At 44.0% G+C, this 206,904-nt stretch overlaps 4 protein-coding genes across 8 annotated transcripts; 3 read left to right on the top strand and 1 right to left on the bottom strand.

Annotated features, from left to right (window-relative positions):
- Positions 1-28,559: 28,559 nt before the first annotated feature.
- Positions 28,560-29,436, top strand: LOC120906832 (vasodilator-stimulated phosphoprotein-like). Its single transcript, XM_040318950.1, has one exon. It carries the CDS (start codon positions 28,560-28,562, stop codon positions 29,430-29,432), a length of 873 nt encoding a protein of 290 aa, XP_040174884.1. The 3' UTR covers positions 29,433-29,436.
- A 12,154-nt stretch (positions 29,437-41,590) lies between these two features.
- Positions 41,591-56,587, top strand: LOC120906783 (beta-alanine transporter-like). The gene is made up of 8 exons (XM_040318815.1): positions 41,591-41,715; positions 44,733-45,040; positions 45,130-45,245; positions 52,014-52,176; positions 52,266-52,442; positions 52,582-52,731; positions 55,406-55,633; positions 55,729-56,587. The coding sequence occupies exons 2-8, from the start codon at positions 44,808-44,810 to the stop codon at positions 56,585-56,587; spliced, it is 1,926 nt and encodes a 641-aa protein (XP_040174749.1). The 5' UTR covers positions 41,591-41,715; positions 44,733-44,807.
- A 1,903-nt stretch (positions 56,588-58,490) lies between these two features.
- On the top strand, positions 58,491-59,607 carry LOC120898615 (solute carrier family 22 member 5-like). The gene is made up of 2 exons (XM_040304693.1): positions 58,491-58,759; positions 58,855-59,607. The coding sequence occupies exons 1-2, from the start codon at positions 58,506-58,508 to the stop codon at positions 59,552-59,554; spliced, it is 954 nt and encodes a 317-aa protein (XP_040160627.1). The 5' UTR covers positions 58,491-58,505; the 3' UTR covers positions 59,555-59,607.
- A 1,937-nt stretch (positions 59,608-61,544) lies between these two features.
- On the bottom strand, positions 61,545-186,270 carry LOC120898614 (PH domain-containing protein DDB_G0275795). 5 transcript variants are annotated; one of them, XM_040304688.1, is made up of 18 exons: positions 186,136-186,270; positions 168,598-169,390; positions 91,027-91,263; positions 89,304-89,542; positions 86,756-86,802; positions 85,769-85,890; positions 79,722-79,799; positions 78,774-78,830; positions 70,396-70,447; positions 69,116-69,318; positions 68,850-69,016; positions 68,048-68,129; positions 64,881-65,546; positions 64,531-64,687; positions 64,321-64,463; positions 63,986-64,236; positions 63,789-63,910; positions 61,545-63,617 (listed from the first exon to the last, which is right to left on the bottom strand). In XM_040304688.1, the coding sequence occupies exons 2-18, from the start codon at positions 168,967-168,969 to the stop codon at positions 62,899-62,901; spliced, it is 3,714 nt and encodes a 1,237-aa protein (XP_040160622.1). In that variant the 5' UTR covers positions 168,970-169,390; positions 186,136-186,270; the 3' UTR covers positions 61,545-62,898. The 5 variants fall into 5 exon arrangements, with proteins under 5 accessions (XP_040160622.1, XP_040160624.1, XP_040160623.1 ...); XM_040304690.1 differs by lacking the exon at positions 186,136-186,270 and adding an exon at positions 186,090-186,113; XM_040304689.1 differs by lacking the exon at positions 186,136-186,270 and adding an exon at positions 185,328-185,654.
- Positions 186,271-206,904: the final 20,634 nt, after the last annotated feature.

Below are 206,904 nucleotides of genomic sequence, written 5' to 3'. Positions count from 1 at the left end.
ACTGATGGGCTTATTCAAAGTCTTTGAAAGAGAACAGGTCGAAGCGTTTAGAGTAAATTGACAGAAAGCCATGGGAAAATTTTGACAGTTAAATTGAACATTGTTTATGTTTAGCGATGGACGTTGCTATGGAGTGAATAAGAGTTTTGTTCAACATTTTGCACTCATTTCCTATTAGAATATTACAAGAAGTAGAATCCAGTTAGAATATTACATGGGTGATACAATCCAAGGATCTCTTTTATCATTCGTCGCCGGGTTATAAGCAGAAGACGGTATGCATATTGTACTTGTGTGTGCCGATTCGATGTTTCATTTTACTCTCAGTGTTTAATTGAAGGTAAATAGGACTTCTGTTACCCAGTTGGAACATGTAAAGTGCTATTTTATGCCTGTTAAACTTTTCGTTCTTCCAGCAGGACTGTTGCAAACAGTAGTGATTCGTGGCCACGGAATGGCAAGCAATGAGGTTATCTGTATACAGAGTAGACTGCAACTATTTCTACTTTATTCTCCAGAAGTGATTGACCGCAAGAAATTTAACCAATATAATCTTTCTAATAGTAAATTCGTCCACTTTTCCACGTTAACTATTAGCCGTGTTTTTGTAAACACTTTTTCATGAAACTGTCAAAAGCGAGCTGAAAATGGCAACGTAGCAACGGGCTTTGCATCGATCTGTTCTCCTTAATAGATCTTGGGCTTATTCGAAAGCATTTTGAAAAAGCCCTGTATCATGTGTATTAAAAAATAGCAATAGCGTGAAATAGAGGGTTTTCCAAGTCACTTTCAAGTTAGCACATCATTGTTCGCCGTCTGCAAGATGTTTTTCAACAGCTGTCACATATTGCATTAGCATTACAGGGGTTTCCATGTCACTTTGTAATGTGCACATAATTATTCACGTTTTTTTTTGAGATTTTTTTCACCAGCTGTCAAATGGTATATTTGCTTCATAATTAAAATTCAGTTTTCACACATGATTTTCAACACATCACAAAGAGCTGTCAAACTCAATCTAGCTTGAGACCGGTTGAAAATCATGCTGAAGAAATAAAAAATTGTGATAATAGAAAATAAATATTCGAATGATGTGGATTAACATCTTGCACGCGGTGAATAACAACGTTTACATTCGAAAATGACTGGAAAACCCTGAATTTTCTACACATCACAAAGAACTGTCAAACTCTATCCGGCTTGGGACGTGTTGAAAATTATGTGGAAGAACTGAAATATGTTTGTTATGCAAGTACAACATTGCTGCTGCTGGTGACTGCTGTTGAAAAACATCGTCCAAGCAATGAAAAATGTTGTGACTTTGGAAATTTAATTGAAACACCATGTAAAGAGAAGTAAAACAAAAGATGTGAAAAAACTTACTAGTTTGATAACAGTTTCACTGATCTTATTTATTTATTTGTTTATAGACATTTTTTTGTGAATCATTGGTTGCACAAAATCATAATTTAAAAAAAAAACAGCGCTTTCAATAAATTCTAAATTTCTCATTCTACCCATTTTAAAATGATTGAAATGAACCAGTCACTCTTTCTTCAATTCGGTCAAACAGCTGCCCTGGTTTAAGATTCATCCAGCGATCAGCCCCCGTGCAAAACGTGCTTTATTAATTAATCAGCAAGGATAATTAAAATGAAAAATGTAACACTATTCCATTTGCAGGCAAAGCACGAAATTAATCTCCAACCCAAGGGCGAAGAAATTCTGCCACACTGGAACTGTTGCCTCTCGAATGTTTCCGTCTCACTGAGCAAGGTTGTATTGCGGGCAGGGTAAGTGAGGCAGCCATGGGCCACCGGGGCACTGGGTGAGCGTAGATAACGCACCATCGCTCACTGAGTACGCCAGACTCGTGGGTGGAAAGATGAATCGGAAGGATATTAGATAATGAAAGCTGCCTGTTGACTGACTGGCTGGCTGGTCTCAGTCGGTCGCTCGGTACATACGGTACAGTCAATCCTTTACCCCGTGCGCTACTCGAAGAATATATATTCCTACCGTTGCTTGTAGTCAATTCGCACCCTCCCCGTGGGCGCCGTATCATCTTTTAGATGATAGACAGATAAAACCAGACAGTTTAGTGTTGTGAGAGAATGGCTGCTGTTGCTACGGATGCTGTTGCTGCTGTTTGGATTCAGGCAGTTTATTTGGATTCCTTAACTTACAGATCATGTTCCGGCATGGATGATGAAACGAAGAGGGATAATAAATCTACCTGCGAATAAATTTAATTTCTTTTAATTCGCAATATCAACACGTTGGGTAGAAGCAACGCAAGAGCAAGGCAGATGAACTGGAGGAGATAGAGCAGAGCATTAATTTGATAGAAAGTTTGCTCGTTCGGGCAGCAAGGGGAAGAGCGTAGGAAATTTATGCGAGTGTCAAAATTTGCTACACCTTACCGTTGGCCCTGCTGCCAGGGGAGTCTTTGAGGTCGGGGCGTGATGGTGTAGCAAATGGAATTATTTACAATCTACGGTACCCTTGTGCGCGATACCTGATGCTGATGAGTTGCTGGTCGGGCATTTATTTCAGTGTAAAGTTATTCGGTTTCGTTGAAAGGGGTTTGAAGAGATAGTGAAGTTGCTCACAAGTTTGATGGCAAATAGCAATGGAACCTTATTTCAGAGTGATTCTTACTTTAGGTTATTTCAAACAATATTGCCTTCAGTTATTTCCTTGTGTTCATTCAGGCGACAGAGCGATCAACAGTTGGCAGAATAAAATCGCTAAATTGCTGCCCGGGTGTGAAACAAAGCGACAATCAACGGGAAAGTTAAACGAGCAGGTCAGAAAACATGCACAGTGCTCCTTAATTTTAATGATTGCTCAAACATTTAGCATTTGTTTTGCACCGGAGTTGAGCTTTTTTCCATCGTCCATTCTTTAAACGAAGTTCATCCAGGTCGTGGTGAGTTTGATGCAAAACTACCAGTTTATTTTCAACCATCATGAAGGTTTGGTTGTTTTTCTTTTCCTGCTTTTCACTATGACCACTTTATGACCTCGGTCGCAGCAAGGAATGCTCTTGCCCGGTGCTGTTAGCTAGGATTAAGAGCCATTGATGATAAAACACTTGGAATGGAGGAAAAACAAAACAAGCAAGCTAACGTAGCCCTCACTCAGACACCGGTGTAATAAAATGCAAAATCACCACGACGGCCCGGTGCCAGACGATCCGGTCCGGGAAACGGAAAGAACGCAAACGAAAAGTGCCATAATTTTTAATGGAATCATAAGCACATAGTTAACGGTTGGCCAACTGGGGAAGATGAACTTTTGTTTTCTTTAACTAGTCGTGCTGAAGGATTTTACATTTAATTTAATTTTCTTTCCCTGCCTAAGCCTGTCTCATGGTTAGGTGAGTTTTTTTATGCGTTCTTATGCCCACTGTCCACTTAATACCGGCAGAGCAGTCACAAAATGGTTCCACCGTTCTCGTCAGCATCGCTCATCGGTTTCGGGCTTAATTGGATGGCTAAGTTGCACGCCGTCGTGCAAAAGTGAGACTGAGGCTATACAATCGGCATGGTACAGGTCACGCCCGGGTGCGATGGTCAAGTGACCGCAAAATTAAGGCGCCGTTCTTCACGTATGGCGGTGGTTTTGCGTATTGCAACGACCTAAATTGGACGGCTAGCAAGCAAATGCGCCTAATGCTTGAAATAGGCAGTCCCGAATTACGTCTCGAAACGACTGTCCTGCGTAATGGGCTAGAATGGTCGAACGAATGGGAGAGCATCGAATGAGCCCGTTGTTAAACGGTGGTGCTTCTAACACCTGGTCCAGGGTTGAGTGCCGCTAGAACATTGCCACCAGCTGGAGCCATTTGCTAAAGATGAAGAATCGACCATCATTTGTGTGTGTGTTTCTTCTCGTTCACACGCCATAACCGCCGGAGATCGTATCCATGCCGACTGTCTCGGGCGCTCTCGGTGTCACTCTTGCAATCCAGACCCAAATGACTTGGAGTGTGTTTTATGGGACAACAACTTTTGCTCTTGTTCGATCTGGACCCACCCTGCCACTTTGTCCCATTCCGAAAGAAGGTGTAAATATCGTATGAATGAAGTGTCCATAAATAAGTACCATTCCAGGGAACAAAAGAACGATGCGAAGGAGAGGCGTACAAGACGGCTGGACTAGTTGAGGCTCCTCCCGTAGAGCAACACAAACAAAAACGGACCCATTTGTCGAGTCCATTCGAGTAAACGGCCTGGGCCGTGCCGTCCGTATCGTCGTTGGGCTTGGTCGAACGGTTGAAAGATTTTATTGATTGTTGAGGTTATTTTGTGGTCCCGGGAACGCACAGCCGTAATCAGCAAGGCGTAGGGACAGTGGAGTAATTCTCCTCACAGGCCACCTATCGGCCAATAGCCCCGGTACGTAGTGTCGTTGTTTGTCATCTGATGGAAATGATAGGCGATAAATTTCCGATTGCTTTTGTGAGTGGAATCTTGAGTCTCGAGCGGTTGCACTTGAACCTCGCCGTCATTGGCAGTCATCTTTCCTCGTGGGGAAGGTTAGCTGACAAAGGAATCGGTTAACCGAGAACTGGGCCAGCCAGGCCAGCCAGCGACCAGCGGTCAGCGGGAGTGATGAGCATTGATTAAGGAAAAGGCGGTTGCCGCTCACTCGGTGCATGAGCATCGCAGCTATCGTTCTTTGTCCATCGGAATCAACATGCACATCGTTACCAGTGAAATGGCTCTTTGAAGGAGCATGTTTGTCGGTTGTTTATGAACGGCATGCTGAAGCTGGAAAACGAACAGACACTGGATGTTGTTTACAAAACCAACATGTCTGTTGAATCTGTCAGTGTGCGAGATTGAAATTTATTTATTCAGTTTTTCATATTGTAATCTCATGGAATCGATCATCAAACAGCCATGTTTGTGTGCATAGTTGAACAAATATGGTTAATTGCTGATCAAAATAATGCACGATAGCACAGTGGTTTGTACGCAGGTTGTAATGATGAAATTGACAAGATGAATAAAAAATGATTGAAAAGTTACCTTTTATGAACGGTAGTTGATTTTCAATGGAGACGCCTGGTGTTGGTGGTGGAGGCGCATGGTTTATGGTGATTAATGTTGGCTGATTTTATAGTTGTTTTCCAAGAAAACAAACCCTTCTCGAATTTGTTTGTATTCTTCTCACGAAATATTGAGAAATCCTAAATATTTTTTTGTAATTAATTCATTTCTAAAACACTGGTACAATACCAATAAACTAAAACAACGATTGAAAAATACAGTTGGACCCCGCCTACCGAGTTTAATCCGTTCCAATGACTCACTCGTTATGCAAGCGACTCTTTTCCATACATTTTTTTATGAAAAGAGAAATAATTGGTTCCAAGTCCAAAAATGTTGCTTGTGTAAATGAATATAAACAATTGAAAGACTGAAAAAAATCTTCATAATACTAGGGATTGATAGATCGTAGGACGTTGGTCACATCTTAACATTTGAACGCCAGAAAAAAATATTGCGTATATACCACACACTTATTTATTATTATAAGAAACTTTTCCTTCTCTCAATAATTTAAATTAATCGCTTCTTTGTATTGAAACTCATTTGAATGGGTGATAATTAAAGTTAAATAAATGCTCAACCGTGCTCTACATTTAAGATTCTTCTTATTCTTTATCGTTTGGCTCAACAACCGTTGTAGGTAAAGGCCTGCCAGTACCACTGGCAAATTGAAACGAATCTAATAAATTCTGTGAAGTGATCATAAAACCAATAGAAACATTGTAAGTGGAAAACAAATTTAATGTTTTCAGAAGGTTTACAAAAAATCCAACAACTGCTTTATTCAAGCAATTATCAAAATTCAATTTCAGTACCCGTGTAGAGCTGGGTTACCTGGTTTCATTCTATGTACATGATTTTGCAGATCACTGTTACACAATACATCGTATTTATAACGACTCATGTTAAGCAGTGAAAATATTGAAAAGACTTCTTTCGAACCAAATATTGGATTGTACATTTACAGCTAGGATTGCTACATTGTATATAAAGTAAAGCGTTCTTCAAAATATTCAAAATATAAAATAATTAAATAAACATAAAATAGTGAAGCTTATAGAATCATAGTAAATTGTTGATTTGATCACGAGTTAAATAATATTACTTTTTTGTTGTTTCTATTTTGATGATTTTGATTGAAGTTTAATCGCTCTATATCAAATGTATTTATCGACAGACTAGAGTTTAAACGCCTTATAAAAAAAATTAAACACCAACTGTGTTTAATTACTACATTGATTATCTCAATCAGTACAGTTGCCGTTAAGCAGACTTATTGGCATTTTAGGACAAATGGCACGGTGAGATCGATTGAAATCTGTCTTAAACAACATACCCTTTTGCAGGTACATCATTTTATCGGCAGAATGTTTCGCATTACCAGAATTTGCCCATTTGAGTACGACGCGTAAGACAAAAAAGGGCACACCTTAAGGTTCGTAAAAACGGAAAAGGAAACTATCATCCCGGGCGAACGCTGAAAACGTGATCTAATTCCAAAAGTTTCCATCCCGGTTCCGTTCCGTTCCGCACCGGAAAGGCTCATCCATTTCACGTGGCGTCACGTGGTCACGAATTGTGAAGGGATGCGTTTGCTTTTCTTTCATCGACGAAGAAGCCAAACTCGTGGTGCCCTTTTGTCTCTATCTGCTGCTGCTGCTGTGTGTGTGCGTGCTAAATGATACGAATGTTTGATGGAAGACGTCCGTGCGTCACATTCGCTCATTGCTCAGCATCTTAAATCTTACGGTCCCGGGCCCGGGCAGGTGGTACCACTTTCCATTAGGATGATGAGTGTGAAGCGTGGTGCGAATGGCGCATAAATAAAGATATCACGTATTACAAGTTGCCCAACATCCACCGTCCAGTGTCGGATGATAAATTCGTCCAGTTCTACTCAGTCATCGGCCGACCGGTTTGCACCGGTCTTCAGAAAGACAGTTCATCGGTCGGAATGGGCAGCTTTATTTGAGCACCCGCGAACAACCACTGCCCGTGCCAACTGGCATTGATTAATAGAATGACATTTCGCGTCTTGCAAGGAACGTTTCAATTCCTCCTACGCCTTTCGGAACAAAGCCACCCGCACAAAGTGTGCGCCCAGTCATGGGGGGGGGGGGCTACGATGGCATTTATTTGGCCATTGTAAAAGGGCAAAGCGACTCGTTCGATGTGAAGAAAGTCAACCGCTAATGATATGGTTGCGTGCTAAATGGACTCGCTGCAAATTTTACATAGTCCCACGTGTGCCATAAGCCCGAATTGGCACGTTCGAGTCTTTCAATTTTCTCCTTTCCTGCTGTTGCAGCAGCAGCAGCGGCGGCAAACATTAGCGCATAATTTTCCATTCGCACACGAAACTCCAATCGTTTCAATCGTTCGAATTTTCAGTTTCTTGCAGACTGTCTTGCTGGTTTTTTTTATTCTCCTTAAACCTGTTACATGTCTCTGATCTCGATTGCCGAAATCGGGTCGGTAACAGCTGGCAAATGGCTGGCGAAAATTCCCCTCGATACGTAACGGTAACGTAAGGTGTATCGTAGCAAGGGGTTAGTGCCTTCGATTTCGGTTCCATCGAACGTAAAGTGACAATCGGAAACCCATCCCACCCCACACCATCACCATGCTGGATCATTATCGTGCATCCTTCCAGACGCTTTTTCCCTTAACGAGCGAAGCAAAACACATCTTTACACGCATCCTCGAGACGTGCGATGAAAGGAAGGACCAAGCTAAGCAGCTATTTAGCATCGAGTTTTCTACTCCTCCTCTCTTCCATAGCGGCATGCGGAGAAAGTTCGTTTCATCCTGCCACAACGCTGGCCAGACACAAGGAAAATTGGCCAGTCAAAGAAACGGGGAAAACGAGCAACGAGGAATGGTTGATGAAATACGCATTAAGCTTATTATAAAAACATAGAATTACGATATGCATCAGCAATTTTCCCTGTTTCAACACTTGCCGCGCGTGCTGTAGTAGCAATCCTGGACAAGTGTGTGCGGTGAGGTGTGTTGGAGAAGAGAATGTATATGAGTGTGTTGGTGTATGTGGTTAGGATTAGAGAGAGAGGGAGAGAGAGAAATTTCGGCATGAGCTTGCACACACACACACGCTCGCACGCACACATGCCACCTCTAAACGGGTTAACTTTGAATGTTTGAATTTTTCGACAGCACACCGAGCAGTTGATGGAGGGGGTGGTGGATGTTCAAGGGTATTCCTCCCCGCATGCTCTTAGGATTATCATAACTGGAGGACGCTTTGTGCTGATGGTAAGATATATCTTATCACTTCTGTTGCTGGCGTTTCATGCACACTTTGGGCGCTCGTAATCCGCAACGGACCGTTCATCCCACCGTTCGCCGTTCGCCCTTGGTCAGCAGCCGAAAGTTCCGCAGCATGAAACGGATCCAGCAACCGGCCAAACAGACGATTGAAGCTAGCCCCTTGATACGCGCGGATGGGAGATTGAAGTGGCCAAAAGCGGTTGAACGATTCCGTGCCCTGCCTTCTGTTGGTCTTGTATCCGCAGGAACAGGAGATGCACAGGATGGAAGAGCAAAGCGTACAAGTTGATCCGAGAGTGTTAGTAGAATGTGTCATGCTGGTTCTTCGTCATGTGGGGCCGGTTTATCTGTGGGTGTGTATGTGTTTTTTTCTTCTTTCCTTTATCTTCCAAAACCCTGTCGTCAACTGTGGTGAAGGTGCTGCTGTTGCACACAGTGGCTACGGAAACAGGCAGCGCCGGTTAGACAAAACGATGTGTAGATAAGTTATAGTTTTGCATTTTTCTCAACGAATCGTTTTGATTGCTGAATGGAGCAAGAATGGGATGAAGCATCCACCTCCTGAAACCGTTTGCCAGTTACTTACGACCGAAGCATGTTCCCGCAGCAGATAGCTTGCCCTGGAACAGACACAACTGCAACTGGTCTGAAGAAAACATGGAAAAAAACACATCCACCAGATGGTGACTTACCACCATCGCTCTTCCACTTTCTCTCTCCTGTTGCTTCTTGCACTATGCTGCCAATATGCAATCTGCTTTCACACAACGACACTTGCTGACGATTATTGCAATATTCGTTGCCGTGTGCGAAGCTCCTTCGCAAAGGATCCCCGTTCCCAGACCAAATCACTGCCACTCGTAATTGTGTCTGTTTCCACCGTAAAACCAAGGAATCCTATCGATCATGAACGATTTTTCATACGATCTGCAACGATCCAGGCACGCAGCGCGGTGCGAATGTGCGGTGAAATATTTCACTCAATTTGCAGCACGGTGCAAAGTGTAAAGTGCCTTTGCCGCTACCAACGGGCGCTCGCGGAAGTGATGCCCCAGCTAACGTCACGTTCGAAATTGGATATGAATCTGTGTTACGCTTCCCCGCACGCTGGCTGGTAGCAACCCCGTGGGTGGTAGCAGCCCAGCCATGTTATTTCTTCACCTTAAGGTTAACGAAGATGCAATTTCAATGTATGTCAGGGTGGAGTGTGGTGTTGCCGAAGCACAGTTAAATAGCTTATGTGTCGATTCTTACATGCTTCGGAAAAGTGGCATATGGCTTGCTGATTGCTTTGAGTGTTTTCGTCCGGGGAATATTTGAAGCAAAACTTTCACATAGATGTTGTTACGTTAGCCTTCAGAAGAAAAATAATAATAATAAATAAATAATGTTTATGTGTTCGTAATAATATAATAATTTCACTTCAATACAGCATACTTTTGCTTTACTAGCAATGCTACCCACATAAGAATATGACCATAAATAGTTTTTTAGCTCATTAATGAGTCGGTCTCGTATTACAGTCGTCAACTCGTACGACATGCCCGTCATGGGTTCAATCCCCAAATAGACCGTGCCGGCATACGTAGGATTGACTATCCTGCTATAGGGGGGAATCAATTAGTCACTGAAATCCAAAGTCCTTTAGTGGTACAGGCAGTCCTTGACCGACAACGGTTGTTGAGCCAAAGAAGAAGAAGAAGAAGAAGAATGAGTAGGTTATTTGTATGGAATACATTGAACACATTTTAGTAAATGGTCTGTTTCATTCAATTGTAAGCATTTTTTATGCTTTAGAACATACCTTTTAATAGCTACTTGTTAAAAAGGAGATTTAGAGAACTACTTAACTCAAACAAATCTAGAAACCAACTTGAATGGAAAAGCGAATTATTTTGTTATTTCCTCCTTCTACCCATGCATGACTGCTGTTAAAGCCCTATTTATGACTGTGCATATAATAATTTTTTATTTTTCTGTTTATTATGACATATTTTAGTACTTCTATCTATTGATTTACAGATAAATATTGCTCAAAAAAAATCTTCAGTTAAGAGAGACATGCGTGTAGCGGAAACTAAACAATTATGATATACGAAATCATCCTTGTAATCAGGCTTTAAAATGTATCACAAAAAATAGGACTGCTGTTGGAAACTGTTATAAGGTTATAACTGTTATAAGGTCAGCCGATGCGATGACGTTTTATGCGTGGGCAAACAGATAAAAAGGCAGGAAATCTGCGGAAACCGACTAAACGGAAACCGAAGAAAATATTGAAGAGTGAATAAGCGATTAAAGAGAACAAAAGTAAACTAATTTTTTGGTGCACCTAGAGTGCCAACCTAATAAATTAATTTTGCTAATTTTTTCCGAGTTAGAGCGGCAGTTTCTAACATTGCATTTTTGTTTGATAACTTTAAAATGCAATTTTTTAAAAAGCAGAAATCACGCTATTGTCGGCCGCAACAGTAACTTAAAACGACCGCATTTTACTACATTTACATTCTAAATTTAACCTCATTTACAGCAACATAAGTGTTGCCCTTCTATGTCCTATAGAGAAATAAAAAACAGACATTACATTCGATTACGTACAAAGATAGTCTGGTGCAGGGGTATTCACAAAGTTAATACTAGAAAAATGCAAGTAGTGTTACCAAAGAAATGCATAATGAATTAGAAGTAAGTTTGGAAATTGAAGAAAGAATTGATCTCACTGGTTCTTTGAACGAATGTTTCAAATTCATAAGAAGAAACTACTTAAGCATGAAGTCAAAAACACAAAGATACACTGATGGCCTTCCATTCATTTGTAATAGAAGCAAGAAATTGATCTGAAATTTTAAGAAATTAATTAGTAACAATGACAAAGTTGTTTTTGAATTTTATAAAGTTAAAAGTATTTTTACATTTTGTTCTCTGCAATATTTAATACTTACTTTGGAGTCGTTATACACGCTTAAATACGGTGTATTTTGCTCAACTGAACAAAACAGCCTGTTTTTCATGCGAACTATGCTGAAATGTCAATATATAGGGCGTCTTACTTGTCTAGTTGTATATGATCCACTCTTCCACTGGGATAAAATTTCATCCACTAGCACCACTCAAACTTGCCCAAACATCTCGCCTTTCCCAGACGACACACAACAATGTGCGTAAAGTTTTCCCCTGGTAGGATTAAAGGAAGAAGTTGTCCTTTAAGAAGCGGGTTGGTTTCCTCCCACAACCGCTTGCGAACGGTACCAGATTTAACTTTATCCCAACTAAGCATAGTTGAGATTGCTATATTTACCGTGGGCTGTCGCACCCATTACAAGCGCCGTGGGTTTGGCCGGTGTGGTAAACATCTGGCTCGCTGTTCACTTGACTGTTGTCACCCGTTTTGCTTCAAGTGCTAGGACGATAACGCGGGTCGCAAACAAACACAAAGCAACGATGGTACGAAACAGCAAGAGTGACACGAGTTCGCTACCACAGCCCAGACACAGAAAGTGGTTGCTTAATCGAAAAGTTCATAAATGTCCTCATAAATAAGGGCAGCGCGTGTAGAGTTACTCGCACGCTGTTCTACCCACTGCGACGAACCGGCTTCGGGACAAACGGTTTAGCACAGCGATGGGTTAAATTCTTTCCCAAGCCCGGCCAGGCCCAAGGATTTCTGGTGGATTACTTCCGAAAATTAAGAGTGCCACTGGATTTAATGAGCGAACTTTTGGCCTCTTGCCTTTGCGCTAGGTCCCCAGCGGGAGATAAATAGATGCAAGGTTATTTCCCCCAGGAGTGAAACTTCCCTGGACAAGTTTGGTTGGGCAGTGGCGCTGACCTAACTGGCCCCGGCAAGATATTTCATAACGCTTTCGGTCGCATTATCTTTCGAGTGGTCGAGTATTGAAGAAAATCTTATCTCACCGAATGAATAGGCACACCAGCGCTCATACAACGCGCTTACGATGTCACCTTTGGGCTTGTGCCGTAGGCGGTATCCCACCGGAAGATACTCTTGAATCGGAATTAGTTTTTTGCCGTAACCGAAAGTGTCTTATAGATTTTTCTCACACGACATTCAGGGCCCAGACACCAACAATCTTATCGGAAATAGATCGGTCGCAGATGGGTGCCAAAGCGCTGAGACACCTTAAAAAGTTCTGGCCCAAGGTTTGCTTATGCTAATTGCTTCATCTTCCAAGAAGTCGTTTGGCTCGGGCGTTCCGCGAATTTCTTTGCTTGACCTAATGTAGCAGCTGTTGATGGTGGTTGATTATTTTCCACACTCAAACACGGGCGGTCCACGACCCTGCCACCAAAGCTCAGACGGTGTGTCAATGAAAAGCGTCACCCTGATTGACGGATAAACACGGGCATGTCCAGGCCGTCTTACGGTGACCCAATTTTTTGTTTTTGTTTGGTTTGGGCTATTTTTCCCCATTCACACCCATTCGCAACAAGCGGACAAGTTGAGCAAGTTTCGTCAAGATTGGGCCGAGACTTAACCTATCTTAACCTTCTATTCGCGAATGGCGCAGAACGTGTTGTAGGCAAGTGTACCGGGCACGGTATGTTCGTCAGAAAACTTATCAGATAATTGATCAACTCTTGTCCCGGTTGTGGTGAAAGCGTCAAGCAACGGCGCATTGAATTTGCTCCAGTTTTTCACCGGCCTTTACCTCGGACGCTGTCACCAGGGAACCACATGGCGTTGGGTGCCATGCTACTCGGCTTCATGCTATTCTACTGTGATGGGAAAATGCGCTTTTCCCCCTTTTTATTTTGACGCCTTGCTAGGTACAAGGGATGAAGAAAAGCTTGTTGTTGGCTGGAGAGTTGAAAGGCAAACACAGCCCGTTCGGGCGCCGTCTATACACCATCCGAGTCGGTCAGGTCGAAGGAATATCGTGGCAATATTTTCCGCCAGAAAACTCCAACCATTCCCACAGATCAACAGCCCAGTGATGGTGACGTGAAGGCGATGATGATCAGATTAGATTTCCACCCGTTTGCTTCCGCTGGCAGTAGTCAACACTTTCTCCATTCCCGACCATCCGGATTCCAGCCGGCGAGATGTCAATATCGCATCAGGTTCGAGATTAAGCATCAACGTGCGAAATTTACCCAGCTACACCACGCTACCTTACCAATCGTCTGCCACACTGCCAAGCTCTCCGCCACTATGCCGCCGTTTGCTTCAATTGCTAGCTTTTGATCCTTTGGACCGTCCGGGGCTTCCGCTTTGCATTGTTGTGACTGTTGTGGTAACGGTGGTGCTCACTCGTCCGAGGCGATGGATTCATTTCCACGAAAGTGTATTGGATGAAATATTTACCAAATGTCCCGGCGTTCCGTGGTGTAAGGGGATGTTTTTGTAGCCAAAATAAATTGGAAGTCCGGAACGCACTGGCAATGTGTCAGCGATAGACGGCATTGTATGCGGGGATTGGATTTTTTTTGCACTGTTGGTCCGATTACTTGCTGAATTATGGATAGAACAAGTTTGTACATTATCTTGAATCCTAGTTAGTAGTTTGGCACGAGGAGGACAAACGCTCTTGAGGAAGTTATTTGAGCTGAATTAGGTTTATATTACATTATTTATATAGAACATAACATCCTAACTCTAGGATCTTCTATCTTTTAAATAGAATTCCTGGCATTATTTTACGGCAAGCTATTTTCATAGCAAAAATACACTAAAAAACCAACAATTTATCGCAAATTTTAAGTTTCTAGTTTTATTAAGTAAATGCACTCATAAAAGAAAGAATCCATTAGTCGTATAAAATTCTTTTGCATTAGTTCTTGCTAAACGTAGAGATCATTAGTAATTTAATAATTATTTTGTCACAAATTGTTTGTCACAATCATTCTCGAAACACCTTATTTGCAATACATTCTGCGATACTAAGCTAAACGAGACATTGCATCTTTAAAGCGCCTCAGACATTATAAGAAATTGGGAATTTCTAATTTTAAAATCTAAACAGATTTCGAGAAAAACATTTGCTAGTTGGTGGCAAACATATATTTAAAAGAACAGTGAATGACATAGAGGAAGAGTGAACACTAGTAAATTATAGACTTTTATTAAATAAAAACCGAATTAGGACCGCGTCCCATGGTCGTCAACATGAATGACTTAGCCACATGCCCCTCAAGGGTTCGTATGTACCGTTCCCCTTTTACGTAGGATTTATTATCCTGCTATAGATAATAAATTAGTTACTGATAGCCCAGCTCAGTAGTGGCATATGGCAGTAAATGAAATATTCAGTTACAACAATGTTCGGTGACTTATTATCAGATGCTAGTTGCTGTTGCTGTGTTGTCAACAGTAGCTTTGAAACTTAGTCCAACGATCCCAGAAGATTCTGATTTGACGCCAATGAGGTTTGATTCCCATCGGGAGCGTCACTTAAGAAAAGACAACAACTTAAAAATTAAGATCAGAAATATAGGCAAAGCACTACAACATCGTTTACGATTTGTATCATTGTAGTCATTCTTTTTGGAATCAAATGTACGGTTGAAATAAAAAAAAAGTTCATTCATAGAATATAAACGAAATAGTTAAACAATTCAGTATACGTATTCACTCAACGGTGACAAAGCATGCAACAACCAAAAAAAATATTGTTTGGTATGCAAGCTGCTCAACTGTAAAAAGTAATTTGTTGTTAATTTATTACAATAAATACGAAACCGATCACTACACGACTTAGTTTTATGCCTTGAAAACTTCTTGCTCTGCAGTTAATCAAGTCTTGCACTAGCTCTTGCATCATTTTCTTAACTTCTCCTTGCTCTCATTATTCATCCTCAGTGAAAGAAGCATGATAAAACCACACTCAGCACGAATCCTCTCCATCCGATCAAAGGCACGAATGAGGGCAGGCAACAAGCGCACATTACGATGCATGATGTACGAGCGGCCAACGGCGTCCCAAGGCTCGCTGGAACGGTCATTGCACTCGACCACTCTAGTAGCAGCACCGGCACACAAAAAAAGACTCCAACCTCAAGGATTGTCCTGTCCTCTCCCGCGTGCATTGTTAAGTGGAAGAAAGTGCTCGAAGCGTTAGGACCGGCGTCAGTACCACCGCCAGTACCCTCCTTCGAACCGGCACAGACAACCATCCAGGTGCAGATTAAAGAACCCCCCCAACCGCCTTTCCTTCTCCCCTCAGAACTCACTTACTGTTTGCTGCTTTTAATGTTGATTTCACTGCAAGCCAAGCAGCATTGTGACCGTCGTTGGTGCCATTAGCACCGCTTTGAATGTGGATTTTTAATCATGAACGCTGTTCCCTCTGACCCACCGACAGGTGGGAACGGGAGGGCAGGCCGGCCCAAAATAAAAGTAAGCGAAAATTACCACGATACTTGGTCCAAAAAATAGAACAGCAAAGCATCGCGTAACAGCTATAATTTAAGCTCGTTTTTTTGCGTTTCAATGTCTCTCCCCTTCAAACACACAAAAGCCGCCACGCGAAAGCTAATGGGAGTGTGAGTGGGGGATAAATAACAACTACGCAAAAAAAACCCAAACTTCACGACACCAGTCATCAACAACGCTAAGATGATGCCTTTACCCCGTACTGCCCTTGTGTCTCCCAGGATTTCCTCGCCTCGTGAGTTTCCGACAGAATCATTATTGTTCGGTTCGCCATTCTTGGGACGGTTTCCTTGTTTGCCTGTGCCTTGCCAGCGCTCTGGAATGGCTTTATACTTCAGAGAGCAGCCGAGTGCCGAAAATATCCCCCACAGCACTTCATCCATCGGAGGCGTTTTAACCGTGTCGTACGTGCAAAATTCGTATGCACTTTGCCGGTGTGCGCATTAAAATTTGCTCGCAGATTTATTTTTTTCGTCCATGTTTTGGCTGCTTTTCTTCTGTTTTTGAGTGCTGCTGAGCAAGGCAGGACTAAAGGACGCGGAGCGCGGCCCTTGTGCATGGTAAGTGAGACACAAGGTGGAAGATACGAGATTTCTTTGTATGTTTGCTATGCACAAATCTGCGAGAAACGCTCTTGAGAATAGAGCCCGGCGTGGAAAAGATGCCCGATGCATGGGTTCGAGCGTGCACGACCGAAAAGGTCCTTTTCCTTTGGGGAGACGATGATGGCGGAATGGTGCTGATTGACGATACGGCAAACGACATCGAACAGCGGCCGAGGAATCGTGATCAGCGAGCTGGATTCAATTCGGCACCATTAGAATAATTACTTCGCATGTGCAATTTGCACTGGAGGGAAATGGGAGACCGAAAGGGAGCTGTCGAATGATTTTAACAAATAAAACCAAAAAGACAAATATGGTTACGGGCAGCATGGCAAATGCAACAATCAGCTGAATGCGATGGGGGGAAGCAGCATGATATTGAACTTTTTCTTCGCTAGAAAAATGTATTGTTTGGAGAAGAGCATATAAAATGCATAGCAAGCGCATTGGTAGGAATGATTCCGGTACATAGAAAAAAATGTGATAGAAAATATTAATAAAGGTTAATTGAAAAAAAAAAAACATTTTCTTTTCCTCAGGAGCATTTGTATTGTGCATAGAAATAAATCCATGTTTCCATGTCAAAAGTATCCCGCAGGATGACATTCATGCAAAGTTATGCATTATTCTTAATAAAGCTGTAGAGTGTCTTAAAATCGTGTAAAATTCTGTTGATGATGGAAAAAGTGATGTTATTTGAAATGATCAGTATGTGCATTTAATGATTAAAGTATTAAAAAAATTAAAGTATTAAAGTGTACTTAAATATTTAAGTATTCGATGGGCCTTCACACGTTTCGGCCTAGCGTACCGTACTGTTCCTTTTTGTGTGAAGAGTTTGACGGAACGGTACGGAAAAACGGAACAAGTCTATAGCGGGCTATCTCGAGATGTGTGGATGCCCAATATCACACTTCACGGGCCTGTTTTGTTTCTATAAATGTTTCTATAAGGCCTGCAGCACATTTCAATTAACAAATCCTACATTCAAAGGATTTATTTAATTGCATATCTTTTATAAATTTCCATGAAATATCCACATGGTGTTCCTAAATACTTTGAAGTAACTTTCTAAGTCATCTGAAATTGTTTCATGGTGTTTCTAAATACTTTGGAGTAACATTCTTAGTCATCTGAAGTTGCTTTATGGTGTTTGTAAAAGATTCAGTAGCTTGACGTTCACTCTGTCATCGTCCATTACTATCACACGTAGTAGTTTAAACATTTGTTAATTTTGAGCCCTTCAAAACACTAATTCACAAGTAATTTGTAATATAATTAGTGATGAGTTTTCACATTTAAAAAGATCTCACTGGGCCCGTAGTGTATCGGTAATTTATTAAGCGAGCAAAATTGATGCCATCACGATCGATTGTGAATAGTTAATAAAACATGGAGTTGGTGCGTCGGTTTCTACTACAGCTCTTTGAAATATCTCTTGTGAGGTAGAAAGGTTGAAATAAACTGTCTGCACCCACACTTTAAAATGAACCGATTTCATCTTAACGTTTGCACAAGCTCATCGAACGCTTCTCAAGGGCCTTTTGTGCTTATGCTAAATAAACTGTTAAGTGGTAATCTCCTCTTATTTCCCCACCGGCCAGTAAATCCAGCAAGAGATGTTTTTGATTTTGCGATTGAAAGAAAAACACACATACAGTGCCCCCCGCACACACACACACACTTATTTCATCTCTTCCAGCAAGTGGTATCAAATTTCAAAATCAATATTAGGATACGCCTTTTCAATTTGTTCACACCCCAGGAGAAATCCAGCCGGGCGCGCATTGCCATTTTTACTATCAGCTGCCATCTGCAATCATGCTCGCTGTTCAAGCGTACAGATGAGCCCAGCCTTCCAGGAGTCAGCTCAATCTAGAGTCAACAGAATTATCCCTAACTTACCACTACTTTCACGAAGATGTTTACACAAGTGTTGCGTATTGGCACGTGGAGCGCTTTTTTGTGTCTACTCCCTACCCACGCGTATACATTGAAAGGTCTTGCAACTTGTCTGTATGCAGCGCGAGGCGTGTGATGTTTTATCCACTCATCGTGAAACAGTGGCTAGAATTGGTTTTTCCTCGGCCACACAAAACCAGACGCACTAACAATAGCTTCACGCATTTGCTAGGGCGCGAAGCAAAAACGAACCACCCGTGACCCTATTTTGCGAAAGCGCTTTTCCCACCCGAAAGACTATCGGTTATGGGCGGGAAAGTGTTATAAACTTTTAAAATATTTTCCATACAATTTCCTATCCACCTCCACCACCAGAATCAGCGGAAGTGTGCCACATTCAGACTCGTTCGGCGTTCAACTAATCCCTGCCCAGTTGGTAGTGGAAACATGCCCAAAGGGAGCCAAAGGCAAAGCATCGCTTGGTATGCGTCGAATAAGAATATGCCTCCAACGCGGCATGTGACACATTTATCGTCCATCGTTTTGTTCCCCTGTGTTGGTGTGTTCCGAATTTGCAGAGTTCCTTTGGTGCGTGTGGCAGGGAACGGTTCTCCCCAAACTGGGTTGCGCACGGTCGCAATTTATACCTTTTCTTTCAGCGCTTTGTTTCGCGTGTGTTTGCTCAGGCTACCGCCAAAGGCCCAGGGGTTTGGCTTTTCGGTTCAGTGTTTTCCCCATCGTCTACCCCTTCCATCCAACTCCAACTTCAATATTCGGTCACGGCAGCTATTTACACAGCCCACAGCATTCGGAAGCGAATTTTTCGTCGATGCACATAAAATTGTAGAATAAACGCTGTTTGGTGTTTTCCCAACTCTTTCGCGAGCATTCTTTCCATTCTGTCAGTCCAACGAACGAAGCGTTTATTTCAGACGTGTGTGTGTGTGTGTGTATTTCCCCCCCAATTGTTTCGTTGCCCCAATGCCATAAAAAAGCTGAATTCTTCTAGTGCGCCTTGCTACCTGACAACGATCGTGAGCACAATATTTCGCACGCGATCGAACTGCGCGATCGTCTGCTATCGTTTGCGATGTGGAAGACTGTTTCGTTCCGGAAAATTGAATAATATTATTGCTGCGACAGTATGATGGACAGATTGTTGACACATTCGAGACACAAATGGCCCACGCGTTTGCTGCGGAATAGCGTACAGACGTCGGTCGCAATAAACCCGAACGCGGGGGCGTTTTTTTCGACTTTGCCACCCCTTTATATGGCATTCTGTGAGTCGTTTTTTCTTTTCCACAGCAGCCAGCTGTTTAGTTTTTGACAAAACGGAAACCCCATCACGGCAGCGAAAGTTTGCTCTGTGCACTCGGTTTATCTAAATAGTCGTGCAGAAAAGATGAACAGCTGACAAAAGCCGTCCCAATTCGCTGGCCAAAGGATTTATTCCCTAGCGGGAGTGGTGGGGAAGAAGGCGGCAGAAACAAAAAGCAAATAGGCCAACCGATGTGCTGCCTTTAGAGTGATCATGTGGGGAGGGACATCGAATCGAACGGTGGTCGTGAAAGTGGGACTCATGGAAGTTTGACGATGTTTAAAAATTGATGACACACGAGAAACCCCGTACAGTCTGTTCCACGCTTCCGTTCGTGTGTCTATGGGCGGGAGTTTTCCTTTCAAATTTGCAATCCACGAGAGGAAATGTGCGGTGCGTGGATGTTTGGGAGTTGAGTTTTATGGTGCATCCCTGTCGCGCCAGGCACAGAAACACATACAAAAAAGATACATGCAAAGAAACTGCTCGTTACATTTCTTCCGGGAAAGCGTATCAAATTTCAAAATTACCATCGAATGCGTTCATGTGCTACCAATCGGCTATGTGAAGGAGGATGTGTGCGTGTGTGGTTTGTGGTTTTACAGTTTCCGGCTGGGCATGAAAATAAAAGCCTCACTCGAACAGGGAAGTGCAAATTTTCCGAGCAAATACCGCGAATTGGTACCAATTTCTCTTTTGTCTAAGGTTCCGTTTCACTTTGGCTTCTTTCATTTTAACCGACGCACCAAAATGTAACCATTCAATAAAACGGCCATAAAAGATCGCACGAAGGGTTGCTTGTTTGTATGGGTTTAAGTTTTTTTTTGTTCTTTCAGTTTCTTTTCAGCAAATGTTGTATCGTGCCCATAAAACGTTAACGGTTTCACACAAAAATTTGCATCCATCCAGAAACAGCACAGTGGCAGCAAGATTGAAGCGCCATGAATATTGTAATGAGGAGTAGGGTGAAGGGACGTTGCTGCTGGGAAGCCAATCCCAAGAAAATGGTGGCAAACTTCTTTTTCATCCGCTTTCTTGTGTGTGTGTGTGTCTATGTTTTTGTGGGTTGTGAATATGGAACAATGATCATACAATTAAACCAAATGCAAATGGAAGCCGATGAAAAGGAACCACTGCACATTCTACCCGGTGCCTTTTTTGTTTGTTCTTACCAGTACGTAAGTGACGCATGCTTGACAGATGCCCTATTGGGGGATGGGTCCAAAATTCAAAGCAGCACTTAAAAGCTAACCAACATCAGCGCTGAAAAACGGGGAAGCTTTTAGTGGAGAGCAGCAAAATGCATTCACGCCATAGTGCAACCGAACTCGAAGCGTTCCTGCTCAGAGTGTGCAATGCATTCTGGTGGAGCGGGGAAAAAACCCCTCGCAAAACCGTGGTCACATTTAAAAGAAAATTATGCATTCATGAGCTGCAAGGGCATGCAAGTAGGGTGGGGTTAAACTTTTCTGCACCTCGCTAGAAAATAGAAACAAAGCAGGCTAGACGTTGACGACGGGCTTTCCAGCGTGACACTGAAAGTTCGCGTTCGCCCAACAACACTTTTCGCAAAAAAACACAAGAAAAAGAAGCAGCGTGATTAGTTGTGACGTGTGAAGTGAGCTGAAGTGAAAACTAATTATTTAATGGAATCGTGCCCTAATGTACGGCGTGTGTGAGCGTGATGTGTGTGCACCAGAAGCATTAAAATTATGCTCCGCGCAAGTGTGTTTCGTGCGACGTTTCGTGTTGCAGGATGAAGCGTTTTTCGCGTAGAACCTTTGCAGCAGTACGCGAATAGCTCTTTTACTTGTTTGTGGCTAGTGAGTAGCTACCCACCCGTGATGATGGAAATGAGTTTTCTGTGGGCTGGAGCGTGATCATGAAGTGGTTTCATCTTCTCGCCTTCCCTCCATAGCGGGGGATCGGGGACATTGGCTGGGATGGTGTTTCTTTTGGCCCGGAAGTTTCCTATCTTATGGATGTGCGTGTGAATGTGTGTGTGTGTGTGAGTGTGTGTATGGGACCTGAGTGAAGGTAATAAAATGCAGACTGAGGATGCGACCAGAGCGGCAGCATCAACTCCAACACCATCAGCACAGCGGTAAAGGACGAAAGTCAAAGATTTATCCCCGGCCAAGCAAGAGGGAAGAGGGTTGACGCATAAAGTGTGGCGATGATTTGCTAATACATTGCTACAACGTGCAAACTTGTTCTCTCTCTTTCTCTTTATATCTTTCTCTCTTCCTCTCCCTCTACCGGAACTGGGAGTGAAAAGTTTCCACAGAAGCGGAAGCGAGAAAAATGGCACAAAAAATCAACAGCACGGCAACGGGCAAACGTGTACTAATGAAAATTCCTACGCTATATTTTATTCATTTCACCGTAGGCACACCATTGTTCCAGGTGGAGTGGGCCGATGTTTTACGACAGTGTTGCTGATGGGCGGCGGTATGCTTTAGAGCCGTGCACGCAGCATTATGTTTCGTTAGATGGTGGGCGAGCGCACTGACGCCCGGTGACCGACAGCCTCGCCCCGTGGAGACACGGTTTGATTACGATAGTTATGATAATGATGAGCACCGAGAACCATAATGCTGCTGCTGCACACCTTGATAAGAGATGAAACGGAGCGTCCAGTAATGCGTACGTGTCGGTGTGCAAGCATACGGGTTCGTGTGGGTGCGTTACGCGACAAATAATAGCCTGTAAAGGGACAGGTACTATTACCGCTTGCAACACCGTGCTGCATTGCGAAAAGGTAGCATCTAGCTTATGTTTCATCCACACAACGATGATTAAGCGTAGTGATCATAATTTTCACGCTCAAAGAAGGGAAGAGGGAGATTTGGAATTTTTAATGCGAGCTTTCAGGAAGAGTGTGCGTAAAATGGATCAAATGGTTTCTTTTTAGCAAATAAATAGCTCATTGACGAAAAAATGTGTTATGGAAACATACAACAGCACAAACGTGCTAGGTACATTTTTAATTTCCATGCCCATTCCATGCCCATAGAGAAGTCTGTGTATGAAACAAAATGTAAAAAAATGGAATATTTTCGTATTGTAGAGCGTTGTTTTAGCAACACTCTAATCCTGGAATCAATTATTTTACTTCTCATACAAATTATATGAAAAACCCTTTGCACAAGACAAACAATATTTATTTACACAGAGTTAAGCAAATTCAATATAAAAACTAATTACAAAAGACGCATTTATAATTTTATCACAACACGTTTTTATTAAAAAAAGGAAACAAAGAGTTTGTGTGATGAATATTTCTTTCTTTGTTTTCTTCTATTTGGCGTAACATAACATAGCCAGTCCTTGCTACGGGGGGACGATATATTCTAGGCTTGAACTCTTGACGGAAGCCAACTTCCTTACATTTGTCGAATATTGGATGTGAAAAATGTTGTTGCAGTTTAATCCAAACAATAGATTTAGTTTTGGTTAGATTACACACCTCGGATGATTGGAACGAGTGATCAAGGAGCAATTTTTTCAAAAAAATAGTCATTTATAATGGTAAAGTTAGTGATACGACAAAATAAACCATTCTTTCAGGAGGTAAATAAAAATGCTACAGTTTTTGTCATGAGTAAAGAAAGCCATTTAATGAAGATGTTAAGGCACAGTGAACCAAAACTAGATTTTTTCTACGCAACTCTATTTTTTGTAATTTGTCAAAATTAGTAAGAAGCTACCGGTAATGTCTGAATATTAATAAGACGATTCTGAATATTCTGCGTAGAAAAATGAAATACAGTATACGCTCGGTAATCAAGACCTTTTTAATCCACACGCTCGATAATCCGCACTTTTAACAAACAACATCATGCGAAGAACAGTTTAAGATCGATAGTAGTGATATTTGATTGAAAGGATAAATACCTTTCTATTTTTTAATTATAAGCTTTCTTTGCACAACATATCAATGTATGTAATGTAACAATAAGTCACTGAAAGCCAAGCTCACTTCACTAAGTGGATACAGGCAGGCCTCGACCGACAGCGGTTGTTGCGCCAAAGAAGAAGAATGTAACAATTAACTCATTTACCGAGTCAAAACTAAGAAATTTCAAAAATCATATCGAAACGTCATTTGATCAAGTGCGGATTACCGTGTGTGAACTGTACATAATGAGTTTCTTCTTATTCTTCTACTTATGGCTCAACAACCATTGTCGGTCAAGGCCTGCCTGCAGCACTTGTGGGGTTGGCTTTACCCCCCTTAGCAGGATAATCATTCCTACGTATGGCGACACGGTCCAATTGGGGCTTGAACCAATGACAAGTATGTTGTTAAGTCGTACCAGTTGACTACTGTATCACGAGACTGGCTTAATGAGATTCGGCAACACTTTTAATTCAGCAAGCATAGAAAATTAGGTAGGCATATAATACACAAAATATGTAGCATACTTGTAATATTAAAAAAAATCGTGTGACTAAATTACTTTTTAACTGAGAAATCTATGTAATCAAATTTGAAGAACTGCTCGAACAGTTTTTTATTATTTTCTTCTAATTTATATTTTTTTCTAAATTTTCCTAAACAAACTCATTAAAATTGCAATTTGAATTCCCCTTTGCTGAGAATAAAACATCACAATAATCACATTTTTAGAAGATTAAAATCAGACTTGGGTGCTACAATTATTTAGTCAATATTTAGTAATTTAGTGTAAAGATAACGCATATTTAAACTCTTCTTCACAGATTATCGTTTGGACGGATACGTCTGAAGTGATGAATGAGCTTCACTTAGCTAAAAGCACTTCGTAAACAAAAACGTCAAAACAAATGCAAATTGCTTCACTCATGCATCCACTCCCCTCGCAGCAGCTAAGTTGAACCAAACCGTGACGCACTCGCTTAGAGAGTGGTGTCGTATGTATTTTCTACAAAAACCAAAATGAAACCGTTTACACACTTCTTTGCTGCTCAAAAAGGCACAAAACGTGCGGGCGTCTTCATTGCAACGCCAACAACGCTTTTGGCGCATTCTAAAATACAACAACCACGCAACCATTGGCACAAACACATTGGCTCGCTTACGGTAGTCCAGTGCTGCCCGCAGGACATGAACAGCACAGAAGAACGGAATATCGCCAGATAAAGCCATTTTATCCATCGCGATAAGCTGGGAGGGAAAAATCCAGTTAAAAAGTTAATAAATAATTCACCAAACGAAAGAAAAGGATACCGTGTGAGGGTTTGGAATTTCCATATTGCGAGTGTCCTCCTCACTTCCCATCCCCTGTCTTCCTCGCTATGTCCCCAACTTCCATACTCGCCGGCCCCATTTGCCCCACCTCCTCCCTGGCGGAAGGTGGTTTGAGAGGCGACAAAATGGGACGAAATTAACTTCTGCTTTTGAAGTCGGAACTCCCGCTGGACGAGCTGCACTCGTCCACATCCACCGGGTCGCGAATTAATGCAAGAAAACGCCCCGAATGGGTGCCCTGGTGGGGTGTGTAAAGCGGACGAGACTGTAAAAATGCACCATTCCCTCGGGCAGGGCTTCATAGCTGGGCGTTTGATCTTCTCATCCTGTCACATGCGGCTAATTCCGCTGTCCTCATCCTAAAATGCCCCAAACAATGGATGGGATCAGGACGTGACGCGTAGGAGGAAGTGTTTTAGGAGTGTGGCTGGCTGAATGGTTAAAAGTCCTCCCCGAGAGATGGCTTCCACACTGGAACAGCTTTTTTATTCTTTAGTCCTTTTTATAATCCATGTGTCATTCTTCCTCGTCCCTGCGCTTTGGTACTTTTGGTTTTCCGAGTTTCGCCGGCGTTTGCGTCTGCGGGTGGGTTGTGAAGAGATTAAACGATCCAAACGACCAACGGCGGTTTTCACAGCGGGTCAAATGGTTCACTGCCCCGGGCCCACCGGTGAACACATCCCATGCGTCAATTTCCAGGCCACAAATGTGGCTATCGGTGTAATGCGACATAGCTTCTGTTTAATTTTTAGCTCACAATTTCTCCCACTTTTGCGTGGAATGTTTCCATCGAGTGAGTGCCACCTTGCATCTTTGCTTGTTGTACACGCATTGTTCGTATGCGCAAATTGAAAATAAAAATATCATAACAATCTAAACAGTGATCTAAATGTGGCACAAAAACACTCTTCAAAAGTGTGCAGACCAGAAATGTTTCACTTAACATAAACCTTGTCAAACCATGATGACGAACATAGCGCTGGAATTTTGATAGCATGCATTGTTTTGTTGTTTCCTTCAAAGCATATTCCAGCGCTAAGGAAAATAAAGCATGCGTATGGATATCATGAAAATTACTGGGAAAAATACCATTTACACAATAAAACCTACTCAATGCTGAGATATTCCACGAAGGACTTGAAAAACAACGATTTTGATTTCATTTTTAATCATGAACAAGCTGAAACATGAAAGCGAAAAAGTACTTAAAACATTTAATCCAATAATACCATATCATAAAAGAATGCTTGAAACAATTTTAATCAAAAACCAAAGCGCCAATTATTACAAAACTCGAAAAGAATGTAACCACAGAAAAAGGGTTCTGCTCTTTATTTAAACGATCAAAAATGAGCATCAAATTTACTAAAAAACACATATTTTTGTGACTGCTTCGTTGTACCTATAATGGTGGTATGGTTCCTATAGTCGTCGTATTCTGTTCCTATAGTGGTGGTAAACAAAGATACCTCAAAAACAGTGTATAATATCAATGAAACTTAGTTTCGAAACTGTTTTCGTATGAATAGCAAGGATTACTGCCATAATATTGAATCGATAATATTGAATAATATTGAACAATCGATGAAACTATTGACAAAATTACTGCATCACACCTGTCGTCAACACACACCCGTAAGAGTGTGCTTGATTTGAAGTCAATTTTTCATTCAGCCATATAAGCGAATGTTGGCCTTTTTTGGTAAATTACCTATATAAAACTCATTTCCGTTGCTTATTTTAGTAAAACAGTACGACATGTCAAAAATATCCTCGAAAATCTAAAACGAATCATCTATAACTATAACTACTATAGGAACATGCCTGTTTTGTGTACTTATAATGGCACTATGGTAAAAAACCCTTCAAAATGCATAAATATGGTCAAAAGGCAAATAATGTTAGTAAAACAATAAAATTTCATAACAATTATGTTCAAAAACTAGTAATTGCGTGATTATATGGTCATTTAGAACGTTAACAAAAATATGAGTCTCGTTATGAAATCCTAAGCATTTTGTAAAAATGTTGACACATTTCACAAAATAATCAATTTTTCGGTCACTAAGTAACGGAATGACCCCATTTATCTTTTAAACCTTTTGTAAAAGGCTAAAGAACATTTCACACTAACGTAAATGACATAATAATTTTTAATTTGTCGTATGGACCGCATTCTTGAGCAATATCACCACTATTGGTACTACCATCACTATAGGTACGTGTACCCTATTACATGTGGTTTTGTGGTCTTTAGATAAAAAAAATGCAACATTTCGATTACAGAAAATCAAAGACTCACCACACAAGAATCAATCTTTTAATATGCTAGCATAAGAAACAAGTTAAACATTTCTTAATTACCGTTCTGATTCAAATTACGAACAACCTCAAATTCCGAATATTCGGCATGTTTTTGCTGTAAAAAATGTGTCTGACGCCTAGAAGGTTCTGATGCCACAGTAAATAAATGAACAAATATTTTCTGTCGGTCAGTTCACCACCAGACGCATTCTTAGCGGTTTGCTTCAAACCCACGCCAGTGTTATTTCTTCGACAATTCCTATTAATCGCGACCACGTGCATTGAAATACATCGCAATCCATTGTGGAAGAAGTTATAAACGTGAAAACAATAGTGTTTTATCATATTGTGCTCCGAATGTCATTATAATGCCTTTTTAATTCTATCCGGAATTTGAAGCAAACTTTTTTATTTTGTCTTCAATTCCGGACAGCCGAATTAAATTATGATTTATTGCAAAAAAATATGTTTTACACAATGATAATGGCAAGAAATCAGCGATATTTGAAGATTTATGTGACAAATGGCTTGATGGCCGTACGGGAAAGACCGTCAATGCGCGTAGCAGTTCTTTTATTCTATTCATCTACGAGTACAAGAGAAAAAAAACTTCCAAATCCCGTTGTATTTATGACTGACGTTCCGTTCTTTTAGGAGTACACCTACATCCAGAGTCAAGTGTTCAGACCATGAAACAAGGTAAAAAACTAAAAAAGGGTAGTGTGTGTGTAAATTTCAAGATTATAATAGGAATTTTGAGGTTGTCCGGAATATGAATCAAATCGTCCGTAATTTGAACAATGACCTCGAAACTGTCCGGAATGTGAAATAAAATATCGTTGCAATTTAATTAATTTTGGCTATGCTTTTTGTAAAATTCTTGGATTTTTTTCTCAAATGTTGAAGGTTTTCTATAGTAAAACGAGTAATTTGATCGATTAAAATTGAATTACTATGGAAATATTGAAGTGTCCGTAATACGAAGCAATACGATATTCTCTGCCCTACTCGTGCATGCTCTTTTATTTTTCATTTTTCTGTAACTGCATCGATACCGACTCTGAGCAGCGTGTTCTTTGATTACACCTCATGATAAAACAAGATTAGCAGTAACAAGCTACCACTTTTCTCTCCCCCCTTCAACCCACACGGCCGCATTGGAGCGACGAATTGTCACTTTCTGGTACGGTAGTGGTTTTCCTCCCCCGACGATGCGGCTCGGTGCAGATTAAGCATATGTTTTAAATGGGCGTTTTCTTTTAATTTGCCTCTCCGCTCCTTCGCACCATTACCCGCTCGCATTCCGGCGCGCACTTTCTCGCACACGCTCACGTTGTGGCGCATCGCAACGGTCCTGCCTTTCGGTGTCAGGTTGCATGCTCGCAAACAAAACAAAAGGCTTGCTGCGATGCGTTGGGGCAACCGGTGCTGCAGTTGCATTGCAGCGACGATGGTGGTGAACACGATCGGTGCCGTCATTCCGCGAGCCGTCGATCGCAGTCAGCTCGTACAGAATCGCTTCAACCCGTCGTACGCATCCGGCGGGCTAGAACTGACCATGCCGCTCGCACCGGGCTACGGCTCACCGTACGACCTTTCGCCCGGTGGCTCTCCGTTCTATTCGGGCCACTCGTTCGGTCATCATCCGGTGCATTCGCTCGTTGCTGCCGGCGATGGTTCGCAAGGGTACGGGATGAAGTTTAGCTCGTCGGGCGACGGGTACGGGGCCAGCGCACACGGTAGCTCCGGCGGATACGATTACCACCCACCACCGCCCCCTCATCCTCCACCACCGCCACCGCCGCACCATCAATCACCGCCACCGTCCATCATTCACTCGCTGCCGCCACTGTGGCCGGGCCCACCATCACACGGCGGCAAGTCGGGCAAGGGCAAAGGGGCTGCACTGTCCGCGCTCACGCTGCTGGCGTTCCTGTACTTTCTCAACCTGCTGCAAAGCTGCCTCAAGGACCACATGGAAACAATGAACCCCACCGTAATGGTCATGACGGCCGGTGCAACACGGCGCAAGGACATTGCGGCGAGTCTGGAGCAGGGATCGGCCTCGGTCGAGGATGCACCCCGGGCAGGATCAAACACCGGCCCGGACGCGGATGCTATCGAGCGTTACGAAGGGCTGTCACACCGCTACCAGCTGCTTACCACCTCCAACGGCACGCGCAATCCCTTCGCCACGCACCCGGACCGTTCGGAGCGTCCACAGACGACACGCGGTAGAAAAAAGCCTTCTGCAGCTACAAGCTCTTCGAAACGGAAGCCATCGATGCACTACCCCGGAAGTGATTGGTACGATCGAAACTAGAAAGTGAGCGGGAGAGGGGGGGGGTTCGCTTCGAAGCCGATAAGTGAAAAAGTTGTTAAAACAATAAATAAACATTTGGCTGTGTGCGAGAGCGCGTCCGGGGAAAATGGATTTTTGCTAAGAGCTCCATCCTTTCGCTCCGGATTTCCCCCCTACAGTAGTGTGAAACAACAGTGCAACAACGCTTCCCGTAAGACACCAGACAGGATAATTTATGACCGACAGGGCCGAGAGTGGGGGGGTTTGAGTTGAAAGATAAAAGTTCAGCTTGCACTGAAAGTTTTTCGATTAAGACTGCTTGCACCGCACCCTTCCCGTGAAAAGGTGCATAATGAATGCAAGATGAAAATGCAACAGCGCGAGGAAAACAAGTACGGAAAAAGTGGAAAATTGTTTTATGAATAGTTTTTGTCTGAGTAGAACGCTTGAATTCCTACAATTAGTGTGTGAGAGAGAGAGCGAAGGAAGCTGTTACAATGGCGAAAAATCAAACATTATACTCGCGTACGAACTCAACATCACCATGTCGACTAAAGCGACCGTAAAATAATCATCCACCCATACCGTAAAGTCATAGCCCCGGAACCGTATGTGTTTGCAGCTCCGGCACCCGAATGCGCTCCGGTAACCGAACCCGGATATCCATCGCTTATTGGCAACGCATCCGCAACGATTGATGCGTTTGAAGCCTGGTCGCTCCGCTTCGGTATTGACTTTTCAATGCAGTTCGACCTTAATTATGCGTCCCCGGTGGGAGGTGAAAGCGCCAAACACCAAACCGAGTGACACCACAATGGCGAGCAAGGCACTAGTTTGGTACAGGGCAGGGCTTTTCGCTACGTGTGACCGCTAATAATAATTTAGATCATTATCGCACAGTAGGACGATTGGCGATCGACCGACCGGCCAATGGGTACAGCGTGTGCGGGAGCGGGCTAACCTTTCCGCCTCGCCTCACTGGGGCCTCATTAATTTATGAGGTGATATTTACATTTATAGTGCAGTCGTTGATTAATATTTATTGTAGTCTCATTAGCATTTCATATTCATTACCCTCTGGAGTCGGTGGGCCGTTTTAGAAGCAGGGAAGCGAAATGGGACGGGTGTTGCAGTTTAGCAACACGCCTGTCGAATGTGTTGATCTCTCTGCCGGTTGCGTTCGAATTGTTCTGTCGCATTCTGTCGGCACACGCTCGCGTTGGTGTGTGGTTTGTGGGACCGCAGGAACGGGGCGCTGGTGTTTTCTACATGAAATTAGTTTGAATTAGTTTGAATGCATCGATGAATAGTGTGGTGAAGGTCGAGAGGGCGACCGAAATGGCCGGTCGGTTGTCTTGTGACCTAGTTGTGTTGCATTAATTGCTCGCTATGTTAGCATGCTTTACATGACTATGCACGGTCACCAGTAATGTTCAGCAAGCAGAAGTTATTTGAATTTATTCTAATCATATTTATCTAACACCAATTCCGCCCGTTGGAACCGGTGGTGTTGAGTTGAAAAGAGATTGCACGTGAAGTATTATTAATTTATTGGAATGAATGTTATCATCATAAGGTCAATGTTCTAGGGATGGAGACTTATTTTCAAATCGTTTCATTGATATTTATTGAAACGTAATCATCGCTTAGCTTTCGAATAAAACCAATTACGAGCAAAAACTACAATCCGAATTCTTGTTATTCAAACACTCACATGCAATGATTCATTCAATCAGCAAGCAAAAAAAACACAAGCATCGGAGTTAATGATTTGTGGCTGCAGTTCATGACATTGCCCGAGGACGCCGCCGGTTGTAGTAAATTAGCCGAATTACTAATAGAGTCATCGATCACCATCCATTTTACGGTCGACAAGGTACGGCAGTCCCGCCATTCCCCCGCCCAACCACCATGTTCACCTTGTCCACCATCATCAAACGGCAGTGGCACGCTTTCCTGTCCAGACTGGTAATAGCCCTCGAGAAGCAGAAGTTAAATTGAGTGAAATTGATTCGGTGAGGCATGTAAATACACATAAATACCGGGCGGGAAGGAAAGAACAGAAAAACAAAAGATAAAAAAACGGGTACACACAGAACAGCCACGCAGGAACGGAAGGCCTGGTCCGATGTGCCGTGATCAACCATTGCAAAACGTTGTCGCCTGTGTCTGTGTTTGGCAAACAGTTGGCGCCTCGATAAAGCCAAACTCCCCTTTAACAACAAGAGCTGGAAAGAGAGAGATGGAGAACGCAGAGAGGTAGCGGGTGAGTGAGGGGAAGAAAGAGAGCGTAAAGGGGATGAGTTTTCTTATCTCGTCCTTACAGGACTTCAACAAACCGACCGGCCAGTGCAAACAATTCTAAAAGAGGGGAAGTGCTCGCCCCCACCGACAGGAGATTGTTGCTTGCACAATCATCGTTGACCGGGCCGGGCGAAAAAGGGGTTGCTAAGCGGGGTGGGAGGGGGGTGGAAGGGGATGTACAGGGAACAGAAACGACTCCCGCAGCAAGTGTGCCAATTCCCTGCCCGGTCGTAAGCAGTCGTGGCACAAGGGCAAGGGTAATCGGCAGCAACCGGACCGGGACGAAAAACATTAATTGTTTTCATTTACCTACTCGTACGCCACGCCACGCCAAGGCCCGCGTCCCTTTCCCTGAGAAACGGTCAGGAAACTTTCTTGCGGTCATGTTGCGTACTTGCTTTACACCCGTTCTTGCTGGCTTCACACCAGGCAAAAAGTTGGTCTTGCTCGGTGAGTCCGTGTGTCTGTTGTGTGGTAGTGTGAGTGGAAAAGAAAATGATCCCGATGGACAGTAAACACTAAATAAACGGGCAAAGGCCCGTTCGACCAGCACTTCCAGCGCTTCGATGACCAGGTTGACACAGTCTGGAACGTTGGAAGACGGTCGAAGTAAGACATTATACACACAAAGACCCACACACACACATGCCAACCAGTAGGTTGTTTTTTAATGCACTTTGCACCCATCCCCACACCCCTAGGGAGTTGGTTGGGAGCGATGGGATGAAGTTCCAGTGAAGTCTATAAAGCTATTAAATCTTTCAACTTGCCTGCTGTGTCTAGTAGCATAGGGAAGTAGTGAGGGAAGTTACCTTTAGTGGTTGGGAAGCAGTCAACTAGCTGCTCATTAAATTTATTGCTGTGTTTTTCCGTTTAAGGAATTTATGTTCCATACCATGGAAGAGCGATTGTATTGAATTGCATGAAGCATCAAGAAATTGAAACCATTAATGAATCAGTTTTTTTTTATTTCTTCAAGAAAAAGATTTCTCAGGAAACATTCCATTTATTGGTGTTGTGTAGTAATCAAATTTATGCTAATAAACGATAAGCCCATAATTCCTAAATTTTTCAATCCCCAACCCAAAAACAAAACCACCCTAGACTAACGGACACAAAATTGTTGTTATAAAAATTTTAAGTAATTTCTTTTTTATCGTAAAGCAAAATTAGCATTTTTGACACTCAAGTCACATATTGGTCCTAGAATTTCGGCTTGTTTAGAATGGGTTTGTTTAACACTTTTCTGTTTGACTCACATAATCGGCACTAAAGTCCGTTGAATTATTTATTGCCGGAAGTGAAGTTCAGTAAATAATATTAAGAACAAACATTAAAATGAAAAATTGTATTATGACCGTGGTAAAATAACTTGAAACGTTTGCTTATGTTGATGTATTAAAAAAACAATTCAGCAAATTGGGCAAAAAAGCCGAAAATGTATTTGATTATTATTTATACTTTATTTCTTGCAAAATATAGTTTTTCTTGCTGTATCATAGAAAGTAATTGGAAGAATATGTCTATTTATTTACTGCACCAGATTGTTGTAATGATAACGTTTCAACAATGTTTCAATAACGAATTTAAAATTCCCACACAGTTAAATCCCAGCTAGCGAAAGCCAGACAGCATAAATCATGCATCGCAGAGAACTCAGTGCCGGAAAATCACCGTCCAAAAAGAAAGCAAGCCAATCCCTGCGAGACCTTGCGAGTAAGTTGACGGAGAAAGTCGACAGGCCTTCCCTTTTTACTGCTCTCCAGCACGCCACTTGCATGGAGTGGTGTGAAAGCTTAGAAAACTCGCACAACTACAGCGGCGGTGGAAAGCGATGAAGAATCGTGCCCATCAAAGTGTGCAACGACGATGCAAAGCGATGCACAAGATCAAGACAAGAACCTGACCACGAAACAGCTCAAGAGCGCCGGCCGGGACGGCTTTCCGGTAGTGGGCCATGGAGGAGAGGGGTCTGCCCGACTGCGGTAGCATAATGAACCGCCGGAACATATTTTCCGCTACACTAATCGAGTGCAGATGCACACCACTTTCCGGTGAGGGAGCTAGATAGTGACGGGGCAAGCATAAACTGCTGACTGGATGGTTTCCTCGAATGAAAATAAAAAGAAGAAGCCGTTCACAATCAAACAGAAAGAAAGAAGGGATGGCCAGCGGTTGAGAAAGTGGCGTGGCTGGTTTTATTTCTTTTCTGGTCTGTTTCTGGATTCAGCCAAATTCTTAGAGCTCTTCAGCAAAATGGTTGCTTTCGTTGTTACTTTTTTTCTTCTTCTTGCCGCCTACGCCGGAGCGAGGGAAAATAGGGAAATTCCCTTTTGGGAAGTGTATCATATTTGAATATCTGTACGTCGCTCAAACCGATAGATTCCGTTGATGTCTTGACGGCAACGTTTTCTAGCGGCAGCAAGCGTTGGAAAAATGGGAAACGGATTAAAAGCTTCTGGACGGGCGAATCTGACATCTCCGAAACCACGGCATCATCGGCTGGCAGCTCGTATAACGCCGCACACCAGCCAGGGCGGACAGCACTTCTCGAAGTGCTTCTCTGCTGTATTTATATTTCTTTTTTGGCGTAAGCAAACGCTGACACTACTGTGACATTTTGGACGTTTTGGTGTCATTATTTCAATTTTCTCTACGGTAGGAAAGGACTTTTTTTGGCCGGTCGTTTTTTGTTTTTGCTTAGCTAGGATAAGATTTTCCCTGTAGCTTTTGCCACACCATTTAAACAGGTGCAACGTGAAGCAGTGCAAATTAAACGTTTCGTTGAAACCAATTAAAACTTTCAACGAAGCTGTTTGCCTTGAATTTGAGGATGAATTAAGACAAATCACAGAAGAGGAAAAAAAATCCTTTCTGCAACAGAAAAACCACCTTAAAAAGGTTATACCCCTCTTTGGGCACTGTTGACTATTCATATCTTGATGAATTGGCCCGGAAGGCGCGCGCACAGTAGTGTGCGTTAAATATAATTCGCTGTACAAATAGTGCTTATCTCTTTCTTCTACCGTTCACAAAAATGACATCCGGAAATATTGCCAGCAAGCTTAGCGTAATTAAGCCTTCACAGCTGGACAAGATAACGGCACAGATAAGACGCACAGCATAAACCAAAGTGCTCGAGTCCGTCGGAAGCGGTAAGCATAATTCCAACCACGGTAATTTTGTCTCCACGAACGTCTTGCTTGCTTCTGCCCTAACCTTGAGCGAGCGTTTGTGCGGGGTGTTGTTGAAGGAGGCAAAGATTAGAATTCCATTTACTGGTGCTGTTCGAATGCTGCAGCGCTTTCATACTGCCTGTCGCCGACCGGGAGGGATGATATCCATAATCTACTTTTCTGCTCGACAAACACTGGCCCACTTCGGCCGAGGGTCGGTCGCTTGACAATCCTATGCTTGAAGGGGGGGGGGGGGGGGGGAGGGAAGGAACACACATTTCCCATTCAGCAAAACGGTTCGGCACGGTGTTGGTTTTTGCTAACCTCAATTGTTTGCGAAAAAGAATCGAAACAAATGTAGAGAAAAATCCATCGCAAAAGGAAACATAGTACAACCGTACGAATACGAATTGACGGTGGAAACACAAAAAAGCATGCCCGTTGCCATCCGGCCGGTATTGAGTGATCGAGAGGGCAAAACGAGAAAAACGAGCAAAAGTTCCCGTCCAAATGATGGAAATATTTATTAGATTTTCAGTTTTTGTCCTCTGTCTAAACAGTGAGTTTGACGTTCAATGGGACGAATGAGGCTGAAGCAGGGAAGGAAGGAAGGATGTGAAGAAAATAAATATACTGATAGAATCATTTCAATAAAATGAAGGGAGAAAAAATATAGCAATGCAAAAAAAGTTTGCATAAAAGCAGCACACAATACATTCCGACCGTCAGGGGTGAGGAGGAAAACTTTTTCATCGATGCGACCAAAACGACTGTATGGTGATGTGCCGCCAGACGGTAAGTGTAACGAGTCATTCGCGGTCATTTTCAGGAAAATTGGAAAATTCATTATGTGTGAAAGCTTCGGTGAGCATGATAGAAAGAGTGAGGATGATGTGTAAATGCCACTAAACAACGTAACGGAACATTTTGTACACACAAAACCGTTTCATAAAATAATGTAACAAAATAAAACGATATGATAAAACGATATTTACTTATTTAGTTATTGCTACTTAACATAATAACATAATGTGACGTTTGCGAAGAAAAAACATTCCACAAAGGCATCTCCGTACGACTTAAACCCCCTGTCAAGATGAAAAGAGAAATACCACCCAATCGGTACCGACTTAATGCCAACCAGGGTACATTGCAATGACTGCAGCTCCGAAGAGTGTGGTCCGCGGTACACGCAGACCGCTCACCAGAAACTCGATCTTTTGGACGAGTCGAAGATTTATTGACAATTTAATGCCCGCAAAAGCGAGTTTAGGAATAAATTTTCCGGCGGCGCTGTATTCATTCTAATGTTCCCCACACTGGTCGACAACAACCGAATGCCCGCCGACGTGCGCGAACACAAACGCGGTCACTGGGACTGGGTTCTTGTGCCGTTTGGGCATCGAGTGCGATATGCGAGAATGCCGAAAAGCTTGTGGCACATAAATCTTGTGCCGTTTTTCCAAAACACCATACCACCGGGTACAATGCAGGTTTCGGTCTGTTGACAACCGTTTCGGTTTCGGTTGATGTGGCTGTACGTGGGGGGAGGGTTATTTTTTAGCCGGGGGGTGGTATAGTGAAGGGTTTGGACTCGATGGAGACACACAACTGTGCACTTACGCGGTTTGGATGTGGGCCATCTCGAAATAGTGATGGTTTTTTTGTGTCTTGAAATTGCGCCCAAAAAATAACAGTGAAATGTTTTATGCAGCGCCAGTAAGCTGACATTCCAAGAGCCGAAGCAGCTTTTTCCTTTGGCAAAACGACTGTTGAGGTATTTTAGTTTCAGAGGAAACATTCTTCCTTTTAAGCATCGCAGGAATTCGAAATGTTTTGTATCCCAAACTAGAATACATCGATCAATTAGAGCTTCAAACTGAACTTGAAAACCCGCTTTCCCGAACTATCCACGATGCTGCTGCACTGGCTATTTAATTGGCAATTAGTCTGCTTACACGACACATCATATGCAACAGAGACCAAAGACGTCAGACTATGCACCTCAACTCATCTGACATTTGATTTTTGGACAATGAACCATTCCTTTGCCAAGTGCTCAAAGCACACAAGAAGCTTTCAGTCAAGAGTCAGTCTTGCGTTACAATATTACCCAACCTAACCCAGCTGAAACAACAACCCGTCTCAAGATCTCGCTTGCGTACCAGCACTCAAGAACGACATGTGGCTAAAGCGATAGCAACCACGACCGAAACCGTCTTGCGACAAACGAAAAGTGGACGTCAGAATACGGTACGTATCCTTCACCAACAACTCCCTTCCGGCTTTCAAGCACGTATGGGGTGCTATGAAATTTGCTGCTTCCTCCGTTTACCACCAGCAATTTTCACCTTCATTGCATGCAAACATTCTGCTGCCAAAACTTCACCACCTGTGCACCTGTGCGATCGTATCGGAAGCCAATTCTCTAAGCTTGCCCGAATTTCGGTGAACTCACTCAGCAGCGGGAGGATTTGTTGCTTCAGAATGGAGCTTACTCCATGCTCCCGTTGTACCTTCGGGACGCTCGCATCTTAAGCCATGCTGTGCACCCCCAAATTTGATCTAAATTTCATTCGTACTCCTTTCCTACTTTGAAGCTAATTCTGCTCTCCTACAGGGGCAGCTGTAAGGGGCTGTAATGCGAACAAATCGCCCGATGCCGGTAGTATGCACATCTCCGCCGGGCTGTATGCATGCCCTACTGCCGCAAGTAGCAAAGGATGCAGCTCAGTATGAAAGCAACATGAAAGTGATGTTGATTCTTCGCAGAAAACAAATTAAAAGCCTCCAACCCTTTGCCGGGATACGAAGCATGCAACCATGCCGCCCGGACCTGCCAGTCTTTGGGTGCATTCGAAGTAGCCTCTCCGACAGGTTCCGATCCGGTCGGTTGAACCATGAAAGGCAGATCAAAAGTTTAAGCTTACCATTGTCTCCCGGGTCGGTTGTGATTGGTTCTCTGTGTGCGCCCGGTACTGCTTGAGGCTATGCTTCTTGAAAGGATTTTCCGTCCACCATCGCCTGCCATGATCGTTTGTCTTCCCCATCGGCGGCAAGGGCATTTGCTGAAAGCTTCTGCAAGCTTTTCGGCACGTTACTAATATCTTGCTGCTCATGCCGGCCTCACCCTTTCATGTTTGTTCGACAAAACCGGCACATTCGTTCTTGTCAAAGCGTACGGAGCCTTTTATCAAACCAAGCTTCATAAGCGCCGGCTAACCCACAGGGCAATTAAAGCAAAGGACAGCTTTTATTCATCGGCCTGCCGTTCTGCCCTATCCGCTGCCAATGAGCACGGTGAAAGTATGGCCATTAATGGGAGCAGCTGAAAACGATGACCGTTGGAATGAAATAAAATTCGATTAACTGGCCGTAAATTGTGGGTAAATTTATCGCTCCCTAGCCTATCCCTGCGAAGCCGAACGCTGCCGGCGACGATAAATGATATCATCATTTGCTGGTCGTCATTTTAAAAATAAAACAGAGCTGACCCACAACCTCTCACGGCGTTCAGATTCGGTGTCATTTTTGGCTCGGGAAAATGTGCCATAAAATGTGAAACGAAACTGTTACGATTCGATGAACGACTGATTGCACCAGCGAGATAGCAGATAGATCGATATAGGCAGTGGGATTTATGCATCACGTTCTGTTGGTTTCATACTTTGCCACTGTCATTGCAAAAAATGCCCTGCATAGAATCCTTTATAGTAATCGCTTGCTAGACAGTTACTCTCTTCATTGTTAGTTGATCATTGTTGTGTTCAGCACGTTTGGGGAAGAATCTGCCGACTGTTGACTTTTGTATCCATTTTGGCGTGTTCGGTTTGGTCGAAAATCGATACGTGCACTGCACTACACGCACTGCTCGAAAAGACAAACACAAACCATCGCACGTCTTCGCACCGCATCATGCCTTTTCGGAAAATTGGCCCACACCACAGTCAACGCGAGCTTAAATAATCGTGAAAATAACAATAATCATTAGGTGAATTTTTCTGCTCGTTTTGTTTCTTCCCTTCGTTCCAGTTTGCGTGCCTAAGTAAACTTGGGACAGAAAAGCATTCCCCCACGTCGGTGTTTCCCTCAATGGCGAGCAATAAACAATCGGCTTATTGATTTCTGTTTACTTTGCTTTGCTTTGCTTCACCCTCTCAGAGCCATCGATTGGGTTTTTGTGAGTGCCGATTTGTCCCCCAACCAGTGGACAAGAGCCCCTTGGATGAGCAAGAAGTGGGAAGAAGGTCGAAGTGGTGATGATAGTCGGAAGGTTAATTTCCGGTTCCGTAGAAAGCGACAGGAAGCAAAAACAAAGAACGTTTGCCGGTTCAACAATAGAGGCGTTTTTTTTTTTTTGTATTTTGGAGCTGAGATTTTCCCGAGATCAAGGTGATTTCCATCGTCTTCGTGCTGAATGCTTAACCTTTGTGAGGAAGTATCGAGTTCAAGGGGATTTTCGCTCGAAATGAGGCTGGATTGTACATGAAGATAGTAGACGGAATTGGAAGGAAAAAATACTTAACTGCATAATCCGCTTCTTAAGATGAATCAAAGACGGTCGATGATGTGAGAAAGAGTGCTAGACGATGCGTCCTTTGTTGTTTGTGAAAATGATTTTTTTTTTATTGTGAATGAATGGTTTTGTTGTTTGTGAACAAATTTGGTACCTGGAAAAACTATTAATAGGATATTACGTACTATATTTTTACGGATATTTTTAAACCACTCGGCAAACAACCATATAGAACCAAGAAAGAACAATCAGAAAACTATTCACTACGAATAGACGATGAAAACTACCTTCGCAATACTTTTTCAAAAGATCAAAAGGGATCATGATGTAAACGCCTGAAAGTATGCAATGTAGATCTAATAATCTTATTGACTCTTAGTACACCATCTACCATAACTATATGGACGACCGTTTTTTACGACTTGCGGCAAATCTGGAAGAGATAGATAAAAAAAAGTAATTATATGAATTGTGCAAATTGTTATTACACATCTTGGTATAATTTTTCACAATTTTAGGATCTTTATTACATGACTTATTACAAAAAATGTTTAGGAAGGAGTGCAGACGAATAGCAAATTCAATTGTAATGGGCCTTTGGGTATTGGTATATATTCAACGGACTTACAGGGTGGCGAATCATATAAGGGCATAGTTCAATAACTTAGGAGAATGTTGCAAATCGATAGGGAAATACTGCAAGTATGCTGTGAAGGTTTGCAATCATATACGAGAGTGTTGCAATCGACAAGAGGAATTTTGCAAGCATACTGTGGAGCTGTCATCAGACTGTGGGTGCCGGTGTACAAAGCTTCGAATATATGATGTTTTCTATCACTGTTTTATATCTTAGTTCCAGTTTTCTATTATATCATTATATTTTATCATTATAAATGATGAATTATATCATGAAAAATGCCTTACCCTAAAGACTATTGTTGAGCATGTTCTGAGAACTAACCCTTTCACAGAAAAGACTTAAAATATTGGAATTTTAAACAAAAATTGCTATCAATACATTATTAAGTTTAAATTACCTAACCTTAATTTATATGATTTGTTAGATAAGGTCAATGACTGTAATGGCGTATTTATAAATAGCTTGACATTATTTAGACCGGTGGGTTGAAAATTATAACGCGACTTCCGTCTTTCATTGTCCACTCGAAAATAAAAGACGTATTGCCGCCAATTCCGGCCCGAAGCTATTCCATTGCTAGCCTAATCTCATACTACCTGCTGGTCCATAATTTTCGGCAGCCGTTGCACTAACTCGTCGCGCTTGGGAACGTTAATGGCACTTGATTGAATAATGCCACGCACGTTCTTCTTACCACGTTTACTGTGCGATACCGATGACTGTGTGGTACAATTGGAGCAATTTATGCTTCAAGTTGAATGCTGGCCACTGGCGAAGATGTACTGTAGTTCAAGTTCATCGCAAACTCAACGGCAGAACAATGACGCACTGGACAGTCAGAATAGCGAAACCTTGAATCTGTTCACAGCCATTGGTAGATGTCAGTGCATAAAGACACTAAACGTCATGTTTGAGTTTCCGTCTGCAGCAATAATCTTCCGGCTTGTGGTCTTGATTGCTCTCTTAAGCCCTTGGAACAAACGTACAGCAACAAAAAAAGCGACGTATAAAACAATTCACCTGCACGGGCTTGTTCACCGGGTTTGGTTTGATAAGGAAGAGTGTCTGATTACAATAAAGTACACATTGTTACACCACCCCAGTGAATGCGTGCCTGTTCCTTATTAGAGTGTGCAATTGCACAAGATCAAAAAGGGATCATTCATCGACATGGAATCTGGCCAGCAGAAATGCGCAATAGGCACCGATCACTCTTTGCGCGACACACTGGTAGACCAAACCAGCCTAGTTGCGTTATCAAGTGCCGGTGCAAACTCACCATGACTGAACAAACTACCAAGAGATGAACCCTACGGTGTACTTACACCACACGAAGCGGACTCGCGCTTAAAATCTTAAATCCAATAAAAGATAATGCTGGATGGACGCATGGATTACGGCGCCGGCGGGTGGACATTGTGTACGGCCACGGCCACTTATCAGTTCGGGCGGCATCTCGCGAGCCGACGGTCGGATTCTGCTCGTCAAGCTCGTCCATCCAGCGACAGCATCCAGACTTCCAGACAGTTTGTGCGAGGTAACGTGAAGTGATTATGGTAGAGCCGAGAGTTTTCCGATCTGTGTTGGCGGAGCCCTGGAGCTCCATTTAGACAGACTGATTGAACAAATTGAAAACCAATTATACGTCAATTAAAGTGCTTTTACCATGTGAGTGGGGTTGGTTTGCGAGTGTGTGTGTGTGGTTTAATGTGTGATCGAAAGGATATCAAAGGTGTGCTCTGGTGGCGGTCAAGTGATTTGGTGCTTTATCTTTTGGGTGGTTAAGCTGAGCGGTCGTTTCAGCTTGATTAGTGGTCTACCGGAGAGATGCATACTTGTCACACCGGAAATGGTCATAAATGAAGTAGAAGTCCGACAACTTTAGGGCCATTTTTTTTTTTGCTTCACAAAAGCGAGGAGGGTTCTAAAAAGGAATAGAAAAGTGGACAGCTGTGCAGGGATGATGGACAAGTTGAGTGTGATAATCGTACATCTGAAGAGCAGCAGTCAAATGAGCGTGACGAGAAAAGCTTCCCTGAAGTGGAATAATTGAGTATGATTAATATCACTGCCTAGAAGAGTAGACTTCATTTTCCTGATAAGTGTTTTGGCAATGGAGAACATCGAACAAGCTCACAGTTTTGCGCAGCTGGTAGTGGAAATAGCTGGAAATCTCGTTTAATTTAATTTACAACTAGATTGTTTCATGAAATGCTGCATTATTCCTGTAATAAATTCATCAAAACGCTCTCCAAATCCAACAAGGAACGAAACGTTTTCAAAATGTGCTAAAATTCAAATCCATACTGCATGGAATTGAATAGTACTCAACGTGCTATAGATTCGTATTATATTCATATACAAAATAGGCAGAAGCATTGAAAATAACCCATGAAACAACCAAGCCAATCGGTGCGTCATGTTCAACTACGTGCTTTAGGAAATGGTACAAAGCACACGCTATCACATTTTGAATTGCTGAAACCCTATTGCTCAAATCTATCTCACTATTGTTGCCGAATAGAAACGTGAATGTGGTTTTCAATTTACAATCAATCCAATTCAAGAGCTTTCATACTTTTCCGCGCAAAACATCGTCAATGCAGCACTTTAAAAGTATGTGCGTTTCACCGACCATTTGGGATTTCAAAACGCCATCATCCTCCCCCAACTCTAACGTTGCTTGTTCTATTGATAATTTCACATAGAATCAACCATTGCTGTCATTGCGCTTATTGCTTACTGTTGCTGAAGCATCTACCCATCGGCAGTAGCAGTCATTTACTCGGGAATATGTTATATTTGTTACTGTACGCTATAAAGCTTTCCATCATGAGAACGATTTTTCTACATCAAAATTAAAATTTTAATCGACAGTGCTACAGTGTTGGGCGGTTAGCGCAAACCAGTCCGCTGTGCTGACGGATGCACGATTACCGGGCACAATCTATTGCCACATCGTGGTTACCGTTCCGTGTATGCCGTTCCAGCCACCGAACCTTTTCGGCATAGGGAAATTAAAATATGAAAATGAAGTCACCCTCACCTGCTTCAGCTGCCGCTCATGCGGGAGAAAAATGTGTCTTCGTTCCGTCGTTCGTTTACTTTTGATACTGGGTGCGGTTTTTTTTTCTGTTTGCCCATATGCTTACACTGACTCGCGACCATCCAACCCAGTAAAGCGTTATTTTTAATTCACTTCCTTTTTTGTGTGTTGCTGGTTCGAGGGAACGGTCCTCGTGCTTATTTGAAAAATGAAAACGACATGCTAGTGACAGCGTGATTGCGAGCAGTACCGCCAGCAGCAGCAACAGCAGTAATAAGGATTACACAGTTTTGCCGTTCGCCGTGGTACAGTGGCTGTTTTGCTTCCGAGTCCGTGTGCAATGGGAATGGCGAAAAAGGTTGTTCGGTTAATTGTTTCGGTCGCAAATACGCATTGCGTACACACGCAATAAAACGGGACTAATTTTGGTCGGAAAAACTGGACTGAGACTGAGGGGCAAAAACGTGTACAGATAATGTAGATAGGTGGGATGTATTAAACCTGCGAGTTAAAAGGCGCACACGCTTTTGAATATGTGTGGTTAAAAAAATGGTAACTGGCTAGTATAGGGAAGATACATTCTCATTTATTACATATTTGATATTTTGTACAGCGTTTGGAAGATTTATTGAAAGGGTTATTAAAATAGTTTCAAATGAAAGGAATGTTACTTTATTGCCTTTCAAATATTAATCTCTAATGATGATTGTAAGGAGTAATGAAACTTCTTTGTAACAGCTGCTTTGGATTAGTATTGTAAGATAACTTTATACGTGTACATTTTGTATGATAATTTATTGTACTGTATTGTATTGTATGGTATTATATATTGTATAATTTATTTCTCCTTTTAAATATGCTTAAATTGTTTTGATTAATTAATTAACACTTAAAAAACGATAACATAGTTTTATTTTACTTTCATGTTTTTGTTAGCAGTTTTATAAAACTCTTATTACAGTGCTTCTTTACTCATCAATACCAAACTATAATCACAAACGTGATCAATCAATAAAATACTTTCAATTTGATTATAAATATTTAATAAAAGAGTTGATTAACATTTAAACCTCTAAATTAAACAAAAAAATATAAGAATATTTATTTTGAATGAGCATTTGAATCTCTGGTAGATCTATTACCTACAAATGGCTCCCAAAAATAGTACAACTTCATGAACTACTTATTTGTATGCCTTATTTTCACTCTTCAAACTGCTACAGCTGCTCTTCAGTACAACAGCATATTCGAACTATCGTTATAGGCTCAATAGTTAAGCCATATATAATTATGAATTTCCCGATCGAATTTTCTAATACGAGGAAACCATTGGACTTTTGATCAAGCCACGTCCTAGAGGGCGGAGCTTCTATTATAAGATAGAGCAATAAATCAATCAATAACATATAATAGAAAGCTTCCAACAAACAAATAAAAAAGAGACTTTAGTTATTGTAATTTCAATATAATTGTTTGCCATGTTATGAGATAATTCCTGAAAGAGATTCTCCAATGTCATGCTGTTGTAGAAAAGTAGAGTGTGTGTCTTAGTTTACAAGCAATGATATGATCTTCTCCCCTGGCCTACTATTTCAAACATTTGATTTTAATTGTTTATACCAATAATCTTATTTCACAGCATTTGCCGCGTATACACAGTACGAACTCCAGTGTAAAACACTTCGCCTTGGGAGATTAAAGAAAGACCACCAGAATGGATACGCCCGACGACAGCTACGACGAAATCATGGCGCAGGCCGGTAACGATGGCAAGTTTCAGAGGCGCTACAATCTGCTCTTCAACTTCGGTGCCATCTGCTTTGCCTCCATGTCGTACATGAGCATAATCCTGGCGCTCAACAAGCCGCCCCACAACTGCTTCGTGCCGGGCATGGAGCAGTACAACATCACCGATGCAAATCTCTGGAAAAACCTCACGTTACCCAGGTAAGGGAGCGGCTGGATTTTCGCCGTTTCATGACCACACTGAATGTGAGCAGATTTTTGACGATTTGTTTACGCCTTTCATCACACAGAGAGACGGATAACCGGGGCCAACTAGGGTACAGCAAGTGTCAGATGTACAACATCACCGAGCAGCATCTGCAGCGTCACTACTCGGAATGGAGCTTTGCAAGCAGCGACATCATCGGTGAGTGTGTAAACTACAGAACAGATTACAGAACCGAGGGCTTAGGATTGGAAGCTACTTTCGTTTTATTTTTCCCTTTTTTTATCACAATCCTCATTTACATAAATAGCTCAAACCTTCAAGTGGTCGTTTTAAGTCTGAAAGATTGGTTACGATTTTTCGCAACCCTGCCCGGGGAGGGCTTTGTCGAACGAAGGCCAGTGGAAGTAGCAATCGTTATTTTGATTTCGAAATCATATCAAAATGTGATCGCATACCATCTCGTTTACCTTCTCGTCCTCCCCTCTCACGATCGATCATTAGAATAGTAATCTTGGTAACGAAATCCAACAAAAGGCCATCCCACATACCATTTCAACGGCCGTAGCCCTGTAAGGGCCTGTGTGGCAACCCTTCGTGGTTACTTTGCTTTCTTTTTGCTATTGGTTAACCTCTGTGAGGCAAAATTCTTCAAGGGATTCGTTTGCTCAATTTAAAGAGGATTACTTGTGGGTGAACCGAACTATACAACTATACAGCGCTCGAAACGCCCAAGGAAGTCGGGTGGTTTAGTAAGCAAAATGGAAGCATTTGCGGAACGTTAAGAGGAAAAAATCGTATACCAATTGGCCGAAGGAAGAGCATGGAAAGGCAGGAAAAAATACGATACCGTTACAATAGTCCTTCAAGCCACGTGAGTACCCTCTCCCAAGAGCGGAACCCTGAGAAGGTGCTTGTGGGAAAGATTATTCGAATCGGACGCGTGTTAAACGGTTAAAAAGGCTACAGTACCATAGCCTCCAGCCAAACCTTCCTGCCGCGTACATCCAACTACGGGAGAATTGCGTAGGCAAAATGGCAAATCGTGAAGAAGGTTTAATCTTGTGGAAAACTATTTTGCTTATCCCTATCCCCGGTTCAAGCGCGCGTGGCACTATTCTGCATGGGGCGGATTTTGCGGAGACGTTCCAGCAAAGCGACATTGAGCCAATGCTGCGGTCATAGAATGCGGAAGAAAGAAGGAAATATGTAACCGAAGGAAGAAAAAACACAGTTCCGCAACGAAACGATGATCATCGTAGTCGTTGTCGGTTTTCCTTTCTTTCTCTTGGGAATTTTATGTGAATAGAAAACATATCCTTTTACAGTGCATTTCCGACATCATTGTAATGGTCATTTATGGACGGCTTAGGTTAATGGAATGTGCTGTTTTCCTCTTTCGTTTGTGTCGTTCCATTTCGGGCTCATTCCATAAGGAACTCGTCCATCGTCCAGATGGTGGCTCAAATGGTATTCAAAGAAATAGTGACCCTTTTTGAATGAATTTTCCACCGCAGCAAGAAAAAAACCCACCACAACCACCGATTGAGTCCCATTCGATGATGAAGAGAATTGCTTTGATGTGAACCGGTGGATCAAAGCTGACCGCAGGCAAAGCCAACCCAGCACGAAGCTTTTGAGCGAAAATGGCTTAAAATTATTTTATTTTATTTTATTTCAATGTGTTTTTGTGCAACATTCTCCAGGGCCCAAATCTCAGAAGATTACTTCGGTGTGCGGTTGTGATTTAAACGCTGCAACTTGGGTAGATACATAACCCATCCCGCGGAAGTCTGTAGAAGCAACATTACTCCGCCCGGAAGATTATGGGGTAAAGTTACATTCGTTTTTTTTAATCTCGACTGAACACTTTGTGTGCTTTTCAAAATCAGATTGAAGCAAAAGCTGTATAAGACGATTACACTAACGTGGTAAAAACGATTAATACTTTCCCTGCTTCTTAGAAAGGGGCTGGGAGAAAAACTATCACATAACAGTAGCACGAGCACTGCGACAAACTCCGTTACCGTTGAGCGTGTCAAGAAGTTTTGCAAACAGTTTTTACTTCTTCTCCAAAACCAAACATTCTACCCATTGGGGACGGCTCTGGGATGAGGAAATTATTGAATGTGAAATGTGTCGAAGGGTATGCTTTTCCTGCGCGTGCAATAAAAAATATGCATGAGGCAACACACAAGTTACACCAAACATTCAAAAACACACACACACACAAATCACGAGATCGAGAGTGAGAGAAACTTTTACTTTTCTTATCCAGTACAATCAGAAGGCTTTTGGAGATATTTGTAGTATGGTGAAATGAATAATGTAGACTCGTTTTTAGGATGATATCATTACAGCTTTAGGGCAAACAAAGAAAAGTGGCATTGCTTGCGGATAAAAGATACAGATTCAAGAAAAGATGAAACACAAATCAAAGTTTTCAACCATCTCATAATATCAGATGCATTTTGTGTAACAAATTAAATAGTGCAGTGTTACAATTATCCTATTTTCAACATTCGAAAGCATTGTCTTTTCTCTAAAATTTTAATTCAAGTTTAAACAAATGGCTCGAACAATGTTTTATTATTTCTCGAAGACTCGACAAATATGTGCATCGTTCTGCATAGTTTGTTAAGGTCGATGCTTCACAGAAGACGGAGCACAGGAAAAAGCTTAAAAATAAACGATCAAACTTTGCTGAGGTTGTTGTACCCTTTCTCCCCCTGTAAAAGATTGCAACCAACAATAGCATGCGCATGTAATGCCCAACCTCTCCACTTATTGTAGTTTGCATAAGACGAACACATTAAAAAAAAACTCCAAGCGAAAAAGTAACAACAAGGTAACAAACAATGCAAAAGCGCGACCTTAAGCGGTTTAAGCAATAATGCCCACGGTACACCCCACGAAACTCAAAGAACGTCATAGAACGAAGTGCAAAAAAAGGGTTTCTCCATGCTTGTTTTACCCTCCCAGTGCAAGTTCTTAAATTGTTCTGAAATAATCAGAGTGTTGCCCATGGCAGGACATCAATTGTGAAATGATAACGAGGGAAGACAACGTATTCTGCATCGTTTGGTGTTGGCTGCACTACTTGTTTCCCAAAATGGTTTCCCTTTTTAGCAGAAGACACGGCTTGAAGACAGACATTCTTTGCATAATCCATAACGGAGCTCAAACGATCGTACATACAGCAATCGATGCATGGGAAAACCCCGCACGAAAGCTCACGGTCGGTACGAGTGGAGGGAAAGAAAGAAACATCTCGAGTGACTCGAGTACTGTTGAAAGTAAGTTTGCGTAAGCAAGAAGGATTTTCGCTTGTTCGCGGGTCTGTGTCGAAGGACGGTTTCACGTTCCATTAGTACAAGCCGGTTGGTGTGCGGAGAGAAATAGAGGAGTAACATGTAATGAAAATATTTGTTTAATATCATTTGTCTATTTATAACGCAGCACATGCCGTTTTCGTTACCAGTTGTTGTCCGTTTCGGTTCTTATCTATGCATATGATTGGTTGATGTAAGTTTCAAAAAATATGCTTGACTTGTACGAAATTATTATCTAATTATTTAATGCATCAATAGTTCAATTTTCGGTATAAAGAATTCATGGATATATTGAAGTTACTACCCAAACTGTATAAGTTTTTTCCCAAATAATTCCCAAATAAGTACTTGTACTAATGTAACATACTACAGCAATGGAAACTTTTACATAACTGTTGGAATGAAATGAAACACAAAAGATCGGAATGTAAAATATCATAAAAAGTTAAACACCCCCAATCCACCTTGCAGATGCTTCAAGAGGGAAAAAAATGCCTTCACTTCTCAGATCAAGGCAACAGAGAACGAAATATAAATGAACGTAAACTTGATGTTGAATCGCAGATTCCTTGCTCAACTCTAGACAGCCTCTTTGTTGTCTGAGAACCGTTACACAAGGACCAACGAATCTGGTGGTATCCATTCTTTTTTTTTTAAGTATTGTAAACTTTTCACTCTGCTTGCCTTTAAAAAGGAAAAAAACGCCAACGTGCTTGCACTCGAACCGAGACGCATGGCATGTGTTTTTTGTGTGTGTTTTTTTGGCCTTCACCGAGGCAAAGATGTTGCTAAATTTAGTGTTTCGCTCCGACTTGTATACAGCTTGCACGAAAGAAAAACCTCTAGCAGCTTCGAAATTTCCGTTTGTGTTTTTCTGTGTGCCTGTGTGTGAGCAAAATCAGAAAACCAACGAACCGGACTGCAGCGGATCCAGAAGCACACCAATCGAGAGGTACTATTCTGCTAGTAGTTCACAGCGCACCTAATGCAGTCGCGGAAAGGAAATTACGATGGGATTTATTTTACAACAGTACTATATCCCCATGCAGGCAGATTAAAGTGTGTAAATTCATTCACTTAACATGCACGGGCTGAATCGCACAAAACGGTGAATGTTTCCATGGTAGATAGGTAGTTGTAAAGTAACTTCGTGGGTAGTGTAATTCAATATATGTGTGTTGACACATTCATACATTCGAATGAAAAGGAAATTAGAATTATTTTTATACATGTTCAATGGAATTTTTGTGATACAACAATTAATGTTTAAACAATTAATGGATTTTTTGCAATAATTTACTGTAAAAAGTGTGGGATTAGCAAATTGCACAGAAATTTTAGAAACATTACACAAGCACTGCCTTCTATAACATTGTCAATTTTTTTTAAAGAATTACGATACACAACACGTGGGAATGATTATACAATTGTGCTGACTTCCTTCACGTTGCAGTTTGTTTTGAAAAACAAAGCGATGTTAAATCAATTTGGAAGCAATGTCTCAAGTCAACCAAACAAGTCTCTAACATGCTTTTATAATACCGATTTCTTTTCCGTTCGTGTAGAGTGATTTTGTTTGACGATTTCCCATTTGAATCAGATGATCAATTTAATTTACCGCTCTTGATTTCGTATGCAATCAATTTAATAATAAGCAATTTCCTCTTCTGATGGTTTGATCAGTGGCGGATTTAGGAGGTGGGGGCGGTGCTATAAGCAGTAAAAGAAATGAAGGTCTTTTTGAAGGTTTGACCCCTTCATCCATGGGGCCCCTATCGAGCAAAGAGACCCTCGATGAAACTACTCATTGCACTGTTATATATGCTGTTGTATATTGGATGGATGTTGTCAATAGCGAAAATGTGTCATAGCCTATGTTAGCCCTTTGGGTCCTTAAAAATAACCAGCCATACCCATACCCAAGAGTATGGAGCTTTGAAGTGAAGTTTATGTAGTTCATTTATTGCGATTTGATTATTTATATTTATTAGATTTATTTATTGCGATTAGATTATTTCTAACATAAACAGACTAAACAAATAAGGTTTTTTAAAGAAATGACTTAGAAAGAAACAATAAAAAAATACTTTGTTAATAGCTAGCAAATCCCTGTATCCGTCATTTCACTTACGGATAATTTGCTGATATTTTTGATAGCTTTGGTTTTCTTTACATTTTAAAAGAAATATTAAATTTTAGTTAGAATTATACTGGTCCTGATAAATTCGGCCAGGAGACATATGAAGTACAGCGACAAAGAAGAAAGGAATTAAAGAAAAGGGAGGAGAGAAACAGAGACATGGAAGGAACGAACAATGTTAAAGCAATCCTCAACCAATCGATTAATAAATAATCATAAAAATTCATTCGAAAGACACGAGATAAAATCCCTTCAGAAGGCTCATGAACTGTTTAATACTGTTATAAGTGATTTTTTATAACATCGTATTTACATCATTATTGTTGGTGTCGTTACAAGCAAAACCTACTGGAAGTTATTCGAATCAATCGAAATTAGGCTTTTCACTACTCCGGTTTTTGACATGCTATACCTCCAAGTGATTGGCTGTCCTCTCATTTGCCAGCCATTTTCCGCTTCTAGTCCCATTCTTCTTGTATCACACTTCTTTACATTTGGAAGTAAAAACACAACACTTTTCGACATTCCGTTCGAAGAATTTCACATTTCAACGCGTGCCAAACGTGTCGAGAGCAAATAGAATCCCCAACACATGCGTTTGGCCAAACAGTAGCTTTCTTTGAAAGATGATATTATTCTATCACTTACGGTAAAATCGTTTCCCAAAAGCTACCCCCACTCATCGGCGAGGCTTCAGTCCGCCACAGCCACGGCAAACGCTAAACGGCATCGTTTTGGCAAGTGAAATTCCCGGATTTAATAGCCAGAAAATTTCCATTTTCTCAAAAGACACTCTCAATGTTCAATAAACTCGCGCTGGGCGGTGGCAACGTTTTTCTAGCTGTTTTTTCTACTTTCCATTCTTTTCTGGGCTTTTTATGATATGAAAGCGCTGCAATGCTGGTTGCGTGAATTTAGTCGATCATCAGCGGAACTGGCAGTGAACGGTGAAATTAGCGTTTTGTGTGGGCAGGAAACAGCCGCGGTGTAATCGATTGGAAAATGCCGGTCTATGTGTACGCACAGCCTGTGCAGGGTAAAGCAGGGGATACAAGTTGTTAAAGAAGTGTTTTTTTTTTGCTCATGCCTGTACAGGTTTTGTTGGATGAATATGTTTAAAAATACTTTTATACCTTCGAGTGTAAGTACATTGAGTGGAATAGCTTCTTGATTGTAACGTACAATCACTGCTAAATCCTCTATAAAAATCCATGAAAACAGCACGATAAAACGAAAATTGCTTTATAATTTTGTTGAAGTATCTTTATGAACTAAAAGAGTTCATAATTCGTACTCATAATTTATACATCGAATGAAGTATGATAATATTTTGTATAAACTGAAAGTGAAGTACTAAATTGTTCATTGTTTCCATTAAAACATTCAACTGTCAGAAAACGTTCGCCAACCCTTTGGCGATGCACGCGACACCAAATTCACCAACCCTTTTAATTTCTCTGTCGCTTTTTCATCGATGCACCTATCACACAATTACAGACTGCGCCTATGGCTACGAGTACGATCGAACGTACTACGACCGGACGCCCATCACCGAGTACGATTGGATCTGCGACAAGGGCTTCCGGGAGACGAACATTTTCATCTACAACCGATTGGGCGAACTTTTCGGCACAGTCATCTTTGGCCATCTCGGCGACACGTAAGCACACCACCCGCTGCCGCCGTCCCCTGCGCAGTTTGTCAGTTGATACAGCTAACGATTTCCCCCATTCTCCCCTGTTCACCCAGATTAGGCCGCCGGCCGGTGTTCTACCTGAGCATACTGATCATTACGGTTGGCCGGCTGGTTTCGATGTTTACCGCCGCCTACTACGTCGTGTTTTGCATCGCGGCCGTCGTCGGCAGCCTGACGGCACACTCCATCTTCCAGGCACCTTTGATCATCGCCATGGAGATATCGAAGAGGTAACGGCCGCACCCCACGGCAATTGACAAACAGTGGCGCCCCGATCGGGCGCCCGCAGTGGACACCGACAAATTGAACACCCGACACCGTTGAAATGAGGATTTACCGCTTTTTTGTGTTGTTTTGCATGGTTTGCAGTGAACGACGCGGCCACATTTCGATGATGCAGTGCATCGGCTGGACGACCGGGCTGTGCATTCTGCCGATGGTGTTCTGGGCCACCAAGGACTGGTTCTGGGCGCTGCTGATTGTAACGATGCCGATCGTGCTGTTCATGTTCATACCGAGGTAAGTCGCAGGTTCGCTCACAGTCGGCCGGTGTGCCATAGAGCTACCCCAACTACCGCTGGAGCGGTGCAATCATCTCTTCCCGTGCCCAAACCTACTATCTGCACTTTGTCCGAAAGTGTGTCAAACGCATGTCATCGGCTAAGTTCATTTAAGCGTAATTCTGCGAAGAAATTTACTCTTTTTTGCATGAACCAGTTGGACATTTTTTGCTTCTGCTGCGGGCAATCAGTGCACTGCAGTTTGCCGAACTTCGGAAGACGGTTGTTTAGTGGTGGGGTTTGCAACGGTCCTGCGTCATACTATTTGTAAAAGCACCGTTTTATGCAACTCGCTTGTGAATACCAGTTCCTGCAGCGCTTTATCCTCTCCGGAATATATGACAAAAAATATCAGGGAAATGCATTCTTTGCTCCACCGGAAGCAGCCGTGCATAGTTCCGTTTCGGTTCCGGGAGGGAACTAGGCAACTAAGGTTGGATGCTTCAAGCAAGGGGAAAGCATTCCATCAACGTAACTTTTTCCCGAAAGCGCTTGTTTCGTTCGCAAATGTGTATATGCCAGCCGGCGCCAGAAGGCATCTTGATCGAAAATGCAACAATGTTGTCGCGCACGGTGCAGGGAAATAAAACTTTTTAATTTGTGCTCGTGCATGCACGATGCAAAGCACCAGGCGCCCAGACTTGCCGCCCGTTAACTTGTTGGCACACACAGCACCGTGAGTGAAAACAGCTGGCCCGAGTGAACCGTTTATGAGCAGTGGCTGCGATGAAATGGCGCTTTAAAGTTGTGGTGTTTGACAGGATGGGTGGTGATGCAGATAACTTTTAATGTTGTTTTTTTTTCAAACGTTTGTATTTCCTTGTTTCGCAGAAAAACGAGCATTACAAGCTGGGGGGGGGAATCATGTTTGAACACAATAACACAAATAGCGAGTTAAGTTGTACATTAAATCGTTTATCACTCAACTGTTGACTCTGTCAAAATGGTGATCATGAAAACGAATTGCTTTTCCATATAAATTCTGTTGTGCTATACAAACAAAACAAAACTACCTATTTGGTGAAAATGAGTTGAATTATGTTTCCCAGAAACACGAATATTGAATGCTTCCTATTTGTCTGTGTAATAAGTCGGCTTTTGACTTCGTGATTTTGGAAACGACATACTTATAAAATACATGCATATTATGCCCTGTGGACATTTCCGTTTTATTCTGCAGATACATTTCAGGCAGCAATGCAGCGTTTTTATAGTATTTATCCTTGAATTTGTTTATACATGTTTCATATTTTAATGACGGATTGTCAAAATTATGCTTTATAGACTAGCATTGGAGAGACAGTAACTTTTTTTTCTTCTCAATATTGTGGAATATATACCTGTTGCGACGTTAACAACAGGCTCTTTCTTTCACCCGATAGTTTATTGAACGTTGTTAAAGCGGTCTTGATTTTACTTATTTCATTTCGACAACGAAAAATCACTCGTTCGTCTCCGCGTTCAGTGAAAGAGTGTCCCATAAGGTTACCTTTACCTTATCCACGTTCGGGAGATTGCGGGTATTCGGGAGTAAATGACCCGATCAATCCGTGACGCTTCTCACACTACACCATATCTGTAGAGTCGTTTGCAGCTTTACGATAAAGGCCGCACTACACGTACTAATCGAACGTTAATTTTACTTAACAATCCACTTAGGACCTATCCATTTTTTGGCTGGCAATACTCATTCGGACGACGTAAACCCTCAATTGAGCACTATCATTTCTATTCGAAACTTGTGACGTATGAATCGGACATAGTGAAGAATGAAAGCAGCCTAAAACATGTTTAGTAGAAAAAATCTTAATCGAAAAAATCTTATTCGCAAAATTTTGGTCACAAAATTGAACAATTTTAATTAATTTAACTTAAATTAACTTAACTTCAAAATATTAATCAGTTAGATCGGTATAGATCAGTCAAACTACACGCAAAAAGCATTATTTTACATCTAGCAAACTAGAAAATTCAGATTTCATACTTCACAAGGCCCGAATAGAAATAATAGTCTCCAATTGAGGGTTTACTTCGCCCGAATGAGTATTTAGGGCGACTGATAACGCTTTATGATGCCGAATTGGCTAGGTAAATCCTGTAAATAAAAAAAAGATTTTACAGTGCCCTATGGAGTTCCGCCCATAATCAACGGAATCCAACAGTTTATTCATAAATTGTTGATATAAACACAATCTTTTAAACGATGATCAACCAGAATTTGAAGCTTTCGTGCAATTGTTATTGGATGAAATGTTGTTTCTGTTTGGCTTTAAAAACAAAATATCCCTTTGTAAAAAAACTTATATAGATCTCTAATCAAACGATATGCATGTGGTAGTGAAATTCTGAGGTTCGAAAACGATGTATGAAGATGATTCAACTACAATTTAATAATAGTCAGTTTACATTTACATTGCGTATCCCGAAGACCTATAACTAGTGACTATATTGGAATAAATTATTCCAAAAATAATTTCTATTGTCATAGGATTAAAATTACGACTCATCGTAGAAGACGCCCTGATAGGATACAATCTTATTTCAAATATTTTATCAAATTCCGTAAAACCTAAAATAACCAACCCCATCTTACAATACTTACCAGACATGTCCATCCTTGCTCATCTCAACAGCTACACAATAGAGTCACCCCGATGGCTTGCAACACGCGGAAACTACCGCGAGGCAATGGTGCAGTTCCGCAAAATTGCAACCATCAACGGCATCCGGGAGCTGGCGTTCGATGAGCGTGTGCTGGAAAAGCGTCTAGCCAACCATCGAACCGACAAGGTGTACGGACTCGCCTCCCTGTTCAACGGCTGGCGGATGGCGAAAAACACGATGCTAGTTATCCTGTGCTGGTAATACGCCTCTACCGACCAAACGTGTCGCTCCATACGCGTTCGATGTTCTTCTAAATGCCACTCTCTACATCTCTCTCTCTCTCTTCCTTCAGGACGGTGTGCAGTGTGACGTACTTTACGCTGGTGCTGCTGAGCTCACGCATGGATGGCAACCCGTTCCTTAACTTCATGTACCAGGGGCTGATCGAGGTGCCGGCAGCCTTTGCGGGACAGCGTGCGGCCGACCGCTTTGGACGGCGAGCAACGAACGCGATGGCTCTGTGCTGTGCCACCGCGGTCTGTCTCGTACTGGTGCTGATTGTGCGCGATCCGGCCAACGAAATGGCAGCCACGGTACTCACCACGTTCGTCAAGTTTTGCATCAGCATCACATTCTTCGGCGTTAACCTGCAGTCGATCGAGATCTATCCGACCTGTCTGCGGCAAACGGGCATGGCGGTCGGTACGATCGCGGCCACCATCTTTGGCATCGTTGGCCCGTACGTGGTTCACCTCGGCACCGAGTACGACGTGCGCTACCCGTTCCTGGTGATGGGACTTTCGTCCGCCGTCGGCATACTGGCGGCCCTCTTCCTGCCGGAAACGCTGCACCAATCGCTACCGAACACGATCGAGGAGGCGCAAAAGTTTGGCAAAAATCAACGCTTCTGGTCGCTACCGAAAGCACCGCAGGTTACTCGGGAGGCGGATAGTAACACCGACAAGCGGCACGACGGTTCCGATGCAAAGCCGGAGGAATCGATTCGGCTGACAGTACCCGTCGAAGGGGGGGGAGGCTGTTGGAAGAAAATAAAAACACGCGCACCCGGAGTTTGTTCCACTTTCAGCGAGCTAAATCAATCAGAATGTGCGTTTTCTTTCCTTCGTTACTTCATCACAACACCACCGAATGTAATTGATTTTATATTTTGTATTTCCTTCACTTTTCAACCATTTCTTCGCAACGCATGATCGTTGTTGGCGCCGTGCTTCTAGCTAGAGCTTTTCATTCCATTGCCCTGCTGGCACTATCCACAATATTTGTCTCCCCATCATAGAGCAGTTAATTTATTTTGCTAATATAATTTGATTCCTCGGTTCTATCCATAAATATCTGTATAAGATGCTCTTGTCCTAGCTTTCGCTTCCTCATGTACTGATTGAATTCTCAAACTCTCATCTCACCTCGTTCGTCGTCCTGCTTCAGTCAGCCAACAACACACGCAGACAGTGAATAGGAGAGAACAAGCTTATTGCGTGTTTGGGTCAATTGAAATGAAAAGAATTGCTTACTATTTCATTTATTCCAAGCTCACACCGCACAACCTCAATGGCAGCCACACATCGTAACCGTTTTTGCTTTCTTTCTCATAAGTCGGCTTTTGACTTCGTGATTTTGGAAACGACATACTTATAAAATACATGCATATTATGCCCTGTGGACATTTCCGTTTTATTCTGCAGATACATTTCAGGCAGCAATGCAGCGTTTTTATAGTATTTATCCTTGAATTTGTTTATACATGTTTCATATTTTAATGACGGATTGTCAAAATTATGCTTTATAGACTAGCATTGGAGAGACAGTAACTTTTTTTTCTTCTCAATATTGTGGAATATATACCTGTTGCGACGTTAACAACAGGCTCTTTCTTTCACCCGATAGTTTATTGAACGTTGTTAAAGCGGTCTTGATTTTACTTATTTCATTTCGACAACGAAAAATCACTCGTTCGTCTCCGCGTTCAGTGAAAGAGTGTCCCATAAGGTTACCTTTACCTTATCCACGTTCGGGAGATTGCGGGTATTCGGGAGTAAATGACCCGATCAATCCGTGACGCTTCTCACACTACACCATATCTGTAGAGTCGTTTGCAGCTTTACGATAAAGGCCGCACTACACGTACTAATCGAACGTTAATTTTACTTAACAATCCACTTAGGACCTATCCATTTTTTGGCTGGCAATACTCATTCGGACGACGTAAACCCTCAATTGAGCACTATCATTTCTATTCGAAACTTGTGACGTATGAATCGGACATAGTGAAGAATGAAAGCAGCCTAAAACATGTTTAGTAGAAAAAATCTTAATCGAAAAAATCTTATTCGCAAAATTTTGGTCACAAAATTGAACAATTTTAATTAATTTAACTTAAATTAACTTAACTTCAAAATATTAATCAGTTAGATCGGTATAGATCAGTCAAACTACACGCAAAAAGCATTATTTTACATCTAGCAAACTAGAAAATTCAGATTTCATACTTCACAAGGCCCGAATAGAAATAATAGTCTCCAATTGAGGGTTTACTTCGCCCGAATGAGTATTTAGGGCGACTGATAACGCTTTATGATGCCGAATTGGCTAGGTAAATCCTGTAAATAAAAAAAAGATTTTACAGTGCCCTATGGAGTTCCGCCCATAATCAACGGAATCCAACAGTTTATTCATAAATTGTTGATATAAACACAATCTTTTAAACGATGATCAACCAGAATTTGAAGCTTTCGTGCAATTGTTATTGGATGAAATGTTGTTTCTGTTTGGCTTTAAAAACAAAATATCCCTTTGTAAAAAACTGATATAGATCTCTAATCAAACGATATGCATGTGGTAGTGAAATTCTGAGGTTCGAAAACGATGTATGAAGATGATTCAACTACAATTTAATAATAGTCAGTTTACATTTACATTGCGTATCCCGAAGACCTATAACTAGTGACTATATTGGAATAAATTATTCCAAAAATAATTTCTATTGTCATAGGATTAAAATTACGACTCATCGTAGAAGACGCCCTGATAGGATACAATCTTATTTCAAATATTTTATCAAATTCCGTAAAACCTAAAATAACCAACCCCATCTTACAATACTTACCAGACATGTCCATCCTTGCTCATCTCAACAGCTACACAATAGAGTCACCCCGATGGCTTGCAACACGCGGAAACTACCGCGAGGCAATGGTGCAGTTCCGCAAAATTGCAACCATCAACGGCATCCGGGAGCTGGCGTTCGATGAGCGTGTGCTGGAAAAGCGTCTAGCCAACCATCGAACCGACAAGGTGTACGGACTCGCCTCCCTGTTCAACGGCTGGCGGATGGCGAAAAACACGATGCTAGTTATCCTGTGCTGGTAATACGCCTCTACCGACCAAACGTGTCGCTCCATACGCGTTCGATGTTCTTCTAAATGCCACTCTCTACATCTCTCTCTCTCTCTTCCTTCAGGACGGTGTGCAGTGTGACGTACTTTACGCTGGTGCTGCTGAGCTCACGCATGGATGGCAACCCGTTCCTTAACTTCATGTACCAGGGGCTGATCGAGGTGCCGGCAGCCTTTGCGGGACAGCGTGCGGCCGACCGCTTTGGACGGCGAGCAACGAACGCGATGGCTCTGTGCTGTGCCACCGCGGTCTGTCTCGTACTGGTGCTGATTGTGCGCGATCCGGCCAACGAAATGGCAGCCACGGTACTCACCACGTTCGTCAAGTTTTGCATCAGCATCACATTCTTCGGCGTTAACCTGCAGTCGATCGAGATCTATCCGACCTGTCTGCGGCAAACGGGCATGGCGGTCGGTACGATCGCGGCCACCATCTTTGGCATCGTTGGCCCGTACGTGGTTCACCTCGGCACCGAGTACGACGTGCGCTACCCGTTCCTGGTGATGGGACTTTCGTCCGCCGTCGGCATACTGGCGGCCCTCTTCCTGCCGGAAACGCTGCACCAATCGCTACCGAACACGATCGAGGAGGCGCAAAAGTTTGGCAAAAATCAACGCTTCTGGTCGCTACCGAAAGCACCGCAGGTTACTCGGGAGGCGGATAGTAACACCGACAAGCGGCACGACGGTTCCGATGCAAAGCCGGAGGAATCGATTCGGCTGACAGTACCCGTCGAAGGGGGGGAGGCTGTTGGAAGAAAATAAAAACACGCGCACCCGGAGTTTGTTCCACTTTCAGCGAGCTAAATCAATCAGAATGTGCGTTTTCTTTCCTTCGTTACTTCATCACAACACCACCGAATGTAATTGATTTTATATTTTGTATTTCCTTCACTTTTCAACCATTTCTTCGCAACGCATGATCGTTGTTCGCGCCGTGCTTCTAGCTAGAGCTTTTCATTCCATTGCCCTGCTGGCACTATCCACAATATTTGTCTCCCCATCATAGAGCAGTTAATTTATTTTGCTAATATAATTTGATTCCTCGGTTCTATCCATAAATATCTGTATAAGATGCTCTTGTCCTAGCTTTCGCTTCCTCATGTACTGATTGAATTCTCAAACTCTCATCTCACCTCGTTCGTCGTCCTGCTTCAGTCAGCCAACAACACACGCAGACAGTGAATAGGAGAGAACAAGCTTATTGCGTGTTTGGGTCAATTGAAATGAAAAGAATTGCTTACTATTTCATTTATTCCAAGCTCACACCGCACAACCTCAATGGCAGCCACACATCGTAACCGTTTTTGCTTTCTTTCTCCCCATTTAGCTCGGTGTCTCTGTTTGTTCGTTCGTTTTCGTTGTACGCGCCAATCGGAAGTATCATAGTTTGGACTTTTTAAATTTTTAAATATTAAATTACATGCTTAATGAAACCCTGACCAGTGTCTTTAAGAGCGGTCACGTATTCAAATTGTCTAATGTGTGTGTGTTTTTCTTTATGTTTAAATTTTGCATACTCGTGTTAGCGATTGTTTTCGTTCATTTCGATTTAATCTTATAATTTTGCATTACTTCTTCCATTTTCTAAAACATTTCCATTTAGTCTATGCAATAAGTGATTTGGTTTGGTTTTGGCTAGATTTTTCATTTCCGATATGATGTTCGTATTTGTTTCTCAACGTGTTCCTCTTCTTTTCCCACTAAGAATTGTTTACTATCCCATCGATATTCATTCTTACTGCATTCTTTCGATTATCACTTGCTTGTGCACAATCGCAAATTTTGCTACGGTACACAATCGCGTACGTACTCGTGCTTAGTCGGACTGTGTACGCGCCGTTTGTGTAATCCTTTATGCGACATTTGAAGAGCAAACAGTTCATTATATGGATATCCGATAACGATGATTAAAATGTGTTGCTTTTGAAGGGGCGTTTTTTGTTTTGTCTTTACATAAGCTACCTCTCCCGCCACTGTGCGGGTTGAGCAATCTGGTCTTTTCGGGAAGGTGGATCGGACGAAATAGAAAAAGCGACGATATTGCGGATTGCCTTGGATCGAGCTAGCTGTCTTAAAAATAGTGACTTGTGTGGAATGATTATTCGCAACCCTAGACCACAGGCTTCGACGATTAGTCCTAACACGATGAACTCTTTGCTTTACAATTAACCCTTTTCCCCTCCCGGCAAACCGATCTTATCGTTCGCCACGTGGGCAGAGGTGCTAAATTATGCTATACTATATAACCATGAAAACAGTTGCAATCCCCCCATCCGGTAGGAAAGCTTACACGTTTCTATGTACACTCTGGTCGAGAAAGATGGAAAGGCGGTGATAAGGTTGTGTAATCGTTGGCTAAAGTTTTGATTGTTTAACCACTTCCACTGGCTGGTCGAACCGTTCGGGACCGGTCGGGTAGAGTCGGTGGCCGAATCGGTATGCGGTAAGGTGAAGCGTATTACCTCATCGCAAGACGAACTAATTGCTTCGTCCTACTTCATTGTTCTAACCACACGCACAATCACTCACACACATCCCTCTGTTGCTACACTATTGCTTTGATTTCCGTATGTCAAAGAGTTTTAAAATGTACAATTTTCATCCACTCTGTTGTTTAATCGTATCGATACATACTACACGCGTTTTCGAAGCGCATCGTTTTAATTACACAATTTGATTCGTTCTCTGTTTTGCGCCTCGATCTGTCCCCGACCGGACAAGATTGTTGCAAATGACTTTGGTTTTGTTGTTGTTGTTGTTGTTGTTGCATGTTTCAATAAACCGTCCCACGATCCGAAATACATAAAGAATGCCCTCGCAAACCGTTGCGTGCAAGCACTATTACGCTTTAAATCAACGTATGAATAACAGCAATCAGTGATCAGCTAACACATAAACTAATATCAACAAAACCCTAACTAGAAAACGTGCGTAATCGTGCTAGTAGTAATGAATAGTTTCTCTTGGTTTCTTTTTTACCCTAGTCGCGTCCGCACTCAACAACCCCTCCAGTACCCCCACCTACCAATATTTTCTATTTCAGCTTCTATCTGCATTTGTTGGCCTGTTCGCTTGTTGTCTGTTTTGCAATTATTCTGCTCCGTCCGCGCTCCCTTAATGTAATAATGCTATTGCATTGGTGCTGACTGTTCTTTTCATGCTGGTTCTGCTACCGCGTTAGTTCGTTTGTCTGGTTCCGTTTGTCAAAAATATCACAAAATTTCCATTCCCATCCCGCCATCCCCCATTCGCTTACTCGTCACATACCTACTAGCCGCCACACGACCGTTTTATTCCGGTTCCGGGTTGATTTTATTTCGTATTTCATACACATTCGCGCACGTCAACAACCATCAATAACAATCACAAATCACAATATATCGAGCCTGGCACACGCATACATATATACACACACACACACACAATCCGGTGCCTACACTCGGTCCAGTGCCGCCCAACCTGTCCGCACTCACGCACTCTCATAGCGCATTGCCTTTGCACGCAGCGAACGCACTATCGCGTGTCCCTTTTCCACTCTAACACGTTCATCACACATCACACTGGGGGTTCTCCACGTGGTGGGTGTTCCACAGTCCTTTTCGTCCTATTCACTAGCTCGTTTGCTGATTGAAGCTGTCGCTCATCATCACGTTACGACCATCGCCCTCGCTTCACTCCCCCTTTTCCTGTACACTTCTTTGGGCAGTGTGGAGCATGTGGATGGGAAGCCTCAACGGTAGGAAGAGAATGTGTGAATTTATGTTCCCATTAAATCACTGCACGGATTCTTCGCTCGGCGATGCATTTTCTTGGTTGAAACTTATGGTAGTATACACACTGCTAGAACTAAGATTGTGCGCGTTACGCTGCGTGTTGCTTTGCATATACACACAGCAACGGAAAAGGATACAGCCTACTTTGGCCGGTGGAACGATACCGATGCCTGTCAACTCGAACACACCTCATCCCACTTACCGCTCGATGTCGGACGCCAGACCTCGTTCCGCTCCTTCGAACAGGTCCGGCGGTAGCAACGAAGGACAGCACGAAAGCATCCGCACAGTCGCATCTTCGTACGTGGTCATCATAGCGGCACGGACTGGCCGCTAGAGGCCGCCGCTACCCTTGGCCGGTCCGGACGAAAGGCTGCTGCTGCTAACACCCGAGTCGCTTGACTTTTCACTCAGTGCCCCCCCGCTGCTGCCGCCGGTAACACCGCCACCGCCCACCATTACCATGCCACCGCTACCATCGCTGCCACCACCGCCCAGCAAGCCGCCCTTCTTTGCCATCGTCCTGCTGTTCATCGTTTTGGACGAGCCGCGCTCGGTCGTACCGTTGTAGCGCCGGGCCGACTCGACACGCTTCAGTATCTCGTTCGAGCACTGGGCCACCACCGAATCGAGATTGTTCGTCTCATTGTCGGACAGGTGATGGTGGTGAAGGTGATGATGATGCGTGCCCATTAGCGTGGCCATGTTGCCGTGCGGTTGCTGCTGCTGCTGCTGCTGCAACGGCTGCAACGGTTGGCCGTTGTTGTGCGATTGTAGCTGCTGCTGGTGCTGCTGTTGAAGATGATGCAGCTGCTGCTGGTAGGAATGGGAATTGTGCGAACCTTGCGACGACGGTACCGGCGAGCCTTCGTAGCAGCCGGAGTCGCGGGTAAAATGCCGTCGGCCGAATGGAGACGTTTGGTGGTCTCCACCACCGCCGTTGCTACCATTGCCGCTGCCAACGCCACTGCCACCGAGACCGCCGACGTGATTCAACCGCAAGCCTTCATCATTTTCCGAGCTCGACCCGGCCACATCGCCATCGGACGTTGCTGTTTAATGAAGCGAAAATGCATATCGGGCCAGATTAATTATTTTGCTATTTTACTATCAGGCCACTCGGCCACCACGGTGCTTGAAGCGTCAGCAAACAGGGTATGCCACATAAGATTCGACCATCAAGCTCTGTACAATAAAGGGACTATCCCAACAAGTCAACTTACAGTCCAGGTCGTGCAGCAGCTGAACGGCGGCGAGTATCTTCGCCCGATGCTCCGTGTTGCCAATGCCAAGATAGTCTAAATCGGACGGTTCCAGCTCCTTGAACAGCTCCAGATCCTCATACCTGTCACAAAGCGGGACAGCAATCAAAAGCACATTAACGGTCCGGTCATTGCCCTCGTACGCTAACCGCACTTACCCATTGAGCACGAATACGGATGTGTACTCCTTGAGGCCGATTCGGAGCAGCAGCTCCTCGACGCTTGTCGGGCAGCTCGTAGGCAACCGATGCCGGCTCACCAGCTTGCCACCGTATCCCTTCAGCCCGGTCGTGGGCAGATCGGGCAGCACCTCAACGCTAATGAACTTGAAGTGACCCAATCGACCGTTCGCGTAGCCTCGCCAAACGCCGGACGCGTTCATCGACAGTACGTCGATTATGTCCCCTTTCTGTGGAGAGTAGGGAGTTGAGGAGAGTTGGCTTTGCTTCGAACACACAAACCACCAGCTCGTCACCAACGATCAATCACTCACCTTAAACCGTAACGCTTCCTTGTCGTACGGGCTCGGGCAACTGTCGACGAGTGCGATCGCCCTACAGATCGGCAGCATCGTGGTGCGATCCTCCGCCGAGAGGGAACTGTGCGGGCTGCCAGGCCGAACCAGCGCTTGTGTGCCTGCGTAGTACAGCATCAGGATAAGCATACAAAGCCATCGAAACGCGTTTCCTCCCATCTTACTTACTTGACCCGGATGCACTTGGCAAACTCTCGACCGAGCTGGCCGAATGCTGGAAGGTTTGGTCACTGATGCTATCCAAGCAGTTGCTGTAGTCACGATTGCTACGGTCCTTTCCCCCGTACAGCAGATGATCTTTTGGCGATGTTCGAGCGTCATTGGACTGGAAGTGAGAAAACATGCCATACATTGTTACTATTGGACGCAAACCAACTTGTTATTGGCCTTCCGGCACGAAGGACACTGTGTGACGATATATAACATGCCGATGTGAGCATTACTTCCTAATGCTCGAGGCAAAATCATCCTCATGACTAATTACAACCCGCATCCACCCGGTGCCCCGTTACACTTACGTGATGTACTAAAGCTATCTGTTGACTTATGCTTAAATTTTTATTGTTGTGCGAGACCGCCGCCGCCGACGACGCGGCCGAAGCCGCCGCCAGTGAGGACGTTAGATTGTTCCGGTTTTTGGCCGCCTTCAGGCTTTTCAGATTGTTGACGGTGTTCTTTGTACTGGTGCTGTTGTTGCTGCTGGCACTGCTGCTACTGTTGCCGCTGCTGCCGCCGGTGGTGGCGGTACTGTTGCTCGTGCTTGCACTGCTGATATCCGTTCCGGCACCCCCGGTACCGCCGAGCACCGACGGCAGATTGGCACCGGATGCACCACCGGAAGCGAGCGCTATGCTACCACCGACTGTGCCGGACGTGTTGCCCACCGAGCTGTTACCAACGGGCGCTGCTGCTGCCACCGCAGCGGACGATCCAGCCGGTCCAACCAAGCACGATGCCGCACTGCCGATGAGACCGGATGTTGACCCCGGTTGCCCCGGGCCGACCATACCACCGTCCAACCGCTTCAGCTGTTGATGGTGGTGCAGATGCTTCTGAAGCTGCAGGGCGTTCGCTTGCAGGATGTCATCGTACTCGGACGATGGGGTGGGCGATGGCGATGGAGATTCGTCGCCCAGACCCGCACTGAGCGTTCGGTAGCGGGCGGTGCAGTTATTCATTCCGATCTAGGTGAACGGGGAGAGGGAGCGTAAAATGGAGACAGTGAGCCGATTTAGTTGAAGAGCAAATCATAATTCCAACTAATGATAACGATATATACATGTGTATGTATAGTGGTCGTCGTCGTCGTCGTCATCGGATGAGCCCGGTTGCAAAGCTCATTGTTCCGACCGTACCGACGGATGGCGGCGAGAAGAAGCATTGTCGCGAAATGATGATAAATGGGTACGATGGCGAGCCACACACTTTACCCCATAATCCGTGCCTACCGACGAGCTAATCAGTCGTGGATTAGGATCGGATTTGGAGAACGCTCCGTGCCTAACTAGCAACCCCGAGCGTCACTAGTGACGGGTGAAAGTGACACCCTGTTCGAGAGCAAATGCTGAAGGATGCGCCGTCATTTTCGGTTTCATCTCACGTAGTCTGCTCATTATTTTCCCCCAAATCCTATAATTTGCACCGAAATGATGTACTCTTCTTTTGTGGCTTTTGCGAAGAAACTTTTCAAGGAGATTAACTTGATATCACTCTTCTCTAGCTAGAGCGTTCTTATTCCAAGAGTTACGAACAAACATCGCCCTGAGAGAGGGGCATGGTGAGTGTACTTGGAATTTAGTTAGATATTCTGAAGTCTTCATTTAGGTACACCTTTAGCACAAACATTCCATTCAATACAATTCAATTGAACTGCTTCTCAACATTCATGCAATTGCCATATTCAACATATTCATAACAGTTAAAAGATGCATGAAAATAATAAAGATTAATTATCAATCACTCAACTCAAGTAAGGATGGTCCCACGAGTTTAATAACCATCCCGCCGGAACACTTTCAAGTGTACCTTTATTCTTCCCCCCCATTAAGGATTCCATTGCTGAGAAAAGGACCTGCTTGCCATTCGAATGGATATAATTAAATATTAATATTCACTCTATCACTTGCTTATAAATATACCGCTCCCATCCTGAAGCAGGGATTTTCACGTGCCGGATACTATTGCGCCCGTTCCATTCTCAAAATGCGCACCGGCAACTTTTTCCACCCGCTACCCATTATACGGGCACGGATCAAAATAACCTGCCAACTTTGGCACTCGAAAGTCTTGGCTTCACAAAATATCGTTACCAAGATGGACGTTTTCTTTTCTGCGCGTCTGTTTTTGTTTTCACCATTACCACATCACCTTTGGCCATGTTTGAGTTTGCCCCGGGACCAAAATGCCTCGAAGAAATTCGCTCCGCTCAGACGGGTGCGGCAAAAAATTGCCTTTTTCTTGCTGCTGCGGTCGGCAGGCAGTACGCTGACGACGGTACAGCCCGCAAAACCTTTTCACTTCCAAGGATAATGATAACGTTTATTAAGTTGATAAGCACAATAATGGCATCCGATGAAGATGATGAGATAGCGCCACCGCGCGCGCAAGCCGCCCCGTCGTGGACTGGAAATTACTCCTAAATCCGCTACTTAGCTTTCGGGTATGCGCGCTTACGGTTGGCGGCGGTGCTTTTGTATCTCTTTTCCTCCCCGTTGTTTAAGCCGGGAGCCATCTTGACAGACGATGGGTTTTATTATTATGTTTTATTTTTACTTCCAATTCCACGGGTTCTCCTTTCCAACGGACACCTCCGAGGCGTTAGAAGAATTATAATGTGATGCCGTTGGAAGGGGGAGACGGGATGGTGGAAGATGGGTTTGACCGAGCAATACCTTAAACTACCAGGAAATGGAATCCCATCGACGCTGTTCATTTGCTGCCTGTCGGTAAGCCCCTTGGTATTTTGAAGTCCAATGAAATTCTAACGAAACGTAGCAAAAATATAAAACACTTCGGACTGGGCTCCCGATCTCGCAAGGAAACACCTTGTTTTATAAGATGCAAAAAGGAGAACCTCGAGCCATCATTAGTCACTGTTTATGATGCTAATTAAACATTGAAATATACATTAATAAAGTAGCTCCTTTCGTAATCATAGGTTTCGAACAGTCGCACACGAGCTCACGGGACCAACACAGGAGCAGAAAGCAAGCATAGAGAGAGAGAGGGGGGGGAGGGAGCAAGCAACACAAGAAATGAGAAAATTTGCATACAAATTTAAGCACAACGATGGTCTCCGAATGATGACCATTGTGATACACGTGGACACGAAATTTATTATTTTCCTGCGCAGTCATTAAGCTGATACGGGGCAACAGAGCAGCGACTCAGAATTCCCCTCACAAACCAACGCCAAATGCAAATTGTTATCCTTACCGATAACCTGGAAAGCGCAACTGTGCCTCTCCCGGTTTGTTTGCCTCACAGGTGAAAAGTTAATTACATTTGCTTTTTCAATCTTGCCACCGTGCCGCTTATCGCGCGACTTTCCGCACCGTACCACACCATTAGCGGAACGAATTTCCGGCACTTACTAATTTAATTCAACTTAGTCGCGAAACCCTTGCGAAATGAAAATGCTGCGGAGGGGCAGGGTAAAAGCGGTAAAAAATTAATCACTACTTACCGAAACCTGACTCAGCCGGGAGGTAACACTGTGTAGATCCGATATTGAACCGGCATAATCTCCACTTTCCCGATCGTGCGATCTACACAATGCGGGACGGATCAGTGTCCGGGGAGTATCAATCGCACCCGTCAGAAAAGCATTACAGGTATGAAAAAGAGTAAGAGAGAGAGAAAGAGAGAGATAGAGAGAGAGAGAGAGAGAGAGAGAGAGAGAGAGAGATTATAAAAATATATAATAAGAAACCATTTGTCTATTTGCCCTTTTACGGCATGTGAGAAAGGGCGGTGAGTTTATATCGATCACCTGTTGATGACGATGATAATGATGATGATGATGAAGCATCCTGCTAAATTTAAATTAAATCAAAGATTCCACAAACCACTCCAGCCATCGTTCAATGCGTTGTTTTTACCGATCTTTGGCAAAAGCGAACCGCACGCTGACGACTACTAGACACCATCCGGCATCCATCCAAACCACCCATCGCTGGGCCAAACAACCCCTAGCAAAGTTTTAATTGGACGAGCGTCGAGTTTGGATTGATTAAATTTAGAGTAAAATTATAATTACCGGCCAACACCGTCCCTGGCAAAACACCCGGCTGTCCCAATTCCCGACCCTACCCGAACGTTATTGGCTTTCCGAGCTCGAGAATGTAAACAACGTTCTTTAAATCAGTTAATGAGCTAAATCGATTTACGACCGCCCACCATCACCCACCCACCAGACACCACATTTCCATCATCATCATCAACAGCAGGGCAGCCGTTCTCCAGTCTGGAGCAAGGTTTGTACTTACCGGGCATGTTTGAGGGGTATGATGGTTGGAGGGTTCGGTGGCTGCTGGGGTACGATCAGGCCCCGCCGGGGACCCCGCTGCGGTATGGAAATATCACCCGCGGACCTCAACGATATCACACTCTGTGGGCCTTCCCTCCCGTTCGTGGTGTAGCAGACGCGGCCACCCTGCAAACACGTGGGGAAGCATAACACGATTTAGCATAATGCGATTGCCACATATCTTTTTTGGTTAGTTTTTTTGTTTGTTTGGTGCAATTGTCTTACCTGTATGGTAGCACTGGGACCTCCGCCACCATCGCCGCCTCCTCCACCGTCGCCTGCATAGCCGGCAGCACCGATCTGTCGCATGCCGGACATTAGGAAGTCGTCCGGATCGCTCTCGTACGGTGGTTCATCGTACCAGTGACCCTGGTGATGGGGCATTCGCATCACATTCGTTACCGCATCATCGTACATGTACGTGTCGTCTGTCGAATTAGATATGTTGGAGCAAAAAAACAAGAAAGAAACGATTGTCAAACGCTTCCCACTGTCTCGGTACGATTGATTGTTGCTGTGTCCCTCGTTATCCACTTTGGCAGCCTTTTGGTCACATTATACGGGAACGCCAGTATGGAAAAATGGCACATCAGAGCAGCGGCAGCAGCAGTAGGATTGCCGACCGGATATCAACATTCTTGATTGCATCCGATGATGCACAAATATTGAAGCCATCATGCCAAGATTTTGGCCTCGCATTGCCACGTTCGGTTCCGATTCGAACGAGGGTAAGATGTCATCTTACCGCTGCCAACTTTCTTCCAACATCCAAAAGGGAACATGAATGCGGGAAACACACACCACGGTGTGGAATCCAATTTGCTTGCTTTTCGTACACTGGGATTGCTCATTTTCGCAACACACCGACGTCAAACGCTTCTTCCATCGTGTCATACGTGTACCGATGGTTCCCCTGGGTGTGTGTGTGTGTGTGTGTGTGTGACGAACCGAAGCAAACCGCAGCAGAAAGATATATATATATATATATATATATATATATATATATATATATATATATATATATATATATATATATATATATATATATATATATATATATATGCAATGGAAAACAAAACAGAAAACCTGGCACCATGTGCACGAGGTGCACAAAAACACACACACACACACACAGCTCTAAACCAACCTACCAGACTTATGGCCGAGACGGCCATTGGGGTAAGAAATTAGATTCAGTGCACTGTGCAAAACGGTATAATGAACTTTCACCCCCTTTTTGCTGGCCGGGAAAACCCGTGGTATCGATGCCATCGAGTGCGAGAAAGTTCCGGGTTCCGGTCATAACAGGATTAGCAAAATGCTACTGCTGTTCCTGCTGCTGCTGCCACCGAAGGGACCCGAAACCGTTTGATGATTCTCCGAGGAGTGATCGGTTTGATTGGATGCAATCAGCCAATTCGTCTGCGTCGGCGAATCTGCCGCCCCCCGCTCCGTTGACACTGTACGCGTCCCTGTAGCCGTTTCTCCGCTCCACTTTCACTTACCTCTCGAGTCCCTGCTTAGCTGCAGCAGTCCTTGCCGAATGTCTCGGAGTATCTGGAACGAAAGGGCAGGTGCAAAAAGACGTCAGTGAACGCAGCGCAAATGATGGATCTGGGCTCGCACATACACACACAAACACACATAAACACACATACACGGGTACATACTCACACGGCCCAGAAAGCCTTGATTGGGAAGGAGGGTGAAAGGATAGGATTCCCGTGAGCAGCCACGTGGATGGGGTTCGATTTGGGCCAATTTCTGCTCTGCTTTCACCGACCCCATCCAGCACGACCATGGACGGGCTAATGAACCGGAGAGGGGGACATGTATGTACAATGGGGGCCCTGTGGGTTGCTTAGAAGTGGCTAAGGGTCGGAAAGGGGAAGCTAGAAGTACTTCTACCACTTGTACTTTTAAAGTGTTTGCCGGAACAGACGTGTAGATGTGTGTGTGTTAAGAAGAGGCCGGGGGTAGGGGGGGGGAGCAAACCGGGTGCTAGATAACGCATGCCGCAAGCAAAACTATTCTAACTCACTCCGCCAATCCTTTGCCTCCCTGTGGGTGAGATTTACGTGCCAAGGATTACATTTCGCTAATTCGCAAGTTAATCAATCACTTCAACCTCCTACCTACTTGATGGAATTGTTCTCTCGTGCTTTTCCTACACTGCTTAGGGTCGCTTTGCTTGCCAAACGACGATGTGCACGGTGACTCATACACAAAATATACAAACCACGCACACACACACAAACACTCACATACACACTCCATCGAACACAGCTCGGTGCAGTACTACCCCACGGTTCTTGATGAGCATGGTGCGAAAAGCCCAAAAGCTTCCCAGACTTTACTCTCATCCTAATGCCTCGGTCTCCATCCATCACACCTACCTGTGTGCGTGCGTGTAGTGCGAAAAGTCTAACTTTCAGGCGCAAAGGAAAGGCGTTCGGTTTTGTGCCCGTTGCGCTGAAGCTGGCGTGGTACGATGTAATAAACGGATAAATTAGCCCCAATCAAGCCCAGTTCTACAGTCCCTTCCGCTCCTCCACCATCATTACGGCGATTACATATTAGCGAATATTAGCAACTGCTCGAAAACAGAGGAGATCTTTTGCCGAGTGGTACCAACCAATCGGGGAGAGCGGTCGGAGGCCCTTATAGGGCTCAATTCTTGGAACCCGTGGTGTGCTGATAGAATGTTATCACCGCTAGTAATTTCGGCCTCGGATAGCAACGTGTTGGGCATGTTCTCCCGTGTGGTTACCGTTTTGCTGGCACGAGATCGTGTGCGCTTCAGCATTCCTGCATGATTGATTAGGCGGCATGCATGGCGGCTGCTGGTAATCGGTGCTGGTGCTGGTGCTGAGCTTCAATCAGATCAGACACGCAGATAAATCAGCTAGCACTTCTATCTATCATCGGTTGATGGGATAGTTATTAAATTCGTGTTTGAAGAGCACCTCTACCTACAATGAGGCAAGAGTGATTTTGTCCTGAGCTATGTATCATGGTTTGATGATTTATTTATGATGGCATTGTTTCTGCGCACGTTCATTCATCATTCAACATCAATAAAGGTTTTTACAAAATGAGCCTCCAAATGGGTTTACGATTTGTTATAAGTTTCAACAAGAGTTGTCTGTAACAATTGAATTCCAGAAAACACAGGAAATGTACACATTGGTTTACAAAGCTCTTGCGAACAAACTACCCGCAAAACAAATATTTCCATTTGCTTTCGAAATACTTGTTTCAATAATTGTCCTTCCCCACACAATAAGCGCTTGCCGTTTTGCATTGTTAATTTCTCATTATACCTGCTGTGCCGTGCTGGTTGCTAAAAGATATTAAAAACTTTTCCTACCCCATGATTGAAAATGTGCCCTAAACTCCCGGCGCTCCCGAACCGCTCGAACAGTAAGTCAAGTAATTTGCAAACCATAATGCCCTAATTCATATTCCAAACTCCTGCTGCTCCCGATGAAAGATGGCCCCTTTTTCCGGTGGGACACCTGCGTCTTCAGCCTGCGCCGAGCCATACCGAGCGGTTCGAGCTTGGCAAAAACCGTAGTCCCTTTGCCATTCTAGTCTGAGCATTGACTGTGTGACTGAACTTTTGTGCGGCCTAGAGAGCACCGTAATGGCCACATTCAGGGTAAAATGGCGACGGAGCGAACAGACATTATTACAAATCCTCAGGTGCAACTTGGCTATACTCACTCGTCCCTGTACTATCTGTTTCCGCAGTGGCCCGCATCTCAGCGCATCTCCACCGTGCGTACTACTGTTCATCGCTGGTCCGATAATCCTTACACCCGAAAAAAGGCTCCCAAACCTAATTATTCGAGTCGGCATCGCTATAAAACCGGACGCAATCCCCCAAGGGCGGTCGTTTCTTAAACCTAGACCAAAGTTAGCATCGGACGCAGCCAGGAGCCATTCCTCCTGGTTACATCGTGATCGGTTAATATTCCAACAGCGAAACAACAAATGACTACACAGGGTGGACGGTGGGAACACGGTGTAAAAATAGCCGCTCGGTGCCCGTAAATCATTGTGTCCCCTTCGTTTTGAAGACGCAACTGCACCGAAACTCCCTACTTTTCCGACCATGGTCGAGTGAACCAAGCGACTAAGACTGTGGCGACAGTGGCAACCGCCACAGCAGCAGTCCAGTTTAGCGCTCCTGGCAGCGGTTATCCAGCGTGTCGCAGCCACACCGTTATTACCACCTCGTTGTAGATATTTTCGGGTTTTACACTTTTCCATAAATAATTTCGGGACATTTACAGACCCGTCGACTGCAGATTAGTCATCGGATCGTTGACTCCGGTGGTTAACGCCGCGAGGCGACCCGTTTCTTTCCGGCTTGAGTCCTTGCTCCGGCTGTACGCCGCTATTTACCCCACAGCGAGACTAATGAAGGTATTTTCCTTTAGTCTTCTACCCCATTGGCAGGCAGCGTGAGGAGGAAATGAAATTATGCTAGGTGGATGTTACACGACTAGTTGCTTCACCTTAGCGTGCAGGATTGGCGACGGTGGCACCGATCAGCAACACCACCACCGGCAGGCATACCCGACCGATTCAACGTACACGCCGGTGCCCCACAACTCCGGGGGTCGAGGGTTTACGACTCCCGGGAGATTAATTCAATCCTAGCGTGATTTAATGCGGTTGACTTTGGTGCAGTTATCAGCACGTTTTACGTTTATGTTTGCACAGTGCGGCACCGCGGCGCATTGTGGACTGTGGCGAGACCACCCTTTGTGTGACACGTTTCACGTAGGGTGTGTTTGCAAAATTCAACCGTCCGTCCAGTCCAGTCCAGTCCAGCAGCAAACCGTCCTGGTTTTGTAGTGTTCGCGCTGGGTTAGCGCTTATGCTGTCATGTCTGAAATTGAAGCAGGCACTAGATGGAAGATCCTGAGCAAGGCGCAAGGCAAGTTGCTAATCAAATCTTTCCTCTCCCCATTTTATCCACGCCGGTCAGCTCGTGACCTGGAGTTGATGGAGCGAAAAGTGAGACGAGCATTGTCATCATCATGCGACCGTCGTAAGTGGGAGACCGGACGATATGCCTGGTTGGTGGGTGCGTTTTCAATTATCGGTCAATCAATTCGATTCATCCATGATGTTTGTTTGTGTATTTATGGTTCTGCTTAGTAGGACGGTTTTGTTAAAGTCGTACCCTGAGGTGCCATGGTGATGGTTGGAATTTGCTTGAGGAAAAGATGAGCCATTCGGTCTTGTGGAGTTTTGTGTGCTAAAAATCATTCTCAAGCAAAAGGACAAGCTGATTTGATTTCAGTTTGATGCGGCACGTACGAAAATGCCACGAAGATAAACAAAACATCAAACTTATACCAAATTGCAGAGATAAGGTATGATCTGCTAGTAGGATATGGCTTGGTAGGAAGAATGTTAAAAATGAAGTTTTGATTAAGATGAGGTTTAAGAAGGCGAATGTGGCCAATAGACTTTAAGTCTCTGTTGAAAATAAATTAAGCAACAAGAATAATGTATCAATTTATGTGATGTAATTTTGAGGACAAATTGTTAGTGGAATATACAAAAACAAACAAATGTCCTCCCAGATTTGTTATGGTATTTTTGTAATCATTTTACAAGCTTTATGCACTGTAAATCCATAGTTATTGTACATAATTAGAAAATCTAATAATGAAGCTCAGATTATATTTCAATTTTGGATATTCTACAACAGCTTTTGTTTTGAAGATTCGTTTAGACATAAAGTGCTAAGGATCCGATAGCTTCGGATTGTTTTGCGTAAAATCACTTCAACAATTCTTCGTGTAATTTGTTTTCATCATCCACACAACACAAAAAATGATACAATGTTGCTATGCTACAGTTCCCTTCCATCCTCTAAACCACCAGCGTACGTTTAATTTTGCATTTGCAATATCAACACTGTCCCGTTCGTCGTGCTGCGCAAGATCGTACGCAGGATATTGAACACGCGCGAGGCCGACGCTGCAAATTTTCATGGAAAACGAGAGATGATGTTTTCTTAACCATTTAGCCACCGAATGGGCGCCAACCGCGCCCTGCACATCGGATATGGGGGCGTCAGCCCGTGGTACAACGGCGCTTATAGACAGTTGAGCGAAATTGAAAACTGGAACGTTTCGTGTCTCTTCCGCTTGCAGCGTATATAGCACCGTACGATGGAAGCTGAGTGTGCAGCCCAGCCTCGGTGGGACGTGGGAATATGAAATCTAATAAAATTTCATTATGAGATCAAATTCGCTGCAGCCCAAAATGCCCTGGCGTGGGGTGCAAAAAAGAAACTAGTCCACGATGAGCTGGCATGGTGGACGTCCATCCCCATACACAATATACAAATACACATACACACAGCTCCCTCTCTCTCTCTCTCAAACACCAGGAGGATAGACGCGGATGATAGCAAACCGGGATTAAACGAATAAGGGGAAATTCAAACCAACAAATACTGCTTCTACCTTAGTCTATCTAGCGAAACACGGTGGGCATGCAAATATACAGGGACAAGGCACAGGACGTCCACGCAGTACGGTGCGCGTGTTTCTGTGGGGAGAAAGTGTGTACCACAGACCACCGGTATGGGCAGGATCGAAGACACGAGGTCAGAGGGTTCTACCCCTAGACTACCACTAGACTACCACCGCTAAGCAGATCATTCCTATTTACACTAGGTTTGGAGGGGTTTGATTGTGGCGCAAAGCATTTTGGCGTCCAGAACACACCTCTCCGGGAAATGTTGCTCATGAGCTAGGGAGAAAGTGCACAACACACGGGGAACGATAGCATGCGCACACTACTGTACCACGCGCGGTCAGCAATACAACAAAAATCACTAGCAACTGGGAAACGGACCCGGGTACACCAGTGCACAGGGAACGTAAAGGTACGAGCGTGGACATGAGAGTATGAGCATGGGAGTTCTTGATAATAAATTGTGTACAAAATACCTCCACTGGGGTGCCATAAACACACAGCCTTGGTCACTCTCTCTTTCACACACATACACACATACACAAGCGCGCGACTTGGCCCCCGGGTGCATCCTGCTTGGTCCGTATTCTGCAATGGGGTGTGCCCGCCCAGTACACGAACATGATGGGAAGTTTTATAGTACAAATGGTTCATACTATTGCCTGGAATATATTGCAGTGCATTCCGTTCTTGTTGGCCTCGTCTAATGTTCTTTTATTTTATCATAAACGATAGTACACCAACATTAGTCGCATGTGTGTCTTTTACAGCGTGATGTAACGTTTACTATTCGCTGCATCGCGTTTTACTTACTCTTTTCACTTTCAATAAAGTGTAAACTAGCTCGAAATTTCATCGGTTAAAACAAAAAATCATCTTTTTTCTGTTTTCGTTTTATTTACTCAGCATGTGGTTCACATTCTCAACCTTTTCAAATGACATTCTACAAAACTTTCTACCCCACTTGCTCTAAGCACTTCAGGAAATGAATCATACGCTTGATTTTTACCCGTGTTTACAAACACACACTTATAAACAAACACACACATACACACACGCAACTGTTACATTGAGAATCGTTTGGTAAAAAGCACGACAACGAATGACGCCACGAGAGTGCGTCTACACAAGCTAGAAATCACGACGAAGAAAGGGCGGGAGGACGACACAGTTCCTTCATGTAAGAAAACATTTCACTAAATAGGTAAATTTAATTTCTCTCGAATGCCAATCGACTTTGCATTATCACCTGTGCGCAATTTTGATTAACCAATCGTACACGTGTTTGTATTTGTAACATTATTATAACGAGGCCCGTTCCTCTTCCTCTCGGAAGTGGCTAGCCATTTTTTTATGGGTTTTTGGTTTTCTTCAATAACAACCCTCTAGCTCTAAACAACATTAAAACCCTCCAATCCAGTTCAGCAGTGTTTGGCTGCTAATTAAATTCTGTTGAAATAGGGGATGTTAGCCCCTTTTTATGCACGCTTTTCATGCTGCTGCTTTGCATCGGAAGCGTCCGGCAGAAGCACCTTCGACCTCTTAAAGCTGATCGCTGCGAATCCAGTACGGCGAGTTGGAGTTGGAATAGTTTCGCTGGGGCAAGCGGGGCGCGTGTTCGATGGTGTTTGCGGTTAGTTTAGGGTTAGTAGTAGTAGTAGTACAGTGTACGCGTAAAGCAGTAGATGAAAGAAGAAAAACAAACAAACAAACATAGGTAAAGAAAACGTGAAGCACCACGGTATGCTCTATGCTTTGTTCATTCTACACTAGGATGCCGCCATTCTGGTTATGCTATCGGGATCGGGATCGTAGGAAAGGGGAAAACCAGGATGCCGAGAGCAATGGGATGAATATAAGTGAAAACTATAGTTTTTGCAAGGTTCATACCACCACTATGCTATGCTATCAGTTTGCAGTTGCTCTTTCCGGGATGCTAGAACTCTAGCTTGCCAGGTTCTTCCATCCCATCTAGGCTCCATTACACTCAAACCCACAGATGCGGCTGAAGAGGAGCTATGTTTCAAATTTATCGCCAACCTAGCACACTCTTTTCTCGCCCTGCGACCGAAGCTACCGTAATTGATTTTACAAATGCACTGCAACGGAAAGCGTCCGTTGGTGGGCCTACGTAAACAGCTAAATCCCAGGCCTACAAAAACGTAGCATTACGATTACGGTCGAGCCCGAACGCTTTTTGTGCTCGAATGTTTGGGGATGAAGTTTTGGCCGGTTGGCCAGTCATCGAAATTTGCACAGCGCATGGGTAAAATTGCTATAAAACAACAAAATGGGAATCATTTTCATTGCTCTGCTTTTTATGAGCATGCCATAAAAGTGAAGTAAATCACTTCATCACAGCAGGGAGGTTGGTTTGTTGGTTTGTTTCAAGCTTATAACAAACGAACAATTTTATCACACACACAAAATGTTTACAAAAAACGCTGTCAAGCCATTTGTTTCGCTGTTAATAATGTTCTATTAATTTAGCTTATGCTTCGTTTCAGCATTATGAGCATTACGCTAATTTTCTCTCTTATTGTTAAGGATTGAAATGAAATAATGTTTTTCTTTATTATAATCTTATCTAAAAACTGCCCTGTAACTCAATTATTATACAACAATAAACGTCATAATACTGTGATACAACTGTAACTGTCATGTTGTGTATTTGATCAAAAGTTACTTACGATAAGTTAAAACATAAAATACCAATAAAACAAACATACATTTGTGTGTCTTAATAACATCAAGCAAAATCAACTATATGACAATGCTTTGTTCTCCATCGCAAAATTTCATTACAACAATTAACTGACAACAGCACAGTGGTGATAAACAAAAAGGACACATGTAAAACAAAGCTGCCTTCAACCAAGCTATTCTGATGGCCTGCAGAGAATGAGAAGCTTTTTTGGCAAATACACCATGACGTACTTGGCACGAACGGAAAGAATGAAAATTCGAAATTTAGTTTAAACAATTTTTCCCAATGCAAACGATAGCAAGCTAACAACGCCAACACATGTTTATAAAGTCCAAAAATGCCAATAAATAAACAAAGAAAGAAGAGAAAAAACAAGCCATCTAGATGAAGCGTGGTTTGGAGCGCTTTGGGAAACAAAACAACCAATCGAGTACGATCCCGTAATGATCAGATCGGTGAAAATGCACGGTACTGTTTGGGAAAAGCAACGTAAGATTTATCGTTCTGCTGCCGGTTCGCCGGTGCAGTTGGCATACACAGCACGCCATAGGAGCACAACTGGAAGCTCAACAAACAAGTAACGAAGTAACCGAAAACAGAACGAGGGAAAACAACTAAGGAGGAAATCTAAAACTATTAGTAGCATGCACTCTAGCCGAACGCACTTACCTCTTCGTGTTCGCGTTGAAACTTTTCCTTCTTCCGTAGCGCTTCCTGTATTTTTAGCTGTACGCAAGTTGCGGTTGGGGTTATAGAAAGGAGAGAGAGAAAACACAACAGAAAGGAGCCGCAGAAAGCCCCAATCCGCAGGTGTGGGGGAAAAAGAAGAATCAAACAAACAAAAATTAGAACGCTAAATTTAAAAAAAAAAATCGTTGACGAGCGAAGAAAGTAGAAGGGAACGAAAACGCACTAGCATAACTAACGATAACTGGGTGGAAAGGCTAGCAAAAAATGCAAAGTTTTAACGATAAATGCCGTGAAAACAAATGAGCTGGTGAAAAGTTTCAAGTGTTTTCCCCACGGTACCAAGTAGCGGGAGGAGAGATTTGCCATCAAAAGTGGCAAAGTGGCGCAATGTCACTCTATTTTCTGCCGAGACTTTATGCCTTTTTTTCACCCTCCTGTGCCATCGCCCGTTCGCTCATACACATTGGCCTGCTGCATTTTCTAGGCGTTAGGTTGCGCGTTTCACGTCCTGATTGTCCAGAACGATTTGTTCAGCGGTGTGGCTGTGGGTTGGATTTTTTTCCTTCTTCCACCACTACCACTACTGTCCCTTGCGGTGAGTTTTAATTTTACGAAACGAGGTAACAAGCTTGAAAAATAATTAAACGTGCTTTGAGCGTAGCGCGAGCGGGCAGAAGGAGCGGTGCCGCAAAGGTATGTTCCGAACAAAAAAAAACGCGCGCAACGGGTGCACCAAACAACGCTGGGCGAGTGAAAAGAACTCAAGCAATTTCGGAACATTTTTCACTACTCTGTGTTCGCCCGACTTCAAAAACTGAAGCGACTGAAGCGCCCAACAAACGACTAAAGCGCTTAATAACGCGGTCGCCGTCGAATGGAAATTAAACTGCAAAAGTCGCACCAACGTACCCGTGCTCCCTTACTTACCCTCTGTATGGTTTCCTCGAAACTTGGCTGCGGTCCACCGCCATTCATTTGGAAGTGTCTCAGTCTTTCGTTCTGTGACTGTGGAAAGGGAAAACAAGAATGCAATCAGTGTGCGAAGGGAAACCAGCAAATGCTAAGTAGAAATAGAGAGAAAGAACACACACACCGAACTTCCACCACCACCACCACCACCATCATTGCCACCATCACAAGCCAACCTACAACGCATTGGGTCATTTTTCAAGAGGTAGCCGGAAGTGCGCCATGACGCAAAGCGGCACCAAACCGCAGTCACAGCAGCACACAGAATCACACCGTCAAAAATGGACCGCCCCAACCCACCGTAAAAGCTAAAAGCGAATCTGACCGGAAAGCTAAAAGCGAAGCGAGCGCTAGTCGAAAATAAGTCTCGTTTTTCCGCATGCGGGCGCGCAAGCGAAGTTGGACAATTTGCATAATAAATTAAAAGTATTTTTTTAATTCTTGCTGCTACAATCAGCTCCCTTGCTGGATTGTTTGCCCGTCCGCTCTGCCACTTAAGAAATGCACGTTCTCTGACACGTCTTGAAGTCATGCGGCCACTTTTCGTAAAATTTTTGTTTTTTTTGTCTTCGAGAGTACTACTACTACTATTTGTTTTCCACGCGGGAAATCGGGTCTTTATTTTCGTGTCACTTTTCTTCCCGCGTTGATGAATCGCTTTGCACCACGAAACCGGTTTGTGTTTCCGATGGCGAGGCTAGCCTATGACCGGCCGAGTCACTTCTCATTTTCTGTGAGCAATCCTTGCGCCACCGCTAAAGTGAGCGCACGCGATTGTACTTTTGTCAGGTTTTAACACTTTGCATGCACTTCCGGTGCAGCACCGCCACGGTTGCTAAATTAAGTAGTACGGCCTAGTGGCGTGAGACGTCAAAAACGTGAAAGAGTTGGGTTTTTTTTTTGGATCTTTTCGCAACACAAAAAAATGTTTATTTTACGAACGTGTTGTTGAACGAGACATTTAATTTGCAAACAAATTATTTTATTTTCTGATCGAATGTTAAAGATGCACATTCAAAAATATTGTAGCATGACAATGTATTCCTTACGACCTTGTATGTTTTGAACTGAAATTTCAGCCTGTCAGTGGTTGCGTTTGTATTTTCCGTACACTCTACACAAATTTGATGCATTTGAAAATTCTTTTTTTCTGTTTGAAATGAGTTCAAATATCTTTAATATCTTTCCTTTACCTTTAGCTTACCTTTAGCTTCTGCAAACAAAAATGAATCATACCTGTGCTCAACCTGATCAACCTGATCGATTCAGCGACAAAATTGTCGTTTGTTTTCAGGCTTTTTCTGGCTTATATAAGCTAAACTGAAAACCTTGGGCTAGTTTTGTGTATTTTGTATGAAATGTTGACATGATTTCAGCCGCCAATGGTCAACTCCATATAAAAACTGGCTAATATCGTTTAGCCCGTCAAATCCACATAACCATTTCAATTAACATCTATTTTTTAAATAAGGAAAACATTAATACAACTTTGTATTTATAAAGCAACAAAAAACATAGAAATTTAAGTTTAAAATAAACGCATTAATGTAAGAAAGGAAAAGCGCTAGTGGTAGTGAGAGAGAGAAATAACGGTAGCGAGATCAGGAGAACGAGAGAGAACTAGGAACGAGTAGCGAGAGAGAGAACGCGCAGGTTTAAAATCGGGAGCGCGGGTTAAGCGCGAGGAGTTGAATTCGGACCGCGAAGCGAATAACATGTTGTGAACTGAAATCTAAATAAAGCGTTATTTGTCTAAACCGAATAAAAAACTCCACATTAATATATTACAATTTCAACGTTAAAAATATGGTGCTGTATTATTAATTAAACTATTCATTATTGAGTCATAATATTTCAAAAAGACTCAACGAATACAAAAAAAAACCATTTTTCCTTAAATTTTGCTTCAAACTTGAAATGCTCTAACACATTAAATCTCAATTCGAAGGTAAAGATTCGTGCAATAAAAGTTTAATGAGCAGAAAACAATTAGTAACGTTTAAGTCCTACCGCAAACACGAAGCAAAATTATTCACATTTCATGACAACCCGCTCGGCTTTAATAACGCTCTTCATCTGCGCAACTATCATCTTCTTCGCGTAAGCTGTCAACCGATGAAAAGCACCCGAGCCTACTGGCGCCGTCGCAATTGTTCGCTCTTTAGCCATTCATACCCAAACACTTTTCATCAACATTTTGCTACGCAAAATAACGCCAGAATGCAGTGCACACAACGAATAACAAAAAAAAACAGCAACCCCATCTACCCACCCAGACTGTTCCTGTAACGAGCGCGATTTTACGCTTACCGTCTGGTCAGGGTCTGGTAATTTTGATGTCGTCTTTGATCCACAAATCTTTACAAAGAACGGGCAGGTGAAGAAACACTTGAGAGTAATCAACAAAATCCTACCAACACCATCATCAGCATCGTGCGCCACCACACGCCGTCAAGCCGTTTTTGTCTCTTCGCAGACCGATGACTAGACACACCGATGGACAGTTGCCCACAGGGCGACTAGGTACCGGGCATCTCAAGGGTGTGTGTAGGTGTGTGTGTGTATGTGTATTTTGCTTCACATTTCTCGGTACCAGCTTTCCTGGTACAATTAACCACCAAGCGTCTCCATTGACACCAGCGATAAAGCCGCCGGTTGACGTTATGCGACATACGGCGGTTCATCCGTCATCCGTCGTCTTGCATTCATCAGCATCAGTTGAAGGGATGGCACGGGTCGAACAATGGATTCTGCTATCCACTGATGATAGTGATTGCTCCCGCAAACGTCTAGGGATACGCACCCCATTATGGGCAGCAGGCGTTGTTATGAACAATGGTTGCAATATTATCCTTCTCCACTAAACACTCAGATGCGTTTTCATATTTGAAAGACATTCGGTTGAAACGATTTCGGATCTAGAGGATTGAAATAGAGCTTTTTTGCGCTCTACGTTTTTACTGAATGATTTTGAAATGACGAACACAACCAAAACGAACAATGAAGAAGACGAAAAAAAAGGCTTCCCTATCAAGAGACAATTATGGCTTAGTTTTATATGCAGATATTTTTAAACAAATATGCTGCATTCCAGACTGGCAAATAATTAAAAATATTCTATTTAAAAAATGTCTATCACATCAACCAACTTCAACTACATGTGTTGCTTCAAAGCCTCCGCTTCAGGTCAGCAGCTGCGCGACTCTTATCAGCAAACCCGTCTCCGGCTCCAACAGCTCCCACGTGTATCATTAAATAAGGCAGGGCTCGGATGAAAAGGCAAAGTCCTTTCGCTCCACCTGACTGTTGCATTGTCTTCCATAGCTTTCGGTGGTACGCTCGTTAGCTTTAGCGAGGAAGAAAAATACAATCAAGTGGCGTGTCTTTCCCCATTTACCCCATCACTATGACACACTCGTGACAAAGTTCACAAAACACTAAAATATATGACGGTAGATGTTGTAACCTAGTAATATGACGCCTTCTCCCCCACGACCCACATACACACCTATAGGACCCGCAGATAATACCCGTAGTACACCACGCTGTTTGGGTAGCGTTTCGGTGCTTGAGCAAGGTGAAAGGGCGACCAAACTGTACAAAACGAAAATAGTCCCACGTCTGCAAGCATGCCAGTAGAAGGATGCTTGCCCAGCCCTGCCAGTGAAAGCAGCGTTAAGAACAGTGAAGAATCACAATGCAAAAGGGTTAACGATAGGGAGTAAAACCTCAAACGACACCGCGACGGAAACAGGCGCGCAGATCGTACTCAACGAAGAAGGACTCGTAATTATGATTGCTATCGCGGCTCGCGTGCGCGGGCGCGCGCGTCACCACGGTTCCTTTGCACGGGGGAACATGCACCATGCCCGACAGCATCTCCAAAAATGTGGCAAGTGAAGTTTGAGAGTGATGTGCCTTGCTTGTGTTTTTGAAGCTCACTGACACGGCAGGGTGTATGCTTCTTGGCAACGAGCTCGGTTGGCCCGGTGTGTTATCTTGGGTAGCAACAGGGGAGGCATAATTTTGAAATTTTTATTCACCACCACAATCTCGTAACCGGGACACATAAATATGGAACGGAATGTTGATTTTCGGTACCACACCAGCACACGACTGCAGCGGTCGAGAGAAGAAAGGAAAGTCGGTGGTGGTGCAAAGATAGCACCGATATGATGAACGGGGCAGGGTGCGATGAAGATCTTAATTAGATTGAATTTTTCATTTCATGCACGCCTGCGTTTTGGAGGGTGGAAGGCTTTTGTCTTTGTCTTGGTTTTGTACCGGTGTATATGCTTTCTCTTGTACCTCGATAAGAACGTACAAAATACGACTCCATTTCACCCGCATCTCTGTAGTTCGTAAATTTATACACAAGAGCATATTTTTCGCTCGCTCGCGTAACGTACGAGGAGTTTTCTGAAATATTAATTATGATAAACACACAAAAAACGTCTGTTTTTTCTGTGTATCAAGTCATCAACCTTGAAGTACCACGCTGCACAAGCAATACGAACGAGCATACATTTTCGCTCTTAATTTGACCATGATCTTGAGCCTTCTCGCATGCTTGTAGCAACTTACCCTACGCTATTTGTTACCGTAACCCTTGACGGAATAAAGTTTAAGGTTACAACCGGGAAACTCCCACGAAATTTCCACGTTCAAATAATGCATCTCCTTTCGCTTTCATTGCGCACACATCCGCAAAGTCCCCCACCAACGTACACTCGAGACTGACATTTCCGCCCAGCTGAGCGATTCCTGCACGAATGTAAAGGGAACAAACACCCAAGCGTACACACACATTCACACACACATATCTGAAAAACACTCACACTCTAAAACGAGATAAACCATACTGCACCACCGGTGCACGCACAAACAAAGAGCAATTAAAACTGCAACAGTGCATCACCTATGCTTCAACCCCAACAAATGTCCGTGTGGTTGTGTATGCGTGTGTGAGTTAGGATGAAATAAGCATATAAAAACAAGGACACAACGGCCAAAGAAGAATGCTGTCCCTAATGTGACATGATACGTGCTGAAGTTGTTGCATTCCGTCTGGTCTGGTGTGGCAGTAACAAAGAGCCAACTAACGATGAGACGACGATGATCAGCGACCCGGGCAGAAGGTAAGGCCTGCACAAAACCAACACAACAACCACTCGAGCCGCAGCACACTTGAGGCGGCCACTTGGCTAAAAGTGCTTGCTCAGCGCAGGCACAGACACGGAGGCGACACCCTCAAGTGCCACGGCCAGCGGCAACGCTCATTGCCGGTGTCTCGGCGATGTCGATATGCCGGCGCAGTTTCTTCGACAACTGCCACGAGAGACGTGCACTCAGGTAAGCGCCCGAAACGCCCGAACCCAAATGCAGTGCGAAGAGTGCTGCTCCGCTACGCACCAGCTCCATCGTAGTGACTCTTGCCGCCGGATGCTGTGTGGGCTGTTCGGTTGCATTTATATATATCACACACCCCCCCTGGGACCCGGTGCAAGTACCGTGCGTCTCAAGGACGTCGTTGACAGGAATTCAGTCATTTTCCTGCCAGCCAGCCGTGGGATTCTCCCTCGTGATTGTAAGACAGGATTCAAGATGAATAGATAGCAATTATTACTAATGCATGTGGGTATGCGTGCAGCGTCCTGTTTACTTCCACGTTTGTGCACTTTTTCTCTGTCCCTCGAGTGTTACGCGTTTACGCAAACGTGCCCACTGCGTGCGTAAACGCAATTTCCAGTGCAGTGTTGACATCCGCAATGACTAACCTTCAACCCTCGGTGTTTGGCGAGGGTAGCCTTGCACAGAAAGATGATAACCGTGTGCCCACTGATGAGTAAGACAAATAAAAATCGATAACATCATCCGTATCCGATGATGGTGGAGCGCTGTTTTGCTTGCCCGGGTTTGCGTGTTGTGGGCCGTGTTCGAGGCAATTTAAAATGGGGAGTTTGTGTGTTCATTTTTTTGCATTTTTAGCTTCTGTCACTACTTACCCTTGACTGCGTTGCAGTGCCGCCGGTGGTGTTTTGATTCGATCTATCACGCCTATTTACAGTCTTTAGTCCTCTCAAGAGCCTCGCCAACGTTGTCCGCTTTTTGCTTGTTTCTCGACCATCTGGGTGATGTGAAAGAAAAGTAACACTTTTAGAACATAGAGAAATACGACAAGTATAGAACCATTCGGTTCAAAATAAATCATTTGCCTATATAACCTTTCCATCGTGGCACGGATCATAATTCAATTTTATTGATTTATTCACAGCCAGTCGGAATGGGAAAAGTGAAATCAGGAGCAGCGCGACGACGACACAAGTGTTTGCAGCCGTCACACAATTTCGCGACTTTGACCTCGCGATCCTCTCCGCCGTCCTTGACGCTCGTAATCCGATAATTACGAGCCACTCGCGACTGCCGACCCTCTGCCCAATAAACATTCAAAAATTATCCTCTCCATCGGTATCATCCGTTTCGCGTTTGCCATTTTGCACCAAGCATTGAATGCGATGCCACAGCCTCAGTGTGTGTGTGTGCTGCCGGTCAGCAATTGGCCTGCGGACGAAGCAGAGATAGTGCAACAACCATCGCTAAACGGGGCACTGGGGAGATGCCAGGAGGGCGTACTCCGGACGACGATTTTTGGATAATTTATCTCAATTATTCCGGCGTTTTGTTGTGTGCCGCGGAAGCGATGATTTATTTGGCGTTAAACTAGACAGACGAGTCTCCCCCCCTCGGTCAGTCGCGAGACACTTGCTCCAGCAACTCGTAATGGGGAATAAAGTGGCTAAAGTGAATGGACCCATCGGCAGACGCAATATGGTAATGGAAGGATGGCGGTGCAGAAGCGAACGCAGGTGCTTGAAAGGGAATATTTTGGAGGAACGGCAACGGCTGCCGCTTATTGAAAAGCCGATTCGCGGGGGCACACATCGTTGATTGACGGAAAGGCTACCTTATGCTTAAGCGCTCAACACACTTACCCGTCGGTGGAAATTCGTAGAAGTACGCTGAGCGTGGGCTGAGGCAGCTGAAAGTAAAGTGGGAAGAAGAGAGAAACACTGATCAGTACACTCGTTTGCATATACAATCACGTCGAAAATGTTCAGCATGGATCAGAAGGTGCGGAAGGGTTCCCTAGGGATTTGGTGGAGCACAGGATGATGAGGCATATTTTTATTTTGAAGTATTTTGGTGAAGTAATTATAGAACGCTGCGTAAGTGGCTGCTACTTTACGTCATGCGTGACAGGGATCAAGATGATTGTTGCGAATGGGCATGATGGAGCTGAACTTACTATCTACAAAAATCATGTTCACGGGTAGTAAAACAGATGTATTCAAATTTAATATTATAAACAATAAAGTCTGTTCATTAATAATAAAATATTAAGTACACTGTCATAAACTTCCATACATAACTGACAGCATACTGAACAAACTGATTGCAGTGTATAATAATTAGAGTGAAAGCATTAGTGTAATATGTGCTAGCGATAGTTGATAGTTAGTGCACCCGTACCGTAAGTTGAAAACCCATATCACTTATGTATCAAATCTTACACGTTACATATGCAGTGGTCAATCTTGTATCCTTATTACGACTAGTTAAACATATTTAAAAATAATGGTAGCAACATCAACTACTCTTGCAACGCTACGAAAAAGCGAACTCTTAAAAAGATTTGAAGTTTATTTTTACCTATATTATTTTGTATGTATCATTCAGCTATTGAATTCTTTAAATGTTATTTTTACGCAAATAAAGGCTTCGCATCTAAAAAATTTAGTACAAAAAAAAACCTTTCAAAACTCAATACATTTCAGTTGCAATGGTTCACTGCAAAGCATTACTGTTTTGCCCCATGGTCGAACCAAAGCTCATCAATTTTTCCAATCCCCACCGTGCTGTACACTTTTGCCTATTAGAACCGTCGCCACCTGCAACACAACACTTTGGCAACACGGTCATTCGATTGCATTCAATACACCTTTTGCCTGCGCATGCATAATTGAACTGCGCCAAAAGAACCTCGCTCATGATCCAAAAACGCCACTCGTTCACTAATGGTCGTACAAACACAGCAGCCGGCAAGGCAGGCACGGGGAATTTCCACCATTTCCATCTACACTTTTATCGCTGCTCCACTCTCTCTCTCTCCCCTGGTGCGAACTCCGCGCCTGGGTGACACCTTAAATAAACGATCACACTCATTCGTGCATTCTGTTTTCCGCCATTTGCTAATGAAAAGATGGCTTCGAATTTCCATTTCAGCATTTCCTTCCCGTTGCCAGCGCAGTGCGAAAATATTTTCCTCCTCCCCTCTCCTGCCCAGGGTAAGTATTTCGGAACACACAAAAAGCCCATTCAGCAGTGAGGCCACGATTGGCAAAGCCATGAAAATGCAATTGATTGCAAAGGAAAAAGGAAGTTTGGGGGAGGACAGTAGCACCAGCGGCACGGCCCCAAACACGCAACAAAAAAAGGCTGAATGAAACGGGAAAACCACGCCGGCACCTGGTTGGCATAGCGACAACGGGGACGCCTCCAATGGGTGCCACGGCATTTCGTTGTTTAATCGCCCACTCACACCAATGGCAGATATTGCGGCTGTTGAATATGGAACGGAAATAAAATACGACTCGAACCATCGAGTTCCGCAAACGGCAAACGGGGGCAGAGAAGGCTACTCCATTGCGTGCAGATCTCCTTTGGATCCGGACAGGCCCGGTGGGCACCTCTTTCCCGTGTATGCCGTATATCCACACGAACACGGAGCGCAATAAACAATCATAGCATTTGCGATAAAACATGCATCTATAATAATATGAAATATGAATAATTTATTACAATATAATCGATACGTTCACCCGCCTCCTACTCTCACGAGTTCAAGCGGGAATCAACCTGCTTCGGAGCGGGAAACCTTTTGTATTCGTTTGTGGCCCTTTTGGTTTCGCAGTTTGATGACAGCGCAACCGAAAAAGTGTGTTATTCTCCGCACCGGTTGATCCTTTGTAGTTTTTTCCACTATAAATCTGATGCCATCGTGGTCACGGTGCAACGATGAATAAATGTACGGTAAACACTTTCCTGACACTAGCCCACACGCTCGCTTGGAGCATTGCCTGGTCAGCAGATCAAACTGTTGCGAGTCAATTGATTGAAATGCTGCCAGGCGTAAACGATGCCTATTTAAATCAATATGCAGGCAATTATCGGCCGAGTATTATATATTAAGCGGTTTCGCGCCTCACCTAACATCGTCACAGGCGTGAGTTTTTATATTTGTTGCTGTGAGGATGAGTTTTCTCGCAAAGTGTATCGAATTATACTTTTAAAAACATTCTGGATCCTGTTTATTGAGTGTAATATAATTGTAGAATAATCAAACTAAATTAAAACACAACCATTCCAATAAAATCTAACATGACAATTAAAACTCATTCAAAAATAAACTTCTTCAATTAAAACCCCCACCTACCCGCTACCGTTTTAAGATGTTAAGGCATCTTCCTTCCTTCAACTCACCTTTGCTGTACAGCAGCACTGTTGGCAGGTACGTTGGCGGAGGTTTGTGATTGTTGTGGCTGCTGCTGCTGTTGTTGCTGCTGCTGTTGCTGTTGCTGCTGTTGCTGCTGCTGCTGTTGCTGCTGCCCTGGCTGGGCTTGCTGTGACTGGAGGGTTGTTCTAGCCACCCTGGGAGCGAACACACCGTACCCGAACCCATAAATTTCGTCCTCCTCCTTATCGGACAAACAGCTCGAGGGCTACAATAAAGGAGATGGAGAAGAAAACAAATGAATCGTAGGCTTACGACAACGAGCGTTCCCTCCCATAATCTCCTCGTCCCTGCTCCTCTCTCATGCTAGGACACAAAAAAGGCCAGAAACAAAATGCAGATATAAACAACCTCCTTCGAGCAACAATGCTCCGATGGGAGCAAGAGATAATCCTGCCAAAGGGAAGAGAGCGTTTGCAATTTAATTATAACAATTAAAGCTGTCGCTTTTGATTGTTTTTCGCGTTTGCTCTGCTGCTCGTTGCTGCAACGCAAGACGAACAACACGAGCAGCAAAGGAAAGGAAATGGCACACTCTCCCGCTGTCGTGTCTTCCCGCCAAACGGTAAAGGTAATCTTTTTAACGCGAACAACATCTTCTTTTTGCCGCTGTCGCTCCTGAAAGCCGGTGTAAATGGGAACCTTGGTCTGCGTGTGCGTGTATGCTTGTGTTCATCGATTTCAGTGGATCAAGCTTAGTGCGTTTCCATTTTTTTATGTAGAGGAGATGTTTTCGTTCTTTGGCAGTGAGACCCTGTCATTACGGTGGGCAAACCGTGGAACATACCGAGGCACAGCTGGCATCCAATGTGACCAACTGATGTGCGGTTGCGTATCTTTCGGCGTTTACGGCTCGCTTTCCTGCGCTGCCAAAATCCTTCCGGCGACAGTCCGGCCAAAAGCATCCGCCGGCGACCACCTGAAACTGAAGACGATTTTCAGGACCCCACACAGACCATCAAAGAGTCCTACAAAAAAAACTCTCCAAATGAAAGGGGACCGCTCGTTCTAACCACTTGCGAACACATTTTCCCCGCATTCAAGCGAATGTTCTGCTCGAAATGGATTTGAGATTAAGCTTTCTCAAGTACTGAGATGGAATGAGAGGAGCGGCCGGAGGGGGATAAAACGAAACAGAAAAACCAACAACTCATCAGTGAAATTCGATTTGGGTGGCGCGAGCACACACACACAAACACACACTCTGAGTGCAATTAGAATGCAATTTACGACAGGTTGCACATTTGCACGTCGTTGTGCTGACAGTTACGGGCAGGGGGCCACACCTGCGCGTCCCAGCCTGAAAGCCTAATTGGGGGCCCGATTTACTTCGTCTGCCACCCGGGAATGGATCGACATTTTGCCGAGATCATTTACCAAAAGCAGTTCGATGAAACGACAAGACAAAACAAGAGCAGTTGCGATGGGAATGTTTTAATCAGTTGTGGTTGGATCACTTCACGTACGCACTTAACTTAACGAAATACCGATACCGATTTCGTACCATTATTTACAACGACCGGCAACACGTACACGAAGCTTCTGCTAGTGAATTTTTAGCCTGAAGCTCTAAAAGGCGCTGTCAAATTAAGAAGCAGTGTGACGATTGATTGCTCTTCAGCGCAAACTATTTATTGCTTTCTTTTTCCCTGCGACGATACAGACCTTCTCCGAGCGGAGCAAATTACTTACCGAATACTTGCCGGGCACGTAAATTGGCTGGCTGTGGCTGTTCGGAAGCCCGCCGTGGCACGAATTGCCTCGATGTCCCCGTATCAAGCCACCACCTCCGGACGAACTGTGGGGACTTCGCTCCGACCAGGCGCGCTGCCGTGCCTCCTCCAGCGCCGACAGGACCTCGCCAAACGGGGCCAGCAGCATTTCGCAGTACACCGATGCCAGACCCTCCAGGTGGCCCCGTGCACCGTCCTGTCGAAAGAAGGGAAGCGAAAAGAAAAGCGAGAGAAACACATTGTAGTACGGAGACACACATTGCAGCACACACACAGTGATAATAAATCAGGAAAAATAAAATACGGAGGATGATGAAATAATAAGTACACACAACAGGGGGTGAAGGATGTAACTGGTACGCAAGCAACGAGGCCGGCGTAATGCGCGTGCAATTTTCGACTGCCTCTCTGTTCAACAGGACAAAAACACCGCCACAAACAAACAAAAAACCCTGCACACACACACACACAAAACCCAAACGCCACTCGAATGCGTTCTATTGTTTTACTTCTTCTTCATTTCTTCATCTTTTGCTTTTCGACGGTGCAATACGGACCGATGATGATGATGATGCAGATTGCAAATATAATGCGCATCATGAAATTTGAGCTGCATACATTGGGGTTTTTTTTCGTACATGCAAATGAGAAGTAGCTGAAATCCGGTTTCCCCTTTCCCTTCCCAAGGCTTGGTAGTACACGCCATCGACGTCCTCGTTTCAGGATTCGGGACACAATTTTGCTGCATTTCGTGTGGTAGAATTTTACGTACGAATTTCGACTGCAAACGGGGAAAAGCAAAAAAAAACGGATGCCTGCCAGTCGGGGTCTAGCCAATCAGCGTGTGTACGAGGCTGCCTCCTTTGTGCAGCACACGACAGTGCCCCGTTTGACAGTTGAATGCAATCAGTGCACATATAGTGGAGGAACCGATCGTGCGGAAGCGTCTTTTGCCTTGCCCGCCTTTCCTGCACTTGCCTCGCATTGTGCTTACCTTTGATGCGTTCTGAATGGTACTTGAAAGCCGTCGTAGGATGTAGAGCAACAAAGCGACATAATTAATTAAGTACCCAATTAAGCCCACCGCAGCTCGTCCTCGTCGCCGCCACCCGTCGGTGCTACTTCACCGTGTATGCGATGTATTATGCGATCTTCTGCACACTGTGTAGCTGGCACACCCGAAGGCGCGACAGGGACGACCTGAGAAACCCGGAAAGTGAAAGGATTTCGTTTTGTTCTGAGCTTCAGTAGAACCGACACGAATACACAAGGGGGTCGTCTCGGGTGACAACTCTGTCTACTTACCGGGCACTGCTACAAGAGTTCAGAGGTAAACAGGTCTAGGTCAGTGGAAGAAACACATGGCCATAGTAAACCCCAACTGGCCAAAGCAAATCATCGAATGTTGAGGAGTAAAAGGAGGTGATAAGAGGTAAGAAGGGGTAAACATTGGCCAGAGCTAATGAAGTGTAACGAACCGGAACCAAAATCCTGAAACGATCGTTAGGCAGAACCCATCGTGCAGCACAGACTGCGACGAGGCAAATATGTTTGCTGCTGCAGCTAATTTTTGGAGAGCTTGAAACTCGATATGGAGTTGGGGTTGACAAACGATGACAAACAAACTGAACCCGTAGGCAAAAATCAGTCAAACCGTCCCTCAAAGCAGCCAGTTTTTGCCAGCCATACTAGACACACCTTCCCGAATGGAACCGGTGCATGATGGTTTCTTTGCCGACTACTCCTCTCTACCGACGGGTTGCGTGTCAGAGCAGGTGGTGGAGAACAGTCTTCACTCAAGGCGTCGTTAAAGTCTCAATGTAAACAACGAACCATGGCTGTACAATGGCCAGCACGTCAGTGTTGGCCCAAATAACGTTTGACATTGGGTAAAACACGCGACTAAATGTTTCAATTACCATTTTCTTTCCGGCTTACGTCACTGCTGGGAGCGTTGGTTGCGTATCTTGATGGATTGATTGCGTGTATAAGGAAGAACACAGCGCTTTCTTTATTGCGCGCTGTAATGTAACGTGTGAAATTTTAGGCAATTTTAACTACAACATTCGTTTTAAGGTTTTCAAGAACAGTTGGAAGAATTCACGAATATGTACAATATATATGTCTGTATAACATAATAATAATAAAGTTCACGAAACAACATCCACCTGTCGACAACCAAACAAACGACTAGGCAAACAACTGCAACCAGCCATTGTTGCATAGTGCAATTAAAGTGATCACATCCTTTAAGCGCCGACATCACACATATACTCGTTTCTACTGCACCGTGTGTCGTTCCACTTCAGTGCTACTTTCATGTAGCCCGGCGAACCATAACACGTTGAGCCTAGCAAGGATGCACACCTCGCTGGCACGCGATTGTCTAGCGCTCGTGTGAAAAACACATGTGGAAGTACGTCGAGCAGGGTTGAAGGATCAAACAGGCATCCGATGAAATGTCAGTTGAAGAAATCCCTTTCGGTGCTACGCCACATTTCCACACCTTTTCACAAACACAAAATGGTGCTTTATGTTCGTGCCGAGCTAAATCTCTCTCGCTCTCGCGATGGAGCGGCATCGTCGGTGCGCGGTTATAAAATAGCTAACGGGCGCAACAACAGGAACAGCAAAAAATACACAAAAAAAACTTCCACACCCAGAGCTTAGTGCGGGGAGTGTAGTACGCTTCCGAGTCGCGAATGGCATTTGCACACACATGGCAAGAGGTGTTACCTATTTTTTTCTCTACTTCTAGCAAACACACGTCTAATATCATTAGCAAAAAAGCATAATAAATGCTGCGTGCCTACTACATACACCAAACACCCTCTACCTCATCCTCACCTCTGACTCATTTTCTAGCACTCATTTTCACGCAATGCGATTCAAACGCTTTAAGCGTAATAAAATTGTTTATGGACGTAACAAACACCACAGTAGGAACGTTATTTTGTAGGGCCCTCAAACACACACACGCGATAATGTGAGCACTGGTTTTATATACTGTTTTGTTTATTCACTGGCAATTGCATGTGAAACTAGTTGTGATAAGGATAATGCGTTTAGCACACGTTTCCTGCTGCTTGAGAGGTTGATTCGTTTATCCGTCCTTTTATGGGCACAATTGATGGGCAGCATTCCTATGAATTATTAAGACTTAAAAAGCACTAATAATAATGGCTCGCACTAACATTCGGAGCTATTCAACTAAAACATTTAACAAGAGAATCAAAATAATGTAACTAGATTTGATATGTTGAAAATATTGTTACAATTTGCATTGTGCTGCCGAAGTCCTTTAGAAAAACACTTGTAAAAGCAAGTTAAAATACTCTCTAAAATGAGCTATTAAAATTTCCTCCATGTACAAAATATGAACAAAGAATTAATACGTGAGAGCACGACAGCTACCAAAAGCTGATACATTTTCCGATCATGCACAGATTTTAAAGGTGTACAAGATTAGGGGGTTTAGAGTATGCAGGAACATAAGGTTCAATACACATATTTCCTTAAAGTAAACATCAAATGACAGTTCTTTGCCAATTCAGGTCATAACTTATTGTTAAACAAATTCCTTACAAAATTACCAGTCGCCATTGCTTACCAGCGAACCAGTAATCTAATCTCCCGAATATCCGAACCATCTTCTTATTTTTGAATCATCATTTTATCATCATTTTATTAAGCGTGTCATCGTTCCCATCCGTCAACAGCAGGTTCATGTCGGAATAGTTAATGCTAAGTTTTCGGTTTTCATTGATCGTTCGCAACACTAAGCGTCCTGATGTACCCGCCTTTGGCGATAAATTCATCTGTAATCCATTCCATTTCTCTGCTCGAAGTCTAAAAGCATCTCAAAATGGGCATAAATTGAAGACTAAATGGAATGGAAAAGTGAACTGCATCACAAACGCGTTCTAACATACACACATACTCATTCCATCCGCCGTCATCTGCCGTAAAGTCCACCAGCCACCAAAACGGCAAGTAAAATCAATATCACAACCACAAATGGTGCGTTTGCCACCTTCAGCGATGGTGTTGTTTGCACATTTGCCGAGTTTTCATCGTACTCCGGCTCGCCAAACCATTAGTCGAACGGAAAAAGTTTCACCATTTCTAAGCAAAGCTGCCCAGGCGTAAGGCCTACACATCTCGGTACCCGGGCGCACCACCAATTCGAGAGCTTTTATTAACTCAAAGTCGGCTGTACAAACATCCACTACTGGTCGTCCACTACGAAAGTTACCAGACACGCTGTGTCGTGCGAACCCCGCGTATCGCTTCCGAATACCCCTCTATCCCTTAGGATGCGATTGAGCCACCGATCCTCCAACCTCGCCCGCTCTCCCACACGATCCCGCGTTGAATAATTCAGCTTGCTAAAATGTCGATAGCAGTACGGGATAGGTTTGGATCCTCCCGTGAAGGTGGGCGCGCTTCTGTCGTAGTCTCCCCGCCAGTGCCATTTTATTTTTGCCCGTCGGCTTCATTTTCATTTTCGTTTTGATTCGGCCCCTAAAAAGTAAAACAAAATCAGAGAAACCTACACAGACATAGAACGACCGGAAAGGTTGCTTTTGGGCTTGAAACTTAAAAGGAGGATCCGGTGAAGTTGTCCTTGCCGGGGAGGGCATTGGATTGGACGCAGCCGTAACCGTTGCGAATCGGTGGCGACCGGGAGGCGCAGCGCGGGAAATGTCAAATCGAAAAACGTGCCCGGCATTTCGTGGTTTAGGCGCCGGGAAAAGGCATACCACCGGCGTCTAATGGTACAGCGCAGGGCGCAAGGGGGATGAGCGACGCGGACCGTCGAGCTAAGGGAAAATTGAGCGATATTTGCTTGAGGCCCGAGACGACACCGCCGAGCAGTGCATAGGATTCGAGGCAAATTGGAGGGGCGTGAGGGTGTGACACTAATTTGCATACGGTACGGATTTCAATTTCCCCAAACACTGGTTCAAATGGTGACGCGGTTTGTCGCGGCACGGGGGAAGCACGTTTCACGTTCGAGGAATTCTGTCGGAAGATATTTGCAGGCAAAGCCAGATGAAACGACGGTTCGATTTTCGTAGATTATTTTGTTTTAGTTTGTTATCTTTCGCTTTAAGTTAGTTTGATGTCCTTCTTTTTGTTTTTTGTTTTTCTATTTCAATATCCATTAGTCATGGTTCCATCGTCCGACTGAAACAACCCTTTTTCAAGAAAATGGTGAAGACTAACAACAGGCACTTTTAGCAACGTCTTTAATATAGTTACAACCAGTTTGCGGCTGAACAGGATGACATTTTATAAAATTGAAAACATGAGCTGTGTCTTGCTTGTTCAAACGATTGTTTTCCTTTACCTTTCTTTGAAGTGCATCAACCGGTACATATTTCAAAGGCAATATAATCAATTTTTATATTATAAGATTCATAAGCATTACTACACTATGGTGACAATCAATTGTCAAACAACTAAAGCTCTAACTTCTCTTTAAGTGATGCCTTAGCTGTACGAGTTACCTGTTTTGTAAACTTTCCTTTCCTTCCAGAAGTTACTTTTATACCAATATTTTGTAGAATCTCGAAGGCACGCAGTCATACGTTCACGCCTGGTTATTGCCAAAAAATATAATAGCAAAAGTAAACAGTAAAGTTCATTTGGCATGAAGTCAATGCCAAGTCAGCGAGGGGTTGAAACGAATCGATTTAATTGATTCAATATTTTATGCATGTGTTACTTCATTTTGACTATTTATAGCTTCTGGTCTGTCAAAGGACTTTCAAAACTAAATACTTTTTGTTTTCAGTGATATTTTTTTTCAGGTTTTCATAATTTGTGTTTTTAACTAAATTCAAGTTGTATGAAATTAACGCGAAAGACAAACATGATTTAATGCACGAATCTTGTTAATTGTCTGGGAAAATAATAAATGAGAAAAATCAAGCAAAATAATATGTTTGGTTTTTTTATTGTTTTAGGGAAAAAAATCTTATTCAAGTGTAATGCTCAACTATTTCAAGCGATTGGCTTTTACACAGGCTTATTGAAATATTTTTAAATTGACCAGTTTAGTGATTGCGATATTTGAGTTAACATTAAAAAATAATTTATAACATCAAATCAAATTGATTCACAGCTATTCAATACCATGTTCAACAATCCAAGCATGATCGTATTCCGGTTGGTAATAAATTACAAGAACTACCCTACAAGGTAAATCTGCATTTTTGTAATTAACACACACTTTTCAACCACGAATCTTCATCTCTTTCCGGAGCGAGACGAGATTGGAATCAACCGACAAGTCACCAGAAAATTGAACTACATCATCACTGCTGGAAAAACGAGGTTAATTACCACTGCTCAAAAATGATCCCGACAGTCACCAGTATCCTGCTATTAGAACCGTTTCTCGACAGAGCTTTCTCGGGTCATGTTACACGAAGGCAAACATGCTCTCTAATTCGAATGTTCTGTTCGGTTGTTGAAAGAGAATACAAAAATGTCTTCATTTGCCAAACCTCAATACGATCTTTTTTTCATGTGACTCAACCAATATACGAATGCACGAGAACGTTGGCCCATAATCCATTTGTCACTCAGGCTGTAACCGACCAGAGGTCGTGATGTAGATTGAACCCAACATGATAGCACACTTGTCCCGTTCTATCAGTAACCAGCGGTTTCGGCTAGACGTTAGCAATGTACGCGCGTACCATGTTAGCCACGAACATGTTGGCACATCATCAGTGCACGAATATTAAACGAATCAAAAAGCCATCGAAATCCGGTGACTGACGAGCGAAACCGTGTCACCGAACCGCAACTTATCCTCTTCCGCATTCGGTATTTGGTGTACATCCTACCGAGCGGAGCGACGCTTTCGTATCCTGCATCGCAAACTACCCGTGATTCTTATCTCGCTAGGTTTTGGTTCTTCCCAGTCTGGACGGATCGATCAGACGCTACTCGAAATGCTGGAATCCTTCAGCACGGTCAACCCAGTCCACGCCCAGTCGCACATCCATTTCCTGTCAATTTATTATGCATAACGTGCCGCTCGCTACAGATTGTTTCTCTATCTCTCTCTTTACCGTGATTCCTGATAGTGTTCAGAGTGGTTTGAGAATCCTTACGCGATATACCCAGCGCCTCTTTAGGCCGAGTTCATCGCGGACGAATGCTTCATTTTCCGTAACAACCGTCCAGAAGCAGAGCGTGCTGGTATGATTTTTACATGATTTTTTCAACACTCTTCACCTGCCTTCCTCTTGGCCCGCACCGTTTCGCCGGCACAAGCATTGAAGGACGATGAGGTAAAACCTCAACATACACACGCACTCCGAAGAACACTCATGAATTGATGATGAGCTTTGATTTTGCCCCAGAGTTTACAGTTTCCCATCCGAGCCGCGCGAGTCGGCATATCCGGATCCGGTTCGCCTTTTTCCACCGGCGCGTAACAACCAAAGTGCGCCACCAGTGCGTAACGCCGGCCCACCCTCGTCGCAATCGAACACCGAGCGCTCGTGCGTACGCGGAAACTTTCTCTTCCCCGGGCGCACAACCGGGGCACATTTGATGCGAATCGGTGCGAAATAATTTCCACCCAAAACCCAACCATACCAAATGGAAGCGACAGTCCAGTAGCGGAGGCCAGTTGCGAATAATTCAGAACGGTTGCACACTCCGCCGGGTGGTGATGGTGACGGTTCTGCAAATGAATCATAACCAAAGCCCGCGTGTGGTGCCCCGGGTTTGTTTGAAGGCACGCGGAGCAAACAGGCGAGATGTTGGTCTCGCACGGATTGGGACCGTTGTGTTTCTGTTGCCCGGTCCGCCACTAGCCAACATTCAGCCATCCACCGGGCGCGGCGGCAATATCAACATGGGTCTGTGAGCCCAGTCGTCCGGGAGCTGATTGAATAATTAATTTACCGACGAAATGATAAATGTAGCCACGAACGCCGAATCACGGGAATTTGGAAGCAGTTTCAGCTTAATTCGCACCGCAAGAAGCGTATGTTTACCGTGCGCGACCGTCCACTGTCTCTTCCTTCCCCTGCATACGTATACGCCTTAATTTAGGCTTTGTTCTGAGGTTCTAACAAACGGGCCCGACAGAATTGGCGCAGAGCGATAGAAATAAATTCAATTTCCCTACCATGGACGGTAAGTCGGTTGGTGCTAAGGTTAACCTGTCTCTAATACATATTGTTACAACAACGAGGCAAAGGGGCCGCCGGAAAGAAAGGACAATTGATCGTTTTCCGGGCCCCCGGTAATCCGGGTAATTCTATTTCAATAAATTTTACAACCAGTGCGCCTTTTGGTTTCACTGAATTCTCGTGTGTGAGCTCGTGAACGCGATGGTTCGGAACACACTGAGTTCGAGTTACAGTAGATCGAGAGTTCCACATTGCGGCCACAGTTCGAGTGCGCTATCGAAGAGCTTAGCAAGCGAAGCATGGATTACGTTGGCTTAAGCGTTGGTTTGTATTTTGTTTTCTCCCAGTACGCTTGTTAGCTTTTATAACCGTCCGATTCTAGCTCGCATCTTTCCTCTGACCCCTTCTGAAAGGACAGGGTTGGCACTTTTGGATGTAGCATTTTATTTATGATTCGGAATAAAAAAAAAATGGACAGCCATTTTAAGGTTTAAAATCCAGTTTTCCACACCGACAATTTTTGTTCCCTGCCATCACTCATAAACCCTTGCAGTCCGGTCGCAATCAATGGGTTAATTATACACCAAGTGATCTTACCACTTTATGCTCACCTGCCAACCAACCCCAACCAAACACGGAACACATCGAATGTCAAAATGAAAAATCAATGCTGACACACCAACTCCACGGCGCTGAAAACACTCTCATCAACAACATACACAGCTGTCGGGTCAGAATAGGGATTTCGGAGGTTAAGGTAGTGTAGCTAGTTTCCAACTCGTAACCGCTCGTCTCTGTCCAACCTGCCAAGCAAGTTGCCTAACTGTATGGACAAAAAAGCAATGCCTGACGGCTTCCCATTTGATTCGTCGTCTATTTGTCGACTTCTCGTCTAGGCCCGTCAGCTACGCGTTACGTTCGACCAGACAGACTGGCCCCCGATGACCAGCACCCTTAACTCTCTTGCCCCAATAGTACAAAAAAACAGTACGAATTGGATAAATTTATTCAAATTATGGTTTTGTTATGTAAATAAAATTGTTTTATTTCCCATTTCCCACGCGATACTACGGTGCCCCAGGCTCCACGTGTTGAAACCGACTCGAATGGTCATTAGGCAGTCGGAAGGGTTTTGTTTGCCTCGTCCCCCGTCATCTTCCGTAAAACTTGCCCTCTTTGCCATTTTATGGATGGCATTACGTTTTGTAGCGCTGGTTTCCCGAACACCTACCACTTAACCAACCCCCCCAGTCCGTTTCTTTATAGAAGTTGTTTTGCAGTACCTAATTTTTATGTGCTTTTAATTCGTACTCATGTGGAACCCCGAAACCGTCCTCTTTTTCGCTCTTTGAAGAACTGGGCGCTCACAGCACGTCGGCACGCGCTACCCCTAGTTGCTTCGTGAACACAGTAGTAGTGGTGCTGAATGAAGTTTTCGCGGACCTCTTCACACAACTTTTCACCCGATCCCGTATGGAAAACTAGGAAGCAGAGAGTTCAAAAGTTCTTACTGCACTGCGACCTCCTGTTGCGATTGGCAAAAAGGATACGTTATCACACGCATGGATGCACAAAACCACACCAAAGGCAAATGGCGCAGGCCTGATGACGTCGAGCAGGGCGGGGTGGAAAGTTTCCCCCCAACAGGGGGCCAGCTAGACCCACTGGGGATGTGCAAAAGTCATAACGCCCGAGAGGCGCAGAGGAAGCTGCCAGCGGGAAGCAGATTGTTGCTGGAAAATTAATAGCCCTCTGCATTCCCTTTATGAGTTGGTGGCGCTGCCTCGAGGTGGGGAGGGTTTATAGTGAGTACGGATTTCCGGAAAATGTCCGACTTGTTTTCCGGACTTGCTGCCTCGTTGAGTCTTGCAGCTCCGGGTGCGCTGCCCTGTTTTTATTTTAAAATCCTTCTATCTGCAGTAGCAGGAAAGGTTGTTTTTCTCTCTATCTTACTGTTTTATACATACATTCTTGTTGCACCAATTACAGCACAGGGCAGTTTATGATGTTATGAAGTCCCTTGGAGCATTCCGGGCGACACAGTAAAAGATACCACACCCAGGGCGAGAGTATATTAACGTCACTTTACTATTCCGCATGTTGTTCGCTTGATCCACGTTTAATTTTGTTTCAACTAGTCGAGAAGATTTAACGATCATGCTTCAAATCCTATTACGAAAATATTGAGCTAGTTTTCCCAACAACTACAAGCAGTTCCGTAGAATTGTATGCTTGAATTGCCCCAAATAGTGATTCAAATATAGTAATTCATTACACTTTTATTCTTCAAAGAACATCGTACTCGCCGAAAATGCTTCTATAACGGCCGCTTCAATGCCTTCGGAATGCGGAATGCAAATGAGTATCAATTCAACCAACGGCCATAACCGAACCATCAGCCTTACAATGGTTGCTCACAACATTTACAACTATCAAGCTAATAGGTTACAAAATGGACCCTTCACACGACACCATGGCGTGCGCCGTCGCAACCAGTGGAGGAAGAAACACTCCAAAGAATCGTTTCACCCGTCAACAGACGCCACACACACGGGGCAACAAAGTCGTGTAGTTCATGGTCTAATTAAAGTGTTCCGGGGCGGGATACACGGTGTTCCTGTAGTACAGGCCCAACTGCCGAATAGACTGTTGTCAGCAAAAATCCACGATAAAAGCTCATCCCGCCCCCACGGAACGTTGTAATTGATACCTGTTTGGCAGAGTGGCTGACCCGTTTTCAATTTGTCCCAACGGGACAGGTTCATGCTAACATTAGCCCATTTTTATGATTTGGTTCCTTTTTGCCGTCGTAGGGTTTCCGTGCTTTTCCACGGAGAAAGGTTTTATAACAACGTTCGAGTCAAATGGGGCTCCATAAATTTTGTTAAATTAGTTTCAAACGAATGTATGGCCGCTTGTCACGGTATTGTGACATTTACATGCAGACCACTGAATCAAAAGGTGAACCTTGCTTTTATTTTCAAACCCCTCGACGCTACTTTCAATTGGTTACACTATTCATTACATAAATATGGGAAGCTAAAAAACTGCGCAGTGTCGTTGTAAAACATGTAACTCTAGTTGAATCGTGAATGTTAGGTTCTTGGCATTGAAATAAATAAAAGTTACCTTTTTTATTTCGTTCAATTTAAATGTTCAAAAAGTAGGTTTCAATACATCTGTATGGAAACTAAACGCAGCCAAACACACAGTTTTCGCAAGCCACAAATAAAACGATTACATGTCTAGAACACCATTTAACTTGAAATATATGCATTTCCCTTCCCACATCACAACCTATTTGCCTGACACATAACGACCAGTGAAAATTTAAATTCTTTTACTCCCACATTCATCACATCTAGTGCACGGGACGGCACACTGCAGCACCTTGCAAAGCTGGTGAATAGACACACGTATGCATTTTATCTAGCATCTTATCCTACGCCGCTGAAAATTTGTCAAAACCTTATTATACAGCAGCGGCTCATGAACGGAACGGAACACTATTTGCCCAAAAACATGTGTTTCTGCTTTCCAACTCAACACAGGACTTGTGCTAGAACGAACCGGAGAAATATCATTATCACCTTTACTTCCGGTGCATATGCATCAAGCAACCCCTCTCCCATCCCAGACCCGGTAGAGCTGCATCATCTGCAAGGGCTAAGCACTGACAAACAAAACTAAAGCTAAACTCGTGCCTCGGTCGTTGCGGTTTCCAGTCTCCACCTTCGCTTCGCTATAACTCCCTTGGCGTCGCCAGGCAAAGAAGGACCATGATCGAAGCAGAACCAAAAAACCAAACCGTTTCTCTTAAAGAATGTCCACCGCCATCGCAAAAGAAAGTACCCTAGAGAGGCTGGCACACCGGCAAAGACAGTTGCCGGCATTTTAATAGCAGTTTGCTCCATCCACCACTGTCATATCCCAAGCGTTGTACGACCTGGTACGGAGAAACAATTATTAAACAAACGAAACGTACGAACGGTATGGAAAAATTCAATATTCATAACGTGTGCCACACGTGCAAGAGATGTCCTACGCGATGGAGACGGGAAGGGTGGATATATAAGAAAATAAGGAATTTTTCCATACACACACGGATGCCCTTCTCTTGCGTCCTACAGTCTAGCATTTGCGTCCTTGGCACGAAGAAGATACTATTGCAGAAAGGAGCTCTGTCGGATTTCGTTCCAGTACGGAGCATCATTTCCAACCAAACGACAGTACCACCAAGTGCCCTGTGCTCAATTCCATACCGACTAGCAATTCGGTGATGGTTCCTTTCCTTACCCTGCAGGGAAGACGGGATTGTGACGAGGACAAACGAAACAGAAAATTTCTCAATTGATCGTATGATTTATGAACTTGAAGGCCTACGTGCTTCCGAGCCAGGCAGTTTGCCACATCCAAACCACATCCCAGATAGAAGGAACATTCTCGCTCCACTCGTTAAGTGAAGCAATTGTGGCAGTTATGCTATAAATGCTTTATAACTTCATAACGCTTTCTAAAGTCGTTAAAGATTTCACATTGAAATGGCGTGCGGTTTTCGAAATATATCCTGAAGATTATGCCTGTACATGAAATGTTTGTCTTAGTCATTTGCAAAGATTATACAGTCTTCTTGTTCAAAATATCAGTGACTATAAAACAAATAGGAATAGACTTTCAATTCATTTTATTGTAAAAAAGGAACAGAAAAAAACAAACAACCCAACAATAAATTGCCTACATACTACTCAACCATTCAATTCTAGCATACCCTCCCCAGAGTAAGGCTATTTAATGTCAGGACCCTTCAGGTGCTCGAAATTCATTAAAATATAAACAACACCTCCATTTGCGTTTGCTTCACTATTTGACGTTTATGTTCGTCGATCAATCCACCATGCATTGCGAACTGCTGTTGGGCCTCGGCCATCAACAACAGAGCATAAAGTCCGGCATTTTGAGCCGACGTGCGCGGTCTTCACGCGCGTCGAGTTCAAACAAATTTCCTGCAAAATTAATTGAAAATAAACATACACACTTTCCCTATGCGGGTACAGGGTGTGCGTGTGTATGTGTGTGTGTGGCCTGCATTATATAAAGGCACCCAGCTGATGCAGCACCCGATTGAAAAAGCTCTGCCCGAGCACGCGACCACCCAAAAACGTTCAAGTGAGCTGTCCTGTTGTGATGGTGTCCATAACTTTCGTGCCGTTTTCGCAGAAACCCACCAACAGGCAACTGACGCAAGGAAAACAACCGACATCAAATTGAAAACGAAAAAAGAAAACACCAACAAGATAACAAAAATCCACACACACACACGCACACTGAAAGGTGGAAATCCGAGCAACCGTAACGTGTCAGGTCCCCCGTCCCGGCGGTTACCTCGGCGGCTGTCAGGGAGGAGGAAATGAGATCCGGTACCGTATGGTATACCGCCGGGAACAAAGATGAGGCAGGAGAGGGTGATGGGATGGCGAGAATGGTTGTTTCTGGTTGAAATTGATTTGTTTTTAATTACTGTCAGCAACCCGGAGACAGGTTGCATACAGTAAAGCTGTCACCAGATGCGTCGTGCCCCGGCCAAACGGCACACGACACGACCGGGGAACATGAAACCTTTCGATGCGTATCCCGTACTGTACACCACCTGCTGAGGTGGGTATGATAACCCCATCGCCGTACCCTGGCACTAACCTGTTTTACATTGACATGGAATTGCTCTCGAATCGGAGGTTTGACACGACACCGACCGGCGCTGTGCTGAGTGTGTCTGGCATGGGGAATCCATTTATTGCGACAGCTACAGCATAAAACACACAAAAAATCTCCTCCGCACTACCATAGAGTGAGTAGCAAGGATGCACCGATGCACCGCTGTGTATGTGTGTCGCGTGCAAAAGCGTTTCAAGTTTCCTCCGGGGCCACCCAAACCGGAAGCAGTGGTTTGGCACAGCAGTGCGGAACGACATTGTTAAGCTGATGCGAAACTTGAAACAAACGAGTTCATGTTGTTGCACACGCCCCCGTGGCGGTGGTTCTCGGATGGAATTACACCAAAGATGGCGACCGAACGGAGATCTTCCTGTGTTTAGCCGCCGCCGTTGCATCAGGTGTGCGACACGGCAAGGATTGCATTACCTGTTGGATTGCGTGTGGCCAATAGAAAGATGGCGATGTAATTGAGCACTCCAACGGTGCCACGTGCCAGTGGGCGCGTGTCGACCGGAGACATGGCCACCGGAGCAAATCCAAACATCTCTCAACTGCAAACAGGACTGCTAAGATTGTTACGCCTCGCAGTTTCGGTATATTAAGTGGATGTGATCTTTAAATCTCTTGAGCTTCAAAAGCTTTCGCGTCTCTTTTAGAAACAGTTTAATAAATTAGCCATTAAATGCAAAAACAATGTATAATTTTACTCAACCCTGCTCATACACCACACTTTTTAACATTCAGGTCAAACAGATAACAAAACAAGGATAGCTAAACACCCACGTTGATAAACGATCTGTAAACACCTAATCCATTATAATTCCACCCAAATCGATACCAAACCCCTAAAACGCAAGCTAAGGTAAAGTTTAACCGGATTTGTTTGGTCCTGTGGCCACCGATCGACAACGGTTCTGCTCCTCCCGCTGGTCGAACGCTATTTGCATTCTATTTCCAAAAACTATCCGCCATCACACCTTCGGGAAGCTTCGATCATCTGCTTGCGATAGTGCCACAGTCTATAAAGTTCCACGGTAATGGGACCAGGAACAGTACCGCAGGACGTCCCGGTATCCCAGTTTCAGAAAAGACGAAAAAAACAACTATTCGCCCTTACACACGTTTGGCTATATAGCTATGTGCCCAACATTCAACCAAATTTCGGTCCCTTTTTTTGGTTTGTTTGGTTACCATTTCAGACTAACGATTGAAATGTTCATCCGGTTCGTACCCAAATCGGTACTTACACGGTGAGCTACGTGCATTGGATTTTCGGACCGGAGTTGTCCCACAGGAGAAATGGTCGGTTCTCATCCACCACATCCAGCACGAGGTGACGGAGCAGCGCACAAGGAGAGTGTAATTTGATTTTATCGAAAGTGTCACCGTGGGCGTGCGGGGAGTTACCCCATGACCTACGGATTGATGATGGCTATCATGCAAATAGCACAACCGGGACGCTCACGAGCAGTTTGCAATCCAATCTAGTAGCGTGTGACGCAGCGGACACAGGTGGCAGACGTACCTGTATGTCTGGCTTGGAATTGGTGAAAGCAAGGTAGTGCTGCATGTTCTCGACGAATACATCGCATGTCGGTCCAGCAGCTAAATATTTTACATTTTCAGAATAAGTTTATCCTACTGAACTTATTACCATTTTCAGGGAAGTTTTTCAACGCCTCACTCTCCGAAAAGCTGCACGCGGTAAATCACAAAGTACAGATTTTATCTTGATAGCTCGGTATGGCATAAATAAGTATCTGACAACAACAGTATTTATTTTTATCCATATCTACCCTCTCTGCTGGCAAGTTGCCGAGAAGTATTCGCCTACACACACTCACTAGTTGATGTTCAATCAACCAGTGCAAGATTTATCCCTCGTCCCAAAATAAATCCGTACTTGTGCTCGAGCTGAAATGTCAAACAACAGTTGCCGGTAAGCTTGTTGTTTGAGCAGCAATTAACAGGTATCGAACAAATGAACCAGAAAACAAATAACCACCTCCTCCCGTTCACCCGTTTATTCACACATTTTCTGCACCACCAGATGTTCTATTTTTGAAGCACTCTCTTTATGCGATGATTTACCTTCACCAGACGCCGCCGCTATGCCACATTTCATTTTCCAGCCTTCAAAATACCCAATCGATGGTACCGAGACCGACGACTACAACCTTCTCCCTCTCTTCTCTGTCAGCATTCTTCTCCGAACGTAGACGTGCAGTAGACGCATACCCGCATCTTTGCACAAGCCGGTTTCGTTGGTTACCCCGAAAGCGACCGATAAAGGACATTAAATCGACATAATAATGTCAATAAAATGTCTAATAAATATCCAAACGACACTACCGGCGGCAGCGTCGGTAGTACCCGGGAGACATCTCGGCCGACGGGTTCGCGTCACACTGCGACGGGGCAACTTTTCTCTACCATCGATCGAAACAACAACACATTCCACATCCCAACCATGTGAGCAACGAGGCCACCGAGCGGAAGGAAGCTGTAGATAAACAAGGCTCCATTATTTTGGGTTTCCGCTGGCATGGCTTCTTCGTGTTTGAGGCCATACTTGTGGACGCCTCTATGGGAGATGGTGGGAGTTCGTTTTTGCTGTTCTAGCTTCAAAAGCACAAAGAAACCCGACATGTGACTGGTGAATTGACAGCTCGTGGCCCTTTCCGTTTTCCCAAGGCGGTTCGCTCAGAATCTACACAGCATGGATGGTAGTAGGCCAGCTTCCGATTGTGAGAGAGACAAAGATTTCAAGATTCACACACGGTTGAGTGCTAACGCATCCCAAACGCACGATGGAAAACTGAATAAGTATAATTGTCTTTCGAGGAATTCGGGCACGTTTTTGAAGAAAGCAGTTGACATCTTTCTCTTAGCCACAAATATTTGGATAGAGATTAACGTAGGTAACTTTCAGTTACAAATATTCGCAAGTCAGTGGCTTAAAACTTATAAATAGAAGATTCTAAATTAGTAAGGAGATTTGTACGCATAACATAATTCATTACACATAACACAGAACATTGAAAAAAAAAACAAAAAACAAACAAAGATATTCAGATTCTTACATTAGGGGGTACGCATTATGACATGTGTTCTCTTCGTTCTAGGTTTCTGCATCCAATGCATCCACCTAAAATGCATTTTTCTACGTACAACGAACATCAAACATCTCAACAATACTCATTGATATGTACGCCCAGAAGTATAATTCTATCAATGCCACGTAAAATTTTATGCTTCTGGCACACTACCAGTTACTCGCACACAAATCCGTTAGAAACTAGGTCCATAATAATACCTCCAGTGCATTCATAACTAGCGAACCTACCCGAACCTCCCTTCCGGTGACCGGAAATGATTGCACTATAACCTCACCCCCGAGTTGGGAACATCAATTCTCCACATCAAACGATTTACGATCAAGCAGTCAACACAAACATGGCGAGAAGATAAATAGAACAATCTACACGCATCCAAAGATGGAAGCAACCCCATACCGGATGATCGAAACCCCGGCCTCAACCGGTTGCTTCGTTCCCTCCATCTGAAATGCAATAGCTACATAAAAAAAATACCACCGACAACCAATCTTTATCCAAAACGTGATTCACAAGACGGTGGAAAAAAGTACATCAATCGTGTGCAAGTCAGCATGGGCACACAGAAACCCAGGCTAAGCTCCCAGAGCTGCGGAGCCCGTTAAAGGGGATAAAAAATAATACACCAAGCAAGACAGACGCACAGTTATGGCAACCAATCCGATCAATGACCGTCGATAAGGTCTTATCGTTTACCTGTCAAAGTCTACCATTCCTCTCCCGCAGGGATAAGCGGCATCTTCTTTCGATCGATCCCCGTCTTCGAACAATCTATGCGAGCAAGCTGGCAAAAATTGATTTATCTCCAACGGGCGCGATGATGGAGTAAACGCGCAATGAACTTCTTATGCGCACAGTGCCTTCCCCTATTCCCGTTGACGACGACGACGACGACTTATGCTTCCGAGGGAGCTTTTCACTCACTTGACGTTGATCATTATCGGCAGCGGCGAGTGATTTACTTCAATTTCATCTGCACTCGAGCGAAAAAGCGTATTAGAGTTTTGTTTTATGTTTTATCGTGCCACAATCTCATCGTCTTTACTTCGTTTTCCCTCCTTGCGGTTGCAGACACCGCAGACTGATGTTGTCCAATATATTTACTGCTCTTTGCTGATTTATAGCCACCATCATCTCAACAGGTTCCTCTTGGACCGCGCTGCTCCCGGTGCCCATCTCAATGCATCGCTCTTTGCATTTGTTCAATCCCTGTAGTAAAGATTTTATTCCATCAATACGGCAGCGACTGCGTTTTAAATCCGGCCAACTACGAACAGCTTGTGCCCGACAAAAATAAACCCATCGAGAAAAAAACCCCAACCCATCGAACCAACAATCATAAGCCAAAGAAAGAAAGAAAAAAGATGCCCGACTCTCAGCTAGCCTTAATCAGCGACCAACGAACGAAACTCCCTAGCGACGGACAGTGAAGATTATCTGACAGCTAGTCCAATTGTTTACACTTTTCATTCCTTGTGCGAACATCTCCTTGCTTATACAACTGTAAAACCAAGTCCATGTCTGGCGCTGACTCTTGCCGTATGCATCGAGCAAGCTGTACCAAGCATTCACCAAAAACAGCAAATCACAACAATTTGAAGACTCGCTTGCTGGTTGGTATCTTCCCTAGAACGGCTTAACCAAGGGAATCCAACCAACGGCCAGCCACTTTCTGGAATGATTTGTGGTCTGGTTTAATGATTTGTTATGTTTGGATTAGAGCAAACGCGTACAACGTGTAGTCGGAGAGCTACACCCCGCACACCGGGACGAAGCAATCGCTTCAGCGACTGACCACAAACCAAGATGCTTTGGCAGCATACTGTTACGTCTTCTAAGCAACCTCCGGATGCACAAGAAGCTGACTCACATTCTTCCGATAGTTCGGTTTTTAATTCCCCTTGTGTACTAGTGTGTGTCTACTCGACGGCACCATTCGTTTGAAACAACCATTGGTCTAAAATTTCGAAGTCGTTAAGCTTCGACGGCGATGATACAATACAGTCCAGTTTGTCTGCCAACCGCTCGGATAACATCTGTCAAATGCGTGCGTGCGTGCTGACTGTTGGTATTGCGTCAGCACCACCACCATCGACAAATACATTTCTTTTTTATTGATTCCGATCTTCCGACTCACGAGCAGACTCCACATACAGATTCAACTCCAGAAAACTTTGTTTTGGCAATAAAAAGATTTATGTCTCACCGAGGCACGCTTAAGCCGGCTTATTGTCTGCTGAAAACCTGGTGATCTATGGGCTAGTGGGAACAATTAATAATGTTGCTTTACGCTCCTCTGTTCGAGCCTGGAGCAGTAGCGATTAGTTTTTGATGCAGCGATTAAGGTTTCTTTTGGGGGTTCCGAAAAAACATATGTCATTTGTCAACGATAAACCCTATTGCTGCTTTTTAGGTAGGTTGTTGTTTACATAGAAAATGATCGTGGATTTGTTTTTTTCGGACTAGCATTATTGAATTATTATTTCTTCACGATTAATCGTGAAGTTGTTTCTATGAGGATGAAGAAACATGACAAAAGCGTGACAAGGAACCTTGAAGTTCCCCCGTCTTTTTTGTTCTCATTGTTTATGCTCCATTCCCTTAGAACAAATCAGATTATTTTACTGCTTTCGAGAAATTATACAGCACTCACATATATCTTCATGTTTTACGAGGCTGAAGCCTCATCCACAAGAAAATCAAAACAACAACTCCACTTTTACTTCGATAGCATCTTCATCCCAGCAATTGGTGGTAAAATTACAGTTTTATGAAGGGAAATTGAAGCGTACACCGTTTTCCATTCTTTAAATTAACACCATAATCTATCGCCACTTATTCTTGTACGTTTCACCAACCACGGATCGTGATGCAGACCCACATGGTAAGGAATGGGTGGAGAGGCAGTTAAAAGAACGCTTGACAAGTGTTCCGAATTCAAGCATGCGACAAAATTCCACCATCAAAGGTTTGGTCGTCCGTTTGCGCAGACCGAACAATAGTTTGCACCGAAAACCACTCAGATCCACGAACATTCCTGTGCTGGAAACGTGGTTCAAAACTTTTCCCTTGTCCAACGACAGGCACCGTAGTTGTTGCGTTCTTAGAACGGTTCCTCAGCAGCAGCCACACTCTTTCTCTTTCTCTCTTATTCGAACCACAACCTCCACCAGCGACGTTTACCCTCTAATAAAGAGTCCTTTACGTTGATGCTCGGCTGCTCCACACCAACCAGCGTATGTGGTCAGTGTCTGCAAAACAGTTACTTCCTCCGTCCCGTTCTTTTACCCTCCTCATTCGTGCATTTTTCTTATCAAACAGCCCGACGATTGCTCAACGATTTTCCGGAGGCGGCATCCGACGACTGCCGGGGCCTGTGGGGCAGTTTCCGCTGTGCTTCCTGTGAGCACATTATGACTGCTTCCTGTAATAACCGACGGCGTACACATCCCGACCGGCACGCTGCACACGCCATGATATGTGTGTTTGTGTATTCGTGTTTAAGACTGGCAGCAGCTGGCAGCACTACCATCCATCACATATGCTTTACCCAGGCGTGCGCACACATACACACGCACACACCAAACCAAAACGGTCGTTTACTCCACCAATTTGCAGCTGAATGCAGTGTCTACATTCAGGCGCTGCTTTTCCGCCATGTCAAGGATGTGGTGTAGCCGCCGTACTCTACACGGTGTTTCGTATTTATTTACACTCGAGACAACAGCGAAAATGAGGTGCCCCATCCCCTTCATGGAACACCAACCATACCTTACCGCAGCGAACATATACACCCGGCAACTAACATACGACCCAGACAACGAAGCCGAACCATCGCGTCTTACGTCTTACCTTCGATGGCCAGGCGGAAAATGGCGGAAATTAATGTGTGCCTCTCTTCGTGAACTTTCGGGCCCATTTTGCTACCGTTTCGCTCAACCATGGCGGATGTTTGAGGTGGGTTTGCGAGGCGGGTTTGACCCTAAACTTCTTCGTACGCGTGTGTGTGTTTGTGTGTGTGATGCCGGAGGCGGTAGAAGGAAACCGGCAGAAGGCAAACACGAACCGGCAGCAAGCAGGCAGAACTGGAGCTTTTGTTTGAATTCCTTTCCTCTATTACCCGCACGGTGGTCACAGGCTGGGGAAACATTTTTGTCATCCAACATACCGTCCTCCTCTGTACCGTTTCTCGTTCCCTCGCTGCCCCATTTCTTAGCGCAAGCGAACGGAAAGTGGATGGAAAAGTTTTCACTTTTCACTACTGCATACACCTCGAGCGCGTCTCGACTTTCTTTAATGATAAGAGAACCGCCGCTCCAGTATATTGTGTGCCAACCGCCAAGAGGTGCTGGCGGATAAAGTCATGCTTGGGTAGCGTGTATCTTGTATGCGACATGTCACCCATCCCGGCGGTCGGTTCCAAGCCAGCCGGAAAATTCTTGCACCAAAGGCCATCACAAGAGCGCTCCACTAGAGGACGCAAAACTAGGTTTTTCACAGCACAAACTGAAGACTACAAGCTCCTGCGTTAGAGTGTGTTTATGTATGTGAGATAGAAAGAGAGAGAGAGAAAAAGAGAGAGAGGGACAGTAAAAGTGTGTCTCATACCGGTTCAGGTGGAAAATCGATTTTTCTACCACCCTTCTCCACTATTTCCAAGCGTAGGCCAGGCGGGATGGCAAAGTTAGAATATGCAATGTTTATAAATCCCACCCTTCGGCTTCCGGTCAATTCTCTTTCACCCACCGCATCGCATTCGGTTTTCCTACCCTAACAACCCTGACACACAGCGCACACACTCACTACCCGGCGGTAACACGAATGCAAAGCGAAGGACGGGCATGATCGTGTGAGTGCATTCCACTTTTCCATTGGGATTACTTTTCGCCTCACCTTCACCATGCACTTGCATGTCTTTTTGCAGAGTGCAGTGCACACTGCCAAACTAACGCTGCACACAACACAAATAACAATCCGGATTGCGGATAATGTTATTTTCACGCTCCTCTTCTTACGAGCAGGCAAGCAACTTCCGACCCTTTCCGACTTGCTCTTCACAACCAAGCACACCGGATGCATTGTGCAAATGGTTACCAATCAACGGAAGCAGTTCAATTCCCGACATCACGCTCCACAAGACCTCGCCTGCCTGCAAACGCTTTCTGGTTTCTGGTTCTTTTTCTGCCGAAGTATCGAGTATCGGAGTAAGATCGGAGTACCGATTCACCGAGATAGAAGCGCACACAAGAAACCCCCGAGCCCCGAACACCAATTGATATATGTGTAGGTTCGAAATGGATGCATATGGTAAAAGCTCGAGGATCTATTAAAGGATCACCGATGGATTAAGGAATTAAGCAAATGTAGATCACCGTACGATGTGCTTTGCCAGCTTGGCCAACTTTTATGCCCAACTGAGGAGCGAACGAGAAGGGAACGAGTTTTGAGGAATTGATTTTCCATTTTGCCAGTAAAGTACTAATCTCCGGCAAAAGCCCATTCTTCTAATGAAAACCGACGGTGGCCGGACGGCAGCGCTACTGTGGAGTAGGTTCCTCCCACTTCCGTTGCGATCGATATGGTCCGCTAAGGGATGCTTCTTCTAATGGAAGCAGGAAGTATCGAGCACTCTAACATTCCGGTACGTATGGGGAGGCCTTCCAATACCTCCAACGCCACCGCCACCGAAGCAAGTAAGTACATTAAGGCTTCCGTTTAACCTACATATGCATTTACATATGTATCCTTGCGTCTTTACCCATTAGGAGGCGTGCACCCTGTTATGTTCTGGAGCTTACTTACTAAAGTGCATCGAGGAAGACAAGTAACCCCAGCAATATGCACTCTGTTACAAACATTTTATATGAGATTCGGGCAAGAGATTTTCATTTGTATTTGTAGTAACGATTTTGTGAGCTAAAAAATAATTTGAAATATGAAATAAATTAAAAACGTGGGCATATAAAACGAGAGGATTTTATGTGCACGTCATAGTTAAAACTACAAAACGATTAGTAATAAAATTGTTGAAACAGTGAACAAGACATTCAATAAGTTAGTACTGAGGTACTAATCCAAACTGACGCATGTCCTTTGAATCATCAAATAAATCGTTTGTAACTACCGATTCATTTATATATTATTGCACGAAAAAATGGGACAAATATTTGAGAAATTGTTTCATTTGATAAAGTAATAATCGAATATTATTGGCGTGCAAAAATGCCGAAAATTAAATTATCAAATATAAAAATACTACCGCCACACCGTTCCTCTTTACATATTATAACTTATAATAATCTAATTACAATATGAAAGTATTTGCATAACACATGTGATTTCATCAGTGTTGATTTGCACTTTGTCCAAAAATACTGAAGTATAACGATGTCACTGGATTTCTATAATAAAAGCTTCTTTAGCGAATGGAGCATACCAAAGCTAACTATCACAGCGATTCAAAAGGAATGATCCAAAAAAACAGTCTCAAACTTACTAAACGACTTAGACCATAAATAACCACCGCAACAACCACTAGCAGACGAGTGAGAGTTCTTTTCACGTGTTTTGTCACCTTCAGCAGCTTTCGCTGCAGTGTACCAACTCTGTCCAACAAAAAAAGCTCGTGACATCATTTCCATTATTTTTCATTTAGTTTTTGGTTTCTGTACGCGCACATTTTTTTTTGCAACATTTCTACGCTCGTAAGGTCTCATATCCCATAGCTTAGATAGATGTCCTCTACCGTTGCTTTGAGGGATCCGTGACGTGTGGAACGAAACCCATAAAAAAAGCCGTCAAAGCGATCCTTAAAAGTAATGTCCCATGGTTATTCGTTTCACTGCGCACCAAAGGCTCGTCATGGACGGAAAGTCATATCCGTGCAACTATATCAACGCACTGACACATAAACAAAATTCCACCGTACGCATCAACGTTACAGGGCGTCAATGGTGCACACCACGCTCGAAGTGCTTTCTCTTGTACGGGAAGTGTTGTTTTCGGAAGCGAGTTCCCTTTTGCATTAGACTTTAGTATGAAATATTAGCAATGTGAGCGTAAAGTGAGCCAAGAGAGGAAAAAAGTTTCTCGTCCGTTTATCCGCCCATTCTGTGACGTTTGGGGAAAATGATACGACGAACCGTTTACCGTCCGTCGCTGACCGAAAGATGGACGCGGATTTTCTCCCGGGAATAGATTATGTTCCTGCAAATAGTTCACAAAGCGCGGGTGACCAACGCGTGAAGAAGCTATAAAAAATATGCGTTCGGTATGAAGATAGGGAGTAACATACCAATCCACCGGATGAAAATTTGTATCCATCGTGGACTTACCTGAAAAAAATTGAGAGGAAAAAAAAGATAAGATTCGCGAACATTACACCATTACTCAGAATAAGAGTTACTTGTTTCCGTGGAATGAAATACAATATTTCGTAATAAATTGTTTCCTAATTTTCAAGCACATCTCAAAAGCATCATATAAAAACATTTTAAATATTTAGCAATTTCAAAATAACAAAACTGGTGAATTAAAATTTACAGATCACGTTATGATAATAAAAAAATGCATACCCAACAATGATTATTTCAACGTATTATGGTTAATATTTTAATAAGCTTCACAACAATTATGGAAACTTTATAGAAACAAATGTAACAAAAATACAAATTTTATCTAAAACTTATTTTTCATATTCAAAAACTCACTCGAATGGCTTATGATCTTAAACAAAACCAAGCAAATATTAAAAACGTTGCTTAAATATACGTTCAAAACATATACACAATTTACACGTTTACAAAGATACATTTTTCATGCACAACAGTCGATTGCAATATTGGCCATTAGTTGTACAACATTATAGTACATTTTGTAGAAGATAGTAGCAGTTTACTTTACTTATTTTCAAGCAAAAATATTCAAAAGTATTTACCAAACAACTTTCGTTTCCAGGCATCATAAACGTATTCTAAGCACAAAGCAGACAAACTACATTCTTTTTACTTTTTACTATTTTGATGCTCAATTTCTCTAACAGCGTGATTGTCATCTTTACGTTTATAGAGAATAGTAATCCAACCAAAACCAGCCTGAATCGTTGCTTGAAATCATTAAATAATAACACAATCTACCCGTGACCAAATATAAATCGTTCAGAACAATGGAACAATTACCGATTGACGCTGGCCGGACGACGGTCGGAGATGAAACTCGGCAAAAGGCACCACCACACAATGCAACAGAGATGATTTAACGCCGCCATCCGATGCGCAGCCAAGCAGAATGAATGAAGCGTGCGCCCGTGCCGTGAGCGAAAGACAAACGACAAGAGCCATGTTTTTTCCTTCTTCGCCGAATGCGACATAAAGAATCAAAACTCAATTCAACCGTGGCATAATGACCACCACACCTTAAGCATCGTTTCGATGCGCTTCGACGCCTTGCGTCATCATATTTTGCTGTAACGGCCAAGGGCAAAATTGAATCACGCCCTCTCAGCTCCGTGCCTTATCTCTGGGCCATTTGATGCCCGACAGATACTTTACGATCCATTCTGAAGCGGAAGAAGATAAAGTGTGTGACCCGACGGGGACATTCATCTTCAATCGAAATGCGATTTCTACTCCGTCACCTGGACAGGAACACGAACATCACAGTCGGCACTTTTCATCATTTTAAATCCAGAGGAGGATAGAAAAAACAAGAGTTGTTTCATCTTTTTCCACTGCCTTTTGGGAGCTTTTTTATTTATTCAAATTTACTTCCGATCCTGCTAGAAAAGTCCATCTCTTCCCGAGTATTATTCTCGCAGAGTGATTCACTTTTTGCGTCCCGGGCGCATCGGAAGCCAGGCAGGAGCCTTTTTTCCATTCTCTTTTCCTTCGCTCTACCAGTACGCTGCTCCTCATTACCATAATTATAACGACGCGCTTTTAATGCTGATTATGCACTTCATTCCACGGATTTTGCTGCGCAATCCTAAAACCTCTCCTCGCAGAATCCTTGCCGCGCGTTTTAGTGTTTTATAATGGAACTGATTCGCTTTCCGAGTGCTGTTTTGCCTCTTTTCTTGTTACACTTTTGTTTCGTAAAAGCTGTTTTTTCTCTTTTTTGCAACACTTTGTTCAGGTTTTTTTATTATGCATCCACAATATCCACAACACCATTACAGGCAGAACTTATTCCGGTGTCCTCTCGCTAAGAAAAAAAAGTCCTTAGCCTTTTTTTGTGAACAACCATCTTGCGCGGGACAAAAGATTCATCCACCGGGTTTATGCTAGATGATCTGCTTATCGCATTGCCATGGTCATCTCTCGAACGATGAATATTTTCTTTAAAACCCCATCACGAAAAGTATTACAAAAACGATCGGTTTAAGCAAAGCATAGGATTAGATCTTTCTCCACCACACAGTTCAGTAAAGGTGTTAACAGTTCTTATCCACCACACAATCCATTTTCCTCTAATTGCAAAGCAAACGAAAAACCTTTAAAATAAAAGGCCTCACACACGCACATGCAATGTCAGGCTGCCACTCATGGGAACAATAATAAATTAAATAATACTAAATTAAATCCCACAGAACCACAGGCTGTTACACAATTAATCGTACCACCTTCACATACTGGAGAGCCTGGTGGCATAGTTTGTCCTTCACAAATTGCCCTGCTGACACACGCATCCTTCGACCGGACCTTTCTCTTTCTAGTAACCCGGTATATGCATGGGATGATTCGAATTTTGCGCTTTCCCAACTACATTCCAACCCAAGTATACCGAAAGATACCCGACGGATACGCGTTGCGTCCGAAACTGTGTCCTTTCCGCTCGCTAAAAGGGTCAACGCCAGAAACTAATTTACGACCGCGTCCGGTACGAAACTCCCAGGGATTAGAAGGGTGTATCCCACCGGGCACGGCAGGACGTACAACTTTCTATCCATCCCAAACAGACTCCACCGCCAACAAATGGTCGGTTCTTGGATGAGCACTGAGTGTCCTCCTAGCACTGTTTGGAAGGTAAATAAAGAACAATTTTGGTGAAAATTATTTTGAATAAATTTTCTCCCAAACCTTAGGCCTTCCGGCAGTTCCAGCGACCGGAAGCTAAGAGCAAAAGGAGAGGCAGGATAGAAAAACTGTTCCATTTGATAGTGCCAAACATTAACGAGCTCTTTAAGGGTCGAATGAGTTAGCAGTTTGGATCAGCAAAACACCTAGCTGGAAACAATTTTAGCAAATCGTACAAAATAGCACAACTGTATGGAGTCCTCTCATTCCAGCACACCGTTTCTACGATTACTGCTCTAGGAACGAGAACAACTGACCGAAGTGTTTGGCAAACGTTTCAGACTCATACAAACATCTCTTCCATTAGTGAGCCAAACGCATGGTGTTTTAGGATAACTAGAAAATGACTAATCTCATTGACCAAAAAAGACCAAAAAATAGCAATCATCTTTAGGGCCATTTAATTTACCGATCAGTGAGATTAAGAGGCTTGTTTAAGATACGAAAAATAATCCTTGCATTGTCTGTGGAACGATGCTCACGTTGCGCCTCTGTATCCAATCCTCGCAATGTTTTCACTGCGTAGAAATGTTCAATAGCGCTAACGTTCAACTGAAAGGGTTTTGGTAAGAGAGTGTTAGTTTGATCGATTTTTGAAATTTTCCATTTTGCAACCAAGATACGGAAGTTCCAACATTGAATCATTCCCAAAATCTACTAATCTATAGAACCATTAGCAGCCCCATCTGTGAATGTTGTTCTTGACAAAGAGTACACAACCAAACAGAAGTTTGTGATAGTGGTTGCTGCCGGCAAAGTGTGAAGCTATCTATGTGAGTGTAAAACTTCGATCCAATAAATTTGCTTAAAATCTAGCAAAATATGAGGCACATTAGGCAAGTCTTACAGGAATAGTCCTTAACGACACAGATGAACAATACATAGAACTTTATCATTTAGAGACAATATTTTTTTTGTATTATGTAGTACAATGAAGGCAAATTTCGCGTGAAATATACATGATCGGAGCATAGTGCGGCAGCAGTTTAATCTCGAAAGATCAAACAATACATTATCGAAAGAAATAATACACACCGGTTGATTAGCATGATTTACCGTGTATTAGCCAATTTTCTAACCAGCAAACATGATTGGTCTCACACTGAAACAACCACGCACGGCCCACATCAGCACTCACAGTAATCCTTCCAACTTTTTCTTCCTACAATACATTTCCCATGAAAGGCTTTTTCGCGTGAACAAATTAGCACCCAAACCACTCGCACTTCCTTCCTTCTACACGCACCGCGAACGATTTGTTTACATCCAACTTTAGCCGGATGCTGCTTTTGTTGCTCAACTTTGCCAAACGAACCGACGATCCCCCAAACATGCACCCCAACAAATGCCTTCAGACCGTCTGTTTCTGACCGGCACAAAAAAACCACATCAAAGCGAATCCGAACTTTCTCCCTTTGTGTGTATGTGGGGTTTTTGTGTATTTCTTTTAACAAAAAGGAAGATAAGGTGAGCTTTCCTTCCGATCCGGAAACCTTATCACGTTCATCTCATGTCTCGAGCAGATGGTTTTGGTTTAGAGTGAGTTTGAAAAAGGGAGGAAAGCTTTAAATAAGTTGAAATCATTCTCTACATTGAAACTCGGCGGCACCAACTTAGAGCTGCTTTAAAAAAGCTTTCTTATGATCAGATTATGTGACAGTGGTGCAAAGTGTTAAAACATTTATTGAACATCAAATAAAACAATGATTACACAAACTCTACGAACGAATCCCACCACCATGCCTTATCTATCATCTGCAATGGTGATCCTTTATTGGGCTCTCAATCAGTTTGCATTGTTCTTTACCCCATACGGACACACACGCTCACACTCACCCCCACGAGGGGGGAAAACAAAACATCACCCGAAAAGTGTTCGCGCATTTGCTCTCCCTCCAAAACCGGAACCTATAATTTTTACCATCCAAACACCGCGTGCAATTTCATCAGCAAAATTGAAAAGCCCTTTCGGTTGGCGAACTTTTCCAGCTCGAGCTTGCGCTAGCTACAACCCTTCGGCATAACGAACCTTTTGTCATCAAAATTGTTTGGAGCAGCGTACCGAAATGGTAGCAGACCTTTTCGCAGGCCGTTCGCGTTCGGTTTCACAGACCTGGGGGTTTTGTGTGTGAGCGGGTAGGGATAAAATCGTCACTAAAGCAAGATTTTATCAATCGCGAACGAGCGGTTGCGATGGTGGTGTAAGTAAGTAAGCCGGATTCATCTTGCGGGCCGCCCCATTATGATGAGAGGTTTCATTACCGTAAAAGCCAGCCGTCGCCGACGCTGATACTCGGTTTCGGTAGTGTGATAGGCCGTCTTGTCATCGCCTGACTTAAAGGGCACTTCTTTTGCGTCACAGCTTAACGTGTCATCTTGGTTGGGAAGGCGATGCGTTTCCGGTTGTTCTGTCACAGGAAGGATTTCTTTGGACTGGCTGATTTTTGGTTTAACGCTGACTAATAGTTTCTTTGTATTTACTACTGATAAACGATACCTAAAAGCGAAGCTACAGCTTGAACAGAGTGATTTATACTAATAACTAATTTGAAGCAATGCATTTGTTTATACTCCTCTTTACATATGCCCCATATACACTATTAGGTTCTGTGATAATAGTAGCACATTCAAAAACTTAGTTTTAATGATAATGTCATGGCAGTTGCTTGAATTTTTTATTTTCGCTATTTTGCATTTGAGCTTTCATTAGTTTCAGAGAAAGAATGAAATGTACTTAAATCTTTTCTGAATCAACCTTAATAACGAAAGAAAATAAGCCATACAATCGATTCAAACAATATTTCCTGTACAATTCTTAACATTTTCCACTATTTTGGCGATAATTAATGCTCTCCAATTTCAGGACATTGCTACACCTTTCAGAAAATCTATACCAACAATTATAGCTACACTACACAAAACCATTAATTACGGACGTTTCCAGTGCAAAATTGAGCCATTCCAATCGTCACTGGATTGTGTCAAAGAACGCTGGTTCCGGTGGCACATTCAAAACTCAATCATGCTTCACAGCATTCATTTTGACACCGCATAATTATTCGGTTGCTTGACAAATTACTGCTGCAGGTTCGGCGTTAGAGAGGATATCATTAACTTCTTCCTCCGAGAACTCATCAATTCTAAATCATCGTTAAAAGACAGACACTTCCGAGCGCCCATTTCGACAAGCTAACACACGCGTGCGCATGTACTCCACCTTCCTCAAAGCCAAGGCAGCTGCATGAAAAAAACTGGGACCTTCCCGTTTTATAGCCCGATTACTTTGGCACTGCAAAATTACGGCCACATTCCACTAGCGCTGCTCCGCCACCAACAACATACAGCGTTGTGGGAATGTTATTACTACTACCTCTCATTTCACACATAGCAGTCGATTCGGTTGGACCCTGTGCCTAGCGATGGCATACGTTGCCTTCGATGGTGGAGCAATAACCGTGCCGGGCTGTAATCTCACTTTAATGTGGGTGGTCGATGGTGATGGAGCAAAGAAGAAAAACAGACCACCGTCGGTATCAACGGGCTCTGGGACCACCTCAATGCCGGCTCATCACATCACCGTAATGGTCATTTCTCTTCCAGCGTTTTTTTGTTGCTAATACTGGCGAATATTCAATACCACACACACACACACACACATGCACACGCACACTCCACAAAATGCGTCTTTCGTCGTCAAGTCAGCTTAAAGTACGGTCCGTCGCTCTGTTCTGCCAAGCCGCACACATAATCGGTCCCCCCGACCGTGATCGAGAAACCAGAAACTACCCATCAAACCGGTAAATAAACGGGACTGGTTCATTATTATTAACGTCATTATTACATATTTTGTTGGTTTTCTTGCCCGGCTACACGTCGTCTGCCCAAAAGCTGGCGCATGCAAGCAAAAAGGAGAAGCAATGCCAATGGTGATTGATTGCTTTCAAGGGTTAATTTATTTCTGCGAGCGCAACCAAAAACTGCACCTGCAAGTAGCACAACCGACGTTGTGTAGTTCGTCGTTCCAGGAGCATAAGGAAACGAGAGCTCGCTCGTGCCGATATGTATAATTCGGAAGCAGTCGCATTTTGGGGGTTGATTCCGCATTTGAATGCCCGTTAATTGATCCACCGTATTTCTTCATATTTATTATTATCGTCAAATAATATATTATTCCTAAAAGTGAGGTTTACGAGAAGACAAAAAGCATCATTCATTTACAAACAAACGTGTATATAGATGTCAACTTTATTAATATTTTACATTGTGTTTTTAGCACGTAAACTGAGCATTAATCATGTCAATGATGTATCAATTACAAAACTAACAACACACACCGGCATGGACACAGTCAGCACCCTTTCAGAAAGGAATGGTGAAATATTCAAAGTCCATCCGAACCTCATCTCCCAAGATCCTAGGCTGATGACAGGCGATGGAAATAACATCATCAACAAACACAGACGAGCATTTTCGCAACCATGTTTACCTGCCACCGTTTGACCAGCATGACATGTCTTGGCTCTGTTTGCTTTTCATTTGTACCGTCAGGACGACAGAACAACCGGTGAGACGATTAGGTCATCGCTTTTTATTTCTTGTGCACTAACTGTACATCCCTGCAGCAAGTATGCTTCTTCAGACGAACAACTCGCAGAGCTTCGGAAGCCCTGGGAATGTCTGCACCAGCGCAGTGCAAAAATCTAGAGCGCTAGAAGTAGAAATCCATCTCCAGCGTATTCCCTTCAGAAAATCTCACTCCCTCCCCCAGAAGAGAACGACAAAATGACCGTGGCACCATTGGCAAAGGACACACCATCATGATGGGAATGATACTTCTCCGCTCATGTATTATTCAAAAATAGTCCTTCATCTTTCCGCTTCCTTCCGCATAAGACCCGTCTGCAGAGCTCCGAATAGCCGAAGGTCGGTGTCCTACGGTCGACGGTCGATTTTGTTACCGGTTTTTGGGGCCATCACTAATTTCAGCGATGGTGTGTTATCTGTGGTACTTTCTGATCTCCCTTTCTGTCTGATTTTTAGAGAAGAAAGATACTATAGAAGTTCTCTCCTGCGCTACAACCTAGACCAAGCAGTCAAATAAGCTCCGATTTTGGCGAGTCACGGTCGGAAGGCACAAATCATTGCGCGCCTTACAGAATCGTAGCTGCAGGATAACAGGTTTTTTTGCTTTAAAATATCCTCCCATCAAAGGAATATTGAAACATACATGGCAAAGTGCTGGCGTTTCTTCCAAGAACAATCGAGCGGATTTGGCTGCTGTATTATTCATCCTGTGCCATTGAGAGAATATCCCTGTCGGCTCGGGTATCATCTTTCAACCTCTCCCAGTAATCACCGCACCAAGGATCGCTTTAACATTTGGCAAAATGCTGGTAAAACAAAGCGAACCGAGATTCCATTCTTCCATCCTATTAGGGTTCCAACCACGACAGTAGGGTAAGACGAAAGACGGAGAGAGTTCTTTCAGAGCCATCGAAAGATAAGCACAAATTTCAATTAATCAAAACAGTGCCGACCCGATTTGGTGGAAAGCAAGCCTGGAAGCGAACGGAAAAGATGAATAGACCGTGACGACGAACGACTACATCCGGATCCGATCGAACCGAGGGCCCACGAACAAAAAAAAACACACGCCTGAGCTATGTCCTCAAGCAAACGATCGACTTTCGGGCGGCAGCAGTTCTGCTTTTGCCAATGCTTCGGTCGCACATAAAAAGAAAGAATAATAGTCACGGCGGGATTGGTGCGAAAACAAGTTGCACTCTTCTTCGATTTTATGCAAATCCTCTACACTTGACATCGTTGGCGTTCGTCTCGCGACATCCTAGACAAAAGTTGGCATTCTTGAAGTAGCTCTGCAATGGGAAACGCTTGGAAAAAAGCAATAACACAATATGTGCACACAGAAAGAACGCCCTTTTGTTGCAAAGCTATTTTAGTTACGGGAAGCATAAGGGGCATAAAATTGAAATTAAACTGTTCTTAGTTATTTACTACAGTGATTTTTTTAAAGGAATAATTTAGGTGTTGAAAGTAATGCTGAAGAAATGAAAAATTATTATGAAGTAATTGAAATATCAGAGTGGCGTGTGATAACTTCTTGCACGCGGTGAAAATCAATGTATACATTTGAAAGTAACTAGGAAAATCCTGTACGTTGAAATGAGAAAACATGGAAATAAAAATACATCAAAAAAGCAGTTAATGATATTTACTCAAACCTTCAGTTTGAGAGGTATATGAAATGAACTAGAACCATACAGTTACAGTTCACGATAGAAAATGAATGAACCGGTTCACAAGAATAGAACGGTATGGTTCTTTTGATGCATTGAACTTCACTTAAAAGAACGTAAATGCCCACCTTCACTTCAGCGGCGGTCGGATTTTGTGTTATTTTTATGCATTACTCCAAATATGTTTTAACTTTAAAAATTCCTAAACAATTCGGTAACCTCCTATGTCGTCTTCACACATCGATGAGCATACTCTTCGACTATGCGAGTGCCAAAAATCAGGCCAGTATCTTAAAAAAACTGATGGACTGAAACTAGCGTTCTAAACTTAAGTAATTTAATGGGCACACGAAGTGCCTTTTGACAACGCTAATGACTAATAACGAAAACTCATCTCTATAGCACTACTTCGTCCAATATTGGCTAGCTATGTTGCCATTTTTAAGGAAGAGACTATCCGACTTCCAGCCGACCTTGTAAAATTCGCTCCAATATTTAAAGTATTTGGTCTTTCAAGAATTTTTAAACATAACAACCTGATTTTTTGCAGAAACGTGGCTAAATCGAAACGTAGTATCCTCATGAATGAAGTGAAATAAGTGGTATTCTGATACGTGGTTTCTGAACTGTCCAGAAAGCCTCAAAGTCTGAATATTGGTGAAAATATTCGTCTTTTTGGAGTCAAAAAAAAAACTATCGGCAAACCAAAAATAGATAACAGCACAAAGGAATTGCACGCCGGGAATGTGCAGGAAAGAATAAGAATGATTTTTCTCCTCTCGGACGACGGTGTCCCACACGTTTATGGAGCAATGGCAGGTAGGAGGACTAAAGAAACAGCAATCTAAAAATTCTTTCCAAACGCTCGAAAGCTAACATCACCTCCAAGACAAAAGGGAAGCCACTGGCAAAGATAAGCGAATCAAGCAAACGGGGAAGGTTTTTCTTTCCCACTCGTAAGCTGGAAAGCAAAACAAAAATTACAAAACCCCAAAAGACAAACTTCTGCTGCACGTGGCGCAGCAATCGGATGCTGAAACATCTAAAAACCGAAAAGAAACTCACAGTAGCGCCATTCCCTTTTAAGACGTGTTCTTTTTCGTTATAGCTTTTCGCCCACTTTTTCCGCCCAACGCCACAGAGCGCCGTTTGGTCCTGAGAAATGTAAATTTTCTCTTCGCTCGTTATGAAATATGCAACTGCTCTGTCCTAAAAACTCCCACCGGGAAGTTGCCATAATGTCTGCAGTGACGTTGTGCCGCTCTGGCCTGACTGAAGACAGAACCGTTTTTTGTTTAAGGAGCAGATTGCTAAAAACTGACAACACCGAACTGAAACAACGATTGAAGCGTCAATCAATCACACCTACCCACATCATGTTACGGCTGGGGCTGTGACGATGTACTCTGCTTATTGTTGTACTGGATCTTAACGGTGGTGGCTATTTTTTCGTATTCAACTTCGCTCCGAGGTATGCATTTGCTCATGCAGAAGTCAGAAGCACGCCTGCAGGTCAATTAGAGTGGCAGTGTTGCACAATTTGCATAGCAATTACTATCCCACTCATCCATCCGTACTTTATTATGGTTCTGTTTTCTTGGATGTTGCGGGAGCGCCTTACGGTAACTGGGGATTATATGCCGATCCGTGTGCATCGGGTTTAGATTCATTAAATTGGATCATTTTCTTCCCGCCTGTAGCACGGTAGCACGAATCTTTCATCAGAGATTCCAATTAATGAGACCGATCGGTGCACCGGTTCTTGAGACGATAAGACGGTTCCTACTACCGGTTGAAGTATTGCGAATCGAAGCAAAATAATTACTCTTATCTTCCACCGGCTATGCGTTTCGGGACATCCTCTCCCTAGCCCGTATGATTGCTCCTTTCACGCATTACCATTCATTTCCGGTCGGTTTTCATTCCAGCACAGCCTTCCCAATTACGCTCGATGCTTCATTATCGTCAAAGTGCGAAACGGAACGCATCTTATCACGAAACCCACACACCAATCCTTTCGTTCTCGGGAAAAGGGTGAAGGCAACAGGAAGTTGCGTTCCTATAAATGTAATGCACAGCGGCGCACGCCAAAGGAGAGGGAGTTGGCAACAGGACCAAGCACTCCCTAGCGTCACACAGACTGCACTGTGAAATGCGAGCAAATGAAGGAAGTGCTCGATAAAAACATTCCCAAGATAAGGACCGGCTGCTCCCTCGACAATTTACCGTCACGTACGCTATTCTTTGCCATTTCTTAAAAGCACGATCTCAACAATAACACACTTTATGCGCCGTACCACTCTCCGAGATAGCCGAAGGTGGGTAAAAGCAGGGAATAATTCCTCTTCGAGATTAGTGAAAGCATTTCGTAGCCCTTGCGCCCCGGCGCGTTGCTCCTTGTTGCTGGAGAACATTAAAAACGTGCGACTGTGTGGAGAGCGGGTGGAATATAAAAACCCGATACCCGGCCCAGTGGAGCTGGGGTGCTCTTTTTTATAATTTAAATTGTAATTAATAAAATTAATGAGCCCCTGGAATGGAGTGAAATGGGGTACACGGGAGCGACGGCATGGAGTTTACATTACCGAGCGAAGGAAATATATCACGTCGCGGCGAACCCAAGCATTTTGGAACGGTTTGTAGCTTCGTTGCAGTAGGAATTGAAGTGAGGAAACATTCTCAACCCGAAGAGAAAGTGAAATTTGCTACAAGATTCGGTGAAAGGTGGCGCGGGCAAAGGTGTTAGGGTAAAATTACATATTTTTCATTCTTATTTATCGGTTTGATGAAAGATTTTCCAATAGCAATGAGAAATTGGTTAAGTATGATAAATTTGTAACATAAAATCCTAGATATAGTGTATTATGAATAAGTTTAAAAACATATTACTTTGAAAGTATAAACGTGTGTTTATAGATAATTACACCACAAGAACCATGACATCCGTTATAAACAATAATCATAAAAAACGAACATCGCAAAGTAAGAATCAAAAGCAAAACTAAAATCACAAGATAACACAGTAACGTTAACCACACTTTTAATAAACGTAAATATGTTTCTGTTTCTTTCCACTACCACACCAACAATATTGCTTCTCGCAAGGAGTTCGATAGGAAAACGTAAACGCAAACATCAAATAAACAATCCAAACCGCACGGTAGGTATGGCTTGACATTTTAAAGCAAATAGAAAGCCAACTAAAACATATCCAATTCCTTACCAATCAACCATAATCACTAACTAGGGCAATGTTGCGACTCTGGCAGAGCTCCCGCTGCGTGTTGAAAGATCGTTCCGATCGTCCCTTCCCCATCCTGCACAGAATCCCGCGGTGGGCTCAAGTATGCGCTGTTTACAATTTATATTGCGGATCTACACGGTTCGATCCTAACGTTCGTTCGAACAATCCAGCCCCCCATGCCGGGGCAGTCCAAAACCAACCCCAAACATAAATAAAGGGCCTTGTTTCGATTTCATTTTTGGAAAACACAAGCCAAGCCTCGCTGAAAACAGCTACGCTCAAGTGCATTGTGTATGTGGAGTGTTGGTGCTGGAATTGCAATAACTCAAAAAAGCATTGCAGCCCATTTGTGTGCAACCACGCTCCCGTAGGAAACGGCAAAGCTTAATCTACCAGGTACAACAAGCTTCGAGTAGGTCGCACAACCTCTCCCATCGTACAATTGCAATCGCGGATTGGCGATGCCCTTTTTCCCCGTCCTTCGTTCTACGACACAACGACACATCGTGACTGTGGGTGAGTGGAATTGCATTAGTGTCATTATGCACTCGGCAACCCGCATCTGTGCAGGCGCGCGTTTCCAATTCATTTCTTTTGCTCGAGCCGACTAGTTCGACCCGTTGTTCGGGGGCAGTAACTCTGTCAAACGTAACGCATGGGATCATTTAATGCACCGTGTCCCTTTTCGGAGCAACCCGCCGATTACGTTCCTTTCCACCTTCCTCATGTAATCCCTACCACGTTCCATCCAAATGCCCCTTTCTATCCAGCCCGGGATAAATGTCTTGAGCAATCGTTGCTTTGACGTAAGCTTAATTCGCCCTTTCAAATTTATTGCTAATTACCACGGGCATCCACGGCAGCACCACGGAGAGCTTCTGCTTCTTACAACTTTTCCTTTGCCACAATCACGTGTGCTCTCGGCGCCACACGCACACACACACACGCCGTTGCCTGCCTGCCTGATGCTGTTACAGCTGGCCACGCTGATGAGCGGCTTAATGGGAGCTTAAGCGTAACTCGTCACGGACAGCCGGATTATTGCAACCAGCGCTCCACCGACAGAGGCCGGGAAAGGCAGAGTAACGACACAGCGCATCAGCGATTTGAAGTTTCTGTGCCATCTTTAAGAGCAAAATTGCCGAGCAGCTTATCGAGAGCACTGGCGGCACACAAAGCCGAAACTGTAAGCCCCCAGGTCCCAAGAACCGTGCGAGAACTTGGGCACGTTGGGAACATTGAAGCGCAAGCATAAACAAGAAGCTTGTCCAATGGTTCTGCAGGATCGACAGGCCACTGCCCAACAAACCAGAGGCCAAAGGGACCGAGCGTGAAGACAGTGGCGGATCTAACGGTAGGCGGACTAGGCGGTCGCCTGGGGCCCCGCTGATTTAGGAGCCCCGTAGATCGCCATTGTATAGTATGCCGTATGGACAGAGTACTAGCGACAAGGGCCCCCGGAAGGATGGGGCCCCAAGGCTGGCGAATCATTTTCACCCCCCCCGGCAGCTAAAATTTTAGAGCCTGTGACTGATGATCCAAGGGGCCCCCGACTGTTCAATCTCGCAACAGTGCTGCTTCCACCCCCCCGCCACAACAACATTTACCATGTACAAGGGGCCTCAACTCGTCTTTCCGCCTAGGGCCCCCGATACCCTCAATCCGCCACTACGTGAAGATGGAAGAAAATCAATCGATCTGTTCCGCGATGGCCACCGAAAGCCACCCCACTCCTTGTATCGCGGTCCCACCCCGCTTATGGAGAGGATACAAAAAAACAACATCAACAAATGGGAACGAGCGGGATGTGCTACTTTTCTCATCTTTTCCCACCAAGCGTCTTCGGCAGCAGTTCTTCGATTTATTTTGCCCCTCGCCGTTTGCCCCGCTTCTTCCGTGCCGATCGAACCCGGATCGCGAAGACCGACCCAGTCCAGAGCATGGGTACTCGTAGCGAATGGCTTATTTAAAGTTGAGCTGTAATTTACGGAATCGATTCCGGAGAAGCGGTTCAATTACGATATTAAATTGATTATTCGAGAAAACGGATGGACGTTTTTCGGACACACTGATGCTGATGCGTGCCAGAAGGGGAAGAAGGAAGCGATAGAGACGGATAGTCATCGTGTAACGGATGAATGAATGAAGCTTGCCAGCAGCTCCGGAAGGGCCGCTGGGGGTTCGGGACTGTGTATCGCGCATCCATCCGTCGATACACACTCCACTCCACAAGCGAAGCTGCTGACTCCACGAAAACAGGTTCCCGGTCGCTGGCCAGATAGCGTTGAACTACGGCCACAGTGGTGCTTGTGCCAGTGCTATGCATGTGTGTGTTTTTGTGCATGTTTTGCCGAGTGCTTGTGGTGTGGATTAGAAGAACGAACAACTTCATTAAGAGTCGGGAGTCATCAGTGGCAATGAAATTGAAAATGAGCAAAACGCAACGAAACGAAAAAAAACCATACCAACAGATTCGCTCCTCGCGAAACAACTATCTCATTTTCTTCCGACTCTGACCGCTGCGAGCGAGAGGAACCAGAGGCCAATGACCTGCTGACCGTAGCGAAGAAATAGCGTTTTATGTTTTTTATGTTGCCATTTTTTATCAACGCTTTGCTGCTCGATCAACGCGATCATATCGATTAAAAGATTAGCCCTGGAACATGCCCATGTACATAACAAAAATGATCTGTAGCTGAGGCGCCAAACACTCAAAGTGTTGAGTTCCAATATGACGCAAGCACGCTAAACGAAGACAATTTAAGATCGTGATCAAATTTTTATCAAACACTTTATTTCATTTTTAGTTAATTCGTGTCGTAATGAAACTGTCACACCTAGGGTAAAACATATTTGTTCTGAAAAAGGTAATGGGATTGAACAATACACAATTCTAGCTAGTTTTTCATACAAGTAGTTTGATGATTGAATTGCATTATGCAGAAAATGATCAATTCACTGCTACGACGTGAGCGACCATCTGACCGCGATAACATGTTGCTCAACTAACTGCGTCATACGTCCTCAAATAAATAGCAAATTATAACACAAACCGTCAATATTCTTTCTAAAGTTTCTCGCCCAAAAACGATCCATACAATTGATAAATGAATATGCTAGAATTACCATAACATCCACTTCCTGCATCCGCTTGCACAACAGTTCAACCCTTTAAGGATTTGAGGTGAAAAATTGACGGTTGAAAATAACGGTTAGGTCTTATCATGCCAACAGCGCATCTCTTGCACTCTCGTCTTCCATTCCCGGGGCAACCGATGGTGGGGTGAGGGTGTATACCCATACCACGGAATACATTAAATCGAATCAACATAAAAACCTCCAGACACAAGGCAGTTCAACCCGTCAACTGGGTTACGCAGATTTAAGATCCCTTTAACGCGAACCAAGACAGTACCAAGGCAGTTAGGCAAAGGAACTGCGCACGTCAATATTCATATTATCTGTTCCCGTTGTTGTAATCTTACGATAAAAAAAGAACCCAAAATTGATCGACCGAACTGATGTAACGAAAATTCAGCCAACGGAATCCACCGCCTGCCACTCACCAGACGTAGCATCACCTGGCCTCCCCTGCTACGCACACCGCCAACGGGTAATAGAAAGGCGAAAGAAAAGTAACATTCTAACAAGTTCATTTTTTATCCCTGCCACCTGCGCTTGGTTGTGGCTCCCCCCCGTAGTTTTCCACCAGTCGACGAATCGAGCGCATAGCATCATATAAAACATCGAATCGTTTACGTTAACTCTACCATGCTATTCGATTTCCTCCACAATCCCCCCATTTTGCCGGTGCGTGCCTCCACATTGAACGCATGTTTTGTATTCTGTACGCAATTTTCAATTCCTGTCTCGTTTTGCTATCCATCTGAATAAATGGTTGCCATTCCTGATTCGTGTATTGTCGGCGGTGCTTCCGTAGGCGAAATTGAAGGTTTCGTGTGTGTGTGTTTTTTTTAGTTAAACTACATTTTCAAGATTTTTTTATATTCTGGTTCATTCCTTCGGTTACCTTCGTTCCATCGATTTTCATTCCAAGCCAACAAGTTCGCTGAGGCAAAACATAAACATCCTCCCTATACAAACCCATTTCCAAATCGGACTGTCGAGACCTGATTCGTAAGCTCAAGTTTCGGGATGCTTCAGTACATTTAGCTTAAAATCCGTTTTTCCTCGAAATGTCACATTGGCCCGTCTTTGGCGGAATCGGAATTGACTCGCAACGACACATTGTCGGCCGTGTGTTGTTCCCAGAACCAGCACCATGATGATGGATGGAATGTTATTTTTCGCGCCACAAGTATGCAAATCCATACTTAGCGGTAAGCGATAGAAAAATGGGCCACAAGCGCAACCCGTCCGTGGATGGCCGTTTCTTTTTTTGCATTCAGGCTGCCAGGGTCTTTCTTCCACCTGCTTGCGGCAGACGATAGATGGCATCAACCATCATAATAATGGGCCCCTTCCACCTCCATCACCCTGCCCCGGTTGTGTCGTTAGGCCGGGCGTTATAAATGGCGAATAGGAATGGCAGTTCCTTCGCGTACAGCTCGCCGTAAGTTTGAATGCCTTTGGAAGCGCCTCGTGTGAGTTGGTGTCCTGCGATAAGCGGCCTAATAGCGGCAAGCATCCTTTTTATAACATTTCCAAACAGAAACAAAAAGCAAAATGAAGGCACCAGCCCGTTGTGCCGATGAAAAATTGACGCTTTACGCAGTACGCTGCAGCAAACCGAGACTGTTTAGCTTTCCATTTTCCCGCTGCTTTAAAGGTGGAAAACAAATTTAGGCAAACAAATGTATCATTCCGCGGCCTCCATGTGTTTTTTTTTGTTCGTCTTTCTGCACCTCTGTTGTGCCACTAACAAGGAGACCAGCCTTTGAATAATGTGTACAGTACCATTAAGACACCACGAGCCGCCGGTACGATGGAGTCCTTAGTGAGTCCATAAATTCGAACGTGACTTACCTAAACGAGAGAGAGAGAGAGAGAGAGAGAGAGAGAGAAAAAGTGTGAATAAAGTACATCAAACGAGTTCACCTTTACACAAAACATTCACATGATCCGTTGCCGGCAGTCATACAGCGCGTGGCAGTTATTGCTTCAATTTCAACCTTCCTAAGAATGTGTACGTGTTTTTGGGGTGTTGTATTTTTTTTTTTCGACAAAATGCAGCAGTAGCTAAAACACAAACACACGCACACAGTCCCTTAACGGGCGCGCTAAAAGCAGCCGCGAGACTTTGCGCGGCAATTATTCAAATGTTTCAACCGTCTGCCGGCTGGAGAAATTTATTCATAATTCCAACGCGCCCCTCGCCACACACAAGACTATGGCTATGTGCGCAACATGAGTGTAAACAAATGTGGCGAGCAGAACGACGATGACGACGACGACGACGACGACAACACGGTGGTACTGCCAAAACTTTTCCCTTGGGAGTGTAAAGGCATGAAAGGAAGGAAGTTGTGCACATCAAACAGGAAACTGCAACCTTGCTACTTCGGAGCGGGAAGGGCTCTTTTTTTGTATAACAAATTCCACCCAAAATATTCCCGGGAGCTCGGGTTCGTGTGTCTTTCTGCTGTGTTCACATGTTAACGCTGATGTAAATACAGTTTTACAAAAAACTTCACTCCCGCTAGCTGGAGAAACTCATTACCATAGAAAACTAATAATTCCGTCACTGGTACACAGTGAGTCAAGGGAGGCAAGTCGCTCAATAACAGTCAAATTTTATTAAAAACGAGCATCCCTCTTTGACATGCGTGCATTTCTCGGGAATGCTACATAATTTTCACATCCATCTTGTTGCGCCCGCCCTAACGGGAAGCCAATGAAGACGCGCTGGGACAGTCGGCAATGATTGTTATGATTATTACAGCAACCATCAATTTATTGTTCCGTAAAATCCAACACTTGCCTCGGTTAAACTATTAACAATAGGTTCGATATGACAAAGTGAGAAATTGAAAGCTTGGCGTGTTTTTCGCTTCCATACTTTGTACCGCTTTTACTGCATGTGTTGTCCAACCCACATACACACGCAGCCACGCTCATTGGTTCAAAGTGAATCTCCAATCGATACGAGATACGTGCTCACCAGAGTCACAAATTGAGGAGTGAGTGAAGCAATTCATAAATATTTATAAATCTTATTGACTTGTGACAAGCTTTGGAACGTCCCGACGCACACGTCGGCCACGTACTACGTTTCCCCTCGCGCCTCAATCGCGCGGATCAGGAAATGGAAAGGCAGTCAGAAATGTCAAGTAATTTTCACTTCCACCACGGGAAGCGGGTGTAACATCTAAGCCCACGATCAACACAGTGTACGTACACTGCGCTGTTAGCACCGACCGAACCCTTCTCCCAATGTGTGCAGCCATTCTTCCCCCCTAGTGCAACATTCAACCCGAAACCCGTTTGATTGACAGGATCGCTCTTCGTGCGAGCGCGTGGTGCAAATGTGTGACATGATTTTTAAGGAGGGTTTTCTTCGATTCCCTGCATGCCGTTCTGCGACGACCGAATCGACCGAGTAACAACAACACAGAACGCGACCGAGTTGGAAAAACCTCCGGCGTGCCGCGCTAGCAAGCAGGTGGGCCCAGAAAAGCCGAGGCCCATGCTCACGCTCACAAAGGGGTGGTAATGGATTTTCGTTGGTTGTTGTGATTTCCTACGGGGAGCGTGCAGTGTACGCAGAACTGTACTCAACCTCCCGAACGACAAAGAAGGTGGAAAATTCGTCGATTCGGTGGGCAGCAGTGGTAGGGGAGTGAAAATAGGAGACCGAAAAGCCGGTAGAGAGTGAAAGCCTAAATGACTGAATTTAATAAGCCCCGATAATGGTGATGGCGTTTGGATGGCGAAGGCGTTCCGGGAAGATGAAAGGCAGGGATGATTTACCCAGAAAGGGAGGCTTAGTACACGCTAATAAACTTGTGGTTTGTTGTATTTCTTCAGCGTGGCAATGGGGGGAAAAGGGATTCTTCTATCAAAGTCCCGCTATTGCGTACAACGAGTAACACGGGGTTCGTCGCTGGGTAGGCGACGCAAGGCAAAAACCAATCGTTACCCAAACACTTGTTTGCACGTTTACTTTCCTTTAAGCCGGAAAATAATCACGTACAGCAACGTCTTCCGACGATCAACACTTTTCGGGGAGGCAAACCGTTCACGACATAAGAGGGTTCGCCTGCAGCGCGCAAGTCAAACAAACGACAAATGGCCTAATAAATCCTACACATATTTATCTAATCATTTCGAGCAGACGCGTGCACACACACACACATACCGCAGCACACGATTGGCAGGCGAATTCGCGCTCAAGATGGAATGCTGGCTGTCCGACCTCGCTCTCGCAATAACGCAATTACCAACTTTCACCCCGGGCCTACACCCCTACTAAGAAGCGGAAACATTCTTTCCGCAGTGCTTATTTCTTTAAATAAAAACCCTGTCATGTCATGAAACGGACGGCCGCATTCGCCAAAAAATCCCTCCACAACCCCACCAGCCATTTTTTTTTTTTTGCTGTATTCCAGGCGCACCTTTTTTCCACAACAAACAAAAAGCAAGGGCAACGGGGACAATCCGTACAAGATGGGCCCAAAGTGGGAAGCAGTCGGCCCGAAATTTCCCCTCGAGGTAAACAGCATTTCACAATGAACCGTACATAGACACACACACACCCTCCCAACAACAAGAACTCGTCTCAATCAGACTCGCTGTTACGCCGTTACAGGTTTCTTCGCCGAATGGGGTATTTGATTTCGTTCTTTTCTTCACCCCTCGGTTGGTGTGCCGTTTTCTTCAGAAAGGTGGAAAAATCTCCTCCACGACACCGGGAGTGGGTGAGAGATAGGGCAAATGACGCCCTAGGCAGCGGCACCGGGAAAATCAAGCCAAACCAACCGAGGGAGCCCAAGAGAAAGTTTTCCTTTATCCACCTTCGTAAGGCTTATCGACGATGACGGGGACGACACAACGACGGAGAGACGACACCGCTACCAGAGGGAAAAATCATTTTCCTCATTACCCTTAGGGTTGGCTGGCTGGCTCCTTCTCTCTTTTTTCTCTCTCCTTCCCGCTCACGTGCTTTGCCTTTTCTTTCTATGCAGGTTGGTAAACGCCACCTCACGCGATACACTCTTTCGCAATAATAGAATCCCCCAAACGAATCACTTTCGCTCGAATCGATTGTTGCTCAACACTCCGGTGGCCCGTCGACGACTTTTGTGGCCCGGGCGTGATGCTGTTCGGTGCTGTCGCGTGCTGGCACCGCTGTCGCAATGGGTCTAAACGCAACGCCGCTAGCGTTAGTTACCGCAGCAGGGAAAGAATGCGATGTGATTAATGGGCTGTAAACGATCCTTTGAACGAAACGCGCGCGGCTCGAGCACTGCTTTCACACTGCTAAGCTGCGGCGTCTGGGACTCAACAAGACGCCCGTGTGAGACGAAAATCACGGACCAAATTTTCCAAAAACATACGGAAGGAAAATATTATCTTTTAATAAACAACCCAGCACTGCGTGTTGTCGCACAAGCTGCCCGTTGTCTCGCCCGTGGGAAAATAGACGGCTGCGTATTGCGGGTGCGTGTATGTGTGCTGCCGTACTTGCAATGCCATTTGCTACATAAACATAGCCGAGACAGACAGCGAGCTGCATGGCATAAGGTAATTGAAAAGAAATATGCTGTGCGAGCAGCCAAGAATGAATGAGCTTTGAGACTGGAACATGCTCAAGAAAGGGCTTGTGAGCGGCGGTTGTTGTTTTGCACAGTCTAATTGAAAATATCATTACCTACTGGAAAACATTCGTCGTTTGTTTAGCAAGATGCTCAGATTTTGCAACAACATGCAAAATTGAATCAAAACAATTACATCTCCATCGAGTTTTGCATAATGTACGGGTTGTGTACACATAAATGTGTTGCGACATAAGAAATTACTTTATGAGTTTATCGCACACTCTGTCTATTTTTTGGGAAAAAAAATCTTAGAATTTGGGAATCATTTTCACTTACGCTATTGGTAGTAGTACCAATCCAATATATATTATAAACAAATCCTAAATAATCTATAAACTAAAAACAAACATTAAATAAAAAAAAACCTAAATATAGTACAGTACAAAAACATAATAACCTTAAAGATTGCGATTAAAAACATACAAGAGAAAACAAGCTATATTTTCTTTCGTTAAGTCTCACACACATACACACAACTTTCGTTTTCTCATCAACGTAATTGCGATTAACGTTATTCTCAATTGAATTTTCTCATTACGTTTGTCACATTAGCTTGGGGTCGATTTATTTTGCTCGAACAATAATTAATCCTATTTCACAGGCAACGCACTGATTTGCTTTACCCATTGACCGCTTCCCGAACCCGCATGGAACATCCAAAATAAGCCCTTGCCCCCTTGCCACTGGTTCCTAAGCTTCTGTGCTGGAAAGCTGCAAAGCAATTACGACAAATAAAAGCCCAACAATCACCCGCACAACACGACACACGACGGCTGGTTCCCTTCCCGCTACCTTGCCGACACACCCGACTAAAACCGTTTCCGTTCCATTTCCAATTGTCGCTCGATTGCCGCTCGACTGCTGAAACCGATGGCAAATCGTGATCCAGCCTAAAGGCGACACATTTCACTTTCCTTCTCTTACTATTTCGCTCTCTCTGTCTCTCTCACTCTGTTTTCTGGCCTAGGACCTAAAGGAATCACACAAATAACACACCTTGCGGAATGTCTCGATCGGCTATAAATCCTACGCCGTGAAAATGGGCGAACAATGACCGAAAAACCCACAAATTCATTACACGAAAAGCGACCCGTACGTTCCAGTCGAACGTAGTCCGGGGTGTTATGCACACCGCCTGTGGTTACAGTCTTGAAGCGTACACACACACACACAATGGCACCCTGGCACCCGTGGCAATAATCGTAAAACCAACCGGCACACCACGGGAAACACACACGCATCTACGCACACTACTGTCCAGCAGACCAAAGCAGAGCAATTCACGCACGACGCTTTTTTTTCGCACCCTGTTCCCACGAGCCACGGACCATTTCCTGCGAGGCAATAAAAAGTGTAGCAATTCGCACCTACCGCACCAATTCACGCACCGAACTGCCTGTAACTGTCCCGGTTCCCCACCCCAACCGCCCTTCGATCGCTCGTAAGATCGACTTTTCTCACATATTCGTGTGGAAAATTGCCGTTCCCCATTAAAATTGACGCACCCTCTCTCCCTCGATGGACGAATGCTTCCTTTCGCTCAGCCAGTGCGTAGGAGGAAGGCCAATGGGTCAGGCTTTGGGAACAATTTATCATAATTCCTGTGCGAACCTATCCAACCCCAAGAAGTTTGACCGAAAACATACCACCCAAGCGGCCCGAAGCACCGAAAGAGGATCCCCATTTGCACCCATCATCCCTTAGTTTCGGGGTGGAAAACTATTGGCTTCTCCTGCTGCTGCTGCTGCTGTCGGAGGTAGGGGAAATTAAGGTAATTTATTGGCTGCGCACCAACCAGCCTGCAGTACATCGAACATCCAGCTATCCTGCACAACACCCATCGAACCCCGGAGAACACATGTTGCACGTGAAGCACGCGGCCATTGTTGTCCGTAGCAAGGAAAATTTATCGCCCCGTTTTTGGACAATAATTGTTCATCGTTGTCTGGGCGCTGCGGACCCTACTGACAGCGAATAAAATACTTACCATTCGTAAATTGCTATCGAACGTAAATGTTTATACAATTGTAAGCAGTGTCGGTAGCGATGTATATGAATGCTACGGCAACATACACACCCAATTAAAAATAAACTTCACAAGACCATTGCATTCTCGAAGTTCACGAGCGACTAGTTTTAACGATAGTTTTAACTTGTCGGCTCGTTCTAAAATGAAGACATGCATTTCAACACGCAAAAAAGATTCTGAACAGTGAACACTTTTCCAAAACAAACTAAAAGAGAAAGCTACAAATCAGAACTCGCGCAGCAATCTTTCCAACCAAGAGCGGAGAAGTTGTAAGATAACCTACAGTATTCCCACAGACCCACCTCCCCAGGGGCATCAAACTTTCCAATGCAGTTCCCCATTACGGCCAATTAAGCGCAAAGCTACGAACGGCTGACGGATGGCTGACAGCCAGGCCGCGGCCGATACCATTCTTAGCAAAAAATAAATAAAAACCTTCGCCACCAAAAGACAAGCAGCGCCGAAAGAAAAGTTCAACCCAAACCCCGAACAAAGGGCGCGCACAAGAAGTCGGTCACGTTTCCGGACGGCAGCAACTCCCTCGCTGGCCGCGGTGCATCTTCCCCCCATAACGAAGGGGCGGGTAGCAAGCAACAGCAGGACCGTGGCGGCGCGGGTGTCTCGTTAGTGAAGCAGCTTACTGAAGCGCGCTGAAACGAGTCGCTCTACTGAAACTGCGCTGCACTCAGCGAGGAAAAGAAAAATGCTTTTCGTTGCACGGTGGGGTTTTTTTCGCGACCTTCTTGTCTCGTCTCTTTGCTATTCCTATCATCGCTTACCAGCTTACAGCGAAGACGGGCAGTTGGCTTTTTACGCCGGTTCAGAGGTGTAGTAATCGAATTTCTCTCCAGCGAGTGATGCGAGCGCCGAAAGACGAAAAAGATCCTGCTGTACGTTTCCCATCTGTCAGCAACCTTGACAAAAATTGAACCAAGTAAAATATGTACGCAGTAAAAACGTATTTACATTACCCATTTCACTAAAAGGGTTTTGTCGCATTGTCAAATATTCCGCTTGGATAAATGGCTGAGCAATGTTGTATTTTGCTTTCATATTTTGTTGAAATTTAATGTTACAGATGCGCTCGACAGTTGCAGTCACATTACGTCACTAGGTTGTGTTTAAAGTTGTTTAGTAAATTATAAACATTTTTCAATGAAAGGCATATACTTATTTTACTAAAATATACAGCTTTTATTTGAAGGCTTTAGATTGCCTAGCGAGGTGGGCCCGTGGTAAAGCCATCAACTAGTACGGCCTAGCCACATGTCCGTCGTGGGTTGAAGCCAAGACTGGATTGTTCTCCCCGTAACAAGTGCTGAATATTCGGTTGCATGGTACTGAATAAACTCTCGATAGCCTGTATAGGCCAGCATGTCCGTGTATGACGTTTACGCCAAACAGAAGACAATTTCATATAATTTCGTCTATGTTATTTTACTTTATTGAAGTACCACAAATACCAACACTGATATACAAAATAGTGAGCCGTGAGTGTCTAGCCGCATTTAAACAGCGAAGAAAACAACAACAATCACTCAGACAAATCACATTAACCAATCCTTCAAACGAACCGGTCTGGCGAGCAAACCAACCCAGCCGGTCAGCTGTAACTGTTCCCGGTCACGGAAAATCCTCAAATCTTCAAACACAACTTTTGGCTAATTAATGAGACTAAATTTAATCACCGTAAGTAATCTTGACCGCCACCGGCTGGTTTCGTTTCTTGCTAGGGAAAAATGAAAACAGAAAACACAGGGCAAAAGCAAAGGTAAACATGTCAGCTGTAGGGATAAACGGTTTACGGGCTTTTCACTACGGCCCGCTGACAGTCGAGTAAAATATTTCACCTTACGAAAGCGAAAGAAACCCCGCGACGTGAAACGCCTTGCTTGCGAACGGTGTCTAGCGCAGACCGGGGCACCTTTAAGCCCGGCTATCGATTACTTGCCCGAATGTGGTATGGTGGTTACACGTGCGGCGGGTCGTGCTCTGTATTCTTGCAACCATTCCGTTCTAGGTTAATCTATCTGGAGCGGTGCCTATCGATGAAAAGCACTTTCCCTTTTTTTCCTCCAGCAATGTAATGCCCCCAGTGCCCGAATGTAGGGGAACACATACACCAACGACGACGACGACGACAGTTCACGCCGTAAGGTGTGCCACGTTCGGCCCGCTATCCGGTCGAATAACTGAAATACGACCAAACGACAACGCCGACGACCGGATATAACCGAAGAAGAAAAAAAGGAAAGCTCTTGACAGGACACTACAGCAGAGCCGAACTCACGCGACACAATTTATTGCCTCACGTACATTTTTGTTTTTCTCCGCTTCTAAAGCCGCTGTGCCAACGCTGTAGACCTAAAACGTATGACTATTTCCATGCCCGCTGCCAGGCTCTGTATTCACTGTTTATTTTACCTATACATCCTGCGGAATCGGTACCACTCTTCACGGCGCCGTAATCGATAGGAATTACCGGTAATAAATTACCACATCCAGGAGCGTGACAGGAGCACCGAGATCGTACCGTGGCAAATGTCGCATCGGACATTCGATCCGTACCACAGTTCTCCCTTCTATCTCTCTTCCTGCTCTCCTGTGTAGTGGCAAGGAATGTCCTGTGGAGTGGCTAGCAATCATTTTTATGAGCGAAACGGTTAGTGTGTTCATAGCCCTCCCCCATCACCTTGCATCATATCCTATCAATTTAATGTGAACCTATCAGAAATCGGTTAGATTAACGCTGTATGGAGTACGGTGGCGGTGCTTTCTTCACCTGCTTTCGTCTTCCACAAAACCCTTTCCGTCTGCATCTCACAAACAGTCTCACGCCGTCGGTAATGTCGTCATTTTCGAATCATTAGAAATTATGTTTATTGTAACGATTATGGCGCTAAAGCGCGATTCAAGCAGCGCCCAATGACACACACACACTCAGCCGGTGGCATGACCAAAGATTAACCTCCCCTAGATGTTGAAGCTATCCCGAAGCTCAATATTAGACATTCTGTAGATCAAAATTTAAAGCCTTCATCACCAATGCCACTGCACAGCGTGGATTCAACCAAAAACCGTGGCGCATTGCGCTATCACACCTCCTCCCAAAGCCATGACCTTCTATGATGACTTCCCTCGAAAGAGATATCGTCGTTCGGTTGATGCCCCACCGGCTACCAAGGGCGCACATACGAAAACATTTAGCTTTATGATGATTGCTATAAAATTGGCACCAAATTATTTTACCACTTAGCACTCTGGACATTCTGCGATTTTAGTCGGAACTAGATAGAAAGAGGAAATTGTTATTTATGTCAGTAGTCCGAGCAGCATCATATCGCGAAAATCGCACTGCGTATAAATGAATCGAATATATACAGATATTTTAAAAGGTAATTTAAACGACTCTCGTCCACTCTTCACATACTTAGCTAACAAAAAGCTGCTTTAAAGTGTGTGAGTTATTAAAATCAGCTTGAAAATATTTAAAAATTTGACATAAATTTGTCTTCTTGAGCTAATTTCGTTTCATGAACTCCTCGCTTATGGCACACTACTACATCAGACCATTAAGGAGTATTCGCAGTAGCAAATTATATTTATGACATCTATCTATAACGATAAACTCTATCTGTATAATATGTTTCATAGTGAATAGAAAATTATATAAATGTGATCATGCGTGGAAATATAACGTACTTTCAATTCTTTTTGTGTAAAACTTCATACAAACAAAGCACACTACACTACAATTCCTAATTCAAGCTTTAATGAAAAGCCTGCCGAAGAAACGTTGTGTCATGTAAGCAATGCTATTTAACGCTATTTCCCATGTTAATGTTTGCCACTCGAGTTCCTTACATCCTGAGAGGTCGTCGCGGTTACTTCAAAGGAGCTGTACGTGCAGCAGCTACTCCTTTTCTCCCACGTTAAGCAAAAATGTGATTTCCACCCATAGGGTGCAAAATGGCAAGTACAAGCAAAAAAAAAAGAAATACTTTAGCTCACTCAAAACAAAAACGCAAGAAGCCGCTTCCGCCACAATGCAATGCCAGCGCGCGCGTACGTCGAGTGCGCCAGAATAGACCGACGCCGCCGAACCGAATCCATCACCGAGCGAAACACAACGGGTTGAAGTGTCATTATGATGGATTCATAAATTATGTAAATGCATTTGGACTGTTTTCTTACCATTGCCGGTACGCGCTTTCTTGCGTGAGTTTATTTTATTTTTTACTCTTCCCTTCCTTAGACCCAGAGTAGTGTGAGTGTGTGTGTGTGTTGTGCGTTCGACCGATTGACGATGATTTGCTGACACTCCGACCAGAACCGGTTGATTCTGGATGCCTCCCCAAGACCAACCTTTCCCAGTGCCAGCTGGATCATGTGCAACAGAAGGTGCAAGAATTTCTATTAAAGCTACCGCCGCCTCGTACCCAAACCCCGGGGACGGAGACCAGCGAGCGTGAAAAATGGGAAAATGATTGCTCCATTTTACAGCAATTAAACGCAGCACTCACCACGACGGGTTACGAGCGCATGGGGCTGGAAAGTCACTGAAATGGTTTTGTTCTTTTGCGCTGTGTTTCTTTTTTGTTCTGTGTGAGTGTCATTTTTAGAAGGAAAGAGTTGCGTCCGCGCTGAAGCGTAGCGCAACATCAGTGCAGACAAATAGTTGTAACACTTGCTAGAAGCTTAAAGCCGGAAGTCTATTACAAGGATGGTCATGGGTAATGGAATAATTAAAGTAATCCATGTCCACTGCTTGGCAATAGCAGCGCCAAACCACCCAACAAACCCACCCCAAGCGAAGAGTCCGCGACGTCTAAACACCCCGAACGATGTAAAAGTAGCCTGAATTCAACGATCAATTAATTTACCCGCCACCGGTCGTCGATTCAACGGATCGATATGGCAGGGTAATTGTGGGGCGGAGAGCCTCACGCACGCTTTTATGTTACTGCTCTTACTGCCTCTGCTATTATGTTCCACGCGTGGCCCCGCGCCACGGTCCGGTCGAATGAAATTGGGCCAATTACACGTTTATTATTATCATTCTGCCACCGACATTACTGATGAATGAGCGGCCGTCATTCGTGGCCACTACATAAACATTGATCCGCGGTTCATAAACCCACGTTCTTTGCTGGCTCTTTTTTGCGCTCCGTTATGGGTGGGTTTTTTTACATCGCTACTACAACAAAAACTGCACCATCCCACGTGCACACATATCGCCCAGTTTCTATCTTTCGTTTCCCATTGCCGCTGGACCAATCGCGTCCTATTTGCGTGCCAAACGATGCATCCCGCGAGTGATGTTTGCAAGTGCACGCGCGTGTGAGCGCATTTTTGTTTGTTTATGTTTTATTTTCTTTTTACAACCAATCGTTACATCCGATATTTTCATACCGATACATGGTCAAATATGAATGAAGTTCATACACACACACACACCCCTTTGATGTCGTGCTGGAACGGCGAAACCACAAAATTAGTTTTTCAATGCATTCAGCGTTGGTGTAGTTTTTTTCATTTATTTTAGATTAACTTCCGATGCACAGTCCAGCTGTTCAGTGTGTGGCTGTGGCATTCACAGCACCAGCAATCGGAACGTGCATCATACTGCTTTCAGCGAGCAAACTTTGACGACTTATGATAATGTTTTCCGGAAAGTCATCAATCAAACTAATTACGGCTATTCATTTATTTAATCATACCGCAATTTATTTTCCACACATTGTATCAACGCACACACTGCCGCTGTTGACAGCCGAGGCATCAATCAAATGAATATCAAATTAAAATCCGACCAAACAAAACATAAACGTTGATGCAGTTTGCATATAAATTTTCCGAACCACACGTACAGCACTTGGTTGTTCGCAAAAGCAGTCGAAGGTTTCGAATGCAATATAATCAGTTTTGTACATAATTTGTTTACCACATGTTTTAGTAGAATTTGTTTCCACACCAACAAAGAACGCTTTTGAAGAGATTTGAAATTGAAGTAAATTCCTAAAATTGTATGAGTAGGAGTTATAGGCTTGTTTTCTTGCTTTTGACTTCAAAGCTATAGTACGACGATAAAATCCCTAATCAGGTTTTTTTTTATTCAGAGAGAACGATTTTGACCGTATTGTTCTAATCAAGGTAATAGTATGAAACTACAATCTCTAACGAAACTACGTTACAACTCTGAAAAAAATCTCAAAAGACAATAATATCTGTAAAATTTGTATTCGTTTCCAATGCACTAAGACATCCTAGCAAAATCTATTCTTTACGTATCAAATGAAGCACTGCAAAAGAATGACACTGAAAAGAACACTACAATTGATAATAAATTACAGCAGAAGGCTATAAGAACCTAAGAACTTTAAAATGCTTTCCGTTATATTGTTTTCAAAATATCTTTTTTACTTTTTTTTTGTATCAACTGTAAGGATATATTCAAATTCTTTCATATTAAACACATCAATCACAATGTGTTTATTCCGTTGATACAGTTGCCGTGAGATAAGGGTTGTATAATTGCGAACAACTGTATCATCACACCCTGAAGAGATCTTCACACTGCAGTACATCAAACGAATGAAATCGTGTCTCTACCCCAGTACAATAGCGCGTGCAAGCACGCATTCTTTAAGAGGTGCACATTTCCGTCATAAGATCCGTCTTAAGAAAACGTGCGAGTTCCCACCATCACTCGCGATTGTTGAGACACCTCACGCAGGTTTTTCGCCCCTTATCTCGCGGCATCTTCCGCTTGTTCGCATCCTGCAAAACAGTTGCCTTTTTCAACCGCAGTTGGCTTTTTTCTATTCTTTCCCAGTCCCTTGTGAATATCCTTTTACGAATCCACATTCCTCCCTACACACACACACACCTGTGCTCAACCTATTTCCTACCAGACGGCTACATGTGACAATCTGAAGAGACACTTGAAAATGACAGACTATGGGCGCCGCGCACCACCATTTGTCCCCGAGACTGCGGTTAGTTATTCATTAAAGTTAATGATAAATGTTGGACGACGTGCGAAATACCCTCATTCCCTTCCTAACGTTCCCCCCTTCCATCAAAACGGTCCCCGGTTACATCCCAGTTGTCACCGATATACCCATTGCATCCTTAACGTTCGCCTCAATGGGCCCCCGAAGGAACCACTCCACATCACACTTCAAACGGCACAGGAACGTGCTAAAACTCACACCGCCCTGTCAGAGATATGGCGACAACGGCTGGCTGTGGCCCTGTTGTGCCGCAAGAGTATCACGTTACTGTCACCCATTCCCATCAACCCATCGGCCCATCATTGGCCGGGATTTCGCGCCATTTTCTTTACCCCGTTTCGTTGCGTTTTATACCCCGGGAAACTCTGTCTGTGTCTGCCTGTCAGTCTGGGACGGTCTGGGACAGTTGCATTTCCCCGAGGTCTGTGTGCGCCTCGGGGGGCTTGAGGGCGGGATACCGGTGGCTTATAGAGTTGCCCCACCTTCACTCCACGCCCGTCGAAGCGTGTACAGAGTTCGAAGTCTGACTGAGTGTGCTCGGTGTGCAGCGCCCTGTTGTTGACGGAACGACACACTACAAAACCGTCGACAAAACTCGCAAGATGTTTGCGAACAACTGGCGTACCGGTCCGGCCTTCTTCGGCCTGCCTCAAAGCCGTGCAAGTCCATTTCTATGGGGTTTGCTGTCGACTCTCTCCCCATTGCCTTCGTTTGACGACTGTGGCACTGCATTTAACACGGTGCATTTTTTTCTGCCCCTGCCTTTTACCAACGTCCTTTCAGCAGCGTGTTCGCCTTCGGAGGCATTATTTTGCTGTGCGTGTGTGTATGTAAGCCGCTGAACGGTGTCTGGGGCTTCTAATGTAATTATTTAATTAACATTTTTAATGGGACTTTCTGCCATCACCACACCTTTTGCGCGTGTGTGTCTTTTCTTTGCTGAACCACTCGTTCATCCAAAGACCCGGGCCGTTCTGTTATTTGCCAGTCAGAAAGAAGAAAAAGCAGTACCTTTTTTTACACAGAACTGTGCTTTGTTAAATTTTTAAACAAACATCCTGAAGCGAACCATTTCCTTCCAGCGTCGAGGTCAACGCGTCGGTAAACTGAATGCATTATTGTGGTGCTTATTAAAAATGCAATCACTGCCACCTACGGGACCTGGCGTTTTAAATGACTTACGGCGTTATTCAAAGCGATGCACAGCAAAAAAATAACAAACATATTATAAACTGTCAACCTTGCTCTAGGCAAAGAAAAGCATGTCTAATACAATGCCCACTTCTAACAAGAAGGTAAACAATTTTTACCAATATACATGAAGCACACGCTGTCGCTCAATATCCCACCCAAATGCAGCTAATATACATACCACCACCACATTACTTTACTTCCAGGTAACAGATGTTTGACAATTTTCAGTAGCTTCCAACTGTTGCTGGCAACTTGAAACCGCCCGAACCGACACACCGCACATTGCTGTTGCTTATTTTTCAATTTTGCCCAAAATTTCGATTCACGAAACATCCTCAATCGGTGGCTTCCAGAACTGTTTATCGATAGAACAAACACACATTCACAGAGTGGACACCACGTGCTAGTGCATCTGTGGGCAGGCAAAGTTTGAGCTGAATTAAAAAACTTTACTTCTTCAACCGAAAGTTATACTCTGCGCAAAGTTCACTATCGCCGAAGTAAACTTTACCCATTACTGCTTTCTTGTAAAATCACGATTGCTTCGGTGTTCGTAAAAGCCAACCACACACACACACACACACACCGGCGACCGCTCCTGTCTAATTGTTCAAAGGATGCTACTCGGATTCGAAGAAATAAATAAAACCCAACCGTTTGGAGGTTTAAGGAGAGTGACAACAAAAGTTTTGACCTTTTGTCCTGTAGCGGTTTGGCAAGAGGTTGGTAACATTATCGTAAGTTTGACCCTTCGGATGGGCAACAAATGAAAACGTATTTTCTTTTTAAAAACAACCAACCGCGCACCCATTATCCGCATCCGCATTTTCCGAGGCCCCGGCGCACAGACAATACGATCGGTGGATGGAGCAAATGCTCGATAACGAACACACAGCAAAAGGCTAGGAAAAGGTGCATACCCAAGGCAAGAAGTATCGAATGAATCAGATTCCTGAATTAAGTATCAGTAAGTAAAACAAACACACCCAACAAAAAAAAGCAATCGACCGAGGGAGAGAAAGACACAAAAAAAGGATCAAGTCAGCAAAGTGACTGAAACCTGCGGATCAAACGAAATCTGCCGGCAGTGGAAGGACCGATCCCACCGAACCGAGGGTCTCCCAGAAACACGAACGACGATAAAAGTCCCCGGAGGATGAGTTAATGAGATCATCGACGGAGGTCGTCTTTCTGCCCCAGTCCGGTGTCCGGTGCTGCAGCTCTCCAAGATGTCAACTCGCTTACAACGCGGGGTTTGTTGACTTTTCCTGCCGTTTCGTTTTCTTCATCCCCGAGATGTATCATGCAGGATATCTTCCGCAACAGGAGAGACAATCGATGACAAGAATTCGCAACCCAAGCTAACGAAGACTCTCAATAGCACGAAGACAACCGGTGGAGACAAAAAACATGATTCAAAACCGGTCCAATTCGATTCGCAAACGCGTGCTCTGTCCCGCTTCCCATTCTTCCAGCGATCGGATTCCGTGATTGGATGAGGGAAAAGTAAAACATCATCATTTACGGTAACTATGAATTCGTGCAAGACACATCGCATCGCACATCGTCCACCGAAGCAAAAGGGTGCGCGCACCCATCATCTGAACCTGGAGTTGGGAGAAAGAAGACTTTTTTGTCTTTTCATTGTAACTTTTAATACACCCCATGTCCGCTCTCAACGTATAGCGCGAAGATTGGAAAATCCTTTTCGGGAAGCTACAAGTCAGCAAAGTTAGCAAAGAAATGTTACCGAAAGAAAAACAACCTCGCGGACATCGGCCAAGATCGTCACCACCCGAAAGGAGGGCGGTGTCGTGCCACGGTGCACCTTAATTAGAGCATCCATCCGAGAAGGGTCAAGACGGTACGCCAAAAGGGAGAGCGAAAACACACGGCTGACTAAAAGGAAAAGGGTCACACGATTGAGCGTCTGCATTTCTTACCGCCCGGTGCGCGCGCCACGATAAGCGCGTCCCTTCTCGATAACATCCAAAAGCCCGCACCACATTTCACCCTACCACTGTCCCGGTGACGCTTATCAGTAGCACATTAAAATTTCGACCAACAAGTCCAGACCGTCCACCACCATCACCAAAGCCAATCCTACCTTTGTACCACCCCGTTTGGCGGTATTCTTTGGTTGGATATTTTATTAAACGCCACCTTTGGCCGACGTCGGAGCCAAGCAGGACACCACCACCGTTCGGGATCAATTAGCTGAATGTGACATTTCAATTTCGTCGCTTGCTCTCTTCCTCTGTCTCTCCCTCTCTTTGTCCGATTTGGTAGTCTTCCCGCTGCTACTATGTGCACCCCGTGACTCCGTGAAGCGACGGGTGCATTCCAGACCGTTTATTACTCCCGCCGGTGGCTGTCGATGTGTGGTATTTTCTCATTAACTCGACCACCCTGGACCACCGTGGGGACTGTTGGTATGGCTTTCTTTGATTCCAAGACGCATCATGATGTCCAAATGCCGCCAGGGCGGATAATGGACTTCTGGAGCGCACCTTTCGCTTCTAGTTTCGCTCAGCGGTTCCGTACGGTATGGTGAAAAATGGTCTCACCGATAAGCGTTTCCTTTGAACTAATTAAAGCAAACGCGACCGCGCAAGATAGCACACGCTCCCAGTGGGATGGGTGTGCGACATATGGATGAAACCGAAACGCCTGATTTCCACTGAGACGGCAGATTGAGACACAACGCTGACCCTCTCCTATCGAACCTGAACCGGAGAAGATTAGAACGTTTCCTCGTGCCTGCATGATTTATCAATGCCCACGGGATGATGTCATTTAAGCTAATATTATTCCCCGGTGGATGTGCCGGTCTCAAGGTGCGATGGGTTTCCTTCCACAACGTTGGATCATTGATAAACATTCCCCAAGACTCGAGAGGTTTGCGGAGATTCGTTTCAACTGCATAAATTAATGAAGTGATAACAGCGCAAAACACACGAGAAGAGTAGCGGGCTTGTATTAGCCCACTTATCGTGAAACATATTAAACTTATCTTTTTGGAATATATTCAATATATGGCCAACGTACGTCCAACGAACGACTCAGAAAAGATTAGGATAGTTTAAAAAGGCGTTAAATAATCTCATAACGCTTCCTTACGAGCAACCATTCATCTTCTTTACTTTAAGCCCTACACCACTTCCAAATCTTTAATTCTCTTCAGGCTCTATGTTGTGCCAACTTAATAGGGAGTAAAACACTCTCAACTCTTTTGACGACAGCTGTGCTACAGCATAAATACTTTAAAGTCGCTATACATCGCACAATAAACAACCTCACTCACTTACACCCACGAGAAATGTCCGACCAATTATGTGGTTCCGTGGTGACATTCGCGTTGCATCTAATCGTGGCCACCGGGTGCCATGTTTGTGCCAACCTACGTACACTTTCCCCGATTCACTCGAGTGTTCCAGCCATATTAGGCGACCGATAAATCGATAATTTATGATGAAATAATCGTCCGTTTTCGTTACCACCAACTGCTCCATTGTGCTGCTAGAATCAAACCACCACACACGCGCACGCACTCGTGGACTTTCCACAAAGGAATCAGCTCCCATTTCCATTAAGTGGGTGTGTAGTCAAACAGTCATCAATGGAGCGCGCACTCGCGCTGCTAATGTGTCAATTGGGGCATCGGAGCCCAACGGGGGAAAATGGAAAAGCTGCTTTGCTCTTGCCCAAAGTCCCAACAGTGCACCCTCCAAATCATTCGTTTGCCCAAAGACACACCGACCCATGTGGACCTCGCACAGAGGTGATCGCCGGAAAGCACCGGTTAAGCACTAACGACTTACCACATCAGTGCACACCACCACTTTGCCGATGCATTTGCCATCGCTGAAAGGGAGAGTCTGCACTCGCCTCTCCACCCCGAGGGCGAGGAATTTCCATTTGTCGAAAGCACACTTTAGCTAAACCGTTAATGTATCATTTCGGCAGGAAATCACAGCAGCGATGTGACACACCACTTTTCAACACGTTTCGATGCCCGTGAAAATGGAAAATGCAGCACACGCCACCAACAGGGATGTGTTTTGTACGCCGATTTTTTTTCTCGTCCTTAATTTTGCAACCCCTTTTTCCATTACCGTGAATGGCACTTCGACAAGCTACTTTCAGGAATCCGTTCGGGAGGAGGATTGCGGTATTGGTTAGGGGCAAGCGTAATGTTATTCCCGCCGTATGCTAATGGTAGAAACGTCCCTCTCGTTCGATTTGGGATGCACTCCCCTTACATTTCCATTCTTCCTACTAAGAAAGGATTCCCATTTTATTTACGCCCACAAAATGAGTTTGCAATGGCATTTTTTTATAACTATCATGATTTTACTACCACTAAAAAACAATACAGAATTGCCTATGCTACGTAAATTGGGTTTTTTTTAACCCTGCTCAATGGGGTTTTTGTCTTTACTCCAAAGCAAGAAACTATTGATTGAACTGAAAAAGATACATTAATTCGAGTCTTTCTGGCATACAGTGTTTACCAATCCTGTTCGACGTTGTTACAGCCACCAATTTCGTCACTTTGACCAGAAAACATAGTAAATTTGTGTATCTTTTTCGTTCTTGCTTCACACTGATATTACTAAAAATTTAAATAATCCACTAAAAAATAAACCCTAATTATTCCAGATTAATGAACTTCATTAATATGTTAATGACAACATTCAAAATAAAAAAACCAAATTTTAAATGTATAATATTATTCAATATTATTGATTCAAGTAACATGTTGATGTCTAATATTTGCTAGACTTTAACTTTTGACCGTCATTCAAAACTATCTCCTCGAGCTTTGTTAATTAACAGTCCACATACTGTCACATTTCGTAACTTCATTATTCCTATTGCTATTCCTGTTATTGATTATTAGTTTTTAGCTCAGCTATTAAGATATAATTTTATATATTTTTTTATAATTTATAATTTTATAATTTTTATAGATTACTTTACAACTAAATCTACAAAGAAGGCAGTAAATGAACTACAGACAACTTTTTAGCTCAGCTTTATGTGTGCCAAAAAACCATGCTAATAAGCACAGGAGGTAGCAATCATTCGCATTATAATGTCTTAACACCAGAACATATATGATTTCAATACAGTGTGAGTAATAATCGTAGCTTGCAATGTTAAGCCTTTTAAACATTTGAGCTTCAATATCTTTCACACTCAATAAAATACCAGCAATAATCCTCTTATCAATTCGTTTGCCAAAACAATGCTAAACGGCCATAGCACGTACTTTCTTATAATTTCATAATCACTCACAACCCATTGCTTTCACTGCAAGAAAATTATCCAAACAGCCCAAAAGCCACCAAACAACCACGTACACACCACACCAAACCCCAAACACAGTCAGTTCATTTCTTATTCATAAGCCTCCTGTTGCTTCGGTTGCGAATACTACACTAAGGCCGCATTGTTTTCTTGCGCTGCACACACCATGAGAGAACATTTTGCTTATTTTCCTTTGCTGCTTCCGCAAAAGCGGATTTGCCGGCTGCTATCGACAGGACGTGCCTAACACCATCGGCCCGGAGATTTATCGAACAGGTAAATTCGGCACAGGACATTCCCCTCGGCTCTGCAGCACCACCCAACCCCGCTTCGGCGAGATGTTGTGTACTCCTCCGGGTTCCGGAACATTACCTCAAACCGTCGTCCTTGCGCGCTCCGGGACATTGATTCGGAAAATGCTTACTCATGGCAGCATGACTCTTCATAAAATGTTGGCAATATTTGTGATACTCATTGCCATCATCATTATCATCATCATCAACAGCAGTCGTAGAAGTAGTAGTAGTGGTAGTACACAGAATCGCCCATCAACACTATGACGCTGCACTTTTCTTCCGCACGAACACGATTTTTCCTCACCAAACCAGTATCCCGGGCTCTACTGACCGTATCATAAATATTCCTGCCGGACACATTTTTCCGAGGGCAAATTTGTTCGACCTCCCCACCTCCAGTTGCTTACTCCGTAGGGATTACTAGAAGGACTCATAATAATGGACGAAAGGAAAGAGGAAACCCCAACAACGTGCGTCCGATGTCAGAGAGTGCCGATTCCTTCACGATGGAATGATGTTATGCTTTGCTGTGGGAAAGCTGCTTCACACCAACAGAACGCATGCAGCCGTGCCACAAGGGAAAGTCCTCAGATCGCAAGCGTACAACGATGACACATTGATCGTTAATTTAATGACAGCAAGTGCATCATGTGCGTGGGAGCCAGTACTCCGGGCGCGATATACATTCGCACAATCGGCTGCTATTCACTAGCCGCCGGGCCTAATTGCAGACACATCTGCAGTTTATTAATGGGAGAATTATGCAGCGAGAAGAGACCGTTGCCGTCCAGTGATGGCGTCGTCAATTCTCCAGCGAACAGCATGATATGTAGCCCTCCCGCTGCGGAGCGCGGCCGTCGCAGTATGAAGTTATTTGGACACGAGCTACACGCCCGCAGGCTGTGGATTAAAGCGGATAGATTTGTAGACCGCTGCCCACAACACATGTCTGCGTATGTGTGTGTGTGCCGTCACCTCGGGTGGGTGTATGATAAATGATCATCCGGGATTATAACAAACGCAACTATAATGCCATTCAATTTACTTACCGCTGCTCGGTTGGCCGATTGTCTCCAAAAATGAACAACACAGACGGTGAGATGGCCTTTCTTGGAAAATACGTTACGCCGCCGTTTTATGCCATAAACCGTAAATATGTTGGATCAATATCGAAGAGAAATGTCATTCCAAAAGGTCAGGCTGTCTTGTCCTGGAGGTTATCGGTATCTTTTATAAGTATCAGAAGGTGAAACTCCATTAAGACAATATTTAGTTATCCCATCGGAAAAGCTTCAAACAATTTATGGCCAATCGAATTCCTGCAGCATGATACAGAAACGTCGCCGTTTAAACTTTTACTCCAGTAAGGCATCTCTATTCAGCGAATAGCTCCTTCTACCGCCGAAAGATCTCGTCCATCATAGTGGGTGGCTGTCGGACGCCTTATCGTTTGACCTTATCCTTCCACTTTATTTTCCCTACCCTCTGTAACTTCTACGGTTCACGCACCGATGCTACGGGGTTTGCTTTGATTTCCCTTCAAACGACTCGGCTTAGCATTGTTAAGCTTGTTTTCGTACAACGCATAAAGTGGCTCATCGTTTCGAGGTTTTTGCATCGAGTGTCCCTTTCCGTATCCTTTTTCGCTAGATTATGGGCCCCGATATTGCGTGATTTTCAACGCACATTTGCCAAACGGAAAAGGTTTTGCTCTGCTCGCTGCTCGCGTACAGTGATCCTTTCGAGGCAATTTCCCCACGCACAAACACGACGGGCTAAACAACCACCGGCAGTCAAAATAAAAACATCGAACCAACCATAAAACAAGAAGGGCATGGCATTAAGGGCACAAAGTCCAACGATGGAAGGTTTTACCACACACACGTACATACACACGTACACTCCCTCTTCCATCGTGATTTGATGTTTGTTTTTGTGCGCTTGTCTGTAGGCGCCCATCGAGACAGAACAACTTGGAACAATCTTTGCGCACCCAGGCTTATTCCTGCCAGTTTGGCAGAAAAGCCTTCGTCCGTCCAGCGCAAACAAAAAACCAATCGATAGTCTGACCGAAGTCGGAGGGAAAAGCCGTCATTGATCCATCATGCAAAACGACCTTGCCGAACACCGAAAACCGTACGTCGATGAAACGAAACATGCAAGGCTTGCTCTCTTGCGTATAAATCCTTGTAAACACTATCCCTCGAAAGATGAGAAGAGATGAGAAAAATTTGGTGCGTTTACCAAAATAGCACAAATCCTTCGAAAAACCTTACTCTGCAGCTAATGCCACGGGTTGTGATTTACCCTAATGCACAAAACACCCAGCTTCACACAACAGCCAGACAGCACGCTAATAAACGCAATAAAACTGATATTCCAAATTAAACTCCCGCATTCGCATGCATTCATGCGTGAGGATGAAAGGATCATCGCGGATAAATCTGGGTGGCGAAAATGCGTGACACACTGGCGGTCTGAAAGAGGTGCCAAACCCAAGCAGGCACCATAAATTAAGACATTCCCGGGCAGCATCTGCGAACCCTGTCGCTTACTCCGAAAAACTTTCTGCAAGATCCACAGCAGCCGTACCCTCACACACAAACACTCACACATGTGGTAAGAAATGGTCGAAAAATCTCCCTTCCCCGTCGGCTGGAACACGGTGATGGAGCAAACTGGTGGTGCTGCTGGTGGCGCACACTCACACACACCGAAAACACCACAAAACTGACAAGTAATTTGTCTATTTCGGGTAATTAACAATGAGCCGAAACTGAAACGTAAGACGTACGCACCACACACTCACCACCCAACGCCACCATCGCCGCGAAACCTGCGTCTGCTCGGGTCGACGCGGCAATTAATTAGTTTCCTAGTTGGATTGTCTTTTGCCCGATTCCCACACCACCAAACCACCAGCCCCGGGAGGGTGTGTGTGTGTGTGTGGGTGCGAGTTTTTACGACCGAAACTAACTCACCGCCTTCCATGGCCACCCCCGGTACAAAACGAAAGGAAGTTTTGGAATGGGGGGAGGGCGCTTTTTCGACTTTTCTGACCTTTTCTTTGCTATTCCCATCCACCTGACACACGCTGTGGCACCGTCACTTCACCCCCTCCAAGCGGATTCACGTGCAGTGGAAGTCGTTGTAAAAACGTGTTCCAGTTTTACCAACTCCTGAGATAACTGCCGATTGAGAGGGATGGGATGCTACCCGTGTCACGTGCTCCACACCATTCCCCTGTCTGGCCTTTTGTTTTTGTTTGATTGATTGTGGCCAAGTGTGGCGAGAGTTGTCTCTGGGTGCGTGGCACATTCCCGAAACCCTCCCGAAAAGGAGCCATTTTCAACAAGGCAATGAAAAAGGGCAGCACGCACAAGAAGGGCGCACGCATTCTTACCGGCATCTGGCTGAACAGAACTCGTTTTACCCAGACAAAGACAACGGTGGTGGCACCAGCGAATGGTGGTGCAGCGATTTTGTATTTCCAACCGTGAGCTCCACTCGTAGGAACGAGCAAGTGATAAAATAACAGCTTAAATCAATTAACGAAAATTAATGCAGATGAGAAATGCCATCTCTCTGCCACCGCCGCCATCTTCGCCACTACGCCACACGAGGACATTTGGATTTTTTTTTTTGATATTGTTTGTCTTCCTTTGCATCCGTCCGGCAGCATTTTTGGTGCTCGTGGCTAGACAGCTCTCTCGCGGAGCGGCCGAGCAGTGCACGGTACCCAGCACTTTTTTGACGACGAATTCCATTCATTTCAATCTTCGCTAGGCAACAGTTTGGCTTCCCTTTTGCCATCCCTGCCAAGCTCCCAGTCAGCAGGGCGGCGGCACGACGGGAATGGTGGTGGGCTACGTGAACAAATCAAAATATTTGCGGGAAAAGAATTTAAATTTCGAAAGTTTTGTTTTTACAGTTACTGCAGAGAGAGAGAGGGGGCGGAAAAAGTAGGAGGAGGAGCGCCAAGAGTTTGGTTTTAATCTCCGATGCAGAAACCAACCGGGCTCTGCCAGTGCTTCTTGTACGATGGGGCAACTCCAAATGCAGAACTGGTACAGTCTTGTAAATCCGCGTGCAGCCCTTTGCCAGGCGGAGCAACCGTGAAGCGAGGAACCGAGCGATGGAATGTTTCAGTCGTTCCCTCGACACCGAACCCCACTCCACCACTTCGGAATGGAATTTCGAAAAGCCTTCAAACATGCGCGAACAACCGATTATCTGTGCATGCAGCGGACTCATATGTTTGCGCACTCATTTACCAGTGCTATTGGTACCGTCTTGGGGGGGAGGTTGTTGTTTTGGGGCCAATCCCGCTTGTTGCACATTCCATCACTACGATGAAATGTAAAACGATTGGGAAGTATTTTAGGCATTGAAGTTAATGTTCAAAAAGTTTCTCGCTTTACACATCGACTGATTTTATCATAATTATTTTTACTTGCCATTCAATTAAGTTAAATACCATTCGCGCATTTCGAGCGACGCATTACCACTTCCTCTACCATTAGGCGGAAAATTACACACAATTTTGCATCATCTAATGTTCTGCCAGTTCATCACACAATCTAAACAGACGATTAAGCAATTTCGTGTTACCGAACACAACAATCTTTCCTTCCTTCCTGCCATCCTTTGGACCGTTAAATGGAAGGTTAGTGAACTGAGCCAACCAATTCCCGGACACAAAGCGGAGGGCAGGCCCCGTCGACGACATTACATAAGTCATCCCGGAATGGCGTCGGCGCTACGCGAGTAAATGGAGAACCGATTACCATCCAATTCTGTCTAATTAAAGACGCTAAGACGCGCGCGGGGGGCTTACGTTTACCACCGCGCGTCCCACTGTGTCAGTTTTCGGTCACCCTCGAAACACCAATTACGAACACCAGACTCCTACCAGAGGTCTTTCATTTTGCCTTGTACTTCTACCCCAACCCATCTTCAACGCACAGTGCGCCGAAAGGATGATGACTTCTCGCTCGATCCACAGCATCCTCCAGAAACAACATCGCCGTCGTACCGTTTCCGGTGCACGGAGAGAGATATGTTCCGGCCCAGAGGGAGGAAGAACCGGAGGAAGAATGGGCTTGACGATGGGTGTGCTTAATTGTGTGCCACCGGTTGCCCAATCGACAGCCGTTAGTTTGTGTGCCGTTTCCCTGTTGGAGGACACCCGGGTGGCAAGTACCATTGTGCGCTCTTTCCCCTTCGAAACGAGCCAACAAGCCCCGCTAGTCTTAAAACTCGACTTCAAACATTTGTACCACCCCTCCAGCAAGGACGCCTTCCATCCCTTTCGCTCAGCCCATTTCCTCGATTTCGACGGCAATAAAATAATGGAAAATTATGCTGCAACAATGGTAATTAACAATAAATTTAACTGGCTAATTAAGCACAATGAGAGAGCGCAGTGATTATTATAACTTAGAACCGTGTGCCGCCGTGTGGTGTGTTTGCCTTCCCCATTTTTTTCCTTTGCTTGACTACCGGCTAAGGGAAGGGGAAAGATTGATGAGGGCAGTATTATCCCGGGCGACAAAAAAAAACCAGTAAGAAGCACAGATCGCGGTGTTTCATACCTCCCATGCCAACAAGCGAGCTGCAGCTAAAGACAGTCGCGCACTAATAACATCCCTGTGCAGCCCATATGCAGCTTCCCCGCTGCAGCCTGGCGTGAAATGGAATGTCTGTCGCTGGTTGTAATTAGCAGCCGTTTTGGTGGCACATTAAACATCGATCAAGTGGAACGTGCACATTCGGTGCTCGGGGGAACCGGGCTCGGCCAGACGAAATTCCACAGTACCACCACATGTCTTCCTTGATTTAGCCATTGTCACTATTCGGTTGGGAAGGGAGGATCAGCTCGTTAAAATGTTTTACTGACATTAGGCGTACAGCTGCGTATTAAAAGCTGCACATACATAAAACATACAGTTTGCACAATATACACCAACTATAAAGTTGACTGTAAGCTGTGAACGCCGAAAGTTATAAAACAAAGCAAATAGTTTTTTTATTGATAGGTAATTGATAGGTAAAATAAAGCTTCTATCTTCTTTTTTTTCATTTATGACCATTTCTTCAATTTCCTTTCCCGAAACGACCGTTCGCCGCTTCATCCAAACCGTCTGCTTTCTCCACCTAGTAATTCGTTTGTCACAGTTTACTGTTTCCCTTTAACATTTCCTTTCAATTTAATAAATAGCTGTCAGGTTAGGCCGTCATATCGATTCGCACCACTTGCCGTTTTCTTTACCATCTTTTCCCTATCCTCTCTACCGAATCCGCTACGTAGCGACTGTCATGATAAATTGAAATTACTCCCGAGGCCAAAAGTGGTCCCACCCCGTCGTCCCTTCTCGCTACGGCACTCGTGGTTCCCCCGTTCTGCAAAGCATCTACACAGTGAAAGCACACCAAACGTGCCCCCAGAGCGTACCCCAAAGTGATAATTATGATTAATCGTTCCACAAATCCCACGACGCCTCTTTAGCACTGATTCGTTCGTCGTCCGCTCACTCAAACCCCATACCCGGTGTCCCATCACTATCGAGCCGTGCGTACCAGTGCAAATCTGTCAGAAGTTATTTCTTAGAACCTTTTCCCTTTTTTTTTCATTCATTTAATCATGTGTCATGTGTTATCTCTCGCGCGATGCCGGAGCCGAGGCAGGGCGAAACAAGGCCATCCCGATGTGCCCTTTTCGAAAACCACCAACCGATGACGGATGTCAAGAGCGTGCGAGTGCGCTGACAGATGGGAGTGAGAGCAACAAGGCATAAAATTTTCTCTTCCATTTTCCACCTCATAAAATCTGGCCTGCAGCAAACCGAGGCTGAAGATGGAAAAACCAGCCCAGTCCTCGCCGAAAAAAAGAGACAAAATTAAATCACAAAATAATAACACCCGGAAACAAAATCTTGCCCGAAAACAATTTAGCTAAAGCGCTAGCGATGGCATTTGATTAAATTGTTCGCATCCGCATCGTTTCCTTTCGCTTTTATCTTACTGCGATGAAAGATGGCACAGTTCCATGGTTTACACCCGTGTCTCGACGCTTTGTTAGCTAAACCGCAGCCCCGAAGCTTTACGACTTGAGCTCGTTGCCAAATCCGCTAAAAGGCAATACATAAGCATTAGCGTTCCGGGAATAAAACATCCAATAGCATGCATTGGGCGATACACAATTTAATTAATTATTTCCACCACATCAATTCCACATCATTCGGCAGCGATAAGAGCGGCAACCACAATAGATGCAATTCATAATCACTGCAGCGTGAAAATTGCGCCGCACAAAACATAACAGCTATAATTTGACCACATAAAAGCTGAGTCCATCCATCCAACTGGCCGGAGAAAACCGCCAACAACAAAGCTAGCTGTAGCGCACTGTACCAGCAGTACTCTCTGCAAGTGTAGCTCCACCACTGCAGCTACAAACCAGCTACAAATTCGTACAACAAAGCTTGGTGGTAATGCGATCGCAAACGTCCATTTCTTCAACACGTGCGTATTACACACATCAGCCTGCGTTCGGGCTTCATGTGTGCCGTCTTTTTGTTTTGCCTTCACTGCGTACTGTGGGTGCGTGTGCGTACACATCGGCAAAGCCGATTAGCCGACCCAAACACACAGCTGTGGGACGACACTGGCGACAAATGCACCAATCATAGGAAGGCAGCATGCTGCTCTGTGACATCGATATACCGGCTAAATGTACAGAAACATACTAACACACACACATATCGCTGCCCTAATGAACGGGCCTAAGGATGTCGCTTTAATTTTTGGGCAGGTATCGCAGGCGCCCTGTTCCCTCTACTACAAACACATAGCAACACAGCAGGCCTGTAAAATGCAATATGTTCGCTGAAAATGCAACGAGGAAGATGTCCCATTGTCAACTACTCAACTCATTGTCGGTCCGGCGAGGAAGGAAGAGCAATTGCAACGAGAAAAAAGAAGACGCAAAAAAGACCGGAAATTTCACACTCGCCCGGGGGTGACGAGAAGCGGCTGCCATCTGCCCGACCCTTCCGAAGGGCAACGTGAGGGCGACCAAGGCCACAACAAATGCACGACAACACGTTGTGCTACAATTTATGGCCCTTTTTGGTTCATTATACAGAGATTTCCGATTCCCCGTTGCCAGCTGGCTACGAGGCTAAAGCGAGGACAATGATGTGCCGGGAAAGCGGCGTGCGTTACCAGCGGCTGTAGGTGACCGTGAAAAATCAAACAAACGAACACCAAGGCAAGAAACCTGATGGCGAGTAATGCTGCACTAAAAAGCACCACACATGTGTCGTTTAAAATAAATAGAAAGGAAATAAAATATTACAAAACAGAAAATATAACTAAAAAGGATATGTATGTTATGGAAAGTGGATAAAGCGATACATATTTCTAGATCGATGAACATCCGACTAACATCCACTCGATTCCTTCCAACTTTCCGTCCCGAGTGAGAACTCACCAAATTGCTTGGCGTTGATTTGTTCAGCGAAATAATTAAATTAACTTCGAAAAAACACACAAAAATTTATTCGCGCATTTTACCGGCATTCAGTTTAAACAAACCCGTACCTGACGTTCGGCAAAACGAGTTTACGGTGCGGTGAAGCAAAGTTTTTTTCCTACTCCCTCACTTTGCAATCCTATCCTGTTCGACAGCCTCACGAGCTTTTTCTGCACACTAAGTACATCGAGAAACCCAACAGTTCAGAAAATGTGCAGGAATCCTACTTCAAGAGAGAAGCAGCACAAGAAAGCTGCAGAAGAAGAATCCAGTTCCGAAATTGAATCCAATTAAGTAAATTATTTAATGCCGATGTGTACGTTTTTCTGAACGAACGATGACAAGCAGACTTCCGAGACGAGCAGCTAGGAACTTTTCGGTTCGGTTTTTTTTTGTGAGTTTCAAAGTGAATGAGAGATAGGTAAATCTACGGGGGAAAAAAAGCTGAACAACTTCCAAATACAACCTCACAACAGAGCTAACAAAACCAACCAAATCCAACATAAACTCGACTTTACGAGCAATTATAAAAGTAAGCAAACAAACCCCACTACCGGCTTCAGTAGGCAGGATTAATGAAGTGAGTTTGTGTCGCACTCCCTGCCACCACCCTCTCGACCCTTATGTTTGGTCAATTTCATTCCAAAGGCTTCTCTTACCACCATACGAAAACAAATCATTTAATTAGCGAAGCGGCCAGTGTGCAATAGTTCGAGTGGCTGGTAGTTTGCACACAAAAAAGTAAATTCTACATACACACAGACACACCTTCGCACTAATTGCTCCACGGTACTGCTGCTCCAAAATCACGCCACGCCGACTATCGAATATCATCCGACGCGAAATTGATTTCTATTTAACGATAAAACAATCTTTCCCCACCAAATAGACACAACGGACGGCCTGAGCGTCAAATGGTGGCGGACGGAGTGGGTGGTTTGCGTTTGATTAAAATTTAATTGCACCGATTTGATGATTTTATTGGCCGAAGCGCGGCGTGTGGCAGGGGACGGAAAAACAGATGAAATTGATTGAAATATTTATCCACCTTCCCACACACACACACACATACACCCGAGCAAAGCGGAGCTGCTCAATACGGACTCCAGTTACGCTTCAACCAAATCCCCCCACCATACCTCACCCGCACTCAAAACACGATGGTGGTGCGGTCAAAGTTCAAAGAGAAACGCTTTATTCAAGAGAGCAAAATCCTCCTCCGATCCCTCCGCCAAATGAGCCGCATGGGCGAGGGTAGAGGTAGGGGATCAGCAGCGATTGGAAAGAAAAGCGGTTCGACTGGAAAAGCTCTTTCATCTCTTGTACGGGAGGAGGCTGGTACATGATTATGCTGGCTACCGTCGTGCCCAGCTTATATCTGCTGTCTGGGTGTGTCTCCTCCGCTCCAACAGCTTACTGATGGATCTTCTTGCCGGGATGGTCGCTTTACCAGCTCGGTCGCTCAATGTTCCACCCGGCTAATCGAAACTTCCGCAGCCCGCATGAACCTCCTCCATCCATTCCCGGGAGCACCGAGGAGAATCAAATTATTTCCACCGCATCGTCCACGGAAGGAACACGGACGAAAACAGCGGAAAAACAAACGAACGAATCCGTCCAGCAACAGCAGTGCCAAGGATACACAAAAGGCAAGGCTTTAGACCCGTTTCAAAATGACGAGCGAGAAAGAGACAGATTGAAAAAAAACGCCGCTGCTACTCCAAAACCTGCACCAGGACCACTGCAAAAGATTATTGCCCTCACCAGCTGCCCAGCCCAGCACCTCGTCCGGTCGACCGTGTGCTGGGGCTGATTTTATGGTGGGGCGTCTCCCCGCCTGCCAGGTAAATGAAACATAGTCGGCCAAGGACCTGTTGTCGTTGCCGGTATCTGACGCAACGTCCAAAAAACGAACCACCAAAGGGAAAGCAGATCAGATCAAAAAAGTTGACGAGCGCCATCATCCATTACCGTGGGAACGGTGGTTTCGGCAAAGATAAATGAGCCCAGGTTTTCTTATAACATCGGTCCGCAACCACACACACACACACACACACACACACTCACACATAAACCGCCCGTTGAGGATCATGTTTGAAAATTGTCATACCTTTTTTTCCTCCCGCTTCACGTAAACGACAAAACCAATACACCAAACAGCAACAAAAAAGTCTCCCCGGCCCGACTCCGATCCTCACCCGAGAGGCCGGCATTCAAATTAACATATCGATTTCCTCCCACCGGGAGCTCAGACCGACAAAAGGGCCCTATCTCAGTCTCCGATCCCAAAGAAAAAGGACTCCCAGTTCTCACAGCGGCCCTGTTGCTGGGACAAAGTGGGATGACCTTTTTTCGTCGTTTTTTTTTTGTTTTTTTTTTGGGGAGACCGCTACCCATAGTTACATCACGCGGGACTTTAGCATCCTACGCTCCACGGTCTGTTCTTGAGCTCGCAAAGTTTTATCCCAATTTCGATAGGATCATCCCCGCCATAACCTGCCTTCCCTGTTTTGCCGCATGTGTTTTGCAATTCCTCCGACGCACCAGCTGTTTCTGTACCACCAAACCTAACGTGCTCCTCCGAAGACCATATTTTTGGGGTATTTTGTTATTAAAAATCCTCCCACCCGGTACAACAATCTGCCCTATTGCCCCCCTTCCAACTGGGCGTAATTATTAATTTGAACGACGCCGTGCTCTCCGCTGTCTTCTCGGTTGGTAAATATAAAAAAAAGACAAGGAAACTCCATCGGCGCCACAAAGATCGGCAGCCACACGAAGATCTGCTTCTTGCCATCGCAAATCGATGTCGGAGGAAGGATGTCCCGCCAGTGGTGTGTTTTAACTAAAGCGTAAGGTTTTGCGAGCTGACATTGCGATAACCTTCCGCTTCTCGGTGGCAAACTTTTTTTCCTTTTCTTTAGCGCGCGCTCGTCCGCTCCGACACGATCGGCGACTCCGCAAGGGTCGCATGGGTCGAGGACAAGCATATGCACGCAGCCACTGATAAGCATGCGAAATTGATGCTCACTTTATACCCGCCAAGGCCTGCTTGCTGCTCAGCTACCGCTGCGTTCGCGCAATAAATAGTGACAGTGAGTAACGCACAACACGACCGTCGTCGTCCCAGCTGTGACGGGAGTTTATTAGATTAGGGCCAACACAGGCCAAGAGCGTTGGCACAGTTTTGGACGGTTGGGCTGCGCTAGAACTACTGCAGCGAGATTGAGGACACAACAATATTAAGTAAACAAAGGGTTTCTAGAATAATAATCGCAAAAATAGTAGCATACCAACAACAGCTGTTGGTTCAAGGGTCAGACAACGTTCGCACTTCATTTGTTATTCGCAGTACATGATATAACACTCCAGATTTCCAGATATTACACTCCAGCTACTCAAATAACCGATAATAAACGTATAATAGTTTTTAAGCTATTGGACCTAATAATAGCTTGAGGATGTTCTTGCAATTTCAGCTGAACGGAATTTCAGATATTGACCTAATGATAGCTAGGTGAAAGATGTTCTTGCAAGTATGTTGGGTGTTTTCAGCGCAGAAATTCAAAAATAATCAAAAAAAATCTTGTAATGCTCTGTTAAAATCTACAAGAGTATGATTGCTTGTCAAATGATGATTGCAGTTCATAGCACCATGTGCCAAATTGTAGGCAGCGATTGTGATAATGTAAGAATATTTCAAAAACAAGTGATATCGTTATCCTGAAAACCCTGTTCTCATTAAATAACAGGCTCTCGATGAGTATACATGCACTCTAGTTGATGCCATTGAACAGAAATAACCTTAATTCCATTTTCTCTTTAGAAATAGTAGCATGGAACTAACTTAGAGCAAAAAAACCCTCAAGCAGTAAATATAAACTTCCCATCGGGCGAAAATAATACCAACACGGGTACGCTCACTACATCGCTAATGAATTACTTACCGCACCGGAATTGCTTCGGTCCATCGTTCCGATGCGTTTTGCCGCCACTATCGATTTGCAATAACCATTTCAAACTCGCTACCAACCCGCACTCAGCCGTAGCCATCTCTCCGGGCACACCTGCGACGGAATAATGGCACTACTTTTGTAAAATATCGCCCATTCCATTGCATCGGGTAAATGGACCACATCCGATCGTACTGTACACCGCATGTGGAAAACCTCGTGTACGATTATTAGCGAAAATGGTATCAGTTCTTGCTTCTTTCTCGCTTTCTCTCCGATCTTTATCTCTTTCCCTCACGCGGCGCTTTGTTTTATACGACTCCGACCTGTTACTAGTTGTTCCTCGGCGTCTACAGTGGTGGAGAGGAGCTATCCGAGCCAGAGGCACCGCAGCACATTGCCCAAAAGCCACCCAGCAAATGCACAGCAGCTCAGTTCCGTACACACACACGCGGAAGAAGCGAGAAGAAACTCCAAGAGTTTCGGAAGAGGAAGCCGGGAGCGCCAAGGCATGTACTTCCATCACGAATGCCCTCCAGGGGTGGGCCCCTTGCGTCAGGTACGAGCGGCCAATCGGTGTGGCTGTGATGGTGGTGGAAACCGGAAAACCAAATATAAAAGTCACAGACCCCGCCGCAGGAGTCGCAAAAGTTGCAGTCTTCGTTGATTTATTTTTATGATTCTCTGGCCCCGCCAAAATCGTTTGCGAGCCTCTGTCGCTTTCCGTCCGACCAGCCGCCCATCCTCCCCATGCCATGTTAGTTTTGCGTTTGCACGATAGTACTTGGCCAAGGGCCGAGGGTTGAGAAAAGAAGATGCGCCCTCCTATCGTTGTGCTTTCCCACTCCCCGCCACGAACCCTTTTTGCACGATGGCGCGCGTTTACGTTTTACTTTTACAGGTCTGTGTTTTTTGTTGTTGCTCCAGTTTCCTTTTCTTCGTGGCATTTTTTTTTTTGCGCTTTTGCCTGCAGGTGCCAACCGACAACCACCGGGCCCTACCACCGTATGTTTCAGGTCAGCGGCATTCTGCTTGACTGTTATCCCTCGAGTACGTACAAAAATGCAAAAGCCACCGAAAAGGGTATCTCAGTCTGGAGGAAAAACGGTCTTGCCAAAACCCCTCCAGGCCACGGGGAGCTGTGTGAAAGTCACATGAAAAAGCCCCCAAAAACAGGCATAACAAGAAAAAAACAGCACACACATACAGTCACTACTACCTTCCGAAAAAACCTCAACCGAACCGAACTCCAATCGTAAATTACGTTTTATTGCATTTTAGTACAACTTGCGCTGTTTGCCAGTACACAACCGGGCAAGCGTTTGAATTTCTTAAGAGATACACAATTCCACGCGAGACGGCTCGAGATGGAAAGGCCTGCTCGTATCGTTTGAAAGAGCTTTTTGAGGGCAAAAGGGGATAGTGCAGAGCATCAGGATCTTCTCCTAAATTGGCAAATGACGCTCCGCAGTTCGCCATATCACAGTTTCATCGCTTTTCCTCCGTTGATCAAAGTATAGCACCGCACTTGCACACTAGCAAACATCTGAGGAGTGGTTCAAGGGCTGGTTTTCTTTTGTCGAACCCGAAACAACCATCATCTGCCACGGACCGGTCGGTACATTAGCAATGAAAATTACCTTCACCGAAGTTGCTTGCTCGGAGCCGGGCCATTGCTGCGCGAGCTTGCGTTACAAATGCTCTGCAAACTCCCACACATCATAGCTTTTATGTTGGGTGGCCGTGACGCACATCAAAACGGCTTGCCAGCACGAAAGCACTGGGCAACTAATTTGGTCGCCACTATACACACACACCCGCACACACACACACACGAAACTGTTGACAACGATGCGAACGCAAACGGAATAATCATATCCCGGGAAATCCTAAGGGCAGGGAGCAGCGATGTGTGAGCGTGTTGCGGATTATGCTAATGCAGCTAGCTAGTCGACATGCCCCCACTCCTTCTCTGCTTTTCCAGACGCCACAGCCAACGAAGGATAACGCGCTGTGTGCTGTGTAAAGACGATGGTAATGACGTAATAAAAAACTTATTCCAAACCCATTTACGAGTAGTGCAACTTTGCCCATAAATAGGATCATGTTTGCTCTCTACTACACCTTCATGCGATGCCAAGTGTATCCATAATTTTGCCCACCGCCCCCAATGACCTTTGCACCTTCCCCGGAACCATAGTTCTATCTTGCTCTCTCCTCCCGGCGGCAACCGAGCGACATACACGTTTGTGGTGAACGAATCGCTATTTTTCCATCACGAGACTCATAAAATTTTAGATACATGAAAAACTCAAGCTTGCTGCTGTTTTTGCGTGAGTTTTATCCAATCACACATACAAACTCCCAGTGCTTGGCTTAGTGCCCACTTAGGACCTCAGACGGTCAAACTCAGAGTTGCAGTGGAGAGGAGAGGGGGGAAACTTTATCCACCAAACAATCCCATCATGCAACGGGTTAGAGCAGATAGTGTCATGACGTACGGAACGTGGCTCGTTCATTGAAAAGTCGTGTGCAGTAAGACGCCCGACACAAAAACGGAAAGTTTTCTGCTCGTGTGCAATTAAAACATGGACTCACCGAAAACAATTATTCCACCGGCGAGTGCATTTATTATTGCTATACAAACAGTGCCCTTTTTTGTTGTTTGAATATTATGACTACGAAAACATGCGTTAGCAACCCCAGGCGTGTAAAGTTATTTGGATTTGCTTTAAGAATTGAAATCAAAGTACCACGGAGTAATTAAATATTATTGGACTAAGTTCCAAGTCTCGCCAATTCCATATCAGGTTGTATGACTCATAAATATACCCACATATGCTGCAACGGACGAAACATAAAGGGCAGACAAATGATGCTGCTTTTGCTGAGAAAATTATGCCAACAAAATGAACTTCTTGATATAGGTATTAAAGATTACCTTTCAATGTTTCAATATTTTGCAACATGAGTGTTGTTTACCTACAGCGGTTCTAGTTTGACAGCTGCGTTGTGGTGAAGTGAGAGAGAGGGACAGGTAGCACAGGCGAAACAAACACGGGCGAAATAGAGAGAGTAGGAATGGTTCATCCCGAAGGAGCTTCGCGTGCAACGGATGAACCTGCGCAAATTAAGTGGAATGACCGCAATCGGGTTTGCGTGAAGTTTTAAAACGGGCACGAAGACGAAAATCGACCTCTTTCTACCATCGCGCCAAGAGAAGAAAGTTCAGTGAATTTTTAATACAGTTTAATGAAATTAAGTGAATTAAGAAAACTGATGTTTCAACTTTAAATTCGCGAAAGAAAGAGCTTTGTTGCTGGACGCAACAATGAGTAAGTTTGAAATCAAATTTTAAAATATGTAAGAAGAAAGTGAAAATATTTGCTTCAAAACCAATTCCATGTTACTGCTGAGAGATATAGGAAAAACAAAATGAACATCCTTAGCTGCCAGAACAAAGAACATGAAATTCATGCTCAAGACCTTTCTTCTTAAACTCAAACGCAACCCATTCACGCAGTGCTCAAAAAATTGGAAAACATTGGAAAATAACTTCAGCTGCACTCAACTACTCGCCTCTCCTCTTCCAGCAGAAGCGATGGTGAAGTGGAAAAATTCGTTACGTTCGTTTGAAATTAGAAAAGTTTCGCTCGCCTCCATCTAGGACTTTCGTAATCGAGTACAATTACCGTACCCACCCACCCTATAACGGGGTACAACCGTTCCAAGACTTTTAGCTACTAAAGTGGAATGAAAATGATGTTTAACTTCTACAAACTCTGTCCACCGTGCCCACACATAGTCCAGCGAACCTGTCCCGCCCCGGCAGCAAGAAAATGGCACACTTACCGGTGTCGAGTACGGATGTGCCGTCAGACAAACGCCGTCCGCCTTGAGTTGCTCCTGCAGCAGCGCCTCCAGCTCGCTCAGCATCAGCGGCGAGCTGTCCCGCTCCAGACTGTCACTGTTGTCGGAGAGCAGCGATTTCGGGTCGTTCAGCTGAAAGTAGACGCTGGCCGCACCCTTCTCGCGCAGCAGCCGCACGCTCTTGAGCAGCTTGCTCCGGTGGGCCGGATTCTGTACGCCGATCGCGTCCAGATCGGGATCGCCGACCTGCTTGCAGATCTCCAGATCGTCGTACCCATTGTCGAGGAAGCTTTCCGCGTACTGGCCCAGCCCGAGGGCGCGCAACCACTCGCACACGATGTTGCTCACCGCCATCCTGTGGCCAGTACCTTCCGCTTACGGTTGTTTTTTTTGTCGGTGTGAGGAGTCGAGAGCGCTTTCCGAGTCGAGACCAAATTTTCACCACTCACACACACATACGAACCGACACCCTGCACCGCACACAATACCTCGATATGGTATGATTTTTTTTTTAGAAATAATATGTTGTGCTGCAAGCTTTCCTTTCGAAACACGCCGCGCTTACGTTCACCCTCTACACACCAACCCCTTGCTACACTTCCATGCGCGCCCTGCACCTACACACACGCACGCAACGCACCACTTTACTAATAAACACCTACAACACTCCGCGCGCGCCACTTCGCTCTCCCACACGCGCACACACACACAACACTTGCACTTCACTTACGCAAAAAGCTTCACTTTCGTGCTTCTGGACTCCTTCCGCTGTAGGCTAAAAGGGCAGATGAAGAGAGTGAGAGGGGAGATAAAAAAGGGTGAGGATATTTTAACAACCAAGCAAAACGAAGGTAAACACAAACGTTTAATTAAACTTGTGTCCTTCCCCAATCGAACCAGCACGTACTCGCCCGGGATCCGGCGTGACACACACACACACACACACACTTCGACCCATTTCATTGTGCCGGTTTTATCCTGTTTCCTTTTCATCTTCGCTCAATTTACCTCCCTCGGCTCTTGTGTGTTTTTTTCGTCCCTTTTTTGTTCCGTTTTTTTTTTTTGCTTCTCCTTTGTTTAATGATCTTTTTCGATTACTTTTACCTTTTTGCTTGCCCACTTTCCGTTTTTCATTTATTTCCTTCCTTTTTTCGTGGGAGAAGGGAGTGGGGGGTAACTACACACGTTTTACCACGAACCAAGCAAAAAGCTTCTTTTGCCTTTTTGACAATTTAGCTCTCGCCTGGCCATTTAGGTCTGGTGCTGTTGCTGCTGCTGCGGCTGCCGCTGACGATGGTTCTGTTGCGTCGTTTTCGTGCCCCTTTTTGGTCGCTTGTCACCGCGCTTTCGGGACCATTCTACCTGCCCAACTACACCGAATCGTACCGAAGCTGGCTGCATTGCCACTTTCTCAAGGACTCTCTGCTCACTCCAGCACAGCAACAGAACGTGTTTACGCGAAAGCTTTCCTTTGCGTATTTTACACACCTTTAGCTGCACCGAGGCCCGTCGCTCAGTTCCCACCAGTCCTTTCGGGCTTGGCATTCCTCGGCCAAATCGTCGCGTACTTAGTGGCCCCTTCCGTCTGTTTGCTAGCCAGCCAGCCAACTAGGCAATAAAAGTCTCCCACAATCCAACGTTCCAGTGCAGCGAGGAATGTGTGTGAGCGCTCGGCTTGGGCTTGCAGTACGGATCATGAATAACGCGATCGCACACGGGAATTGTGGTGCAATTACCTACGCCGAGCAGGGGGTGTGTGGGTGTACTTGGAGCAGTCAATACTGTGGGATGGAAGGTCCTCTTGCTTCTCGGACTGTTTTTTCTTAGTCAATACAAAAAAAAAAACCACAACGATGTAGCGTTTCCCTTTGCTCGTGTCGCTTCTTCGGCGAAGCACCGTTGTTGTTGGCAGCATATTCGAGCGACAGATCGCCTCAAACCTGAAACGAACGAAGAAAAAGCGACAAAGAGTGGTTAGAGTATAGAAGCAAACAAAGTTAACCATTTGAAATCGTGACGAGTTGGTTAATGATGATGATAAAGATTATTATTACGGTGCACTGTTCAATCGAGGGCGCGCGCCCGCACGGCCGCTCACACACAACAGTGTGCCGCCGCCGCCGCAGCCGCTCGTCCCACGTGTGGGACGCAGTTGGGCAAAACGAAGAAGAAACAGAGGTAAATGCAGGCTAACATAGAACGACAGAGAAGAGCGAGAAAAAATACATCATGTTTAAAAGGAACTAAATACCAGCGAAGGTGGGGAATCTTCCCGCGGGAAACGGGACTCTCGCAACGGAGCCGGAGAGCGTCGGCGTGTATGTACGAACGGTGGAAAATAAAACGTAACACACCCAACCGAACACATCGTGGGACGGTGGAGCCGTTCTTTTTAAGCTAAAAGGCGACGCAAGCGCGCAAGCTCTCGACCTCGATGCCTTCTTAACCACTCATCTTCGCGTTCCATTGCGGGCGTACTGCCCTTGTCCCAACCCACCTCCCACACTTACCCCACAACATTATCGCACGGGGGGGGAGAAGGAGAGCCCAGCATAATTTTACTGTGGCTCGAAAAATTCGAGTAAGATTTATGATGGGCCACACGAAGAAGCGCACTCACACATCCAAACAGAGAGCTAACGCCGGCACCTCTCTTCACGCGGTGACCTCAGAAAGGGGAAGGATGAAGCTCCACCTAGGAGGATTGAAAAATTTTCGTTGACAGATTAAGATTTATGAATGTGGCAATTAAAAAGAAACGTGAAGATGTGGCATCCACACGTAAGCCACCCAAAACCCCTCCCCTCCCGGGCCCATCCATCCCGTTGCCTCCCCAAAAGGTGTTATCCTTGGTGGAGGGAGAGCTGCACTTTTCTCCTTTGAGCTGCTTTAGGATGGTGACGAAAGGTGACGAGAACGAATGGTGCGAAGGTGTGCCGTCTGGGCCGAACGGTCTCGGTCGCCTGCGATCATGACGAGAGGCCACATTAATGGAAACCACCACTGTCGGTTGGGCGTAGATGAGAAGATGATGATGACTTATGGAGACAAACGGCGCGTGAAAAGTGGATGCTGAAAGGTGATCGTGTTAGAATGATTCCCCGAACGGCAGCACCATATTGTTTGACGGCGGAGCACTGCTAAGCGGTGCCGTTGGAATTAATGCTCATCCACTCGTCATGTATTCAGTTTGGTAGACAAACAAAACACTTCAACAGCAGGCTCAGAAAAGGTTCGTGAGATCTTCGAACCTAGCCAACCGACAACGAAAGTGTTGAGTTGGAAAAGGTAACTGGTGAGATGTTCTCTTCAAAATGGGTTACATTTTTAAGATATTTATGCAAAATCTCTAAAGCCTTTACCTACTGGTACGCGTACGGATACGGGTCGGTATGGATTTCGCTTCTTAAAGCTATCCATGACGCTAACGGGAGCCATTCAATGCAAAAAAAAGATTGTTTGTTTTGTGCAAAATCCCAACACCCAGAAGACATTCCAGCAGGTTTTCTGCTTTTGTGTGTTAACAAAATAAGAAATGCATAACCCATGCCATACCGTACCATACACAAACACGGCATACACACCCGGGCACCACTTCCTTCACGGGGACGACGTGCGCATTCGAGGACAAACAAATGTACACACCAACACCACCAACACGACCACCAGAGGAAAAAGGGACGATGAATGAATTGTGAAATGAATGTGAAATTCCCAAGCCGTCACCTTGTCTGGCTGAAGGTCAGAACCTAAAGTCTGGGCCCGATGGTGGAAGCAAAATGGTAAGAAATCATCATGCATAGAGTTGTAGGAAAGGACTTCACCAACGTAGTAGCGTAGTAATGAAAGGGTAAGGATAGGTGCGTCCCCCAGCTTCCATCGCTTGACGAGACGCCGCTCTCTTCCAGGTCCCAAAATGCCAGAGGTTCTACAATCCTGACAGGTGGAGTTTTTTGTTTTTTTTTCTTCTTATTTCGCAAAAGGATTCGCTTTTGTCTTGCATTCCCAGCAGACATATTCACGGTACTGTGTTTCTTGCCAAAGTCTACTGCGAAGCGTTTCGCATTCAGGTGCGTGCCAAACCATCCGCTGGGGGTTAGCCATAATTCTTATCCTTCATCTTGGGTCCACAATTTTGGGTTGGAATACATTTTTCGTCCCAAAACCTTGAGTTCACTTCTAGTTCTAGGGGAGGGACAGGGGTCATGTACGATACAACAAGTCATTCACCTGCGTTACTGGCGTTTGCATGGCGGTACACGAGCAGCGTTCGACCGTACGACGAGAAATCGGGCCACTGTCTGCAAGTTTTGGCACGCCACTCAATATCTGCCACGTGGAGGGAGCAATCTGATTTGCTGCTGTTGAAATTGCTCCATTTTGGCGCACTTTCATCGACCTAGCTGGCTGGCTGGCTAGCTCGTTCGGTTGTAGCTGCGGTTGATGCAGCATTACCATATTCAAGGTGTACCACCCTCTGCCATTGCCAAAGCTTGAATAAACTTTGACAGCAATCGACGAGCGGCAACGAAAGTTTATGCTAATATTGTTTGCATGGGAGGTATTGTCACATCGGAAGATGGATGCAAATCTTCCCATCTTAGGGAAGCGTAGGATCTACGCTGATGTTGCAGTAAATGCGAAACAAATCGTGGTCAGCTACAGTAGCCAACCGACCCAAGGACCCATCCGTCACCATACGCACAGGTCCAGGTTGAGAGGTGAAATGGGTTAGAAATTAGAATAAGTTTCAAGGAATTTCCAATTTCCCAGCAGGCTAAAGCTTTCTTTATGCTGATATAGTGTTGAAGCAGGTTGAAATCCTTCCGCTAAAGAATGCCACAGGCCGGATCTTGTGTCGCTTTTCTCAACGACGCTCCTTTGCAAAGGGGAAAGGTATTTGCATATCCTGGGGCCATTTGCTGGCTGGTTTAAGGCATTATGCTAAGGCTAAATTTATTCATTTGCTAGCTCAATCTCAAGCCTTCGCTTGGTCGTCTTCCGGGCTTCGTACAATCTTGCAGCCGGAAGCTCCAAAGCAACCCATTCGCCTGTCCTGTTGGCGAGCAAAAATGAACATAATTCCTGGTTGTTGCAGAACAAGTAAACATTCTAATATTTCCACGCAAACATGGTAACTGAACCCAGGGAACAGATAAGTAAACTATAATAAAAATCTTTTACCCTATTTACACCACCATGCTTATGCAGTGTTTATAGTGATTTAAAATAAAATCTACCTTTACCAGATTCTCTTACAATCGCTAAAATGATATTCTCTTGCAACATCCTCTGAAGCAGTGCCTATATACCTAGGAAAAACCTTCCATATAGCTTATAGGGCTCTCCTAACTCGATTATCTCAAACGACACAACTGCCTCTGTGGGCCGTGGTGCGAAATATAATCCGCTTCGCCAAAAACCTCCGAACAGTAAAACTAATCCTGACAGCTGGGTAAAACAAAAAATACTCCAAGCAAGACTTTTCCCACTGCCACTGTCAAAGCTTTTCCACTCCGCATCGGTGCTGCTCTGTGTTTTGAATATTAAATATTTACAACAACGACGAGTTCGTGCTGCGCGCGGTTCGGCACAGAGCAGGAGTAACTTCTCACCGCTGGACGCGCACCATTTTCATTAGCGTCTGCGGAGTACACGAGCGCAGTTTGAGACATGTCCCAGTGTTCCACCGGCACAGTTGCTAATTGGGTCCTGCTCGCTTGGGAAAGTTTTAGTGATTGTTTTTTTCGTTCCCTTTTCTTGATATGCATTGAGGGTCGTTCATCAAAACGATGTCGGGGGTGTGGTAGTCGAGCTGATCAGCGCTGGGGAGGAAAGAAATTTGCACTTAATTTGCATATCCTCACGAACGCATCGCGAGGGCGATGAAAGCGTTAAAGCGTGTTCCCAGCCCTTGCAGCAAGACTGCGCGAAGAGGACTTCCGGACAACTGAGAAAGGTACATCTTTTGTGCATACTGTAGTTGTGTGCTGTTTTTTCCTTATTCAGTCATTTTAAACTTAAAAAACAAACGCCAAATAGTTACACACAGGAATTTTCATTTGTTCAAACAAGCGGTCACTTTACTTCCGTTTCCTAAAACGTTGCTCGCGTTATTCACAAAGAAAAAAACGGAAACGTTGTACAAAACAACCGTTTGGTTGATTGAAAAACCCCAAATTTAATAATGCTTTCCTGGGAAATTCCGCGGTTTTTCAACGTCACATGCCATTAGCTTTTTTATATAGTTGTTTGCTACACATGCTACACATATACACATATACGATTCAAAGCCAGAGAATACATGCAACATTTGATTTGTCCGAATGAATAGGACGGGTTTTCCCCATTTCTGGTCAACCGGCGCGGTTTATGGCGGTATAGGTAAATGAGATGGGTTTGTTGGTTTGTGGCCGACAAAGCGGCGATGAACAAGCGCTTCACCAATCCGCGCGAATCGAGGATAACACAAATAGATAATTTGCTTGCTAGATAAAACTCACAACAAACAGCAGCTCGCAATAATAACCACCCGATTCGTAAAACAGAATTTGAGCACATTGTGGCGGTGGGGTGCGTTCTGTTTCGAGCGCTGGCGCGGTGATGCCATGTTTCAACACACGCCAACCCCGAACGAAAACGTCAAAATCAGATAAAACGCCACACAGAAAATGGACGGGCGCGTTTTGCGAACCAAAACGCGGTTTCGCTTAGCTTTGTGTAATTTAAATTGGGTGGTAATGTAAGCGCCACCGGAGGGAGTTCTTCGCCGACTGTTTTCAAACATTTTTCCCAACTTGCTCAACCCCAGGCGCATTCGCGCCAGGATCCAATAAACCTGCACCCTCTCTCGTCTGTGCCCTAAACTTCGCCGAATTATTATCAAAACTGTTCAAAAATTGCTTTTGATAGCATCGATTACCGAGAATGCCCACGCTTCGATGTTCGGCCCGGTGTACAATTACACGCTCCAGGGAAATCAGACCGGCTGGGACTGCCCCGACCGGCTGGCTCCCAGGAGAAGGAAAAAGACGAGAAGAAACCGATGGCCTACCTTACTCCCCAATGGTAGACGCCAGGAGCATAGAAAGAAAATAGAAAGAAACAGAAAGTATCTGTCACTAGCATACGGCCCAGACGCACCACCACCATCAATAGCAAGCGCGCGTTTGCAGCATTGATCAAACACAGCGACCCCCACATAATCAATATTCAACACCAACAGCAGCACCAGGGGTGGTTCATCAGTCAGTCGCCGAACGCCGATCGTTACTACTGCTTTCCCTGCCCGCGGTCCGCCAAGACCGTTCGAGAATCAATCGACAGCGAACGGCGTTCAATGTGTCGGAATGTTTGAAATGTTCGTTTGATGGTTTAAAGCCACATCATCTCCCGCATCGTCCAAGACGACGATGCCAGAGATATGCAACCCACACACCCTCAACGCCCCCCAAAAAGGATGCGTCGTGCAGATTCTGCTTCACCTGACCTTCCGGAATGGCGACGACGTTACAAGAGAAAATCGATTGCTCAAACCAACAATCCAAAGCCTTCGGTAACCATCTTCCCACCTTCACAGCCATGCGATGTTGTAGCAGACGCCGTCCGAAAGCACTGCAAACTCAGACGTTCTGATGCGCGCCACAGCAGGGAATCTTGCCGCATTCGATCGTTTCAACCCGTTGGTGGCCAAAATACGTAACCTCTGAAATTGAGGCGGAATGTGCCAGAGAGCCAAAGCAAGAGCGCAAGAGAAAAACACAAACTCCCTTTCGAAAATACGACTTCCACCCGGACCCGCTGTGCGTCTTATCGATCGTCGGCACCTCCCCCGTCGTCTCTTTTTACCATGCCCAAAATTCTCGAAAACTTTCTCGCTGGAAACCGAACCGAACCAAGTGCGGATAGAATTACTTCAATCATATTTCATAGCCCATATCCCATGTGCCGGGAACGTTGGCGGGCGGGAAAAGAATTAAAAGACCACGGTGCTGTCGCTGGTGACCAAACCCCCCACTGCCCGCTCCACCCGAGAGGTGAAAAGGCAAAAAGGTGCGACAAGACGAAACGACACTTAGAACGAGATTTGATACTTTTTTTTAACTGTCTCTGTAAGTCGGGGACGGAGACTCATCTATCTTGATAGCGCGCGAGCGCGCGCACACACACACGCTTGCTTACCATTTTTGTGATCTTCTCCATCGTTAACAATCCACGCGGGCAACCAAGCGATTTGTCTTGCGCATTTTACGATCTTCCCACCGGAAATCTAACCCCGCCGAGAGTCCCTTACCACAACGACTACTACTACTACTCCAATGTAGCTCCAATCGCACCCTTTAAATGTTGTCATCTTTCCCCGTCGGCGAACAAAATGGTTTACTTATTTGATTCCTCGTTTTTATTTCACTCCCTAATGGAAGTGCCTTAAACCATCAGCAGAGGAGCGAAAATGGCAGAAGCCCACACACGGGTAACGAATGCACCGGACCAAGATAGGACTACACGCCGGAAAACCTGTCAATGCAAGAACCATCCGTCTCAAGTGTAAATGTTTCCCTCCATGGGAAAGGAAATACATTCTTCCGATGACGCCAGGAGCAACAACAACGACAAAAAAGATGCCACAACCTTTCGTCGAATGGTTCCCTCATCAAACAAACCTTATCCCGCTTACCAGGGGTTGCAAAGGTGGAACACATAAATGATAACTACTCACGACGATCGTGCCGAGTAATCGGATAGGGGTGTAGGGCAGTTTTCTTTGCCTCGCTCAAACCATTCAACTTGACGTGATGGCTGCACAAGGGTAAGCACATTCACTGACACCGAAGCGGACAGACAGGGACGAGCCTTCCTTTGCAAGGTGCAAACGCTCCAATGAAGAGATTAGGAAGATTCCGAGGACGAACCATCATGTCCCCTATCTCACAATGTCCCCGGCAAGACAGTGAACTTACCCGCACCATCATGAAGATGGTACACCCGGTACACTCTTCTGGTGCCTCTGTATCTCTCTCACCTCAATCCAATCGTTAACAGCAACCCTCTGCCACGTTTTGTTGTCCTCTTTTTATCAGACATCATAGCCGCAATGGAAGGGGCAAAACAAAAGGTTTCGCTCGCTTGCATGGCCAAGGATATAACGAATAATCTAATCAAAATGTGGAATTATTTGTCCCACCGGGACTGACACAGAACGTAGCGATGTGTAGTGCGCAGAATATTACATTTGCAGAGCCACCAGCTGTTCGATTTGGCAGGCAAAATCATATTCACCCTCAAGCGGAGGGAACATCGTAAAGGGATACAAACACAGAGACACAGAGCTCGAAATGAAACATCAGAAATCGGGGCGATGCACTCGCTGCTACTCCCGCTGTTTACACGCCGGCCGAGTTATGTCATTTTCGTCACGCCGCGAAGAAAGAGGGGCGTTATTAGGCGATGTTAAAATTGTGTTATTTAAAATGAAATAAACATTATATTGCCGTCGGCATAACGCGACACTACGAAGGATGTGTAATAAACGTCCGCATTGTGTGTACGTTATGGCTGACTTGACGTATCGTTGAGAGAATGTCGTACAAGCTCCAAGTAATACATATTACAAGAAATATTAAAAAATCATTCAAATTTATCAAAAAATGTCAGTAGTTCCTAGTCGGCTTGCTAAAAATTACAAAGATTTTCATCTTGTTCTTATACTAACTATCTCTAAAGCATAAATCATTTAGCAATGGGGAATTGTATTTATACCTGATGAAGGAAAAGAATACAGCTTTGTTGATGTCTCTTTTTGTTAACTATTTCATGGAATCGTGACCATGATTTCGACTAAAGCTCTAATCATTCCTCATTTTACCGTTGAATTAAACGATCACTCGTTTAATTTACAATTTTCTATCATGATAATTCGGCCGACACTAGGATCTAAACCATAAAATTTTGGACGACACTAGGATAGTCTGTCAAACGTATTTACGGTAGGTGAAACTAAACTTTTGAACTTTTTAATATGTTCAACATTACGGTCGTTTCGGGATGGTCCATTTAAAAGCCAACATTGATTATAAATTAATCACCTTTTTCAATTAAGGAAAACAAACAAACTAACGATGCTCTGCATCTTCAAAGTAGATAGAATATCTCGTAAATAATTACATTTGCGTTAATGAACAATATTACCAAGTATAAACCAAAAATTCTGTTAGTTGCAAAGTTGAAATACAGGCGGTCCCCGAGATACACGGTTATTGGGGACCGAAAACGGCCGAAAAATACCGCGTATCTCGAATTTCCGCGTAAGTCGATTCTCGTGATTTCCAGCCAAAATATCACTAATTTTCGTGCAATTTTGCAAGTAGGGGTGGTTTAGCCACCAAATTAATTTTTTGATGTGTTTCTAATGAATTGAACAGTTTTAAACCTTTTTAAATGGTATTTTACATTCGATCAATACGGAAATTATTTGGTATTTCACAATGGATGTGTCAAATCAGTGCAATTTGCTCAAAGAACTGTCAAATTTTGAAAACCGCGTATCTCCGAATCCGCGTATAAGAGGTACCGTGTATCTCGGGGACCGCCTGTAATCATTTCTTTGACCAATAAGTTAGATCTTGAGGGATTTTGGCAAATAAATAAATAACGAAATCGGGATCGTTTGGAAATAAATATAAGAAACAACTAAAAAAAATTACTCTTTAATTCCTTTTCGATTCAAACCCAAGGATTGTATCCAATAGATAGATAGACCTGTTAATACTCAAATTAGTGAGCCAACATACTGCATAGATTACAGGTAAAAACAGCCAGGAAAAGGCTTGAAGTCACTCTTCACTCTACCGTAATGCGCCTAAATCTACTTATATTCAGATAAACATAAAATAACCGTAAAGATTAATACACCTGCAGCACACCGAGGCGCATCTGGAATAAACCTGGCAAAAAGATTAGAGAAAGGAAACGAAGCCAAACCGATGTCTAATTTCATCAATGCTTCCAACCTTCCTGTCAGCACCGTCGAAATATTTTGCCTGACACAACTCCTCCTCATTCCGCTCTTTCTGAAACCAATTGAATATTTCAATTACGACAATCGAACTTCTCTAGCAACAACAAACCAACAACACAGCAGAAAATAACGCCTACCCAAAGCATCCCCTTCTCATGCGGGCGATGATGCGCTCCAGTTTGGGCCATAAATTTTCACGAATTAAACTTTGCCCACCCATTCCAACCGACCTCGCCCCAACATCGCGATACGGAAACGGATGCTGCAAGGATCCCCGTCCGGAGTGGAAATTTTGGACCGAACCAACACCTATAAAGTGGCCCAACAAAGCACACCGACGCCACATGCTCTCTGTGTGTGAAACAAATAGTCACGAGGTACAATATACAAACACAAACACACAGAGCAATCCACACAAGCAAGCGCGCAAGCAACGGTGAGAATATTTAATTGGCAGGATAGAATTTCGTTTACGGGATCGTTTACGGGATAAATTCGTGACCACCGCTTTCACCGCCACTTCCATCTTCCGCCGGGTACTTCCTGGTACTGGTTGGTTGTGCAGGTCTTCAAGACAGCCCGGCCACAATCACACCAATACACTCTCCGTCAGACACTCAGGTACCAACGAGAGGCCGGACGGTGAAAGGTTTGGGTTCGCTGTGCTACCATTCTACCGAGCTGCGGCGGCGGTGGTGATGGTGGCTGCGAAAGGATAACGGAAGCGCACGGAAGAGAAATAGGGATGTTTAATTAGGTGCTATTCGAGTTCGGTTCCGCCCCGGTACCTTTCCGCACCAGTGCCGCTTTCTGCCTGCACCGCAACCAACACACACAGATCCTATGTTCTGCTTATGCGCGCGCCCCAGCCAGCCGGATTTAACACCGATGGAAAGTGAGAAAGATAAATAATGCCTTTTTCCAAGGGTTCCCTCGGTTTCGTGGTTCCCATTTCCCCGCACTCGCACCAACGCCGGGCTATCGCTTGCTCTCGGGGTATTGAAATCTTTTCGAAACTTCGAAAAAGCGCTTTTTCCCTAGGCGCAGGCACAATGAAGACGATTTCTTACCGGTTGCAGGTGTAAGGCACGCCCGGTGGGAATTGAATTGAGCGTGCTGGTTGCTCACATGCAAGCAAATCGAGAAAAGCAGCAACAACAAAAAAAACACCTGAACGAAAATACCCGCACAAACTCCGCACTGGAGGACGACGCTAGGGTGTTTTCTTTTTTCTAGGATTAGAATTGTGCTGCCAACGGGCGTGTCAGGTGTCTTTTTAATGAAAATACATTCCTGCTTGCGGCAAGCGTTGGATCAGACATTTGCTTAAATAATATTTATATTGATTTTAATCTGAGTACAATCGAAACGCTTCAATCGATAAGAATAGGTATAAATCGATAGAATAAGCATTTTCAACCAATTGATTTTAAAACGAGTTTCAAATTACTTTGTAAACGCTTTAAATGGAGTTCCTGAAAACCTGCAAAACAAAGTTCACAGACCTCATTTTCTCAACAAACAGTAAAGCCTGCCTAATGTAGACTAGAGTGCCATAGGCAACTCATTACCTTTCAATAAGATGTTTGCTTTCAAACAGTTTTATTTTTGGTCAACTCAATAATTGAAATGAGTTTAATTAAATCTTTTCAGAACTTCTATATGATAGGGTAACAACCTCACATACGTATCGAATAATATTTTGAACTAAAAATAATTGAAATGAAATAAAATTGACATTCTACACATTTTGATTGTTGGTTTGTTAGACGAAATATAATTTAAAAACAATCTAATAAAGCTGTCAACATCATATATCCTCGCACAGTTTAAATGTTAGTTATTAAAACCTTTTGTGTATTAAACACAGAAATTCTTTTAACAATTAACACCATTGCAAAAATTGTTAAACTTTAGTGGAACTCTATAAATAATCGGTGTCAGTATGCACATAAAAATCGTCAACTTTTACATTTGGTGCAGAATTTACCTTTTTTTGCAAACGACCAACAATAAATCGCATACGACCATGTCGTTGATTATTTCATACCGCAACCGAATGCAAACAACGCTCCTTTTCCCATTTGCAAAAGCCCATATATTTGCCGGCTTGCCAGTGCATCAATAGCAGTGCATCGATAAACAAGCAACGTCATTAAACGATTAACAACGTCAAATTAATTTTAAACTCCACACAGAAAGCGACATTCTTGCGTGGTCCGTTCGGTTTTGCTTCGGAGTTAATTTTCTGTTGCGTGTGCCGGACGGACGCGCCGAAGTCAAAATCCAATCTGATGCCGATCATTAAAGTGCAATAAGTATCAGCATATCGATTGAAAGCCAACGGGTTGTTTTACGTTTCCTTCCCACAAAGATGAAGCCAGCGGACGACGGCGCAGGGGCGGTGAAGAGGCGCTGCGACGGACAGGAGGCGAGTGAAAGGTTCCCCGTCCGTACAATCGGGACAGGGGACATAAATTTTGCTATACGATCACATTAAAGGCACATAAAACCATCCATCCGTACGGCTAATACACGACCGATGACGACGACCACAGCGACGTAGAATCGAGTTTAAAAATTGATTTCGCCGCCGAAACCGATATGACCGACGGTCGGTGTGTGACCGCGTTTTGTGCGAGGAGAGTTTTTTTCTGCTTTCCGTGGTTTCAAATTCTTGAGCGAGAGTCGAAAGACAATCCTACCCACCCACCCACCTTCCCCCGATCCGGACGCACACGCAATCTCCGGCATCAATCCCCCGAATCCCCGGTGGGAACTGCAGGTGGTCTGACAGGCCACGGCTTGGAGTGTCGTTCCGTGTGTATGTTTATGAACACAGGAGAGTGCCCAGCAGACTGATGCTTTCGCTCAACGTTCGCCGCGCGCACGATCGATTGCGATCTTTTCGACAAGCGACCGCGAGAGCATTTCAGCCGAGATGAGCAACGCTTCATGCGCGATCTCCAAAAGGAAACACACAATATTTATGCTTCTCGGATCTTACTCCCGCGCCCGTGTCTCAGTGCAAGAAGGAACTCGTACCACGGCACCACTGGCATGGCCTTTTGCTCGACGCGAATGAACGATATCAATCTCCTCCACCATTGACAAACCTATCCTGCCTATCTTGTGCTGAACATCGGCCGATTATTGTCCACCCTGCTTTCCTTCTTCCTGTTAAACGGCGGCAGGGCTCGGGAAGTCTACGAGCCCACCCGTCACCACCCATTGGTGTGTGTGTGCTCTGGAATGTCGACATTCCGAACCCGTTGGAGCATCGGACGGGTAAAAAAAAAGGCCACAAGTTGAAATATATCAACCAACGTAAGCTGGCGGCGGCAGCAAAAGCTTCATCATCATCATCATCATCTTCATGAGTGAGCTTCACGGATATCACCTTTATTCTACTTTTCATTATTCTTATAGCGCTCCTTTTGAGCGTTTCCTTCCCAACGTCCCTTCCCTTTTGTTTTGATTAATGAGATTAAAAATGAGGTAAAGCTCGTGCTAAGGTCATGTTCCTCTAACGCAACCTTAACACACACACACACACTCACACAACTTCAAAACTTTATTCGAAGGAAAGAAAGCAGAAATCTCGTTCGAATTATACCCACAACAGCAACACTTCCACGGTCCATGGGTTCGAGACCACACAGGCACGTAAGAGTTCACCATCATTTATCACCGAGTTGAGACATCTTACGGAAATATGCTAAAAACTTAACCTTAGGGAGCAGCTACCGAAGCTGGGGTATAAAAACAAAGCATTTAACAAACTTACCTGTATTTGTTTTCTTCATTTGCGCCGGAAAACACTCCGGCAGCCTTGCAAGATTGTTTCAAGCTCCACAGCACCGTTCTGCTACAGCGTCAGCAAATGCAGCACGCCTTTCTTCTTTTCTCCATTGATGACGGGCGTAATTCGCTCAATCCTATTTTGCCGTTTTTCCAAACCACCGTTGCCATCCACCTTCCTAATCCTTCTGTTCTGATAACTGTCGCACCCACCGAAAAAGACCAAAAACAGTCCGTTTTCATTTTGCAAAGAACCCATTTAAAGCCCGAAAGAATAATTACCCGTCCCACGTCGTGTGGGAACAAGACACACACAAAAAATAAGGGCAAACGCTGGCTGGAGATCGTTTGCTGCCGGTTCGGGAACTTGCAACCAGGGACCGGTTTCAGTTCCCTTCCCCGCAAGAGCATTAAAACCACAGCCCCCGCAGCTCCTGCTCCTGCTACTGCTGCTGCTGCTGCTGCACCATCCTAGACATGGTTGGCACGGAGAATCCACTCCGGCCCGGGTGGCCAGCAGTAACTGTAAATAATGTTACCATCGGCCGTGCGCGCACATAAAGCAAGGCGGGGATAATAAGCAGGCCCAGCAACCAAAACAACCATGAGCGGGCCGGGCCGAGGAAAAAAAAACAGCAGGAAGCAAAAGCCCGGGCGAAGACGCAGATTAATCTAAAATAGAACTAGTGAGTGAAGGAATTTTGCAACATTCTCGCTGGGCGACGAAGCTTTACGCCCTTTTAGCTTGCGCTTAAGCGGGCGCTGTTCAACGCGCGAGGATGCTATGTAAGCTCTGTAAGCTCCTTTTCGTTTGCTTCTCCTGCTCCGTTTTGCTTTGTCGGTTTTGCTCGCCGTGTTGCTTCGTACCTAGTGTTTCTTCCCCCTCCCTTCATTCCCTCTGCTCTACGCTCTAACCTTCTGACCAAGCATTTTCTCTTTTGGCATGTTTTTTTTTTGTTCTCTTCCTTTTCTTTCACATTCCCTTTACACTGTGCTTTGCAGTGCACAGATCGCACCAACACCAGAGCACCGTTCGTGTTGCGATGCGCACCACCACACCGAGCAGCTGATGGTGAAGGTTTTGGGTTGTGTTTTTGCTTCCCGCGGTCTCACTGCCCAACCATACACTCGAGCAGCCGCTTCTCTCGTCTGCTGCAATCTTCTCGACGCTCACTGGAGCTTTGTTTTCTCATCGCTTTGTTTGTGCCCTTCGCCTTCAGACGATGCGTTTTTTAGTTGTATTCTTCCCAGAGCTTACACACGCGGGGACACACATTCCTGTCGTTGTCACACATGCACTCTTGCACTTACAAACACACACGCATACACACAGATATCGCTCGCGCTTCACTGCATTCGCTTGCCGGGAGTGCACAGCATCCACCGATCCGCGGTGCTGCCTTCCTCAATCTGACCCCAACACACACTCACGCACACTCCGTTCTGCATTGCTGTTTACGTGTGATCGTGAAAGGTAACTAACAGACACGCGGAGAAAGAGACAAAGCCAGCCAGCTAACAACACAAAACACAGAAACGTGATTTCCAACCCCAACCAAAGCCCCGACGCTCCTTCCGTCTTTCCTGCCCTAAAAAGCAACCTAAAAAGCGAACGTAAAGCAAACGAAAAACAACAACAAAAACAAAACCGGAAAGCAGCAACTCCACTCTGTCATCCCCACTTTTCTCCCCCCTATGGCACGCTCTCTTCTATCCCCACACGTACACACACATACGCGCGAGCGAAAGCTTTCGAGTCTTCGGGACCTTTGCTTTTTTGGATTTGCTTGCCTCTTTTGCTTATGCTTTTCTAACAAAAAAAAAGCGTTCTCTTTGCTTCTCCCTTCTTCTCTCCCTTTGCGCTCAGTTCTGAAGCGCTTGCTCCTCACGTTACCGGCAAAAACACAAGGCAGGCCATGCCTCGGACGGACGCAAAGAAAATGGGTCTGCCCTCACACAGGGCACGCACACATACGTACACACAGCACAGACACACGGGCACGGCGGTAGGCACAGGTTGCTTCTTGTTTGTACTGCTGTTTTCTGATGTCTGATTGCTCGCTGCCGCACTAGCGCCAAAACCACTTGACGTAAATAACAGCAGCGCCTGCCAAAATCATCTTTCGGCCCCGCCGTTGTTTCGAGGCCCGCTGTCGCGATGCGAGTGTTTGTGTGTACGCGTAGGGCGGCAGCAGGCAAGATAAACCGAGATGAAAGGGATTAGAATGAAACCAGAGCAAGGTATGAAACACAAGCCCAACAACGTTAAACCGATTCGTTCTGTACTGATGGGGATGGGCATCCCTTTCCAACCCAAAAACAAAAACCAACTCCTCTACGCACACACAATCCATTAACAGTACACTACTGCGACAGATTTTGCACTGCTTTTCCCGCCACGCACCGTTTGCACGTTTGTTTTGTGCACACCTTGTGCCACCACCACTTCACCACCCCACTGTACATTGCTGGCTTCTTCTTTTGTTTTGCACAATTGGAGGCCCTTTTGTTTCACGCGCTCAAACGGAGCTTCACTCATCTTCACTTCCAATCGATGCTGCATTTCCCATTTCCATAAACCAGCGACAGGACACCATCGCAACGTCACACACAGCACGAAATGGTGTCTCGCGAAGGGAAAACATGGGAATGTTACCAATCTACCACCGACGCTTTATTACTTCACGCCATCGCCATCTCACCGTTCGCGTTTTGTTTTTCCTCCTGCTGGGTTATTGCGCTATTCATCAAACACGAGCTGGTCGATCGCGAACACTTTACATCGGTTCGCGATTACGGGCACACCGTACGTCTGCACGCTGCCAGAGATCAGAGAGAACTGACGTGTTATGCTGGGTTATGCTGTGGTATGCTGCACCGTTTTCTATCGCTGCGCCAAATTCTCACCGCCGAACGCTCTCACCGAAAACATAGCGGATGACAGCTGAGCAAATGAGCAAGAAAGAGAGGCAAACGGGGCACGTTGCTCTGAGAGGAATGTGTACAGCCAGTGTTGTCAAAGGTGTGTCTCCAGTCAATTGTACAGCACAAGTTTTGAAGTTTTGCCACATTTTTCATGTGCAATGTTGGTCTTTGCAATGTTGATTAATAAAACAATTAATTTATGCTCAATTGTGGTTATTAATACTATTATTGATTTGTAATTTCCAATCCTTTTTCATAAAACCTTTAAAATTTAACTCTGTATCCCTAAAAATTTATGTAGTTAAATGGTATTTTTAAATTGTTTGTAACAAAATAAGCTTATAATGGTAGAGTTTTTATTCCTTTCGATTTTTTATGTTTAATAATATTCTACTCTGAATTAGTATTCGACTAAAAGTATATTTGTTAAAAACTACCTTATTGCAAACATGTTTGTCCATCTCTACAAACAAGGTCCGACTGATAACCGAACGTTTCCGAATGCAGGCACGAGCCTTCTATGGGGGGCTGCGCACAAGTATTTCAAATTGAAATCAGTTTGTGGTACTTGATACGATGTTTTTAATGTCATAAATATACTACAGTAGAACGTCGATTATCCGGGGACGGATTAATCGGCGGGCGGCTTAACCGTGCGCATGTATTTGACCGTTGGTCTTGGCGAAAATTTTCTGAGATGATCGGGTTAACAAAAACATTTGTTGTGCAGCTATCTAGTGTCTATAGACCCAATTGACATTTTCGAGCACGAATAATCGAAAATTCGAGCAAATTCCCTTAAACTGGAGCCTTAAACTTCCCTGAAACTGCACCAGTTTAAGGGAATTTAGAAAAAGGCATTTAAAACCAACTGTGATGCGGCTTTTTCGTTGTTTTCTTCTAGATTCGCTCGAAAATGATGATTCCTATCGTAATAATTGGTCAGGTAGCCATTTTATACTTAAATAATATTGATTTTTTATAAAATAACGTCACACAAAATTAGCTTTTGTTTTTCATCAAAAATTTTAGCTATGTGTGTAAAATGAGCTCGACGGCATCGTCAATCGATAGAAGCAAGTCTAATTTACGAACTCACCAAATTTTAGCGCTTTCAACACACTTGATCAGACACAAATCCACAATATCAGGCGTATCGAGTACTAATCGAGCAGATATGGGAAAACAATTTCGAGCAAATGTCACTTGGGTAGTGATATTGTTTAACTTTATTTTTGATAAGAGACAATTGTTAAATCTATTTTTATTCATTCAAAAATATTCTACTAGTGATTAATCGATTGGTTTAAGATGAATTCTTACTAAAACCAGTGAGTTTTATAATTTTTATATGAGTTTGACATTTGTTGGACCATTATCCGTGGAAATCGATTTAACCGGCATCTGCCCGGTCCCGAGATGCCCGGATAATCGACGTTCTACTGTATATTGTTAAATTTAAAGCACAATTTTTTTGCAAACATCTGACTTTTAGTTACAACGAATTAGTAATTAAATATAAAAATGCTTAATTTTTGCTGTTGTTATAAGATTACCATTGCATTTAAAATACTATTCAAACTAACGTTATATTCTTCAATTAAGTTATAATAATTCCTCTTTAAGTGTTAGGCTAGAATTTTGATGTAATTAGGATTTGGAACATTTTTCAGATTTTTTCTTATATCATTGTTGCTTATAACATTGTTCTTCGTCTAAACAGTGAATAATCAGATTAAGACATCAGCAGAAAATACACAGTTAATATTAAAAAAACATTATACAACTGCAGAATTAATATGATTACTTTAGTATTTGTTTGTAGTAGAGGAAGAAGCAAAAGAAATAGAAATATTACTTTTCCTACCACATGATACAAATGCTTAAATAAACATATTAATGATTTCAACTATTTTATTTAACATTATAGTATTATACCTAGTTTTTTTGGCTGATTTCGTGGTACAGTTGTCAACTCATACAACTCAACAAAATGCCCGTCATGGGTTCAAACCGCGAATGGACCGTGCCCTTATACAAAGGACTGACTATCCTGCTATGGGTAAATCAATAAGTCACTGGAAGCCAAGCCCACTAGTAGTGGTACAGACAGGCCTTGACCGACTACGGTTGTTGTGCCATTGAAGAAGAAGAAGAAGAAGAAGATACTATAATCGCCATACAAAAACAAAGTGATACATAATCAGCCGTACCAGTGAATTCATTCGTCGAAAAACATTGGTCGCTCATGAGTGGACAGGGTACCAGTAGGTTGGGCAGTACACGGTTTTTAGTAGACGGCTTTTAATTTTTTATTTAGAATGCTATGAAATGAGTGAAAATGAGCGTCGCGGTGAACGTTTCCGAGAACGAACTAGTTCACCGGTACGGCTGATTTCTTCATCAAAATCGAAGCTCACTACGAAAAAGCTCATGTACAAAACAAAATTGCATCGAAAACTCTCATCATCAACCAACAACAAAATAATAACAATTGTAAACATTTTCATTCCAATACATAAAGGAAAATTAAAACATAAACCCACAACCAATTGACCAACAGTCGCGCTTGTTTAAAAATGCATCATCAACACCAGATTACTTCTACACTTTGCCTGATCAGGGGGAAAGAACTAAAGCTCGACAGTTGTTTTCTAACATATTATCTTCCGGAAATCCAATTAAGTTTCACATCCGATTTCATTCCGCCAACGATTTATCCTGCCCGATCACGCATTCGCACAAACAATCAACAAACGACGTTCCAGCTCACCGAATGCCTTGCCAAACCAGGCGAAGACAACTTCACGCATTTCGCTGGCATTAGTTATGCACCAATGCGGTACTGCCCCGGTTTTGCCTTCTTCGTCGGGGTCAGCCTCACAGTCAACTGCTACTCAATAATTCACATTCATATTAATTTTCTCCGTGCGGTTGCTGCTTAAAGCTCCACTGAAGATGTGTCGGGTTTCTTTTACCATTGCAGTATCTGAGACTTTGCTTTGGTTTTGTACGGTACTTTCTTGCTAAGAATAGGTGTATCGGTATTGGTTAATGCTTGACATGGGAAATCAACTTTCTAGCGTAAATTGTGTCCTGGCAGTTATGTATTATGACTGAAAAAAAAATGAAAATCTGTTGAGCTCAACTTTACATTTTTACCATACTGTAACATCAATGAGAGCAATTCATAATTGTCATTATTGTTTAATAAGTGCTAAACTTCTCTCACATAATAAACTGTACTATTACTGTATTATAGCTATCCCTTTTTAACGGCGATTTCCAATAAACATAAAATAAAATCCTAATACGTATACGAAGTAGTTTTTGAATAATTCTTTGATCTGAAACATATTTTAAGCCCCTTAGCTGATATATCTTTATACCAAAGTATACCAAACGAAACTCAATATTCACTATAGGAAACATTCTGCGGACGATTTTATTTCAAAAATCTAATTTACCGTCTCAGCCCCGGCCAGACGCTCTTATTCCGTATGTCCATCAACTGGTATTGACAAATTGATTTAGCATTCGCCCTCTCGTTGGCACACAACTAAGTAATCCGCATTCCGAGTCCTGTTGTACGTTCAACTATTGGGTGAAAGTGGAAAACCTTTCCCATTTCGCGTCGTTATATCTATCGAGGTGAGAAAATGGTATAAATTCTTTTACGCCATTTTCTCCTCTGTGTTTCTAATACAATCCACCATAGCGCACAAGCTTGTATCGTAGTGTGAGTGTTGTAGACACGGAAGAATACTTTTAATGATACTTCTTGACATAGGGCAAGGATAGCGGAATGGTTGAGAACACAAGCAGATGGTCAATCTAGATCAGGATCTTGGGGGATTTTTTAGGTATAAAGAGAACATAACAATTTCCACACGTTCACGCCCGTCACTTCTGGCCATCTAACGATGCACAATGAAACAGCGAGCAAGCGAAGGGAGAAAGATAAGACGGTCACTGAAATTCCCCTTGACCTCTGTTCATAATAATTCGGTTAAGGTTACTCCCATGCAAATATGTAAGTACCGTGCAAACGCATATGCGTGGTTTGAGAAAATAGTGGGTACTCATTATGAATGAATTACTATGAGTCATTGCAAATGTTCAACAATTTGGAAAACGAAAATATTAAATCAAATTGTCCAAACAATCCATAGAAGTTTTGACAAAAGTAGAATGCAAGGCTTGATGACAATTTTAAATCTTCATTACTTAACTTGTTTTATACCTTAACTTTTTATATTTAAATACATCGGAAATAAACTTAAAATGAACTGCGATGAATAAGATGCACTATTTTGTTTTTTTCCAGCGAAAACTATTTTTTAATCCAAAAAAATCTTCTTTTTATACAAGCGTGCCTCTCAAACAATTTGTTTAAAAAAGTATTTATTGTTACTGTCACATATGTCTTAATATGTTCAAATCGACATTATGGATTTTTTTTTTCCTAAATCCCGTTCCATTTTTTTCAATTCTAAACAATTTGATGTGAAATACAAGGACTTATCACATGTCCTTGAAAAGTAACACATAGGGGCGCCACTACACCAACTGACCACATTATATCGATGGACCATCTTCTTCTTGTCTTCTCAAATCAGTATATTTACGCAAATCCTACTAATGGAAAGCAATCCCAGTTTTACACATGTACTTCCCGCTTTCTGCAAATACATTCGATGCCACTCGCCATGCCCCGTTGAGTGGTTGATAAATCGGCATGCGGCAGATAATGATAGCAATAATATTTACTTTCGCTAGATGAGCTTGAAGCACGCACGGTTCATCTCGTACTATGAAGAAGGGAGAAGGATGGCCTCTTGACTGTTAGGATAGCACTCGACGAAATGCCATCTCCCATCACGAGGGATACAAACTCCAATCACTTACCACAACGAATGCCATCCGTTTTCGTTGTCTGTTTGTGTATGTGTCCCTTGTTGCCTCTAGTTTGTATACACGAGTATGCAAGAGTACATTCTTTGCGGGAGCGGCAGAGCCACGTTGTAAGAGATGGAGCTTCATGCTGATTGCATATTTCGTAAGCCTGTTCACCTGTATTAAATTTTAAACACCAACCAACCATACCTATTCGCCACGACTGCCGCCTATCCTCGAGGGAATGTTGGTAAATCATAAAAAAATCACCCTGAAAGCCATGAGTGAAATGGAACAGCAAGGAACAAAAAATGTAAGAAAGCCTTGTTCAATGAATTAGTTTATTAAAATAGACCCGACACCCAAGCACCCATGAGGTACGGTACGAAGATATTCCTAATAATCTTGGCCCACCCTTCCATCATGTTCTCACTTTTTGACGACCATCGTAAGATCATACCCATTGCCACGTCTGGTGCCAAATACAGGGAGAACATCGTAGAATCACCAAACGGCGACACGTTCGGTTCACACTAGAGCGGCATCCGTCGGCACAGCGTGATGACAGTAATAGACTTGGACAGGAGCATGACTCACCTACAGCTCATTGCAGATTGGAGCAGGCGAAACTTTCTACCGAAATGAACTTTACCTGCACGGTTTGTTTTCTGTGTCTGACGAAGATGCATCAAACTATCGCAAAGTTTACCTCATTCAAGAAAGTGCTCCGTAAGTGAAGTCATCGTGAAATACCTCATCTCATGGTTTAGGTTTTTTTTTGCCGAAAACGAAAAATACCTACACCAACCTATAACTGTGGTACACAGTAATGTATTTTTTTCTTTTCCCTCTGTGCATTGCCCAAAATAGATATTTTAAGGTACAAGTTATCGGTACATATCATACTAATTATGTTGTTACTGCATTGGTATAATTGGCATCATAAAAAGCCTTTTTATATATATATTTTTCCATTATTTCACTAAAATACTTCTATTTTGTTCTGACTATGTTTATTTAATCCTAATTATTTCCATATTCTTAAATTCTTAAATTGTTTCCAAATTATAAAAAAAGTGCTTAATATAACAAAACTAGTTTTAAAATTAAAATGTATAATAAAAATAACTCAAAAGCACAATAAATAAGAATACACAACTCTAACAGCTTTCAACCCACTTCTCAAGAAAATATTTCCATTATAAACTGTCCCCTCTGTCGCATCAATGAGACAAAAAAAAACTTGCTAATATTCTTCGGAGTATGCAAAAGAACCATTCTTCCCTTGTGTCCTCACCATCGCATTCAGCTGACGGGTAAGCAACCAGGCAACCGCCATCTGTCTTCAAGGCAGCGCATTTGATTGAAGCAGTGTCAATTTTCCCATTAAGATGCTTGCTGTCGATAAATTTCCAATTTTCCATTTTCCAATCCACTGTCATGCTAACTCTACCACCCACACGCTCAAAAGCAAACCCTCCATCGGTGAACGGTGAACGGAAAGCAACGCAGTCCATTGCCATACAGACACAGACACAATGATACCCCCCCAAAACGTCCGTCATCTCCGTCAGTTTTCCCATCTTAAGTGGGTGATTAATTTGTCAAACGGTTTTCGGTACGGGTCCGGTTGTTGCTTGAACGCTGTGTCGGCTCGAGTGTTTGATTCTCGTTTCAAGCCAATTGAAGGTCGAGCCAGCTGCCAGCCTTTTGTAGATGGTGGATGTTGATCCGCTTTTCATGAAGCGCTTTCAAGGGATGCATTCGGGGCACACAACGCACTTCAAAGCCACTGGCCAATGACCGACATGAAACCCGGGCTAGACGAAACCGATCCCGATGGACCTGTGGGGCTTGATGTGCGAAACCGATGTTTGATTGACCGAAAGCCCTTCTTATTGGTGCGTCGTATTTAGGCAATGTTCATGCCGAGTGTTGGATGGCTTTTGCTAGGTGCATCGATTGATTCAAGGAAAGCCTGCCCAAGCACGTAAGACCGTAATAGAACGAATCACAAAATCGAGGTATGTGGCCGTTTTCCGAATGGAGGGTAGCATGAAATTAATTTTCCCAGGAGATTTAGTCTCAGGGAAGCACTACTAGATGCATCTAAGCATATTGCACAAACAGTGGGTTCAGTCAACAGAGTGCACGAGCAATATCTCAAGTGTGTTTTTATGATCGTAAATATTAATTTGACGTTGTGGCTCATAGGTGCATGCAATGCAATGATATATCAATGAAATATTAAATACTTAATTGAAATAGGATACTACAGACAAAACAAACAAGAAACGATCAACGAAAAGCAAATAATAATTTCATATAAACATCGCTTTGATAGAATAAAAAACGGGTTTCAATAACTGAAGAATGATTAAGTGGTATCATCGTATAGAGCTGTATGGAGTTCAAATAGTTCAATAGTATAGTTCTAATTATCAAATTCCGATTTCACTCAAACAGGAACTCAACTTATATTTTTAGCATTAAGCCTTTAATCCATAAGAAAACGTTTCTTTGATATCTAGACGAGTGGCACAAAAAATGCTTTCGTAAATTTTACAAAAAAAAATCTCTTTCCCAAGGTCTCTTGCCTCAGCACTTGTAATCTTCAGAGCAGATTTCAAACAATGTTAAATCAAAATTTCAACCTAATACTTTCTGCCTACCGCTACCTAGTGAAAGAGCGGGAGAATCAGCGAGAAAAAAAGAGTAATCGCCTCCATCTTTAGCCCACATTTGAACATCGACTACAGCCTTGACCATTCGTAGAAGAGCTTAGCCTTGTTCCCTGGGTATCCTGCGGGTTTTGCCAGAAACTTGCTCCATTCCCAGGGCAGACGAGTTCATTGTGGAGCAAGAAAAGTTAGCCAGGCAGTTGTTTTACTCCTTTTTTTTTTGCTTGACTCATATCCACCACAGTGAAGCCCGATGTACGAATCGCCTTTTACGGTTACCAGCGAACACTCCTAGTAGAAAGTCAATAACTCAAATTGACTTAAATTATGTGAACAAGATAAATATTCGATTCGGTACTAGTCGGTGTTTTTTTTTATTCTTTTGCTTGCTACGTTTCTTTTGCTTTATTCCCAATGTTGATTCCATTGGTGGATTCAACCCCGTTCATCGTAAAGGGCTTTGGCCTGAAGCTGCAACAAAACGCCTTTTGTGTTTGTGTGTGTGTGTGTTGGTGTATTTTTTCATGCTGTAGACTTTTTTTTTTTATTTTCATCTCTTTACTCCAAACTTCCCACCCAAACGAACGATTTTTCTTTATTGCCTTAAGAAATGATCGAAGCAAAAGAGCTTCCCAAAGTTCATCCTACGCGGTGCGTACGTATAAACGCATGTATGTGTGTGTGAGTTCGTTTTTCATCCGAGAAAAGTCAAAACTATTTCTTGTGCCGTATATTTATAGCCTGCCGGGCCGGAACGAAAAGTGAAGCAACCGTAGCTTGTTTAAACTTGAGTGTTTGCAACTCGTTTTTTTATACATATGCTTGGTCCTGCTTTACTTTATTTTTTCTCTCTCTCTCTCTCTCTCTCTCTCTCTGTCTCTCTCTCTATTAGGATTTCCCAGCACAATTTAATACACTCGAGTAAATCGGTAAAAGGATTGAAGTTTCCATAGCTGTACCCGATGCCGGTTGGAAGTCGACGACTGCAGACGCCAAAGTTTGGACCTCGTTCTCACTGTACTCGACGGAGCGGCTTTAAGCAGTAACACATGCAGATATTTAAATCCTTCAAAGATAAGAGCTTTTACTACTATTTTCCCTCAACGCACTCTATCTCTCTCTCTCCTCCTGCCGCTTTCTCATACTGCATGTCGCTTTTTTCGTAACGATACTGAAGTCTGACGGCAAATCAGATAAAAGTTCCCAGTCTCAGCTCTGCACCTCAAGCACTGTCAAGCTAATCGCTGCTTCCGAATCCAAAGTCCTTGCTGGAGTAGGAATCCGAACGGAGAGAGAAAGCGAGAGCGAGATAGGAGAAAAAAAGCTAAAACCAAACTTTGCACGTCCATCGAGTACACCCAAAGGAAGGAAATAATCTACTCTTTACGGCTAAAAACACACGGAAATCTAGTTCGGGGCACGGGCGGTAGTTCAAGGCTTAACAACTCGAACCTGCCAACGTGAAAATTCCGGGCCTCGTTCTTTCCCCTTCCCGTTTCTCCTTCCCCCTCTGATACGCAGTTCCAGTGACGTGCAACGTGTAACCAGCTAGACGACGGCTGTTTCATCCCAACTTGGCGGCTACGGGCGAACAGAACTAGGAGGTGTGGCGGGAGCTTTTGCTACCCCAATTTTCCACCGTATCGAGCAGTGCGTGCGGAAGCGAAAATTCAATTTGTTCGTCTTGTGCTAACTTTTTTCTTTTCCATTCGGTGGAAATTATTGACATTTCGTCTTCTTCGGCAGAGTGGCAGGATACCGGCCGTCGGCCAGGGCTTAATCCCGCCGGCAGCCAAGCGTCACGTACCTATCACGAACCACGAACCCCCGTCCAGGAGGCCATCACGCTGCCAGCAGCCCCTGTCGGTTGTTCGTGTGCTGTCAAATAAATAGCAACGTCCATGGCGTCATCCACCGCGGTGAGTGTGTGCGAGTGACTTACTGGGGCAAGCGCATCACAGTCTTCAGAGCTGAGGGGAAGGGGGGAGGGGATGATACAGTCCCGGTTGGAACTTTTGGCAAGCGCGCCGGTGAAGCATAGCGAATGGAATAATCATATTGATCACCATAAATCATCGCGGCACGGTCAGACGCGGCAGGGCGAAACGGTGCTCTTATTTTGCCCGGCGAATCAGCCGACGGCAGAACGATTTCATTATTCCATTGGCACGGCGCTGGTTGGTCACCCACTGACGTCTAATATCTCTGCGGAGCATGGGATAGGAAACAGAACACTACGTGAAGCGCAGGCACGTGCCCAGCCACATTCGCCCAGCCCGTTCGTGCCACGGATCTTGCCGGGATGGGATTGAGAGATGCAAAGGAAAAGGGAAAAACTGCTTCGCACGCAAGAATTTCGGACACCGAGGACGGACCGCGTATCGTATCGGAACTGGAGGTCATCGAATCGAGTATAAGCTAGCCGATGGTATAAAATTGAAGCTACTTAATTATCATTTCTGCAACATGTTTCGCCACTACACGAGTTTCGGTCAGGCGCTGTTTGACAGCGACCAAGATCCTTAATGCTTCTTGACTAATCTAAGGAAGAAAAAACACAGGTTATCAGACATACAGACTTCTAGGAAACGTGGTAGTGTCGTTTCGATCGAGTTTTGTTACTACTATATCGCGCCTCTACTAATATATCCTCGCGAGCATTTTACATCTCATGCGCTTCCATCACTGAAATGTCACCGGAATCGGCCAACTGCCAAAGTGGATCGATTCTGGATCGGTCACAGGACGGCGACGATGACATGAACGTACATGGTCTTATCATTTGGCACCCACCAATGCCACACCAAGATGTCGGTGTTCGCGTGGGATAGAGCGCTGCTTGTGGATTGATATCACGTTCGATTCCATTCAGCTAGAATCGAGTAAAAGTAAAACAGCTCATACAACAACAAAAAATAAACGCTCAATGACGACATTGACAACGTCGAAACGTCAACGGGCGATAGCGTAGCGTTAGTAATGGTGGCTGGAAAAAGTTACGCAGGCGAAAAGTGCCAAATAAAATTAAGATGTAACATGAGCACTACCACCATTGGTTGACCGACTCGAATCGCGGGAATCGAGTTTACCCGAGCTCGGCCAGGATGAGCCACTGGCCCACACTCACCAACATACCAACAAACTTGCCATATACTCTCTTTCTAACGTTCGGCGTTCGAGAAGCTGCAAAAGCATACACATAATTTATTGTTAGTTCATAAATCAAATCTCACTGGCGGCGGTGGTGGTGCCTTTCAGCTCACTCTGTCCGGTAGTTCTGTTCGTTGGAAACTTCCAAGCGCAGCATCAAATCAGCGCATTCGGTGCCTGTGGAAAAAGGGATGGGAAAATTTCATTTCATTCATTTTTCATTTTCACTTTCACGGGTCGGAGGAGTTATCTTCAGCTATTTCACACGGTGGTTCATCGATTGGTTCGAGGGAACGGGGCAGTTGTCTAACATTCTAGCACGAGTATTGCTTTTAGCGCGGGGAGCAAAGCACAGGCATTTTGCACACTATCACAGCCTGAGTATAAATAATCTAAGAGGGGTTTACTTTTCAATCACCGAGCCTGATTATTTGTGTTCGCCTAACTATCGAATAAAATGGTTTAAATATTTAAAATCCTTCCACAAGCACGACTCACCCAATACAATGCTTGCCTCTGAAATATTTCGAAATTCAAAGATAAAAAACAACGTTATTTCTGAATAAATGAAATAGATCATTCCAGGTGCTAAATAACTAGCACATGAATCATTTGAACCATGTTCTGTATTTCATAAGCATTCGAATAAGAATTGTACAGTGGTTCGACAATTCGAGACAATCTGTAGTACGTACCAAGCTATAGATAACAGCCAATGCGATAAATTGTTTATATTCCTTTACTCTTCTTGGTCATAGCAATCATTTGCATTACAATACATTACACTACAGAAATCAATATGTTTGTTTTTTTTTTGTACATAACGAGCTACTTAAAAGAAAATCTACTTAGATGTCAATCCTAATCAATCCCTAATGGATAAAATATTGAGTTACGGTCAGCAAAGCCAAACATAGTTTCAGTTCGCGAATACATCACAAGTAAATTTATTTTGGAATATTTCTCTGTTTTAGAATTCCCCATACAACTTCTCGCTCAACACTTCAGAAAAGCCTACACTTGTGTGACCACTTAGGGCCTCCACTCGTGTTAATCCGCCACTGTTACTACTACTATTCCTACTTATTTGCTATGATATATGACATTTAATTTATTATAACCAATGTCAATATATGCAGTGTATCGACATGGAATAAATATTGAAATTAAATAGATTGATTAAGAATTGCACAGTACATTGGAACGGTTCAATTTAACCAACGATGCTTTTCATGCTGCAATCAACAAAATTAACAAGCGCTATGAAAAAACACGTATTGGAAAACGGTTATTTCGCTAGATTAAATTCAATGTTCTCATGACCAGACAAAGTTTTAACTAAGACCACTCCCATTTCCTACCAATCAAACCAAGCCCCATACGCACCGATGTACGCCTGAAATTGCGTCAATGGGCAGGAAAGTTCATGCTTCCTGTGGTTTTTATGCTCACAGCGTCCCTCGGAATCGTATACATATTCTAGGCGTGAGTAAAAGTTTACCAAAGCCTTCTGCTTCAACTCGATAGCAAGAATGTAGTACGCTATCAGTAGCATAGCAAAAAAAACGAAACATTCACAACATTTCCCAATTTACGGTCCTCCCAACGAAGAAGACGCTGCCTCGAGTCTCTAGAACGGAACTGCTACCATCCGTTCCGTTGCGGTTGCGGTTTCCCATTATCCGGCTCAGGGCATACTATCCCGTTGCCGAGAGTCCAATGCTTGCTATCCCGAGGATTGGGTTAAAATGCGCCCCATACCAGGCAGGCCCTTGGGTTGCGCCTACCCGCTGATCCAAACCCGTCGTACCATGCACAATCGATTTGTTTCTAATCGATCTGAGGTTTACAACTTCCGTGCTTTCACTTCCCATTTTCCTATGCCGTTTTGCTTCCTTTCATTTTCTGCCACCACTTGCATTCAATATGGTTTGGTTGTTGATAAATTCCGATTCTACACAACTCTCCTACCCGATCTTACAACGGGTTGGAAGTTTGCTACGTGTAGAGTTCGATCGATACAAGTTCGATGTACCAGTCATCTTGAGTTCAACAGAGAGTCAAGAAAACTTCAAATTAATTCAAACCTGTTGAAAAACGCCAACCTTCGCCGTATCGACGAGCAGTATTGTTGTCTGTGGGTAAGATGTGTAAACCACACAGTCTAGAAGATGGAATTAATTTTCCTAATTGATAAACAAGCTTTCAAATGTTGTTTGTACACCGTACACAGTCTACAGGGGATGACAGAAAATGCGAACAAATACATGCCGGATTGTAGATGCAAGTCTATGGATGTAGTCGTATAACCATTCTAAGGATTATTAGGTATTTAAAACTATGCAAAAAATTTGGTAATCTTGAAATACTGCCATTTTGCCAAGAATTTATGACAGATTGGCATATATTTCATAATTTTTCCTCGATTATGACTGTTGCACATTTTCTTTTGAAACGTTCTTGCATTTTGTTCTTGCATCGTAATTTTTTTTAACTTTTTTACACTGTTTCCAGGCTCAGTTTTCAATGTGAACAGCATTATTTAAAACTTGCAAGACTTTTTTCAACAGTCGGCGAACAGGCGGTGAATAATTAAATGCGTATTCGAAAGTAACTTGGAAAACCCTTTAAAAATACAGGGTTTTCCAAGTCAGTTCTGAATGTAAACATAATTATTCACCACGTCGAATATGTTATTCCACATTGATCTGGTATTTCATTTCCATCATAATACTTAGATTATCATCAACTTCAACTTCAACGGGCTGCTACCATCGGGTTTTCACTGGGGTTTGAAGCCGGATCTCATCACTCGTTGACAGGTGAAGTGTTGAAAATCATGTTTAAAAAATTTAAAATTATTACAAGGTTTTCCAAGTCTGTTTCGAATTTAAACGTTGTTATTCACCGCCAGCAAGATGTAAATCCACATCAAACTGATTGTTCATTTTCATAACCAGTATATTTAATTTATTCGGCATGATTTTCAACACGTCTCCAACTTGATTGAGTTTGAAAGTTCTTTGTAATGTGTTGAAAATCATGCGTAAAACATAAATTTTATTATGAAGCAAATAGACAATTTGACATCTGTTGAAGGTGGTAAGTAATGATGTGCACATTGAAAAGTGACTTCTAAAACCCTGTATGCTAAATATGAAATATGAAAGTGAAGTGGAATAACTTCTTGCACGCGATGAAAAACAATGTTTACATTCGAAACTGACTTGAAACCCTGTAAATATAAAAAGTAAAAAACAAATAAATAAATAAATAAATATACAAATAAACAAATAAAAATTAATTAACTGAATACATAAATAAATAAATAAATATAGCACATATATGCGTGTACTATATTAGTTCATTTAAAAAATATCATTTACGAATGTTCTCATGTTATTCCATGTCATTAAAATAAAATACCATATTCAGGCAATTGTAATCAAGTAGATAAACATTTATAGCTACATACTTTACCATTAATGAAGTGAATAAAATTTAAATTTCAAATCCAAATCGTAAGATATTTGGTTTGATTTTGAATCATTACTAACATGTTAAGCTTTAGCTCATTACTATCATATTAAGACCTTTGTAGTCAATATGATTCCAACCCCTTATTTTATACTATTAAATGTCAACTTAATATTTAAATAAGTTTCATTTGCATTGCTTTGAATTCTTAACAGGTTTACTCGTAGGTACAGATCAATCGAGAATCATACATGTCGTATTAAAGGAAAATCGAACCAAATCGAAGCTACCAGACAATGATAATGATGCCTCACAAAAGTTTTCGTTTCCCCCGTTATTCAGTAACCAGGTGTAAAATTCGTTTACTCCAAAACTACTCAAAAGTTAAGAATAACCATCATGCTCCTTCTTCCCATACTACACTCCCGCAGAACTCATGCCTCCAAACTCAGTATCCCACGTGTCTCAACCAACGCGAGGTTTGTAGATTTGCATTGGAAAATTCTTTACATTTGGTACATCTCACATACCCGCCGTTTGGTATCCAATTTGAGTTGAGAGGACAAACTAATATTTCTTATTTCTGAGCTCCAAAGCCAATGCCGAAAATCCTAAAATAGCTAGACAGACGTGTACGTCTACACTTTTCATCTCGCCAGTCAATCAATCTGTATGGAAGACGATGCGCGTATGAGCGGTAAGGTAAAACCAGCGGCACCGATTGCACATGGAGACAGCTTTATTGAGTTTAATCTTGGTGCCGTTAATGATACTTGAAGTAAATTAGCACACGCGACAGCCAGACACGGTATGTGTGGGAAAAGAAACCTCATACAAAGCAGCAACGCACAGTAGAATGCTTCCCTGGTGGCAATCGTTTCCATGAAAGCTTTTCTACGTCCTACCAGCATGTGTATGTGTATGTACGCAATAAGTTACGACATCTTGTCATGTACGGCGAACAAATTGACTACAGCAAATCGGTTCCTATCCATGCGGGCGTGAACAGATTAAGGGGGCTTCAATCGATTTAACCTGTAGCCCACCAAGGTACCAGGTATATGGCAGGGCAAGTTACCGATGTCACACTAATACATCTTCCGAAATGAAGGAACGCGATAATGAGGATAACGTTGAAGTGTGTTTTTGTTGGAGAAAAAGAAAGCCAAAGTCCTGGTACCTCGAACGCTGGGGATGGGATTTACGGAAAGAAAGCAAGTCAGCTTACCGTTCGCATGGTTTCGACAGTTCCACCGGAATCTCTCGCTTGCTTGCTAGCCCATTCCCCTCAATCGTGATACAGTCAAATTTGTTCACACAGTAAAAACCTGTCAGCGAATTCGTAATGAACTCGTTTAAGAAATATCTATCGCCCTTTTACGGTGCTATTGTTTGGAGTAGCTTAGCACGCGATAAGCTCCATTACTTCTCGTTGACAAAGCTACTTTGTTATTGTCTCTTTGCAAGCTTTTGATTTGCTTTCATCTCGTTGAGCACCGTTTCTCCGTTTCTGTCTCTAACCATTGCTAGCCGTAGCGAAAGGACTTGGATAGCAGAGGAACGGCAACGTTACCGATCGTTCTTTTTTATCCCTGTTTCTCTGTCACTCTCTGTTGTTTTGCTCGGAAACGAGAGTTGTGCTGGATTTGATAATCAATACGAAGGACACCAACACTTCAGTCGCTCGTTAGTACTCGAGGGTGGTTTTGTAACGCTTATGGCCCTCGTACCTCCCCGTGGGCTGAATTAAATTATTGTCGTTCATTTTCAACAAACGAGCTTCCCAAACAAACTTGCCTCTTCCGCTTATGTTGAAGAAGGGACAAAATACCAAAAACGCACACATACAAACATAAAAATACAACCCACAGCAACGATCGACACCGTCCGGCTGTGTAAACGGAAGCGGAAGCATAGAATCGCTCTCAATCAGGCGTCTTTCCTGTACGATGTTCCGGCTACCGACGCGATAATCTCCCTCCCTCTCTCTCTCTCTCACTCTCTGCCGATTTTCCCCGCAACAACCGCAACATCGACCGGATGTCACCGGAGGAATATTGTTTATATATTCAAATCACGCTTCGATTCGGTGGAAATCCACGCGACAGAAACTCCATAAATGTGCAGTTCGGTCGTGTTACTTCCCGGCAAGCGTCTTAGCTTCCGTGCTAACCTTTTTGCAAGCCCGAAACTAACAGCAACTACGAAGGAAAAAAAGGACAACAATATCCATGATCCTGTTACCGTACGTGCAATAGCTACCGCACCACCACCGCCGCCCTGAACAATTGTCAGCTTGTTCGATAAAAAGCTCCCATTTCCAAAGCGGATCGATGGGCTTATGGCCACACCAGCGTACCAGCGCGTTGCCGGTGGCCAGTTTGCTAAGGGCACGCGATGCAGGAAGGGAGCTAGGGTAGGACATACCGCAAACCTGTCAGTCGGAAGAACGATGGTAACGCGCGGGAGTCATCTTTCGATGGCAGTAAATCATGGAGCGCGTTTCATAAATTATTAACCGTTTGAAATTTATTGTGCCATGAAGCACACAAACCGTTTTGGTAGGAGGGAAGCGTGAAGCAATTCGGTTTGGTTATACGATTGCCATTGAGAAAAGCCATTGCGTTGGGCGGTAAAATTGCAGCTTAACAATTCTACGATTTGGCATCATAATATTATGAAACAGTTGAGCAGCTGTTGAGCTATGGTAACTAGTGGGGAATGGGGGGAAATCTGTTGTTGATAAAATAGTTTAGCCATTGTGTCTCTCACAGCGTAATAATGATGAGATGATATGATCATGTTTTTAATATGAGGGCTACCATTTTTTTTATGTGCATAGTTATAGAAGAGATCGTTGTCATCTGTTTTTGTTTGACTAGACGATCAAATTTGCGAATAAAATATTTTTCATAAATGAAACGAAAATTAACTGCTTTCTAACAATCTATTTTTTGCTGATGTACAGCTCAAAGAGTTGTTGTACAGAATTTGTTCTCAATTAATGTAACAATATTATGTTGTAATGGAAATCTCAATAATTGACGCATGATTATCTGTCAACACAATGGAAACACATTTAGAGTGCGTGTATTGTATCACGCGATAGCAATCATTGAGAGGTCAAATTGATTCAATTGACTTGTTAATCAAAGGCTCTTTCAAAGTTTAATAAATGTTTAAGATACTATAACGTACCAACGCCCAACGTGATATGGTGTCGCTAATGAATGACTGAGCCTGATTGAAGCTGCACGAACCATCATTCAAGAAACAAATAACTTTTTTTTGTAATTGTAACTCGGAGAAAGTGTTACTTTCGAAATACTTTTAACAATTGCTTGATCATCTTGCCTAGCTTTTTACCTCACAACCACTTTGGTCAAAATTTTTAACTTATATCTAAAAACACCTCACGGAACGTTCAACCAATGGAATATTTGAAAATATTTAAGTAAAAAATTATCCTTATTACAGCACTTGAACTGCACATCAAATGAAATTAAAACTAATTCAATTTATCGGTCCTCTTGATATTAATCATTTCAGAGAAATGCTACAAAACTATTCTTTACTCTCTTTAAAAAAAACACAAAACGCTGTGAACCATAACAAAAATCAAAAGAATGCATACCCTAGTAGAAGTAGAGGGAAAACAATTCTTTTGCTTTATTTTTCTTTTGTTATAAGCACTTTACTCTTCTGTAATGGGAATCAGCATCAAAAAGGCTACAGAATTTGTTTGCTTTCGAGAAAACCCGTTGAACAAAACTCATGTGCTCAGGCTGCCGACTGAAGCAGAGTGAACGGTACACTTGACACGACTTTTTTCGCGGCAACCTCCGTGCGCTGCTTGCCTCCCGAAAGCATTCGTGCAATGGAGAATCTAATTTTCAACATGTGCCCAGACAGTCAAACGACGCTTTTGGTAGTATAATAGAGGACTTTGAAAATTGTTGGCAAATCAAATTACTCACTAACGGATACAAATTGAATGGTTCATACTACCTGCTTCAGACTGCTCGAATCGGCAAACGATAGTGTACTTGGTTTGTTGTAATGTTGGTTTCTTTTTGTCTAAAATTTCGCTAACATCTGATTAACTCATTTTCTAGTTGCTCAAGTATTTTTGCGAATTAAACGTCGTTGATGTGTCAAATGCGTGCTAATGTATAAAAAATATGCAAGATTTCGTACATGTGCCAATTTCAAGGCACAAAATTAACCTATGTTTTTAATGTCTGTAACAAACATTGAACACACATTTTATGCTTATCTTGCAGTTAATTTTAATATTCTTTACTTTGCTATAGCATTATAAATTGAGTTCGGTGCACGTTAAACCCCATCCAACTCAACAAGCAACGTTAGCAAGAGATGCCAAACTAAACACACGAGCTTCCGGCACCATCGTAAGGTTCGCAAAGCTGACCATGGTTGATTTAAGGTCCACAAAAAAATCTCCTACCACTTCTGCATGTATTCAAATGATCATTAATTTTGAGGAGCAAACTTTTCCTATTAAAATAATGTTCTGCGTTCGACAGTTTTGCTCGATTGTTGATCCCAACGACGGTTTGTTCGGTTAGCTGAATAGTTGGTTCGCTAGTGCGCAAGAGAAGGCACTTTTTCTACTCAATGCCCTTCCCTCGCCCACCTTGTTGGGTTTTGGTCGTAGAAAGTTTCAACAGCTTTAATGTCGACAATTGTTACCGACGAAAACTATTCAAATATGGATGCAATCCGTCGGCGAGCGTGTTCACAGCCGCTCCGGTTACATGTGGTGCGTAGTAGCGATTTTCTCAGGTCCCTACATAAATCTAACTTTACCCACGCCAAATCAAATGTCCTCTCCGGGGAGTTCTAATTGGATTATCACATTTTCGCCAGCTACCCGGTGTAGCTTTACCCAACTGCCTTCTACTGTGGGAGTAAAAAATACCTTGCCGGATTACACCAAAATTTCGTCAGCCAACTTTATTTCGGCCGACAATTGCATTCCCTCGAGATGGAAAAACCACGGCCCCGTATTTATGTCGCTGTGTATACGGACGTCCGCAACGCGGCCTTTTCCGTGGCTGCACTGATCCTCGGTGCTCTAATGAAGCGATTAATTACGCCATCACTTTCAGACACAGGGGATTCGGGAGACGTTACAGAGGGGAGGGGTAAAAATTCGCCACTTTGACACACTTGGTGGTGAGCTCGAGCACAACGGGGAAAGGCAAATGGAATCGATGAAATGGAAAACATTTCCATGCTGTTTTGTGCGGCTACCCTGCTCGGTCCACTGGGACGTAACCGCACGGGCTCACATTTCAACGCTCATTTGCTGCGGCATAGAACCTCGCGGAGACCAACCACTTCGGAAATGTGTCATCATGTGTCAGGAAAGCACATCTGTACCGGTCATGTGTGAATTTATGGATGCTGTCCCCAGGGCTGTGAGGGTTGTGACCAGTGGCTAGGTAGGATGTGGATTACGTGTCGAAAATTATCCTTTGCATTTACCCCCTTGCTGGAAGAGCAAGTCTACACCAGACCACTACAGCCAGGGAAAGGTAAAACAGGACCACTACAACGGACCGCTGCAAACGGGCAAGACATCTTAATTAGAAATAATAAATAGAGCTGATTTTATGCTCAGACTTTGTTTCATCTGAAATTAAATGTACAAGTTTTAACCTTATAACTGTAGAAAATGTGTTTGGAAATTTTAAATATGAAGAATAAATATGATATGATGTCCATGTCCATGAAGAAGTTCACGATTAACGATTTAGCGACCAAGAATTTTACAACCAGTGATTTTGCGATCAAGAATTTTTCGACTAAGGATTTTGCGTCCAAGCAGATTCGTAAAAAAAGTCGTATCCGGAGAGTTCTAATTTGATTATCGCATTTTCACCAGCTACCCAGTGTAGCTTTACCCAACTTCCTAAATAAATATGGAATGTCTGATCAGTTTATTAAACTATGTACCTAGCAAGAATCCTAAACTTAAAAGACACTGTATGTTTTATTTTGTTGTTTTTAGAACGTTTTAATGATACTTTATAGAGGCTTTGTGAGCTGCTAGAACTATTTTACATTGAAATCGATAAAAAACACTTTTTTGCTAATATTTGTTCTTATGTTAACATTAAATCTTAAAACGGGTTTACTGTTTTTTTTTTGCTTGGCTCAACCCAGTAAAACACATCAAACGCCGTTTTGGTGCCAATTCAGCTGCTATTGAAGATGAAGTGTTCAACTTGTGTAGACCGTAAATAGACGCTTACTGATACCCATTTTGCCAGCGTCAGCTCTGTAGTGGCCATTGAAACGGTCAACCATTGCATT

The sequence above is a fragment of the Anopheles arabiensis genome, chromosome 2 (assembly GCF_016920715.1).
Source record: "Anopheles arabiensis isolate DONGOLA chromosome 2, AaraD3, whole genome shotgun sequence".
In the NCBI taxonomy this organism is placed as follows: Eukaryota; Metazoa; Arthropoda; class Insecta; order Diptera; family Culicidae; genus Anopheles; species Anopheles arabiensis.
The sequence above is the reverse complement of the archived record's forward strand: the minus strand, read 5'-3'. Positions and strand labels throughout refer to the sequence as shown.

Bases quoted from the DNA above. Each gene is read 5' to 3' on its own strand.
- LOC120906832 (XM_040318950.1), top strand. From the start codon at position 28,560: ATGGTGGTGAACACGATCGGTGCCGTCATTCCGCGAGCCGTCGATCGC.
- LOC120906783 (XM_040318815.1), top strand. From the start codon at position 44,808: ATGGATACGCCCGACGACAGCTACGACGAAATCATGGCGCAGGCCGGT. The intron at 52,177-52,265 runs GTAAGCACACCA...CTGTTCACCCAG, and splicing joins TTTGGCCATCTCGGCGACAC to ATTAGGCCGCCGGCCGGTGT. The intron at 52,443-52,581 runs GTAACGGCCGCA...CATGGTTTGCAG, and splicing joins GCCATGGAGATATCGAAGAG to TGAACGACGCGGCCACATTT.
- LOC120898615 (XM_040304693.1), top strand. From the start codon at position 58,506: ATGTCCATCCTTGCTCATCTCAACAGCTACACAATAGAGTCACCCCGA. The intron at 58,760-58,854 runs GTAATACGCCTC...CTCTTCCTTCAG, and splicing joins ATGCTAGTTATCCTGTGCTG to GACGGTGTGCAGTGTGACGT.
- LOC120898614 (XM_040304688.1), bottom strand. From the start codon at position 168,969: ATGGCGGTGAGCAACATCGTGTGCGAGTGGTTGCGCGCCCTCGGGCTG. The intron at 91,264-168,597 runs GTAAGTGTGCCA...TTCTTTCGACAG, and splicing joins CACATCCGTACTCGACACCG to GACGGTGCACGGGGCCACCT. The intron at 70,448-78,773 runs GTAAGTGCGTTC...CTTTCGTTCCAG, and splicing joins TTCAACGCGAACACGAAGAG to ATACTCCGAGACATTCGGCA.